The sequence below is a fragment of the Mesoplodon densirostris genome, chromosome 9, assembly GCF_025265405.1.
Source record: "Mesoplodon densirostris isolate mMesDen1 chromosome 9, mMesDen1 primary haplotype, whole genome shotgun sequence".
Lineage (NCBI taxonomy): Eukaryota > Metazoa > Chordata > Mammalia > Artiodactyla > Ziphiidae > Mesoplodon > Mesoplodon densirostris.
The window spans coordinates 34722973-35011330 of NC_082669.1; the positions used below are offsets into that span (position 1 = coordinate 34722973).

The 288358-nt window shown below is 36.1% G+C and overlaps 1 protein-coding gene and 2 non-coding genes across 4 annotated transcripts; 2 read left to right on the forward strand and 1 right to left on the reverse strand.

Moving 5' to 3' along the window:
* Positions 1–4037: 4037 nt before the first annotated feature.
* Positions 4038–219547, reverse strand: SEMA3D (semaphorin 3D). Of its 2 annotated transcripts, XM_060108186.1 has the most exons (20): positions 219177–219547; positions 188331–188425; positions 144598–144623; positions 142733–142923; positions 119965–120125; positions 94445–94507; positions 85645–85764; positions 80862–80955; positions 77798–77926; positions 66046–66188; positions 51760–51874; positions 50499–50568; positions 47065–47209; positions 33751–33973; positions 31583–31671; positions 29705–29746; positions 27218–27375; positions 24383–24447; positions 15577–15716; positions 4038–8344 (listed from the first exon to the last, which is right to left on the reverse strand). In XM_060108186.1, exons 4-20 carry the CDS (start codon positions 142881–142883, stop codon positions 7919–7921), a joined length of 2334 nt encoding a protein of 777 aa, XP_059964169.1. In that variant the 5' UTR covers positions 142884–142923; positions 144598–144623; positions 188331–188425; positions 219177–219547; the 3' UTR covers positions 4038–7918. The 2 variants fall into 2 exon arrangements, with proteins under 2 accessions (XP_059964169.1, XP_059964170.1); XM_060108187.1 differs by lacking the exon at positions 144598–144623.
* Positions 100319–100425, forward strand: LOC132496542 (U6 spliceosomal RNA). Its single transcript, XR_009533442.1, has one exon. It is a non-coding gene; the product is annotated as a U6 spliceosomal RNA (small nuclear RNA).
* A 27642-nt stretch (positions 219548–247189) lies between the features above and the next one.
* Positions 247190–247294, forward strand: LOC132496535 (U6 spliceosomal RNA). The gene has a single exon (XR_009533436.1). It is a non-coding gene; the product is annotated as a U6 spliceosomal RNA (small nuclear RNA).
* The last annotated feature ends 41064 nt before the right edge of the window (positions 247295–288358 follow it).

The following is a 288358-nucleotide window of genomic DNA, read 5'->3' on the forward strand; positions in this document are numbered from 1 at the left end:
CTGTGCGAGGGCTTTCTCTAGTTGTGGCAAGTGGGGGCCACTCTTCATCGCGGTGCGCGGGCCTCTCACTATCGCGGCCTCTCCTGTTGCGGAGCACAGGCTCCAGACGCGCAGGCTCAGTAGTTGTGGCTCACGGGCCTAATTGCTCCGCGGCGTGTGGGATCTTCCCAGATCAGGGCTCGAACCCGTGTCCCCTGCATTAGCAGGCAGATTCTCAACCACTGCGCCACCAGGGAAGCCTGAGAAATCTATATTCTTGACTGTGCTATGAATTTAAATGTTTAAAGTTTTCTTCAAAGACCTCTTCAAAGTCCTTGTGTTTCAACAAACCATCCATTACAAATGATATGGACCTTCTTTCTACCAGTTTAAACCTTGTAGATTATGGCACTGAGACCACCTGAATCAAAGGAAAAAAAAAACAAACACCAGTTTGTAATCGTTCTGTTTAAAACGGATGCACATTCAAAATGAAAATAGACCTTCATCAGTTTACCAATTTGATTTAAAAAGCAGAACATGGGGTAGGAATTTTAGAAAATGCTTCCATTTGGGGGAATTTTTTCTTACTAGTTTCTTAAGTAATGAATCATACAGTTTTGAGGAAAACTTGTCGTTTGACAACACAGGTTTAACTGGTTTTTAGTTGCCAGAGACTGCACTAGATATTTAGAGATTTTGTCTTCCAGAAATTTAGTTTCTGGTGGAAGATATAAGAAAAATTCATAGATTTTAAAGTTGTTTGGTACCTTAGAGACATCTCATTGAGGTACAGAGAAATGAATGATAACGCATATCAGGAGACACACTAATTTAGGCTAAAATGACCACCCAACTTGCTTGTATTCACTGCATCCCCTACTACGTTACTTCTGTCATTTATACCAGTGACCACAAAATAATCCCAGCTTTCATTTCTCCTGAGCATCACACCCGTATATCAAACTGTCTACCAGACACTCCTCAAATCATCCCAAACTCACATCCCAAACTCCTCAAATCATCCCAAAGAAACTATGATCTTCCCACCCTAACCTCCTTTTTTCCCCACTATAATTCCTCTTGTTTTTTTTTTTTTAAACTGTCATCCATCCAGTTGCAAAACATAGAAATTAAGGGGTCATTTTTCACTTTATGTTTATTTCTCAAATGCAAATTTGATGAAAATCTCATTATATCATGTCTCTGCTTAAAAATACCAAAATGTCTCCCCCTGTCTGCAGGATTAAATCTCTATCTAGTCTGAATCATAAAGTTCCTAACAATCAGACCCTTGACTTCTTGGCCAGCTTTCTATGATTTCCACACCTGAGTAAGATATGGTTATTCTCACACTTAACTTTGCCTGTGGGCACTGAAACCTAAGACTACTTCCAAATGTCTATAAAGACTAACCGTAACAACACAAATTACCACAGGAGATTTTAAGTTTTTATTTGTTTTTCAATAGTAACAATGACCTGTAGGAAAGGGCTGCAATTATAACACAATTCGATAATTGGAGATAATTACCTAATAGTAATTTGTTTCAATATATTAAAAGCTTAGAGGGATATGGCCCATTAAACAACCCCTTTCCTGACTCTAAATGATAACTTCCTATCTGGTAAATTGGTTTCATTTTCTTCTTATCCAAGTTTATATACTTTAAATTACTACTCTCTGAATATGCCCCCTTCTACGCATACAATGTGTATTTAAATGTACTAGCCCCTCATTAACAGGACCCAATAAAATTGAGAATTTGCAAAATGCAAAAATATTGGGCTAAATTTTGACCCATCTCTACACATGAGCAAAACATCCACAGTAAATGAAAACTGTGAATTATATTTATATAAAATCTTTCCAATAGAAAATAATGATTCATGGGATCATTTAAAGACATTTTACAAGATATAAATATTTCTCTTCCCTCTTCAGCTTACCTAAAGAGCATAAGGTGGCTTATCAATTTGATATGTTAAGCCAGAAAGAAGAAACTCTCTATTTGAAATATCAATCTTGAACACTGTTCAATCCAAGAAAGGCCAACTCAGCTGTTTGGAGCCCTTTGGCATGTTAAGCACATAGTTCCATATCCTACATGCCTTAGGCATTTCCATAACAATAAGGCATTGCTTTGAAAAATAGGCATTATTCCAGGGTCCCTGAAACCAAACAAGGTCCTAGCTGTCACATTTTAAAAATAATCACGGTGTCCAAGAAAGTCCATAATGTAAGAGTCAGGGGAACTGGAAGGTTGCATCTGTTATGATGGCTGCATATCTAATATTTCTACATGTTATTCTTTTCTCTCTTTCCCTGTCTTTTTCTTTCTCTTTTCAGATTTTACTGCTAACTTGTTCTTTTATTGAGATTTAGAGCTTTCATCTGCTTTTTTATTATGAAAAATTTTAAGCACACAGAATTATGTTGAGAGTAATATATTTAAATTATAATCCAACGCCCAACTTTGTGAAATATTAACTTAAATATACTAGTTCCTACAAATATATGTAATATAATATTGAGTTTAGATTTTTTAAAAAATTATTGAAACAGTCATAGCTCCCTGTGTCCTCGTTCTCTTATTTCTTAGAGAAAAACATATTCTGAATATGGTGCTTAACTTTTCCAGAAAGTTTTTTATATGTTTACCGCTTACATATGAATGTATGTATCCATAAGCAGTATCGTTTGCTTCTTTCAACTTGATATACCTAGTATAATTCCTTTTGCTTTCCTGTCCTCCTTGATTCTATTCCTTTAACATTGTTTCTGAGATTTTTCTATGTTGATGCATGTAGCTCTTTCTTTTTCCCATTTAAACTTCTGTATCCATTTAGTGACTATACTTCAATTTATCCATTCTCCTTTTGTAGAACATATAGATTGTTCTCTTTTTTCTATTATAATTAATCTTACAATAAATGTTTAAAAAATGTCTATTACTGCACATGTGGAGAGGGTTCTCAAGGGTATATACTTAATTGTGAAAAGCTGGTTCTTGGAGTAATGTGCATTTTACGCTTCATTGGATATTGCCAAATCCCTGTCCAAGATGTGTTTGTACCTGTATATACACAAATGAAAAGTATATGAGCTTCTGAAACAAACAATAAAGTTATTTGCAGCTTCATCTTCCTAGGCAGGCGTTTCCTGGACTAGCAAATCATGTTAAAGAGGATAAGTTGTGTGGTTATAGATGCTTTTGATTCTCAAATGCTAAACTTTTGTTTCTTTTCTCTTGAGAATCACTCATGTGTCATTCTATATTCAAACAAATACAACTGGATTTTTTTCAATTATTAATCTTCTGTTGTATTTTATTTATAGTAACAGCTTGGACATGATCCACCTAAGAGTGCCCTATATACATTTTTTTCTTTTAAAAATGTTATGTATATATACTACTATAAATTCTTATGTTCGAAGCTTGTCAGAGCACTCAGAAAATTGACATTTCTCTATACAACATCCCTACAATTTATTTCATTCCAAGGTTGGAGGGGATATCATAATATCTCTTTGTAAACATAAAATATCCTTTATGTGTGTACCAAATTAACAAGAAATATAATTTTCTCTAAAAGAAATTCAAGAAAGGTCTTTATAAAGCAAAAACAAAAACCTCAGCTTCTGCCTTTAAAAAATTATACTCATACAGTACTAAACATATAGATGAGTATTTTTAAATTTCACTTATAAAATGGTAATTGGAAATCTTAAAAGTAGTTACTTGGAGTAGTAAATTAATTCAGCCTACCAAAGTCTAAATTTAAATCACAGTAAAACTTAACTGTAATACTTGTATTAATTGGGGAGAGAAACTTATTCTTTTCTTTCATAAGGGAAATTACTGCATACTTACAGTGCAAACTATATCCACTAAAAATTGTCAGGAAATACTTTCCTTGGTATTTGATTTAGTGCGATTCTATGTATAAAATCAGGTTACCATGTTTAGGGTTTGAAAACAAAATTGCACACAAACCAACATTCTGTTTATAACCATAGAACACTACTGTTTGTATTTTATTATAATACAACCAAAACGTACATTTAACAACTTTCCATTATTTTAGATTACAAGACTACATTTCTTTTAAAATAGCAAAACTACAAATTCAAAAGATTGCTAACCACTTACAATTATTAAGAATTAAATTACACAATTAACTGACAGATTTTTGCCCTTCACCCCCAAATCACCTATATCAAACTTACCATAAATACTTTATAGGACAAAATATTTAAATGAGAGGTATAAGTCATGTGCATGTTCCTGTCTTTGCACTGTCGTCAATGTGTACAATGTTGGAATTTTAGATATCGTTTTTTAATCTCACATGCAAATTAAATTATTTAAATATTGTGGTCATTTACTGTGAGAAAACATATTTCTTTCTATAAAAACATTTCAAATATCTCTTTTTACTAAACTATCCATTCCCAATAAGGTTAATGAGTTCCAACGTGTTGTCCAAGACAAATTCTAAAGGGAAGCTATTTCAGTTTTGATTTCCACTTTCATTTATGATATATATGAAATATCATATTTAAATTTAAAATATCAGTGTTTAATTAATGCTCTTGTTCAATTTAGTATTTCGTAGACATCTGAATGCTACCAAACTGTCCTTGAAAATTTAATTTTCAATGTAATGTGGAAAAACAGGCACCGACAACTGTAAACTTATTTTTTAGTTGAGTCTACACAATTCAGCAGAAACAAAAATTAATAGCATATAAAGAACCAAAACATAGACCAAAGGAAAAATTCAAGAGTAAGACCATTTTGCAGGCAGCATGTTGTAAATAAGCGTTATTTAGTCAGCGGATGGATGAGGTAGGGTGTGAATTATAATTTTTTCACTACTGTTGTGGCTTTTGCAAATTTCTAAATTTCTCTGTGACAGTTTTCCATTTCTTAAATAATTTGGTTGGTTTTCAGAAATGTTTATTCAATAATGTGAATGTAAGTGTTTTGAGCTCTTTGGGGAAGAAACAGTTTATATATAAATTAATTATTTAGACTATCCATTTCTAAGCAAACTCTTAAAATTCCCAATAAAATTGAATGTAAATGAATGCAGACAGTCAGGATTCCATTTAGCAGCATAAATAGCTGGAATGAAATGCAGATGAGAATATGCAAGTCAGAGCCATACGTATTCAAAACAGGGGAAAAAATATAAAACTAAGAATAAACATAGACATTTTAAGACCTCTCCATAAAGAGCTGATTTCTTAGCAAATGTATTTGAAATTATTAACTATAATTTCATTTTTCATTATTTCAAAGAAAATTTGGTAAAAACTTTCAGTGGTGAGGAAGTATATATTGTATCTCATCTGTAGATTTAATATATTCACACTGTTCTTCTAAGCGTTTGAGGCAATTAAAAGATTAAAAAATTAAACATAGTAGCTTAGATGTCTTCTGTCTTTATAAATACACATAAATCCTTGCCCATATGGTTTATTTATTATATGACTTTATTTTACTAACAATATTTCAAATATATTTTAATTATCATAAATTAATATTTTTAGGTCCAAAGCAGCCAGAATATTAGCTGTAAATTAAAATGTCCCCCCCCCCAATTTTTTCTGAATAACTAAGATTAGAAAGAATTAATTAAAAAATGGCTTGGACATTCATATTTTGATGAAAACCAAATTTATTTTCACAAGTCATTCCTAACATTTGAGCTTCATGAAATTTTCCCAAAGCCATCCATAATTTGATCACTACTGTCTGACATACAAATGTTTGGAAATCTTTAAAAAACATGCTCCTACTTTGAGCTTACTATGAGTTTCTAGAACATTTTGAGCCAGCAAATCAAGTTACAAACATTTGTTAGCAGTCTGATCTTGCTGCAACTATTCTTTTGAATTACTTTTTAACAGAGTGATTTGTTCTGGTTCACTTAAAAAAAAAAGAAAACTATCTTCCTTAAGTTTTCCTTACAGTAAAACATCTACAAATATTTATGAGTATTGTATCAAAAGGCGACTTAACCTCATAGATCAGTGTGGCTACTTTGAGTAGGTAAACAATGCAAACACAATGAATATAAGATAGAACGTTTTGAGCATAAAGCCAGTCACAGACATGATACTGAACTCTGTAATAAGTTGCCCTATAATCACAGGGTTCTCACAGGCTTTTATTTTCAAGACACGTAGAATGCATGAGAAACGAGCTATGTCTGCTATTTAGTTTTCTGAAAAGCTGCCTTCCATGTGAGGAAGTGACTAATTTTTCATTTCACACTAAAAACGGCGTGAAAAGGCAAAACAGAAGAACGCTAAGGGTTTTGTGTTATACGAAGGAAAGGTGAGTCCTTCTTAAACAGGCAGGAAACATACCACACATATTCAGAGGAAAGGACAAATTGGAAACATTTGAAAGTGCTAACAAAATGTGAAAAAATGTTTATGTTAATGTGAGTTTGTTTTCTTTACATGCAGTAGGCTTATTTATTATTAAATTACTAAAACAATGCTACTTGAATTACAGCATATAATCTCAGAAACGCAAAAAGATTGTGTGAAGAAAAGATGTCAAAGAGTTAATTTAACCCTTTCCGTTGTCAAAAATTTTGCATTTGTTCTGTTATTCAACAAATATATAGTATTCCCACTCCCCACCACTGTTGTCTACCTAATTCTATCTCTCTATATATGTATATATAGTTTTTTTCCTATTCACTCAAATAAAATCTAATAATCCAATATTTGGGAGAGCATAAAGGCAGTAAATAGAAATAATTTATAGAGCATGATGCGTTTTTAGAAAAAAGAGAGGAAGTACATACTGAAATCCCATTGATTGTAAATAAATTTGTATTCATTTTTCCCATGATCCTTTAGAAAATTTACTTTTCCTCAGACTTTTGCTAGCAGTTTGTTATAATCTACAGGTTTTTTTTTTTTAACAGATGGATTACAAATTGGCAGCTACTTATATTCCAGTGAGTAAAGCTACAGTACATTTCACGCACTGTATTTGTGATTGTTCTTCCTTTTTATGGGGATGTGAGTCTTCCCCAAAGCCAGAATTTATGGCTGTCTTTCTTTCTTTCTCTTAACAAATCCCAGCTGCGTGCTTTCCCATTAGGATGCAGTATACATCATGATGTCTCCCTTATTTTTATTAAAATGCTTTCCCATATCCTATTAAAATATTTATTAAGCATTCTGTCCCTGTAAAGCTCAGCATATATTCTAAAGACACATAACTGAGCATCACCTTTTCTCTGTGAACCTGTTATCCTGACAAGTCATAAGGAATCCTGGGAGGAACATTTATGCCCTTCAGTAAATCAATGCTCCAGGACACTAAATGTAACCCCTGGAGTCTGAAAGGAGTAATGCACCTCTCCAAATTCCTAAACCATGCACCAAGAGTGAGTGGCTCACTGGAAAAGTTCCTGTTGATAATGTGAGCTGTATCTTATGTCTTCCCTCCAATCCTACCACCAGGTAGCCAGTTCTAGAGTGGAATGATGTATCTGTTCATAAGAACATATAGCACAATTGCATGGTAAACTCCATGCTTAAAGGCCGTGCAAGGGAAATAAAGCACCTTATTACAATGTCAAATTTGACGCTTTCTTAGCTCAGTTATTTATGTAACATAATAAATTCAAAAACTCAGTGTAAAGCATTTACAAATGTAAAGCCCCTCTTTTGAGATAATTCTGATACTTTGCAGGTATAAGTTTAGTCCTTGGCAAATTGGTTCAGATGAATGGTTTGCCCTTACTAATGCCATATCCACCAGATACAGTCTTATTCATATTACTGTTCTTGTGCTTTAGCAAAACTCCATGGAAAGCTCGTATGAGTTAATATAAGGATGAATAAAACAGAAGACAGTATTTTTGCAGGTGAAGAATTCTTTTTCTTTAAATTAAATAGAAAACTATGAAGCCACAGCTCTAGGAAGCTCTTCTAGGTCTCTGTGATGTCTTCGATTTCGTTTCTTCTTCATTTCCTGCATGTGCTTCCACTTTGGGCCGCCCTTGTTTCGCTGTCTCCGCTTCTCCCTGTGCCACATCTGTTCGCAGTACTGGTCGAGGCTGAAGTTTGGGCTGCTAAGGATTTGGATATAGTCTTTGTATCTCAACCGTGACTCAGCCAACAGATCCTTGACCCGCCCCTCCTCGTGCTCTGCCCTCTGGGTATTTTCCATCTGTTCATTCTCAATGACATTCAAAGTCAGCTTCACTATGGTGTGGATAAAAGTGTGCTCCTGTGCTTTACAGTAATACATCCCAGAGTCCTTCTTCTGCAGACTTCGAATCAGTAGCCCGTATTCTGTTTTGATGATCCTTTCATCGGGTTTCAACTGCAGAATTGGAAAAATGTAGGCAATAAATGAGAAACAGAGAGGGCTATGAGCAAATGCAAAGAGGCTACATAGTTTTACTTAGATGAACCAAAAAGATACAATCCCTGTCTCTCTGTCATTAAGCATAGTATTGTCAGCCATAGTCGAAGAGAGTGACTAAACTCTCTTTCAACTAAAGTAACAGCCCACAAAGAGGTATGGTTCCATCTTATTACATCTAACTGAGCCTTTGGAATATAGTTAGTTTTTCTCCCAGTCTACAGATAGGAATAAAAAACTGAAAATTAATGAAGTAAACCTGGAAACTATCAACTGACCATCTTTACAAAGATTTCAGATACTAGTTGGTGTACTAAGAACACCAATTTGTTTCTGAATTTCAGAGCTAGAATGTGACTCTGACAGTCATTGTGTAGAAAAAGAGCTTTAGTGCACACTACTACCTGTAATGTGGAAGAGAGCAATTATTCCAAAAGGAATTTAATGTTTGCTAGATATTGCCAAATAAATGATCTGAGTAGCTTATGGAAACTGTAAGTGGTGACTTGTTAAAAGTCAAGTGGAAAGGCATGGAGGATACAGCCTTTGGGATGTTAGAGCTGTACTGAATAGGACCATACAGTCAAAAGCTTAGCAACACTGAAAGCTGAATTTCTCTTTTTACTATGGATTGAATTTTGATACTTTATGTCTATATGATACTTTAGACTATGTCATTTGTGGAAATATTTGCCATACCTCAGTATACTATAACATGGTAATGTGATTTCAAGTGTGAGAAAGCTCAATGAACAAAAAGAACCTCCACTGAAATGTGACGCTCTTTGCCCTTTGAAGCAATAGTACTGAAAGACAATTCAAACATTTAAGCTTGCCTGGCCTCCAATCTGGTGTGAATAGAGAACCTATCTTCAATAAACTACAGGCATGTTTACCGACACAAGAGCCCTGTTTAATGTGGAGTATTGTTGAGCGGCTCAGCATTAAGTAGAATAACAACAAAGAAGTCTGGAAGATTTCCCAGTTTACACATCTGCCCCTGTATTGTAGACTTAGAGTTGATGGAAATCAAGGAGGCATAAAGACGGCTAAATTAAATTTATTCACAGTGGGTGGACTATACTTTGCATCTTTATGTGAAAAATATGTAGGAAAAATCCCTCCAATTCTGGAAATATGAGAAAAGGCAAAGAAACATCTCTGGCTACCAGCCCAGTTAACTAACCAGTATATGGCCAACCACCTTCTATGCCAGAGAAGTGCAGCTGGCGGGGTATCACACAAGGCCAAAGGCAGGTCACAGCTCAGATCCCTGGTTAATGAGGCTGAATGGTCTCCAGCCCTGCCTTTGCTCTACAATGAATCCACACCATCAGGGGTTTGTTTGTTTCCCTTACTTTGCCCATTTGGTGAACTGGTGTGTAGTAGATTTTTTTTTTTTTCTAATGGATTTATCTAAAGGCCCAGATATTTTTAAATGCTACTGTAATACAAACTAATGTTGAAGTAACTTACATTCTCAGAAACTATAGGAATCTGCTGCCAAAAATAAAAGGGAATTTGAATTGGTAGGGCTCTAAAGGATCAGTCTTAAACAATAATATCAATCTGAAATTTAACACATACTATATATCTTCCTTTAAATAATTTTATTGTAGGAATTATTGTTTTTCATTTAAATATACCTTAGAACATGAAATTGAAACTCTGACTCCACAGCCGAGGTTCTGGTCCCTATCTGCTCTGCTTCCCATGACTACTCATTTATCTTCCCCAATTGGTGTCCTATTTATCAAGTTGGTGACACAGCATACAGTGTATTTGGGGTGTTAAAAGTAAAGCTCTTTGAAGGTTAAGTGTGAAGTATTATTAGCAACATCATAGACTACTGCCATATTGCTGGAGAGGTGATGTTCTGAAGCCATTACTTCTGTAATTCTTTAATGGAAAATGGCCTGTGGTTACTAGCATGATGACCAAAGTGCGTGACTTCAGTTCCGTTTCATCTCTGGATATTCTTTCCTAGCTGGTATTCTTGCTAATGTTTAAACTGCATTTAATGTGGCTTTTAGAGACTGTCACAGCTCTGAGTCACTATTTTTTATTGTTCTTTTTAAGCTTCTGACAGGAAGGAATGATGACTTTGTGATTTCACACATATTACACAACATTTCATCATTATTTTTGCTGTTCTCTCTTTGTGTCCCATTTATGTTATTTTACTCTGAAGTCTGGCCCCCTTCCCTCCTTTCCAGTCTACTTCTGTCCCTACAGGACTCAGGGTTTCATAAACACCTGACATTTCATTACCCCACCGTGGTCCTTCACCTTTCCTTTCTTTGATGGAATACTTACTTTTTCTTTTGGTTTTTGACCTACAGATAAAAAAGTGTGCTTTAATGAATTTCTTTCTGGATTTATTAGATCAGAAGGTCTATTAGATCATTTAAGTGATTTTTTTCTCTTCCTAAATTTCAAAAATATGTCTTTCATGAAATGGTATCTCTAATAAAACACATTTTGAATTGATGTATTTTCATAGGATTTTTGCAGTCTAGAGACAGAAATCTGTGACCCAGAAATTAAGTGGTTGATTAACATTTGCCTACTTTACATTCCCATTCTCTGTAGTGCTTTCATTCCATGCTGGAATAGGATGCATTATGCAGACTGCATCTCGACAGTGAAATGTCAGCACAGTCAATTTAGAAAATTCAGCTCCTCTACAAAGAGATAATGTAATCTCTGGCCAGTGATTTAAACTCATGGAATTTTCTTCACTCTAGAAATGATAAGTAAAAACTGCTCAGCCTTACATATCAAAACCATGCTTGAACCGGGGTCAACTATCCATTTGCTTAATGTTAGCAAGGATAATATATTTGGCATTATTCAATGTAGATCTTCAGTGAAGGGCAATTCATTTAAAGTGAAAAGAGAAACATGGTAAGGGACAAAGGACAGTCAGGTACTAAGCAGCAGGTAAAGGTCAGTGACTTCCTTCTCTGATAATAGCAGCCTAATGGTAATTCCTTTGCATGTAATTCACCTGTCAGGTCTTTCATAGCTAAAGCACTGCACGTGTCTTGGAAGTGACTAGGGATTCAAGAATATCTCCCTTCTTCAACAAACATAGGAGAAGACTTATTTAAAAATAGTGCTGAGGCAACTGGCTCATTATTTAAAAGAAAAAAAAATCGAATGAATACACAACTCACTCCTAGACTCACTTAATATCTTTAATTAAATGTAAATATAAAATGTAAACTGTAATTGTAAAAATAAAATCATAAAATGACTAGAAAAGATATATTTGCTGTTTCATTGGGGAAGGGAATTCTAAGCACAAGTGAGAAATCATATAGATATAACTCAATAGATTTGTCTATATAAAACATAAAACTTGTGTGTGTTAGGGACACACAAAATTTTTTAGAGATAGAAAACAATAAAAAGTTACATATAATATGCATAACATTAAAATGGTAATATCTATAATATAAAAGCATTTGTTAAAATAATTTTTAAATGAATATATCAACATAAACCAAGCAAATGATACGTAAGGCAATTTACCGATATGGTGATTTTGATGAGAAATTAGCAATATGCAGTTGTTTATCCAAAGCTGTAAGATAATTAAAGTCTTTAACTCACTTACTTTACCTTTAAGAATTTGTCCTAAGAAAATAGAAAAGTAGAGAAAGATTTAGCTAAAGGAAAGTTGATTGCTTTTTTAAGAGGTTATGTGAACTTAATAAAACATGGAACATCTGTGGATGACTGTGTCATCAGGATGGCAGGGATGTGGGACAGGAAACATGGTATTAAAATTGAATGGCAGGGGAAAATGCTTATAGTGTAATGGTAAGTAGGAAAAAAAAGAGGTGGAATAGACATCAGAATAGTATTTGTGCTTATCTACACTTAGTGGTCTCATAGTTGTTTATTTTCAAAACCATTTATATTGCTTTTATAATAAAAGCAACAAAAATAAAACGAAGACCTACAGATAGAAAAATACAAATGTTTGAAGATGTTTTTTTAAATGTTTTAAAAACCCACAGAGAAATTACTATCACAAATGGTATAAGGTACTGCCTCTTTTACTTATTCAGATCTCAGAAGTTCAACAGAAGCTTGGGGACTGCCGATTAACTTGCTAGTTACAGCACAATCATCATCAATTTCAAGAACAGCTTTATAAGAAAGTCAGTGAATAACTGACTCATGACCTCCCCAACAGCACCCAACTGTGAAACAACTCAGTAAGGAAATGTTCTCCTCCTGGCAGAGAATAACCTGGTGACAGCCTCTGTGCCACAGGTGATCCTGGGCCTTCCCTCGGGCTTTTTTTTTTTTTTTTTTTTCTTTTTTTGAGTGGAGGAAAGATTTCAAACTGTGACCTTCTTGGTAAAGAGCAGAAGGTATCCTGCTGGGAAAAATGCTTCAAATCTAGTCTGGATTTTGCCCCTTTCCTCAGTTCAGGAAGCAGTACTGCATATCCTGGACAATGTATAACTATTTACAAAGGTAGATGAAAATACCAGTTGAAACATTACAGCTAAAATATTTTAAAGTATAAATCAATAAATACACTATTTCTGCTCCATTGAAATTTATGGAGCATGCTACCACCATGACTGTCTGATATACTTAAAACGTACATTAAAGTAATGCATAGCATTTTCAGGAAACATGAAAGATGTGAGTGCAAACATGCATAGGCAAACGTACATATCTATAACTGGGAGAGTACCCCAAGCAGAGTTCCACATTTTTTTAAAAGTCAGATTAAATTTGTCATGGAAAAAAAAATCATTAAAAAATTATATTTAAATGAAAAGAAATTATCAAACTTTATTAACTATAAAATTAAAAATAGTCATTTGGGGGCTTCCCTGGTGGCACAGTGGTTGAGAATCCGCCTGCCGATGCAGGGGACACGGGTTCGTGCCCCGGTCCGGGAAGATCCCACATGCCTCAGAGCAGCTGGGCCCGTGAGCCATGGCTGCTGAGCCTGCGCATCCGGAGCCTGTGCTCCACAACGGGAGGGGCCACAACGGTGAGAGGCCCGCGTATCACAGAAAAAAAAAAAAAAAAAAGTCATTTGGGATATTCAAAAGTAAAATACTGCAATATATCTAAAAGAAAATCTGCATGTTACAAAAATTCAGATAATGTCCTTGCAATATTTCATGGATAAATAAAAAATGCTTTATGTCTTGAAATTCAATCACCTCTATGTCAGGTAAAACTTCAATATGTATTGGTAAACAGTGAGACTCTTAAAATAAATATTTAGTATAAGTATGGATTTGTCATATTCTTAGAACTTATGGATGTCAGAAACAGTGAAGAATCAAGTTTTACCAGAGAAATCTGATATAAAGAAGGAAGTTATTCCCTTAGTGTTATGTGAAGGGTCAGTATTTTGATAGAGAAATTATTCTCAGATGAAGAGAATGATAATTTCTTAATGTAACAGTGGAACATATCTTTACATTAATAATCACTTATCATAAAATTTGGTTCTTTGACTCCAAGGTTTCTCAACCTTAGCACAACTGACATTTGGGTGAGATGGATGGTTATTTATTGTGAGGTATTGTGCATTGCAGGATGGTTAGCATCATCCTTTACCTCGACCCACTAGATGCCAGTAGCATCCTCCATCCACCCAGTCGTGACAACCAAAAATGTCTCCAGGTATTGCTAAATGTGAATACCTTGGGAGCAAAACTACCTGAGGTTGAGAACCACTATTACACAGTAATGTTTGACCGATTGCATATACTATTTAAATGTTTATAGACTTCACAAGGAGGCTGATATTTTAGAGAATATCTGGTCCACCTGCTTATATGGCAGAGAAACTGAGTGCTAGAGAAGTCACCACCTGCTTACGAACCCTCAGCAGTCAGGGTGAACGCATCGTCAGTGCTCTTTCGTATTTCACACGTCCTCCCAGTAGAGAGTGTCTGCAATTTTATATGCATACTTTATACTTGTGAGTAATCCTCTGCTTTGAAATTCACATTCTCGTATGTGTTTTCTCATTTAATTTTGACAGTAACTTTTGCATTGATTTTATTTACCTTAGAGAATTCCAGCCCACAGTCCTCAGTAATATTACCAAAGATCAATGCATCTAATTCTGAGCCTGTGTTCACTCCATTACCATTACAGTGTCCTTAGTTTAATATTGGGGCTTTTAGAACTCTAGATTGAGTATCACTGGTTTCTCATAGGCATTAGAATAGAAATATAAAAATTCTGTCATTTAACCTTTGTTACATGACATTTGAATAATAATAATAATACAGGATTTCTTAGACTACCCAAACTCATCTCATTAAATTCAGTAACATATATAACCTACATATCTCACAAAATCTTTGTGATATGTTTTAATCACATGTATGTGTTAGAAAAAAACTGAAACAGAAAAAAGTCAAAAGATGAGTAGAGCATCCATATTACTTTTCCCTCTGTGGATTTAATTGTAATACACTAGAGTGGAAAGGTACAGATGTCCAGATACTTATCCAACTTGCTCCTATGATATGATAAGATAGATATTTCCATTTCTGTACAAACTTGACATGTTTTATGATCTAAACTGAACACAATGAGAGTTAGAATTTAATCATTGTGCTATTGTGGGGGGAAAGTCTTGTTCTTTTTTTTTTTTTTTTTTTTTTTTTTTGTGGTATGCGGGCCTCTCACTGCTGCGGCCTCTCCCGTTGCAGAGCACAGGCTCCGGATGTGCAGGCCCAGCGGCCATGGCCCATGGGCCCAGCCGCTCCGCGGCATGTGGGATCTTCCCGGACCGGGGCACGAACCTGTGTCCGCTGTACCGGCAGGCGGACTCTCAACCACTGCGCCACCAGGGAAGCCCGAAAGTCTTGTTCTTGATCAGGGAATTATTCTAAAATATAGACCATCAATGAAAAGTAAAAAGTAGAAGAATCCTGTAATTTTTTTAAATTCAATTTGCTTTTAAATGTATTTGTTAACACATTTGCATTAAATTGGCCTATTCATATCTCAAAGGCATTGTTACCTTGGGTGCTAGAGAGTATAAAATTTTATTTTCCTTGTTATCAAGTAGTGATAAGAGCTCCACTTAGCACTAAAAGTTGAAAATCTCCTCTCACAACCTAAACTTGATTTAAGTTTTACACTGTTTCCCTCAAGGTGAGCATTCTTTGATGACTATAACTTACCTCCTCTCGATATTCATCTCCTGACCGCTGGATATACCACTTGATAGATGCTTGTTGGGATTTAGGTATACATTCCAGAAAGGTTGAATTAAATTCAATGCCAAAAATCACCTTTTCATCAGCAGCTTCATGACTAATGCCTGGAAAGCAAACATGGAATAGGAGATTAACCTTGACACGATTTTAAAAGCAATGGGAAAATAGACTGATTTAGAACAGATGCCATGGAGGAAAGATTCATACACATTATTAAAGAGAAAGGAAATTCATGTTATAATGTTGTAACCTGAGAGTAAAATACTATCTAATAGATTGATTTTTAAAACTCTATCCCTGCACTGCAATTTTTACTCTTTCATCAATATATTAACTTTTTGCAATTTCTTTTTTTAAATAAGAATTCACAAGATCTAACTTTAAACACTGAGCCTCTCTGAGCTGAACTGAATAAACTTCAACATCTTTTAATGCTTTAATGCCTTTTAATTTATATAAAATATAACTAATTCTGCAGATATTTCTGAAGAGCAATTTATCTTACCTCTAAAGAGAAATTCTATTAGGATTTGGTCCACAGAGCTGACCATATAACATATAACCATATGTTATGACCATATGACATTTTGATCTCAGAAAAGTAAGTGCAGTGCTCTATACTTAATGAAACTCTATGATGATGCTAATAAGTTAGATGCTCTAATACTCAGAATGAGGACCTTATCTGTATTATCTACTAAAAAATGTTCTCTTTTATTCAAAGAGGGATATTATAGCCCAACCTGCATTTGCTATAAGATAGTTAATGGTAGGCTAAAGGATCAGTGTCTCAGACACCTTATTCTCATAAATCAACAGCACCATCTGAAATACATTCCTTCCAGAGTAGCCAAAGGCTGTGTCCCGTGTGTGATCTAAGATCTGTAGCTCAGATTTGATCAAATAAAGAATGGCGGCTTCTCAGCCTGGCCCAAACATGCACTTTTTCATCGTATATTCAGATGTCTCAATTCTGCAGATGGGCCTACTTAGCATTTCAGGCATAAACCAGAGTAAGGCTTAAGGGGCCTAAGTGAATCCTAAACCTAAGCACGCAGAATTATCAGCAAATGGCATGAATGCACATGCATCCAATAGTTAGGCTTCTTTTCAAGAAACTTCTTTGGAACTTATTTGTGTCTTACCAGCAGTGATTAAGTCAAACATGCTGACCCCATTATGAATTAACCTTACCTAACCTTCAAAATGTGTGGATTCCACTTGAAATCTGTAATCTATCCACTCTCTTCTGGCAATTTAACAGATTATAGCCACGATTTTCACAGCTAATAACTTCCGAATGCACAGGAAGATCACCAGTGCCGATCACGGAAGAGAAAGACATGCATCACTTCATAGTAACAGATACCATTTTCCTGAGCAAAGGGAGTTCATGAACAAAGCAGGGAGGATGCAGGCTGATTGTTTAGGTGACGGGGCAAGGGCTTGGGAGAAACTCAATTAGACGGATTCAACCAAAGAATTGGTCAATTCAGTGAAAGATAAATTAGTGAAATCAACTGGAAAAGTGAAATAGTGAGCTGATTATAAGAAACCCATTTTCAAATCAGTAGAAACAGTGATCCTTTGAAACAAAGTCATCCCTACATCAGTTTGACTGGAAATTAATTTATTGTTTCTTCCAATAATGTTTGTTTTATCTCTGAGTTTAAAATTTTCTATTTTTAAATTTAAACCTGTATGTATGTATGTATATACATACATATATATATAAATACACACATATATAAATACACACATATATACACACATATATAAATACATACTATATATAATGTTCTGTTACTATCCATTTTTAAAAGTGCAAAAGTTGTATACAATAATGTTTTTAAATAGCAGAATATCTTCTCATTGAGTATAAAATAATTTTAAAGATAATATTTTAATCTTCCAGATTGCAGGCAAAAATTTTTTTTCATAGAGAAATATCTGGAATACTTCTTTGGAATACACATATGACATGTTACTGAAGTCACTGCAGCAAGATTATATGTGTTTAACATTGTTAAACACTTCATCTACATGAATTACTGATTTTATATCATTACTAATCATGCAGTATCACAGTATATAACAATTAATGAACAAAGGAAGGAAGGAAGAAACGAAACAGCTATTTGCCAGTTATTCAAGACTTGACCAAGTCAATGCAACACATATTTATGGTGGGTTATAAGCAAGTCATCTCCTTTCTTCTTTACCAGAAACAAGTGTTCAAATGTGACCCTTTCTCTCCCCTAAGATCGAAAAGGCTTAGTTTGTAAATACCCTCATAATCTCTACTTTAATTCTCACAATTGATTCTCTGTCTCTGGCTTCTCCTATTCCAGTCAGTCACCAAACAGGTATAAATTACTTTTATTTTTAAAAACAACTTTTCTTAGTAATATGAAATAGCTCCTTAGCACCTATAGAGTAAACTCTAGACAATAACAGAGGGATCATCACAAACTTAACAAAACCTATGTGAACTCTTTCTGATTTTAATAATTGTTACTTCATCTACTTAGTAAAATTTGATTGTTTCCTTAAGGCACAGCTCAAGTGCTCTCCATCTGGGTATCCTTCCTTTTACCTATGCATTATACAAAGATTCTTCCATGCCTACCATACTGGCATTGCTTTCAGTGCAGGAAATATACTGATGACTATGACAGGCAAATTCACCACCTTTATATTCCAGTGACAGGGACAAAATAATCAAGTGAATGAATAAATAAAGAATATAGTATCTGGCTGTGTTACACATTACAAGTAAAAATAAAGCAGATTAGGGAATAATTAGGGCTAGAAGGAAAGAAAGGTATTTCAGGTAGGTTAGTCAGGAAGGGTGTCTCTGAGAAATTAACATTTCAATCACGGGATTAAATGATGTGAAGATGGAGCCACGTGGACACCTGAAGTGAAGAGTTCTTCAGGTACAGAGGAAACAAATGCAAACAGGGCTGAGGCAGGAACCAGACTGGTGCTTTTGAAAAAGAGAAAGCCTGTGAGCAAGCTATGCCACAGTGATGCAAGGATCAGACAAGGTGTTAGGAACCAGATCAGGTAGAATCTTGCAGGTCATGGTAAAGGCTGTGGAGTTTTTACTAATTGCTCTAAGATGCTCGTGAAAGATTCTGAGTAAGGGAGTGACAAGATCTGATTAAAGTGTGGGTTTTTTTGGCTGCGTTGGGTCTTCATTGCTGAGCGCGGGCTTTCTCTAGTTGTGGCGAGCAGGGGCTACTCTTAGCCGCGGTGCGAGGACTTCTCATTGCGGTGGCTTCTCTTGTTGCAGAGCACTGGTTCTAGGCACGCGGGCTTCAGTAGTTGTGGCTCGTGGGCTCAAGAGCGCAGGCTCAGTAGTTGTGGTGCACGGGCTCAGATGCCCCGTGGCATGTGGGATCTTCCTGGACCAGGGATCAAACCCGTGTCCCCTGCATTGGCAGGCAGATTCTTAAGCACTGTGCCACCAGGGAAGCCCCATGACTGAAGTTTATAAAGAGGTAACTCTGGCTACTGAGTGGGATCTAGACTGAAGGGAGGCAAGCATGGAAGCAGGAAGACTAGTTTAGCAGCTACTGAAGAGTTCTGGTGCGTCTGGTTAGGATGGCATCTGTAGAGGTGATGAGAAGTAGCAGTTGTGACCACTGAGCCAAAGGTCTGTACTGAGAGGCTGGTGATAAGATGTAAAAGAAAGAGAAGAATAAAAAGATGACTCCTAGCTGCTTTTTGACAAAGCAGCTGGGTGAGTGGTGGTGCTATTTATTAATATGGGGAAGTCTGCAGAACAAATAAGTTTTAGAGAAAATGACAAGAATTCTTTCCCAGGTATAATTTGAGATTCTTATGAGGCATATGAGAGGGGTTCTTGAGCAGGCACAGAGCATACAAAGTCTTGCACACAGGCAAGAGTTCAGAACTGGACAATGAATCTGGGAGTCAAATTGCCTCTGATAGAGAATACTATGAAAAATTATATGCCAACAAACTGGACAACCCAGAAGAAATGGGCATGTTTCTAGAAACATACAGCCTACCAAAACTGAATCAAAAGGAAACAGGCAATTTGAACAGACCGATCACTAGAAGTGAAATAGAATCTGAAATAATATAACTCCCTGCAAACAGAAGTCCAGGACCAGCTTCACTGGGGAATTCTACCAAACAATAAGAGAAGAAACTATACCAATCCTTCTCAAAATCTTCCAAAAGATTGAGGAAGAGGGAACACTCCCAAAGTCATTCTATGAAGCCACCATTACCCTGAACACCAAAACGAGACAAAGACACTACCAAAAAAGAAAATTACAGGCCAGTATCTTTGATGAATACAGATGCAAAAATCCCCAACAAAATATTAGCAAAGCAAATCCAACAACACGTAAAAAAGATCACACACCATGACCAAATTGGATTCATCCCAGGGTCACAAGGATGGTTCAACATATGCAAATCAATGTGATACACCAAATCAACAAGAGAAAGACAAAAACCACATGATCAAAAAAAAACCACATCTCAACAGATGCAGAAAAAGCATTTGATAAAATTCAACATCCATTCATGATAAAAACTCTTTATCAAGGTGAGCTTAGAGGGAACATAACATAACAAAAGCTATTTATGACAAACCAACAGCCAACATAACACTCAACAGTGAAAAGCTGAAAGACTTCCTGCTGAAATCCAGACCAGACAAGGATGCCCACTCTCACCACTCCTGTTCAACATAGCACTGGAAGTCCTAGCCACAGCAAGCAGACAAGAAAAAGAAAGAAAAGGTATCCAAGTTGGAAGAGAAGAGGTAAAATTGTCATTGTATGCAGATGACATGATACTATATATAGAAAACCCTAAAGACTTCATACAAAAACTACTAGACTTGATAAACAAACTCAGCCAGGTAGCAGTATACAAGATCAATATACAGAAATTGGTTGCATCAGAAAGAGAAAGCAAAAAAAAAAAAAAGAAAAGAGAAAGAATCCCTTTTAAAAATCTCATCCAAAAAAAAAAGAAAAAACTTAGGAATAAACCTGACCGAGGAGGTGAAAGACATATACACTGAGAACTATAAAACACTGATAAAGGAAACTGAAGACAATTTAAAGAAATGGAAAAACATTCCATGCTCTTGGATTGGAAGAATTAATATTGTTAAAATGGCCATATTACACAAAACAATCTACAGATTTAATGAGATCCCTTTTAAATTACCCCTGACATTTTTCACAGAAATAGAACCAATAATCCTAAAATTTATATGGAACCTTAAAAGACCCAGAATTGCCAAAGCAATCCTGAGGAAAAAGAACAAAGCAGGAGGCATAATCCTCCCAGCCTTCAGACAATACTGCAAAGCTACAGTAATCAAAACAGCATGATATTGTCATAAAAGCAGACATATGGATCAATGGAACAGAATAAAGAGCCTAGAAATAAACCCAAACACGTATGGTCAATTAATCTTTGACAAAGGAGGCAAGAATATACACTGGAGAAAAGACAGTCTCTTCAGCAAGTGTTGTTGGGAATGTTGGACAGCCACCTGTAAATCAAGTGAAGTTAGAACACACCCTCACACCATACACAAAAATAAGCTCAAAATGGCTTAAAGACTTAAGTATAAGACATGAAACCATAACACTCCTACAAGAGAATGTAGGCAAAATATTTATCTGATATAAATTGTACCAATATTTTCTTAGGTCAGTCTACCAAGCCAATAGAAATAAAAGCAAAAATAAACAAGTGGGACCTAATCAAACTTACAAGCTTTTACACAGCAAAGAAAACCAAAAACAAAACAAAAAGACAACCGATGGACTGGGAGAAGATATTTGCAAATTATGCGACCAACAAGCGCTTAATTTCCAAAGTATACAAACAGCCCATACAACTCAATAACAAAAACAAACCAAAAAAACAACCCAATCAAAAAATGTGCAGAAGATCTAAATAGACATTTCTCCGAAGACGTACAGATGGCCAATAAACACATGAAAAGATGCTCAACATTGCTAATTGTAGAGAAATTCAAATTGAAACTACAATGAGGTACCGCCTAACAGCAGTCATGATGGCCATCATTAAAAAGTCTACAAATAACAAATGTGGGAGAGGCTGTAGAAAAAGGGCACCCTCCTGCACTGTTGGTGGGAATGTAAATTGGTGCAGCCTCTATGGAGAACAGAATGGAGGTTCCTCAAAAAACTAAAAATAGAGTTGGCATATGATCCTACAGTCCCACTCCTGGGCATATATCTGGATGAAACTATAATTTGAAAAGATACACACACCCCAAAGTTCACAGCAGGACTATTTACAATAGCCAAGACATAGAAGCAACCTAAATGTCCATCAACAGATGAATGGATAAAGAAGATGTGGTGTATATATATAATGGAATAGTACTCAGCCATAAAAAGGAATGAAATAATGCCATTGGCAGCTACATGGATGGACCTAGAGATTATCATCCTAAGCAAAGTAAGTCAGAAAGAGAAAGACAAATACCATATGATATCACTTATATGTAGAATTTAAAATACGACAGAAATGAACTTATCTATGAAACAGAAACAGACACACACAGAGAACAGACTTGGGGTTGCTGAGGGGGAGGGGAACAGCAAAGGGATGGATTGAGAGTTTGGGATTAGCAGATGCAAATGATGATATATAGAATGGATAAATAGCAAGGTCCTATTGTATAGCACAGGGAACTATATTCAATATCCTGTAATAAACCATAATGGAAAAGAATATGAAAAAGAATAAATATGTATGTATAACTGAATCACTTTGCTGTACACCAGAAAGTAACACAACATTGTAAATCAACATTCTACTTCAATTAAAAAAAAGAAACTAAAAAAAAAAAAATTGCCTCTGATAGTATTGAAATGGATGGCGTTCAGGAGTGAATATACAGAGATTGGATGTTTAGATGGTAGGATGAAAAGGAAAGTTAAGAACACTCAGAAGGAGAAACCTGTAAGGTAAGAGAAAAAACAGAAGTTTTCCCTGTGGTGCCATGAAGCAGAGGGGTGCTGGGGAGACCATCTTTGAAAACAAAAAGCACTTATTTGTAGTGCTTGCCGATTTTCCTGGTGTAAACACTCCTGCCACGGCTGATTCAAGCTACCAATGGTTTAAAACTCAGCTGACAAAATTCCTACGTAATACACAGTCAGCTCTCATGGGGCCGTAAGAGCTGGCTCCAGCACATCACTGCATGGAGCCAAGTCAAGAAAGTGTTCCACGGAGGAGGGAGCTAGAGAGTAAGTAAAAATGGGAACGGAAAAGTGGCCACTGGATTTGGCAAGGAGGAAACTGCTGGTGATCTTGACAAAAAATATATTGGGTTAGAGTGGTGACGATGAAAAGGAGATGTGCAATGGGCTATAACAAGCATGGGCTGTGATGAAGTGGACACGATAATTGTGAGTGCCTTAGTAAGCAATGGTGTTTTATAAGTCCTTATAACATTTATCATTATATGACATGGCATATATTTTACTTGTTTTTATGTTTGTTGCCTGCTCCCTCCCCTAACACACATTTAAATGTAAGATTCATGAATGCACAGATTGTTTTCTTTTATGTTCATTAGTATATCCTCAATACCGAAAATAGTCCCTCCTGATCTCATGTGCACATGTGAAAAACTCTGTGCATAGCATACAGTAATGATGGCTAAATAAAACACCGTACATAACAGTGAGTCACCTACACATTTGAACAAGAAGACAAACATACTGTTTTGGACTAGAGCTTATTTTTCAGAAGAATGATATTATAAATCAGAAATAATTCTTTTGTTTTTAAAAAAGAAAACTGCCAGACCAGCAGTTATAGACTATGAAATCTGGGTTGTTTATTCAATGGTAGGTGGTTACTAACAATATGATGATGGAAAGGCAGTTCATTTCTTCTTCCAGTTGTGTGTGTGTGTGTGTGTGTGTGCGTGTGCGTGTGCATATATTTTCTATCTGAAGGCGGAGCTTGGGAGTGGAAAGTAACTAAAGCTCTGGAATGTATACTTCTACAGATGTTTTTCTCTGTTATCAGAGTCACTCAACAGACTTCCTCTCAATTCTCCACTCTGCCCTTCTCACACTCAGACTTTCAAGATCTTCCATTCTATGACATTTTCTCTGAACAATACAGCCTCTTGTGAGCACTTTTTTTGCTAAACTCCCACATCACTAATTGTGCCTTATGACATTTCCCCAAAGAATTGTAGGTTCTCTAAGGATCTTTTTCTCTCAAAGTAGATCCGGGACAATTACATGCACCTGGAAGTCACTTAATAAATATTTACTGATTGAATGGGTACACAGATTAATAAGTGAATACAAATAATGCACAGGCTACCTCAAATTTCTTTCTAGTAAGTCCAACACTTTTATCAAACTTTTCTAGGAGGGTCTCTTTGAGTTTACTCTAAATGTCCATATGTTTTGGACTATATTCTGCTTTATCTCTAATAGCAGTTTCAAACTTTACAAGGATGGATAAGGCATTAAAAAAGAAAAAAAAAAGGTATAGGAATTTTAAAAGCCATATGAAGCAAATAACAATATAACAAAGAATTACCACTTAGGCACGTGAACAGGGGGTTGATCTATAAAACCTATTGCTTTTCCAGAACACAAGCATTACACAAAATGAGTAGGTGTTTTAACTCGTATAATAAAAAAGACACACAAAGACCAGGCTTAAAATTTTCAGTGGGAGGAAAGCATATTAAACCTATACTTACTGTCTTCTATGTCCCAGCACTGGGTGATTGGGTCCCCATACTTCACATCTTGGCGTCTAGCTCGCCTATGCAAAAGGGATTAAACAGAACTTCAAGCATGATATCTGAGATATACAAAGTCTACATCTAACACTCATAACAGTAGCAGAAGCAGAATTATGCTTTACTGCTCAACTTAAATGCAGGTCAATATTCCAATCACTCTAACATTAATTCAAATAATACTAGTGGTAGAATCCTAACAGAATAAATCCTGTTTTGGTAATAAGATGATCTGAATTTCACTTAACTACCACAATTTTCTTTTTCTCTGACTTTTGACAAATTATTCAACACAACAGGTTGAATATAAATACAATCCAGTTATTATATACTTCCTATGGGGGTAACTATTTGTATCTTCTTTTCTTCAGTCAGCCAACGGAAAAGTAATAAGATATAAAAGAGCTTTAGTTAGTGGGTAAGAAAGTACACACAAATACAAATTGCCTTATCATATGAATATTCATTATTATACTGACGTGATTAAACAAGATAAATATCATTTGAAACAGAAGTACAAGTTTGATATGGCATAATGGCTAGATGTTATTTCTATCTACTGACACATAGTTCACATTGTTTCTCTGAGAGTAGTGATAATGATAATAATAAAATAATGGGCTTGTACATTATTGTCCCATATTTTCCTTAAGAGAAAATAGTAACAACTGCATAAAAAAAAGTAAAAATCTGCCACATCTAAGTTAAATAAGTCTTACACTCAGAGTACAGTTTCATTTGCTTTGGTTATTTTATGTTGCCACATCAGAGATCCTAGATGTCACAGTAAACATTCTGTGATATGTAGGGTGTTCCTTAAGGGGAATGCTGACCAGATGACAGCCCTGTGGAAGATTCATTTATCATACACATTTTCTGGCTCACATGGACATTGTTAGGTAAGGGAGAACATCACAGTGGCTTGTCTGCAAGATCAGAGATACAGTCTTGAGAAATACAAGAAGAAAAAATTATGATGGTATAAGCTACATAAGGTCAGGAATGTTCTTAAATCTTGGCTTCTTAAGGAACAGGATCAATTTATCAAACTGAAGGTTCATTACCAACTAATGAGCATTCTTGTTTTTTAGGTTCTTGAGAAGAAAAGCACTCCCCAAAGACTAACTAGGATGAGTATATTCTTTGTCAAAAACTATAATAAAAATGTTGTGACTTTTTACTTTAAACTTGAAATAATGGTATCTCCCCACTTACATTTAATTCAGAGATTTCAGGGAATATAAAAAGGTCTTGGAATAGTATCTGTTTTTTGTACTATACACTCAATCTGTGATCACTAGAATTTGCAATTTGACAAATCAGTAAACTTTCAAAAAACTAAAAGTGCATATGTAGTAGCGGGACTAACATATGCTCACATGTTACCTTATTTTGTTAAGACCTAAAGGTGAAAAAAAAATACCATATACAATTTACTGACATTTTATGTAGAATAAAATATACTTTGGGCAATACTTTAGAAAATAGTGTTACTATAAACCACACTTTAAAATAATGATATTTTAATAAACTCAGCCACCATCAGTCATATTAATGAGCATTCAGGGTGTTTCCAATAATTTTGCTATTGAAAACTGTGCTGAAATGAACATCAAACATATAATTTGTGGTACTTTTTTGCCCATGTGTGTAAAATAAATTCCTAGATGGGTACTGTTGGCCCAGAATAGCATTATTTTTAAGAGCACATAAAGCAATAAACTACAAACAGCAGGATGTAGTTGGATATTTAAGCATATCTGGGTGGCAGAAATTGGTGGCAGAAATTGGAGTAAAAGCAAAATTATACAGAATCACTGGGATGTGCTGTGGGCTGTATATAATCTACACTGTTAAAAAATATATTTATACATTATTTGTAAAACAGTAGCTACGAGTATATACATATTTATAAATAAGGGAAGAATATACAAAGTGTAGAGTAGTAAAGAAAGCAAACTTTTCATGCTTTTTGACAAAGATGGAGAAAAAGGATATAAACAATTTTTCAGAATTTTTTAAAGCTCTGAAACCGAGGGTTATCATCAGTTAAATCCATGAAACCTGTAAACTGCCTTCATTATTCAAGCTTGCTTTAATTGTTGCTATAAAAACATACGTGTCCTCCAAGCCTCAGGTAACCTAAACAGGATGTTTGCCCAAGTTGTTTAGGAACTTGGAGTCAGCTGTGTTCAGTTTGAGTTCTAGCCGGTTAAGACTGGTTAGGACCACTGACCGTCCCTCTGGGCATGTGGGAGTGTCCAGTGACCTTCTGACATCAGAGGCCAAAAACTCCACGCTCAGAGCAGGCATCCCAGGAAGAAGCTTGTAGCTTAGTTTCATCTGCGCAGAACGATGATTACGTCACCTTTTTCTTATCTCCAATTAACCTTCCCCAGGCTCCCCACGCCTCAGCTTTCTCCCATAAGTATCCTCAGTCCCTCGCCTTTGGGGAGGCAAATTTGAGACTTGTTTTTCCCATCTCCCCGCTTGACTGCTTTGTGAATAAACCCGTTCCCTGCTGCACATCTTGGCAGCTCCACATTTGGCTTTCTGTGCATCAAACAAAACTGGTTTGGTAAGACTTCCACATTTCCGGATTTCAGAACATTCTGTTTTATCCTCCTTCAAAATTTAGCTGTATGAAAAACTCTAAAACATTTAGATGGTAATATTCCTACCGCAGACCATGTTCTCTCTATGTTTTCTCTTTAAACTACAAGAGAATGTATTCGTGTGAGATATTCATTGTGTGAAAAGCAAGGCTTCATCTTAATTTGATGTGCCTCTCACCTTTTTGAAGTGGGTGCATAGCGAGAGCATGCATTTCCATCCCAGGCACAGTAGGGGTCTCTGGCAAGACAACAGTCTGCACAAGCTTTCCCATAAGTGTCACATCTGTGCAAGGAGAGCTGAGCCAGTCCATCTCGGGAACCAATGTACAACTGTTGCTGCAAATCAGGCAAAACAAATGCATTAGAAGCATCTTTCAGACGAGTCTTAAGAACTTCCCTTTCTTGAATACCACATCACAGACCTAAATCTCTCTCCTCGGGTGCCCTGCCTGTTATAAACACTTGCACAGCAACATAAGGAAGAGTAACATAAGTCAGTCTTCTATCCCTGGTTGGATGGTGGTTTGAAGATGATGACATAGAATTGGACAGCATTCTAGAGAGCTAGAGTAACCTTGGCAGTAATTTAAGAAGGTCAAAAACCAGCTGCGAGACTGAGGAATTAAGATGTCAGATTCTTTCTTAGTAGTTGAAAATACACTCTGGTAGATTATATCAAGCACAGATGCTACAGGCAACACTGATGGGTCTTCTCCTGCCATGGCTTCTTATATAGAGTTGACTGAAAAGAGGTTTATGAAAAACTTTCCCGTGATTTTAACTAACCGTTTCATTTGTTAATGAAGTACGGATCCCTGAACGAAGTTGAGTGATAAGTGAGAGAGAAAGTATTTGCTATCACTGTGAATAAAGTATTAAGGAGGTTTGTGGGATGCTGTATCACACGTGAAAGCCTGCAGGATACTGACAAACTCAGCAAATAGAATCACATTTTGAAAATAAGTCCTGAAAATAATGCACTGCTCCCAACATGTATTCACTTGAGGGTATGTGGTGGAGGCAGAGGGAGGGATGATAACAAGTGACTAAGCCATAGTCTGTGCCTTCAAGTAACTTACGGTCAAGTCTAGTGGACATGCCAAGCTTTAAATGGAGGGGGAAAAATCTGAGAAATAGATATTGGCACAAATACCATACATGAACTCCACCTATAGAAATCTGTCTTATACCCCTACCACCCACTTAAGACCTCCTGGAGGCTAAATGTGGACTTTGTTTAGCATTTTACTATATAATTCTCTAGCGTTTGATACCAGTAAGACTAAAGCCTCCTTGAAAGTCTCTTCTCTTTCTCCTGTTCTCCCTCTTTATTTCTGCCCTAGACTTCTGTTTCCTTTGATGATTCCTTTCTTTGCATTGAACATTGGGTTTCCCTCTTTGCGATTCTCATCTTTACTCTTCTTCCTGTACAAAGGCTCAGAGTTATTTTGAAAACAACGTAAACACGCACACTGATTCCCCTAAATCTAATCTTCCTATCCTACCTTGACCAAGAGACACCATCCCAGTCACCCCCATCACGAATCTGGGAGTTGTCTTTGAATCTTCTTTCACTCTCACTAGGTCGGCCACCTTATCTCTCCGTTCTCTTACATGGGTGCTCTCAAATCCATTTCCTCCTCCCTCTGCACTGCCCCTTGCCTTTGTCTCAGTCCTTATCATCTCCTTCCTGGATGACCTGTAAGTGTCCTTACTGTTTCAGCTGGCTTCACCCTTGTTTTCCAGCAACCCTCACCTCCACCCCAGGGCTCAATCCCTCTTCCACACACTGCCACGACAGGCTGCTCTCTCTAAGAGGAAAGTCTTATCATGACACCCTCCTGCTTAACATCTTTAAAGGCCTTCATTGTCTTGGATAAACCTGTTAAACTTCTCAGGAGGGCATCCATGCAAGGATGTGTCTACTCTTCTTCTGTCTTACTTCCCCAGATTCCTTTCTAGCCTCCTTGCCCCTTGAGTGCAGCTATGCTCTCTGCTCCAGTTGTACACAAATTTATTAGAATAAGTTCTAGTCTTTCACTCTTCATGCCTTTTCAAAGGGCCCTCTCTTTTACTCGGCATATGCTTCCCCGTCCCAGCCTTCTTTTTATTTATCTGGTTACCTGCAGCATCCTTTATAGCTTGAGTTGCCGGTCTCTCCCTGCTCCTCTGGCTCCCTTTTACACCAATTCCTCTCCTCTCTGTTTCCCCAGAACGTGATTCCATTCTTGCTCTACTTTGTTAGCACACTCCTTTGCCTTCCAGCTCCATGTGACTATTGGGCTGTTCGCCATTGCAGTCCATAGTCTAACTCCTAGACTCGCTGATTAAAAACCATCTTTAATGTTTGGGGCTAGTATTCTACATGAATTACTTTACAGCCTTGACAGAATGACATTCTCATGAGACTAGGAAAGTGAGCTCAATTTTCAAGAGCCAAAGGAAGGGGAGAATGTATTATTCAATTAATGAAATTGGGTCCCCTGTCTCCTAAGGCAAGGCTGAAACAATGCCCTATAATCAGTTATAAAAGAAACAAATAAGCTAAAGCTTTTTACACTATTTATAATTTAACTTCTAGTTTCAATGGATTTTCCCTAAAATAAAGTTTGATGCAAACAATCTTTCTTTTGTGGCTAATTTTTATACAAAAATTAGAAAGTACCTGCTTCAGAGACAACTCCATGTTCAAGATGACTGATGAATGCTGAAAATAAAATTTAGCTATTAATAAAGATAATCATGAACAATCTTTTAGAGTAGCCAATATTTTGTTTTATCTTGTACCAAGGATAATTGGAGTAAACTTCAAGGCTCTGTTATATAGAGGAGAAAAAGATCTTAATGTTTGCTATTTCCTTCCCATGTGTAGTGATTCAACCTTAATAAAAATTATCAAAATAGTTATTTTTAAATCTTATTAAAGAAAAATTACCTAAATGTATGAGGAGACACTCTGCATTGAAAATTGTTCCCGGTTACCCACAAGGTTTCTGCCTCTTCTGACTCTGCTTATCTTAACTGCTTCCATATAATTCAAACTAGTGTTGACAAGAACATCTCCATAATTATTTATTGCCTCTTTCTGCTCTTACTTAGATCAGTAGTTCAAAAACTTGTTCAAGTAGTAAAATTCTAAAAAGTTATAGTGCTTCTTGTGGATGAGCATATTCTTTATAAAACACTGCAAGATATGATGCACATGGTTTCACGACATGAAAGTTTTATGTGTAGAAAACATGCCTCTATGCGTCCAATACAAAATCTAAAACATGAACACAAAAGCTACCAAACTAAAAAGGATGGAATGTTTAAACATTTTTTTATCTATCGTCTATGTCTCTCTATATATATATATGACTATTCATTTCTTACCAGCCAATATTTACTAAGCAATAAACACAAGCAGATATTAAAACTTTAAGAAAATATATGAAAAAAATGAAATGTTAAATGAGAAAGTTCTATCCAATAACTTTTTTTTATGAATTAAGCAAACAGGGTCATTATTTAATCTTAACAGTGGAATCCAAACAATTCCTCTTGGTCAGTTAGAACCACTGAGTAGACTTAGTCTAATCTGCCTCTGTGTATTATGGAGACTTTATTTTTGCCCTCTGGGTTCGCACTTACATTTGACATAGGCTTTTCCCTCAGGCACTACCCACAGCTTTGTTTCTGGTAGATTCCAGAGGGCAGGTCTTGTTCTTGTTAACTCCTGGACCACTACTATCATCACAATGTAAACAGGATCCTGCGGAACCAGCCTGTTAATTAACTTGAGCCCCTCACAGTAGAGAGCTCTACTCTCTTTTAAGGCAATAGAAGTTTACATGGAAACAGTCTATTTTAATAAACTGTCTCAACAAAAATGGTATAAAAGACAGCATATTTTTAAAAAGCTCTTCTAAGAAATGCAATTTTATTTCTAATTTCATTTTAGAAAATAACTCTAAATTGAATTTCATTGAAGGTCTACAAAGAATGCCACAATTCAAATTTACTACTGTTAAAAGTCTAAGGACATTCCCCTAATCTGGAGAACTATTATTTTAGATCTACTAACTCTTTTGGTGGTTGAGGGGAATTTAGCATACATAAAGACTTACTATCAAGCAACTTAAAAAAAAAAATTCCTTACAGAAATGCAGGGACACATGATTTATACACTCTTCCAGTTTCCTTAAATTCAACTGATGAAAAATTGAAAAGTAAAATTTATAAAGTAGAAAAGCATCTGGATAGTAAAAGAGACCCTAGGCTTTCATCTACTGTGGTGATTTGTCTGAACATATGCTTAGAGAACTCAGTCATGAGGGGCAACCCAGGAGCCCCAAGTTCAGTGATACTTCTGCAGGGGAAAATTAGTCCCATTCTTAGTTGCTTTTAAAACTTTTTCTTTCGCTTAAGGAAAAGAAAAATAAAGAAGCTATTTGCAAAGACTTCTTCAGAAAGAGTGATGACGTGCTGACACGAACATGTCCTATATAAGAACTGCTCAAGTTCGCCATCACTTCTCCCGGAACTCTGGCCTAAGTCTTACCTTGAATATGTGTAACTCCTCCAGTACTACCTCTTCCATTTTCCACTTCTCCTTTGAAATGCTGACAACTTTTAGGACTGTTCCAACGTCTGAAAAAATACATTACACATGATCCTGTTGTTTCTACTTCAATGTTTAGTTAAGCATTTTCCTAGCAACCTTCACATGGCTCCCCTCATTTTTTTTCAATGCCTTTCAAGCAATCAGGTTAAACAAGGCAAGCGAGAAGTGAAGCTTAATGTATATGATTCTCCCCTTTTGAAATACTATAGCTTTCAGCTCATAAAACACATTTATAAAGAAAATATTAAAAGACACACATTCACAGTGTATTCCTAACACAAGGAATAGAGATGTCTCCTTTAAAAATTAGTTGAAAGGGTAACAAAAGAGGAACAGCATTTTTGGAACTTAATCTAAAAGGTTAAAATATATTAACAAATTTTCTCTCTCAATGTAAGAAATATTTATTCAGTGCTTATCCAGTTCACCATGAAAGATAAATATATATTTTTTTAATAATCTTAACAAATGGAAGAGAAATCATTGAAGCTATCTACATGGGGGAAGTAGTAGCTCACCCATAAAATGTATTTTACTTACAGAAATATAATTAATGGGCTAGAAAATAAAATTTTGTCAAATTATTTTAGTTCAATTTAAAAGAATAAACATCACAAGATTAATCATATATTGCAGTCCACAAGGTGGCATGTTATTACAGAAAGATGATCAAAAGAACATTTTAGAAAAAGATCCCATTTGGAAATTAATGTATAGACTGACTTACACATAAAAATAAATTTAAAATAGTTGCTTTTAAACTTCTGAGCACAGAGGTTGAAGTAGGTTAACATGTATGGTAATATCCTATTTGTACAAAGTAGTCTGGATTATTTGTTTTTAAATGACTCTAGGATCTTTGAAAAATATTAAATATATATTTTCTGAATGTCATAATTGAAAATCAATCTATCTTAGTATCCTCATAATTTTCTAAGTAAAAGTTAGGTAGTACCACCTAGTGGCTAAATGGCTTTTCTGACCCTGAAATGTTGAAGAACTAGGTATGAGCTTTGGGTGGGCAGTGCAATTAAGGGGCAAGCTCATTAGAATTAATGACAAACTAATTATTTCATGTTTTGATGCTTCATTAGTAATCTCTGTAGTCTTGAAAGTTTTACTTTTTTCCCTGGGCCTTGGTACTGCCGTCTGCAACATAATCAGGTTTGACAACTGGTGTTCTTGAAAGTCCTCTGAGTCTGTCACACAGACACTTCCTAATAAACCTAACTTTTGTAAAACCAATATATTTTAAAAAATAAAATTATTCTAAAATTTTTTATAGTCCTAAAAACATTTCAATAAAAATGTCCATTTCTTAAAAACTAATCAAATTTCTATTTCTTTATGCAATGCGTGATCCATCAAATTACATAACATTATCTAGGATGTAGTGCTTTTGTTTTAATGATACATATTATCTTTACTGCCAATACAATTCACAGGACATAATTAGATATTTTTTTGAGATGCACCAAATAAGCAATATTTCTTTCCCTTGGAAAAAAAGGTAATCATTTAATAATTACTGAGTTGGCAGTCAAACAAATAAATAAAGTGGGTTCTAATAATGAAAGTGATACTTAATCCACAAAATTCAAGGACAGGAAAAATAATCACCAAGTAGTTTCTACTTTAAGTTCTTTACAAATTAATGATTAACTTTTTTGAAAACACCATAAGCCAACTAAGTCAGTGATTCTAAAAATTGAGTGAAGGGATCCTTTGGGGTAAGATTATCAAATATCTCTGTAGAGAGAGGGAAATGTGAAGTTTGAAAATAGAGAAGCTTTGCTTTACCTACTTGTTTTAGTCCATAGTCATTCAATAAATATGTATTGAGCACCTCATTTGCAGCAGGCACATTGCAGTCGTAATATAGTAGTATATTTTGAAAGCTCGCATAACACTAATGGAGGCTGGGAGATATGTATGATCATCGATTAAAAGCACATGTTATGCAAATTAAAAAAAAACACTGACTGGGTATTAGCTAATAGTTACTCATTTTGATTTCGGCCGGTAAACTTTCTTGAAGTTTTTGTTTTGTTTGTCTAATAATGAAAAATTCATTTGAAAGAAGGCATAACTTGGCTCTAGCATACCTGTTCCAAGAAACATCACATCGTACTGGCCATCTTCTGCGACAACGTGATCCACCACAATCTGTGTCAGTCTGTAATCCACATTGATGCGCTTGAATGTTGGTCCTCCCACAACTGGATATACTGGTTTATACATCACAGGGTGCCGCTTTATGAAACTGATGACATCGTCTGGAAAATCTCGGGTGGATTTAATCAGTGGGTCATAGGTTTTGCTTGGACACTGAAAAATGAGGAGGGGAGTAAAGGCATTGTTCACACATCTGAGAAATTTTCACTTATAATAAAGTTTTTAAGCCTTATCATTGATAATATTAAAGGAATGGTCACCAGAATCAATATGAAATCACATGTATTGACAGATGTAAATAAATACGGCTTACCTGGAGTGTATATAAATCCAGTTTTTTGCTTTGAAAAATATTCTTAATTATTACAATGAAATATTATCCAGCCACACAAAAAATGAAATCTTACTATTTGCAACATAGATGGACCTTGGGGGCATTATGCTAAGTGAAGTAAGTCAGACAGAGAAAGACAAATACTGTATGATCTCACTTATGTGTGGAATCAAACAAAAGAGCTCAAAGATACAGAGAACAGATTGGTGGTTGCCAGATGTAGAGGGTGCAGGATGGGCAAAGTGGGTCAAAGGGTACAAACTTCCAGTTTTAAATCCTGAGGATGTAATGTACAGTATGGTGGCTACAGTTACTAACATTGTATTCCATATTTGAAAGTTGCTAAGAGTAGATCTTAAAAGTTCTCATCACAAGAAAAAAAATTGTAACTATATATGGTGACTGATGTTAACTGGACTTATTGTGATTATTTTTCAATATGTACAAATATCGAATTATGTTGTACACCTGAAACTAATGTTATATGTCATTGATACCTCAATAAAACAGTAATTGTGCACATATTTTAAATCTTTTATCAATGTCCAGTTGGGCTCTTGCTTTTGAAATACTTTTCAGTTGCATAAGCACAAGTAAACATTGATAATTCCAATCCATATCTTTTCTTCCAAGAAGTATGACTTCAGAAAACCAAATACAAAACCCCCATGCTAGATATTTCTATTGTCTTTTGAACTATTCTTTTCTTGAATTAGCCTCAGATCTCAAAAGACAACTGTCTTTGCTTGTTGGCAGATGGAATGGCTAATGATCATCACAGAGAACCTTATGAAACAAATTATCATGCTTATTAAAGCTTCTCAATGTTTCTCCAAAAAGATTTCTGAATTATATCCATTTACCTGTATTTTCTAAAGTTTCCAAAGTGAGCTCTTTTCTTGCAAAGGTACATGAAATTTGAGTTGAAATAATTAAGAGAGTGATCTATAAACATTATTATTTTCAATTTCCTTTAATTAATGTAAAATTTCAGTTTTAAATTAAAACCATGATTGTTAATAAAACAGAACAAATCAACATGTCATAAAATTATTTGTAAAAGAACTTTAATAGTTTAATATCATAATTATCTAGTTTTTCATAACTGGCATGAAAATTTACTGTGAGCAAGTCAACAACTCTTCCCCTAAAGGATCTGTGGGGAAACCCTCAGGGAATTTTTCACTTCTGTCTAAAATCTGCTTCCTGTGCGCCTTTTGACATCCACTAATTCAATAGTTAGCATACCCTGCTCCCTGGTGGTAAAAGTAAAAACTTCACACTGGTATGAATTCAATGTGCCTCTATCCAAAAACATGAAAAGGGAATTACTTCATAAATCCCTTCAAAATATTACTTCAAATATCTCCCCTCCGACATACTGAATCTATTTTATGACTTTAGTGTATTGTAATTTAGTAAGTTATCTCAGAGAGAACAATGCTGTTACCACATTTGAATTCTTAATTGGCTAACACATTATTTTGGAATGGAAAAGTTTAGCTGTATGATGCAGGCATAGAAAAGAAAATGAGTAATATTAAGGAAAGTTTATAAGAAAGTGCTGCTTTCTCCCTGTTTTAGTTTTTAGACAAGTTGAAACATAATCTCCACTGAACTGAGCCACTTATACCCAACACTAATTAGAATCTTGTCAAGGCTCGAAATTGTACTTCTCAAAGCATTCATGAGCGTCATTCTCAAGGAACTAAAGATACTGGAGTTAGTCACAATAAATGACCCTGACCTCAAATTTACAGCAATAAAATCATAATAGCTCACTAAATTACAAGAAATAGCAAAGAAGTTGTACTTTAAAAAAAATCTGTTAATAATTTGCTATAAATAGCTTGAGAATATATTTATCTTTCATAAGAATCTTGCATGTGAAAAGAAACTGATCTTTTCTTGATCAGTTTTATTGACTTGTGCCAGGTCTGCACCAAAATGGTAAGAAATGTCCTAGAATGTTAGCCATTTGGTACTTACTGATAATATTCCTAGCTGGATGTTGGTCTAAAGATCTAAGTCTGTATCTTCAGTCATTGTTGCTAGCACTTTGCTTTCAGCCAAGTGAAATCTGTCAACTCAATAATGCAAGGAACCCTATATTAAGTAGATTAAGCTGTAACTCAAAATGGATACGGAGCTCAAATGATACAAAGCTCTTTCCCAATTACAGGCTGCATGTTTGAGACTCAGTCAAAGGCCATTCATAGTGGGCTTATAGCTTATAATGCCTGTGGTACTATCTGGTGGGTCTATTATTAAAATCAAAGCAAATGCAAGATTTCTGCCTGCATTACATTTTTGAAACAGCCCTCCAAGTTAAGAAAAACATCTCTTTTGACTTTGTAGCTATAATCATGCAGTAGCCAATATTTCAAAGGAAATAACATCGTGCCATTCAAGTCAGTTTTTTATATCAAATTTTCAAACCTTAAGAAATTTTAATGTGAGAAAGGATAGGTGAATGAAGCTAGGAACATTCATCAAAGAAACAAACGTGATAAATTTCCTCATTGTTCACCTCTGACAAAGAAGTTTAAGTGTAATAAAATCTAACAAAAAGAGAAGGGAAACCTGGCTTCTATTGACTTATAAAATGATCTTTGAAAATGTATTTTTTTTCATATGGCAGCTTTTCCTCATGGCGTGCTGCCAGTGTTTGGATAAGATCTTTATCCTCTAGGTTGCTGTGTGAGATCTCTCTGGTCTGCGTCTCCACTCTGCTTTCACAAATGAAAGTGATTTGGTAGACATACTCCCTGAGGTTTAAGATAGTACAGTTTGAACCAAATATTAAAAACCAGTGGAATTTTTCCTTTGATATCATAGCTGCATCTCACACAGATCTAAAAATAACTTGGGATGCCAAGTGTCTTATGCAGGTAAATGGGAAGTAGGAGAGAAAAATTCCATAAAGGAAAAAGAGAAAGCGTGGGGAAATGCTACATCTAAATAACCATATTCAATTATTTTCCTTCCACAAATCCTAGAAAACTTTTCTATTGCAGCTATACATCACAGGTATTAAAAATCAAACGAATTTTTCTCTGTATGTATGTACTTTAAGTTCTACCTGCTGACTCAGTCCATCTGAATATACTGTAGAGGGCAATTTATTTCTGCTTCCAGCTTTCTAACATTTGTCTGACTTCCATCACTTTAGCTCCTGTGACTGTAAGAAATAAATCAGGGAACTTATCTGTGTCTCCACCTACTGTTTCAAAAAACTCTAAGACAGTTTAAAATATGAAGAGAGGAAAAAAAAAAAAAAAAGAGCGAGCTATTACCAAAACTCTAAAATGTCCGTATGTTGCTAGAAACAATACCAGCACAAGAGCAGAAGAGAAAAGGACCTGCCTAGGCAGCTCTGAGATGAAAAGGTAAACCCAGTGGCAATAAGCCCTGGTTGCATGCCTATCGCCCAGGGCTGGCTGCCACCCTGACTAGGTGTGATCGTGTTATGCTTGGCACGTCTGCATGTTTGCAGAAGGCCTTCAGTCGTGCAGTGGGAAGCAATGGATAAGAGGAGAAAAATGGGTTTTATCCAATGAGAGAACTTTGCCCCTTGGCAAGGCCCCAGACAGCTGTTACAAGTTTTCTCCCCCTGCTGCTTCAGGCTATTCTCTACAGGTTGCAGTTTCCTTTTAAACAAATCAGAGGGATGATCAGTGCGAGGGAAGACATGGCATGAAGCACAACTGAACTGGGCTTTCATTTTCAGCAAAATGGGAAAAATAAGCTAAATGTATAAAGAAGTCTCATTTTTATTTATAAAGTAAAACATGCAAATTTAATAGGTGCCATCCTATCCCCCTACTTATTCCTCTAAGAGTCAGTTTATAACATATATGGGCAAAGAGAGATGCTATATTCAATATGAGATAGAAGGGCCAGAGATAAAAATATACAGGTAAATCTATCTTTTTTTGAAGGTTCTCTTTTTTTTAGAAGGATTTCTATACCAGAAAAATGAAAACATGATTGAATGGAGTAAGTAGCCTGGGATTTGGAGAACCTCATTTTAAAAGCGAATGTTGGCCCTATGGAAAAGAAAGCTGAAAGCCAGTTGAAGAGATTGATTTGTTATTTGAATCAGCTGCCTTTCACCATTTGTGAGAAACACAGCCTATATACAGTTAAAGGAAAATGGCAGAGATGTCATACACCCTTAGGAACCTGGAGTCAGGAGGCCCAGATTCTAGTCCTGCCTCTGCTTCTCCTTTCTAGAATAAAAAACCTAGAAGGGGGACTTCCCTGGTGGCGCAGTGGTTGAGAGTCCGCCTGCCGATGCAGGACACGGGTTCGTGCCCCAGTCCGGGAAGATCCCACATGCCACGGAGCGGCTGGGCCCGTGAGCCATGGCCGCTAAGCCTGTGCATCCAGAGCCTGTGCTCCGCAATGGGAGGGGCCCCAACAGTGAGAGGCCCGTGTACCGCAAACAAACAAACAAACAAAAACCTAGAAGGGTTAGAATTAAAGATATCCTATCCAATAAGTGGAAAGCCATGCAGTGAACAAATGTTGGTGAAAAAAAAAAAAACGTGAATTTAATGATAGGCATCTATGAGCTAGTAATACATAAAATGAGATTTTCCCAAAGATTTCCATCTACTTTAAATTAATTAGGAACTTTAGTTGAAACAAAAGAAACACCAATGAAATTTTAGACATATTCTACAGATGCATAAATGAGAAGACAGTGTGACACTGTGAGGGAATTCTTCCATTATTTTTTTCCATCCCATTTGGATCTCTCACAGTCTAACACTATACAAATCAAAAGGAAGTTTAGGATATGACTTTTGGACTCTCTTTTTGCACCCTTATTTTTGAATCAATCTTAAAACATTTTTTTTTCTAGAAATATAATCAAGAAAATCCTTACTTAATGGGGTCAGTCTAGGTTACAACTCAGATCTAATTTAGGGGATTCATGAAGACATACAATTCTAAGAGTCATCAGCTCTATAAAAACAGTGTGTTACAGGAATATGTCATTGCTCAAGCCAAATATTTTAGGTAGATCAGGAAGAGAAAACAGGGTGTCTGAAGAGTTTTGGAACTCATGAATTTCATGTTTTATTTCAAAACCCTGCTGTTGAGGACCTGGGCCAAGGTAAAAGTTGGAATTTCTCAGCAGTCATTCTAGTTAGAAGTGAAGTAAAATTGCACATATCCAGTCTGCTATAAGAATTGAGTTATTGTCATTATGTATTATTATCCTATGATATGATACAATATCTCCAGGATTTGCTCTTTTTTTGAAGCAAAATCATAAGTCAATCTCAATGAATGCTGCTTAGATATGTCAGAGGAAATAACGCTTTTCTGGAACAGGTGGATATGCCAGGACCCGCACCTGGTCCATGACAGAATTTTTAGTAAGATGAAGTTTCCAGTGGCCCTGGAAAAGAATTTTGTGATTTTTTTCACTGTGTTTTACGTGTTGGAAAGTTTAATAATTTGGTGGGAAATAAATAAGGACTGTTAGACATAACCTCATCCACATCACAGTTTGGGAGATTTTATCTCAGAGAAGAGAAGGGACAGTAAAGCCTCTATTGCAAAGAGGGGAATCTATTTACCTTTATTTTTCATTTACTCTAGAGAAAAACCCATGTGAGGAATTGTACATGGTGGGGCTTCTTGTTTAGATGAAGACTTGAAATGTTATAGAAAGAACGATATTTCATTACTTTACATATAATGGTAGCTGAAAAATCATTTAACATTGTCTTTGTAGTGGGTCAGTTAAATCAAGGATCTGATTAATATATGAATGTGACTTCAGAAAAGGGATTTTAATTTTTCTAAAGATCTGAATTCCAAAAATAGAATTGGAGAGGGGAGATGTTTTTTCAGGGATTACTTGAGATTAAACAACTCTTAGTTTTTACAGCACATTTCAGTATTTTTCTCTTTTTCTCACTAAAAGGACAAGAGCATATTATCTATTCTCAGGTATACACCATAGAAGGTCAGTAAACATGAAGAAGGAGGCTAGCTTAGTGGTTTTGGTAGTTTATGAGACTTAACAGGAAACAAAAGAAAAGCAACAACAACAAAAACAATTAGGAAGTTCTAGCTGAAAATGAGCATATGTATTCAATGTGTCCAGTGTCAGACAGTGTAAGAGACAGAGCTGGGGTAAGAGATCACGTCTTTAGTATACAGTCAAGGATGCTTTTCACCGTATCATGGTGTTCCTTGAACTATGGCTTTGCTTCAAATGTTTGAACCAAGGAATTCACAGGTATTCTCAGAGTCACCATTTGCATCACCTCTTTCTAATACCTATACACACGAAAAGAATGCGTTTTGCTGTTGTTTAAGCTATTAATGGGAATTTTAATGTATTTATCATTCACCAGTATATACACAGTAAAAACAATGTATTAAATTAAAAAGCAGTACCTATAACTACCTCTTTTTGCTCCCTACCAAAAAAATGAAGCCTTAGTTGGGAAATTCATGTGTAAGTTTTGATCTTTAAAAGTAAAGGTGAAACACTTAACAGTAAAAGCAGTAACTATTTGGGAGGAAATGGAATTTAAAAATGAATTGTTATTTTTACAAAATGAGAGGTTTAGAAATTGTTTAAAAACTATGGGAAAATGATTCAGGAGCAGCGAAACATACATTTCTTTAATGTTTTAACTTCAAGAACTGCACATTTTGGCTATTGTGAATAGTGCTGCAAATGAACATGGGAGTGCTAATCTCTCTTCAAGATCCGAATTTCAATCCATTTGGGCAGATATTCAGAAGTAGGGTTGCTGGATCATATGGTAGTTCTACTTTTTCATTTCTTGACAACCCTTCATACCATATGTGGAAACAACCTAAATGTTCACTGACTGATGAATGGATTTTAAAAAGTGTCTATAGGGCTTCCCAGGTGACACAGTGGTTGAGGGTCTGCCTGCCAGTGCAGGGGACACGGGTTCGAGCCCTGGTCCAGGAGGATCCCACATGATGCGGAGCAACTAGGGCCATGCGCCACGGCTGCTGAGGCCACGTGCCACAACTGCTGAGGCCTGCGTTCCTGGAGCCTGTGCTCTACGGCAAAAGCCACCACAATGAGAAGCCCATGCACCGCAATGGGAAGTAGCCCCTGCTCTCCACAACTGGAGAGAGCCTGCGTGCAGCAACAGGGACCCAGCACAGCCAAAAAAAAAAAAAAAAAAAAAAGTGTCTATACATATAGTGGAATATTATTCAGTCTTGAAAGAAAGGAAACCCTACCACTTGTGACAACATAGTTAAACCCAGAGGACAATACACTAAGTAAAATAAGTCAGCCATGAAGGACAAAAACTGCTTAATTCCACTTATATATATATAAAACATAGTCAAACTCATAGAAGCAGAGAATAGAACTGTGGCTGCCAGGGGCTCGGGGGAGTGGAAAATGGGAAGTCATCAATCAGTGGGTATAAAATTTCAGTTACACTGGGTAAGTTCTAGAGAGCTGCTATACAACATTACAGCCTGTAGATAATAATACATTACTGTACACTTAGAAATCTGGTAAGTGGGTAGATCTCACGATAAGTGTCCTCACCACAATAAATTTTTTTTCAAAAAGTCCTCTCTTCTCACCTTTCTGATAAGAGAATAGTTTAAAAACTGAAGCTCACTTTCAAGTAAACATGTATTAATATTTACATTTATGCATAAATCATAAAAACTCCTTATCAACACAGAATGAAACTACAGAGTAAATTTTTAATAATAAATCAAATGTCAAAAATAAAATCTTCTGCCTTTACAAATCTTCCCTAGATTTTTTTGCCTGATCTCAGTTTGGTTTCTATATCTGACCTGTTATCACTCATTGTATGGTAGATTTTTCTATACTGCATTTCACTTGGAACTTATTACCAAGACCCAGCAGTTCAGTAAGGCCCATCTGAACGAAATATAATTTGTTCAGAGACTCTATTTGGACACCAGAGGGCAGAAGAATCACTTGAAGTGAAGGAATTCTGTAAGCGAATCTTGTGCATTCTTGAATTTCCAGGCTTATTAACATTGTAGAATAGTGATATCATTGTAAGGCTAGGAGTTTAGGTTTGACTTTTTATCACAGGAAGTACAGAAGTCTGTCAAACTAAAAAAATTAAGTAGCTATGGCACACAGAAAGTTCTAATGTTTATTTACCGGAGTGATAATGTCAACAGAAGGCACTGCTGGGAGAACAACTTAGAATTCAACCTCAATAGCAACATGGCTGAGAAAATGTAAGTGCAAAGGTGGTTTTTAAAATAATCTATTTAAAATTTTTAACATAAGTGGAAAGAGGCTTTTAGAGTAAAGATCCTGACATTTCATAGAAAGCCAATTATTCAGCAATGCTTTGATTACAGTAAGATGTGTTCCCCTGAATTACAATAAAAGAAATGACAAGTGCAATAAGGCTTCAACACTTCACTATTACTTTTGTAGAGAACAGACTGATTTCTGGAGAAACAATGTAAGGTTCTGTTTGGTTGTTTGATTTTATCACTTTGAAGGCAGAATGGCATGGGGGTTAATGGCATTTGATTTGGAGTTACATGGCTCTAAATTTAATCCTAGTCTCACCACTTTAAAAACTATGAGACCATGAGCATGTGCTTACCCTCACTGGCTTTTTCTATTTATTTTTTTAAATTGAAGAATAGTTAATTTACAATGTTGTGTTTGTTTCTGGTGTACAGCAAAGAGATTCATTTATATTCATATATATATATATATATATATATATATATATATATATATATATATATTCTTTTCTCAGAATCCATTATAGGTTATTACAAGATATTGAATATAGTTCCCTATGCTATACAGTAGTACCTTATTGTTTATCTATTTTATATATAGTAGTGTGTATCTGTTAATCCAAACTCCTAATTTATCCCTCCCCCCTCTTTCTCTTTCGGTAACTATAAATTTGTTTTCTATGTCTGTGAGTCTATTTCTGTTTTGTAAATAAGTTCATTTGTATCATTTCTTTAGATTCCACATGCAAGTGTTATCATATGATATTTGTCTTTCTCTGTCTGACTTACTTCACTTAGGATTATAATCTCTAGGTCCATCCGTGTTGCTGCAAATGGCATTATTTCATTTTTTATGGCTGAGTAATATTCCACTATACATATAATATAAATCCCACATCTTCTATATCCATTCATCTGTTGATGGACATTTAGGTTCACTGGGCTTTTTCTTATCCATAAAGTTGGGATAATAATATCTACACCATTAAGTTGTCTGTAAGAATGTACGGATAACATGAGTCCTTATTACTGCGTCTGGATCATAAGACGGGTTCAATAATGGTTTTTGACTAAAATTTCTGAGCTGGAGGTTTGTAGAAAATAAGACTCATAGCTTCACTTAAACAAAAATTACTACAATTAGGCTGCTTAAAAAAGACAAAACAAATGAGCAAGTATGTCAGGAGAATATGTAAAAATAAATGCAGTTAATTTTAGGTAAAGCATTCAGTAGCATATTAATAGGTGAATTTAGGGGATAGGTGAGTATTAGAGAATATCAAAGAATAAAGGAAAAAAGACTGGTCAGAAAACTTCAACATCCCTAGTCACTCTGCCATGTTTGGTGATATGATATTGAGAAAATTATTATTATGGGCATAAGTTTCCTCCTCTGTAAAATGAGAGTGAATTATGCTGTGTCTCTCATCCATTCCAGTTCTTAGATTCTCAGACTTAACAAGAGTCATTACTTGATACACTGTGAAATATAATTTCAATGATTAAATGACAGAGTTATTTAAATGGTAACCTTAGTTTATGGAAAGCTTATTTGTGTAGCAGGTTTTCATATCAGATAGATGATATTCCTAACTTCAACACCAGCCCGCCAAATATAAAATATAATGTGAAAAATCTGATTAAGCATTGTATGCAACTAAAAGGTAAGATATCACTGAAAACATAAACAAAGAATTAAGGAAGCCAAAGGTTACACATTTACATACACTTTTAGACATTTTCAAATGTGGTCACAGAGATTTCAAAGAGAGTATAAAAGTAGCTAGTTACTTCGAAATAACTGATACCCTTTAGTTACGGTAGCTTTCTCGATACTCTTGCAAATCTTTCAGGGGGAGTGGTTATCATTATTCTGACAGAGAATCAATTGGAAAAAGATGGTAGATAAAAAAAATTAATATCTCAGTAATATTATTTTCCATAAATAAATTTTTTTAACTGGCTTATCTGGTTGCTCCCCATCTAAAATCAGTGTAGACACAATCTGAGTTTAGTTCAGAACAAGAAAGAATGCTGCTTTTAACTGAAACTATAAATCAAGATAAATAATCCCTGACAGTAACTAGGATATATTTTTTCCCCTAAATTCTATAAAAGAACATAATGTACCTGATCAAAGAGAGTGTTCTAACAGAGTCTTCCTAAGGGAGACTTTGTCCTTCTGTCTCAGTTACCAACAGTGGCCCGAATATGGGCTAAAGATTAGTTACGAGGTATAATTCTCAAAGCTTAGCTTCAGATGCGAATGTGTTTATACATTTACAAAAGCATAGGAAAATAACGATGTTTAGAAAGGATAAAAGAATCATTTTGTTAAATGGCGTTTCCTTATGCCTGATGATATTTTTCCTTTTATCTAAATTATTAAAAAGAAAAAAAAGTATTTTTCGTAGTTTGGATACAACTTATTCCCTAGATAATTCTGAACTCTTCAAGAAAATATCTACAGTGTAAACACTTTGTATTTTGAGTACTCCCACAGCAAAGGCTGCTCTGTTTAACATAAGGAGGTGCTTCTTTCCTTACTGATGAAAACCCTCCTCACTGACATGTATGTTTTACTATTCAGGGGTCACATATCAGAGAAGTGCCCGTGTGCTTCTGAGCAGAGACATGTAAGGTGGGAGTTGCCTTTAGGCTCCCATGAAATTCACAGGTCTCTCAGGGAGAAGCAGGGAAGTGGTGACAGCAGCCACCTCTGCAGCATCTCCAGTCTACACTGTCAGATGGGATCTGGATGTATCAGCAGGTGGTCATTTTGATAATCAACTTCCTAGTATTATGATAATCAACTTCCTAGTATTATAAGAATCAACTGCTGTATATAGGTAGGGAAATAAATTTCTGTAATGAATGTGGGTGATTTCAACCCCAAATTTTCTCCTGTAACATCCAGATAATTAAAGATTTGTTTTTAATGGCCTGAATGGTCACAGTCTTTATTTTTTAGAATAAACATATGTAGAAACAACTCAGAGTATGATAGTCTCTGACAGTTAACCCCAGAATCCTAGTATGGTAAAATTTCCCTAGCTAGAGAGCCCTCTGAAGTTTTACCATCCTCCTCAAACAAAAAACAAACAAACAAAAGAAACTCAAACAACCTTCACATATATAATCATTATATATACTGTGTATATTCAGTAAAAGATCTTCCATGGAAGGGAAAAAATAGATATAATTTAACATAAAAAGTTTTTAATGTAGTATCAAAGAACAAGGACTCAGAGCTTGGACTCTACCAATAAGATATCTGGGTTTAAAACTCAGTTGCATCACTCACTAGCTTTGTGACCATGGGCAAGTTACTGCACTTACCTGTGCCTGAGATAGCTCATCTGTAAAATGGCATTAATAATAATAGCATTTGCTTTATAGAGTCATTATAAAGATTACATTAAGATGTATAAGGCATTTAGAAGAATACCTACACCCTATGTTACTGTTTAAAAAAATAACAGAACAAGCAAGTACAGCTTTGATGTTCAAAGAAAATTAAAAAGTGAATATTGAAAATCATAATATTACTTGCAGAAAGTTTTTTCCACCAAAGTTGAGATTATCCTATAATCAGTTCAGAAACATCCCTGAAACATATTGAGGAATTACGAAAGGGAAAATAGAAATGGCTATTTCATGGCTAAGTGTGGTCCCCAAATTTAATTAGGTTACATAACAGGAAGATGAAAAGAGAATTCAAAAAGCCTGGCTACCAGCTGTTTTCTCTTCAAGAACAAACATAAGATAAAACTCAGTAGAATTAGATGGGTTACATCAACGATTTTTCTGGGATTTTGATGACTATTTTGAGTTCTTAGTAGAAATATTCATAATGAATCCTAACTTTTTAAAAGAGGCATTTTACCTTTATATTAGGCCAATTAACTAATTCTAAAATATTTAAATAACAAACTGTTTTAATCACATCAACAAAACAAAAGCCTTCCATTTATAATGCACATACAGATTTTAAGTTGCAAAGTTCTTTCAAAACAGATGCAGAAACTCTGAAACACATTTCTTACCTGTTTCATTTCTGCTCTAAACATGGCTTATGCTATTTGAATAGAATTTTGGACTCAGAGCTTTCTATGTCTTTTCCACATCTAAAATATGCATATAATTCCAAGGCGCAACATAATAAAGAAAAGATAAATGCAGAACAAGAGAACAGATCATTTAAGTGAACGATTATAGCAGATGTAGTCTTTTAAAGGTAGATGTGGGGACTAGAAGACTCTTAACTACATGCAGAGCTGTATGTGATGAATAAATACTTATTAGCATTTCCTTCTAACTTGGAATATTTGTCATTCTAGATACTAAATCATTTTGATGATTCTATAGACATGTTGAGGATAAACACTATATTCTCAGAGTAGTCTGTTCCTTACGATATAGCCCATTGTTTCCTGTAGTATTTAAAATTCTTACTCAAATGAAAAATGTTAAGTTCCAGTGAAGGTCAGACATACTAACACATCACTGTAAATAAACAGTTATTTTAAAACCACAGTGCATGTTGCTGTGGTGAATAGCATAGTTTATTATAATAGGATTAGGAAGAGAATATGGACTTAAAATACTTTGATTACTAAGTATGGATACATACTGTACCAGGTCGGGGATAAGGAATTCTTCCATCATACTGCACCCAACGATGATCTGCACTTTCCTTATGCGCATATGGACCATTGAAAACTGCTCTGATGTCGGCCATGCTATACACACATACAGCAGAGCCTTTGAAGATGGAGCTGAAAGAAAGCAACATGATTCAGTCATTCACTGGTCCATTTAGTGGACATTCACTGAGCACATGCTATAACCAGGTGCTGTGGACACATTTATTCTGGACATTCTATCTGACAGGTGTGGCAGACAAAATGTGTGTATGTCCTCAAGGAGCTTACAGCCAAGTAATCTTGAATAAGTTTTGATAACACTTATATTACAGGTAATTATAGTAAACTAAGCAAGCACACATATGGGTACCCAATACAAGGCTGTCTGGTAAGTTTTCAGGGAGTAGGCAGCATCTAAATTGACATCTGATGGACAAATAGGAATTACCTGGAAAAATTGGAGGATAGACAGGAGTATGCAGAAAAGAGTATTATATTTATTCACATGCTCTTGAATTTTTTTTTAAAGGCAGAACTCCTCTTTTTTTTTTAGAGTTTATTAATTAATTAATTAATTTTTGCTGTGTTGCGTCTTCATTTCTGTGCGAGGGCTTTCTCTAGTTGCGGCGAGCGGGGGCCACTCTTCATCGCGGTGCGTGGGCCTCTCACTATCGTGGCCTCTCTTGTTGCGGAGCACAGGCTCCAGACACGCAGGCTCAGCAGTTGTGGCTCACGGGCCTAGTTGCTCCGCGGCATGTGGGATCCTCCCAGACCAGGGCTCGAACCCGTGTCCCCCGCATTAGCAGGCAGACTCTCAACCACTGTGCCACCAGGGAAGCCCCATGCTCTTGAATTTTATTTGAAGTTATTATAGCATAATGCCTTCTAAAGAACTTACAAAATCAGAAGTTACATTACCTACGTTTTTAAAAAAGGAATATTTAGATATATAAATAATAAATATTTATCTGTTTCCTTAAAGTGAGTGAATATCCATAAATATTGGCTATTAATGATTTCCTCATATAATTTTTATTAATTTTAAAAACACTGAAATAATCTTTTTGCTCCTTCATGAATTTCTAAGTTTATGTATATAACTTATGTGATGCTTAAAATTAATCATGATTACACAGGAACGGGGCACATCTAATTAAGAAGCAGCAAAGCTCCATGGGAATTCAACAAATTTTTGCAAACTAATGATGGAAATTGTTAGCAGCAGCATCAGATATTTCATCTTGTTTTTATTTCCAGAAATTAAAAGGCATTTTCTCTGAATCTAAAATTTTCAGTGATTCCTGTTCTTAAAAACAAGATCACACTTTACACTCTAAGAGACTTAGCACTACACAAATGAGTTTAGGATTCACTAACATGAGTAACTCAATCATTAATCATTCTTGGAATGACATTAATGCAAAGCATCAGGAGCTGATGGTAAATAGGCAGCTGGGAGAAAACTAGCTGCTAAGAAGGGAAATGATGGCCCCATAAAAATCATATGACCTTCCTATGATACTTTAAAGGAACGATGCATCATGGTGTTATTGCAGATTAATTACATCTTCTCATTGGACCAAGGATGTGACTTGCATCCTGACATTACCTCAGTCTTCAGGGCAGCATAAAAAATAAAATAAAGTACACCAAGAACAAAGAGCTGACTTGTAACTTCACACTCTGGGTGGGCAAAAACTCGATAAGAGAAAAAAAGAACTATCTTGGGGCTACATTTCTCTGGCACACATCTATGTCTTGTGAGTGAAACACACAGTGACTTTAAAGAAAATTCTGTGAATGGAAAGATGCCAAGAGAACCAGGGCTGGGATACCTGACTTGAGTAACTACAGGCACGTGCTCTTCCTGTACCTTTTTAGTTCAGATATAAATGAGCAGAAACATGGAGTTCAAAATAGCAGCTTCTTAGGATATCTTCTCTAGTCTCATATTTAAATATTTCCACTCTAATTTTATACTTAACCAAATAATATTTTGTTTTTGATACATTCTGAACCAATAATACATTTGACTTTATCCATAAGGTATTGTGAACTAAGTGACAGTAATATCTCAGAAAATGAATTATAATTTTCCCACAAAATATTTTAATAATTTATTCAAAAGGAGGCAGTAAGACCATTTGTCTAATATTAATGCCAATACTGCCAATTCCTCCAATACTGATAGCAATATACATTGATAATGACCGATAGGAGCGCTATGGAAAAAGTGAAAAGTATTTCAAACAACGTAACACAGGCAGTAGTAGGTAACAAGAAGAAAAGTGCAGGGCTTCCCTGGTGGCACAGTGGTTGAGAGTTCACCTGCCGATGCAGGGGACACGGGTTCGTTCCCCGGTCTGGGAGGATCCCACATGCCGCGGAGCGGCTAGGCCTGTGAGCCATGACTGCTGAGCCTGCGCATCCGGAGCCTGTGCTCCGCAACGGGAGAGGCCACAACAGTGAGAGGCCCGCGTACAGCAAAAAAAAAAAAAGAAAAAGAAAAAGAAAAAAAAGAATAAAAGTGCACTTGGAACAGAGTCAAATGTAAGTTAATGAATTAAATAAAATTAATATTAAATAAGATTAAGTGGGGGTCCAAATATTCTTTGAGAAAGCTTCATGGCTGCTAGGACAACTTTTAAGGAAGTCACAGAGCCTCAGTGACAAGTACAGGACAGTATTATGCAGAAAGAAGACAAGAATACAGGCGTAGAAATTAGGAAGATACTTTTAGTCCTAGTCCCAGTATTACTACTAATTGGCTACTCTTCTTTGGACAAGTACATGTAATACAAATTTCCTTTGCCTAAGTTAATAGAGCAGTGGTGATATGGTGATAATAACAGTCACACTTCCATCTTTGCAGAGTAATGGAGAAGTGCAAATAAGAGCATTTGAAGACATTTTAAAAGTCAAGACTGTCATCTCATGATTACAGCCTAGACAATGACTAAGACATGTATTTTGTTGGTATTACTTCTCTGTCATGCAGCTCAACCTATTTATTATGATTAACATATGTATGTGCCCTTGTATCCAGTAATTGTAGGCTAGGAATTTAGCTCACAGATATACTTGCTCCTACAGGGAACAGCGTATGTGCAAGGTTAATCATTGAAGCATTATGTGTACTAGCAAAGGACTGGAAATGATGCAAATGCCTAGGTACAGAGGACTAGTTAAATAAATTGTGTTAATCCATATAAGGGATACTTTGCTGGTGTAAAGAGAACAGAGACATTTTTATGTACTGATATTAAAAGATTTCTAGGAACCAATCAATGAAAAAGTAAAATTTTTTAAATGTGTGTTTTTTCACACAAAAGGAAGGGACAAAAAGAACATATAAGTATTTTCTTACATAGATACAACAGTTCTCTAGAAGAATTACAGGCATTTTTTTTTTTTAACTTACCTGGTTGTGGTAAAGACTCCATATACTACAGGATTTCTTTCATCTCTTGTGGGGAGTAAGTAAATGTCTTCTATTAATGGGAAAAAAATAATGATTCTACATTTGTATTTTTCAGTAACACGTTTGCTTTTTCTTTAATAATGAAATATTCCTGAGATTCTAAACAGTATATAAAATTAAGATAACAGTGAAAGTCATTACACTATGACATAAGAAATTAAGGGGAAAAGACAAGTTCTCACTAGCTGTGTGACACTGAGTTGAACATTCACCCTCGAAGGTGTTTACTTCAATCACCTATAAATGGGATGGTTCACTTGATGATCTCCATGACTGTTTCCAATTAGGAGTATGTGATTTCATATAGAACAGAAACTAAAAACAGGTTATTTTTACCCTCCAGTGTTAAAAAAGTGTTGTCCTGTAATTGTGTCAACTTGTTAGTAATTCAATTACCTATTTGGTAATAATATGAAAATAGCTAGACTAGTTCATTCCTTGTGTGGTATTGTGTATTTAATTACTTGTGCAACACTGATACTAAAGTATATGTAAATAATATTCTTTAAAACATCATTTAAGAGGTGAGCATATTTATATACAGCATGAGAAATCATCCATGAATACTGAATATATAATTTAATACTGCAAATACAATACTGACACAAATCATTCAATGATATCATCATTTTTACACGGCATGGCAAAACCAAAAAAAAGTTCAAAAAGTAAAAGCTAATGATACTAACTTTATCTACAACTGAAAAATTCCTTCTAGAATTAGCTTTGAGAGGAGTAAAAAGGGGAAACAAAAGAGGAGAATCTAACGCTTCTCAGAGTATTCTTTTTATTAACGAGTCAGAGCGACAGAGTTCACCAGATCTCCAGGGCTCTCCAGCAGAGGGCATCTACAGAAAAAGGAACCCAAGTTCTTGCTACCTATAGCCAATGGCTCCTTCCAAATAAAAGACCACATGAAGAATGGATGGGATTTGTAGTCCCAGAGCTAGTATCTTTCTGTCTCTTGCTGCAGTTTTGTTTCCCTCGTAACTTTGAGGACACTCACAAAAGCGGAACTTCTTCATTACGATTAACACCCAGACCTAGAGCACCTCCAAGTTCTTTGCGTGTGGGAACTTAGTAAGCACCACTTCTGCAAACTGTCCTGGGCTTTATAATCAGGCATTTGGGGCTAAAATAAATTAAATGCTGAATTACTTAATTAGTAAGACTTTTTTAAGAAAAAAGAAACATGACTTACGAAGCTCATCAAAATGAGTATCTGCCCCATCACTTCCAGGAATTGAGCAAATCAGTCTGGCCTTGAGGAAAGTGGTCCATTTGTTTATCAGGCTGCGTTGTCCTCCTACATCATTCTGGGGGTGGGGGGGGGAAAGAAAGAAAACAAAATAAAGATACAGATTTACCAATGATTCCATCACCAACTAAAACTGCTGGTTATCATAGGCAGTGTCTTATTAATGTCATTTTACAAAGACAGAGAGCTTGAATATTTAAGTCCTTGAATTTTCGAAGGAGGGAAAAGGCAGTTTTGTCCTTCAAGATTAAACGCTTTTCTCACAGTTAAATGTGCAATGTATAACACCATAGCTCTGCTGAATGAGCAGATGTGTGCAAGCCAACAGTAAATAAGGCAGGCTTGGAATCGACTCCCATTTCTGCCAAGTTTTGCTCTATGACTTACAAAAGATTGTTTAATTCTTCAAGTCTCTGTTTTCTTATTGACAAAATATGATTAATGCCTTGAAATATGGGTATTTTGATTATTAAATGGAAAATTTTTGTCAAGTGCTTAGCAAAGGCCAGGCAACTTGTGTTAAAAAAAAAATGTTACGGGCTTCCCTGGTGGCGCAGTGGTTGAGAGTCCGCCTGCCGATGCAGGGGACACGGGTTCGTGCCCCGGTCCAGGAAGATCCCACATGCCGCGGAGAGGCTGGGCCCGTGAGCCATGGCCGCTGAGCCTGCGCGTCCAGAGCCTGTGCTCCGCAACGGGAGAGGCCACAGCAGTGAGAGGCCCACGTACCGCAAAAAAATAAATGAATAAAAATTAATTAATTAATTAAATTTTAAAAAATTAATACATAAAATAAATAAGTCATGGAGATGTAACATACAGCATGGAGACTATAGTAAATAATATTGTATTGCATATTTGAAAGTGGCTAAGAGAGTAAAAAAATAAATTTGCAGCCATGTATGGTAATGGACATTAACTAGACATTGTGGTGACCCTTTTGCAATATATACAAATATAAAATCATTATGGTGTACACCTGTAACTAATGTTGTATGCCCATTATACCTTAATAAAAAAATGAAAAAAAAAGGTATTCTTTAGACATTTAGCAAAACATAAGCATTTATACCAATTAGGTAGAATAAACAGGGTTATGCTGTTCAATAATTCACCATAAAGAGATATTTTTCTTATTTTTAATATGTCCCTGTGAACACTAAATTAATACGATTTTCTGTTTGACTCAACTAGATCTGCTATACTTATGATAAATAAATAAGGATGTTTCATGGTTTAAATAAGGATGTTTCATGGTATAAATACATTAAGTACTTAATTTTGATTTTCAAAAATTACTTATGAAGCCACTATTTCCATTAATATATTTCCATTTAAATCTAAATTCTATAAAAAGTTTTGTCTTTCATGCAGTCTGTATTCCATAAAGTTAATAAACAGTTTGCTGTCAAATTTCAGGTCTGAATATCTAGGGACTAGCTTCCCTGTGATTCTTTTATCTATGAAAATTAAAGAAAAGCATCTACATGACCACTCAAGACAGGAGAATTCAAAGTCGTATAAATAGTGGCTCTTCTTGAAGAAAGAAATGGGGAGGAGGAGAGAGAAGGGAGGGCATGCAAGGTCATTGAGAATGGAGACCATAGCTGTCTTTATAGCCTTAACACCTCACACCAAGGGTGTACCGTGACACCCAGAGTGAATGGTGTTTAACATCCCTCTCTGCTAAACAACAGAAGTATTTTAAGTAACAGCTCTGTATAAATGAGTAATAATTATTACTTGCTTGAGTTGTTCTTTAGGTTTATAACAAACAATTTAAAAAAAAAAGAATAATTTAAAATTTTAAATACATTCAAATTCAATAATTAGCACGAACTCACATTTGCATTTAACGAACAAAATAATCACACCTCATAATTTGCACTATGTCTCAGTGTTGCAAGTTTTAAATAACTCCAACTCAATGTGAACTTACCCTTGAAACCTGTGTAGCTGAGTTCATGTGTGTTGAAGACTGACTATATATATACATGTACACATAAATATACATAATAGAAACACAATGGTGACCACAGCAATTGTTTAGAACTTGGATAAACAAGACTTTTCTGGCAGTAGTACTCTGTCACGGATACTGTTTAGTGCTAATACATGGTGATAATAGAAAGCAAAGTAACATCTAGTTGGTTTTCTAATAGTTTTCAATTCTTAGCAGAAAATGCATTCTCTTATCCCTTTTATGCAGAATCTACTTCAGATATGCCACTAACATCCTGCTTGTCAGGTATTTATTAAGATCATATTTAATAATTAATGAATAGCTAAAAATGCAAAATAAAATTGACAAAATCTTTAGAAAAATATAGATAAAAGTATAGATAAATGCCCAATAAACTGAGTCTTCTCTGAAATTTCTTTGTTGGGAAAATGAGGACAGACCTACAAGGTTTAATACTGTCTAAAATTACAGGTGGATTCACACATGCAGAAATTGGTTCAGGAAATATTCTAGACGCTGGAAAGACGGGGGAAAGAACAACTGGTGAAACAATTCAGAAAAGTAAACTGGGGTAAGATCAAGGAAGGGTTTGATACCAGGCCAAAGTGTCTGCATGTAATTTAGTACACAATGAAGAATTACTAAAAGATTTAGTAATAGCAAAGAAGTGAAGAAAATGAATATATATTTTATATAATAACCCTTTAGAAACAAACATGTCTGTAACTGCTCTTAAATTTATATTTTGTATATGGTGCCTCTATTATTTATCATTGCTCAATAATAAAAATAATATTTCAGCTAGCTATTAAATGATTTCCTATGTCTGCAAATGCAAAAGGCAGACTTTTCTAGACATGACTTTTATTTCTACTGCTAATATCCTCAGATCAGTTAATAAATATAAATCCAGATGTTAATACTGATGCTTCCTCCTAATGTAATCATGAATTCTATGTTAATGTACAGAAAGATCCCAGTGACAAAATGTGTTATCTGGTATTATTCAGAAAGAAAGGGATTTTTAAATAAATTTAAAAATACAAGATAAGTTATCTCCTCATCTTTCTCTTGACCCTTCATTTATATCTTTTTAAATTATCATACCTAGCCTCTATATGTTTTTATTTTAGCAGAGCCCTAGTTGTACTAAGCAGAACTCTAAAGTCTATTTTAAGGCATCTTCTTACATATTTATAATATTTATAAAATTTTCATTGCTTATATTTGTATATTTTGAGTCAGTAATAAATACTAAAAAATAGTGTTGATTCAATATTCATAAAGAAATATATCAACTATCATGAATATAATACCAGGGACCATGTTTGTTTTACTGCTTTACCCCTAGCACAGAGCAGTTATTCAAATTATTTTGCTAAGTGAATAAACAGATAATATCAAATATTTGCTCCATAACATCCCTTTAACGACTGTACATATTACTACTTCATCATAAAAACGAGCAATCACATTCTCTTTTCAACACATTATTAGATAAAAGTGACAAGAAATGGCTCATTTTCAAACACCGTCCCTCTTTCTATTTGCAATTATCACCATATTTAAGACAAACCATGAAAAAACTCTATTCTATTAGCTCCAAATTTGCTGAAAAGAGGTTTATACTGTACCTGCATATTTTTTTCAACCTGACAAATGGAAGTTGCAATCCTTTGAACAAAAGAATCTTTAAATGTTCTCACCGACCCATCTAGCTGCTGTGCGTGGCCTCTCAAGAAATAAAAAGATAAAAACAAGCACAAAAATCCAGGTCAAAGATGAAAGCCACCTGCTGTCAACGGGAAAACAAGTATAGTTTCTGGGATAATAGCTCTCAGGAATGGATTATAAGCATTTAATGACTGGATAGTAACTCTTACAGACATCCAGAAGCATGACCTGGGATGGCAAAGTTCAATTCACAAGGAGTTGTATTTCTCCTGCAGGGAAGTGTCAGTTGACTGACTTTGTGGACCAGCTCTCAGTCCCTGGATTTGTTTGCAAATCCACAAAATCCCCCCTGAGAACTTTAAGCCCAGAAGAGGGCTGAAAGGGAAGTAACCACTTTTGTACTAAACTCTCACCTCCTTGCTTATTTTTGTGAAGTTCTAAAGAACACAACTATCTCACTAACACTATAGATTTATTATTGAGATGTCAAAATCAGCAGCTTTTAGTCACTGGTCACTTCTGTGTGTCTCCACTCTATCACAGCTTCTTTGTGGTCAGATTGCCAAAAGCCTTGCCATCCTCTACACAAAGATGCAGATGAAAGTAGCAAAGAAATTAAATGTAAACAAGCCCGACCACATGTGTGCAATCTGGGTGGTGAGTGCAGAGGGTGCCTGTTTTCCCATTCTTTATAGCTTTTTATATGTTTGCAATATTTCTTAATTTTTAAGTGATTAATGAAAACAGAAAATTTTTAAAATGAAAAACAAAACACAAGTTAAAATCTTTGTGCAGCTTTAAAATAGAGTTAACTGTGAATCATTGGATTGGGTGATGGCAACATATTATGAAATACTGTGATCTTCTAATCCTGCTATCTCCTAATGGGGCGATCAGTCAGGAGGCAGGTTAATGGTGATTCCATTTTCCTTCTACATAGCAAACTCAAGTCCTTATAAATCTTACACAGACATGTAGAGTAGCTACAAGCTGTGACATGTGAACTTTTATTGAGTGTATCTTTTGACCTTTGGGTCACTATGCTGGGTTCATCTGTTAAATGTGATTTTATCTCTATATACCATCCTCTCCAAGGATCTCTCAGCACTTTATAAATATTGTCATTTTCACCTTTATATTGAAAAACAGAAGCTCTTGGAAGTGTAATAATTGACATTTAGCTCCTATGCTCTTAAATCATGAACATTTTATAAATCAATGAAACCTCTAAGACATTTGTGAACTCGGTATATTCTATTAAAATAGAGATGTGCGTTCAGAAATTTGTAGCCATATTAATTAGTTTAAGTCGAAGGACACCAGGCTTTTCAAATAAATAAGTACACCTTAAGCACTTAAAAAAAGAAAAAAAGTTTGATGGTGAAGTCAGAGATTACAAATTCTCTTTTGCTTAAAATTTAGTTATTTTGTCTAATGGAGCTCTTCTGCATCTTTGTGCAGACAAGAGAAGGGAATTCCCTGAAGCACTTTAGAAACCATAATCTATGCATGTTTGTGCACCCCTCTCCCACATTCTAACCATCAATAACATTTAATCTCAAAGATTTTATCTTGAACTAACACTACCCACTTTCTTGTGAAGTGTGATCCAAATATCACAATACAAAACATTTGTTTTTCCATAACTGAAGCTATCACATGAGACAAACACACAGGCTTTCTACTGATCTTTTTTACAAATTAAAAAAAGATTAGGGCAATTAAATACTTTTCTGTCTTTGATTTAATGCCTGTTGTATTTCAATACATCATTCATACTCTTTATCTGATTTGTTATTTAGAATAACTGCTGTACCTTGCAGGTTTTAAATAATCTTGTGTTGAAATATATCTTCAAATCACCTAAAGACCCATTTGCACCAGGAAATTCTGAAGTAAGATCACAGCAACTGACATTTCAGAGCAATTGTTCAATGTACTTCTTCTCTCTGCCTCAATTTTCACTGAGTTATTTCTAGGGACAGAATTTAGAAACTCTGTAAACTTAATACAGATGGTCTATATGGGCTGTATAAGTCAATAATAATGATAAGGATAATCCAAATGCAGGATGGCCTATTTAGAAGCTTGAAACTATTATCATCATGTGGTAGAAACAAAAAGTCAAACCCAGAATAAGATTCCCAGGAGGCTCATTAGAAGGACATGTATATATATTAAAATAAAAGTCATATATATATATATATATATATATATATATATATTAAAATATGCTGTTATACTGAGAGGAAGAGCTTAAGTGAGGATATTTTAATACATTAAATGAACTCATGAAAGACAGTGAAGTTAAACCCACTGAATCAAACGAGAGAACTATGTTGTACTTTCTTTTTCAGCCTATGAATCTTCTTCAGCAATACGTCATAACTATATTTCATTTAATTCTTTGAGATGCAAAAAAAAGATGATCACTAAAAATAAAAACATAAAAGGAAAATAATAACGAGTCTTCTACTTATCTATTAATAATCTTGAAATACCTTAGCAGTAGAAGAAACAAAACTAGGCAAACTCAAACATCTCAAAGGGGAGAAGAAAAAACAAACAAAAAGCTTGTATGGCAGGTATTGCACACAGTGGTTTTTAAGGGACAATTTCTGAATAGACTTTCAAGGCAAAAAATTTTTTTTTTCTTAAAAAGAACTCTAGTGTTTAGACATGACTGTTTTTGATTTGCCACTGGAGAATCGAAATGGAGAACATGTTTTTCTAACTACTTCAAAAACTTGTAAAGATTATTAGAAATGCAGGACTTGGGTAATACACTGTGCTAAAGAATTCAGTGTCTAAGATTTAACAGATTAAATTTAGGCAAATCTAGACATATTCAGTGGTCTTTTTCAGGTAGGATCAGAGTTCATTAAATTAAAAAAAAGTTTAAAAATCTACGGCCAACAGTATTAATCCTTGCCTAGGAATTTCTGACAGGAAAACAGATGGAAGTGAAGCAAAAGCACATCTGTAACTTGTGGGCTCTAAATCTCTCATTTAGGTTGTAAGCAACAAGCTGAAAGCAAGCAAAAAAAACACAACTCGGGCGAAATCAATAAATACGGAAAGTGTCATCAGCCTAAAAACACAAATCTTCAAAGGCAGTAATTGTCCAAATAGGATCATATATCAAAATAGACAGTGCAAGTAGAATCAAAGCAAAGGGCTATTAATTAGATCCCCAGGCAAGTTATGTGAAAGGTCCAACCAAACTGAATTCCTGGCATAGACAAAAGGAAATACTGCAGAACAAAAAGAGAACTGGCATAACCTGCAGCTGTAATCTGGAGTGGGCTAGCATAAGTAACCTAATGGACAATGCTTCCAAAAATGAATAGAATCCAAAAATAATGCAAAACAAACTTGAGGCAGAAAGTTGCAAGCAAGCTCCACTGAAGTGACTGGTAGTTATACACATTAACTTAGGGGGTGGGTTTTGAAAGGAAATACACACAGACACACACATACAGACACACACACACAGTAATAAACATCACACAATCATAAATAATACTATCAGAAAGGACTAACTTGCAAAATAAATAGACACAAATCTTTTCAGAGGGCTTATTTCATGCTGTTTCACCTACCCTTTCAGTCAGCATTTATTACCTCTCCATGAAGACTTGTGTAATTTACCATCTATGAGAGCAGTCCAGGGTGTAAGGTGCACCATTTAGTGCTTGAAAATATTGACTGTTCAAAGAACTATAGAGCCTGGCAAAGACTTTAGAAAGCATTCTAGGCTAAGCACCTTATTTTAAAAATGAGAAAATTGAAGAAGTTGTTTGACGGGAAAGTAGTGACACTACTGAAAAATAATTCATTAGTAAATGTGTTCTCCCATTTGTAATGATAAACACACTGGGTTTGAAAGAGATTCTTTGGATGAAGGCACTTATTATCCTGAGGCTGTCAATTATCTTCTAGGTCAGTTTCTTTACTATTTAGTGAATCTCTCTGTTCCTATCTCTTGTCCAAAATTTGCATTATTCAAATTGTTCACATAATTTTCACCAGAGATGTCTCCAAATTCTTCTGACTCTATTCAGAAATAAGTTCTATCCTCAAAGTACAAATATCACTAAAAATGAGGGCAAAGTAATAATAATCATTTTAACCTTTAAAATGAATGAAATACCATCTCTTCTCAGTAAACTTTGGTAACTAACCTGCCTCTCACCACCCCCCAGCTCGCCAAATATACACATACTACCACTCTTTTACTCCTAAGCAGTTAATTGAGTTGACTCCAAAAGTGTGTACGTATGACGTGTATATGTGTGTACATGATTTCTGACATGTAACTTAGGGTGGTATGATCACATACTCACATTATTCACATGTCAATCTCTTAGACGGTTAACTGCTTGAAAACAGAAATCTATCTAAGTAGCCCTTGTTTTCCAGTACTTTCCTCTGTATCTGTCAATATCCAAATTCATATGATCTCATTTAAGCCTTTCATTTGCCTGGTAAAATAGTCATAGAAGAGATGGGTGTCCTCATTTTCTAGGTTGAGAAACTGAGCTAGAAAAAAGTAAAGCAGATACATGTCTCTTTTTGAATTACGTTTTTTTCAGGGTATATACCCAGTAGTGGGATTGCTGGGTCATATGGTAGTTGTATTTTTAGTTTTTTAAGGAACCTCCATACTGTTCTCCATAGTGGCTCTATCAATTTACATTCCCACAAACAGTGCAAGAGGGTTCCCCCTTCTCCACACCCTCTCCAGCATTTATTGTTTGTAGACTTTTTGATGATGGCCTTTCTGACTGGTGTGAGGTGATACCTTACTGTACTTTTGATTTGCATTTCACTAATGATTAGTGATGTTGAAACATCACATTAGTTTCATGTGTTTGTTGGCAATCTGTATATCTTCTTTGGAGAAATGTCTATTTAGGACTTCTGCCCATTTTTGGATTGGGTTGTTTGTTTTTTTGATATTGAGCTGCATGAGCTGCTTGTAAGTTTTGGAGATTAATCCTAGTCATGTACCACAATGTTCACTGCAGCTTTATTTACAATAGCCAGGACATGGAAGCAAACTAAGTGTCCATCGACAGATGAATGAATTATGAACATGTGGCATATATATATACAATGGAATATTACTCAGCCATAAAAAGAAACAAAATTGAGTTATTTGTAGTGAGGTGGATGGACCTAGAGTCTGTCATACAGAATGAAGTAAGTCAGAAAGAGAGAAACAAATACTGTATGCTAACACATATATATGGAATCTAAAAAAAATATGGTTATGAAGAGCCTAGGGGCAGGACGGGAATAAAGATGCAGACCTACTAGAGAATGGACTTGAGGACACAGGGAAGGGTAAGCTGGGACAAAGTGAGAGAGTGGCATGGACATGTATACACTACCAAACATAAAATAGATAGCTAGTGGGAAGCAGCCGCATAGCACAGGGAGATCAGCTCGGTGCTTTCTGACCATCTAGAGGGGTGGGATAGAGGAGGTGGGATAGGGAGGGTGGGAGGGAGACACAAGAGGGAGGAGATATGGGAATGTATGTATATGTATAGCTGATTCACTTTGTTATAAAGCAGAAACTAACACACCATTGTAAAGCAATTATACTCCAATAAAGATGTTAAAAAAAAAAAAAGTAAAGCAGAGATGTAAGTCTAGATTTGACTTCAAGTTAACATTCATATCATTTGGGCAAAAGTTGTTGATTATATGCTTACTGCCAAAACTAATATGTGACTTTTAGTCATAATCTTACCTGACTTCCTTTTGGTGTGTGACATTACTGATAACTGCCTTCTTCTTGAAACCGTTTTTATCCCTGACTTGTGACAGTACTCTCATCCAGGTCTCTACCTGCTATCAAACTATCTCTTCTCAATTGCCTTTGTGGACATTTTCCTCTGCTTTTTCTTAAACGTCATTGTCCCTCAGGATTCTGTCCTTGCTGTTTGATCTTGTACTACACATCTTCCTGGGCAATTTCAGACATTTCCATGACTTCAAGAACTACCAATACACTGGTGATTTCTACATTCCTGAGTCTAGACCCTATTGAGTCTCAGGTTTATATTTTTAACTGGTTATTATGACAGCATAACCCAGAACTACATCAAGTTCGATATGTTCAAATATAAAATCTATGCCCATAAACTTTTTCTGGTGTTTCTTAAATATCAGAATGTATCTCTTTGTGCATTTTCCTAATTTCTGCCTTATCTTCTGGAAAGCACAGTTACTAACAGTATAGGAGTCTTTTGTCTACAGGGATAGTATCAAGGTCTTTGGAATGGGAGTGAGGGAGAATTAAAATGCATGGAGGAGCTAATAGGACAGGAAGTTGTTGCAGCCTTTTATGTACATCGTGGAATCAATACCTGCAGTTATTAATCAGTCCTAATTATGAACAGGAGAGATAAGACTTCTGAAGACTTCCGTTGAACTTTCGTGCATGTTTTAAAAGGAAACAATCACTATCCTGCTAATTTTCCATTTGTTTGTTTTGCTCCAGTCACAGTAAACCTCTTTTTATTCCTTAAGTGCTTTTTCCCACCTCTGAGATTTCACATGTGCTTTTCCTTCTGCCTGGAATATTCTTCCCTATCCCTGTCACCTTTGCCCTGCAATTTCCTCATCATTTTTATCATCTGATTCAAAAGTCACTTTCTCAGAGAGACCTTCCATATACAATCTAAAGCCCACCTATTCTTCCTAATTGACCCTGTGATTTTTCCATTATAGCAATTATCACACCTTCCAGTTATATGTTAATCTGTGTGCTTTCTTGTTTAATGCATATATAATGCACTAGGTTATAAACTCAGTAAGTACAAGTATGATGTCTTTTTAAAAAAAAAAAAACTTCTATAAGACTACTGCTTAGCAATGCCATGTACAGGGTTAGTTACCCATAGATGTGTTAAGTAAATGAATGTTTTGATAGTCTATATTTATAATGTAGCCACTAGCCACACAAGGCTACTTAAATTACAATTAATTAAAGTTAAATAACATCAAAAATTCAGTTCCTTAGTCATACTAGTCATATGTCAACACTAACATGTCAACATGGCTACTATGCTGTAGAGAACAGACACAGAACATTCTCATCATTGTAGAAAATTCTATCTTAGACAGCACTTGTCTACACCGAGCAAATAAAAGAGTGGTAATAAATTAAGGACCTTTTAGAAATTGACACATACATTCTATCTTAGAAATATCTCTTGAACTTATATATATCTCTTCATTCCTGCTTTCTTTAGGGAACAACCTAACAGGTCTCCCAGTCACACATATTTCTCAATCCAGATGTATTCTTGAAATAATTAATTGCTAAACACCTATCAAGTCACTCTCTTCCTAAAAACATTTATAACTTCTCATTGTCTACACAACAGAGTTGAAACTCCTTAACATGAAAATAATACTGCTTATCTTCCTATTTACCAGAATTTATGGGATAACATTGCTCCCCCCTACCCCTCGGGTTCCACTGACGACAAGATTTCCCTGTTCTTTAAACAAAATACACGCTGTCACAATGCTGCCTGAAATGCCTATCCTCCTTTCCTGTCCTTGGTGTAGTCCTCCTACCCCTGTAGGACTCAATTTTGGACCTTCACTGAATGCACAGAGTTCTCAGTCTGACCTCGATCACATTATATTGTGATTATCTGTTTACGTCTCTATTACCCTCACTGTACTCTAAGGTTTTAAAGAAAAGGGACAGTGGTTTACTTACCTCCCAGTGTCTAGTGTACTGCACTTTGCACAGAACTTATATTTTCTTGTTGTTGAAATAATGAAATGATAAAATAATGAAGGAATGGGTTACAAAATTGAAGAGATTCACCCTTATCCTGTAAACAATCTTTGTTCATTTTGTGTAAATTTTGCTTATTTCCAAAAGCTCCTCCCCACCAATCACTATATATTACTCACTCTAACAGTAATGTCTTTGACAGGTCAATAAAACAACTTTTACTTTAGTTTAGTAGCTGAAGACATAGGGAGCTCTTAAACTGTCAACAGTTTTTCATTGGCCTGAAGGTTATAGGTAAAAATGAAAACAAACAATAATAACAAGAACAACAAAACCTTAATATTTCCAAATAAATAGGTAGTGTGGAAGTATCCTGGTGGAACAAATAGTACAAAGGACTCTCATGTTACTGAAAAGCTATGTAAATTCAGTACAGTTACTCTTAACTCTCTCTAGCATGCTCTCTTCCTTCTTAGCTTTGTTTATATCTACTGAACTTAATTTTGTTTCACAGCATAGACGTACATTACGTTACTACCTGTTGAAAACAGAAAAACAATATTATAATAACCTCATGGGATAAAAAAATTGAAACAGAGAGGAATAAGTATGTTCCCCCAAATGTCACAAGGACATTTTTTATGTGAAAATAATGTATAACAGCAGCAATGATGCTGAAAAGCTATTTTTTAATTTAAACTTGTTATTGTTTTGCAGGACATTTTTTTTTTAAAGACTTCAAGTCATTTTTAATCTCGACAGTGAAATCTCCACTTATGAGTGCTCACTTTTTACCGCACTTTAATCCTAAATTAATAAATAAAGTTAGTAACTTGGGCAGGGTGGGATGCAATTAAGAAATTACAAAGATGCATTTAGAACCAAATATTGTAAACATTGACCAGTGGATCATATGTGTAGTGGGAAATGCTGAAGAGGGTGCTAATTGAAGACAGGAATTGAGTAAAGAGATACATCAATTTAAGAAGAACCTCTATTATCTCTCTCTTTTTTTTAAGGAAATTCATCCATCACAAGTCCATATTTGATATCACAATTTGTTAGCTTTTTATCCAAACACAATAGCATGACAAAATCTTGCTGTGTAGCCTCAGAGCTTTTTTGTGGTGGGAAGACTTATGCACTACAATTCTCTCTGTCTTTTCAGTTCTATAGGAGTTTGTTCATAAATAAAATATCCCATGGCTGATACTTAAAGTCTAGATTATATTTTTATGACACAAATTTATAAATGGGGCAGCTAAATTTTTCTTTAATATGTTTCTCCACCTCTAAAATTAACTTTCAGTATATTTAGTATGAGCGTAAAAACATTACTTTGTTATAAATGAATTTCTATCAAATGGATTTGACCTATCAAGAAATAAGTATTGAACTGCTTCACAAAACCCACACTTGTTATACATGTGCTCATCACAAAGTGACTCTTAAAATACATTTAATTGATTGTAAATCTCTTTTGACATACTTAACGTGGCTCATTTATACAAATGATGTCCATCCACAGCACAGCTTTCCGGCTGGTGTACTGTTGTTCTAAGGCATGCTTCAGTACACTCACACGCTACGACTACTCCAAGCAATGGCTATTCATCTCTCGGCGAGAGGCTTCAAGAGGAATGACTGTGAATTCTTAGACTGTGAAAGAATGAGGATGCTTTTTAGAGAATCTGTCCCCTGGGAGTGAAGGGATCAGTGGGAGACGGCATTACTGGCTAGGACACTAGGTAAAGAATGATCTGCGCTCACAAGTTTGGTCTCATTCAAAAGCCATGTTATCATTAGCACTCTTAAGTGCAATGACGGTTTATATTTCTGTCCCTGGAAGTGTTCAAAAGCCTGAGGGCACAGATTGAGGGAAAAAAAAGTGATAGGCTCAGATGGAAGAAAATGAAAAGTTTGTACAAGACCAAAGAAAGCTTCCCGCTGAGAGTATTTATTAAGTTAACAGCTCTTCCTCTTAATAACTGAGTTAATGCTGAAGGTGTCTGGCCATTTCAGAAAAGTGATTTCAGTGAAGATAAATCCAACTAACAAAAGAATATACTGAAAAGTATGATTCCAGTAGCATTTATTCTATAAAGCTTGTAATGACTCAAATGAGAACTTTGATGGCACAAAATGGGAGTGTTTCATAGAGTTGCTGTTTTCCTGTAATTTACACAAAATGGCAATATTAAAAAGCAAATTTCATTGTTCTTCAAGATAAATGTTTTGCCTTTTGGATTTTTTTTTTCCTTCCTATCCCATTTTTCTCTCAGAACCTAATCTAGGTTAATGCTCTAGAAAGTATTTTAATAATAAGACTATATAACTGCATTTTCAACTTATTTGATTCATGTAAAGATATATAATTTTACATGTGATGTGTTTTGATAAAAATATGGGATGTGATTCTGTTAAGTGTTTAAGGAACTCTAGTGAGTATGCTAAGTTACTTTCAATTTCAAAATAAAATTATTTAATGTACAAAACATTTTAACTTCCCTGGATCAGGACAATGCAGTGATCTTACTGGGAACAGTAATAACTGGCAGAGGGATAGCCCACCAATAAAAGGAGCAAGCTGCCCAAGAGATCTAACTCAAACCTGGGGAATAGCTCAGGGATTGGAAAAAATAATTTGTAATATTGGAAAATTTTGCATCCTTCTTTTTTCTTTTTACTTTTGGATCTCAAAAATTATACATGTAAGATAATATGAATTTATTCTACCATTTATGAATAATGGAATTAACTTCAACATTACATGATTAATTATTCATACACATACAAATATGCCTTAAGTGGAATAAATATATCTTGCCTTACAAACTCTTCCAACTCGAGAAAGGATGGTCTTATCAGAAGTACTCCCTTCTTGAGATGATTCACGAAAGAAGAAATATATTTTATCATCATCTGGATTATAGGTGTCTGGGATGGGGAAAGTTCCAATAAATTTTGCTCCTGTTTGGAAGAAAAGAAACTATACATTAAAATACTGAAATAATTCAGCCACAGTAGTACTGGTGTCTTTTGTATGTAAAACAATTAGCAGCAGAATTAGAAATAAAAACAAGAATGAAATGTGAGAAATGAGACATATACACAAGTAAACATGACACAAAGCAGGAACATGTATTAGCACAAAGAGGTCCTGAACAAGTTCTTTAGGACTCTGGACATCAGGTGAGAACACGACTGGCTGAGATTCACAATTGTTTCAATTCAACTAAATTACATAGAAAAGTCCTTTCAAACCTGGAGATTCTATGATTTTATATTTTCCTTTTTTATGATTGCAGTCACTGCTTCTAAACCAAAATGTCCATTATGAAGAGCTTAGGAAAAACTATAAACATATCCCAAATTTTGATATATTATGATGTTATTTGTTGCACTTTGTGTAACTGCCAAAAAAAATTGAAACAACCAGTAATGCTTGGGTCAAGTCCAGTGTTGGCTCTGAAGACACTCTTTCCAATTTGATATCCTGTTTCTGCCGCTTACTGGAAAAGTGACTTTGGGCAAATTGTTTATCTTCTCTATGCCTCAATTTTCTCATACCTAATATGAGTCTACCAATATCATCTACCTAGTAGGGTAACTGATATGATAATCAAGTGAATTGATATATGTAATGCGCTTACTATCTGGTAGTGCCTGACACATAATAAGGGTTTAATAAATGTTATTCATTATTAAAAAGATGTCTGGGATGATAATAATTATTAGGACCACAAACAAGAGAATGATGGAAAACTGAGCACATTCATACAACTGTTACAATAATATGTAGTTATTAAAAATGAAGTAGTTCTAAATGTACTGTCATGGGAAGATGTCCATGATACAAATCAAATGAAAAAATAATGGCAATACAATTAACTCCTTTGCATTGCATCAATGACAAGTCAATTTGGGTTACTAATGCCTTGTTTAAAAAGTATTGGACCTCGGGCTTCCCTGGTGGCGCAGTATTTGAGAGTCTGCCTGCCGATGCAGGGAACGTGGGTTCATGCCCCGGTCCGGGAAGATCCCACATACCGCGGAGCAGCTGGGCCCGTGAGCCATGGCCGCTGAGCATGCGCGTCCGGAGCCTGTGCTCCGCAACGGGAGAGGCCACAACAGTGAGAAGCCCGCGTACCGCAAAAAAAAAAAAAAGTACTGGACCTTTTAAGTCTTGGTTTTATATAACTGGGAGTTAATCAGGTAACAGATTTGTAATTGGGTGATACTAGTTCAGAAACAATCATTTTGATTAAAGCAAAGAAGACAAAGAGTGGTTATAGAGGAATGAAGGACTTCAATTAAGTAGAAAATACAAGACGCCTGAAAGAAAGCACAGAGCACTCTTTAGGGAGCAGAAGCAGGAAGCAAGAGAAGACAAAAAGTTTCCCCAAAATAAATAAATATAATAAGTAGGAGGTGAAAAAAAAAAATAACATTGCCTTCTCTAGAGTTTTGACCAAGGCCCCGATTGCCGGATACTCCAGGAGTACTGACAACTATTCCCCTGCAAATGTAGAACAGTTGGTCAGTAGCCCAGTAAACAAGACTTCACAATAGACTCTTCAATAGAGAAAAGTTAATGTTTGATTCCAAGTGATGAGTAGTTCAGTCTTTATCATCCCAGCCTCTCTGGGTCAACCCTGGGTCTCTCATGCAGTCTATTCTCTGCTTAAATGGGAAACCTTAAGAGGAAAAGAGAGGGGGGAAATATGTGCATGATCTTTTTCCTTTTTGTTCTTTATTATTTCCCTGTTCTTTCTCTGGAACTTAGAACTCCAGTGGATTTTTATGCCCTCAATAATCTCATTTTGATATGGTCCTAAATTACATAAAAATTAAATTTTAGAAAATCATACAGGATTTTTAAAAAGTTCTTTTCTAATTAATCTTAAATTAGTAAGGTCTATTAACAATTCCACTCAAGGCTTTTTGTTTTTGTTTTTGTTTTTCCCTCCAGCCCCTCTTATAAATTGTTTATACATCACTTAGTTTTGAATCCCTAAGAAAGGTTAAAATTCTTTTGTAGTCACAAATTAACACTTCTAATTTTTGACTTAAATATATCATGTTTTCTTAAAAGAAAAAAAAAACTCTCTGTGGAAATAAAATTTCCTACAAATGTAGCATTAGGATTTTAGCAAATTCATGAAAACAAAGAATATATCTAATTACTACTATATTCAAGGCACTTAGAACAAGAAAACTGCTAGGATAAAGAATACAAAAGTGAATAAGAATGAACTCTTCGCTTCAAACCAATTACAATCTGGATTAAGAAAATATTAACATATGGCCAAGATATGGCTAAGAAGAAGTCCCAGTCTTGATGTTTCCAATGACTTGAAAGGAGATTGCCAACAATGAGTAGAGAAAAAGACAACTGTGGGTTCCCACCGACACAGATCAGGCATTAATAATAACCTATAGCACGTTTTTTGAATTTACAGATGCCTGAATTCAATGCCATTGACCTGGATGCAAATCTCCAGTGGCACTAGCATGTGAATTTTTAAAATATATAAATAAAAATAAAGAAATAAAACCTTATAGGTGATTCTTACAAGAATCTGAGTTTAAGAGTCACTGCAATAGATTACCATTTCGTATACGGGAAAAGGACATAGACAAGACTCATTAACGCTAGGTCAGTAATGCAGATGTGTGTATGGACAGGAGGAGTGAAGACTGATAATAAATACAAATTCTTCATAATTAGAGTGGGACAAAAAAAGGGATAAAACTGAAACTATACAGAAATTACAGGAATATGATTGCCTTGTTTTATCTTAATATATAAGCTTAAAATGGGGATGACACAAGTAGAATTTATCACAGCACTTAAATATAACTTAAGTAGAAGTTATCCACAGAGCACAATGACCCTTGTAATTTTAGTATCAGAACTACTTCATGATTAAGTTGAATTTATACTTTTAAAAATAACATAGTGGTACAAAATTTGCAGTCTTCTCTCCCCAGAGAGAAAATAAGATCTCAGTTATTTGAAACAGAAAATCATTACAGGTAAAAAGGATTCCAGTGTGAGGGAGAGAGCTGCTTGTAAAGCTTTTCTCAGACACACAGATAGGAGAAGCAGTTACGTGAACTGATTGGTGGTCTCTCACTTGCAGAGTTCGACAAGAGAAACATAGCTCTACAACACAGCAGAATGTACTCAGCCTAAAAGTTAAACAAATAAATACGGTAATACACAGTCTGTTGTAGAAATACACAGAACAGCCCCACTTTGGCTACGTGAAACATTATCCAGGTGTTGTTGCCAGGCACTGCCATTTGAAATGGTCAAAACTTAAGAGTATGACACCAGTCCCCATTCCAGGAATTTCATTATAATATCAGTGGGGCAAAATAGAATACTTTTCCAAGTTACATTTCTTTTAACTTTCAACTAATACATAACATAGATGGCCTTGTGTTTATTCAGTGACTGTTGGTTTTACTGGACTCTTTTTTAAAGGTTGGTTCTTTTTCAAGTACTCTAAGGAAATTATTCTGGAGTACTGTAAGAAAATTAAATGGTAGAAGTGTTTAAGCCAAATATTTATTATGTGAAGGAATCTAATTATGAAAAATAGAGTATCCCATAGTACTCTATTCTGTGATTTAAATAATAAGTAATTTTGAGTTAAAAATAAATACTTGTTTCAGAAATAGAGAGTTTTCTTTCTTCCAGACTCAACTGTGGTCCTGTGTCTTAGAACACTGATGTTAGTATTTTATGATAGAAACTCCTTTTTGACTTGCTGCCAAGTTTGTATAAAAATAGATATCATTTCATCAGTATATGACATGCATAGTTGAATTAAGTAATTTAAAATCATACCAAGGGACACCTGGGCTTTATTTATAGCACATTTTCCCCCTGTGGCATTTGAAACACACGCCTTAATAGGGATGGAGTTTGAAATCGTGCATTTTCACAAATGAACTTTTAGCATGACCCCAGGAGACACTGCCAAATGAAAATGACATAAATCCTCATGGCCTGAAATGCACATCACTTTCATTTCTCCTTAGAACCTCTTTTCACCCAGATGAGCACACCTACACCATGACTTAATACATAGTGAGTTCTTTACTTTCATTTATTTCTTCTTGTAATATCTTTTTTCTACCACTTTTGAAAAATGTTATCCTTCTGTGTGGAAGAAGAATTTATAGACAACAGAACTCCAAGAGAAACTTCAAATGAAAACTGCCTCCACATGTTAGAAATGAAAATTTGAAACAAAAGTTTTCATCTACTCCAGGAAAGAAAACAAAAACATATGCATCTAAGGCATCATTGTTTGTTTTCATTTTCCAAATGGTCATACTTCTTAGTTTTATCCCCAAATTCTCATAAAAGCTCAACTGTGTTTGAGTAACTGCTCTGACGTGTATCTGTGTTCCCATTTCCTGCTATATTCTACGATTAAGCTGATAAAAGTGTGGAACTATCTAAGTCTTCGTCTAAAACTGCCATCGGACTTCATCTTTGCAATTTTTGTCTCTCTTGGTGAGGTATTTAATAGGTGGGTTAATTTCTCAAAGAAGAAATCAAGATTCATACTTCTATGTCTTTTGGCACTGGGTTAGACAAAGTCCCACAGAAACTCTGACTAGGATCCTAGGACTGGTAACTGAAGAGATTAGTTGATCTCACTGGTTAAATCCAGGCAAGGCAAAGAACAAAAGAGGGCATACACACAAGCATCAAAGATTTTAAACTGCCTAAGTGGTTCAGTGATAAAAATGATTCATGTAGAATCATATTTTTTAAAAGGTTAATTATTTAAAACCTGCATCTTAAGAGTTAAATACTCAATTGCAAATTTAATTTAATTTTTGTATCCCACTTAATCTAAACATAATATCTGTTTACATTTTCAAAAGTTTATTACAGACATGGAAAAGTAGGGTTTTTAACTAAAAATCAAAGTACAGAAAGAAAAATTTAACAGAAAAAAATTCTCAAACTGTCTAACCAGAAATAAATAATACAATGATGGAATAATATGTATAGGAGAAATTAATTAGACATTGACCCCATTATTTGAAATATCAAGTATCTGTCAGTTGTTTCAACCTGGCAATAACTGTACAAAATCTGGGAGTGAGCTTCACATCTACATGCTACCGTAAAGAAAATTTACATCTGTTGCATTATGTGATTGTGGATTGCACTGTGATATGTAGTATGTATTATACTGTGTGATTATGCTATTGTACATAAATAATAAAAAGTACACTTCAGACCAGTGCTGTCCAATAGAAATTTCTGTGAAGATGGAAATGTTTTATATCTGTGCTGTCCAATAAGGTAGCCTCTAGACCATGTGGCTTTTGAGCACTTGAAATATAATCAGTGTGTCTAAGAAACCAAATTTTAAGTTTATTTAATTTTACTTAATTTAAATTTAAATAGCCACATGTGGCTAGTGTCTACCATATCGGACAGTGCAGCTTTAGAGCAAGTAGCCTGCATCAGCTACTGTGCTGTGTCAGGTCCAGTTTAAGGAAGAAACAGAGCCTTTACCCCCATAATTGCCACTAAAATGGCAGTCAAGCTCCCAGATGCAGGAGACATGGTATGATACTCTTGTCAGAAGTTTGGTATTGTAATGGGAGGATGGGTCTGGCAGTTAGGCGACCTGAACATGTCCCTTCTTCATACTGAGTCTCAATTTGAGGAATGTTAGGTCAAATAAGATAATGTCTAATATTCCCCAAATCACCACAGTTCCTTTAGCAATCACTGCTTTTTTTTTTTTTTTTTTTTTTTTTGCGGTACCCGGGCCTCTCACTGTTGTGGCCTCTCCCGTTGTGGAGCACAGGCTCCGGACGTGCAGGCTTTCAGTGGCCATGGCTCACGGGCCCAGCTGCTCTGAGGAATGTGGGATCTTCCCAGACCGGGGCATGAACCCATGTCCCCTGTATCGGCAGGCGGACTCCCAACCACTGCGCCACCAGGGAAGCCCAGCAATCACTGCTTTTTGTCTCCCCACATTCCTGACACTAGCCAGATGACCCATTTGGCCTCTATCTTTGGACCCTAGGCTAACTATATCTGGAAAATGGCCACTTCTCAGAATGGAGAACAGAAATGCTCCCCCCAAAAGCCAATCTTTTCCCTTAGCATGTTGGGTACTTCCTCATAACAATCTCATGTAGTGTCTATTATTTCTCCCTTGCTTTGCCCTAGTTTCCATGGACCAAGAAGCTCCTGACTGACTGGGTCTCCTGAAGCATCATGCTATTCTGATTCTGGCCAGCCCATCCCTCAGCAAATGTTCACAATAATGACTACAGCTGACCGTCTAGGTCTTCCACATTGATTGCCTAACCACACTTTCTCTGTCTGCCACAGTCTCCATATCCAGACCCACATCCTCAGTTTGCTGTTGCTCAAAATGGCATCATGATGTGGACCCTATTTGTAGTGAGGCTGCAAGAGCAGAGGATGGGAAATCACAATAACAGAATTTAGGTTGATGGACTGTAGCATACAATGAGAAGAATAAAGTGTGTAGAGCTAGAGAGACATACCAGAGTTTCAATCTCATTTCCAATAACTCTTTAACCACGGACTATTTATCTGACTTCTAATCTATCCCCAACTATTAAGTGGAAATAGTAACTCTCTCAAAATTATACCACTAAATAAGATAATACTCTAAAAGTGCCTAATACAGTGACTAGGAAGGATGCTATATAAAATAAATTTGAAGTAGAAGAGACCAGACATAGGGAAATGACTTAACAAACAATAAAATTGTAGCAGTAAACCAGAGACAAGGTGATGGAGACCTAAAGAAAGATGGTGGCCATGGAAAGAACAAGGTCAACAGATATTCTGAAGGAAATAAAGGCTCTTTGTGACAGATAAAGGGAGATAAAGGAGAGGAAGAAATTAAAGATAATTTCAAGGTAACTGAGTGGATGAAGTTAAGAAAGTTAAGATAGATAAAAATCAGGAAACAGGTATTGAAGGGCAGGTTAGAAAGGGGAAACAAGATAATTTTGAGTTAGACTCCAGGATTTTAGATTTCAGATCCAATTAGTATTTTATATATCTATATCTATATATCTATTTGAAGAAACTAAAGCAAAAGATCACTAGACAACTTGGATAAATCTCAAAGCACTTTAGTAGTACAATCAAGGCCAAGGCTTAGATATCTTTACTCCCATATTAAGCAACTAATTCCTTTTGTTTAATCTGAGATGACAATGTAAGACATAGAAATAAATTTTTTTTTTTTTTTTTTTTTTTTTTTTTGCTGTACGCGGGCCTCTCACTGCTGTGGCCTCTCCCGTTGCAGAGCACAGGCTCTGGACACACAGGCCCCGCGGCCATGGCTCGCGGGCCCAGCCGCTCCGCGGCATGTGGGATCTTCCGGGATCAGGGCACGAACCCGTGTCCCCTGCATCGGCAGGCGGACTCCCAACCACTGCGCCACCAGGGAAGCCCCAGAAATAAATATTTTTAAGGTCACTTAGTTACAGGAAAAGTTGGAAATACAGTTTTAGGAAACACGAACACAGAAAACTATTAGAATGGATGAGCTCACAGAATTATGAAATGTAGAGAGAGAGAAGGAAAAGGTGGTCAGTACTTAAAAATGCTAAGTAGATGTCAGAGAATCAGAGCATCCGGAGCTTTAGTCCCACCGTGCTACCTCTCTCACCTTCAGGAATAAGGATAATGATGGTGATGATAATATTGACACTGAATTGCTTTTACAATTGCCTTCCATCAGACTTTCCTATAAGATTTCATTCTTGTAACACCCTGGGAACAGATACTATTATTATGCCATGTTTTTAGACAAAGAGTTTAAATGCACAGAAAGGTTTGACCAAGGTCACAAATAAGTGAGAGTCAGGATTTAAACTTAGGTAATTAAGTTCCACAAAAAACAGCTGTAATTTTTGTCTAAATTGGGACACTTCAGAGAGTTAAAGAACAGCAAAGGTAAACTGGAAATGTCCAGGGCAGACCAGGTTATATGGTCCCTCTGGTTATTAACCACTAAGCAATCTGCGTTAAATGTCCTACAGCCATAAATAGTAGGTCTCCTAATTCTTAATCATTTTCCTGCATTCAATCCACTGAGACTTCTACTGTGTATCCTGCCTCCCTCCTTCAGTTTCTTCCTTTCTACTGACTTCTTTCATTGCAAAGTTTTCCCAGTACCCAAAACCTTCTCTTGAATTTTTCCTCGTATCCTTGGATTCCTGTATTCCCAAACAGATATCTTCTATTTCAATTATTTGTTGCTGTATATTCTCATGTCCACCTCCACTGCCACTACCTTTGTTCCTGTCCCACCCTCATTTTCCTGTTTTTTAGTGGAATGGCCCCTTCTCTCTCTGTTCTTCTCCTCCTTTAGTTTTCCCTTCCTGCTATATCAGTTACCTCTATAAACAACATAGATCTGATTTTCTGGTTAAAATTAGGGAATTGGTGAAGGGGGTCCAAAAGGTACAAATTTCAAATTACAAAATAAATAAGTTCTGGGGATGTAATGTACATTATGGTGACTATAATTAATAACGTTGTACTGAATATTTGAAAGTTGCTAAGAGAGTAGAGCTTAAAAGTTCTCATCACAAGAAAAAAATTCTATGACTATATGTGGTGATGGAAGTTAACTAGACTTATTGTCATGACCATTTTCCAATATATACAAGTATCAAATCATGTTGTACACCTGAAACTAGTATAATGTTATATGTCAATTATCCCTTACAAAAAAAAGACACACAGAAAAGAATTAAATACATTAACAGATGAATGGCTAAAGAAGATATGATAAATATATACAATGGAATATTAGCCATAAAAAAGAATGAAATAATGTCATTTACAGCAAGGTGGATGGACCTAGAGATTATCATACTAAGCACAGTAAGTCAGAAAGAGAAAGACAAATACCATATGATATCACTTATATGTGGAATCTAAAATATGACACAAATGAACATATCCATGAAACAGAAATAGACTCCAAGACATAGAGAACAGACCCCTGGTTGCCAAGATGGAGGAGGGATGGGGGAGAAAAGGACTGGGAGTTTGGGATCAGCAGATGCAAACCAGTATATATAGGATAGATAAATGACAAGGTCCTACTATATAGCACAGGGAAATACATGCGATATCCTGTGATAAAGTGTAATGGAAAAGAATATTTAAAAGAATATATATATATATATATATATATATATATATATATATAATATAACAGTTATTTTGCTATACAGCAGAAATTAACAGAACACTAAATCAATTATACTTCAATAAAAATAAAAATAAAGAATTAAATAATAGATAACTTCACAGTAGTTTCAGGAAAATATTTACAGCTTTCTGGCTCCATCACCCACTCTCCTATGCTCCAGGCATTTATCATCCATGAGGTTAGTGACCCTCACCTATAATCTCAGCAGGCCCAGTGGACAGAAGAGCATTCAGTATGCCACAGGCCCTTAAAAGTTGTTTATTAAGAGAATGCTAAACCAACACAAAGGTTTCTTACTTTGTAATTCTCTTCACACAGCACTAAGAACAGCATATTAGGCAAATAATAGTTGAATAAATATTTCCCACATTTACTGTTTTAGCAATACTGTTGACTTCTTTCGGACATGTCACACGTAAGGAAAAAATAGACTAATCTCTTAAATGAGTAGCAACATGATGATATTTGCCATCCCAAGACTGGGAAATGAAATCTATACTTCATTTTAAAGCCATAATATCGGGACTTCCCTGGTGGCACAGTGGCTAAAAATCTGCCTGCCAACGCAGGGTACACAGGTTCGAGCGCTGGTCCAGGAAGATCCCACATGCCACGGAGTAACTAAGCCCATGCACCACAACTACTGAGCCTGCACTCTAGAGCCCGTGAGCCACAACTACTGCAGTTTGTGCACCTAGAGCCCATGCTTCACGACAAGAGAAGCCACCATAGTGAGAAGCCCGCACACCACGACGAAGAGTAGCCCCCGCTCACCGCAACGAGAGGATGCCCGCGCGCAGCAACGAAGACCCAATGCAGCCAAAATAAATAAATAAATAATTAATTAATTAATTAATAAAAAAGTGAACTGAACATTATTCAAAACAGCAAACTCTTTAAAAAAAATAAATAAATAAAATAAAGCCATAATATCTTGTTACCTGAACAGATAACTAAGCTTTTCTACTGGTAAAATCTATGGATTCACTCTCAAACCAAGTAATTCCTGCAAAACCTTCACAATATTCACAAGATCGGCCTGCCTTGCACAAGTGTTAAGAAATGAACACTAATCACTTAGTTGGGGATATTCTAAATTTGTTTACTCTGTTAATAGGGTTCTCTTTTGGTCAACAGAGATCGCATTGTTGTGTAAACAAATGGATCTGGAGGTTTTGACTAAAGAAATGTTTTAAAAGTGGTTTTCCCTTTTGTTTATGTTGTCACTGCTTGAATGATACTGAGAGATACAGAGATAGCCCCTAGGAAATCTCTACCCAGGCCTCCTCCACTAAAACCCAGTATTTATGGTGGGAATGAGAAATGCTGTGTGCCATGCGGTGAAATAAAGTCCTATGTTAATCAGAAAACTTTAGAAAATCATGATAAAGCCTAACCTGTTGGAAGGCAGTGGGGCAAAAGAAAAAAAAAAGCCTTTCACTATTCCTTCCATTAAATAAATTCATTTAAGAAGTCTTTTTATTGTTGTTGAAAACTCGGAATACTGTATGACCGCTAAACACAAAAGTAATCAGACAAACTCCTGTCAATATCAATATGCTTAAAATTTTGGAGGGACATGTTTTAACCAAAATAGGAATTATTTTTTAAATAAAAGAAGTTAGCATTACAATAACCCCTTTCTATTATGCTCACAGACAGTATTTGGCTTAGTCATTAAAAAACAGATTGCAGGAGAAAGCTTGCCAACTTGAATCCCAGCTCTGCAACTGACAAGTTGTAAGGCCTTGACCAAATTACTCCACTTCTCTCTACCTCAGTTTATTCATCTTTGAAAAGCACAGGGCTTCCCTGGTGGCGCAGTGGTTGAGAGTCCACCTGCCGATGCAGGGGACACTGGTTCGTGACCTGGTCCGGGAAGATCCCACATGCCGCGGAGCGGCTGGGCCCGTGAGCTGTGGCTGCTGAGCCTGCGCGTCCGGAGCCTGTGCTCCGCAACGGGAGAGACCACAACAGTGAGAGGCCCGCGTACCGCAAAAAAAAAAAAAAAAAAAAAAAAAAGCACATAATAATAATAACACATCTCTCATATTACATCATTGTGAATATTTTAAAAATCAAGTAGAGCATGGAAATATGTCAAGAACAATAGCACACACACACAATAAATGTCAACTATTATTATTATATACATAGTAGGTTCTGGAGATTTGTCTAACGCACTGAGGAATTATTTTAAATGTATTTTATATGTTGAGCTAAGTCACTTCCAAAACACATCTGAATGAATAATCATGAGTTTCTTATCTACCCAAAAGCAAAGGCAAAACGATCAAAAGTGTGAAAATCACTAACCGTTGAGCCAGTGGTGCTCCGAAATATCAGTTCTGATGTAATGGTGGTCGTGAGTAGGCCCAAGGGACCGCGTGAATGCAGTATCCTTGCCAAGGAAATCAGAAGCTGTTCCAGAGTAGAGGTACTCATCTGCAAGGGAGAAACGAATACCCAGGACTTCTAAGAGTTTACCAGCAGACACTACTGACAATAGACTAATTTCACAGCATGAAACCAATGATGTTTATTGCTTAACATCAGAAATATATTGTTTCATAAATTTCCCCTTCAGAGTTTGAAAAATCTGCTTAGTTGAAGAAAAGATAACTCAGTGAACTTTGGTAAGCCAATGCTAACTACTTGAATATAAAAAAGGCCAATGTCTCCCGAATTAATAATTGCACATGCATTTAGCTTCTGTTGTGAATAAGTTCCTCTTCTTTCCCTTCTCCCCACAAATAATTCAAGGACATTATCATAATTAGGAGTCTTTCTTTGTAATAACGCAAAAAATATTTAGAAAGTAAACGCCATAATGAGGAATGAATTGTGTAATTAGTATTTACTTAACCGACACAACCTCAGTGACCACAACTTTTCTTTGCCTAACCTCTGCTGAAAGGGAGCTTTCAGCACTGAAGTCATACTTTGTAATTATAACATGTTGCATTCCTTGTAGCTAATCATGTCTCTAATAGTTCTGATAAACAGGCATTTCTGAAAAAGGAAAGATGTTGCCATTACTGCATACCAAACTTCTCTGTCCTGTTATTTATGTAAAGTGAATATCCATGTTTACCAGAGACAGAAGGAGAGAGAGAGAAGAGAAGAAAAGAGGAGAAAGGGGGTGAGAGAGGTAGAAAGAGGTGGAGAAGGGGAAGGAGGGAGGAAAGAAATGAGGAAGAAGGGAAAGGGGAGGAGTGGAAGATGGGAGAGAGGAGAGGAAGAAAGGATAGAAGGGAGAGGAGTGGGAGGCGGGGGGAGAAAAGGATGGGGGTTGGAAAAGAGGGGAATGGTGGTCCATGTTCCCTAATGCTGGTTAGCATGTAGTGGGAGAGTGGGCTGAGGCAGGAAGAATACGGTCCCTACAGTAGCATGCATTACCCCTTTGAGAGCTAAGCCTCTGTTTCAAGAAATCTTTATATTCAACTACTTGGGGTTACACTTAATAGACTAAAATTTTAAAAAAATAGCTAATCTCTACAGAGCATTTAGATTTTTTAAATGCCTAAATAGAATAACAACTACAGACACTGTTTTATCACTAAAATTTAATTTTCCTCAGAAACATATCTTGAAAATTCTGCCTCTGCATAAATGATTCAGATACTTTCAAAACCCTCCGATTACATCCACTGAAATAAGACTTTTCCTGAACTATCTGAGACAACCAACCTAAATACTCATGACAATAGTCGACTTCCAAAAGGGGGAAACACACACACATACATATAAAAGAGAGAAATCCAGTTACGTAAAGTAAATACAGACGTGGTACTGATTCCATCTCTTAAATATATATAGTGGAAGGCAGTATTTCATTGTGGGGCAAGTTTTAAAAAGTAGAAGAATAATAATAACAACATCCATAAAGACATTATGAAAAAAGTTTGGTAAGAGTAAAGGAAACACACCATCAATTTGAAACATAAAATTACAAATATTCAAACATTTTGCCAGAAAAAAATGGTGTATTTCAACATAAAAGTTGGATCTGTATATCCAGGCTTTAAAACTGTCTTCTTTGTATTTAAATTACTCAGGGGTTCCTACGAGGGGTCACCAACACCTACAATCTATTGTTTTTTTATTATGGGTGTGTCAACCCCACTTGACAGATCAGAATCACAAATCATCAGTCTCATTTTCTGAGGATAATGACTGAACATTAGTCACATAATTTTCAAAAAACACACACACTTTCACTTCAAAGGAAGAGCACTAGTTCTCACTAAGTGAAAATTAAAATGTCATGGTGCGTCACTCTGATAGTCTATTCAAACATCTGATGGACAAGTTAAATAAAAAGAGACTGAAGTCATGAACCAAACCAAGACAAAAGGAGTCCTTATAATGGTTGAAATTCAGAGGTCGTGCCGACATTCCTCAGAAAAGACTTCAGACCACACAGTACTGCCTTCTTTAAACAGGACGGCCCTCCCATAAGAGAATTTAAGATGTATACAAAGCAAGAGAAGACTGAATGTGCTAGCAAAACTTTCACATTGCCATTAATATAATCAGGTTATGGTGAAACTGGGGTGAGAGGTGTTATACCATTCTTTTATCTGTATTCTATAGTTTATTTGTTTTATTAATTTATCCACTTACATCTTATTATTAATCCCCCTACTCAAACCTTCAAAATATTTTGTAACATATTATATTCAAGGAATTGCTAAATTTAACTGCCATAGTGAACCAAATGGGGCATAGCTAAATATAAGAAAATCTGGGACAGCTACATGTAGAATTATAGCACAATTGCGTGTGTGTCATTTGTATTAAAAAGAATTCAACCTGAAGTTCATTTAAAATGTAACTGTGCTGACGTTAGGGATTACTGGAGCCTCACTTTATGGATAAGGAGCTAAGTATAGAGAGACATGACACTAAAAAACTACAACCAGGGGCTTCCCTGGTGGCGCAGTGGTTGAGAAACTGCCTGCCAATGCAGGAGACACGGGTTCGAGCCCTGGTCTGGGAAGATCCCACATGCCGCGGAGCAACTAGCCCCATGAGCCACAATTACTGAGCCTGCGCGTCTGGAGCCTGTGCTCCGCAACAAGAGAGGCCGCGATAGTGAGAGGCCCGCGCACCGTGATGAGGAGTGGCCCCCACTTGCCGCAACTAGAGAAAGCCCTCGCACAGAAACGAAGACCCAACACAGCACAAATAATTAATTAATTAATTAATAATAAAAATAAATTAAAAAATTAAAAAAAAACCCAAAAAACTACAACCAAACAGCCAGTGGATGATTAATCCAAAATAATCTTTAACTCATTGAGAAAATGTGGTTGAATCTACACACACCTTTTTAGAAAAACACCTAAAAGCTAGAACTATCCATCACTGATCTTACCTGTCATTACTGAAGCAAAAGGCTGCTGAGGATCAAAAGGACATTTCAGTCTGCCAGACTCCAAATGATGTGTGTCTAGTTTGAACATAACTTCCTGTTATGAGAAATATTAACACAAGTGACATTTTTTTTAAATGTCCGAATCAGCAAGAACGTAGGAGATAAGAATGAAATTCTAATTCATTAATTCAACAAAAACTGAGCATATAGCATGCACATCATGCTGTGCTTCTTAACTCTTCCACAAATATTATTTCTGGCAAGACTCAATTCCCATGTTTTGGTCTCCATTTGCCCAAAGTAGTGATGATAATAATGAATGAATTTTTCAGCTGGAAGTAGCAATATCCTCGATTCATTTAGCCTGGACCACTATCATAATCAAAATCATCATCAAGCACTTCTATTTCTTAAGCCTAATAACTAATTTACTGAGCCTAATAAGCCAAGTTCCGCCTCTAAGGAAAAAATTTACTATAATAATTATACTTTCATAACTATTATGGTCTATCTACCTAAGCATCTACAACTATACCAAATTACTTAAGCTTCGTGATATTTTGTAATTTTAGTGACTTAAAAGCATTGTAAGGCAGGCAGTTCATTTTCAGAGCTGTTGATACATGTGGGCAAAAAAATCCTGTTGTAGTATTTTCACTATTACAAAAACACTATGCACATTAAAGCCACATAGTTATTTTGGCTGAAACATCTATTTTTATAATAGTGGCCACAGACAGAATGGCATTGGCAGACTTTTAACATTCAGGGAAAAAAAACATCTTAAGTTGAACTTTCCAAGAAAAATATGAATGTATAATGAATATGGCCCCATGAGTTTGAGTGTTTCATAACAATGACAACACTACCGTCCAGTAAAAGACTGATGACTCAGGCTGCCAATGCACTAGTTAGAGAAATTCAGAGTTTCAGATATTCTCTCTAGATGGCATACCTACAAAGTTATATCAGAGCACACATGCAATAAAAAGGGATCATTCAGTGCCACTTATTTAGAAAGCAAGTAAAGAAGCAAAAGGGATAGAGGAAATTGGATTATTTGGATTATTATTATTGTATGATGTGTCATTTCAGATCTTTTTCTTATTAACAGGATCAACAGTAATTACCACCTTATTAAAAAATAGTAATACCAATTTAAATAGCATGATTAACATTTGCCATTTTATAGTTTTAAGTAATGCACTTTAATACTAAGAGTAATGGTACTTAACAATTAATACATACTAACCATGGGCCAGGAACTTCATGTACATTGTCTCACTGAATCTTCACCACTAACCTAAAGATGTAGCTACTTTAATTCCAGCTTTACAAGAGGAATATTGAGCATAAAAGGGAGTAAGTATCTTGTTCAGCATCATCACATAGTGAATAAGAGTCAGAGCAGTAGGTTGAACTCAGGGCTGTCTCCAAAGTTCATTTTCTTAACTAATCTAGTCTCAGGATTTCAAACTCATGGATTTAGAAATGTGTTGAAATTAATTTATAGACTCACCATGACCATGTAACATGATCAAGCCCAAGTATGTTTAGTTAGAACAGTTCAGCTAATGACAAGTTGTGATAGTGGCGCCTAGGCATGAAAAAAGTCCAGTGAGAACACATTTAGGGCTTGTTTCCCAACTGTGGATGGGGCTAGAGATATGTCAGGAAAAAACACCTACAGATCACAGCTCTTAAGAATGTTTAAATATTAAGGGCACATTATTCTCCACAGGTCAAACACAACTGTTGACTCTAAAGCCTATAATGGGACGTTGTAAAGGGAAAAAGTAAACTGAATCCTGGTGTGCCAGAAGATTATAGTGAAAAGCTAAAAAAGAAGAAACAAGAAAACATCTGGGAGAATGTCATAGTTGATACAAAGTCCTAGATAAACCCTTATAATTGTACAGACTTCTGTTGTCAAAACGCAGCATTTCATTAAATTCTCAAGAGAAGCCCATAGAATTGGTATTTGCGGAGGCTAAGGACAAGGTCTCCCTTATAATCTCCTGGAGAAAGGAGACAGCAGGAAAGCAAGTTTCCTTGAGCCAGAGTCAAGGATACCAACAGGAAAATGATGTAAAAAAATAATGGCTGATTAAATGGACTTCCTGAGACAAACTGAAGGACATGACACTTTAACTTTTGGGACAACTTCAATTTTGCAAGATTTTCCCCATTAAATTCCTTAAGCCTAATTAATCATGCAAAAAAGTACCTGTCTAAACTGCACACAGAGAAATACTGTTGAAGTAAAGACATAAGAGGATAAGAGTAGGAAATGTTTAACTATCACATTAGGGAAAATTATTATGAATATTATTAATACTATTAATATTTAAAGATGAGATTTGAAGCAGAAGGGAGATTCCAGAAGAAAGAACATACTTCTAATCTAATTATGAAACAACTATCAGGCACCCCCAGTATTGCAGAGTAGATACACAGGTAGATAGATTAATAGATAGATAGAGACTGCAGACACTATTTTGAAATAAAGTTTATATACATACTTTTGAAATACTTGCCTCTGCCTTTCTGTGTTCTTGTTACCTAATACAGCTGCGAATTAAGTGACCGGAATAGAGCAAGAGCTATACCAAAGCCTATGCACGATCATTTTCTCATTTTATTCTTAAAATAACTCTGAGTTACTATTATTATTGTCATCATTTTGCTGAATAAACAGAAGCTTAGAAAGTTTATGCAGAAGACCGTGGAGCCATGGTAAATGATCCGGGCCATAATTCAAACTCTGGCTCCCCCTGTTTAGCTCTTAGCTGTTGTCAACAGCCCTGACTTCTATCCTGAAATCCGGATCCAACCGCCCACTTGGTATGACCTACGGAACATTTCTCAAATGCAGAATGTACAAAACTAACTCACCATTTTCCCCACAAATCTGTTACTCTTCTCATCTCAATAAATAACACCCCTCTCCAACTCACTGCCAAAGATAGAAATCTGGGATTCATTTTAGCTGTTTCCTCTTTCTCCCCGTTGCCCCAGGCACAGAACAGTGGTCCCCAGGAAGAGGGCTTCGCAGACTTCTCTCCTCCATCCCTGTTATCTGTTGCTCTTCCCTCTTCCCAGCCACCTGAGAAGCAATCTTATCTATTTGAAAATGGAAGTGCCTTCCCTCTGAATGGACAGTGAATGCTGGGACTAATAATTCATTTTCCAAGAGAAGGATCTTCAAGCAGGGCTGCCATACAATTACCTGTACTCCTGACTAGTGGAAAACTCACAAGGCTCAATATCCCTGTTCACTCATAATTCTCTTATTCACAGAACTTGTAAATTTGACTGACCCAGGGCTTTTTGACAGTCTCAAGCTAAGTAATTAGTGCCTTCTAAATTCCCTTTCAGCACTTGTGACTTTTAGGAGTTAAGGAACACTATTTGCATCCCTCAGCAGGTTGTGAGTTTGGCCTTTAGCCCCAGGCCTCAAAACACATCCAAGATGTGGGGCTATCTCATGTAATTGCAGCCTATGCTATAAGCCACTGTTATATATTACCCTTCATCAAAGCTAGGCAAGAGAACATTACACCAGCAACAAAGTATGATGGATTCAAGTTGCCAAGTCTCCTAGTGGTTCAGAGATTTAACTATCAGGGTTGCTTTACTTTCAAACCATTGAGTCTGGGCTGGTTAGACAAGTTGGTTAGAGAGAAAAATTTATCCGGCCACAGTTGTGGGTTTGATCTCTGCTTGGATCAGTTAAATCAGTGTAAAGAAACCTGTACCATGAGCCCAGACTTTACTTTCAAACACGCAGCCAATTACCCTGCAAATATGTGTGGTTATTCACAAGAAGTATATACATAAACATAAGGATGACAGTGTAACCCCTCAACCCACACAAAGGAATGATTTAGAGTACATATTCTAAAGCTCAGTTGGGCACGCTTGCTCTAGGGATAGACTACTTTGGTTCAATTCCTTGCTAGACCATTTATTAGTTGGGTGACTTAGGAATGTTATTTCATTCTACTGAGACTCAGTTTTTACTAACTTGCAAACTGGAAGTTATTTAGATACCAACTTCATTAACAGTGTTGCGAAATTACAAAAACAATCCATGTAAAGTGCCTGGCACAGTCCATGACACAAAGAAAGTACTCTAACGTGTTAGTTGTTGATTAAATTATTGTAATCTGCATGTTTCTCATTTACTGAAATGCTCATTGATTGCTGGAATACATTACTCCTAATTAATACATCCCACATTTCCACTATGTCACTTTGGTCTGGCAGAAATAATAAGTCCAGTGTGATAACAACTATCCATACAATTTTAAGAAAATTATTAAAATTATCTGTATTTAGTGTCTACTATTGTAAACATAAGTAACAGGTCAAATTTGTTGGATGGGAAAAATTAAATTATTTATAAGGTATCATTTCATTGCAAGGTCTTATGGGAAACAAATTTTTACCAACAGCAACATACTAAATAGATATAGTTATAAAGGAAACTCAAGAGAAAATAAAGCTGTACATAGAGCCTAGAAAACAAGCACTTTCAACATTGTATACCATTTATTTTAATCATATCACTAAAAAAACTTTTAATAGAAGAAATTTTTATTAGGTGGATAAAGTGTACAATCAAAATGGCAATCCATAAAGTGGTTTGGAATGTAAGTTCTTATTCAGTTCATACAGAATACGATTCAATCTTTCTATTCAAGTCTAACTATTTTATGTCATAGGCATTAAGTAACAAGTTATTATAATAAATTGTTTTTGTGCTATTTCATTATATTACCTCCTTGTAGATTCCAAGATCAATATATCCACATATTGGATGAAATGCTCCAGTTCCACATACATAAACATGAGTTTTGTTATAGGGTTGAAGTACCCGGATGAAATTTGCACATTCTGTCTATTGGGCATAAAAAAATAAAAGCATTAGCATACAATTCAGGTATTTGAAAGATTATCATTCATACCACCTGTTTCCCAAGTAGATTAATTATCAAAAATAAGAACTAAAATAAAAAAGACTCATGAGAAATGTTTAACACCTGACTTAGCAAAGGAGGCAAAACAAATTAGAAACTGTGGCTTTAATGAGTGACTGAAGCTTTTTGAAGGTTTAAGGCTTTGAACTAATCACAGTGCTAGAATGCACATCTCTATAGTGGGACTCAATGGGGCCTAGAGAATGAACATAATGTGAATGAGGTATCCATACTTTCTTTCAAGGATTTCCTACAGAACCAAACCCATAATGCTCTGATGTTCCCACACTGTCTATCCCATATAGAACCTACTGTGTGCAACTTCAACTGTCTCAGCTACACTAAACAAAACACTCAACACAGATGTGTCTTCCTATATATTACCCCGTTCTTATTTTCCAGAATTGCCTACCACTTTATTTCCATTTATTTTCAATGTTACAGAGCCTTTAAGACTGAGCTTAATTCCTGCTTATTTCAAGAATCTCTTCTGTTTTTTCCATAAATATTTTTTTACACCAAGTCAAAATCTTAAGAGACATATTTCTGCCTCTTTTGCAAATGCTTAAGCCTAAAATTTTTTCTTTCCAATGTATATCTTTATAACTTAATTATTTTCTATCCCCCAATTACTTGTAAATAGTGACTCAATTTTTCAGAGTAGTCATTCTTGTTATTATATATTATTTTCAATTCATCTCCTGTAAGTCATCCCTTATCTTTACAGAATTATTGGCAACAATTTGTTAACCATGGCTTCATGATTCCCGGGCCCAAAGAATCCTGAGAAAACACTGGGCAGTAGTCTACTTTTATTCTAGATCAACTCTACCCAGGAGGTGGGCAAGTGTTTACCAAGGAGGTTGGAAATCTATGAAACAACTGAGATTCAGAGAAAAAGTCCATTTTCTCCCTGCCTGAGTGGCCACAGGTCCTTCAACTGTCAGGTCACTGTTGTTGTTAGGGTCATTAGGAGGAGAATATTAAAAAATAAAAATAGGGCTTCCCTGGTGGCGCAGTGGTTGAAAGTCCGCCTGCAGATGCAGGGGACACGGGTTCGTGCCCTGGTCTGGGAAGATCCCACATGCCACGGAACGGCTGGGCTCGTGAGCCATGGCCGCTGGGCCTGTGCGTCCAGAGCCTGTGCTCCGCAACGGGAGAGGCCACAACAGTGACAGGCCCGCGTATCACAAAAAAATAAATAAATAAATAAAAATTAAAAAGATAATGACCTAACTGGTAGGATGATTTTTTAAATTAAGTAAAAATTTTAAAAGGCAGACAACAACTTAGCTGATAGGATGATGACTGTTATGTGGACTAAATTAAAGAATATAACATTTAATAATTGTTTATCACTTACCCTGATTTTGATCTATACAAAATAATCAATATCCCAGTGGCTGTTCTGATTTTAGAATGAATAGCTATGTCTCCATATCTGTGGCACAGAGTTCCTAGTACCTACTTCTTCCTCTGTCCAGCTAGCCTGGCAGTCTTATGTCTCAAGAATTTGTAGATCCCAGCGAATAAGATCTGCACATTCTACTGCAGAAAAATGTTGTAAAGAACTTACTTATTTGAGTTTTCTGCTCTCTGCTTTCTTATAAACAAAGCAGTTGCTTAAGACTATATGAAAGGACAGTCCAATCCCTCAGTTAACCACGCAAGGGAAGGATGTTTCTTTATCAGGTAGGAAGAGTGGGCACTTTCTAACAGCAGAAGGGCCACTGCATATAGTTACACAGGTTGTATGCTGTGAAAAAAGTCATATCTGAGAAAGTGCAAATCACGCTGAAGACATCTTTGTTACCTTGAATATTTTCATATGTTTAGTATATGTTTGCATATAATTATTATATGTAGCCTCCTAAGAAAGGAAAATTTTATATTCATTAAGACAATTTTCTGTCAGATCATCTTGCTTAACAAAATCATATTATGTGTTTTCCACCCTTCCATCAAGGTGTTTGATGAAGAGAATTTATTTTCTATTGACACAAAGGCACCGTAGAGAACTAGTTTCATGTTCTTTTACATTATGCTAGACAATCGCAAATGAAAACCTAATTCAGAGAGTAAAATGCCCTACTAATGGTTTTGAACAAATGACACAGTAATATGAGATAAGCCAAGGCAAAAAAAAGAGGAAAAATATACGCAATCAGCAGATAAATTGCAATGATGGCTTCACTGCTAGGGTAAGAGATTTTAATATCCTCTAGCTTTCATTTTGCTCACTCATGCTCACTGAAGGGACTTTTATTTATTGGTCTTTTCCCCATGAAGAGATTTATGCACGGTGAAATCTACACATGGAACAGTACACAGGGAGGGCAAGAGTAGAGTTATATGCCTGCAGTAAGGTGGGATTCACTCACTGCCAGTGATTTCACCATTTTTTCAAAAGCTCAGTGTTACAAAAGAATCATAGAATTTAGAGGGTAATTGTTATGGAGTGAACATCTGTGTCCTCCCAAAATTCATGGGTTGAAACCCTAAACCTCCCAGGGTGATGGTATTAGGAGGTGAGGCCTTTAGGAGATAATTAGCTTTAGAAGAGGTTTGGAGAGTGAGATCCTCATGATAGGATTAGTGCCTTTCTAAGAAGAGACCAGGGCACTTGCTCTCACTCTCTCTGCCCTGTGCAGATATCACAGGAAGATAGCCACCTGCAAGCCAAGAAGAGAATTTTCACCAGAGACCAAGTCGGCCTGCACTTTGACCTTGGATTTCCCAGCCTCCAGAACTGTGAGAAATAAATATCTGTTGTTTAAGCAGCCTAGTTTATGGTATTTCGTTATGGTAGCCCAAGCCGAGTAACACAGTAATTTTACAAGATTCTGAATTCAATATTTGTATAAAGAAATAAAACAACTGCCTTTCCAGATTATAAATTATCAAGTCAGAAAGACTAGGGACTGTGAGAGACACAGCACTGTTTAAAAAGGCAAATAAGGCCCAGAGTGAAGTTTTACACACATAGTAGATAAAATTTGAGTGATGATAAAGAAAAAGCTCTGAATCACACCTAAAACATTTCCCATCCTTTAACTTTCCTGGGAGTTACTTTATTAAAATGCAGCCAGCCCTGGAAAGTAACCTATTATGCTAGTTTTTACTTTAGTGAGATGTCACCAAGGATGTATTTCTGAAATTCCTCTCTTCTCTCAGATTGGGCTGCCATGGAATAGAACCACGTATCCCGAGTTATCTGACACAGTTTACAAAAAAAGTCAGTTCTGCTCAAAGTTTTCTGTGGTGAAGTTGATGGAGGGCAGTTCTCTGGGAAGCCTGGAGGCAATGACAGGCAGTGAGGGGAAGAAACCAGGGACAGAGATTCTAAAAGAGAAGGTCTCATTTTAAATTTTGCCTGGGGTGGACATTTCAGCCAAACACTGGAAGCAAAGCAAAAGCCTTTACAATGATTTCTCTTTTAATTTATAAAGGTTCCAAGATTTGCTTCAACAGCACGAGCAATAATTAACTTGATTTAATTCACTTAGTGACCGACATGGCTATTAATGGTGGTGTAATTCTGTGAGGCATAAAGAAGATAAATTCGGGAAGCAGCTGTTTTAACTTTCCCTGAAAGCTGGCTAATTTATCAGCTATTGCCCACAATGGCAAGGGTTGGGGCATGACACCAAACAATTCAATTCAGCCAGTAACGTACTCAACCTGGGAAAAGAACTGAATTTCTCCTTCCTTCCCCATGCTTCCCACCTCCCCAACTCTCCACTGGAAGAAAGAGAGAGAGACAGAACTCAAAACAAGTATCAACTTTCTAATTCTCTCAAGTAAGATTATTTGTTTCAATTTTTACCTCTCGTACACATCCTTACATATATCTAAAGAGATATACAATGAAATAAATAAAACAAATATGAAACAATTAATACTTAGAGAAAAGTCAAGTAAATATGTTTATATATCAACACTTAGAATTTTTGTTTCCCCCTAATACCTAGAAAAATATTAGCAAAACAGAACTACTTGTAATTCTCTAACGTTACATATAGTACAGTTAAATCCAATACAGCTTTATATGTATTTCTGATATCTGACCTATAATCACTAATTTTAATTTATTTAGGTTATATATGAAAAGGCATTTATGATTAAGAATGTGGTCTGGGCTTCCCTGGGGGCGCAGTGGTTGAGAGTCCATCTGCCGATGCAGGGGACACGGGTTCGTGACCCGGTCCGGGAAGATCCCACATGCCACGGAGCAGCTGGGCCCGTGAGCCATGGCCGCTGAGCCTGCGCATCCGGAGCCTGTGCTCCGCAACGGGAGGGGCTACAACAGTTAGAGGCCCGCGTACCACTAAATAAACAAACAAACAAACAAACATCTCACATGGGAGGATTTCTACAGAGCAAAACCAGTTGTGGTAGAAGGGCAAAGAAAAACATTTTAAAAGAAAAAAATTGAGAGATATGCCTATAAAAATCTATATATCGAGTAGGATAACTAGGAAAGAATATTTTTTATGTGAGCGGATCAGAAAGTAATAATATACGAATATAAATCCTAATTTTACAACTATATAAAATATTTAGAATTTATAGTAATGAAAGAATGTCAAGCTACAGCAACAAAAATAATTTTCTTTTTGTTGACAAAAATTAAATATATTTATTTCATTCATTAATGTATTAGTATTAAACATTAACTATATATTGTAGCCAACATTAGCAAGGGTATGGGGAAATATACCCTCTTAAGAGCATGCACTGCTGGATAAAGCATAAGAAGCATAAACTTTCTGGGGGGCCATTTTACAATGTATATAAAAGATTTTATATCCTTTGACCAGTAATTGTACTCAATAACCTAAGATGTTCACAATATTTATATATAAGGCTTTTCATGTGCAGCATCATTCACAATAGTAAAAACTGGATATCTACCAAAACTCTAACAATAGGAGATTGATGAAATAATATATAAAGGAATGCAGTGCAGCTATTAAAAGTAGTGTTATAAAAAAGGAATTTAATGACATGGGAAAATGCTTATGGCAGTCTGCGAAGTGAAAAAAAATGTTTTAAGGGACTATGTATACAATGATTTCATTCTGAAAAATAGTAAATAGATAAGATAGAAGAATAAACATCAAAATGTCACCAGCTATCTCTGGGTAATGTTCATGGGGGAAGAACTATTTACAGATGAATTCTATGTAATTTGCAAACTTTCTACAATGAACACTTTGTTTTACTTTAGATGTTCTTTAAAAAAAAGAATGTAATCAGAAAACTTTAGAGATGGAAGACCCTTTAACCCTATGTAATGTCTCCATTGACAAGGTTGTGCGCCCCTACAGTTAAGCCGACGACTCAGGCTGCCCACACCCCGTGCATTCTTTTGCCTGGACTGAGCAGTTTACCCCACTCTTTTAGAGCAGGACCAGACATTTCTTTAGTGACTTTCTTTTGAATAATATTCGAAGCAGACACAAAATGCAACCAAATAGCTTCCTGTCACCTCTTCCCTTCCTTGGATTAAACTGGGGATGGTGCTCAAGAAAGTGGAATAGCTCTCTTTTGTTTCCTCTCCTTCCACTCCCTTCCCACGCCAATTAGCTAACTTTCATTATGGTAAATAATTCACTATTTTTCAGTTATATAGTACCTTTGTGTAAAGGGACAGTCTTTCCAAACACTTGTTAATTCCAAACACACTCTTGGGAAGTAGGTAAAAATTACTAGAGAGAAGGGAGGAGAGAGGGTAATGCCAAAGGCAATAAAAGATGTTAATAAAACCACGCACTTGCCTCAGTTTTCTGTTGGCCAAAATCTATGTAATGCTGTAAAATGAGGATCTGCGTTATGGTTATCGTGAAGAGAGAAATGATTTGAGGGATACAGTTTGTAGACCTTACAGATAGAACTCAGACCTTGATGTGTAGATTATAGTGTATTATAAGAGCATAGATCGTGGGGCAAGCCTTCTGGATTCAATTCCTGGCTTCAATATTTACAAGGTATGTAATATTGGGCAAGTCATTTAATCGTTCTGGCCTCAGTCTTCTCATCTGGAAAATGAGCAATAAAAATAAAATCTAACATACCGTATTGTTGTAAGGATTAAACGAGATTATAGGTATAAAGCTTTGAAAGCAGTTCCTGGAACATGGTAAGTGCTATAAAAATGTTAGCTATTCTTAGTAACTCTAAAATACAGTATTATTTTAAAGGGGCAAATTGAAAAGAAAGAAACAAAGACTTGCATTATACCTACATAATTCAACAGCAAACTTGATAGACTTCAGTAAAAAGAGAGAAGCTCCCTAAATCTCTAATCCTAGGTTAACAGTGTACTTAAAGTACACAGTGTACTTTAAAGTGTACTTAAAGTTAGAGGTGACTACAAGCTCTCAAATACAACTGAATTGGAAGAATAGGTTCCATATACTGGATCTTATGTACTCTCTGGGATACCACCTTCAAGCAAGTTTATCACCCTTTGTTTTAGCTTGATAAGAGGGGCAACTGAGTTACTCTAAAACTGGAATTAGTGAACATACTGAAATGAGAACACTGTCACAATTAAAACTTCACTGATTGACCTTGAGTGCTTATCCCTCACCTATTCCATGGGAAAATTGACACTACTCTGTTGGAGTAAATTTAAAACACCCTTTTCCTACTTGCCTCCTTATCATACACTCAATACTGATGAAATACAAAAGTGTTCACACTGTTTATGACATGCTTCTACTGTTATGCAACAAAGTAAATTTGAAAAATCACAACCAAAGCATCTTTCTTTCCCATGAGTTCAAAAAAGTACTGTTGCTTTTGCAGACTGGGGCACCTGCTCACAGGGCATCTGACATTGAACAGGGTGGAGAGATTAGAGACATGAAAGGAAGAATATATTCTACATTAGTTGACACTCTTTCATTTCTAGCAAAATAAATGTAAAAACTTTTTCCTGTTGCATTTGAAGCATACACTCTCTGATATATTTCTGCTAACATAAATGTGCCCCAAAAGTCACATTTAACACTAACTGAATACAGAATGAGGCATAACCAAAAGTTTCTTTCTTTTACTTTGTTTTGATTATTTTGTTTTGCAGGACAGTCATCCTTCAGTATCCTCGGCGGATTGGTTCCAGGACCTTGACATATATCAAAATCTGGGGATGCTCAAGTCCCTTATATAAAATGGCAAACACACAGCCTCCCATATACTTTATCTCTAGATTACTTCTAATACTTAATACAATGTAAATGCTATGTAAACAATTGTAAATACAATGTAAACACTATGTAAATAGTTGCCAGTAAGCAATAAGTTCAAGTTTGCTTTTTGAACTTTCTGGAATTTTTTTTTTTGGAATATTTTTGATGCACAGTTGGTTGAATTTATAGACGTAGAACCTGTGGCCAACTGTACAGTGGCTACATATAAGTAATCATTTGTGTAATATCTATAGCCCTCATTAGATTAAAAGATCCATGAGAGCTTCCATACACTATTAATGCACATATTTAGGCTCTTAATAAATATTTGTTGGATAAATGAATGAACAAATGAGTGAATAAAGTCTTCTAAGCTTCCCCTTAAATTCATTAGGGGGTTTAATACTCCTGGGTTATAGTGGTTAGAGGAAACATTCCAAGATACTGCAAAGGAAGCCTCATGATATCCATGCTTTTGCCCAAAGTTAGAACTTTTTCATCTTGAGTTACATTCAGGAAGTGATTTCTTTTGCCAAAGAAGAGCAATTCTCCCTATCATTACAGGGCAAGAAGTCAGGGCAGAACACAGAGCATCTGGCCTGAATCAGAACATTCAGATGAGAAGAGGCAGTTAGAGCCACAGCATTGCTGGAGATAAAAAAAGGCAACACAATTTGGGGAAGCATGTAAGACAGCTTGGACAGTGCAAAAGCAATCCAGACAAGACACCCCAAAGATGATGAGGGCAGTTATACCTGTCAAAGGGGTTTCTCTGGTCCTTAAGGGAGCTTAAACTAGAAGTTTATACTAGGACCCCACTATTTATCCTTTACAAGTTATTTCCTATAGTTATACTTACATAAATTTTGGAGTAAATTATTTCTAGTTCTTATTCCAGAATGTTGTATTATTCATTTTCAACCAATCTTTCTTAATAGCTCTATAATGTCTACTTTTGCAAGAATTCCTGTAGATGTTCTAAGTTTAAGTTCACTCCAAATTAAGTAAAATGTCAAGTGTGTGTTTGTAATGCTAAAACCACTGATGATTTTGTGTACATTCACAAAATACATGCATTAGATGAAAAACACACAACCCTAGAAATACAGTATTTTCTGATGGTTTACTTTTAAATATTTTAAATGTATTTCTGAGATTTTTTTGTGAAGAAAATACAGTTAGAATTAACACTTTAGAAAGGGTAGTATTTCTAAATTTCTGAGAATAATGTCATTCCTTTTGGCAAGGTAGAAACATTTTATACCATATTAATCTTTACACAGAATATTAGTGTAGTCTTAAAAATAATATACTAATGTCATTAATTCAATAAAACCCAATATAAATATTTGCTATCATATCAGCACCAGTTTAACAAAGATGTTTTTTAAAGTCTCATACTTACATTGGCATCTTTCCCAGCTAATTTACACAATTCCACCCGTTCCTTTGCAGCAGGCCAATAAATCTGTAAAACATTTCAAGGTGTGTTAGAATCTGAATATCTAAAACACCACACAATTCTAATTAGGAAAGTGAGTGTGTGAAATTAAAGAGTGGCTATCAAGACAAAAGCATGCTGTTAGATAGGATGTAGGAATTTTGAGATTTAAATATTTTCCAAAGCCACCCTAAAAAGCTTATAAGAAAACACTGGGCAGAATCATCCACTTGTTAATCTTCTAACTTCTTTTTAAATGTATTTAATAATAGATAAACCATGTTGAGTAGGCCATAACTTCTTATTGTGATGTCAACGGAATTTCAGGTTAGCATTTGCTTAGGTAAGAGATTCTTTTTACCCTGTTTTTCTGTGTTTTCTTGGAGTGGTAGTGCATTATAAACACGTGCAATGAGGTGTGAGAAACAGCTCTTTGTCACAAGCATAAGTTATCACTCCAAGTCAAAGACCAGTGTGGACTTGTTGACAATATTTAACACAAATAGAGTTGAGATGCTCCTGTCATTTAGTTAAACATTAAGTAAGACAATAAGCATTATCTTATTTCAATCTCACAATGACCCTATGAGATAGCTGTACTTACTCTCTCCGTTTTCAGGTCAGAAAATTTCTTCATACAGTCATTAAACAAGTCAAGGGCCATGAAGCTGGTTCACAACAGAGCCAAAATATGACCCAAAGTCTGCCCCTTGACCTGGGGGGGGGGTCTCAACCACTACATAATAAATATCATTTGGGCAAATGCATTAAGGACAAAGGGAGAACGCTCCTTGATTGGTCACTTTTAATCATGCTTTATCAGTCTTGAACTTATCACAAATTGTTTTGTTTTTTAACAAACTTTAGAAATTCTTCCAGGAAGTTTTTCAAAATAAGGCCCCAAACAGTTGCATTACTCCATTAGCTTACAGAAAGAAATGCTCTTTGTTAAGCTATAGACAAGAAGCAACAAGAAAGTCAAGCTCTGAGTAGCTTACATGTTCCAAGAGTTCCTGACAAACCTTTATTATGTTTCTCACCAATGTTAGCAGAAAATATTTTAATAGGTGGGGAAAAAGGAAAATATCCTGAGGGAATACACTGAAAGAGACTTGTTAAACCTGGAATGAACAAATGATTTAGAAGTCACTAATGTTTATATGATATTATTCTCATAGTGAAATTTTAGGGTTTTATGTCTCTGAATAAAGAAGAACATAGACTAGCACTTACAGTCTCTGAACAGACAAATACGATTAAATTACTGAGATTTTTAAATAAAGTAAGGTTGTTCATTTAGAGCACATTTTAACAACTATAAATTACAATCAAAGGGTGTACATAGATAGGGTCTTTGAGTGCCAAAAGCAGGCTCAGGTGACCAGCTTAACCTGGATGTGGTTCACAATGAAGACCTAAAGATGCTATTTATAAAGAATGGTTTAAATCACTGCAATTATACTTTCACATAATTTTGAATAGTAGCCAGCAATAAAACATGAATGGATTACAGCAATGAAAAGCAATATGAATGGACCTTAGTAATTCATTATTAGGTGAAAAAAATATATTTCCCAAAATGACAAACAGCATGATCTCCGTAGAATAATGTTTAAAACAACTAAGATAAAAGACACTTTTTAGGTATATATGTAGATACAATAAATATGTAAAAAGAAAAGCAACAGAGTGATGAATACAGGACTCAGAAAGATGGTTACCCAAGACTGATAAAAAGATTATACTAGCAGTAATAAACAGGTTATTTAACAGATTTTAGCTTTTGTTCTGGATGGTGCATTTTCAAGTGTTTACTACATAATTAAAAACAACTAAGTAATGTAAGTTAGTAAATAAATCAAAATGGGCCATGCACAGGCCAAATGATATTAATCGGTCATCGACCTGGAATCATGAAGTCCTAAATAAATGAATATATGAATAGCAAAAATAAAATACCTTAGCTGTCAGGAAATTTGACAGTTTCTTCACATTGTTTTTTATTGTTTGTTTTTGTTTTTAATCACTGGTAGCAAAAATACTGAATTGAGTGTTCTTTTTTGCTCCTTTAAAAATAACATCCTGGGGCTTCCCTGGTGGCGCAGTGGTTGAGAGTCCGCCTGCCGATGCAGGGGATACGGGTTCGTGCCCCGGTCTGGGAAGATCCCACATGCCGTGGAGCGGCCAGGCCCGTGAGCCATGGCTGCTGAGCCTGCGCGTCCGGGGCCTGTGCTCCACTACGGGAGAGGCCACAACAGTGAGAGGCCCGCGAACCACAAAAAAAAAAATAAAATAAAAAAATAAAAAAAATAAAATAACATCCTGAATTTATGAAAACTTTGCTTCATATTTGAACTTATGAACTCAAGGTATCCTCTCACTTTTTTCTTGCTGATTTTTTTTATTATTTTTAATTGTGGTAAAATATCCATAACATAAAATGTACCATCTTAGCCATTACAGTATTGTTAAGTATATTCATTTTGTGCAACCAATCTCAAGAATTCTTTCATCTTGCAAAACTGCAACTCTATACTTGCTGATTCTTGAATATTACAGTGATTTTACAAAGGATAACTTTGTATCATTGGAATGAAAGTAAATGGTACACAGAAAGCATGTCCATGATGTGTCAACTGGTTTAATCACTAGTTCATTTTATTTGGTCTCTAGTCTAGATTAATATTTCTTTGAATCCTTTCAATATGTCAGATCTTGTTCTTTTCTGTTTTATATGATGGTCAGATTTAGTCACATTTCAGAAATAAATTTAGAATAAATATTTGCAGATTTGTTCAGACACGAATATTTTATTGGTATTAGTACTATACAAAAAAAGAAAGAAAAGGAAATACAAGACTCTTTCACATGAAGTGTGACTTAAAAAGAAAAAAGAACATCACTGGGTTCTTTTTTTTGGGGCGGGGGTACACGGGCCTCTCACTGTTGTGGCCTCTCCCGTTGCAGAGCACAGGCTCCGAACGTGCAGGCTCAGCGGCCATGGCTCACGGGCCTAGCCGCTCCGTGGCATGTGGGATCTTCCCGGACCGGGGCACGAACCCGGGTCCCCTGCATTGGCAGGCGGACTCTCAACCACTGGGCCACCAGGGAAGCCCACTGGGTTCTATTCTTTTACCTTTAACCAGTGTATTGGGTGATTTGAGTTGAAGTAAATTATGAGATGAATGATGTTTCTAAAATTAATTTTGAATGTATTTATAGGAGCTTCAAAATGGAGGGAGTTATTTAAAGATCGATAAAACGTGGAAGCAATCTTCTTTATCATTTTTGAAACCTAAATGGAAGTTCCAAGGTTAGCACAGAGTAGTTATTGTTCATTAACCATTTGTTCATTAGACACATAATTATGAAAGGGCTTCTGTATACCTGGCAAGGTGTGGCACTGAGATGCTAAGATGTGAGTCAGGAAGACAGTTCTGTAAACAGATAGGGTAAGTGCACTTGCATAGGAGATATAAACACTATAAGAAGAGAGCAAAGAGGATGGAGCCACTATGCTCAGGGAGCCCTAAGGAGCACTGAGTGGGAAATGAAGTCCCTACCAGTCCTGACTTCTGAGCCATTGTTTTAAATTACTTGCTTTTAATAGTTTCAACTCTAATGTAACAGTTTAGCTTAGCTTAATAGTTTCAACTCTAATTTTGTCTTAAAGACTTGATACTACAATAGTAATTGCAGATTCTTTTTTCTCTTTGCAAAGGGATATAAATTTCTAAAAGATGTTTTAATGGTTTTGTTGTACATTTTCAGTTATTAATTTTAAGTCATACAACTGTAAATTGAATTGTGTCATCCTAGTATATGAAGCCATAAAACTAAAAGGACAAGCTTCCAACAACTGGGTTTTTGATTAGTGGGTAAATGTTATACAAAGATATTCAAGCACTGAGAATTTGTTGGACTCCAAAAACCAATTTAAATATATCTTCTAATGTCTGTTTACAAAGCAGATTTTTCCCCCAAAATGTTATCTCACTTTTCATCATTCACCTTCAATCCCATAAAGTCTAAAACCTGTTAAAAACAAAAATTATCCTTGGATCATTATTGTTATAGCATAGGAATTCTAAGATAGTATCACAAAGACAATTTTACTTCTTAAGGAAACATTTAAGCCTTAAAAATAAAGTTATTGAGGTTATATACTGGCTTATTTTGACACAGTGCTGTCAAGAATTTAGGAATCACAAATAGAATTATCATAATAATAACAATGTAGGAGACATCTGATTGTCTTCCAGACTGTAAACATTTACTTAAAAGGAAAAAAAATCACTGTAGTTGTGCCAATATTTAAAAGCTATCATTTTAATTATGATTTATGGTGAGATTTTCTTTTACTTGCCCATTCTAGTCACTAGAATAAGGTTTTTTAAAAAAATATTCCTTTTGATCCCTTTTGGTAAACAATGTAAAAAGATAAAATTTCACATAACTCAATCTAAAAATAAAGCAAAACAAAAAACAACCAAGATTTCCACACACTCTTATACTTACATAGGATTGGCAGAAATATGTTCAAGTAACATACTTGTTTTTCAATAATCTTTTGAAGTGACATATATAATGTGACATATATATCTCTATCTCTATCTGTATAAAAGCATTCCACCACTTCCATATATTTCTAGTCAAACCGTGTGTACGTGTGTAGATGGATACAGAGGGGGAAAAGAGTAAGAAACAAAGAGAGATAGACAGATACATAGAGAGAGAGAGAGATGTTAACTCTGATTGGGTATAGAGTATTTCATATATAGTATCAAGTTTCAGCATTGTTTACACAAAAGCCCAAGAGGTACCTGAGATCTTGAAATTATTTAGTAGCCCAGGTAGTACACTTTGAGACTGCCTCACTCTCAGACAGAAATCACACCCCACACTTAAAAATACAAAGTCCACAATATCTATAAAAGGCCCTCTTGACCATTAATTAGGTAATAGGAAAGTTTTGAGGTAGTGATTATTACTACTCTTTTTGCTTGCTGAATTTGTCAAAAGTAAGATGACATACACATTTTCTTGCACTTTGGTGCTGTGAACACACAGCATCACGCCATATTAAAAGTTCCATTAAGCAAGACAAGCAAAACACATACCACTATTTCTAAAAGTTGATGCAGCTGTATTACTCCTTTAGAAAGTTACCCACAGACATTTTTCTTTCACTTATCAAAGAGGCATACCAGAAGCAGAGGTGCTACTTGCATAATTGCCATATTTTAATTGTCCTGAAATATTCCCACAGAATGCTGGTTCTTAACATTGTATGATGTACCAGATACAGCTTTTAAGCTATCATTTTGGTGGGAGTAGTCTTCAGGACCTTGGAGCCTAGACATCAAGGATCTCAAATATGTACAAAGCTGCTCTCTCCACCCACATGTAGGACAGACATCAAAAATCAAACAGATCCTTTCTGTGGATCCTGATAAGCCCAAGAATTTCTCTCAACATAGTTATCTACTGTGTAACCACTAATTGATCCACTAAAAAATAATTAGGGGCTGCAAATTGGTTTTAATTTGAGTGTTAATTTTAGAAATCAAGTTGGTAACAGAAAACTACATGGGAAAGAAGAGAAGTAAGTTTACAAAATGTCCCCACTTGAAGATGATAATTTATGGGTTAAAGTTTTAAAACAAGTATGGCTGATAAGTCAGTTTCCATATTCAGTAATTTACTGACTTAACCATGTTAGTATGTTTATGTTGTTTTCATAGTATTTCATAATTGAAATTGATCATTTCCAAAAAATTAATTTTTGCCTGTTACACTTGGAAGGATCAAATACTAACCTCTAATAATATATATGTAGTGCTCACTTTGGCAGCACCTATACTAAAATTGGAATAACATAGAGAAGATTAGCCTGGCCCCTGCACAAGGATGACATGCAAATTCATAAAGGGTTACATATTTAAAAAAAAAAAGAATGAGTAAAAATATGTACATATCTGTTTCCTTCAGAGTTATAGAATGTAGATTACTAGTATGAAGAGATCATTCTGATGAAATAAACATTGTCTTCACTGTCACTTTACATAAGCTTATATGCTATAAAGTTAAATTTTAAGCACATTTTTCAAAAGAGATTTAATATTAATTTCCTTATGAAACGATAGCAGGAGCTGTATGCATTTAAAAATACAACCTATGATCTAGTTATCTTATATTGATTTTATTTGCTTATCTCTATCCAAAATCCAAAATGATTTGTTTTTTGAAGCATATTTACTTCACTTTGAAGACAAATAGGCAGGAGGAACTCACAGTAAAATGCTGCAATGTCTCTAACAATTACTGTTTCATTTATAAGTTATATAATTCATTAACAGTTATCATTTCATAATGTGAAATGTCAGGCACTTTATTTTTAATTATTTAATCTTAGGCAAAGTTACAGAAACATTCAAATAATGATAAGGCCTTATAACAACATCCTAAGGAAATTCTAATTATATCTGCTCTTTGTTTCATCTTTGGAAAAGCAATTTAATTGACTCAAGTTAACAAGTGCAAGGTCAGTCAAATGCCCTTTGGCCTAATTCAGAGATGCCAAGACAACTGAATGGAATACACAAGAGGAAGTTACAACTTGTTCATAAAACCTAAGACAGAAACTCACAGACTTAAAAATGCAAGTGGCCATCTCTGTCAACAAACAGGATTCAAGTTTTTGACTGGTTGTAAAAAGGTTGGGAAAATGCTGCTCTAGATGCAATATGATACAAGGATTTGAACAACAAAGGGAGCAGTGACTACTCCAGAGTCTCAGTTCCAAGGACAGAGAGAGGTAGGAGATCTAAGCTCAAAGACCGAAGTACTGGGGAAAAAGGACAGGAGAGCCAGCGGTAAAGCGGGTAAAACTGAAAGCGGCTGGGGTAGAGACTTACAGAAGGGAAGTTTCAGTTCTCAAGGTTTGCGTCTAATCGCCCACATAGCTTCGTTCATGAAGTCTTGGGTGAGAACTGTCTCTCCCGTTCCTGTTTTAGGACTCAGCCCAAAGCCTCTTTGACATTTAGCTTTCTTCCGTCAACCAGCTCCGAATTCCAGTACACTCGCGTCTACCACAACCATCTGCTCCCTTCTTTTTGCAAGTAGATTTAGTATGGGACCTTTTCCTGGCATAAAGCGCAATGAACTGCAGTGGAACTGGAAGACGTGGGTTCGAGTCTCTACTGCACCACTTGTTAGCAGCAAATGCTGCACTGCCAGATATCATCTTAGCATTATCCGCAGAATGAGCTTGTTCTACCTGGAATGGCAGGAGCTCAATAAACATACTGCATGAAAATGAGAGAAATGCTACTGTATCATGCAAATTAAAATGAAATTTAAGAAATCCACAAATGGGTTGGTGATTTTGAACTTGTGGTGCAATTACACTTGTGGATAAATTTCAAAATTTTGGGAGGAATACAAGTCACAGTCTCCCTTCTCTTCTTACAGGAAGTATATGACTCATTGAAGCTGAGTGGCCACTGATACTAAGTGACAAGGGACATTATGTTTTCTTCCTACCCTCTTTAGCACCTGGAACAGCCCACATACATAAAAAGTACTCGGAAATTATTGAAAAGTGATCTGCAAAGTTTCCTTTAAAACTGGAGACAGAGACAGAGTCCTTGTCGAGTTCCGGCAGAAGTCTGAGCAGTCTGACAACATCCTGACAGTCCATTACAGTGACCAGATGGGACCTGCACATCAGCACCCGGGCGGGGGAGCCCGCCCATCCATGAACGAGGCAATTGTTTCACCTCTGTGATTACTAGACAGCATGTGCTCCGCAGGCAATAGGAGCAGATTAATCACCGTGAAACTAAGCAGGGTGCCTTATACCAAAACTTAATTTATTGGGGAGCCCACAGGGTTTCCAAGGGTTTATATTTTCTTTATTTCAAGTATTAACTAAGAATAAAGAGTGGCAATTTTCCTTTATCAATAACTTGATTTCAAATGAGAAGTTATTTATTCTCAGTCTTTTCGCCTAAATAATAGACTTCCAGGGTCACGCGTTAGATGAGAACGTCTTATGCAGCCATGAAATGAGTTAATGAACTAGAGTCAGAAAGTCATTCTGATTTATAAAAGCATTTCTGCTTATACTCAATATAAAGCAAGCAAGTACAGGATCCCCGTGTATGAAAACCCTCTTGTTTTAGACTTCCGTAAGGAAAGGGAAATAACAAAGTCCTTTTCATGCTACACAAAAAAAGGGTGTTTAAATATGCCACTGAAAATTATTATAGTTAAAATTATAAACTCATTTCGATTAGTGATTTTTCTAATAACAATGATTAAAATAAGAGAATATTTTGAATTTCAAGTAAACTGACTAATTTTTATAATTACATACCTCATTTTCATGTTAAATAAGGAGAAAAATAATACGAAATTACATTACAATTGCTGGGAAGAAGAAAAAAACCATTAATATAGTCATTCCATGTTTATAAATGTGACAATCTGCTCAAAAAGAAAGTCAACCTTCTTAAGAGTGTCTGAGTTCTAGCTTTTAAGTGTTTTAAGTTTACCAATGTTTCCTTTTAAATAGTTCTGATTGGTTTTTGGTTAATAAACAAAAGAATTAAAGTTCGTAAATGTGAGGACCTAAATTTTATTAGCAAGGTGAAATGAAATTATCTCAAGTTATTCCATAAAAATATGGAGTTCTCTTTTAGGTAGGTTATAAGTTTATATTGCTTTGATACATTGTTTTCTCATTTTAAAACCCATAGGAAAACTTCCTTGTTTTCTTCCAGAAACGTATTTAGTGCTTTTTACCTTAAAAACAAACATCAATTACATTAAACATAAAAAATTTAAGTATTATACTGCTTTTGCCTTCAACACTGTAAGTTTAGCTAATAGGTTTTTGTTGGGGCCCTGTTAATAATCTTCACCTTTGTGTAGCTAACATGGCAATTCTTTGAACATTTCATGTAAAACATTTAATTTTGACATATATCAGTCTCAAGAGAAAATATTTTTAATTAAATAAAAAGAAAAAAGATAATTAAGTATTGTCTCAAAATGAAAGTAAACTATTTGAAGACTAATTGTTAGATTATTTAAAAATGGATCATTGCATGTCCTACACTCTTGTTTATTAGATTCTCGGTATGGCTTAGCTTTGCTAGAACCCAACAGAAATACTATTGAAAAACATGGGAAACAAGATGTAAAACAGCAAATGTTTTGAATAAGGCTATTAATATCCAAAATGCAAATAATACTAATAAGGATACTGACATTCCCCATTTGGTTACTCCTATGATTCTAGAGCGTATACATCAGGAATGATATACAATGAGCTTGCCTGTTATATTTGGAGGTAAAGTAACATTCTTTTGAGAGCTCATTTTATGGCTTAGATAGTAGAGCAAGATGTTAAAAAAAGAAATTTTAGCTGAGAAAAAATTTAAAATGAGATGCTAGCTGAGGATGCAAAAATCTTCAAAGTAGGTAGCCAAGAATCATTTAGATGATTTCACCTATGTTCAAGCTATACAATAGTTGGACACTGGAACTTACAAAGTTTTTTCCTTTCCCTTGAGAAGGATATTTTGTCTGAGACAGTTGTGTCATGTATCTTACAAGCCCCAGGGTGAGAAGCAGGTGCCAGGGAAGGGGTTTCGATGGGACCTCGAGAAGCACTTACTGTTGAACATGCCATTTGTGGGACATTGTGGACAAATGTCTAAAGGGTGAGACAGACTGACAGGTTTCAGTGGACACAGAGGCCAGGCTCAGTGGCTATACTGATATCAACCTGAATTTCTAGAGTGTATCCAGGAAAATACACAAGACAGCTTCCTATGGAACAGATGGGAGACATGGTCACGTAAAAATGCGATGGCATGAGGTCACCTCAGGTCCTGTTCAAGAAGGCTGAGTGAAAAGACTTCAGAAGTTAACACCTGGTGGAACTACAACCTGTCTCAGATAAAGAATGAGGACACACCAGTCAGAGGAGAAATGCAGTTACGCTTATCCAGAAAATTGCAAGGGAAAGAACTCCAGAAAGAGGAAATTCCAGAAACTCACAGAGAGGCCAATGAAAGAAAAGTCACCCTTCTTTAAACGTCTGACAAGACCAGAAAGTTGAGAAGTGAGGTCCCTCTGACAATGGCAAAAGACATTTTCCTGAACCCCTCTCCTCTTCTCTTCTCCTGATACGACACCATAGGGTCAGACACTGACTGTAACAGCTTAGAGAAGAGGAGGAGCGCAGTCAGGGTCAGGAGAGAAGAAGCCTCTGAACATCTCCCTTCTCAGGAACCTGCCCTCCCTCCCATGGCGTGCCCAAATGGGGACAGGTAGACAATATTAACTGAGGTTGGACACTCTGTTACATTAGACTGGACCTTTTAATTGCTGGAAAACAACTGTCTGTACTATCTAAGAGTGACCTTGAAAGCCATGGGGTCTGCTGGAGTCAAACAGGTCCAGGGAGAAGACCCAGTCCCACAGAGCAGATTGAAAGGCACTGTGGGAGGTAAAATAAAGTTGTTTATTCTTATACCCCATGAGTTGACATAACAGTTGCTGCTGGATTAGTAGGTAAAATAAATAACAACTGTAGTCTCAGAATAAGTTTATTTCTCACTGGTCTATTCATCTGCCTCTATAACCCACTTGAAAAACAAGAGAAGACAAAAGAAAGAAAACCAAGAAACAAATGTTTCATTAATAGATACAAAAGCAGTACTTAGCTTAATAAATCATTCCCTTTGTGACCTGTTTGCTTACATCCTGGTTTAGAGGCTCACTCCACCTAAGCATGGTTTGAACTGATTCCGAAATAAGTAATATTTTCAGATGGAAGGATCCCAACAATTCATTAACTCAAGAAGCCAACTAAGTAGCATAACCAGAGAGGATTGGACTTTTTTTTTTTTTTTTTTTTACTGTCAACCAGGACTCCACTAAAAAAAAAAGGGAGAGAAGGAGAGAGGGAGAGACTTTCAGCTTGCATGTATTACTCCTAAAGTTTACATACAGAGGGCTCTGGATTTACATGAGTTATTGCTAGGACTACTTAAGTCCAGCTGAGGTGGAGAATGTTCACTTGTAGTCAGTGACAGATGCCATGTAGTTTAGGATAATTTGTTTAGAAACCATAGGTCCTTAAACCATATTGTACAAGTGTCAAACACTTTCATTATTATGATGTCTACACTGAACAGGTTTCTCATGCATCACTTATAAATTAATGATAAATGGATATAAATGTCTACAGTTGACCACATTTTTCAAGGACTACTAAAATTCCTCTGACTCTAGAGATGGGGTAGGTTAAGGGCAGGGAAACCTAGTTTCTTTAACTTAAACTATGAGAAATTTATACATGGAGGGGAGAAATGACTCTCTTCTACATGTTTTCCCCCATCCTAGCTGGACAAGGAAATAATAAACCTTGTGGCCCAAATCCAAATACAAACTAGTTAATTAAATTGTTAACAGTAATTTACATTTACTCATCCATTTTGGACTAATTCAAATCCCATGTACAACATGTGATCTTTTTTCCCCCTCCCTGAATTCCTACTATGTGATTTGTCCCATTATTTTGGACATTTAAAAAATTTCTGACTTGTCTTATTTTAACTGTGTTATGTCTTATCTTCCTAAGTAGGGCGTGAGCAATGACAAGACCTGAGTTTTATATTCTGTTAGACGTTCTTAGCACCAAGAGTAGATACTCAAATTTTTCTATGAAAAAAATAAACAAACAAAAAACCCTGACTAAAGTAGAACAAAATAAAGAAAATTATTCAAATTTCAGTTACTAAAAACTATTCCAAGTTTTACTTCTACAAACACATACAATAAGTTTCAATCCCAGAGACTGACAAAATGAAATCATTCAGAGCAGCATTATTTTAGACATAATTCTACTAGAAAATACTTTCAATGATGCTTAAGTCATATTTAGTTATTTGATTTTTTAAAAATATGTTCTCTGTACATTAAATATTTAGTGGATAATGCTAAATACTAGTACTACAGAATAATGATGTAGTCTTTAATTCTCTGAATTAAGTTGTAATGTATTCCCTCCTGACGATGTCACCCTCAAAAACAGTTAATACTGAAGGGAGAAAACTGACAGAGTATCAGCAAATGTGAAGAAATCTGTAGCAGATTAGATTTTACAAAGCTTAGATTAAATAAAGAATCATAGAGAAGTTTTATAGAGGCAAATGAACTCTTACATAAGCAAGAGAAATATTTGTACATGTTAGCAGATTTTTCAATCTTCACAATGCAGTGTGGAAAAAAATTATTTCAAGGATTTTTACTTGCAATGAATACTTTCCAAGATATCTCCTGAAAGAAAAATAAATCCTTCCAGATAATTTCCTTGTAGAACTAGCTAATCTTTATAATTTTCTGTGAAGAGAAAATATACACTCTTCTTTTTGATTGCCTGAGAAAACTTTTATGATTGCCTCAGGAAATCTACATTAATTAGAAAAAAAAAGTCCCCTAAGCAAATTATTTTTTTTCAGAAAACTTGTTTTCTACTCCCTCTCTTTAAGTGTAGTGATCAACGTGATTGATTCCTGAACACTTCTTCCACCTAAAGCAGTTGATTGATATAAGCAAATCATAGTTTCCCCACCACTTTTTCAAGTATAAGAATTGGAATTGACATGTTTCTGGCCAATGAGGTGTGAGGGAGAGTTCTTTAAAAGGCTTCCTTGCTCCTAAGGATGAGTAATGGTCTTTTTATTCCTTTACATTTCCTTGTCTGGATGTGACCCATGAAACTGTTATAGCCACTTTGCTACCAACCTAAGGATAATGCCAACACCAACAATGGCAGACAGAAGAGACAGAAAGAACTGGATCATTTACAACATTGTTAAGTAGATGATATTACCATTTACATAGCCACTCAAACTCTGTACATTATTCTTATTCTATAATATAACAAATTTCCGTATTTTTTACCAGCCCAAGTAAGATGTCTTTTAAGCTGACAGCACACTAATTGATTAAAGAGTAGTATATTGGTCTCACACTCAAGAGAGGAAAAGATAACAAAATTACCAACTCAAAAAACAAAATGAACATTATTTAGTATCCTTTATGTGTAAGACACTGTACTATGTACTAAAGGAGAATCAGAAGTGCAGAAAAAAATAGTTCCCCTATTCATGGAGTATATAATTAAGAAGGTCATATATTTACACAAATGGATAATAATAGTTCTATCAGATAGGACATCTGACACTGGTATAAATATATAAAATGCTCTAGTAAACACAAAGAAGAGTTATGTCTCCTGAGAATAAGGAAGTCTTGGGGAGCAAGGGGCAGTATTGGGCTTCCCTGGTGGCACAGTGGTTGAGAGTCCACCTGCCGATGCAGGGGACACGGATTCGCGCCCCGGTCCGGGAAGATCCCACATACCGTGGAGCGGCTGGGCCTGTGAGCCATGGCCACTGAGCCTGCGCGTCCGGAGCCTGTGCTCTGCAACGGGAGAGGCCACAACAGTGAGAGGCCCGTGTACCGCAAAAAAAAAAAAAAAAAAAAAAAAAAGAGCAGTATTATTAGGTCAGTGCCTTCAAAAACAAAGAGTGAGATGAGCAAGAAAGTGAATGTCAATTTCACAACGTTGTAGCAAAAGCACAAAACCTGAAAGTTATTCATTTTGTAACAAGGCAGTTAGAGTAAAAGAAGAGAGAAAGAGGAAAGCAGAAAGTAAAGTACTAGTGAGGGAACAAGGAAGAGTGGATAAAAATGAGACTGGAAACAGAGCAGAAATGAGTGGGAAGGGACTTAGAAGTCAATAGACTGGAAACAGAGCAGAAATGGGTGGGAAGGGCCTTGAAGTTTATTCAAGTTCCTTGGAAATCAAGAACTCCCAGAAGCGTGTAAACAGGCAAGAAATATGATCAGATTTTTGTTTTTTAAGAGATAATACGATGGTCATGGTTAATGGATGAGATGGGAAGAAAAAGGAGATTCTCTTTCACAAGATAAACCCAGATGAATAATGGTATTATCGCTTATACTAGAGAAAAATATTGAAGGGCTTGCCACCTTCTCAGCGTGGCCTATCGGCTGAGGCTTTTGTTGGGACTGCGTCACAGCTTGGTTCTCCCCTTGTCTAATGCTACTTCCTTAGTGATGCCCTCACAAGCGCTGATCCCAAGAACACTCCCTTACAAATAAACTACTATAAGCTTATCTTCATATCATAGTTGGCCTCTGGGGGAACTCAACCTACAACAGAACTGTTGGGAGTGGTTAAATACAGTTCCAGATCTTTGTCCTTGAAATGGGATCACTTATGTCTGCATCTGATTACTCCATTTTGATCTAGTGTTGCGGGAACGGAATGTTGAATCAATGTGCATTACCTGTCCCAAACCTGTCCCAGAGAGGAATCCACAGGGTACCTGAACTAAAGAGAGGCCTTAGGGAACAACTCTAGAAAAATCCTATTTAAATACTGAGGCATCACATCCCTGGTGATGCTTATACTTGCCCTTAGGTCTATTAAGTTCCTGTAGAAATATGTTTTTTAAAAAAGATAAGAATCTTATCTCTCTTATCAAAATGTCAGAGAGTTAAAAAAAAATTCAGTCTACTTAATTTTTACTTTCTAGATGGAAGAAATGCCCTGAAAAGTCTAATTTTGACTTTCTCCCTCGACAGCCATTTACTCATCAAAGTTTATTGATCATATACCTGCCCCATTCATTCAGAAGACTCAAGATCTAGTCTGAACAGAGTAAAGATAATAACAAGGATATTATTAAATATTTATTATGAAAATACTTTTGTAAACGATTTTGCTATTACTTCTGGTGATTCCACTCTAAAGGCTTGTGACAAATATGAAATGACAATGGCTATTTTTCAATAGGCATTTCAAATAAACATACATCCTAAATTTTGATACTTCAAATACTCTCTACAGAATTTTTTAATTTCCCAGAGGAAAAAATTCCTAACCAGTCACTCATAACTCAATTATGTGTTGTAGATTGCTTTAACTCTAAAGAATACAACGGACATCCTTCAGCCCCAGAGTCCCAACATGTGTGGTTTCTTCCACAGAGGAGTCTGGATTTTTGCGGAGGGGCACTGAGCCAACGCAAACCACGTAGGTCTAAACACTGCTAAACGACTACATCTTGACACTTACTTGCTACTGTGGAGTAAGTACCTTTTAGCACTGGTGTGATTTATATCAATTTTAAAGGTGGATACCTACATAAACATAAATTCTTACCTTTACTTGCATAATCCCTTTATGAATGGTTCATTTTACAAAGATAAAGAAAAAACAGTTAGGCAGAAAATCTCTAGTACAGACCCTAATTTTATGATGTGTTCAAATGACCATCTATTTCAATAACATCATATGGGAAACCAATATTTCACAAACATTTATTTTATTAAATATTAGCACATTTCAAGCATGGAATATGGCCAAAGAGAGATTTGCTTAAAATAGCCACAGAAGGAAGTTAGCTATCAGAATTTATTTTAAGCAATGATCTAATACACTCAGTTCAGATAAATGGACTTTTTCTTCCAATCCCTGAAGGCAGAGAACAGCACAAGAATAAATTCCCTTAAAAGTATGAATTGATTTTTGCTATTTTCTAAGACTGAGGCATATTTGGAAAAATGCTTTGTTAGCTATGTAGTGTCTTTTAAAGCAAAACTGAAAAGGATTTTCTTTGGCCTCTTTCATAAAAAGAGTCATCCCCTACTAAGATATTTACTGATGATTAAGATATTAGTTGATACCATCTAGAGGCTCTACTAGGAATATGAGTACTTAAAAAAAATTCCTAAGGAAAAAATACACCCTTAAGAATAAAAGGGAAGGAGCTTCAAGATGGCGGAAGAGTAAGACATAGAGGTCACCTTCCTCCCCACAGATACATCAAAAATACATCTACATGTGGAACAGCTCCTACAGAACACCTACTGAACACTGGCAGAAGACCTCAGACCTCCCAAACGGCAAGAAACTCCCCACGTACCTGGGTAGCGCAAAAGAAAAAAGGAAAAACAGAGACAAAAGAACAGGGACGGGACCTGCACCAGTGGGAGGGAGCTGTGAAGGAGGAAAGCTGTCCACACACTAGGAAGCCCCTTCGCGGGCAGAGACTGCGGGTGGCGGACGCGGGGAAGCTTCGGAGCCGCGGAGGAGAGCGCAGCAACAGGGGTGCGGAGGGCAAAGTGGAGAGATTCCCGCACAGAGGATCGGTGCCAACCAGCACTCAGCATCCCGAGAGGCTTGTCTGCTCACCTGGCTGGGGCAGGCAGGGCTGGGAGCTGAGGCTCGGGCTTCGGTCGGATCCCAGGGAGAGGACTGGGGTAGGTGGCGTGAACACAGCGTGCAGGGGGTCAGTGCACCACGGCTAGCTGGGAGGGAGTCCGGGGAAAAGTCTGGAGCTGCCGAAGAGGCAACAGATTTTTTCTTGCCTCTTTGTTGCCCGGTGCACAAGGAGAGGGGATTAAGAGCGCTGCTTAAAGGAGCTCCAGAGACGGGCGCGAGCCAAGGCTAACAGCGCGGACCCCAGAGACGGGCATGAGACGCTAAGGCTGTGGCTGCTGCCACCAAGAAGCCTGTGTGCGAGCACAGGTCACTCTCCACACCTCCCCTCCCGGGAGCCTGTGCAGCCTGCCACTGCCAGGGTCCCGTGATCCAGGGACAACTTCCCTTGGAGAACGCACAGCGTGCCTCGGGCTGGTGCAATGTCACGCCAGGCTCTGCCGCCGCAGGCTCGCCCGGCACTCCATGCCCCTCCCTCCCCCCCGGCCTGAGTGAGCAAGAGTCCCCGAATCAGCAGCTCCTTTAACCCCGTCCTGTCTGAGCGAAGAACAGACGCCCTCCAGCGACCTACAGGCAGAGGCGGAGCCAAATCCAAAGCTGAGCCCTGGGAGCTGTGAGAATAAAGAAGAGAAAGGGAAATCTCTCCCAGCAGCCTCAGAAGCAGCAGATTAAATCTCCACAATAAACCTGATGTACCCTGCATCTGTGGAATACCTGAAGAGACAGTGAATCAACCCAAATTGAGGAGGTGGACTTTTATTATATATATATAATTTTTTGTACCCTTTCTCTCTTTTTGTGAGTGTGTATATGTACGCTTCTGTGTATGATTTTGTCTGTATAGCTTTGCTTTTACCATTTGTCCTAGGGTTCTGTCCCTTTTTTTTTTTGTTTTTTGTTTTTTGACTTAAAATTTTTTTTTTCTAAATAATAACTTTTTATTTTAATAACTTTATTTTACTTTATCCTCTTTCTTTCTTTCTTTCTATTTTTTTCCCCTTTTATTCTGAACTGTGTGGTTGAAAGGCTCTTGGTGTTCCAGCCAGGAGTCAGTGCTGTGCCTCTGAGGTGTGAGAGCCAACTTCAGGACACTGGTCCACAAGAGACCCCCCAGCTCCACATAATACCAAACGGTGAAAATCTCCCAGAGATCTCCATCTCAACGCCAAGACACAGCTTCACTCAACGACCAGCAAGCTACAGTGCTGGACACCCTATGCCAAACAACTAGCAAGACAGGAACACAACCCCACCCATTAGCAGAGAGGCTGCCTAAAATCATAATAAGGCCACAGACACCCCAAAACACACCAACAGATGTGGACCTGTCCACCAGAAAGACAAGATCCAGCCTCATCCACCAGAACACAGGCACTAGTCCCCTCCACCACGAAGCCTACACAACCCGCTGAACCAACCTTAGCCACTGGGGACAGACACCAAAAACAACGGGAACTACGAACCTGCAGCCTGCAAAAAGGAGACCCCAAACACAGTAAGTTAAGCAAAACGAGATGACAGAGAAACACACAGCAGATGAAGGAGCAAGGTAAAAACCCACCAGACCTAACAAATGAAGAGGAAATAGGCAGTCTACCTGAAAAATAATTCAGAATAATGATAGTAAAGATGATCAAAAATCTTGGAAATAGAATAGAGAAAATATAACAAACGTTTAACAAGGACCTAGAAGAACTAAAGAGCAAACAAACAATGATGAACAACACAATAAATGTAATTAAAAATTCTCTAGAAGGAAACAATAGAAGAATAACTGAGGCAGAAGAATGGATAAGTGACCTGGAAGTTAAAACAGTGGAAATAACTACTGCAGAGCACAATAAAGAAAAAAGAATGAAAAGAACTGAGGACAGTCTCAGAGGCCTCTGGGACAACATTAAATGCACAAACATTCAAATTATAGGACTCCCAGAAGAAGAAGAGAAAAAGAAAGGCACTGAGAAAATATTTGAAGAGATTATAGTTGAAAACTTCCCTAATATGGGAAAGAAAATAGTGAATCAAGGCCAGGAAGCACAGAGAGTCCCATACAGGATACATCCAAGGACAAACACACCAAGACACATATTAATCAAACTGTCAAAAATTGAATACAAAGAAAACATATTAAAAGCAGCAAAGGAAAAACAAGAAACAACACACATGGGAATCCCCATAAGGTTAACAGCTGATCTTACAGCAGAAACTCTGAAACCCAGAGGGACATATTTAAAGTGATGAAGAACATATTTAAAGTGATTTAAAGTGATGAAGGAGAAAAACCTACAACCAAGATTACTCTACCCAGCAAGGATCTCATTCAGATTTATTTTTTTTTTCTGATACGTGGGCCTCTCACTGTTGTGGGCTCTCCCGTTGCTGAGCACAGGCTCCATATGTGCAGGCTCAACAACTCGGGCCCAGCCAACGCGTGCCCAGCCGCTCCACGGCATGTAGGATCTTCCCAGACCGGGGCACAAACCCGTGTCCCCTGCATTGGCAGGCGGACTCTCAACGACTGCGCCACCAGGGAAGCCCTCATTAAGATTTGATGGAGAAATTAAAACCTTTACAGACAAGCAAAACCTGAGAGAATTCAGCACCACCAAACCAGCTTTACAACAAATGCTAAAGGAACTTCTCTAGGCAGGAAACACAAGAGAAGGAAAAGACCTACAATAACAAACCCAAAACAATTAAGAAAATGGGAATAGGAGCATACATATTGATAATTACCTTAAATGTAAATAGATTAAATGCTCCCACCAAATGACATAGACTGGCTGAATGGATACAAAAACAAGACCTGTATATATGCTTTCTACAAGAGACCCACTTCAGACCTAGGTACACATACAGATTGAAAGTGAGGGGATGGAAAAAGATATTCCATGCAAATGGAAATCAAAAGAAAGATGGAGTAGCAATTCTCATACCAGACAAAATAGACTTTAAAATAAAGAAGACAAGAGACAAAGAAGGACATTACATAATGATCAAGGGATCGATCCAAGAAGAAGATATAACAATTATGAATAATTATGCACCCAACAATGAGCACCTCAATATATAAGGCAAATACTAACAGCCATAAAAGGGGAAATCGACAGTAACACAATCATATTAGGGTACTTTACACCACACTTTCACCAATGGACAGATCATCCAAAATGAAAATAAATAAGGAAACACAAGCTTTAAATGATACATTAAACAAGATGGACTTAATTGATATTTATAGGACATTCCATCCAAAAACAACAGAATACACATTCTTCTCAAGTGCTCATAGAACATTCTCCAGGATAGATCATATCTTGGGTCACAAATCAAGCCTTGGTAAATTTAAGAAAACTGAAATTGTATCAAGTATCTTTTCCGACCACAACACTATGAGACTAGATATCAATTACAGGAAATAATCTGTAAAAAATACAAACACATGGAGGCTAAACAATACACTACTTAATAACCAAGAGATCACTGAAGAAATCAAAGAGGAAATCAAAAAATACCTAGAAGCAAATGACAATGAAAACATGACGACCCACAACCTATGGGATGCAGCAAAAGCAGTTTTAAGACAGACGTTTATAGCAATACAATCCTACCTTAAAAAACAAGAACCATCTCAAATAAACAACCTAACCTTACACCTACAGCAATTAGAAAAACAAGAACAAAAACCGCCCAAAGTTAGAAGGAAAGAAATCATAAAGATCAGATCAGAAACAAATGAAAAAGAAATGAAGGAAATGATAGCAAAGATCAATCAAACTAAAAGCTGGTTCTTTGAGGAGATAAACAAAATTGATAAACCATTAGCCAGACTCATCAAGAAAAAAAGGGAGAAGACTCAAATGAATAGAATTAGAAATGAGACAGGAGAAGTAACAACTGACACTGCAGAAATACAAAAGATCATGAGAGATTACTACAAGCAACTCTATGCCAATAAAATGGACAACCTGGAAGAAATGGACAAATTCTTAGAAATGCACAACCTTCCAAGACTGAATCAGGAAGAAATAGAAAATATGAACAGACCAATCAAAGCACTGAAACTGAAACTGTGATTAAAAATCTTCCAACAAACAAAAGCCCAGGACCAGATGGCTTCACAGGCGAATTCTGTCAAACATTTAGAGAAGAGCTAACACCTATCCTTCTCAAACTCTTCCAAAATATAGCAGAGGGAGGAACACTCCCAAACTCATTCTACGAGGCCACCATCACCCTGATACCAAAACTAGACAAAGATGTCAGAAAGAAAGGAAACTACAGGCCAATATCACTGATGAACATAGATTCAAAAATCCTCAACAAAATACTAGCAAACTGAATCCAACAGCACATTAAAAAGATCATACACCATGATCAAGTGGGTTTTATCCCAGGAATGCAAGGATTCTTCAGTATATGCAAATCAATCAATCAATGTGATACACCATATTAACAAACTGAAGGAGAAAAGCCCACACCCAACATGGTCCTCAATGGTGAAAAACTGAAACCCTTTCCACTAAGATCAGGAACAAGACAAGGTTGCCTACTCTCACCACTATTATTCAACATAGTTTTGGAAGTTTTAGCCACAGCAATCAGAGAAGAATCAGAAATAAAAGGAATCCAAATCAGAAAAGAAGTAAAGCTGTCACTATTTGCAGATGACATGATACTATGCATAGAGAATGCTAAAGATGCTACCAGAAAAATACTAGAGCTAATCAATGAATTTGGTAAAGTAGCAGAATACAAAATTAATGCACAGAAATCTCTGGCATTCCTATACACTAATGATGAAAAATCTGAAAGGGAAATCAAGAAAACACTCCCATTTACCATTGCAACAAAAAGAATAAAATATCTAGGAGTAAACCTACTGAAGGAGACAAAACCCCTGTATGCAGAAAATTATAAGACAATGATGAAAGAAATTAAAGATGATACAAACAGATGGAGAGGTATACCATGTTCTTGGATTGGAAGAATCAATATTGTGAAAATGACTCTACTACCCAAAGCAATCTACAGATTCAATGCAATCCCTATCAAACTACCAATGGCATTTTTCACAGAACTAGAACAAAAAATTTCACAATTTGTATGGAAACACAAAAGACCCTGAATAGCCAAAGCAATCTTGAGAAAGAAAAACAGAGCTGGAGGAATCAGGCTCCCTGACTTCAGACTATACAACAATGCTACAGTAATCAAGGCAGTATGGTACTGGCACAAAAACAGAAATATAGAACAATGGAACAGGATAGAAAGCCCAGAGATAAACCCATGCACATATGGTCACCTTATCTTTGATAAAGGAGGCAAGAATATACAGTGGAGAAAAGACACACTCTTCAATAAGTGGTGCTGGGAAAACTGGACAGCTACATGTAAAAGATTGAAATTAGAACACTCCCTAACACCATACACAAAAATAATCTCAAAATGGATTAAAGACCTAAATATAAGGCCAGACACTATCAAACTCTTAGAGGAAGACATAGGCAGAACACTCTATGACATAAATCACAGCAAGATCCTTTTTGACCCACCTCCTAGAGAAATGGAAATAAAATCAAATATAAACAAATGGGACCTAATGAAACTTAAAAGCTTTTGCACAGCAAAGGAAACCATAAACAAGAACAAAAGACAACCCTCAGAATGGGAGAAAATATTTGCAAGTGAAGCAACTGACAAAGGATTAATCTCCAAAAATACAAGCAGCTCATGCAGCTCAATATCAAAAAAACAAACAACCCAATCCAAAAATGGGCAGAAGATCTAAATAGACTTTTCTCCAAAGAAGATATACAGTTTGCCAACAAACTCTTGAAAGAATGCTCAACATTATTAATCATTAGAGAAATGCAAATCAAAACTACAATGAGATATCATCTCACACCAGTCAGAATGGTCATCATCAAAAAATCTAGAAACAATAAATGCTGGAGAGGGTGTGGAAAAAAGGGAACACTCTTGCACTGCTGGTGGGAATGTGAATTGGTACAGCCACTATGGAGAACAGTATGGAGGTTCCTTAAAAAACTACAAATAGAGCTACCATATGACCCAGCAATCCCACTACTGGGCATATACCCTGAGAAAACCATAATTCAAAAAGAGTCATGTACCAAAATGTTCATTGCAGCTCTATTTACAATAGCCCGGAGATGGAAACAACCTAAGTATCCATCATTGGATGAATGGATAAAGAAGATGTGGCACATATATACAATGGAATATTACTCAGCCATAAAAAGAAACGAAATTGAGCTATTTGTAATGAGGTGGATAGACCTAGAGTCTGTCATTCAGAGTGAAGTAACTCAGAAAGAGAAAGACAAATACCGTATGCTAACACATATATATGGAATTTAAGGGAAAAAAATGTCATGAAGAACCTAGGAGTAAGACAGGAATAAAGACACAGACCTACTAGAGAATGGACTTGAGGATATGGGGAAGGGGAAGGATAAGCTGGGACAAAGTGAGAGAGAGGCATGGACATATATACACTACCAAACATAAAACAGATAGCAAGTGGGAAGCAGCCGCCTAGCACAGGGAGATCAGCTCGGTGCTTTGTGACCACCTAGAGTGATGGGATAGGGAGGGTGGGAGGGAGGGAGACGCAAGAGGGAAGAGATATGGGAACACATGTATATGTATAACTGATTCACTTTGTTATAAAGCAGAAACTAACACACCATTGTAAAGCAATTATACTCCAATAAAGATGTAAAAAAAAAATAAAGAAAAAGTACAATGAGATATCACCTCACACCAGTCAGAATGGCCATCATCAAAAAATCTACAAACAATAAATGCTGGAGAGGGTGTGGAGAAAAGGGAACCCTCTTGCACTGTTGGTGGGAATGTAAATTGATACAGCCACTATGGAGAACAGTATGGAGGTTCCTTAAAAATGTGAAAAAATTACCACACGACCCAGCAATCCCACTACTGGGCATATATCCTGAGAAAACCATAATTCAAAAAGAGTCATGTGCCAAAATGTTCATTGCAGCTCTATTTACAATAGCCATTACATGGAAGCAACCTAAGTGTCCATTGACAGATGAATGGATAAAGAAGATGTGGCACATATATACAATGGAATGTTACTCAGCCATAAAAAGAAACAAAATTGAATTATTTGTAGTGAGGTGGATGGACCTAGAGTCTGTCATACAGAGTGAAGTAAGTCAGAGAAAGAAAAACAAATACCGTATGCTAGCACATATATATGGAATCTAAGAAGAAGGAAAAAAAAAGATTTTGAAGAACCTAGGGGCAAGACGGGAATAAAGACACAGACCTACTTGAGAATGGACTTGAGGATATGGGGAGGGGGAAGGGTAAGCTGGGACAAAGTGAGAGAGTGTCATGGACATATATACACTACCAAACGTAAAATAGATAGCTAGTGGGAAGCAGCCGCATAGCACAGGGAGAGCAGCTCGGTGTTTTGTAACCACCTAGAGGGGTGGGATAGGGAGGGTGGGAGGGAGGGAGATGCAAGAGGGAAGAGATATGGGAACATATGTATAACTGATTCACTTTGTTATAAAGCAGAAACTACCACACCATTGTAAAGCAGTTATACTCCAATAAAGATGTTAAAAAAAAAAAAGAATAAATGGAATGGAGCTATAATGGCAGAATGAAACGACAAGTTTTTCAAATTCTAGCACATAATCAGCTGTTTATTGCACCTTACTGTAAACAATATCTAGGCTGCAGAATAATATTAATTCCAAAAAAAATAAGATAAGTTTTTGAGTTTGTGTGTTTGGAATAACACAATAAGTCAAGAACAACTACTGGGAATATCTTAGTCTGCATTCTTCTTCTTCTAGAAACAAAGATTACATGGAATGCATGCCTATACATTTACATTCAAAGATTATTTCTTTATCATACCTGAGCATTCATGAAACAGTATTCCTTTTCCTTTGGTGGACCTCAAAAATGTGTGGAAGTACTACTTAAAAATTAAATGATTAGAAGAGCAAAAACATTGTTTCTAATGCATGTGTTCATTAAGTGATAGTAACACATATGGTGACAAATATTTTGCTTATGTAGACTGAAGCCCTGAGTGCTGATAATATTCAAATAACTGAACAACTGATATTTAGTTATTTTAATAACTCAAAATTAGAGGGTTAAGTTAAAGTGGTCATTGTAGGTGAAAGCCATATGAAGCTTCAAAGTCCAAGAATGACCTACAAATAACTGAATGGGAAGAAGTCTCTATTAACTCACTGTTGGGAACTAATTGACCTGAAAGCTTGAAATGGCTCCTAGTATTTCTTTTGCAGTAGTATTTCTTCTGCCAAAGAAGAGAAAGAAACGATCAAAGATACCTCATAGATGCAGAATAGGTCATATATTATGTCCTCTCATCAGTCATTCAACTCTTCTAGTCTTGGTATCCATTTTTGTTTGCATACATATTGATATTTACTAAATTACTGGCTAACAATAACTGATAAAACAGTGTGACAGTCTTTTCTTTGGGTATCACAGTGCTAGTTGAAAATGTAGGACACAACAGCAATTGCTTTTTGGGTTTTGAATAACTAGTATATATTTCTTTTAAGTGCTAAGATTGTTCTTAATGAGCCCACAAGGGAGGCATTATTCATCTTCACTATCTGAATGTGACTGGGCCATAGAAGAAACTTGCTCAGATATAAAAGGAGAGTGTGGAGAAACCAGTGTGGTGCTAAAATGCTACCAGAGTCACACTATCATTAAGTATGCTTATTCACTGAAAATTAATAAAAATTTAATTTTACAATAATTGCTATAGATATAAATGTTAATATTTTATGAATAACTCATTTTCCAGCTTTTAAATCCAAAACTTTGCATTTCTGTTATGTAAAGTATTATCCATTTACTAACTTTTTATGCCTTTCATTCAGATTTTCAAAGGTTTTAGTATTACACTCACTCTTGTACTTAAATCCATAAAAATCCAAAAACAGGCATCAGAGGCAATAAGTCCTGTTAACATGTTCTTTTTTGACATGTAAATGACCTACTGCATTTGACACTGAATCATTTAAAACAAAAGGAAAAGGGCATAGATGAAAATAAATGCATCCAGTCAACTATATAGAAATAAACTGACCTTCTTAAAATTTTTGTTTAAGTCAACCAGACTGAGCAGGAATATGTGGTCCTTGGCTCCCAGCAGCAGCCTGCCCCTCTCCTCATCTAACAAAGTGGTTTGGAAATCCAGTCCTTCTGATGAGCCCAAAAAGGGAATACAGCTATTTGAAAGCAGCAAGTCTACGGGGAAGTAAAAGAAGGATAAAAAGAAATAAAAAGTTCTGAATAAGCAAAATCTTTATTTGCCTCCATACACACACTGTTCCACTTTGTAAATGCATATACACAGCATGAAAGCTCCAATTTCAGTATATGAAAACAATATACAGTTTTTAGCACATACTCATTTAGCAAGAGATTCAACTTATTATATTTGTATTTTATTGACATAATGTTTATATTATCAAAAATGAATATAAAACATGTTAATACAAAAGCATAAATGCAAAATTTCTCACAACGCTGTTTACCTTTTTTCAAAATACCTTTTTTTAAAGTAAATCTATATCTATTTTTGGGTGCATTGGGTCTTCATTGCTGCACATGGGCTTTCTCTAGTTGTGGCAGGTGAGCGGGGGCTACTCTTCATTGTGGTGTCCAGGTAGCTGTGGTGCATGGGCTTAGTTGCTCCACGGAATGTGGGATCTTCCTGGACCAGTGCTTGAACCTGTGTCCCCTGTATTGGCAAGCAGAGTCTTAACCACTGTGCCACCAGGGAAGTCCCTGCCTTCTTAAGTTATAAATTAAAGCATCTACCTACCTACAGTAAGATTTGCAAAGTGATCAAATTATCAATGTATGCAAAGTAAGCAGCAAACTAAGTGTGTGATAAATCTCAGGCATTTTTTTTTCCCTTCTGCTTTTGATAGTGTTCAGATTGACCCCATGTCTGGAAGATTACACAGTGCCTATTTCACATATACAGCAAGATGTAAACAAAGAAGCCATGGATTCTGAAGGAGATGTGATCCTGAACCAGTGATGGAATCAGAATTATAAAGCAAGAAGGGACCTTAAAAATCAATTAATGCAAATTCATGATGTTATAAATGGAGGCGTTTAATTCCATCAAGATGAAGCCACATGCCCTAAAGTCACAAAACTATGGTGGCAAAGCTGATAAAATAGCCTCAGTCCCAGTCTCCATTTATCTTTGGTTTGTTACCAGGACTAATTCTTTGTTTCAGTTATAATTGTGATATGAACAGATTCCTATTTAAATTTAGGTCTGAGGGTTAGTGGTTAGGACTCCGTGCTCTCACTGCTGAGGGCCCAGGTTCAATCTCTGGTCAAGGAACTAAGATCCCGCAAGCCATGTGGCATGGCCAAAACAAACAAACAAAAAAACAAACAAACAAAATAAATAAATAAATTTAGGTCTGAGTTTACAGGAGCCCAAATCTTTTCAATATGTTTCACCCCAAGTACAAAACATACCCTCTAATTTTCTACAACCCTAGACTATTAAATACCAATAAGATAATAATATCACTCATCACTTTTATTAAAGTCCATTATATGTTACTGGACTTTAAAACTAAATCATTACGTTCAAGCAATTCATTATCAATTGATGAGAAAAGTAAAAAGAGATGATGTCTTAGAAATAGGCATCAAGATGCTTCCAAAATGTGTAATGGCAGTTTTCAATCTCTGTAAAATGGATATTTGAGTCCCTTAAATTTAAAGCCTATATATTCCATCCATCAACTGTGGGCTTTATTACTATTTCATGTTTTTGAGAATTCCTGTCACTCTACTTTTCTAATTTACAATGGTTAAATGTTACTTCTTTTAGCCACTGAGATAGATTTTTTGTCTTAGTTTTGACAAACTAAAAGGTCATATGCTGAAGAAGACACGATACTATTTGAATTCTCAAGTGAGTGTGGCTTTACCAAACATAAATGTCTTATTAATATTTATGAATCATGCTTTGTGGACCCTGGATCGAAGTTTTAACTCTACACGAATTATTTTTCTACTAAAGTTAAATAAAACATTAATCGTTTTTCAGACCAGAGACACAATGGGATAATATATTTTAGCATCTTCAAATGTAGTAATAAGCCTACTTTTGCAGGGCTGATATTCAGTAAATATTCCATATTGATCGCAAAGTAGAACAGAAGGGAAAAGAATGGAACCAAGAGAACAGACAAGACAGATACGATGTAAAGCCTTAAAAAGGGAAAACATTTCACACAAACCTTTATTCAATCAGGGAATTCTGTATCGTCCATGGGATTTTCCCTTGTTTAACTAAGAATGAAATGGGCAAAATGGAAAGTATGTAAAGGGATTTCCAAAAGGATATCTTGACCCAACTAATAGAGGAAAGTAGGTTTTAGGTTATAAATCCATACTATTTCAAGTGTCCATAGACTATAATCAACTATTTTGAAATATGCATTGCAATGTTAATTACAAAATGAAACATGGCTAAGCCTAATAAGCGAGAGTGTGAGCTTTAGGCCCAGATCAGCTGCATCATATCCTAGTTTTGCAACTCTGGCTGTGTGATCGAGGACAACAAATTTAAACTCTCTGTGCCTTGGTTTTCTCATGTATAGAGTGAGGATAATAATTAATAGAAACTATGTAATAAATCACGTAGGTGTGAGGAATAATGAGTAAACATAGGCATTAGAATAGTGCCTAGCACAAAGGAAGTGCTATGTAACTATCAGCTATTATAATAATGATGTATTTTTTAAACTCTATTTAAAGTCTATAAAAAGAAGTCATATTTTCCAACTCATAATTCTCATGATGATTAAAGGAGGTAATTTATATAAAGTTCTTAGAACAATGCCTTGAAAATAGGAAAAGTTCAAAAAACATTAACTGTGGGCTTCCCTGGTGGCGCAGTGGTTGAGAGTCCACCTGCCGATGCAGGGGACATGGGTTCGTGCCCCAGTCCGGGAGGATCCCACATGCCGCGGAGCAGCTGGGCCCGTGAGCCATGGCCACTGAGCCTGCGCGTCCGGAGCCTGTGCTCCGCAACGGGAGAGGCCACAACAGTGAGAGGCCCGTGTACCACAAAAAACAACAACAACAACAAATTAACAGTTACTTTGAATATTAAACTCTGGTTTGGGCCAAATGAGTTCTATTAACAAGTATTATCTCATCTTCCATTAAATCTGACTTATGAAGATTAGAACAGCTCTATGTTTTTTTAAAATAATATTGGAATAACATTAAAAAGCTACTCTGCCCACAAATATTTATAAGCTTCTAGTACGTGCCAAGTATTGAACATGCTGCTTAAGGTTGTGGAATGGCTGAGTCCTACCATCAAGGAGCTCACAGATCCCTGAGAAAATAGATACACATAGACAATACAACTTATGCATAGACGATACAACATAAGTACAATAAATTATAATACAAGTGTATACAAAATGTTAACAAATCTTTCAAGTAATTGATCGTGCATCACCTTACAAAAGGTGATACTTGTGAACAGTCTTGAAGGACAGACAGAAGCTTTACAGGAAAAACATAAAGAAAAGTTTATTCCAAGCAGAAGAGTACAAGAATGTACAAGGGTACACACCATCGTATATTATACTTACATACTGAATGTTTAATGCCATCTCCTACTATGGGGTATGAGTTCCTTCAGGGCCAAGACCAGGCCTTACTTATCTTGGAAACCCCAGCACGTATCTCAGAGTCTGAGACAAATTAAGCACTTTAATAAATTTGGGGAAATGCAGTAGTTCAGTATGCTGGAACAGAGAGAAGTGGTAGGGGCGGTAAGAAGTGAGGATGCCTCCAGGTAATTAGGGCATAAGATGGCAGGCTGCGGAGGTCGGGTATTATGTAGGTAACTGAAAGCCACTAAAGTATTTTGTGCAGGAAAAGTGACAGAGACTATAGCTGAGTATTACAAAAATAAGTCTGGCTGCAGTGTTCAGGATGGACAAGAATCAGGAAAGATGGGGGCAGAGAGGCTCCCCAGAAGTTTCTGAAATGTGGTGAGTCCCTGAATTATGGCAGTGCTAATGGGAAGAGGACGACATTTAAGAATCTTGTGTCTCATTTTCCGTCTCTACGCAAACAGTGAGAAAAATAAAGTTGAGGCCATCATTTGCTTTATTTTCTTTTACCGTAATTAATTCTATTGGTTTTAGTTTCAAACAAATTTGACAAGGAAAAACAGCTGCAAAAATAGTGACTAACCTGAAGCATTATCACTTCAAAATGATTTAACGTTGCCTTGTAACAATGTTAGCATCAGAACGATTAAAGCATTCTTCCCAGATGCTTTGTAGCCAAACTAAATAACTAGACTTAGGCATTACATATGAAAATTTCTCAGGCTGATGCACACATTCTGAAAAGACCTTGGGACAGGGATTGGAACAGGTTCCCTCTTCCCCAAACAGTTTATCTTTCTTGCATTTCTGCCAAACCAAGCAAAGTCATTTTTGTTTCCACGGGATCATCAACAAAAGCCTAGAAAAAGAAAGTTAAATCCAGAGTCTGAATCTTAACACCTAAAGCTGATACACTCCCAGGGTTTCAGGAACCAGATATGGATGCTAGCTGTGCAGGCTGCAAACTCATGCAAGTTAAAGACTAACAATTTGGCAATATATTTCAAAGCTTTATTTTTTCTTTTCTTAAACTGGCAAGTCTCAGGCACGTGATTTTTAAGACTGTCCACAGTTTATAATCCTTTTAAACAGAAATTCCGTCTTGTTTTTTTTCCCCCTTTGGTGGTGGGGTGAATGGCTTCACAAATGCCATTCAGATAGGGCCTGCTCTGTACTTACTTAGCCAGCCCCACCTTTCCTCAGACTTCTAGGTCCTAAATGCATTCTTTGTTCTATCTACCTAAACCTTTGACCGAAACTACCATAATCACTCCTTCTAGCTGTTCTTTTAGCAATTCATTGTCCTATCACCTTGTTCTCAGTTTGTAATCTCACTCAACCACCCAGGCCCTCAAATTCCCACTCTTGTTCTCAATACATTCTTGAAAAATCTACAGCTGATTATTTCTGAAATAAACACAGCAAAGTTATGATTCATCATTTACTCCACTAGTTTAACTATGGAAATCATTCACATCATGGATTTTAATTGAAGGATGACACAGACCAGATGTTCATAATCCATGATCAATAAACCACTGCAGAGCAACGGGACGGTTCTGAGGTTCAAAACTCCTATAAACAGCATGGTATTTTCCTATATTTGTATGTATGTGTTCATTGTTGTAGAGTATGTCCAGAGTTCATCAACATCTCCTGATATCTTACCAGAAGTCACAGGTAAATTATGTCTCCCACATACAGTTAATAACATATTTAGAATAATTTCTCATTTCTAATACAACAAAGTAAGTCTCTACCCTCATAAAACTAGATTTTTGAAAGCAAACAACTGACTCATCTAAGATCGCCGGGTACTGTGCACATGCTCCAACGACTGATAACAAGTTCCACTCTCGTGGACCTCACAGCCTAGTGGGGAGAATATGCTCATCCACAACAAAAATGAGAATATACATTTTTTTTCCAGTGGCTGGAAACTTTATTTATCTAGTTATTTATTTATTTAGGCCACGCCTTGTGGCACGCGGGATGCAGGACCTAGTTCCGAGACCAGGGATCAAACCCATGCCCTGGGGTTAATTCCGTGCATTGGGAGCACAGAGTCTTAACCACTGGACCACCAGGGAAGTCCCAAGAATATACTTGTGACAAAGGACAACAGTACTTAAAGTAGTAGACTGTTAAATATTTTTAATAGTAAAATAGAAAGAACTTCCTCTCTGTGTCTCCATTAGCAAAAGCCAAATAACATAATTCTCGCCAGTACAGTGGGTAGAGAAATTAAATGGTCCCTGATCACCTTCCAATCCTTGAGTTCTAGGGCATTAGAACCTAACATTGAACTTTGTTAAAATGGACAACGTATCAAGTAACAAACTGTCATTCATCTATTTACTCCAGGCCATTGCTCTGTTCTTTGGAGCAGGTAGTCTCTAACCTTTGGGAAGAACAGAAATATGGTATACAGCAATTAGAGCTAAAGGGAGATCTTCTCAATAAACCTGTTTGACTCCTCTGTTACCAATTCAGTGAAGTCCAAAATGGTTAAGTGGGCTTCACAAAACCAGTTTTCTCTTCATGGCAAAATACAGCAGCAATGAATCCCCTCACCTACAGCCACATGCCCTTCCATGTGAGGGCAAGACTGAAGATCCCACAGTTCCTGCTCCTATTTGAAATAAATGCTTGTTCTGAAAAGAATTCTTTGTATCTCCCTTTTAGTGTCCCTTCATATAATTGTTCATTCAGCCTGAAGAAACATTTGACCTGATGCTCTACAGTCTTCCTCGCTACCCCAGAGAGGAAAGGAGTGGTCAGTCACACTGAATCTAATAAATTTAGGATTAAGCAGCACAGACTTCCTCAATGTTTCACTGTTAAATGAATAAAATCCCAAACCCTTGAATTCCTGCATTTATTGACAGAAATTCTAAACTGGGTGGAGTTGACAATCTCTCTCACAAGAAGACTACATAGCTAAAAAATGGCTTCCCACATCCTTTAAAGAACACTTCACAGGAAGACCTTTTTTTAAAGAAGAAAATCAAAGTTATTAAAGGCACAATTTCATGGGGTAAAAATAAAATCACCTTTGAGAAAAGTCAATTTCCAGTAGAATTTCTCAGCAGAGAAAGCTTACAACCAACAATGAATCCAGACCAAAACCCTGTCACCTTGGGGATTCCCTGGTGGTCCAGTGGTTAGGACTCGGCACTTGCCAAAAAAAAAAAAAAAAAAAAAAGCAAAAGAAACAAACAATCCCCCCCAAAAAAATACCCTGTCACCTTTCCCTACCATCTCAGAATATTCAGCACAAAAGCACAAATTCTTGCCCCACCTGCCCCTCCTTTTTCCTCAAGGAAATAGCCATTATATCAGTAGGGCTGTTCTGAGGGTTCTTGAATAGAGTCACATCTCCAGTGTTTTCTCTGCAAAACTGTCTAAATAAAGAAGGAAAAGAGGGCTTCCCTGGTGGTGCAGTGGTTGAGAGTCCGCCTGCCGATGCAGGGGACACGGGTTTGTGCCCCATTCCAGGAAGATCCCACATGCCGTGGAGCGGCTGGACCCGTGAGCCATGGCCGCTGAGACTGTGCGTCCGGAGCCTGTGCTCCGCAACGGGAGAGGCTACAACAGTGAGAGGCCCGCGAACCACCCAAAAACAAAGACGAACACCCCCCAAAAAGAAACAAAAGAAGGAAAGGAGTTTTTTTTCCTGCCTTCCCCATAAATTCAGCTTCTCCCCCTTGATCTCTGAATTCCCTGGGCTTCCATGCCAACCGTCAGTCTCCCAAGATTCTTTCTAAGGAACTCCTTCATCCCATAGTTCCCATAAATGTTTTGGCTACCAAAACACCCTTACCATCCCCCAACTCCCAAAGCCTGTTCTCAGTTTGGGTCCGGAATTGAGTAAAGGGAGCAAACTGCTCATCGCAAAATGAAAATTAGTCCCTAATGTTGTGGCTCACTGAGTCCCTTTGGCTCTCTGTGAACCTGTATTTGTCTCTCCCGCTTTTGGTCTGAGGCAAGGGAAGAATTCTTTCTTGGATTTAACCTTTGGAAAGTGAACTCATCTTAAATTGGCCCTACCTGACTTTCAATTGGTTTTCTGAGGTTTGAGATCATATGAAAAGACCTTGGTCACCAAGATGGCTCACTTCCACCTATCAAACATACCACTTATTCTCTGTTTAAGTACCTTTAGTCTCCATAGCTAACTGCTCAAACAATATCAAATGTATAAAGAATGTTATTCAAAGCTAAACTGCCAACAAAAGACTAAATTATAGGCGTATATTATATTATTTTTATATTTTCCTAGGTGAAAAGTCTAACCCTACCTTACAAATGCAAGTTCAAATCAGAAAGAAAAAAAATGAAATTCTCATTTGCTCATCTGCAATGGAATGTTGGAAATCATTCTATTCATTAGGTCTTAGACAGAACATTATCTATATCAATAATAAATCAGATGATGCCACATAGGGAAACATAAATTAGGAACAAATAAAGCCTATTAATCATCAAGCTACATTCTTTCCAGGACAGGATGTGGATGGAATAGGAGTGTGGTAATTTTATACCATCACATTTTCAACTACATCCATGCATTTAAATAACAGGTTTCTTCTTCTTTGGCTAGCTTTCAACAGTAGACACTTTATATAATCCATCACATGTAAGATTCATAATTTACGATTATGGGTCCCTTTTAAATTCTTACTTTGAGTAAGAATGAATTGTTTTAAATTCTCAAAAGCTTGGCCATGATAAATTTTCCTACTGACCTATAAAATGGCTAACATTATAAACAACTGATACATTTCCAGAAGAACAATTCAATAATAGAATAAACTGCCTCAGAAATAGTTGAGAGGGTAATTCTGGGAAAGACAGATTCTACTTTGACAATTATTTTCTTAATTCCCTTCAAAGTATTGAGAATTCCTCCCTTTTCAAATTTCAAGGTATATTTAAAATCAAAACACCATGTCACAAGTGAATATGAGTTTGTTTTCAATCTAGTATGTGTATTTAAGTTCTAAAAAACTTAGAAAAGTCATACCTTAATACACCATCTATTACTGATTCTAAATAGCAAGACAAATATGACAAGAGCAAATAATTCCTCAAGCTAAGATCACCACAAGTTAATGTACGGGGCAAGGAGTTGTGACAATAACTTAAAATAAAACAATAGTTTATAACAATATTACTTTTTAAATTAACTATATTAATTGAAGTTAAATATACACATATCAAAAAGCAAAGTTAAAAGGTGTATATAAGTCTATCTGCCTCTTCTCCGATCCTCTGTCCACCTCTAATCTAGACTCCATATTAACACATTTAGTAGTTTATTTGCTATTTATTTTCATATATACAAATAATATGTATGTACTACTACCTTTTAAAACATCATTTTCAGACATTTCCACTGAATTCCTGTTTATAGAAGTTGAGAGTTCTAGCTTTCTTATGCCAACTCTTTCCCTCCAACCAAGCTCCTAACATTACGATATGTCCATTCTTATAAAAGCAATATTTAATCATTCCATTACTATCACAAGGTAAATATTCTTCCCTACTTTGAAAAGTAGTGTTCTCTAAACAAAGACTATTACAAGAGACAAAGAAGGACACTACATAATGATCAAGGGATCAATCCAAGAAGGAGATATAACAATTGTACATGTTTATGCACCCAACATAGGAACACCTCAATACATAAGGCAAACACTAACAGCCATAAAAGGGGAAATCGACAATAACACAATCATAGTAGAGGACTTTAACACCCCACTTTCACCAATGGACAGATCATCCAAAATGAAAATAAAAAAATGAAACACAAGCTTTAAATGATACATTAAACAAGATGGACTTAATTGATATTTATAGGACATTCCATCCAAAAACAGCAGAATACACTTTCTTCTCAAGTGTTCATGGAACATTCTCCAGGATAGATCATATCTTGTTTCACAAATCAAGCCTTGGTAAATTTAAGAAAATTGAAATGGTATGAAGTATCTTTTCCGACCACAACGCTATGAGACTAGACATCAATTACAGGAAAAAATCTGTAAAAAATACAAACACAGGGAGGCTAAACAATAAGCCACTTAATAACCAAGAGATCACTGAAGAAATCAAAGAGGAAATCAAAAAATACCTAGAAACAACTGACAATGAAAACACGACAACCAAAAACCTATGGGATGCAGCAAAATCAGTTCTAAGAGGGAAGTTTATAGCAATACAATCCTACCTTAAGAAACAAGAAACATCTCAAATAAACAATCTAACCTTACACCTAAAGCAATTAGAGAAAGAAGAACAAAGAAACCCCAAAGTTAGCAGAAGGAAAGAAATCATAAAGATCAGATCAGAAATAAATGAAAAAGAAATGAAGGAAATGATAGCAAAGATCAATCAAACTAAAAGCTGGTTCTTTGAGAAGATAAACAAAATTGATAAACCATTAGCCAGACTCATCAAGAAAAAAAGGGAGAAGACTCAAATCAATAGAATTAGAAATGAAACAGGAGAAGTAACAACTGACACTGCAGAAATACAAAGGATCGTGAGAGATTACTACAAGCAACTCTATGCCAATAAAATGGACAACCTGGAAGAAATGGACAAATTCTTAGAAATGCACAACCTTCCAAGACTGAACCAGAAAGAAATAGAAAATATGAACAGACCAATCACAAGCACTGAAACTGAAACCATGATTAAAAATCTTCTAACAAACAAAAGCCCAGGACCAGATGGACTTTGCACTGTTGGTGGGAATGTAAATTGATACAGCCACTATGGAGAACAGTAGGGAGGTTCCTGAAAAAACTAAAAATAGAACTACCATATGATGCAGCAATCCCACTACTGGGCATATACCCTGAGAAAACCATAATTCAAAAAGAGACATGTACCACAATGTTCATTGCAGCTCTATTTACAATAGCCAGGACATGGAAGCAACCTAAGTGTCCATCGACAGATGAATGGATAAAGAAGATGTGACACATATATACAATGGAATATTACTCAGCCATACAAAGAAATGAAATTGAGTTATTTGTAGTGAGGTGGATAGACCTAGAGTCTGTCATACAGAGTGAGAAAAAAAAAACAAATACCATATGCTAATACATATATATGGAATCAAAAAAAAAAATGGTCATGAAGAACCTAGGGGCAAGATGGGAATAGAGACGCAGACCTACTAGAGAATGGACTTGAGGACACAGGGAGGGGGAAGGGTAAGCTGGGACAAAGTGAGAGATTGGCATGGACATATATACACTACCAAATGTAAAATTGATAGCTAGTGGGAAGCAGCCACATAGCACAGGGAGATCAGCTCGGTGCTTTGTGACCACCTAGAGGGGTCGGGTAGGAGGGAGGGAGACGCAAGAGGGAAGAGATATGGGGATATATGTATATGTATAGCTGATTCACTTTGCTATAAAGCAGAAACTAACACACCATGGTAAAGCAATTATACTCCAATAAAGATGTTAAAAAAAAAGTAATTGTTCTCTGATTATACTTTCTTGAAAAAAAAATGTTGCTTTTGTTAATAATTTCCCAATTGTGACATTTGCTTAGACTTCCTTAAGATCATGATCAAAACTTTCCACACCTTCTGAAAAATGTCTCCATAAAATTTTCAAATGAAATTCTGTCAGATTGTTTTTTGTTTTCCTCCAGGAAACATCCCCTCTTGGCCCTTTCTTCCTCCTGCTCCAATCTGGACTGTCTATTCTCTGGCCTGAGGAATAGCTTCCTCAAACTTCCTTCTACCACTCTCCTTGTATGAAACTCACTTTTCCTGGATCCCATGTCTTTCCTCTTTGATTTATTTTCTTATTTTGGTGAGCACATCTCCAGAAGTTTCCTAAAAAAGAGTGACTGTGACATATTTTTGAAATTTTCCATGTGTGAAAATGTCTTTAATTTACCTTTGTTGATAATTGGGCTAACTATAGAATTCTGGGCTGAACAGCTTTCACCCTCAGAGAGCTGAGGCATTTATATACTATCCTCCGGCTTCCAAAGTTATGTTTTAGAAGTCTCATGCCATCAGTGTCCCAAGCTTTTGAATGTCTTCTGTTTTTCCTTTTACCTCCTCACTCTTGCTATTATAAAACTTAAAATAATTGGCCTGAATATGTCTTGTTTTGTTTTTCACTTATCATGCTGGGCACTCAGTGTGACATCTGATCTGAACATTAATTTCCACTGATTCAGGAAAATTTCCTTTTGGCTTTTCATTCAGAACAAACAGATGTCAGTTATCTGTGCAACTTTTCTCTAGGTTTTCTCCAGAAAGGGTCCTCTAGCTTACCCAAGGAAGATAATGCTGTAGAGGTGTGCACAGAATTTGCATCAGAATATGCTTATGGACTTCCAAGAGGGATATTCAAAATACAGTCACAGAATAATGTCTTCCTTAATTTCAGTCAGCATTACAGGGCATAAACAATGAGGTCATGTTTTCCATTTATAGTTTCCCATAAATTGTTGGTTCTCTGCTGATGAATTCAAAATAGACACCTAAAACCCCACTGCCTCTCGCAAGTCACAGCTCAGAATTTCCAGTAGCCTGCTTGGTACTGTCATTTTCCCCCCAACCACCTGGTCCTACTGACTATAATGACTTTAATGACATGACCTAGTTCCCAGGCTCAAGATAACAGAATCGTTTTTAGTTCGTCTTCCCTATTTCCTTACCCTTTATTCCCCTATTTAAATAATTGCTACCTGTAAGTATATTGCATTTCCCTCACATCAACTTCCAGGTAAATTTAAAGCCTTATAGATTTCCTCTGCAAACTATCTATTCTTTTTCCTCAAACATTTATTCTTATCATCAGCCAGGCTAAGAGCCATATTACTGCTTCTCAAAACTACTATAACAGGCTCCTAAACAACCTTGTTCCCTGCTCCCCCAATCTCTCCCACATGATGCTGTCTATTCTGTTTTTTTCCCTTAAATTAGAATTAAGATAGAATTTCATGATCAAAATCCTCCAATGCCAACATATACTTTATTCAATAAACTCTAAATTTCTTCCAACGTTCAAAGTTCAATTTCACACCCATCCTCCTCCAAAATTCTTTGAAATGTTTGGTTTTATTTACCCTAATCTTATGGCATCAATCTTTTTGCAGTTATTTTGTCCCTTAAAAAGACTAGAAGCCCTTGCGGACAAGAATAATGTCTAAATCATTGCTGAAATTCATCATCTCTTCTTTCACATAAGAAGTCTAACAAACATTTAACTGATGATTTTTCAAACTCTAGTGATTCTTGTTTATGTTGGTTTATCTACCTTCCATCTAAACCAGGATTTATTACAGGCTTATTAATAATTCAGAGAGGTTAATGTGCCATTTGGAGACCCAATCGTGGCTCTAATGCTTTGCAATCATAAGAGATTCCTGTTGTGATATCCAAATGCTCCTGTGTGTGTTGGGGGTGGGAGGATGGAGGAGAGGGCGGTGGGAAGAGGAGGGAGTTGGAAATAAAACACTCTAAAAGCAGTGCTTCTCAAGATTAATATGCATTCAGATCAGCTGGGATTCTTGCTAAAAAATGGACTCTCACTGAGAAGTCTGTGAGGGGGCCTGAGATTCTGCATTTCTAACAAGCTCTCAAATTATGCTGGTGCTACTGGTCCTTGAACCAAAGCTGGAGTAGAAAAGCTAAAGAACACTGTGGCCCCAATTGCCTTGAAGTGCTGCACTCTCTTTCTTCTCCACACTACAGTTTATCTCAAACCCTTATATGATGATGTGTTAATTTATGAAAAATAGCCAAATTATTATTATTTTTCCTCTACAATACTACATTGTTAGAATAAGTTAGGGACGTACAGCTGTGACCAATGTGATTAACTTATAACTAACTTAATTGCTATAAGTGATAAATAACCTACTTAGTTTCAACCAATGACATATAAAACATTTTCCCCTCCATTTTCTCATACAAAGAAGAGAAGTACATTCATTTAATATGCATTAACCTGGAAGGAAAATGTAAAGATGACAAGTTATGATTTATTAATTGACTTTCAAATAAATGTCCTGTTATGTGTGGCAGGAGAAATTGTATCCAAGATGCCTAAATATATTCTTAAAGACCTTGAATTTTCTTCACATCCTACTTCAATTAATTCAGTAATATATTATGTCTGGTCTCTCTTTGAAGCCTATCATAATATCCATTTGTGCTTTATAACTTCCAAGGAGCTTTTTCTCTATTATTTCATTTGATCCTTAACCAAAGGATTATCATTAATTTCCAGATGAGAAAACCTAGATTCAGAAAGGGCAAACAACTGTTCTAATGGTACAAGAACAGTACATGGCAGAGAAAGCTAAAACCTATCGAGGTCTTCTAACTCTAAGCCCTATCACCCATTACAGCTGTATTTTATATTTTAAGATTTACCATTACTTAGAAAAGCAAGGTTTTTTTTTTCAAAACAATTCTACTTACTGTTTTTATGGAACATACCCACAGACAAGTTCACTTCTATTGCTTCCTCCACTTTACCATTCCATTGGGATTACTGAAATATTTATCTTATTTTCTAGACTGTGTCTGGCTCACTTTGGCTTTAGTGAAATAAACCTCTTTATGAGTATCTTTCTTTCTAAGTAAAAAGCACTTTAGCTTTAATTTATGCCTCTTTTGAATTAATAGGATTAAAACAGCATGTTGAAAGGACTCAGAAATATGCAAAATGTATATTACAAGTTCTTAAGAAAGAGAGAGGCATTTGCCAAATTTTCTGTTAAAAAGACCCAATGACATTCATTTTAAAAATATCTGTAAACTTATACTTTTACATTTATACTGAAAGAATCTCACTGTAAAAAATCCTTTAATAAGACCCAAGAAATTAGAGCCAAATTTTAGGTAAGTGAAGTCATAGAACAAGAAATTGTATATAAAAAATTTTATCTCCTCAATAATTTACAGAATAGTAAACCAACTATATACAAAGAAACCTATTTTAACCAAAAAATAGTGGACTGGGTTTAATCCCAGAAAAATCTGCCTTTACTTAAATTATGCCCTTATAAGTTCCTTCCATATTTATGCGTAACAAGGATGCAATTCAAGTGTCTCATGATGTAGCTCTCCTTCACCCTGCCAGGAGGACACTGCTGACCACATAGGCCTCAGTGATTTTTATGTATGTTCCTAATTCCAGGAACACTTTTTATATTATATTTTTGTATGGCAATATTACATCATATGTTACCATATATTATTAGGTAACTTCTACCACTCTGTGAACCTCTACAGATCAATCATGTTTAGAAGAATGATCTACATAGTGTTAAATAGATTTTAATCATTACTAAATCACAGTGTTGGATACAGGCAAGTTGTAGTACAAACACTATTGTACTGAAATGCAGAAGGCTTGGATCAGCTTTTTAATTATCTACTTAAGTGACTCTGACGTTATTATTTAATCTTTCTGAAGTTTTATTTCTAAATCCTTACATAACAATTTTCTAAACATAGGTAGTACTTACAAACCTATATCAATATATCAAACTGAATATATTTTTATATCTGTTTAACCTCTCTTTCCACCTACACAACAGTTGACACTGATAATGAACCAGACAATAGTTTATTATGCAAAATAAGCCAGTTTTATTAACATATGTTCTAAAAGTAGCCTGATTTTAGAGGGGGAAAAAATCATTATTTTCTTCAAGAGTGTATGAATTATCCCACATTTCTCCTGAATCATTAATTATTCCTCTCCTAGATTATTTCAATTAACAAATAAATATGCTGTTGTTTAGCTCATGAAAAAAACAAGTCTCTTGATCTCATTGTCCTTCCAGCTACTACTGCCCATGTCTCTATTATGGGAAAACTCCTTGAAAGAATTGTCTACACTTGCCTCCAGTTCCCCCGAGCCCATGCTCTTCAGAATCCATCCTAGTTGTGCTCTGGCTCCCACACTTAAAGACACTGCTCTTATCAAGGTCAACAATAGACTTCTGTTGTTAAATTTAATGTTAATTTTTCCTTATCTTTCGTGACACTTTAGCTGAATATGACACTGCTGATAGCCCCTTTCCTTACTTTCTTCATTTAACTTTCTCTACACCACAACTTCTGATTTTTCTCCTACATACCTGGGCACCTCTCTTAGTTCACTTAGATGCTCAGTCCTCCTTTCACTAATTTCCTGACTTAAGAGTATCCCAGAACTCAATCCTCTAAATTTTCTATATCCCTTAGTCATCTCACAGAATTTCACGGATTTAAAATTTTCTCTATGCTAACTGCCAAATTCGTATCTCCAATTGACATCACCTATAAACTCCAAAAATGATATACTCCAGTGCTTTCTAGGCATCTTACTTAGATATCTAATAGCCTTCTCAAATGAATATGTCTACTTGATCTTCCCACACAACATTCTTTCACAATCTCTGCCATCTCAATTAATAGTAACCCCATCCTTAGATCAAAAACAAACAAAAAAACCATGGAGTCAGATTTGACTTCTCTCTTACTTCATATCCAATCCATCAACAAATTCTGTTGGCTCTACCTTCATATCTTCTCCTACCTCCACTGCAACTAGTCTGGCTCATAGACCATCATTTCTCACCTGGATTATTACAGTCCTCTCAGATCTGGCTCCTTATTTCCCTGATCTCTCCCTTTCAGTGCACACACAGTACAGAAACCAGAGTGATCCTATAGTAATGAAAGTCAGACCATGTCACCTCTGTGCTCAAAATTCTCCAATGGATTCCCATAATACTCAGACTAAAAACCAACGTTTTAACAATGGCAACAGTGACAGGATCTAATCCTTCTTCCCTCCTATTAACTCTCTGATTTAATCAATTTTCTTCTTTCTCCCATTCCATTGGTTTATTTTTGGCATACTGTCTTCTTTAAGATCCTTGAACATGCCAGACACCTTTCCACCTCAGGACTTTTGCACTTGCTGTTCCTTTTGCCAAAAATATTCCTTTCCTGAGTAGCTGCATGACTTGCAACAAAAATTTCTTGAAGTATCTGAAAACATCACTCTCTGGGTGAGCTCTTTCTTGAGCACCATATTTGACTACTACACCCCCACCAATCAACTTTCCCGATTCATTTTTCTCCATAGCACATATCATCTTCCATCTTGCTGTGTAATGTACTTATGTATGGTCTACCTTTCTGTATCAGAATATAAACTACATGATGCCAGGGAGTTTTGCCTCTTCTACTTGCTAATATATCCCCTTGTTGCCAGCATGGGGCTGGAAACAGTGGGCATCAGAAACTATTGTTACTAACCACTGAGAGCTGAATATCAAATACACAATAATATTATCCTTGAGCTCTTAAACCTACGAAGGCCCAGTCCCACACACAGCCTCAGTTTAGAGAAAATACATCTGGGAAAACAAGTGAGTCCATTAAAAATTAAATCAGCAATGACTTTCTCTATAGAAGAAAATATATGGGAATTCTTACTATTAGATTGATAATGCTTCTTTACTATGAACTTAAGGAGAGATATTCAGAGCAAGTCATCTTCTTTTCTCATTGATTTGACAACAAAAATGTCCACTTTAGAAAGGAACTCCTGAATGATTTTATGATTCCTTTTAACCCACGCTGAAGGCTATCAACCACTCAAAGACACTACTCTTATCAAAGTCAATAACGACCTAATGGCTTGTTAACTACTAGAAGACCATGAAGATAAAAATACTGGAAAGTACCTTCAATAAATTCACAATCTGTGGGTGGTACTGGACTGAGGGAAACTAACCCTAGTAGAAAATGTTTGAGAGTAAACAGAAGCAATTTTAATATATGCTGTAACTCCCCAGGAGGAAACTATGTAATATTTTTCAAACTTGGTTATATAGGGAAAACTCTGGTCTGGGAACAACCATTAATATCTAGCAAGATAATAGTGTTTCACAAAAATTAATAACTGACAGCATTTATTAAATGTTTACTATGCCAAACACTGTTTTACGTGCTTTACACGGATCAAGACATCTTCACAACTACCTCATTAGAATTAAATAAATTAATGCACTTGGAAAACTGCAGTACATAAAATAAACATCCATATATCCCACAACTAGTAACAGCAGGTAAGACCTAATAAGCAGTTTGGCTTCAGAACCTGCCTTCTTCACTGCTATACTCAATCGAGATAACAGAACTTATACAAAACTAGTCAAATCAAACAAGTTAGATGAGTCAAATGGCCATGAATCTCTACTTGAGGCACGCCACATTTCACAGCTAAATAGAGTCATTTGTAAATAATGAAAAATATATAGACTTATCCACTCATTCCTCAGAAGACTCAAACAAGATAAAGAACTATTCTATCAAATGCACTAATGTTTAGTTATACAATAGCAGATAAAAATTTTAAAGATGATTTCCAGTTTTCTATGAAAAGATGTAAGTTTTGGAGGAGCAAAAAATAATTAGTACTATTGGTAGTTACTGAGAAGAGCATACTGCCAAAGATGTAATAATGAAACCTTGTATTTTTTTAATATATATATCTTGATATTTCTGTTCCTGAACATGCAATGTCTCCCTCAAGGGCACAAGGTGACAAGAACATGGGCCTGGAACTAGAGAGATGAAAACACACAAGTTAGTTCTGCCACTTAACAGCTTCTAGCTTTGGGGCAAGGCCTTCAGGTTCTAACCTCATGTTTCTTATCTATAAAATGGGTATAAAAATGATGGTTCTTCATAGTGTCCTAAAGTCTAAGTAGGGTCCTGGATGCAGTCTCCTGTTTGATGTTCCTGATAGAACTTCCCACTATTTGAAATAACCTTCATCTGTTTACCTGTTTATTGTTTGCCTCCTTATCTGGTAAAGAGATTCAAGGGGGACAGTGACTTTTCTCTTCCTTTTTCAAAGTTTTTGCCCATTCCCTCTTTAGCTATGTTACCTATCTCGTCTTTAGGAGTTTTCCAAACAAATACCATTGCAGGTACTAATGATTCCTGAGTATAAATATCCTTAACCCTCATGAGTTCCTTCATGATGATTTATAATACAAAAAAATGTTTACAGTAATTGCAAGACTGAAGTTGGTCATTTTTCAAAAGTTGTATTTACTACATCTGCAGTATAAAACATACAAGTCACTGTGAGAAGCTCACCTTGTAAGGCCGTATATACATATTACCCTTATAAAACAAAACCCAGAAATACAGAACATCCTGACCTCTAAGTTTCCTTACTTGTTATTCAAGAAACTGATTTAGTATGCATAAATGTGCAAGAATTCAAAATATGCAACTGAGGGGAAATCTCTTTACACAACAATAGAACCAAACAAGCTCCTGTGGATTCAGAGGTTCAAAGCTAAGTCTTTATCAAAGAGCATTCTTTGGATAAAATGGTTATTATATTTCTGTTGGCCTTTAAGAAATCCCTCAAAATAATCTTGCAGCTGTTTAAAGTAGCTAACTCTACTGATACTGGCTGTATCTCTGGTCTGCACCTAAGGAAGCTTGAGTCATGGAAAGCAAAGCTGATTTTGTGCCCATAAAAATGAATTATTTTTGAAAATACAGTTAATTTTTCATTTTGACTGATTTTTTCTAACCTCACATTCTGGCAGTATTTTAATGCCAAGCATGAAGTTTTAGACTCCCTCAAAACTAAGCAATGGGTGATACTAGGTGATCTTCACTCATTAGTCAGTCATAAGAGGAAGAGAAAATGCCAAAGGAGAGTTGTGATTATTACCTCACAGGGTAATAATTCCTAACTCACAGAGGTAAGAATTTTCCTCATCATAACCCCAAGTTAGCAGTGATTTTTATGCTATAACTTCATTTATTCAGGAATAGGCTACTTTTAAAAACTATTACATCAGGATTTGAACTACTTTCCTTTAACGCTCTCAGATATGGCAGAGAACAGGTGGCTAGGTAAACTGCTGAAATTCTCCCAAGTGTATGGTTAATGCATACTTACTTCATAGTGCTGAACTGATGATTTCCGAAGAAAAGCCCCCAAATTCTTATAGGTGGAAAGAGGAATATTCTGTAAGCATTGTCAGTAATTCTCCTAGCCAAGATCGTTACTCTATTATTAGCATATAATCTGGCAATGAATGGCTAACAGCAGCCACAGGACGCTATAGGAGAAAGGGAGGGGGAGGGAGGAGAGGAGAAAGGGGAGACAAGGGGTAGAGGGGGTGAGGAGGGAGTGTGTGTGCGCGTGTGTGTGTGTGTGTGTGCGTGTGTGTGTGTGTGTGTACTGAGGGTGAGTTGAGAGATTTTTAAAATTCCTTCCCTGCATTCAGTCTTTGTTACTACTTTTGACATGTATCAGTAGATAATCTACGTGTAGATAAATATCTAAAAAATATAACATTTGGAAAGTATACTAAATATAAGAACCATCCAAAAATAGTTCTTATTGCATTTAATCCAACATTTATACCAGTTCTCCTTTTATATAAGTGCTAGGTGCTAGAAAGAGTGAAAATCTATAGAGAGATAAATAAAACAGGATTTTGAACTCTTATATGGTTGATTCCAAGTATTAATACAAAAACATAGATTCATACCAATAAAAACCCCTCTAACTAGGGATAAACTAATTAGCAGCAGCTACATACAATTAGTTTTTTAATTTTTTTATTTTTAGGAACTGATTTGTTATTTTCTAATGATCAAGTTACCACATTTGAGTTAATATTTTACAGTCACTCACATAAAATTTTGATTATGAACACAAATTAGCACAATGACAATCTTCCTTTTTCCCATAAGATTATCAAAATCTGTAAATCTCTTTTGGCTACCAAAAGCGTGTGGTCTTCTTCAACTCCATTTAATTTTGACAATTGAAATCATATAATCAGTTAGTCAAATATCAGCATGATGCTTCTGTCAACTTTAAAGTTCACTTCCGTAGGTAAGTGCCTCAGGGAAGAACTGCTGCTCTTGTCTAGGGTGTGAGAAATATGATTAGGCACCCAGGCTCTCCAAAACATGGGGCTGACTCAGGAGCTGAGCCACCAACTAATTTGAGACCTTAATTTCTTAATTTCTCAGTACCTCATTAACCTCATTTATAGGCAGGTGATAATAATCCCCACCTCACAGGGTGGTGATGAGGGTAAAAGGACATAATTCACACATATTCCTTATACCAATGCTTTGCTCATGATGAATCCTCAGTGAGTAATGATTAACTATGATTAAACTTTTTTTCCAAGTCTAATTTATTTTGCATTGTCCACCCTCATCAATGCAATGCTCTTGTGTTATTCACTATATCACAGAAACCAGGTAGTATTTCCTTTTTTTTCCGTTCAATCTATTTTCAAACTTTCTCTCTTTTTTTTTTTTTTATTGTTTGGCTTTTCATACTTGTTTTCTGTTCTGTTCTTAAGATAAATTTTGAAAACAGGCAAACAAATCTGACTTGTGTAATATGATGGGTTGTGAAAAGTCCATATTATATACTTGGGTGATCCATATCTCTATCAGGATAGAGAACATTTCCATAAGCCCAGAAAGTTTCCTCTCATATCCCTTTCCATTTGATCCTTCCCTCAACTGCACAAAGGCAATGTCCTGAATTTTTTTAACCATAGATTAGTTGTCTCTGCTCTAGAAATTCGAGAACATAAAAACTCAAAAATAATGTTACCTTAACTCTTTAATTCATGAGGTATAAATTCCAAACAAATACCAACATGAAATGTGTAATGAGTCAAGTAAGACAATTCCACTTAAGCTTACATTAGACATCAAATTTACTTTTATTTTTGATATTTAATTTGAGCTGAAAATAAGTTGTCTTAAAGATTAAAACTGCCAGCATAATTTTTACCCGCCAAGTTCAGAATAAAGGAGTTTGAGTCCCCTACATTCCTCTCATTATTTAGGTATTAAAGAAGCCAAGGGGATATTACAGAAAAAAAAAAAAAAAGAAATCTTTGAGCATGAAATTTGGCTTGTTCTCTCTCTCTCGATATATATAGATATATTACACTTACATATAAACACATATTAGCATATAAACTTTGCTTTCATACTAATTTAAACATTTAAAAACAATTAGCTTAGTAGATTTCATTTCTTAAATGTTTTCTCCTCTCTGTATTTTAAGCTTTTCACACAGACTATTTTTTAAACAATAAAATATGTATATGCTTGAGATATTAAAGGTATTTTAGTTTTTTAATATTTTTGAAGATAGCTTACTGTTTTAAAAAATACTAAGGATCAACAAATTAGTAGCAGCTGTATAGAATTAACGATTTTTTTCTATTTTTAGGCTGTTGAGCTGCACACCACAGGCCTACAAGGCTTGTGCTTGTCCAGCTTCAAGACCAAAGAGCCCAGAGTCAGCGACAGAGACATCAAAGGTTTAATGGATGGGAAATCTTACATGTCTGAAGCAAGGTTCTGGAGCAACACCCCACGACGTATGCGGCTCATGGAGAAGCAGGACAAAGCGGGCAGGCTTCACTCCCACGGGCAGGGGGAGGTTACCACTTATAAGGGAATTTGACGGCAGTTTGGCTCATCAGTTACCAGGGAAACCAGCAGAGGGGCCCGCCCCTAACTGCCCCTTTGATAGGCTATCATGGTGGCTAAAATTAGAACGATCATTAGCTGGGGCATGGGGCAAGCACGTAGGAAGGTCTGTCAGGTGAGTACGGTATAGGTGAAGCAGGCACAGGTTGAACTCGGGACTTACAGAGAGCAAGAGAACAGCTATCTTGAGTGGCCTGACCATACATAGGTATTGATTTATTTTAATATAAAACTGACTACAGGGACTTCCCTGGCAGTCCAGTGGTTAAGACTCCATGCTTCCAATGCAGGGGGCGTGGGTTCCATCTGCGGTGGAGGAACTAAGATCCCACATGCTGCGCAGCATAGCCCAAAAAAACTGACTACAACTTGCTGACCAAAATTTCCTAATTATGCTAATCAGTAGTTAAAAATTCTAAATAATGAACTGAAAAGCACACATGAACAGTTTTGGTGTATATCTTCTTCACCAAGAATAATGAACCAGTGGGCTTTGCATTCTATAATAATCTTATTATTAACTGATGCCAATACTACAAACATTTCACTGAAGTCAGTATGCATTTCTAAATAAAAGAAGGCAACCTGAAAAACACTGACACATTTACCTTTGTAGGTTAGCTTGAGTCGTGGAATATTTTGCTTAGACGTTCCAATGACTGGAAGAAACAGCATGGTCATGCTTAGCATCATCAGGGCACGAAAAAGGTAAAAATCATGGTTTCTGGACTTTGGTCTCTCATCTTTAGTAACAATCATGATGAAAACAATGTTCTGTTTCAAACAGCGTTAATTTAATCTAAAAAGAAGAAAAGAACTATTAATATAGCAGTTTGCAGATTTTCCTACACTTACTAAATGATAATTTTCTGAATGTATGTAGATTTAAAAAAATACTTGCTCCTTCTCTCTTGTTCTGCTCTTAGAAATTGTTGCAAGGGAAACGAATCAGAACTGAGTAGTAAAATTCAGATCTGGCTTTACTCAGAGGACATGAGTACAGAACTAAAAATTCAACTACTTATGTTAATTAGCAACTATTCTTCTACTAAAGTTTTTGTTTTGTTTTGTTTCATGCAAATATAGGAGTGACCAATTCTTTCTGTAACTTGATGAATTCTTCATCAGATAAGAATACTGGTAGAAGCCTACACTTTCCCCATACCATCCTCAAAGGAAAAGATCCTTAAGCAAAATTTAATAAAAGCTGTCATTTTGAGAGAGTTCGTTTCTGACAAAAAAAATATTTTAACAGTTCACCTAAAATTGGGACAACTGGACATATCAGGTCAGGGCCACCAGTATAGATTTTAGGCCTGGGACAAGGCAATTTTACCTGCACCCTATACTACTCCACACAGGGCAGCACTGAATATAAAAACAAACTGTAAAATAAAAGGGTTTATAAGAGGAGGCGGTTTTTAACTAGGTTGCCATAAACAAGCTGCCTTGGTTGTCTTTGTTAAGACACGGAGTAAGTAAATCAAAACACACATATTTCAAACTAAGCCTGGTAATAATAATTACAAATAATATTCGTTGAGTATTTACATGAACCAGATACTTTTTAAGAAGTGTGTTACAGAAATTAAATCACTTAATGCTGTTAAATTAATTAAACAAGTAGGTCATTAGACTGAGGTGGCTCTAATGCCATGGTAGCCTACCTAATAAAACAAAATCTCAGCCTATAAATGCCTCAAAGCTATGAACTCAGAACTCTAAGAACAACCAGTTAACTAGGCTTTAAGCTATAGCTAATAAAATAATTTCCTTTCTTTGTTTCCGAAATTTTCTTTGTGTAAGTCTTCCTCCTAATATCCTATCAGTGGAGTGCTCCTAACAACTTCCAGTTTGGTGCCACGCAATTCAAACTGAGTTTTGCTCAAATAAACTCTTATAAATTTTAATATGCCTCCGTTTATTTTTTAATCAATTCTAATGGCAGTCAAGAAAGATAGGTAATTATTTTCCTCATTTTACAGATGTGGAAACGGAGGTACAGGGTTTGATAATTCTCTCAAGGTCATGCGGCAAATAAGAGATGGCTTAAAACATTTGTTCTGGACTTCAGCTTGAATCAGCCTCCTTAGCCCTTAAGTCTTTAGGTGCTTTTCATTATGGCAGAATCAAGTGACCTTCAATTCTTGATGCAGTCTTCAACTTCTCTTCTTTCTCCTCGACATCTTCTAATAAATATCCCACAGAAAGTATCTTGCTATGAGTACTTCCTGGGAGGATTCCAGATGTGGTACCTGCTTCAAGTGCCAATAATTCCTTGGTAACAGCTTTAGCCATAATAAAAAAGTATTATACTTTAGTATTTTTGTAATTATTTAATATCAAAATAAATATTTTATGTCTATATGGCTTAGTTTTAAGAGAATGTCTAAATAAGAGTATTTTTCTTATGGTAGATCAACTCTTTACTAAAATGCCTCAATGACTTTGAATCAAGGTTCCTTAAACTTACCTTAAATCTCAGAAGTTAAGATCAATCTGGGAATGTGAAATAAAATAAAATATAAGGATGTATTAATTTTTTATACAAGACAAACATTCTAAGAATAGACTACAAATTGTATGTTGTTTCTTCATGAAACGTTGAATATGAATGCTTAATAAAGTATATTTTCTCAGTTACTTTAATTACCCGTAGAAAGTACCAAACTATTCTCTTTGTGTGTAATCCATGCATATTTACCTCTTTGATTTAGAAGATTACTACAAATGAAAAGAATCAAGTTGATTTAGATACTCATTTAAGAATATCGTAGGCCGCACATAACATATTTTATTCACATTTACTTGACATATGTGAATGTGTCACACGTAACATATTTTATTCACATATAACGTATTTTATTCACATTTACTTGACATTTCTTGATGATTTCACCTAATGACATAATTTAAGAGAAAACAGGAATGTCTGTCTGACCAAAAAGATCTACACTATTAGCAGTCCTTAATGAAAATTCTAGTTTTAAAAATTTCAGTAATATATACTTTAAAATAAAACACTAATAAAGCCCTTCTGTAAATAACATATTTAAAACAAACTCTTAAAAAATAAAGAGTTGTATTATTTCAAAACTAGTAGGAAAACGCATATGCTATTGGCAAAAAACAGAGTCACTTAACTGGTCTACAGAAAAATTTATCAGGATTAGTTTTAAGTTATGTGAGTTTTAATTTACTTACTGTCTTAAGAAATGCATGTTTGCAAATTTTCAATTTTACATTTACACCAGTAAAACACAGATGCATTCTTTGAGTTACAGATTCTCCTTAAAAACTTACTGTTTTTTTGCAAATAAAAATATGCATTTAAGAATATATAATACACATATACTTATGGTCATTAACAACATAACTCATCTCCAATGATTTATTAAAGTGAGAAGAAAGATAAGATTCTTATTTGAAAGGAGCAGTTGATTATATACAAATAAAGTATCATGAAATAATTGCTAAAATCGAGATATTTCTAAGATGCTATGGAAGGCAGCTCAAAGGAGTATCATATAGGTTTAAGTAAGACAAGGATAGCTTCATAGAGGACAGAGAAAGGTGAATAAGAAGCAAAAAGAGACATTTCCAGGTAACAACGATACCTAGTTAAGGGTTCCTGAAAAGCTGGAAGCATGATAGGCCTGGAAAGGGTGAGACAATGTAGCATAATCCAGTGGAGTGAAAGAGAGAGGAAACCAAAGAGGGATTCGGCCTAATGCTTAAATGTGCCTCATGCCTGTTCTGGTAGCTAATATACAATATTAGGACTCAAATGATGCTGTTATTCCACACTGCCTTTGGTCTTAGATCATATGTACTAGTTGCATCCATATTCATCAGTGCTTCTCTAATCCCACTTGCCTGTTTCTTTTACTTTTCCCTATGTCCACATGTTAGCAGAAAATGGGTATCTGATCACAGCAGCTCCACAGCTTTGCCACACAAACATGTATCCTTCCACCTACCCATACCCTCCAAAAAGAGTGAAAGGTTAGTTGAATATAGAGATTAAGTATATTAAATTTCTCATTAGGTTTAGTTTTTCTGAGCTTCTGGACATATGTAATACTACTTTTTTTATGACATGTAACAATGCATGTAATGTGAATGTATGTTTAGGTACACATGCAAAAGAGAGGAAACTTTCCGTGTGTTCATTTTATTAGCAATAATGACCTCAGTACAGGACATTTCCTGTGAATTAATGACCAGTTGAGGTTAATGGCCCTTAGCTATATATTGAGATATCTACTCCTCCAACTGGTCATTAATCGCTAAGACATGCCCTGTGGTCCAACACTATAAGTTAAGAAGATTGATGTTTTGGTTTCCAATGAACAGTAGTCACACTGTTCCTTGTTACCTAACTCATTAATATTGTTAAATAACTTAAAAATCAAAGCACTGCTTTCCTTGCTCGTATGACATTCCGATAAGTGTCCACACGTGCTGAACCATGTGTTAAGGGTGAGGGACAAAATAAAACAAAAATTCTGAAACTCCTGGAACTTTTTTTAAAACTTTATGTATTTTTCTCCTATAAAACAATCACTCTATAACCTGCTGCTCCTGATTCTTTGTTTTTCCTCCCAACAATCCTTTGAATTCAACAGTTAATCTTTTAATTGAGATGATTTATGGGTTAAATGTATTGCCAACAACCTCTCCAATAATCTATTGGTATTTTGCTATCTTCCAGTGCATGTCAGTGGGTGTGTGTGTCTGTGTGTGTTTTTTGTACCTACACGTGTGTGTGTTCCGCATCTGGGAGGAATTATAGAGAGAAGTAGGTGTGATTTAACCTAAAGTGGGTGGATTTGGTGAATTGCATAGGTTATACTGCATGCTACTGTCTGTAACAAGCTCGACCTGGAGCCAATTAACTGCACATAATCTGTTCCACATGTTCACTGGGACAAACAGCACCCTTGGGGATCTTCAGATGTGGAGCCAATAGGGAGTGTTGTGATTATGAGAGATTTTTACACACTGTTACACTAAATCAGAGCTCCAAATGCATAATCTCACACTCAAGAAGGCCTTGTGCCATTTCCCAAAGGAATACAAAGAGTCCAGAACTTATTAGATGGATGGTAAATCATCAAAAATATTATTTGACGAGCAAGGAATATAAAATTTTACATGTGAACTTCATTGATTTCTCTTATTTATATCTATTTGTTGCAAGAACGTATAATTATAGTGAAAAAATAGACCATATGCATAGGAAAAGAAAATACATGATAAGTCTTCACACCTGAAAACCTTGAACTTAGACGTAGGATCATTTCTCAGGTATGTGTGTGCTTGTGTGTGTGTGTGTGTGTGTGTGTGTGTAGGTTGGAGAAGGGAGAAAAAGAATCCTTGGTTTCTTAATTTATAAAGAGTTACTTGTTCTTCATACCTTTTTGGTGCACATGAGGTCACTCGAGAATTTTTTATCTAACTCACGAGACACAAAGAGCTATGACCATCCCCAAATTAAAGGTACTACCAGTATAAACTCACTTTAGCCTAACTGTAACTCATATTTTTGAGTTATTGTTTGATCAGTTGGTTTTCCTATAGAGTACATAGACTGATCAATTTAGTAACATTATTTCCTGGCAGGGATATGGAACATTGCGACAAAGAACCAAACAGAAATTATAAAATAAACTTGAACAACAAAGAGACAACATAGGCAAACAAGGAGAAACTTTATGTTTGCAGAGAGATATCTTATATTCCATTGATCAAGTGCAGTGACATCAAAGCAGAATGCAAGTGGGATGAATGAAGGCTCACTGGAATGGTGCTTGGAACACTAAAATTGTCATTTACATTTATTTTATGTCATCCTTTTCCAATTTTTCTTTCTGTGTTTTCTAATACACATGATATTCTACTACTTTAGTACCATCGAGGGTATGCAATCACTGCTCAAGTGTACAGTATTATTACCAGTGGATGGAATTTATAGGGTAGGAACTTTTGGTTGATGAATTTTAACTGTCCATTAATAGACTTCATTGCCTTCAGATGTCATGAATTCTTCATCAATTGATATATTCCAAAGGAGTCTGTCAGACCATCTGATTTTTCAGAGATCATGAAAAAAGAGACTTACATGCTAAACTCTATGTCAGTAAGAATAAATTACAGTAAGTCCATTTTTATTTCGCAGTGGTTTAAACACGTTTGTATTTCTAAAATACACTGAAAGTATATTGTTGTATAAATCCCTGCTCACCAAAGCACCACTGTTACATGTTACTTGAGTTTGGAAGACCTATAGCCTTGTACTTAGAGCCAGATCAAATTATCCACGATCTTACCTCTAATGAATCCAGCTCAATAAAAAATAATAGAATAATGAGATTTCAGAACATACATGTGTAACATATTAGATTTAATATCATGGGTTACATTTTTTTCCTGAACATGACAGTAACAGCAAAACCATGCTTACATTGTAAAGAAGTCCTAAAGAAATCAAGTGCCTCCGAAGCCCAAACTGCTCAAATAATTAATACAGTTAGAAAAAATTAATAAGACATGACTATAAATGACTTTGCTAGCCATCTTCTTTTGCCTATATCTCATATTAATTGGCTACTCAAAGCAGATCACTAATGGTTATCAATTTGTTGGGTCAGAGAAAGCAACAACAGCATAATCATAGTTTGTTTCTCTTTAAATTTGATTAATCCACAATTCAAAGGTTTAAGGTTTCTCTTTCCAAATTCTCATTTTTTAGAGAGCATTTTGATCCATGCATCTTTTCATGACCAAGATAATCTTATCCTTCACGCTTTGGAATTCTGATATACTTTTTGAGAATTATATCTTGTCAAATTTTAATGTCTGCCTTTTGTATTCAAAATATAAATGTATATTATTTAAACTGATTGTTTTTTAAAACTTAACATCCTACACTCAAATATTCTGATACATGCCCTCTGCAGTTTAAAAAGAGATTTTTAAGTCAATGAAATGTTGAATAAAGCAGAGTAGGAATTACTGTAATTAAGAAGGCAGAACAATCATATTTTCTTGAAATAAAAAGAGTTAAACATGTGTCTGTTATTGAGAAGTTTCTCTATTTTATTCCTTTTATCTTTTAGGAATATCATTAGCATCAAAAGAGAATCATGTTCTGGTAAATATCCAAAAGTTTTAACTTTCTTTCCTAAAGCACACATTTAGCTATTAAGTTAGACATTGAGTTATATGCCCAATAAAAATTTTCCCAGACTTTATAATACTGATCTACTATTTCTGTTATGTGGGCAATAAATGGATTTACATCTTTTAAAAAATTGACTCTTCAATGATCGAATATACAAATTTTCTATATACAAATTAATTTATTGGCCCCATGGTCTCTGTATCAGCAGAAATAATTGTGCACCTCATGTAGCTTGTCTTTCAAAGCAACATAGGTATCTTATTACACTTAAAGATATTCTCATGGTGCTTTTACTTCGGCAGTGCTTACAACAAGGATGGAGCAGTGCAAAGACATGCAAAGAGAAGAGCACAGCACCAGCATAGGAATGATAGACAAGCATGTACAGTTAAGAATTTCTTTTTATTTCCTGACCTGTGTGGTGGTGCTGTTTTTTACAATTTTCACATGTATGTTATCTTTTCCAATTAAAAATATTTATTGAAAAGATTAGTTACGCTACAAGAAGGAAACAAAGTTTTTTTTTATTGCTTAGTGGATACTTCACAGGACTGTAAGATAAGAGATTCATCATATCCTCAAAAACAATATACAGAGGTTATTAGTTGCCAAGCTGTAAAAATGATATCAACCTATTGTATAAAACTACTTATGTATAGGAAATAGTAAAGTAAGTTCTTATAGTAAAACTAAATTATAACATGGGTTCACACTATATTTAACTTAAGATCTAAAGGTTGTAACTATTGGAAACTAGTAAATAATAATGAACTAATTAAATTACGTTTTTAAGGTATGTGATATAGAAAAATTATAAGGATTCTCTTTAAAACTCCTAACACTTTTAAATCAACAGACCAAGAAATCCAATCAAATTACCAGCAACTCCAGTATCTAAAAGCAAACTTCTTAATCTGAAAAACAGCATAGAGCAGAAAAAATGTGATCCTGAACTTCATATTCCCATAAATTCTCCAGGAATGCAGGTACTTCTGAGACCAAAACACTTATGATAAGTTAAATGACTTTTTTAAAAAGCAAAAGGATGTGCTAAAACACATGAACACAATTTATTTCTTTCTTCACTATTTAATGAAATGCCTAAGGGAAATAAACATTTCTAGCAATGTAAGGATTCCATATGCATAGCAAGAAGAGTTTAAATAATTAACTTCATAAACATAAAACTATCTGGTAATAAAAATAGGCAGCATGTGAAGGGAACTAAGTGTCATATGCAGAATTTAGAAACTCAGTCTTCACATCAGATTTGAATTTTATTATAATCGACCCTACTCTGCTATAAATAAATTAAATAGATAAGTAAATAGATAGATAAATAAATAAAATAATTTTAATGTAATTAAATGTGAAAGTCATTAATATTTTAAAATTTATCTTTAGCAAATGGAATTCAACAACTGATGACTATTGTCTTTCTTAGGCAAATATTACAAGATAAGTTTGCACGTGCTCTTTGTAGGGGCTGCTAACCCAGAAAAGGGCTGGGTCTCTGAAGACAGTCATCTGTAATAGAACTCTGAATTTTGTCACAGATGATCTACCAGCTATTTCCAGAAATTCAAAAGTTCTCAAGACTATAACCCAGTCAATACTCTCACATTTGGTTTAGTTCTGCTATAAAAACACTAAAAATAATTTGAAAATAAAGTTGTAACTATTATACATAAACTAATATTATAATTTTCATTTTTGTACACTTATATGATTGCATTGTTAAATTTCTTCTACCTATAGTTCTAAACATGCCCAGTTATACCTTAACTCCTCCAGGACATGTCAGAAGTAGAGTGGCATGATGCTTGAGCACGCAGGCACAAAGCCCAGGTCTGCCGCTGACCTCCTGTTTATTGATGGGAAAGTTACTTAACTTCACTGTGTCTCACTTATCACATCTGAAATAGTAGATTATACCAGTATTTAACTCATCTGTTGTAAGGATTATAAACCATGAGGCAAAGCACTACACCATGCCCAATACATACTAAGTGATCAATGTGTATTAGCCATTTTTTAATTACTGCATTTGATTTAATTTTCTATTAAGATTCTCTTTAAGTACAAAAGCAAATTATGGTTTTAAAGACATTTAATAATGACCTGAACATATGCCTAGAGTTTATAAGGGCTGTAAAAATAAAGAGTCCTCAGGGAATTATTATATGATTTCCAGAAGTATGAAGATAAATGAAGAAAATAATCACAGGTTGCCACCAAAACAAACAAATGACCATGCAAGTAAATAAACAAACTCCATTTCTATGGCTTAAGCAGGGACAATCAGTGATGGTCTGAATTTTGTCATGAAGGATAAGATACAATTGTATCTGGAGTGCTTCCAGTGCTACTCATTCAAATTAAATGATGTACAAAACTACAATGAGGTATCACCTCACACCAGTCAGAATGGCCATCATTAAAAAGTCTACAAATAACAAATGCTGGAGAGGATGTGGAGAAAAGGGAACCCTCCTACACTGTTGGTGGGAATGTAAGTTGGTGCAGCCACTATGGAAAACAGTATGGAGTTTCCTCACAAAACTAAAAATAGAACTACCATATGATCCAACAATCTCACTCCTGGGCATATGACTGGACAGAACTGTAATTCAAAAAGATACATGTGCCCCTATGTTCATAGCAGCACTATTCACAATAGCCAAGACATGGAAACAACCTAAATGTCTATCAACAGATGAACAGATAAAGAAGATGTGGTATATATATACCATGGAATACTACTCAGCCATAAAAAAAAGAATGAAATAATGCCATTTGCAGCAACATGGATGCAACTAGAGATTATCATACTAAGTGAAGTAAGTCAGAAATAGAAAGATAAATACCATATTATATCATTTATATGTGGAATCTAAAATATGACACAAATGAATCTATCTATGAAACAGAAACAGAATCACAGACATAGAGAATAGACTGGTGGTTGCCAAGGGGGAGGGGATTTGGGAGGGATGGAGTAGGAGGTTGGGGTCAGCAGATGTAAGCTATTATATATAGAATGGATAAACAACAAGGTCCTGCTGTACAGCACAGAGAATTATATTCAATATCCTATGATAAATCATAATGGAAAAGAATATTTTTTAAAATATATATATATATATATGTATAACTGAATCACTTTGCTGTACAGCAGTAATTAACACAACATTGTAAATCAACTATACTTCAATGAAAAAATAAATTAAATGATGTAGTTCTTTAAGAAAGAGAAAATAACTAAATATCCAATCAAATAACAACTTAATATAAGAAATAGAATCAAAATAGAATAAACACTGGTGAATATGTATAATGCTTGACTTTAAGATTTTCACTTGTATTAAAAGATTAAAAGGATCAGGCTTCTTTTGGTGTCTTTTCCAGAAAGGATACTAGCTTCAAAGGGGAAAACAGGGAATTTTAAATAACCTTGCGGGCTATGTAGAATTGAAGGATATACTATACTCAATGGTGTATTCAAAATATAGTAATGACATATGCTACAATTCAATATATCCTTTATATTGGATCGTAATACATTACATACACATTTTAATTTTTTTGCATCTATCCTATCCATCTATCCTATTTAATTCAGTGTACTGTTTTCCATTCCTACCCCTCACCTTTATTTTTAAAATGTGTAAAAAGATCTTTCACAAACTCTTATCAGTGTTCTTTACATTTCACTTTCTTTAAACAAATTACCCTTTCTAGTTATGATGCTACTTAAGAAGTTTACGTACTTTATATTTTATAAGTTGCTGACATCCTTTGACATATGTAAAGTATTAAATCATTAATTAAAAGAATTTTCTTGCATGAAAAAATAGTCATGTTTAAAAAGTTATATTTTATCCAAGCTCAATTTTTTACATTTTTTTACTAACCTTAAAATTGTTATTTTATTATAAAGTATATTTTGAAATTCATAACAGCTTACAAAATGTGGTTGATCTAACTTCATTATTAATGTCCTATGATTATCATAACACAGCAAAACACTGATATATAGCAGGAGCTCAAAAATAATTTTTAGCTTATTGAGTATAATAACCCAGAAAATAGGAAAGCAATATCTCTTGACTGAAAGCAGAACCAAATTAGATCTTATGTTAATACTGAATTAGGTTTAGGTAAGTTAAAAAGTTAAAAAATCAATTACATTTAAACCATTCCAGATCTGCAAACATGCCAAGTATTATTTACAACAGCTTACAAAATTGCTGTATTTATAGCATACCAGATTTGAGGTTATCTCTCCCACATATTCAAAGAGCTATCATGCATGTTAGAACATCTTCATATACCTACTAGCCCTAAGATGGAATATTAAAAGCATATATTAAAAAATTCCTTCCATATTCAATTATTATTCAAATACATATTTGCATAAGCATTTAATGTTTGTATAACATAAGCTTTACTGTCTTCAAAATGCATATTTCAATTCATGTGGGTCAGACACTAATAAAACTAAAAATAAATATAATGTATACACCAAATAGCATTATTGTAAAATGATAGAGTATTGTTTTATAATTAACACAAGTTTTAAACTTTATATATACCTTCATATGAAGATATCATATTTTCGAATATCACTCTATAACACTTTCTTTCAGAAACACTATTAGTTATACCAGATATGCAATATGGAAGTATAGTGTGGACCTTGTTAACAAGCTCATGGGTAAAGGTGAATTCATCCCTTTTACCTACATTCTCTTAATACATATAAGAGAGTAGGTCCTAGACTGACACATTTATATTTTAAAAGTAACTTGCAATTGCCCAGGGCATGAGCCATATGGCTGTGTGAAGAATGGACTGGGCTGCTGTCTTATGAGGTGAGACTGATAAGGTACCAGAAATTTCAACTTCTATATCAGGTAGCCTGTTATTTCTAAAACTCTTTCTTATGTAAATATATTTTGCTTTTTTTTTTTTTTTTTGGATGATTGTTCTGTTAAAGTCGTGTGCTGAATATTTGGCTATCCAATTTTCCCTTCCACCCTCCTTGCCATCCTTATCTAGTTCCTTAGCTACCAGTATCAGTTTCTTTTTTTCTTTTTCTTTTTTATTGAGATATAATTGACATATAGCATTGTGTAAATTTAATATCAGTTTCTGGGTTGTGTTTAATCCCATCCTTACCAGCTGTATCTGAAAAAGTGGATTTAAATGCCCATCCCAGAAAATTAAATGTGATATAATACTGTCAACTGATTTATAGACCTTATTTCTATTTTGCCAACTGATCCACTAATGTCTTTTTCCTGGTTTAGGATCCAATCCAGGATCACACCTTTTGTCTCCTTGTTTCTAAAACCTTCTTTAATTGGGGGCAGTTCCTCAGTTTCTTTGTCCTTCACGATGCTGATATTTTTTAATTGTACTGATTCCTTATTTTGTAGAATGTTCCTCATTTGCAACCCATTCATTTTTAAGCTTAAGCAACCAAGCGCAGTGATTCCCTGAGATCTCATAGAAATTAGTGGCAGAACACCTTGTACACAAATAAAAGACTGCTGACTGTATATAAATAAATAAGTAAAGAGATAAAAAATAAATGACTATCCCAAATCTTTCTCCCTCAATTAGAATAAGCAGGAGATTCCTGAGTTGAGCACGCAGCTACAGATGTGTGCTCATTTTTATTTTTTACATATTTCTCTCTTAGAGAAAATATCATATCACTTCCTACGATATAACCTCTGAAGTTAACTCATAAGTGAAACTAGCACTGAGGTCTGGATTTTAAAATACAGAATTCACTTTAGGTAATCTCTCAAAATCCTCAATAATTAACCTCATTTATTTTTACCATGTGTTATAGCAACTACTATAAAATTCTTGAATCTCCCAGGGGTAACACAGCCTTAAGGGCTTAGGCGCTGGCTCTGCGATGGTTTGGATTGTAATCCCCGTTTTGCTACTTATCAGCTTTACATCCTGAAAGAATTCACTTAATTTCTCTAAGTCCAGTTTCCTCATCTGTAAAACAGGATTGTCAGTTGTTACAAGAATAAAATGAGATAATGCATGGAAAGCACTTACGACCTTGTGTGACATATAGGTAGCTCTCAAAAAATGTTAACTTAAAGTTCTGCCATTTTTCCATGAATTATGATAGCAACTATTTTTCCAAAGATATTAAGTGGGTATGAAACTTAAAAGGAAACCTGGAAACTCCCATGTTCTCCTATCATGCTTGCAAATGTGTTTGTGTAATTTGGCATTAAAGTTCCCAACTTTCATCCCACAATGTAAGTTTTTTCCACGCACAAGTAGATAAGATAAGATCCCATGCTGCAGGAATAATAATACATTATTTTCTCTGTACTTCCAGTTTGTTGAGCACTGCAACATGAGCTGCCAAAATGAAATCCTAACCAAAAGAATACACTTGCTTTATTGGACATGGAAATTGTTAAAAAATAATAATAAAGGCCAAGTGAAAAACAAATGCTTTTTATATTAGAATATTCAATTTGGGGTTACTAAATGTGTTTGACAAAAGCCTTGGAACTGAGATTAATATTTAGAAACAGTTTTGAGGGTAAGCCAACCTAAAGTTACTTCTGAAAGCTTATTTGGATATTGTAAGAGCCAAAAGACTTTATACACATAAAGAACTGTAGCTTTAAATTATAACTGCTGTGCTTTTTCAAAGTATTCAAAAGAGTAAATTGTTATAGTATGGTAAAATCACAGTTTAAAAGATGTTTCCAAATAATATTTAGGCTATTCCCTACACCTCATAAGATTTTCATTTGTACCTTCCAGAACAAGTGTAATCTCCATCTGCAGACACATGTACTTCTTTTAAACCACATGAAAGCAGACATGAATCACATTCACCACTGTATCCCCAAAGTCTAGCACAGTGTCTGGCATGGAGTAGGCAATGAGCATATATGTGTTAAATAAATGAAAGAAGCAGTTGATCTCTTCCTTTTTCCTTCACCAGCCCACTTATATGATGTATGGTGATGAAGCAGCCAAAAATCTCCATATGTCACCTCTGTGTGCTATCATGAAGACTTTAAAAGCCTGTGTAGCCTTAAGACTACCAGAAACATAGGGAAACTTTGGATCAAAATAGAATGACCCCATGTCTGCTACAAAGATTCATATCCACAGAAAATAGGAGGAATGACTGAGTGGGTCAGGAATATTCTTGGTATTTCTGGGTATCCTGTTCCAAGAGTTTTCAGAATCACATTTTTCTCACCTCACTTGAGAATGTTGCAGAAAACCCCTGTATGTAGAGGGGCCATGAAATCATAAAAAGTTTGAAATCTGGAGTCAGGTGGGCTTGGGCATGAGCTCTAGTTTTACCACTTTCTAGACAAGAATTTCTTCAAAATTTAGGAAAAAAGGCAAATTTGATATGTTATTTGATTTGAAATAGTACACATTAAATTCCCTCTCCACATAGTATGTGTAAAATAAACATTAGCCATTACGATGATTCTTCCTTAATACAGATTAAGATAGTTCCGTTCCCCCAACTGGGTGTCATCTGCCAACGAATCCTGTTGGTACCTATTGGGAACTGAGCGAATGCCCATCAGTAATTTGGGAAATTTTGTTAAGTTTCACTCTCCCTATATCCCCGTTGGTCTCAGTGGAGAAAGTTTTATAATAAGAAAGTTTTATAAGAAAGTTTTATAAGTTTTATGATAAGAAAGTTTTTTATAATAAGAAAGTTTTATAATAAGAAAATATTTTAATGTGATTCTTTCTTTATACTTCCCCTTTGTCTCCTTCTGTTAATTGCTGACTTTTATCTAGAAGACAAAGCACAAAATTGAACTTAGCAGAAATCAAGCACATATTTAAATACTCATCCTGTCTTTACAACCACCATAGTCCTAAAACAGTCACAGCACAAATGTTTTCCTAAGTAAACACATACCCGGATTCAAACGGGGTAGGAGAGCAGTGTCGAAGTGGTAAAATATGCAAGCCACTTAGAGAAAAGTAGAAATGTAAAGGTTATTGCTGTCTTGGCCAAGAAAGAATGTGAAGTTCAATTGTAATAGTGCATGCATGCATATTTTGGAATGTCAAACAACAGGAAAAAATTCTTGATTATAAAATGATGAGAGAAAAAGATATCTTCCTATCCTTGGAACTTCAAAAAAATCCGTTTTTCAGGCACTCTTCAATAAAATTCTTGTATTGCATTACTCTAATAAAGGGTTCTCTTTTTGAACGTTACTATGTAACTTACTATTTTAAGTTTAAGTGAATAAGTACTATTTTACTTACTCACTCAAAAAGGGATGACTGCCAGGGACTGTGATAAGCATCAGTGTAAAGTAGGCATGCAACTTTGATTTCTCAGATATTGCATTTGAACCATTTGAAACAGGCACATATATCATCCACCCACCTAGGGAAAATTTGTAAATTCATATATTTTAAGAAAAATTATTATATTCTATAAATGGTATTTTATGATAAGGTTTAAAGCAATTAAATTATACAACTGTCTATAATGTTTTTAACTTCAAATCTGTAAAAAGGATTAAAATAATTGCCATTGGAAGATAAATTATGCCTTATTGTTGCTAAAAATGAATGTGCATCAACTGGGAGAAGATTTTCAACTGGGGGAAACACTTTTGATATTTTGCTATTTGTAGATTTCTGTCATATAACTTCTACTATTAAAATCTGACTTTTTAATATATGTCAACTTATCCAGCAATTATTTTATAAAGGACACAGAGAAATATGAACAGGGAAGAATCATGCTGTAGTGGAAAGAGCAATAAAGCCCTAAGGCTTGATGGAAGTCCTGGCTTTGCCTCCTACAGGACATCTTATCTTCAGGAATTTAATTAACCACTCAGAGTGTTAGAGTTCTTTTATGTAAATTTAGTATGTTAATATGTCATCAACCTAACAGGGATATTATGTAGTTCTAGTAAAGTGCACATAAATATTCTGAAAATAATTAACAGGCAACATACATAAACCTATTTCTTAAAAGAGGTTAATTTTTTCAACTTACTTCAATCTTGCTTTCTAAAGGATCAGTGTTATGGGATCGTATCTAGTGCAGAGTCAGTTATCAGAAAGCCTGCTTTCAGATCTATTCTTATTTCTCTCTATCAAATAGAGAAGTAACATACGTATGGGAAGAAAAGGCGGTATCTCTTCTTTAACTACTAAACAAGGCTGTCATCTGTGTCAGTCATGTCATTTAGTAATATACATGTTACTTTATGTGTAGGATTAATTTTTTTACTTCATTTTCAAGGTCACTAAGGGAGCCTTGAGTGGCTGTTACTATATGCCTGGGTTAGTACAACTGGTATTCTGGACTCCAGCTGTAGACTACAATCTTGGGAGTGCCTGATGTTTCCAGATTTGTTTGTTTTCATAAAGTGTTTGCTTTCATAATGCCATCTCTAATGAAAATATAAACTCCCTTGTATGGTATGCCAGTTCCTTCCTCACATAAATTACTTTCTCTCTCTATTCCTCAGTGTGTGCTCCCTGTTCCAGTCAAGATGGTCAACTAACACATGCCATCCAAATCATGTTCAGTTCCTTCTCCCTGTGCATGACATCTTACTCTCCCAGATCCAATCGCATCCAAAAAGCATTTATGGATAAATTCCAATTCAAAATATTCACTCTCTATCATGATCACATTTTTTTCTACCACACTAACTTACAGTCAAATTATCTTGTATATTGCCTGAACTGTACATGCCTCTTGTCTCTCCAAAAATATTGGAAGGTGATTAAACATAGAAAACGTATATTCTTTTAAATCTCTCTTAAATAGCCCATAGAAGTTGACTAGGCTCAAAGTAGAAGTCTAATAAATGTTTTTTAGATAGGTAAGAAATGAACAAATTAAAGGGAAAACATTAAAAAAAATCTGTTCTTCTGACTTACTTTCTTTTTTTGCCCAATTATTAAATATTTTTAATCAAGGAAAATAATCTACAGCCAGGATGCATAGGAAGTGAACAGTATCATTTGAAAATCAGTATTGTGGGTACAGGTAAGGAACGGCCATAATGGTAGAACAAGGGAACATGCCATGAACACCATGACTTTAACCTCGTGCTCAAAATACTGAATGTTGGTCTAAGGGAGAAGTTGTGTCTTTCCAGCCAGTAGATCTGTAATTTGTATAGCCTCAACAACAGTTTTTTAAAAGGTAGAGGATAACTTATTGAGGGGACTAGGTTATGTCCTTTTGCCTTAATTCATCCATATTCATTAAGTAAAATTCATTGTGCTTAATGATATCAAGACTAAACACCATAACAAAGAAATATTAATATGAAGATGGTTCCTTGTTTCAGGAATGATTAAGTACTGAGAATTGGTATGATAACAACTACTTGTACTTTGTTGAAGTGGAAAACTCAGTGTGAAAATAAATCGTGATATAATGTATTAGTAGCTCAGTGACCTGATTAATAGCAGGTGTTATAAGATTATTGTCTTCCTATACATAGAAAACTTATTCTCTGGAGCTTCTGACTTATTAAACTCTAAATGAATTTGGGCAGTACGACGCTCTATAAATTTTCTAAGAGAAATAAATGAGAGTCTTTAATAACTTGAAAATCACATGTAAATTTGTGATAGAGAACCTAAGTATTGGGCTGGCCAAAAAATTCGTTCGGGTTTTCCCATATCGTATCAAGAACCCGAACGAACTTTTTGGCCAACCCAATATTGTAAGGAATTAGAAAGGTAGCTAGGTTATGCTTTATGAATAAAAGAAAATATTGAGGTGTAGATGAAGAAACATAATGCTACCCCTTAAGTACTAGTTAATAAGCTGTTAACAAAGGTGGATGAAAAGTCTGATAATGATAATCAACATGGAATTGATTAGAAGTTAAAAAAGAAAGAATGGGCCAACATAAAACATGATTTCATTTCATGGCTGACAGACAATGTATCTGTAAACATGACAAATGCAGCGTAGCTCTACTCAGGCACAAGAAAAGTACATCATGGAGTTATTTTATGAGTTAACCTGAGATAACAATACTCATGTTCTTAAAAATACAGGATATCACAGCAGTCATAGTATTTTCATTTCATGTTCACTTATTTATACAGATGATATCAGGTTAGAAGACCTATGTAATATGTAAAGAATATGGAGTAAATACGTAAACTGATGTATAAAGCATTTAACACTGAAATATATGGGAAGTTAATATCAACTATATGGTAACACTCACATTCTTTGAATGACTCCATTACTTTAAATTATACTTAGTGTAATCAACACAGTCCTCATACCAAGGGCAAAACCAACATACTTCATTTTCAGCCTCCTAGAATTTTTCATTCTTTTTAACAGCAACCATAACTGAGCAACATCTTCTTGTAATAATGGATTGGTCTTTAATGGAAAACATCATGATATAAACAAATATTTGACTACCATTTGGAAGAAAGTAGTATCATCATGGATTCCCGATACTAATTTGAGGCCAGCTTCTGCCACCAGCAAGCTTTTTTGCCTCAGATAATTTATGTGGCTTTGCTATGGTCTGAATGTTTCCGCCCCCCACCCACCTAAAATTCATATGTTGAAATCTTCACGTCCAAAGATGATGGCATTCGTAGATGGAGCCTTTGATAGATGGTTAAGTCATGAGCGTGAACCATCATGAATAGGATTAGCGCCTTATAAAAAGAGGCTCCAGAGAGACCCCCTAGCTCTTTCCACCATGTAAGGACACAAGAAGAAGGCACTAGCTACGAACCAGGAAGAAGGCTCTCACCAGAAGACAACCATGTTGACGCCTTGATCCTGGACTTCAAGCCTCCAAAACGGTGAGCAATAAATTTCTGTTATTTATAAGTTACACAGTTGGTAGCATTTTGTTATAGCAGTTCAAGACCTCTCTAGGTTTTACTGTCCTTTCCTTTAAAACATGAAAGCTCGAACTATTGCAACTTTAAGGTCTTTTCTAAGTATAATATTAGCAATAAGAGTGCTAACCTTTATTTTTAGATTTTACCCCCATATTCATAACATATACTAAGTATAGTATTGAGTTTGATTTTGCAAAAATGATTCAGAGTGATTTAAACAATCAGGTTTACTCAAGAAAAACCAAGAGTATCACAGACATAATCATTCCAGAATTCCAAGACAGGTAGGAACAAAGGCCCATGAAAAGTTTCAATACAGATGTATAAAATATGAAAAACTGCTATTCAACTTAACTGCTTTTCTTTAAATTTTAAAAAATGAAAACATTTTACTTCACCAAATGCTTTAAACTTAAAGCTACAGAGACATGACACTGATATAACAAGATATCTATACTACTTGCATTTTGAAAATATTTTTGTTTTTCTTGCAAAGAAAGACTATAGGATGCAAAGTCAAAATATAGCAATTCGTTTTTATAATTACGATTGTCAGCAAAATCTCTAATCATATGAAATGGTTGGACATTTGTAGAAAAGAAGATGAAGGTGCATCTTGAAATAGCTAGGCTGCTTTGGTTGAAACATACCATAAATATAAACAAGAATGTTAGAGAAATTTGTAATAAATTTATTTATGGCAAGGGAATATATTTATTTGTTTGACATTATTAAATGTCACAACATAAACGTGTAATTGAAATGAACAATAGAATTTAGTAATACAGCAGTGTCAGTTATTAGAAAATCTAGTTACCAGAAAATGATATGCTCAAACGTGGTATATTTCTGTTAGAGGACATTAAGCAATTGTGAAATGAATAAGAGAAAGAAAATTATTAATCTAAGTAATTGGAGTTTCATTCCTTAAAAAGTTAGACATAATATCTAACATGATTTATCATTTTTGTCAATCTGAGAAACCATTAGCAAAATGATCAGGACTATATATATATATATATATATATATTTTTTTTTTTTTTTTTTTTTTTTTTTTTTTTTTGCTGTACGCGGGCCTCTCACTGCTGTGGCCTCTCCCGTTGCGGAGCACAGGCTCCGGACACACAGGCCCCGCGGCCATGGCTCGCGGGCCCAGCCGCTCCGCGGCATGTGGGATCCTCCAGGATCGGGGCACGAACCCGTGTCCCCTGCATCGGCAGGCGGACTCTCAACCACTGCGCCACCAGGGAGGCCCAGGACTATATTTTAAAAATGGATTATATTTGTTCACAGTATTTATCAATTATACTGTTATAAGTAAATAACATTCTGATATTATCATAAATAGCAATATAGTAATAACGTTATACACATTAATGTTTTCACCATAGCTTATTTGGTGAAATATAAAGAAGAGGAAAATCAAGAAGGGCTTAGACAATGCAAAATATGTATAAAAATTTCAACATGAATTAAATTTACTTAAGTTCAGATGAGCAACTATTTTACAAGGTTTTTGTTATATAATTAATAGTTATTGCAAATCTCCACTTTCTCTGAAAGTGCAGAATTTCTTTGGAAGCTTTAGAATTTCAAGAATGAAAGGAAATTTAGGTTTAAATATTTTTTCTTAAGGGGATAGTTTTACATTATTAAAGAACTACTTTGTAGCCATTGTCATTTAATTGATTTGTATAAACAATATATTAAATTACTTTAAAAAGTATTCAACATAATATACAATAATTTTCTATATAATAATTCATATTTGTGGAAAAACTGCTGAACTATAACATGAGCAAAGAGAATTAAAAAATTGTTTTTTATAAAGAGCTGTCCTAAGTTTGGATGCACAACTAACTAAAGTGTATGCTCTATGAGTCATAGGTATGAAACATACATCAAGTGATATGTTTTCCTGGAAGGGAGAGAGAGAGGGAGGGAGGGAGGGAGGGAGGGAGGGGAAGAGAGCCAGAATGAAGGAGTATTTCCTATGGTGGTAATGCTGATAGTTTTAAATTCATTCAGTTATTACTTATAGAGCATCTGCAATGTGACAGATGCTCTTCTAGGTGTTGGGGCTCAAACATAGAAACAAATAGATATGTTCCTTCTCCCAATGGAGCTTACATTCTATTAAGGATGGATGGGTACAGAGTGACAGAGAGTAGTCAATACACATATCACACAGGCCATGACAAGGGCTACAGAAAAAAAAAAAATATGAAAAAGAGAAGAATGGAGAATGCCCCTGGTTGAGGTTTGCAGTTTTAAAGAGGATGCTTACAGAAGGCCTCAAAGAAAAGTTAAACTGAAGCAAAGATCTGGAAAAGGTCAAAATTCGTTGAATGAAACACACAGAATTTTAGCTGTGGAGGTGGCAAAAAGTGATGGTCAGATTCTGCATGCAACCTGAAACGGAGCTAACACCATTAACGGAGAGACTAGATACAGAATGTGAGAGAGGGTGCTCAAGAGGAGGCTTGCTGGGAGACCCAGATTTGGGTGTTGAATACGTTAAATTTGCCTACTGGACATCCACCTGGCAACACTGAGAAGACAAGAGCGAATTAAAATCAGAAGGTGAGGGGAGCAGTCAGGGGTAGAAGTACACCTTTAATAGTCTCCAACATGTACATGGCATTTATGAGAGATGATATCGCCAAGGGCGGGAGTGCAGGTAGAGGAAAGGACAGGTGCACGCACTGATCCCAGGCATGTTCCATGTTCAAAAGTCAGGGAGATGAGGCAGAATCACCAACTAAGACTAGGAAAAAGCTGCTAGTGAGAGGGGAGGAAAAGCAAAGTGTGTGGGGCTCTGGATCCACGTGTGATCCTTAGAGGAAGATGAGTGATCAAGAGAGCCACTGTGTTAAATATGGCAACAAGTGAGATCTGAGAATTAACTATTAGATGTAAATGGTACTAAGAGTAAGGCAACACATAAAAATATCAACTGTAATCCAAACAGATATTTATTTATATGCTTTTAATAATGAAAATATCATTTTTACCTCAGCAAATGCTTTAAATCTAAGGCTTAAAGCAACCTGAAATCAATGTAACAAGACAATATTTCTGCCGAAATTTCCCACAGAGTCTGTAGATGACTGCTGTTTTTTAAGAATAAAGCTTTTAAGTATATTGTGAAAACATTTCTAAGAAAGTGAGTTAATATTTATTATACCTTATTTAAGCTAACCTAAGATGCTAATATATTATCCTGTACATACTCATGTTAGGTCTCACCAAGAAAAAAATGTCGCCAAACTATGATATACCATTGTTTGTAAGATCCATCCTATTTTCACAGATGTTAAAACAGGAAAAAATACTCATCTTTGAATTCAGGAAATGCTACAGAATCATCCCCTTTTTGTGGCTAGACTAAGACACACATTCTATTTCTTTATCAAAAAATAAGACAGTAAACACTGTAACTTATAGTACTTTTGCAGAATAAGCAATTATTCCCACAATGGAATAATAATAACAAACACACTTAATCACTACCTTTTTTTCCTCCCGGGGTAAAGGTCAAAGCCACAGAGTTAAACTCTCTGTGTACGCTGAAATTATTGAGTACTTAAAATATTACTACATGCTACTATTAATGTGTCCTATAATTTTTAATGTATATATATGAAAAATATTTACTGATATATTAGTAAAATTAAATTTGTAAGATGATTTATAAGGTAACATTTCTAAAATATAATCTTTGTTAACATAAGGAGACAAATATTCTATTTTATCTGATTTAAGATAATAATTGAACCACAACTGTGCATGACTATTAATTGATTTATTCATTCAAGAGAATATTTACTGAGCACCTTCTAAATGTCAAAGTGTCAAGCACCTTTCCAGGCACTGCACGTACTGAGTGAACACAGAAAAAAGAATCTTTTCAAGCAGCTTGTATTTTAGAAAAAGGAACAGAAACCAAACACAAAGGAAATATAATGTGTCAGAATGTGGAAACTGCTATGGAATAAAACGGACAAGATTAAAAGGTGGGATGGGGAAGCTGCCATCTAAATAGGACAACTTACTTAAGTGACATTAAGTATGCTTACTGTGAACATTTCAAACATTTCTACTCTTTAAACAGTTACTGCATTCAAAGCAATGACAATTCTCATTTGGAGCTTTGTACTTACTGGGCATAGAGGGTTACAAAAATGTCTTGTTTCCTCCACCTTAACTAGAAGGAGAATGATTTTCTTTCTGAAGTGTAAAGCAATAGCCTCTGACCTCTCTTTTTTACCTGGTATTCTTCCTCTCTAGACATACCAGGTACGATAGTAAAAATGTCCAAATATATTTTCATGATGTGGTTACAAACTGTTAACATCTCAGTTGACATGAAAACTGAAGAGAGAAGTTTAAAACAAGTTTTTGAACAATATAACAGAATTGCTTCTTTTTGAAATCCAAATCAGAGTAAAAATATAATCAGCCTACTCATATTCAATCAATCTTGAGATGAGTAATATGTGACTTCTTGGACTTGTAATTCTTACCATAGTTACATGTTCTCTGAACATAAGAACTAATTAAATTGAATGATATTATATGATACTATATATTATATATTGGGCTAAAATAAACACATAGAATCAATGGAAATGAACCAATGTGTTTAAGATTACTGTTCTTAAATTTTAGAGGGTGATATTTGGTCATCTAAGAGAAATCAGCTTAACATCAAGCTTTCATTTTTAAGTTCAATATGATTTTCTATAATGCATATTAATTTATTAAATAAGACTTCTGCATTTTCTCTCCTTCCTCAAATAGGGAGAACTTTTTAATGTGACAGAGTAAAAATGCACAATATTAGAAATCACATAACTTAAGTTCTGGTTTCAGCTCTGCCAATAAATCTCAGTGTGACTGTTGGCAAATTATTCTATCTTTGTGAATTGCGGTTTCCTCATCTTTAAATGAAGGGATTAGTGAAGATGGTCTTTAAGGTGTCTTACTGTTCTAATGTGTACAAGATCACTTACATTATAAGAAAAAAGTTGAGACATTCTTCATCATGATGTTATTCCAAACATCAGCACACACAATTCAGTCCTACCTGTTAGAGTTCTTCTTATTTATTATTTCCTGACTCTGTCATATGTCATTTACTCTGTATAATCTATAGTCTGCAACTTGCAAGACATGAACACATTATTAACAGTTTCTGATTACCACAGAGTCCTTATTGAGAGAATAAGGACTACTTAATCCAAGTTTCCAGAAGTTTTTGTGAGGGAATGGCCTCATGCTGAATGAATGAATGAATGCATAACATGACAAGTGATGGGAGTGAAAGGAGTTTGAAAAACTCTTTTATTAGAGCAATATTCTCTGTTTTGTTACCCTAAAACTTCAAAATGCATTTAGAATTCTCAAAAGAAGAAAAATCTCCTTTAATCTTCTTATTGTAGCGAGACTTGATATTTCTTAGCAAAGTTCCAGTGTTGTTTTTGTACCAACTAGTTTATTATCAAGAAAAACAAATTTAGTATCATTAAAACAACCTATGGGGGCTTCACTGGTGGCGCAGTGGTTGAGAGTCCGCCTGCCAATGCAGGGGACACGGGTTCGTGCCCTGGTCTGGGAAGATCCCACATGCCGCGGAGCGGCTGGGCCAGTGAGCCATGGCCGCTGAGCCTGCGTGTCCGGAGCCTGTGCTCCACAACGGGAGAGGCCACAACAGTGAGAGGCCGGCATACCACACAAAAAAACAAAAACAAAAAAAAACAATTTATGGGATTCTACACCACAAAACAAAGACATAATCCAATGCACTGACTAAAGTCTAGCGGTTCTTTACATTCTTTCACAATATACAATATTTTAGTGTAAACGTCAAAGTAAATTTTACCACTGGTTAATTATTTTATTAATAATAGATTGTAATTATTACAGAAGTAGTATATTTGCACTCTGCAGAGTTAAACCACAGACAAGCAAAAAGAAGAAAATAAAAACATCAAATTTCTATTCACACTCCACTCAGAGATTACCACTGTTAAAATCTTGCTTATCTTTCCATATTCTTCCATATATATTTTCTTATCACAGGATCATATCAAATATTCTATTTTGTATATTTATAAGTTAATTACCTCTATTTTGCCTGTCAATAAATTTTCATTTTATTTAATATCCAGTCCATATTAAATTTTTCACGATTGTCCCCAAATTGTTCCTTACAATTGGTTTGTCCAACTCAGGATCCAATTCAGTGTGACATATTGTACCTAGTTGTGTTGCTCTCATTTTTAATCTAGCATACAAATCATACCTTTTTTTCATGACATTAACTTATTGACAAGAGATAGAGATAGGTTCAAGTTATCCTTTTAAAAATGCTTTAACCTCTTCATAAACTTCAGTGTTTTCAAGAGTTATTATTGGAAAACCACGTGTTAACTAACTACACGGGATGCCTATTTCCCAAAGCTTTTGTTGGAATTCAGAGAAAATTAAACACTGTGTTATCAGGGATTCTGAGCTAATTTTAAAAAGACTGAGTGTTCTCCTGATTCTTCTCCAGTGGGAGCAGGACATGATGCATGCCTCCCGGACAGAGGAGCACTGGCCCTCATGAATGAGCATGAAGGTGTTCTAAGAACAATGTCTTAGCCATCACTTAAATAAACGTCCCTTCTTTGCGATCGCTATAGAGAAATTTCCCCTCCTGTATACTTTCACCCATTACAATGAAATCTAACTAAGACTGTATTCCTGTTGGACTGAGTAGTACCAGTTTACCTAAATTAATGTTTATTTAGTATCTAATAATGTTTTCTATTGAGAGAAGCAGGGCTCTGTTTTCTCAAGGTTTTTGCCAAGTCTCATAAATCTGCAAAAAGGCAGTCAGTGTAACTCCTACTAATAACCAAAGTGGCCACACACAGAATAAACAAGGGCCTAGTTTATAAAGTCGTCACTGAGAGACCCTATTGGGGTAAATTTGGGTTTCTCAGTATTAATTTATGATGTGTGCAATGCACTTTGCACTCAAAAACAGAGAATAGGAAAAGAGTTAAAAAATGCATTTAAACAGAGCTTTAATACATTAATGTACTACTTAAATTTAACACCCACTCCCCCAAAAGAAAGAAAAGAAAAACAATGTGTTTCTGTGAATTATATGGAAGTTGGCAATGAATTTTAGTTGGTTTGGGTGTATAAGAATTTCTAAGCAATGAGATATCAATATCACTAAAAAACACAATTTGCTGGGTGTTTCTCCCCCAATTTTTAAATTATTCAATGGTTTACTTAAAGCTTAAGGAGTCATTTCTTTACCATCATAACAGATTTTTGAGCCAAGAACGCCTAGTAAAATGTTGAGAAAGTGGTTAGTTTCATCTACAACTTCAGTAGCAGCTAGAGTTACTTTCATATGAATTTTATTATTTTAAAAGTCAAAATTTATTTCAAGACATGAAATTACAACCTTATTTAAAACTCCACAATAAAAACTTTCTGAAGATGTTGTAATTTATTTATAAAAGACACAGACTACATCAGGGAATAAGGAATCTAACTGTCTCATGGTGGTCCTATTTTTATTTAATCGTTCTCCATGGTAATACAGCATTTTCCCAATTTGCATTCGCCATGGATCTCAGAGAACAGGATGTAGACAACTTTTAGAAAGAAGAATAAGGCCCTTTGATATTTGTTTGGTTTCAGAGATCCCAGAAAGAGATTTTTCATAAGAAAGGAAAGAGGGGCTGCCATTTCCTAGTGTCTGAAAACCCTGTCAATATTTTCTTTAATTTTATGGCTCCGTTCATTTTCTCACTAGAAAGATTCCCAGACAAGCAATATGATGTGAATGTAATAACCTTTTCTCTTTTTGGCTGAGTGATAGTTTCTCAAAATAAATATAACCCATCTTATACATTTTTTTCCTGAATATCTCTCTCTTGAGCCATGAAGTGAAAAGAGCTTCTCTGGGAATTCCAAATGCTAAGACATTGCCACCTTAATTAGGAAAAGTAACATCAAGAGGAAGTCTACCTCAAACAGTTTGCTAAAACTTTTCTTCTCTCTTCAATAACCCTGCCTCTCATACCTTTAACCATGAGGCAAAAATTACTTCCAATAAGAGCATCTTAAAATTTACAAGAATGATAATGGATACGCACTACATACCAATCATGATGCTACATGTAATTAGATATGGAAATGAGATGACATGGCACACTCATATACAGTCAGCTAGAGAAGTGAAATGATTACTAGAGTACCTGACATATAAGTTCTAAGGTAAATGTTCATAATTTTATTATCACAGTAATTCAAAATGATCAGAGATAAAAATAACATAAAAGTATGTTATTATATATAATAACATAAAAGTATGTAATATTATATTTAATATCACTTCTAAAATATATACTAGTTCTGTCCAATAGAAATATAATGCAAGACACACACTTTAAAAAATTTTTGTAGCCACGTAAGTAGAAAGTAACAGGTGAAACCAATTTTTTTTTTTTCATTTTTTTTTTTTTTGCGGTACGCGGGCCTCTCACTGTTGTGGCCTCTCCCGTTGCGGAGCACAGGCTCCGGACGTGCAGGCTCAGCGGCCATGGCTCACGGGCCCAGCCGCTCCGCGGCATGTGGGATCTTCCCGGACCGGGGCACGAGCCCGTGTCCCCTGCATCGGCAGGCGGACTCTCAACCACTGCACCACCAGGGAAGCCCGAAACCAATTTTTATATTCTATTTAATCCAATATATTAAAATACCATCATTCTAACATTTGATCAATAGATAAAGTACTAGTCAGACGCTTTATTCTTTTCATTCTAAGTCTTCCAAATCAGCTGCGCAATTTACACTTTCAGCATTTCTCTATTTGAATGTTAGATTTTCATTCAAAATACTTGGTCTGTATTCAGATTTCATAAAATTTACAATTGCAAAAGGAGACTGAATATACCATAGATGTTTCAGACAAACTTAAAAGTTTTCCAATAACTGTATCGAGTACCACTTTTGAAATTTAGATTAATTAAAATTACACAAAATAAAAGGTGAAATTAAAACTAGCTTTGAAACTTCTGTAAGATGCAGAAATCTGAACCTTTTATTCTTGTCCCCAGAGGTAGAAAACATCATACTTTGCTGTGAGACAGAGGGGAAGGGATTCCTGGCGTGGAGATATATTTTTCACCTCAGACTTGACGTGACAGAAAAATGCACACAATTTACAGAAACACCAGAATTTCTGTGAGGATCTTTAGCAAGATTTCCAAGCATTTATACAGAAACTTTTTTTTTAAGAGCTAGTCTGCAATATCCAACACTTTAAAGTGAGTCTAGAGCCCAAAATTAAACTGTGCTTGTTCTTATCGTCCTTATGCCCTTCACCACTACTTTGAAACATCTGATTAATATAAAGCATATATTAATACCTTACAGAATTTGCTTAGGATTTACCATGGATTCTTACTTTAATGCCAATCCATTGATTAACATCCCAAAGATGGGCAAATTTTCACTACAAATCAATCTGGCTTTGGTGGCCACTGTACTTAACTAAGGAGAACAAATCAGTTTTGGAGGGAAATCCTGGAGCAGCTGGATAATATACACAGTTCTAGCTTGGCTTTTAGTAGTGTTTAGTTTGGTTTATTTGTTTATAAGGCAAGGAGGAAAAATATAATCCTTGAAACCTCATTAGGAGTCTTCAAGACTCTGAATTGTTGAATATAAATGACAGTATCACTCTAACCTATCTTCTGAATTTTTAACCTCTTCCTGGAATGGTTCCATTTAAGTATAGGAATCATGAGGATAGAGACTTTTACTATTTATCCTTTATTTTATTCTGGCATAATGCTTAGTATATAATACATGTTCAACTTATTATAGAGAATGAAAGAAACCATGAGTAAGTGAATGATGAAGCCAAATATAAATTGTGAAGTATTGACATAGATGTGATGATCTAAACAACATATTATTGTTTTTGGAGGGGATAGAAAAAAGTACATTTCTTAAATCAAATAATAATATAATCAGAAGATATTGATATATTTTATGTTGTTGTTGTTATTTAATTTTTAGTTCTAAAGGTATTTAAGAACTGAATGACAAGTTAAGAAACTGCATTTCTCCCCCACCATTTTACAGACACTTTTAAACTCACTCTATCCAAAATATCAGAGAAACTTGGCATTGCAAAAACTACCTTGGCTACCTTGCTGGACACTTAGAGTACTGAAAATACAACTCATAGGAAAGAACTCGAATAAAAGGAACAGGAAATTATCATGACTCAACCTTCACACTAAGCAAGATAATACAGTGTGTTTACTAATAAAAAATCATAAAATATCTGCTAGAGAGAAGGACCTATACTGGGGAGACTATACTACAAAGCTACATTAATCAAGACAGTATGGTACTGGCACAAAAACAGAAATATAGATCAATGGTACAGGATAGAAAGCCCAGAGGTAAACCCATGTACCTATGGTCACCTAATATATGACAAAGGAGATAAGAATATACAGGGGAGAAAAGACAGTCTCTTCAATAAGTGGTGCTGGGAAAAGTGGACAGCTACATGTAAAAGAGTGAAATTAGAACACTCCGTAACACCATACACACAAATAAACTCAAAATAGATTAAAGATCAAAATGTAAGGGCAGGGCCTCCCTGGTGGCGCAGTGGTTAAGAGTCCGCCTGCCGATGCAGGGGATACGGGTTCGTGCCCCGGTCTGGGAGGATCCCATATGCCGCGGAGCGGCTGGGCCCGTGAGCCATGGCCGCTGGGCCTGCGCGTCCGGAGCCTGTGCTCCGCAATGGGAGAGGCCACAACAGTGAGAGGCCCGCATACCGCAAAAAGAAAAAAAAAAAAAAAATGTAAGGGCAGACACTATCAAACTCTTAGAGGAAAACACAAGAAAACACTCTTTGACATAAACCACAGCAAGATCTTTTTTTGACCCACCTCCTAGAGTAATGAAAATAAAAACAAAAATAAACAAATGGGACCTAATGAAACTTAAAAGCTTTTGCACAGCAAAGGAGCACCATAAATAAGAGGAAACGACAACCCTCAGAATGGGAGAAAATATTTGCAATGAAGCAACAGACAAAGGATTAATCTCCAAAATATACAGACAGCTCATGGAGCTAAATATCCAAAAAACAACCTGGGCTTCCCTGGTGGTGCAGTGGTTAAGAATCTGCCTGACAACGCAGGGGACACAGGTTCGAGCCCTGGTCTGGGAAGATCCCACATGACTCGGAGCAAATAAGCCCGTGAGCCACAACTACTGAGCCTGTGCATCTGGAGCCTGTGCTCCACAACGGGAGAGGCCGTGACAGTGAGAGGCCCGTGCACCATGATGAAGAGTGGCCCCGCTCACCCCAATTGGAGAAAGCCCTCGCACAGAAACGAAGGCCCAACAAAGCCAAAAATAAATTAATTAATTAAAAAAAAAAAAACAGGGCTTCCCTGGTGGCGAAGTGGTTGAGAGTCCGCCTGCCGATTCAGGGGACACGAGTTCGTGTCCCGGTCTGGGAAGATTCCACATGCCGCAGAGCACTGGGCCCGTGAGCCATGGCCACTGAGCCTGTGCGTCCAGAGCCTGTGCTCCACAACGGGAGAGGCCACAACAGTGGGAGACCCGCATACCGCAAAACAAACAAAAGAACAAAAAACCCCAACCCAATAAAAAAATAGGTGGAAGACTTTAATAGACATTTCTCCAAATTATACAGACAGCTCATGGAGCTAAATATCAAAGAAACAAACAACCCAATCAAAAAATAGGTGGAAGACTTTAATAGACATTTCTCCAAAGGAGACATACAGATGGCCAAGAGTCACAAGAAAAGATGCTCAACATCACAAATTATTAGAGAAATACAAATCAAAACTACAATGAGGTATCACCTCACACCAGTCAGAATGGCCACCATTAAAAAATCTACAGTAAATGCTGGAGAGGGTGTGGAGAAAAGGGAACCCTCTTGCACTGTTGGTGAGAATGTAAATTGATACAGCCAATGTGGAGGACAGTATGGACGTTCCTTAAAAAACTAAAAATAGAACTACCATATGACCCAGCAATCCCACTACTGGGCATATACACTGAGAAAACCATAATTCAAAATGACGCATGTACCCCAATGTTCATTGCAGCACTATTTACAATAGCCAGGACATGGAAACAACCTAAATATTCAATGACAGATAAATGGATAAAGAAGACGTGGTATATATGTACAATGGAATATTACTGAGCCAAAAAAAGGAATGAAATTAGGTCATTTGTAGAGATGTTGATGGACCTAGAGTCTGTCATACAGAGTGAAGTAAGTCAGAAAGAGGAAAACAAATATCATATATTAATGCATATATGTGGAATCTAGAAAAATGGTACAGATGAACCTGTCTCCAGGGCAGGAATAGAAATGTAGACATAGAGAATGGACATGTGGACATGGTGGGGGGAATGGGGAGGGTGGGACGAATTGGGAGATTAGGGTTGACATATATACACTGCCATGTGTAAAACAGATAGTGGGAACCTGCCATATAGCACAGGGAGCTCAGCTCAGTGCTCTGTGATGACCTAGAGGGGTGGGATGGGGAGGGGTGGGAGGGAGGTCACAGAGGGAGGGGATATGGGGCTATATGTATGCATATAGCTGATTCACTTCGTTGTACAGCAGAAACTAACACAACATTGTAAATCAATTATACTCCAATTAAAAAAACTTATTTTCGATGACTCAAATACAAAACTTAAAGAGAGACTCAAAACATATACACATAAAGAAAAACTTGTTGGTATAAAAGGACAATTCAATACACCTTATATTTGTATAGTATTTTATCATTTTGCAATATATATATGTACACACACAAGACATCACATTTCACACATACTATTTTTAAATCCTATACTTAATTTTGCATTTAAGATAGCATGTCATTGTATTTTTAAAAAGAAATTAGTCATATTTTCAAAAGAAAAAATAGCATAGTGGCTGGTTTCATAGATAAAAGAAATGGAGGAGTGGCAAGAACCAGTCTCTTCACGTGTTGTACATTTGTGTATGTGTATATATAAATATATATAATATATATGTGCATATATACATATCTATTTGCACAGCAAAATCTCCAGATACTTTTGATAACATGGCAGCAGACTTTTGAAGCAGGCTAAAAAAGTATGCTGCAAATCAGTATGGGTGCTCAGAGGAGTAGCAAAGTTAACATGCATACTGCAAGGAAAGAGCCTCAGGAATAGTAAGTCCAGAAGAAGGAACTTTGGTATAGCAATTAGGATGAAGTGAGTGAACTAGGCAAACATTTTCATTCCTTCAGGGAAGAGGTTTATTATGTTGCGTGCCACAATTTAAACATTATTCACTCACAGTAGTAGGCACAGGGGTAGAGTTTCTGTCCATCTTTCTAATCATCCTTATTTCTAACTACCTGTAAATATGCCTCTATCTACAGACCTGTGACTAGCTATCTGGCTAGAAAGCAATTCAATACCAATCATGAAAAATATAACATCACAATCCATTTACAGGCAACATCCAAAATCACACATGCACACACACACACACGTGTATGTACATATACATATACACACTTATATTTCTAACACTTAGGTGATAGGATTTTATGAATTTAAAAATATCAAATTATTGGGCTTCCCTGGTGGCGCAGTGGTTGAGAGTCTGCCTGCTGATGCAGGGGACACGGGTTCGTGCCCCGGTCCGGGAAGATCCCACATGCCATGGAGCAGCTGGGTCCGTGAGCCATGGCCTCTGAGCCTGTGCGTCCGGAGCCTGTGCTCCACAAGGGGAGAGCCCACAACAGTGAGAGGCCCGTGTACCGCAAAAAAAAAAAAAAAAAATCAAATTATTTTTCTTGTAGTACCATATTATTTACATATTATTATTTTCTCCTAATGTTTCACTTACTAGATATTGCCCATCACAACATAGGCTAAGTTATTGCTTTCTGCTCTTGTAGTTGGATATGAAACAACCAGAGTCAATCTTGCACATACAACATAGGTGAAATGCCCTTCCCGTTACCTCCATACAGGCTTCATTCATATGACCAACTCCCTGCTACTTCTCCCTTTGGATTTTTAAGAGTTTTTTAGCTGAGAGAATTCACAAGATCCCAGATCAACCAGCCTGCCCAGCACCAGTTCTGGGCTTCATTCCTTCAAACACCGGTTGTCTAGTAGATGAGAAATGATTTCAATCAGTGAGTAAAATTTAAACCAGTTATCCCTGTTATGAAAGTCAGCTAATTTGTTACCACAGCCAGAGATTATGATGACTTTATCTATTTAAAGGTACGGAAACTTTATTAACAAAGTAGGTGGTAGGGAAATTAAGATTAAAAATGAACAGATGGGAAAAAAATAAATGACTCAAAATTTTAATTCAAAATCATAAGAATGTCAGTGACAGGAATGAGGTATCCCCACAAATGATCAATATTACTTAGCCCTGCCTGAGATATGTAAGAAGAGCTCTACATTATTATATTTTCTGTTTTACTTTTCACTTAAAAATTGATTTATATTCTTAATGATTCACTTTAACATAACTTGCTTTAGTTTTTGGTTCTGAGCCTTCAGTTGGGGACACTGATGGTTCTCATAGTTTATTGTTCAGGAAATGAATAACATCATCTAGTTTAAAAATTCTCATATTTGGTTTCTTCTAATAATCCAGATAAGATCCACTGAGTTCCTTAGCTGAGAGTAAATACACATTTCTATAATATATTTGTTTTTAAAAGGAAACAATGTTTATAGAGTTAACTGGGTTACTGAAATGCAAAATTAGATAAAATGGAAAATTAGTTCAAATCCCCTGACTTACAGCACCCCAGGGTTTATTTGCAGTTAGGATATACACATGAGAAGATAGAAAGTCTCCTCTCGTACATCTCATGGACCGTTGAAAAAAGGTAGTTGGAAAAACGTATAGTTGGAAACTTTGAAAAACAGTCCAACTCTTAAAATGCCATGTCAAAATTGAAAATGTCCTAATAGACAGTGATAATATTATTTTCTTAAAATATACAACTAACATTTGTGTCAAACAACCACTGTGTATGCTAACATCAAATTTCCAAAGCCACAGAAAATTATACTGTGAATCCTGATAAATATTTGCAATAACTAGACTGAGAAAACTAGAAAACACTGAGATTAAAGAATAAGACATGTTAAAGAATAAAGAATACTTGCTTTACAGTGCTTTCCATTTACTTTCACTCTGGCAGAGGCTTTTTGACTTCTCAGTTTTAAGATTCAGGGTCTATGATTCACTTTAGCAACTAATAGTTTACATGATTCCAAGACCGTGTGCCAAGGCACCCTGGAGTGCTAAGCGAACTCACAGGGCATGCTGTGGGATATTTTAAAATGTCAAGGTAAACACAACTGTATTCAACATCTGTCAGACACAGATGTTGTATCGTTACAAATTACTAGTCAAGGTATTTCACAGTTTCAACATTAGAGAGTGCAACATTCCTTTCAATGTCATCATAGCTGCGCCAAGCTGGGTTTTCATCAGGTCATGAGATCAAAAGCAAGTACCTCCTGAAAATGCATGTGGAACAGGTAACAAAGATGGCAGTGTTCGATCTGTTTCCAAGGTTTGAGAAGTTGTGCAGTGCCCAACGTACACTCACACACCCACCAAGAAGTAATTGCGGTTATTTAAGAATAAAATAAAAATACTAATTTTATTTTTTCTTTCAATTTAGGCTGTCAGGACATAAATACTTATTAAGTTGTTCAGCTGGAACTAATAAGCTGTTTGGCTACAATTATTTATTAAAGAGAATTCTTGGTTTTTGTTTATTTGTTGGCCTAGTGGTACCATGGAAATGTTACTGAGCTAAGGTACTGAAAAGCTTTGGAAATTTCCATTCTAAGTGCTTTTCTAGGAAATTTAAAAATGTATCAATGCAAGTACCATCACCCACCAAATCATATCTGCAGGAGAATTTGCTAATGCAACATACTAATCAATTTACTGCTTGACTCTTCAAGCTTCATTTTAATATCTCTTTCACTCTTCTGTCTTTTCCAGCTCTTCCAGATTTATAGCCAGAAGACTACAGTCACTGAAGCTTTTCTATGTTTCTGTCTTCCGAGTTTATGTCTAAGTTCACCAAGTAGGTAGAAGCCTGGTATAACAACATCTTCATTGTGATACCAAAATCAAGCCCCGCTGGAGACAGTCCAAAGCTGAATTTCTTCACACTGACTTCCCTGTGTGTTATTTTTTTGCTTCCTGTGAGTTTCTTTCATTGTAAATGTGGGAAAAACAAAATAATATTTCAAAACAGTGTTTCTAGAGTTTTGTGTTTTTTTCTTAAACACCTTTATTGGAATATAATTGCTTTACAATGTTCTAGAGTTTTAAAAATAATTTAACCTAGTTATAATATTTAAATGCTTAATATCACCTTGAACTTTCTTCAAATGCTAAGCAATATAAAAAATAGAACTGTTGGGACTTGGCTGGTGGTCCAGTGGTTAAGACTCCATGCTCCCAATGCAGGGGGCCTGGGTTTGATCCCTGGTCTGGGAACTAGATCCCGCATGCTGCAACTAAAGGAGCCCGCATGCCACAATGAAGATCCCTCACATGGCAACAAAGATTCCTCATGCCACAACTAAGACCAGGTGCAGCCAAATAAATAAATAAATATTTAAAAAAAATAAAAAATAAATAGCACTGCTGCAATGAACATTGGGGTGCACGTATCCTTTCGAACCATGTTTTTCTCCAGATACATGCCAAGGAGTGGGATTGCTGGATCATATGGTATCTCTATTTTTAGGGGTTTTTTTTTTTGCTTGTTTTGGGTTTTTTTTGCGGTATGTGGGCCTCTCACTGTTGTGGCCTCTCCTGTTGCGAAGCACAGGCTCTGGACGCACAGGCTCAATGGCCATGGCTCACGGGCCTAGCCGCTCTGGGCATGTGAGATCTTCCCGGACCGGGGCACGAACCCAAGTCCCCTGCATCGGCAGGCGGACCCTCAACCACTGCGCCACCAGGGAAGCTCCCTATTTTTAGTTTTTTAAGAAACCTCCATTGCAGCGCTGTTTACAACAGCCAAGACATGGAAGCAACCTAAATGTCCATCGACAGATGAATGGATAAAGAAGATGTGGTACATATATACAATGCAATATTACTCAGCCATTAAAAAGAATGAAATAACTCCATTTGCAGCAACATGGATGGACCTGGAGATTATCATATAAGTGAAGTCAGACAGAGAAAGACAAATACCATGTGATACCACTTACATGTGGAATCTAAAAAAAAAATGATACAAATGAACTGACTTACAAAACAGAAACAGATTCACAGACTTAGAGAACAAATTTATGGTTACCAGGGGATAGACTGGGAGTTTGGAATTGACATGTACACACTGCTATATTTATAATAGATATAGAACCTACTGTATAGCACAGGGAACTCTGCTTAATATTCTGTAATAACCTAAATAGGAAAAGAATTTGAAAAGGAATATATATATTCTTTATATATGTATATAACTGAATCACTTTGCTCTACACCTGAAACTAACACATTATTAACCAACTATACTCCAATATAAAATAAAAATTAAAAAATAAATAAATAGCACTGTTACCTGCACACAAAGAAATACACACACACACACACACCACACACCAGGAAATTAGAAGTTATCTGATATTGCTGAGACTAAAAGGCAAGTAAAGCAACATAAGGGATTTGCCACAGAAAACCTATGCAAAAACTGAATACAGAAAATAAATGACTATTTATGAAGTTTGTTCATTTTCTCCTTCCCTCTCTTAGTTCTGAACAGTCTGTCTTCTTTCCTTCCTTCATTCTTAACTTCAGAAATCTTCAATAAAACTAGGTAAACTTCTCTATGTTTACACACATATAAACAATTTCTAGAAATCTTCCAATCCCAAACAAAAGGAAAACTGGACAAAGCAAACATACAACAAACAAAACAGTGTGATGTTCTTAACAAACAGTAATAGATTATTTTCAAAATCAACTCCAGAAAGTATGTAGTTCTTCATCAGAAGATTTAATAATCAGACTAGAATATATTTCAATATTGGTTAAAATTAAGCTTTACTATCGATTTGTGTGTATGTGTGATGATCATTCAAGCATGCAGTTTTTAATTTAATTATTATAGTTTATTGGAATACCATTCTTTCTACATCCTCAAAGCATCTCACATGCTTTTTGCATTAGTATTTCATATTCGATTATATTGAACTGAAGGTTCTAGGCCATCTCGAGGTTTTATGTTAGCCTTTTCCTAAAAGGTATTACATAACTTGTAATTCACATTATATATTCACAAATTATAGATCCTATCTAAAAAGAGTCAAGTTTTCTAAGCCCACTTGGATTAAAACAACGAAAACGTCCAGAAAACTAATTTGCAAGGAAGATCTGTTACAGATGTGTTATATGTCCAGAATGGTTTTATTTACTTTCTAATTATATCAAATGTTCATTATTTTATGTTTGCTATGGCCTGATTTATAGGAAAATATCATCACTGTAAAATTTCCTGCTTCTCTCACCTTGACTTCTTCCTTGATACAATTTAATGTTTTATTTTACACCTACACTTACTTGCAGAAAAGTATTTGTTTACACAGAGAGGATGCTTTTTGATCATAGGCTTTGATTATTTCAAACACCTGCTGGACAAACTTCACTGAAATGTGCAAGTAAGTAATGACTGGATTGACCTCTTGCTGATTATTAAGCTAAGCCAAAGCTGCGTATGGAAGGATCATTGTTAATCATAAGCAAGTGAAAGAGCTATCAACATTTACAACTAAATTTGATCTCAGATGAACAAATTAAATGATTTGGTAGCCCAAAGACATCTGTATTCTTGCCTAAAAAGTAGTAGTAGCGCAATAAGTGCACAACATAAACCTACGTTGGGTTGTGGAGAAGTTGGTAAGGATTAAAACGACCTCAGACTGAACAAGGGTGTAAAAGGTTAGTAACATCTTATAGTAAAAGAAAACAGAGCTATTGATAATGCTTGGAAAACAGTGGAACAATAAGAGCATTAACAGAGCTAGTAATAATTTAATAACAAAAGAGCATTGCTAAGATTAGTACTAGTGATATGCCTTCAAATACATATTGATAACCTCATTATCAAAATAATTTCTATAAAAAGTATAGTTTAGAAAACAAATATAAATATTGATCCAGATGAGAAATTGAACAACTGCTTGTCACCCATATGGTAAATTTTGTTATTCTGTAAATCTAATAAGATAGTTGAAAGCCCTAGCATAGTTGTCAATCTTTTGCTCCTGGCACCCATGCATATCAAATGCAAGTAGCCTAGAAACTGGGACACTTGCACTTGTTCCTACCGGCAATTAACAGAAACCCGTGACCCTGATTCTGAGAGAGATAAATAACTATTGGCAGGTAATTTCGAATCTTGACGACATTCAAAAGTAAATGACTAGTAGGACCGGAGGCATCATAATGACTTTACACTGTATTTGTTTCAATGAAAAATATCAGTAAAATTATATGCCAGAGATTCAATTATCATTAGTAATCCATGGTCTTTTTGTACTGATCATATCTATAAAGAACATTGCACGTGGTATGGACATAGATTATCCAAAGACTGCTAGTCCTGGCAAACCATCACGCAGACTGTCTCCTCTCCCTCTTCAGCTCAGCCCAAAGAGGCCCTATCTTGCTCCTGTTCTCTAGCACACAGTGTCTTAGCTTGCTCCTGCCTGCCTGGCCTCTTACTCCCGTGTCTGCTAAACTGAGAAATGTTCAGATGTTACTGACATCAGAGAACGTCTAAGTTCCAAACTCTCCCTATGCCCCATTTTCTTAGGACTGTCTAGGATACACAGTAATTAAAGCTCAGATATCCGTAACTCATAGGGGCTGACAACACGTACATTTTAATAGACTGCTTAAATATTTTATTTTAAAAAAGATGGAACAAAACCCAGAAGGACTAATAGATGTGAGGTGAATGGACAGAGAAGTACACAAATCCCACCATGTGTGTGTGTGGGGGGGTCCCACTTCCTCTGTGCAAAGGCTGACAGGCATTTACTTATTAACACTTTAGAAATGAACATGTATGAAATGTACTTGCCCAGTTTATTTGTGCTTTTCACTGCAAATGAAGTAATGGCTGGGATGGCAATGATTTGAAATACAGTAGTACAGATTGTTTCCTTGTTTATAGGAAAGTAGAAGTGCAGCATAAAGTGCACTTTGTAAATGTACCAGAGAGGACCATAAAACTGAATAAGCCCATTGATGAAAATACAACACAAGGTGATAACTTTAGTTTATCTCTGAATAATAAACAACCATAAAAAATAATTAGGTTTAAACACATAATCTAAAGAGAAAAGAGTAAAATCCTTTTTCAAAAAATACATACATCTGAAAGGAATTTAGCGAAAGTTCAAATTTACTTTAAAAATATACTTCATATTTTAAAATATAGCATAGCTTGTCTTTCTACTTATAAGGAATTATATCATGTTATTATTGGCAGCTCCTTTCATATTTTATCACATTGATTGCTTTCAAAAATGATGTAATAGTCTATGTTGCAAATGTTTTTCCAAACTTTTATTATAAATTTTTTTCAATATTTTAATATTTTTAATATTTATAAAACATAAAGTATACAGCAAACATCCATATACTCACACCCGGATTCAATGATTAACAGTTTTCTAAATTCACTTTATCTATACATCCTGCCAATCCATCTGACTTTTTTAAAAAATATTTTTAAATGTGAGATGACACTATCAATACACTTAACCTCTAAACACTTAAGCATGATATAAATATTTTTATTTTCTCTTGTAATTTAAAAAATGTTCCTAAGAGATAGTAATACTTAATAAAATACATTTCTTACTGTGCACTAAATCACTAGGAGGCTAGTTAACTTGTCCATTAGAGCTTAGTACTCATGAGGCAATGGCGTTAGTTTTAATCTCCCTGATGGGTCAACTAGTTATTTCTTTTCCATGGGTACATATTAAATCTCTGGTAACACATGGTCATAGCGAAACTTAATGTGTTTTCAACAAGGAGGTAATATGAAAGAGTACATGAATCCTTAATTATAGACAAATCAGTGAGCAGCCCCTAGTGATGGTGTTTATTAAAGACACTTCATAAATGATTCATTTATATATTTAGTGACTGTGAAACATTTATCATTTGAAAAAGCATAATAATATAATTATAGCTTTTTTTACCTTCTAGGTGTATCACATTTACATATATGAATGCCTTATTTTATTTTAGATATTTGTTTCTAATGAAGGTTAGCTCTTTAATAGAATGCAAATTATTAAAGCATCTTATATTACCATAGTGGACTTTGCACCTATCATAGAACAACAAGTAAACAGTCTTTGATTTCTCAGTCATTGAGGTACCTTAATCAACAACAATTTAACACTGAGCTTTTGAAATCATGAAAAAACAATATGACTCATCACATGTATACAATTCCCTTTATTTTACCTGATATGCTTTTAAGTCCAAATTTATCTGCATTTATTCAATTATGGTGATTTTTCTTCTGAAGATTGGTAGTTTTTAATCACCTACTTCTGACATGTATATTTTATATATATTAGCTTAGAAGTGCTACATGTAGACAAAATAAGGTGTTACTATATTTATATCTTATATTATGCCATAAGATAAGTAACTCTTTTTTTTTTTTTTTTTTTTTTTTTTTTTTTTTGCGGTATGCGGGCCTCTCACTGTTGTGGCCTCCCCCGTTGCGGAGCACAGGCTCCGGACGCGCAGGCTCCGGACGCGCAGGCTCAGCGGCCATGGCTCACGGGCCCAGCCGCTCCGCGGCATATGGGATCCTCCCAGACCGGGGCACGAACCCGTATCCCCTGCATCGGCAGGCGGACTCTCAACCACTTGCGCCACCAGGGAGGCCCCAGTAACTCTTAATATAACAAAGCAGCCTTCAACTTTTATGTATTTCATAGAATGCTAGAGCTTGATTCTACCAACCTGAAAGAACAAGTGTACTTTCAAGAGCTAACAAAGTTCCAAAATTCTCTCTTGAGAGAAACAAGTCTCTCTTTAATTCTTATGGTCTTGATGACATTTTAATTCAATATTGAAAATTTTTAAGATGCTTACCAACTTATGGGCAAACTCCATCCCCTCATGTGTTGTTTACATTTCCCTCCAAAGATATCACCAATATATCACCCATATTCAATTGGTATAAGGGATACATTCAGAAAGACAGCTAGCAAAGGTTAAGAAATTGACTTTTTTTAAAAGGACCACTCTGTCTACCCAGAAAATCATTAGCATAATAGATAGTAAGAAGAAAATAGTTATGCCATGTGAATATCTTGTAGACTACAAACTCTTCATGGAAATTCCTACATGAAACCTATGACAAAAAGTAATGGTTCTAACAGATTTTGTTTGAAATAATGATGTCATTAATGCTTGGCACTACAGTTTCCAAATGGCTGAGTTTGCATAATAGTTTACTTTTCTCTCTATAGATAAACACAGTAAGTCACTGTGCAGGGAGGTTGACATGCTTCAGAAATAAATGCCACTTTCAGATATAGAAAGTCTTACTATCTCCAACACAAGCCTACTTTTTTAAGTCAGATTTTTTTTTTTACAAAGATCTGTGTTTTGATTCTCTTTCTTCATTTTATGAAATAAATATTCATTCTTATTTGCTTCGATGGCTAAAGAAAGTCAATACTAAAAACGTGGCAGTAAATAAAGAACACTAATCTCAAACAAGGTAACAATTTTGATGTTAATGTTGAAATACTGGTGTAGTATACTAAATGAAGATAACTTGAATAAAAGACTGGTTATTTTCAAAATATTAACAGAAAGATTTTTTCATTCATTTTCCCAAGTTAGACTAAGTTCCTAAAAAATGCTTCTACAAAGAAGTTAACAATTTGGTATCCCTAAACAGGCCCCCACTGTACAATTTATGCATCTTTTCTCCACTATTTGACCCTTTCCTAAACTCTATACATTTTATCTTAAGTGCTCACACTAACACTCTGATGTCTGGGTCCTATGCACTGTGCCCGAAGATGATTAGCCATTTACTTTTTAATTTTGCTTTCCCAATACATATAAGTAAATGAAAAGCATTAATTTATAGCTTCACATGCATCACCACTATTTGGGGAAAACAAAAGAGAACTAAACAACCAAATCTCTGCTGGCCAGAGGTGTGGTTCCCTTCCCCAACAATATTCTGTTCTCAACTTTTCACTTTAGTCACCTAAAGCACACTGATTTGCAATACCATTCGGAAGTTTTTCTATTCTACTAAGAACAAAAGATCAGAATTCCTAGGTGTCTCACAAATTTCTCACTTGAACTTCTTCAACCATTCCCACCAACAGTGCCTATCGTGTCTACCTGATTGGTTAACCACATCACTCCCTCATTGCAGGCCCAGGTTTTTCCCTCCATGATCCTAGTCTCTTGGTCCATTAACCCCCTTTAGTTTCTCCTTCTTTTCCTCATCACACTAGACCCTAAAATTAACTTATTGTGACAGTGACAACTCTTTTCTCTGAAAAGTCTGTAACCAGTTATGAGCATACGAAGTAACTGAGGGGCTTGTAACAATTACAGTTTCCATGCCGCCATCTCCAAATGCTCCATTTCAGCAAGCCACAGAGGGGTATTCTGCAGTCTGGATTAGCCATGAATACACTCCAGGTGATGGAACAGGATAGAAAGCTCAGAGATAAACCCACACACATATGGTCACCCTATCTTTGATAAAGGAGGCAAGAATACACAATGGAGAAAAGACAGCCTCTTCAATAAGTGGTGCTGGGAAAACTGGACAGCTACATGTAAAAGAATGAAATTAGAACACTCCTTAACACCATACACAAAAATAAACTCAAAATGGATTAACGACCTAAATGTAAGGCCAGACACCATCAAACTCTTAGAGGAAAACATAGGCAGAACACTCTATGACATAAATCACAGCAAGATCCTTTTTGACCCACCTCCTAGAGAAATGGAAATAAAAACAAAAATAAACAAATGGGACCTAATGAAACTCAAAAGTTTTTGCAGAGCAAAGGAAACCATAAACAAGATGAAAAGACAACCCTCAGAATGGGAGAAAATATTTGCCAATGAAGCAACTGACAAAGGATTAATCTCCAAAATTTACAAGCAGCTCATGCAGCTCAATAACAAAAAAACAAACAACCCAATCCAAAAATGGGCAGAAGACCTAAATAGACATTTCTCCAAAGAAGATATACAGATTGCCAACAAACACATGAAAGAGTGCTCAACATCCCTAATTATTAGAGAAATGCAAATCAAAACTACAATGAGATATCACCTCACACCAGTCAGAATGGCCATCATCATAAAATCCACAAACAATAAATGCTGGAGAGGGTGTAGAGAAAAGGGAACCCTCTTGCACTGTTGGTGGGAATGTAAATTGATAGAGCCACTGTGGAGAACGGAATGGAGGTTACTTAAAATACTAAAAATAGAACTGCCATGTGACCCAGCAATCCCACTACTGGGCATATACCCTGAGAAAACCATAATTCAAAAAGAGTCATGTACCAAAATGTTCACTACAGCTCTATTTACAATAGCCAGGACATGGAAGCAACCTAAGTGTCCATTGACAGATGAATGGATAAAGAAGATGTGGCACATAGATACAATAGAATATTACTCAGCCATAAAAAGAAACAAAATTTAGTTATTTGTAGTGAGGTGGATGGACCTAGAGTCTGTCATACAGAGTGAAGTAAGTCAGATAGAGAAAAACAAATATCGTATGCTAACACATATATATGGAATCTAAAAAAAAAGAAAAGAAAAAATGGCTCAGGCAGGACAGGAATAAAGAGGCAGACTTAGAGAATGGACTTCAGGACACGGGGAGGGGGAAGGGTAAGCTGTGACAAAGCGAGAGAGTGGCACGAACATATATACACTACCAAATGTAAAATAGATAGCTAGTGGGAAGCAGCCACATAGCACAGGGAGATCAGCTCCATGCTTTGTGACCACCTAGAGGGGTGGGATAGGGAGGGCGGGAGGGAGGGAGAAGCAAGAGGAAGGAGACATGGGAATATATGTATATGTATAGCTGATTCATTTTGTTATAAAGCAGAAACTAACACACCATTGTAAATCAATTATGCTCCAATAAAGATGTTAAAAAAAATAATAATAATAAATTAATAAATAAAAAACACTCCAGGTGGTAGGACTCAATCCAACCACTTTTGACCAGCCACTGATTTTAAAGTTGGTTCCCAAATCCATAATACTAGATTCAACTTTTCCTCCAAGCTCTAATCTTTATCTGTCTTTACTACCTAATTCCTGAACTGTTATAACATTTTCCTAGCAACTTTTCCAGCCTCCCTCACTTCAGTTCTCCATTTTTACTCAAACCACATTCATACTCTTGAAGGTTTTGATAAAATTCATGTGACAAGCAATGGGAAGCCTTCTGTTGTTTCACATAAAACTTTTCCAGTTGTCAAGGTCCTCCTTAATTTGACCCAAAACTTACTTAGGAGTTATCTCTCATATTCCTATAAATTGTGAATAAAATGCTGTCTTATTCTCATTTAATCATCACTTTTTTGAAGCCAGCTCTTGTTATGTATGAGAACACAAGTGACAATATAAGTGATTTGATGTGGCTGCACAGTTCATCACTTTTAGAGCAGGGTCTAGGATCACAGATGCTGCATTCTCTCCCTCACACTATCCTGCAGGTGCCAGGATTTCAGGACCATTATGTGATGGGAGGAAGGCAGCAGGAAAGACAGGGAAGAATGGAGTGAAGGAAGAAAGAATGGAGTGAAAGAAGGAAGAAATTAACAAGTATTTAAGGAACACAAACCATGATTTACATTGTAACTATTTCAGAGACATTATACCTACCATGTCTTTCCCCAAAATATATAATTTATGGATTAAAAACTGAACTAAATGTCATTTTATTAAGTTGCAAACAGTAGTATTAAACATAATGTATAGCTCATTTCTCTAAGGAACTGCGATAAAACTAAATTTTCAAGCCTAACAGAATAATGTCAAACTAGTTATTGTTTCATTAAAAAATGACAAGGTAATATATTAGATAAACATAAGGGAATAAGAGTATCTTTTCCCATGGAGGAGTGAAAGAAGTCGATTTGGTTAAGAGATAGATGCGTGTACAATCAGAGTGGCAGAGATTGTTACCAGCACCAAGTAGAAAATGGTGGAACTGGGAAGATGTTGCATTAGATCAAGAAAAAGAGAGAAATGGGGAGATAAACAGATGAATTAGATCATGAGTCAGGCAGGATAAGTAAAATAAAAGCAGTAGAGAGCAACAGGGACAAACTTACAGTGAGAGCTAGAGAGCAAGAAAATGAGGGGGGAGGAGAGAAATTGGAATTGTCACTCTGAAAAAAGGATTAGCCAGAAGGGAGCTACAGGAGAACGGGGGCGATGAAGCCATGCTTGACTCTGCCTGTACAGACAGGCATCGTCTTTCTAATGAGCACCTCAGGGAACAAGAAGGCATCACAGCAGCCTGGACGCAATGGGACCCTCCTAGACAGGACTGATGGGACCGTACCCGGTGCTCAGATCCAGGTACCTCATTACCTAAAAGGTGCAGAGAAGCTGGAAGGAGTTCAGGGACACGATGGAACAAGGATTAAGATGCAGAGAAAAATGACTGATGATACAAGATTAAAGCACTGAACGAGCACATCTTGGCAGAGCAACAAGTGGATGGGCAAAGTAGCTATCTACAAACAGGCAAAGGACATAAATAATCTAGAGGAAAAACATTATTATTTAATCTGGTACCAAGGGGAGAGGTTTATAGAGAATAATTGCACTAAGGCAGAAAAGAAGGCAACCCTAGAATTAGGAAGGGAAGTATAAACATACAAGTGAAAAATCTCTTCACCTGGTATGGAGCGAGGCACGTCCTGGGAAACAGCTGGTATCAGTCTGTACGCACAAGATACAAGCAACTTGACCACTCAGATGGTTACCACGATTCTAGAGGACAAAGCAATCAACAGAATAAAAAAAAATTGGAATCATGTTAACAGTTCAAGCTCAATTTTCAAAAGAACTGAAAAATTTAGCTTTATCCTCCATATTTTGTTCATACAAATGTCTTCATTAATTAATGGCTTGAAATGGTATAGTAATTCAGCAGTTTTCAGAAGGGAATAAAATGGGATAATAAATCCTTTTAATGTGGCTTCCAGTGATTCTATGTGTTCACTTGCAATATGGTATTTTTAAAGATTAAAATGTAAATGAATCACTTATGTAATTAGACATGTGGGGAGATATAAAACCCTGAAATCACCATTCCTGTGGGAGTGGCATGACTCCTCACAGAAGGAAGCAAAGGATTCCCAGGTGGAACTTCAGCCATCATAACACATGCTGCTCCATGTCTTTGTAGGCTGTCTGTGTTCTCCCTATGAATCACACTGGAATAGCCACCTTATCATATGAAGAAACTATGAACTACCCACATAGTATCATTTCTGGATTATGATATTTGGGTCAGCAAAACATGTTACCATCACCCTCACATACTCAAATATTTATAGGGTTATGCTGAAGTTTTCTTCCATTAAATAAAACCCAAAGTGCAGATTTCAATATTTTAAGAAAACTCCTGATACTTGATAGAAAACTAAATAAATCAAATTCTTATACAGTTCTGGTCATATTTTCCACTGGTTTTCATTTAAATTTTTATGTGCTTGACAAACTTTCATCTCTGTGCTTTGAGAGTCAATCTAATAATAATCTGTACCTGTTGTATAGCTATTTCCAAACTGTAAAACACGTGTGCTTTTTGTCTCATTTGAACCTCACCTTTGGAGTTAGGTATTATTAATCCTCCATTTTACAAATAACAAAGCTGAGAATAAGAGGAGATACTGTAGAAGCTAAAATAAAGTTGACATTAAGAACCACCAACAGCAAGGACTGGCATCTTCTGACTGCATGCCCAGTGGTCTTTCCACTGCCCTGGATTTCTTACATGATTTGTGTCCTCAATCACAGCACCAATAAGCACTCATAGTTCATATACAGTGATTACTGTGTAAAGCCACATCCTCATTATGAGTTTCTTGGGAATCATTAAAGCACAATTCTTATAAGAGAAATGAAAGAAGCAGATGGAGTAAATCAGGTAAAAATATAATAACAAAACTTAGTTGCTGAAGTTTCCAGAATGTATAGCCATTTGTTTTCACAGACTGACATATTGTAGTTAATTAAAATACAACTCTTGCCACAATAAAAAAGACAGTGGAAGTTTCTGGTAGATTGAAGCATTCAGGACAAGGGATTCTGAAGGGAACTGGGGTGGAGAGAAAACAATATGGCAGAGGTATACTAGCAGAGTGAAGAGAGAACAATGTAGAAAAAGAGTGGAAGCTCTGTCAAGGTTCCAGGAAGTGAAAAGCGAGCATATGCACAAAAAGAAACTTGGCAACTTCATTCCAAATTGCACCAAAAAGCAATCTGCAGAACAGAAGGTCCCAGTAGCTTAGAGGAAATACACTTAGCAGAGGCAAACATCATCTTGGAACTGACTGAGAGGAAAGTAACATTTAAAATGCTCAGAGTCCTTGGAAGACAGAAGTAAAGGAACTGAGTCAGCAAATGAATGTCACAGGGCAAAGGTTCAGAGGCCAAGGACATCCCCAGCAGTGCGCTAGTGACCTGGAAGGACAGAGATGCGGTAAGAAAGGCAGAACAAGAGAGGGAAAGCACTATATTCTAAAATGTTAATCTACATTTTGAAGGGAAGGGGGAAATTCCTAAAAGAAATGAGTAGGAATGTAAAACATAGAGAGAGTAAAGGAAAGGGGAAAAAAGGCAGTCTTTGAAAGTGCCTCTTCAAGAAAATGAGGTAATATTTGTGTAGCACTGGAGAGCCTGAGCCTTGGAATCAAACCTCCTGGGTCCACATCCCACTCTTCACACTTAGTAGGCGGGAACTTGGGCAAGTTATTTAATCTCTCTGTGCCTCAGTTTCCTCATCTGTGTAAGGTAGAAAATAATATCACTCACCACACAACAGAATCATAATTTAGTAAGAAAACTCTTGCAAAGCAAAGAACTTAGTGCTTGTGAGAAAGTGAAGAGTAAAATAAAGCTAAATTGCTAAAAATTTATGAGAGTATATTTGTCACACTTGAAAAATAAGAACTGGAATCTGAAAAAAACAAAGGCTATATAAAGAGAGTACACATGATAGGAAAATAAATAAGGAAAGAAAGAGTCCAGTGTCCAACAGAAAGGTTTTAAGGAGAGTGAGAACGATTAATAAAGTAATGAAAAAAATGAGAGATGTTACTTAAATTTTATCTGATCCAAAGCAATGTTCTATGAGAAATGTAAATTCATGGAAAATGGGCAAAGAACCCTATTATTTTTGAAAGACCCAATTCAGAAATCCAGCTTCAGTCATTCAGAGAGGGGCCCTTTTTTCTAATTCCCAGAATTGCCTTCAACTAGCCAAGTGTTTCAATCCTGATTCAAGTAAATAATCAAGCATTTCATGTCTGAATGCCCTTTCAAAAACAGTAGGAAAAAAAAAGTAAGTCCTGCCTATCTTCCAAATATAAATTGAAATGAGTAAAGTCACAGATGCTTGTTCTAACAAAGAAGGTTTGAACTTGCACTATAAGTTATAAACCTTTTTTAAATGGAACCATCAATAGTAATGATAATAAACAACCTTTTTTGCACGCTTACTATGTGCTAAACTCAATGATTTTCATTTCAAGCTGCTGCAGGTAGATATTTTTAATCCAAATTAGCTTGTGATGAAACTGATGCTCAGAAAAGTTAAACTAGTGTTTCAGGTCACATAGTCAGTCAGTAGCAGAGCATGGATTTGAACGAAGGTCTCTCTGAGTAAAAGTTTGCTCTTTTAACAATGTTTCTATTGCAAAGCCTTTCTTGAATGATAATTTGAACTGAGCAACTACATTGTATAATGCCACGCATCCTAGATTTAAACTAGTTATTTAAACTAGTATTCCTTTTTTAAAAAAAATTATTTAATTTATTTTTGGCTGTGTTGGGTCTTCATTGATGCACGCGGGCTTTCTCTAGTTGCTGCAAATGGGGGCTACTCTTCATTGCGGTGCTCGTGCTTCTCACTGCTGTGGCTTCTCTTGTTGCAGAGCACGGGTTCTAGGTGCGTGGGCTTCAGCAGTTGTGGCACATGGCCTCAGTAGTTATGGCACGTGGGCTCTAGAGTGCAGTTGTGGTGCGCGGGCTTAGTTGTTCTGTGGCATGTGGGATCTTCGCAGACCAGGGCTCAAACCCATGTCCCCTGAATTGGCAGGCGGATTCTTAACCAGTGCACCACCAGGGAAGCCCTCAACTAGTGATCTTAAATCATTTTTAATTTTGGTAAACAAAAACCCATGTAACATGAAATTTATCATCTTAACCATTTTTAAGTGTGCAACTTAGTATTGTGTATATTCACATTGTTGTGCAACAGATCTCCAGAACTTTTTCATCTTACAAAACTGAAACTCTACACTCATTGAATAACCCCTTATTTCTCCCTCCCCTCAGTCCCTGAAACCACCATTCTAATTTCTTATTTCTATGAGTTTGGCTACTTAAACACCTCATAGAAGTGGAATCATACACCATGTGTTTTTTTGTGACTGGATTATTTCACTTAACATAATGTCTTCAAGGTTTATCCATGCTGTGGCATGTGACAGGATTTCCTTCTTTTTTAAGGCTGAATCACTTTCCACTGTATATACACACCATATTTTGTTTGTCCATTTATCCACTGATAGACATTTCGGTGGTTTCCATCTCATGGCTATTATGAATAATGCCACAATAAATTTGGGTGTGCAAATATTTCTTTGATATCCTGCTTTCAGGTCTTTGGGATATATACCCAGAAGTGGCATTGCTGGATCATGTGGTAATTATATTTTCGAATTTTTTTTTTTTTTTTTTTTTTTTTTTGCGGTACGCGGGCCTCTCACTGTTGTGGCCTCTCCCGTTGCGGAGCACAGGCTCCGGACGCGCAGGCTCAGTGGCCATGGCTCACGGGCCCAGCCGCTCCGCAGCGTGTGGGATCTTCCCGGACCGGGGCACGAACCCGTGTCCCCTGAATCGGCAGGCGGACTCTCAACCACTGCGCCACCAGGGAAGCCCTATTTTCGATTTTTTAATGGAAACTCCGGACTGTTTTCCTAAGCGGGTGGATCATTTTACATTCCCATTAACAGTGCACAAGGATTTCAATTTCTCTGTATCCTCACCAACCCTTATTATTTTCTATTGTTTGGACAGTAGCCATCTTAATAGACGTGAAGTGATATAACTCATCGTGGTTTTGATTTGCATTTCTCTAATGATTAGTGATATTGAGCATCTTTTCATATGCTTATTGGCTATTTTTAAGTGTTCTTTGAATAAATATCTATTTAATCCTTTGCTCATTTTTCAATCAGTTTTTTGTTGTTGTTGACGTTATTGAGTTGTAGGAGTCCTTTATATATTCTGGATATTAACCCTTTTCAGATATATGATTTGCAATTATTTCTTCTATGTCATAAGTTGTCTTTTCACTCTGTTGTTGGTTCTGATGCACAGAAGTTTTAAAATTTGATATAGTCCTCCAAACTAGTATATGTTTACCCAAACCTCTACCTCTCTATCCATCTATCTGTCGATCTATCTACCTACTTACTTATCCAAACCCTTTTGAAAGTAGGTAACCAAATTTCATGAAAACCAAGAAGATAGAAAGAATTTTTAGACCACTTAGCTTTTTAAAAATAATTTTGAGGGGAAAAAAAAGAAATCCATTTAATCATTCTCAGTTCTCATAGTCTAAACATCTCCTCAAGCTGTATTTGATTTTCATGCTTAAAGAGGCATGAATTTTTTTCATACAACACAGCCTCTAAATACAAGCCAATTACTTCATCTGTGCTGAAGTAAAAAGACAGTGACTTGATTCAATGTAGAAGGAAAACTTTCACTGTTATGTATTTTTGAGATACTGAATGTCAGCTCCTAACCTGGCACACAAATGCTGTATAATACATTTTATCTATTACTTTAGTGACTTTTCAGGATAATATTAAAAAGATGAAATTTTAACTTTAAATATTGAACTTAGAACCTGTATAAGATTCAACTCCACTGTACTCTGTTTGTAGTTGGTCAACAAAATGTGGTCCTTTACTAAAGGGGATAACAGTGTACTTAAAAAAAACATGTATACAAACAGCTATAATTTAGACATAATGTAAGTGCTATAAAAGAGGTATAAAATATGAACTAAATTGTTAAAAATTATTTCTTGACTGAGATGGGAGGGGAATGGAGTGGAAACTTCATAGTCGGGATAGCATTTAAGCTGGAATTTGAGAGTGGGTAATATTTCAAGAGACACATAAGATATGGTATGAGAAGGGCTTCCCTGGTGGCGTAGTGGTTGAGAGTCCGCCTACCGAGGCAGGGGACACGGGTTCGTGCCCCTGTCCGGGAAGATCCCACATGCCGCGGAGCGGCTAGGCCCGTGAGCCATGGCCGCTGAGCCTTCGTGTCCAGAGCCTGTGCTCTGCAATGGAAGAGCCCTGCGTACCGCAAAAACAAAACAAAACAAAAGATATGGTATGAGAAAAGAGGTGATGTTATTATTTCGTGTGGGTAAAATAAGTGTGATCTAAGCTGCAAAGTTAGATTAAACCCAGGTCATACCAATTTAAAGCACTTAAACTGGATTCTGCCATCACTCTGGACAGGGAATGGATGACAACAGTGGCGTTAGAGTACAGTTGATGATGAAAGGAACACGATTATCAAAGAAAATCGTGCCTTACCCACAATGGTTTCATTACTTGTGATTTTTCAGTAACTTGATGCATATGTACAACAATTTTTTAAAATTCACATTTAAGTCCACTTCTAGTCATTCCCTTTAAACAAAAGAGCATCAACTATTCCTGATCTCTCTCATATAAAACAGGAATAAGTGTGTTATAAGGAGTCCCATTTTATGGAGAGAAGATATGGTAGAGAAAATAGATATATAAATCAAGGGAAAATACAAACTGCTTCACAAATTTTCAAAGGTATATGGTCTCCCTAACAGAAAATTATATAAATATATACCCAAACATATCACATGCTTCAGTAGTTTATTTGTTTGTTTGTTTTTTGGGTTTTTTTTTTTTTTTTTGCGGTACACGGGCCTCTCACTGTTGTGGCCTCTCCCGTTGCGGAGCACAGGCTCCGGACGCACAGGCTCAATGGCCATGACTCACGGGCCCAGCCGCCCTGCGGCATGTGGGATCTTCCCGGACCGGGGCACAAACGCGTGTCCCCTGCATCGGCAGGCGGACTCTCAACCACTGCGCCACCAGGGAAGCCCCCTCAGTAGTTTTTTAATCAACAAGGAAGGTACCAACAAGATGATTAGCAACACAGGAGGTTTAATAACCATGAGTATCTAATTTGGTTAGAAGGAGGCTGCTTTCACTTTTATTTAGTACAAGGTTTCTTACACATACACACACATGTATATACATACTCATGATACTTAATGCCATTTTTAGTTTTGCTTCGATTATGTGTTTTTCTATAAAACCTTTATCTTGCCAAATACAGTGTTCCTAACCAAGATAAAGGTTTCAGAATGCAACATTCTAAGTTAGTTAGAGCTTATGATTAAATGAGAACAGGAATATGAATTAGGAGACTATTAAAATAATACAGGCAAAAGACTATGAAGGTTTGAATCATGGTGTAGGCAGTGAGAATAAAAAGAAGGGAAATTTTAAGAAAACTTGCTGAACTAACTGGAAATAAAGAGCAAAGGAACGTGATAATAACAGCAGCTAACATTTATGCAGGGATAACTAAAGAACAGACACTGTTCTAAGCTGAGAACTCATTGATTTATTTAATCTCCACATTAACCTGTTAAATATTCTTATTACTCCATTTTACAGTTCTGGAAACTAAAACAGAAAGATGAAATTAGATGCCCAAAGCTACAATTCAATAAGTGACACAGTCAGGATGGGAACCCAGGTAGATTAAGCCCAAAACACATGCTCTACATTGCACTAGGGATGATTGTTAATTAAATTCAGATTACTAGTTGAATTGTGACAAAAGAAATAAAGAGGTTAAGAAAACAAAATCCTGTTTTATTTTACACATTTTATGTTTGAAGGCCAGGAAGATATAAAGAAACATTAGTTGGGGGTTTTATACAGGAGGGTGTAACACGTAACAGACTGTGGCCACAACAAGTGATCAAACAGTAGTCTGAATGATGGTGTATAGGTGTTGCAAAGGTGAGTATAAATTATCAAATTTGTCAAAAGTTGTCTGAACACTGTTCTGAGATCAACACAAATTATTTGGTCCAGAGTAAGATCCACCAGTAAGGATGGGCTGGTGAAGCAGCAGGTAATTCATTAGACCCAGACGAATAGAAACCCATGTGAAGATCAAAGAGCTCAGACAAGTATATGCATCATTATGTAGGAAACTACATCAACTACATCAGCATATGAGATGTTACAGTAGGCTGAAATTTTTTGTTCGAAATGCCTGATCTGGAGATCTAGGCTGGATACATAGATAAGTGAAACCAAGAGATTCTGGAAAGATGGAGGACAACCAAGGCTGGGATGTTCTGATGGAGACAAATCATTTCAGCAGGAGTGAAGAAAAGAAATGAAAAAGCTAGAATGATAGGAGGTTGAGTTACTATAAATTTTCACCTTTAGATGTTACTAAAATTTTCCATGAAACTGCTTCTATTGTTGGAGATCCATTTGTTTGAATTTTAGTAGAAATATGATTACTTTCCCCTAAAATTCCCTGAATTTTTTTTTTTGATACCACAGAAATATCTTCAGGAAGAGTTATAAGCACTCAAGCTCTCCCTATATAGAGATATGATCAAAAGACCAATACATTTAAGAAGGGAGACTGTATTTTCACATCAACTCATCAGTTAAAAAAAAATACATATAAAAATTGGGGAATTATTATTCCAGGAAGGATGGAATTTCCCTCTACAGGAAAATATCCACAACTGAAAGATGTAACGCAATAAATAAATACATGATTAAGAGAAAAATAAGACTGCACATCTGCTTCCTGGTAGAACTTTGATGAATACATTGGGAAATGTTTCTTTTGGTTTCTATTATTAAAGGTGACCACATCCAGAAAGCATGATATTGTGTAAAAATGTTATCTCTTTTTCTTCGTTCACACCCAAATGATGACTGGAAAGTGGCAACATTTTACATAAGGTTACCTCCTACAGACAAAGAACTATAAACAACAAACCAGTAACTACAGAGGATACTATTAACATGAATACTTTTGATAAGGACATTTATTTTGGATTAAAGTCTACACTACAGTTGAATGGCTTGACAGAATTTTGTACCAGAGTTTCATATTTTAAAAATGTGGAAAAGACCCATCTCTGCCAGCATAATCTACCTATTACTTAGCATTTTGGTGGGGGGAAGGGGTATGTGCAGTTAGACACCAGTCCTTAACAAACAAGGGCGTGGTTGTTATGCAGATATAAGTCTGTGGCCTTCTCCAGCAAAAAGAGTTTAAGATTCGGTTATCCTCCTCTTCCTGGTAGGAGTGGAAGACACCCTTACAAATGGATATTTCCTTCATAAATGTAAATTTCTCTTACAAAAGGGTAAATTCTACTAGATTTTCAGAGCTTCTCTTACACCCGTTGTCTCTTAAAAAGAACCAGAGCAAGATAAGCCTTATGCCAAAGAGGCAGTTTCAGAGGGTGACATATTTGCGCCCCTTCAGATATATGCATATATATGTATATATAAGAGTGTGTATACATGAATATATAGCTTAAAAATTCTATAGTGCTAATATAAGGTGTACATTGATAAATGTACCCTTTTTTAAATAATGAAAGTAGACAGAGATCAGGTCAAGAGCAGCTCTATAGCATTGGTGATCATAACCAGAACAGAGCTTTTGATTATCACATAAGAAAATTAATATATTCTTTCAGAAATGGTCATCATTATATGACTAGCAGTCATCACCTTGCCTGGATCTAAGTGTCGACAACTCGCACAGAATGCATTAAATTTATTTTCCAAATCATCTGTCGACATCTGTAAAAAGTAGGATGTCTGCTCCTCTAGGAGCCAAGAGACGTCAGCTATAAACTCAGCTTTGTGATGACTCAGTTGTGTGCCTCTGAACACACTACAACCAGTGTCTTATAGATGTGGACCATGAATTACTCAAGCCTGGGGCCATTCCTCTCCAAACATTCAGCACCAATTTTGAATATAGAAGTTGTTCTTTCATGTTTAAGGAAGGAAGGAAGGGAGAGAGGGAGGGAAGGAAGAACTCACATTACTTCATCCTCAGTCCTCTCTGTAAAATTAAACAGTTGGACTAGACATTCTCTCAAGTTGTTTTTTTTTTATTCTGAAATATCACAAGTCTATGAGACAAAAAATTACTTTACTATTTATCATTTTTTTAATTACAGGCATTTCAAAATAGGTATCCTGAGACTGACCATTTATCAGGCTTACCCTCTATTCCCCAGGCTGGAATTAAAACAAACAAACACACAAACAAACAAAAGCCCTCAGGTACTAGTTCTCTTAAATACGTTTTAACAAAATACACCCATATTGCAGAAATTCCAAAATTCCGTATTGGATATGCACAAATTCAATATACTTATTAGAATGTAAAACTGAACTTTAGGAGTACTATTTCCTAAACTAACAGGTTCTCTGCTACTTTCACATAGTAATTTTTGTTCTTAACAGTCTTTAAAATGCAGGTAATCTAAAGCCAAAATAAACAGATAGTAGGGAGGCAAAATAGAGTACTTAAACCATTTCCATAGCTTATTGACTAAATGGTACACAAAGTTCAACTACTACCTAACATTTTTTTAATTAAATAACTACTGCTGGCGGAATGTGGCGATCCGGCCCGGCGCGAGGGATGACTTCCTGCGGCCGGAGCTCGGCGGCGGGAGCGGCGGGAGCAGCTGCTGCAGCTGGCAGGTGGGGTGGGGGCCGGCCGAACTGACCAAGCACAGACCCGGCGCGGCGGCACTGCGGCCCCGGGGCAGCCGGCGCGGGGACATGCGCTGATTCGATCCCTCCGGAGAAGATACACCAGAAATACAGCTACACGTGGAACAACTCCTACAGAACACCTACTGAACGCTGGCAGAAGACCCCAGACCTCCCAAAAGGCAAGAAACTCCCCACATACCTGGGTAGGGCAAAGCGGAGAGATTCCCGCACAGAGGATCGGTGCCGAGCGGCACTCACCAGCCCGAGAGGCTTGTCTGCTCCCCCGCCGGGGCGGGCGGCACTGGAGCTGAGGCTCGGGCTTCGGTCAGAGCGCAGGGAGAGGACTGGGGCTGGCGGCGAGAACTCAGCCTGAAGGGGGCTAATGTGCCACAGCTAGCCGGGAGGGAGTCCGGGAAAACTCTGGAGCTGCCGAAGAGGCAGGAGACTTTTTCTTCCCTCTTGGTTTCCTGGTGCGCGAGGAGAGGGGATTAAGAGCGCCGCGTAAAGCAGCTCCAGAGACAGGCGCGAGTCGCGGCTGAAAGCGCGGAGCCCAGAGACGGGCGTGGGACGCTGGGGCTGCTGCTGCCGCCGCCAAGAAGCCTGTGTGCGAGCGCAGGTCACTGTCCACACCGCCCTTCCGGGAGCCTGTGCAGCCTGCCACTGCTGGGGTCCCGGGATCCAGGGGCGGCTTCCCTGGGAGAACGCACGGCGCGCCTCGGGCTGGTGCAACGTCACGCCGACCTCTGCCGCTGCAGGCTCGCCCCGCACTCCGTGCCCCTCCCTCCCGCCCGGCCTGAGTGAGCCAGAGTCCCCGAAGAGGCTGCTCCTTTAACCCTGTCCTGTCTGAGCGAAGAACAGACGCCCTCCGGCGACCTACACGCAGAGGCGGGGCCAAATCCAAAGCTGAGACCCAGGAGCTGTGAGAACAAAGAAGAGAAAGGGAAACCTCTCCCAGCAGCCTCAGAAGCAGCGGATTAAAGCTCCACAATCAACTTCATGTACCCTGCATCTGTGGAATACATGAATAGACAACAAATCATCCCAAATTGAGGAGCCAGGAGTCAGTGCTGTGCCTCTGAGGTGGGAGAGCCAACTTCAGGACACTGGTCCACAAGAGACCTCCCAGCTCCACATAATATCAAACGGCGAAAATCTTACAGAGATCTCCATCTCAACACCAGCACCCAGCTTCACTGAACGACCAGCAAGCTACCGTGCTGGACACCCTATGCCAAACAACTAGCAAGACAGGAACACAACGACACCCATTAGCTGAGAGGCTGCCTCAAATCATAAAAAGTCCGCAAACACCCCAAAACACACCACCAGACGTGGACCTGCCCATCAGAAAGACAAGATCCAGCCTCATCCACCAGAACACAGGCAGTAGTCCCCTCCACCAAGAAGCCTACACAACCCACTAAACCAACCTTAGCCACTGGGGACAGACACCAAAAACAACGGGAACTACGAACCTGCAGCCTGCAAAAAGGAGACCCCAAACACAGTAACATAAGCAAAATGAGAAAACAGAAAAACACACAGCAGGAGAAGGAGCAAGATAAAAACCCACCAGACCTAACAAATGAAGAGGTAATAGGCAGTCTATCTGAAAAAGAATTCAGAATAATGATGGTAAAGATGATCCAAAATCTTGGAAATAGAATAGACAAAATGCAAGAAACAGTTAACAAGGACCTAGAAGAACTAAAGACGAATCAAGCATCGATTAAAAACACAATAAATGAAATAAAAAATACTCTAGATGGGATCAATAGCAGAATAACTGAGGCAGAAGAACGGATAAGTGAGGTGGAAGATAAAATAGTGGAAATAACTGCTGCACAGCAAAATAAAGAAAAAAGAATGAAAAGAACAGAGGACAGTCTCAGAGACCTCTGGGACAACATTAAACGCACCAACATTCGAATTATAGGGGTTCCAGAAGAAGAAGAGAAAAAGAAAGGGACTGAGAAAATATTTGAAGAGATTATAGTTGAAAACTTCCCTAATATGGGAAAGGAAATAGTTAATCAAGTCCAGGAGGCACAGAGAGTCCCATACAGAATAAATCCAAGGAGAAATACACCAAGACACATATTAATCAAACTGTCAAAAATTAAACACAAAGAAATCATATTAAAAGCAGCAAGGCAAAAACAACAAATAACACACAAGGGAATCCCCATCAGGATAACAGCTGATCTCTCAGCAGAAACTCTACAAGCCAGAAGGGAGTGGCAGGACATACTTAAAGTGATGAAGGAGAAAAACCTGCAACCAAGATTACTCTACCCAGCAAGGATCTCATTCAGATTTGATGGAGAAATTAAAACCTTTACAGACAAGCAAAAGCTGAGAGAGTTCAGCACCACCAAACCAGCTTTACAACAAATGCTAAAGGAACTTCTCTAGACAAGAAACACAACAGAAGGAAAAGAACTACAATAACGAACCCAAAACAATTAAGAAAATGGGAATAGGAACATACATATCAATAATTACCTTAAATGTAAATGGACTAAATGCTCCCACCAAAAGACACAGACTGGCTGAATGGATACAAAAACAAGACCCATATATATGCTGTCTACAAGAGACCCACTTCAGACCTAGAGACACATACAGACTGAAAGTAAGGGGATGGAAAAAGATATTCCATGCAAATGGAAACCAAAAGAAAGCTGGAGTAGCAATTCTCATATCAGACAAAATAGACTTTAAAATAAAGACTACTAGAAGAGATAAAGAAGGACACTACATAATGATCAAGGGATCAATCCAAGAAGAAGATATAACAATTGTAAATATTTATGCACCAAACATAGGAGCACCTCAATACATAAGGAAAATATTAACAGCCATAAAAGGAGAAATCGACAGTAACACAATCATAGTAGGGGACTTTAACACCCCACTTTCACCAATGGACAGGTCATCCAAAATGAAAATAAGGAAACACAAGCTTTAAATGATACATTAAACAAGATGGACTTAATTGATATTTATAGGACATTCCATCCAAAAACAAATAGCTCTGGAAATAGTGATTTAATTATAATTTACAGAAATCATTATATATAAAAAAAAAAGATTAGATTTAATTATTGGCATATAATTTGTTCAAAGTTAACTATTTCAGGTTGAAAATTGAAATGAGTGATTAACATACCACTAAAAACATATGAATGAGAATTCAAAACTTAAGAACTCTTGTATTCTTTAACACAATACTGACATTTCTGTTGAAACTAAACATGAAAGAGCTACATACAGTTATTCTGATTTAGCTCTGGTTTCCTCTCTCTGTTTTGTGTTGATGGCAAGAGATGTTTCAAAGTTTCTAAAATTGTTTGCAAAAAAAAAACAAGAAGGGGTTGGGGCCTGAAGCAGAAAGAATCATCAGTGTTCATGGGTACTGTGTTTCTTTTGGGGGTGATATTGTAAAGTTGACTCTGGTGATGGTTGCACTAGTGTGAATATCCTAAAAACTTTAAATTGTACATTTTAAATAGGCAAATGGTATGGTAAATGAATTATATATCTCAATAAAGGTGTTCAAAGAAAAAAAAAATAACTACTGCTATCTATGAGACTTATTTTAGATGTCTTTGATTAAGAGAAGAATAATCATTCTATGATTTTCATATTCTTTCTAAAACTAAAAAGAATAGCTGAAGTATCTATTTCATTATTTATTTAAACAAAATAATAGTTTGCTGATGCTACATCTGACTCAGGATCTTATTTTTGACTCTCACAGGTCTACTTTGATTTTTTTTTTCACTTATAGTTACAAATCAACAAAGACTGATTGCTATGCTAGGTGTCAAGGAGAATGAACCAGATGTGGACATACATCTCCACCCTAGGAGTGGATGGTTTGCTAGAGGTATAAAATGTATTTTAAATTAAAATAATTTATTATAAAATGTGAATATGTGTGACAGGGAAAATAAGTTACCGAACTGATTTATGTTTCATGAATTGTTATTCTGATGAAGAACATGAGATTTGCATTAGCTTTCGAAAAAGAGACAGGATACCAAAAGACTAAAAAAAAAAAAAAAAAAAAAAGACAAAAGGATGAACAGCATGAGAAATACCGGATGCTAAATGTTAAATATACATGACAACAAAATAAGGATTCACTATTTTATTTCACAAACTAAATATTTAGTTAAGATAGTCATTGGCTTATATTTCCAGTTCCGTGATATCTGCCTGAAAGTTGCTGTCTACACAAACTCTCCATCCTCTGTATCTAAAGACTATTTTCGCAACCTGAAATATTTAAAACTTCCTTTAGCAGGAAAAAATTCATGAGATATTTTATATCCTGCTGAGATCAAGTGTGACCTCAGACCTTATACGTGGGAAGATATTGTGAATTCTGGAAACAATATACATTGGTTTCAAAAAGCATAACATCAATGAGAAAGTTTTAATGCTAACACATCTATGCTCTGAGAGGAATATAAAACAGTCCTGAGTCAGGCTGAGAGCAAATTTCCCATCATAATAATAATGCTTTGACTATACAGGGAAAAATCGTGAAATACATAAATAACAAACAGTAAAAGTCTGTTATGATAGCCTTGTATTTCTCTAGTACCCTTATTTTCTATTCTCATCACCGGCGTGTTAGTCCAGACCTTATTTTATGTATAAAGAGTCTCTTAGCTGGTCTCCCTGAAAATTATTCCTAGGTTCATCTTCTTAAAATATTAATTCTTGGGTTATTTCATGGTTCAAAAACTTTTAGTGGTTCCCAGTTGCCTGCAGAATAAAATCCAAAGTCTGTATCCTGGCATTTCAAGGCTTTTGTAAACAGTAAAACATGCTTAATGAATATTGGTGAGAAGAAATAAAACTATTGGTGTTGATTTATTAAATAACAATGGTGTCAGGCACTGGGAGAGATTCTTTATTTACATTTTCTCATTTAATACTCACATGTGTTTTGAATACAACGCTGTCATTTACCCCACTTCAATATATGAGTATACCAAAGCTGACAGAGTTAAATAACAACGAATTTTCCCAAATAATAAATTGTGACTCCAAAGTGTGCTCCTTTTCCACCACGAGATAGTGTAAACACTTGTGTGTATAAAATCACATCCATAATAGAAGAAAGTACATGATGAGATCATAATAAGAATTTAAACTGCTTGTTAAGTGGATGATCAATTGCCTTAGACTGGGGTTTACTGGACAAAGCACTGGCAGAGAGATCAAGACCATGAGAGAGGTCAGGATTAATAATTTATGTGTCTTTCTCATTTAAATAATAACGAAAATGAGGACAGCGAATAGATCAGGGAGGAAAGTCTGTAGAGAGAAAAGAACAGAACTGTGGGCAAACTGCAATTAGTGGGAGGAAGAGAAAGGGGAACAAGTGACGGAGCTAGAGAAGGAGCAAGCCATCAGATACAACCCAGGAATTATAGGGGCCCCCAAAGAAGAACACGCACGAGAACCCCAGGACTGTTCCACCTTCCCTGTCTTCAGTCCTGAGCTACGGACCTGGAAGAGGAGGTGCTACCTTGGCCCGGGTCACACTTTTTTAATGACCTTGGATCTACCCAGAAAACCAAAAAATTAGCCTGGCTGGTCCCCATAAATGACACTTAAAAGCAATCATTTGAAAAAAAGGCTCCCCTGCCCCAGCAAAATACTTATTTAGAAAAGTAATATAAATAATCTCCCTTACTTAAAATTTCATCAAGAGACAAGCCAGGAGATTTATAAATACTCACGAAAGAAATAAAAAACCGACAGGAGTAAGAGTGAATTGACAAAAGCAAAACAAACAAACTAAATTGACTCTGGGTTCTAGTTTTTAAAATTGTTTCCTTCTCTTAATGTGCTCTAATAAAATCATCCTTAAGAACTCATGGAATAGAAAATGCCACATACTAAAGATATATCTATCTATCTATATAGACAGATAGGTAGAGATGAAACATTTTACATCCATTTACATCAATCTATTTGCAACCATAGGAAAATATTTAATATTCCTGGGATGAGCACTGTGAGAGGCTTTATAATTATTTAGAAAATATTTAGAAATTATTTCAAGTAAATCTTATTTATCCTGTTTCTGAAACATTTCACTTTCTGTGAAATAGACATAGGGTCTTACATATTGTTATTAATATGATATATATAACATACATAATTAATTTAAGATATATAAAACAATTTATAAATTATTATTCATATAAAGTATATTGATGAACATTCATAAGCAAAAGTGGCGATTACGGGAACAGACTAATTTGAAACAATACCAAGAATGGCATTAGAAAAGTATTTTCCCATAAAATAACTAGAAGATTATTCAGTTTCACTTCCACTTGCTCAGAAGCTGAAGTGACCTTTAAGTTCAATTTCTGGAAAATATCACTGGTTAACATACTTTCTGCTGCCACTAGTTATATTGCAGAGAACTGCCGAGAAGGTGAGGAAGCATGGGACACAGGTGTTCTTTGTGTATTAGATGGCTTATATCTAGATGAAGGGGCTACCCATTTATCTCTGGGCTCTTCCGAAATTTCCTCCTTGAGAGATGCCTCACTTATGGAACTTGATTCCATAAGTGCTGTACTGCAGGTTCCTGCAAGGTCCCCTGAAGCACAACATTTAGGGAGCAAAAATCCAGGGACCTCTTTGTAGCTGGATGAGGGCACCAAGTTCAGCACTGGTATAGAGTCTAGAAAAAGTGTAGTCCCTGGGCATGAGACTGCACTACAAGAGACTGTCATTGGGCCAATTTCCACATCCTCTAGTGGATGGATAGCAAATCAGGTCACTGTGTTTCCCTTCACTCCTTATAAATGGGACCAACATAGAATATTCTGAAACCACACAATAGTGAGAGCATTTAATAAGAGGTTTCAAGAGCAATAACTGGTTAGCAGAGGTACAGGGACAAGGTGGTGATCAAACAGTGGAAGTAATCTGTGGGCAAGGGGATTAGAAGGACAGTAGGCCCACACTGGAGGGCTAGAGAAGTATTTGTGCATTGGGTGAAAAAAGTCAGGGGCAGGGGGATGTGCAAGCTGTTGAACATATCTGTATGGTTTATTTGGGGACAGAGAACTTCATTAAGGAAATATGCAGTGTTACAAATCCAGTAGTAGATAGCTAAGGAACGGTGGGATGCTACCAAATAAACCTGGAAATTTAGATGGGGCCTCAAAGGATTTTATTACTTGCTGTTTAGCCTCTGTAAGTAGCTGCTGCTTCTGAGACAGCTGGTATTGAAGGGTTCCTTTGTCCTGTATTCTCCCTCACGTCCCTATAGCATGGTCTGTTGCACTGTGCCCCCAAATGATGTATCTTTAAAAGGTGGTAATAGCCAATCCTAAAATGTCATTCTCTTACCCAGGAATATACCTGAAGGAGGTCACCAAAGGAGTTTTTTTGAATGAGGTGAATGTAACTCAGCAGATAAAGAAGGCAGTAGAACAGTGGGTAGGTGGTGTGAGAATCTGACCTATGTGTAATTTGCATCGTCTGTGTAAGGATAACAGAAAGATAACACACAGATAATGTAACGCGCCACACAGATTTTGATTGTTAACCTATATTAACCTATTTATTTCTCACAATAACCCTATGAGGTTAGTGCCTTCATGAACCCCCAGTTAAAACACAGGAGACAGATATAGGAAGGTCAAGTAACTTGTCTAAACCACACAGCTCAGAGGTGACAGAGCTAGGATCTGAATCCAAGCTGTCTTCTTTCTTAGGGCATAGTCTTTTTTTTTTTTTTTTATTAATTTTGATTGGAGTATACTTGATTTACAATGTTGTTAGTTTCAGGTGTACAGCAAAGTGAATCAGTTACACATATACATATATCCACTCTTCTTTATATTCTTTTCCTATATAGGTCATTACAGAGTATTGAGTAGAGTTCCTGTGCTATACAGTAGGTCCTTATTAGTCATCTATTTTATATATAGTAGGGTGTGTATGTCATAGTCTTAACCATTGTACCACATTTCCCCCTGCACTTGAAAGCCTCAGTTTAAAGTTACAGTAATCAAAGATTCTTTCAGTTACCAGAGTGACCTCCTTTATAAGTATACAGTGTTGAGCAATGAACACTAGCCCACAGGGGTTGTAGTGGTGTGGTGACATACCTGGGACCCAAGAGAGAAGTCAGGGATGGAGACAATACTCTAAGCATAATCTCCACATAGATAAAAGTAGAGGTTAGGGAAGAAGATGACATAATGAAAAGGCTGCAGAGAGAAAAGGCCAAGACTATGAATAGGACTCTTTGTTTTTGGTTTTAAAGAGATTTGATTTGACCCAGGATGATAATGAGTTCCTTTACAATCATCTACTTCATGATTGCAGCCAAGGTTTCTCATCTGTATGTCGTCAGTGACTCTTACAGTGCCCAGTACATGGCAGGCACTCAACAAATACTTCATGAATTAAAGAAAAAATGAAAAGGGAATTCAGGATAGGAAGGCATCAAGAATAAGATGAATATGTGTGAGATAACATTTACAAAAAAGGAATGCACGTGCAAAATAAACTTTATGATGAATTACACATCTAAAGTAGTTACAAGAGGAAAAAACAGGTAAGGGATACTGAACAGGTTAATTTATATTCATGTATTAGAGATGGTGTACTTATTATATACAAGATTAGGTGATATGCATGGAAGTATGAAGAAAGCTGTCAAGGTAGCAACCATTTGATCCTTATTCTTGAGAAACTTAGTCTAACTAAGAGTGAGAGAGTAATAGTTATTGAAACTGAAAAAGATCTTACAAAGAGGAGGGCAGAATTTGAGTGAAAAACACTTTTCCAAGCAAGATTTAGTGGACATATGTGAGGGTGGCTAGGGGAGTGGGCATTGGTTGGGGGCCAGGAGAAGTGATGGCAGTAAAAGACAAAACTATCCAAGTGAAAGGAGAAATCACTGCAAAGCCCCATGAGGAAAGAGTACAGAAACGGTAGGCCCATGTGGTCGATGCTAGTTTGTCCTGTTTATTAATTTGGGGAATTTACGAGACTTAGTTTTGGCTCATCCTAATACATTATCCATTTAAAGCACACTTTTTAACACCACTTGTACACAATAAAGGAAAAAAGGGAAAGTCTAAATTGTCATTTCTGATTAACAGATGTAACCAAGGGTTACAAATATATAAAAGAATGATTGGTGGCTATCATGAAGATGATGGTTATGTGTTCGATAAATACTAGGGGAAAGCAGATCTGAATGCAATTCTTATTCTTAATAAGTCTCAAGTGAAAGTGCACAGGATATGAATGACTATTCACTGTACTCTAATAACTTTTGATATATGGATCAAAAGTACCATTTTCTGGAATATGAAAAGGCCTATGTGATAATGACACAACCAAAGAAGGGCTCCAAACAATCAACACTCAGAGACTGGGAGTAGGGTCAAGTGAGGAATCCTAATATCTCAGCCCAAGCTCTTTGAAGGGTTTTATTGAGTGCACATGTGTAAACATAGCATTCCTCTTCTATGTAAGTTACTTCTGCCAAAAACTTGCCCTTTTTAAATTTATTTAATTAATTTATTTATTTTGGGCTGCATTGGGTCTTCGTTGCTGTGTGCGGGCTTCTCACTGAGGTAGCTTCTCTTTGTTGCAGAGCACTGGCTCTAGGTGCACGGGCTTCAGTAGTTGTGGCTCGCGGACTCAGTTGCTCCACGGCATGTGGGATCTTCCCGGGCCAGGGCTTGAACCCATGTCCCCTGCATTGGCAGGTGGATTCTTAACCACTGTGCCACCAGGGAAGTCCAACTTGCCCTTTTTAAAACCTGAACAATGAACACTCTCTGCCAAACCTCATCACAGTGTAGTCTCTGACAACAATCCCCAGGGCTCTGTGAAATGTGAATCAAGTCAAAGAAAGGGAAATGTTATTCTCTCATCTGTATATCCAGTACAAATGCTTTTGAACAGCTACTTTACAGGTGATAAAAGTCTTCATAAGTTGATACAATAATTTCTTGATTTATATCAACTTTCCATTTTAAAATTATACATAACTCATCTTATGCTATTTCATCATGAAAATACTTTTGCAGACAGAATAGTCTGACTACTTTAACCTTCTACCAACCTGCTTGGAAAGCAACTTATAACACCCTAATTTGATTATGATAAGGAAATATCTGAAGCTACAAGACAGAAGCTAGTGTGGCCAAAAGAATGAATTTTGAATCAGAACATACGTCAAGGGCAAAGTTAATAGGTATACAATTTCACTACTATTTTAAACTTGTCTCCTGATAAGGAGAGTCAAAACCTCAAAATTGATGAGATTTGAGATGATTATTTTCATCTGAAACGATTTAAAAAATAATACTCTAGTTATACTTATGTATTCATAAGTCATCAATTACTTGAAAATATGTTGATATGAAGTAAAAAAGGAGACAATGGTAGTCCCTACAAAAATGTAAATCACACGTATCTCTACTATACAAATTAGGTATGTGCATTTCTAAAGGTTTTGGTCAGAATTTTATATTTCTTCCTTCCTTTTTTTTGAATGAATTAAATTATCACAGGCAGGATCTCTCTTTTCAAAATTGTACTCAATTCTCCTGTGTAACGAAAATGAAAACCTTGTATCTAAGATTCCAATGACAGCCCAGAACATATTAGTTGTATAGATCTGAGTCTTTTTAAGATACTTCTTCTTATTATTATTACACTTGTTATTTCAGGAAGGTCACTGGGGTATCACCAAAAAAGAGGCCCTTTAGTCACATATTCTGGGATTGAATTCCATGGCTTTTCCCGAACAAGTTGTTGAAATGTGTTTTTTGTGTGCTATGATTCACAAACTAAAAATGGAGATTGGGGGGGAAGCAAGTTTAAACTTTTCAACAACTGCCACAGTACAGCACAAATTCAACAAAAAGCAGTTAAGTGTAAAGCACAGAGTCAGGTAATTGTTAAATAATTATAAATATGAGATAACAGTATGAGATTACAGTAAAAAAATGACATCAGCATGTATAAAAGCTTCAATAAGAAAGGTGAAATGACAGGACTTTTGGTCCAACAGTAAGCAAGAGAGCTTATTACTAAAAGAGAATAAAACTCAGATTTAAAAAAAATATGCAACGATTTGTAACACAGGGAATAGAAGGAATAATATGTGATTTTTATATATAGAGAGAAAGTATATACATAAAGTGAGGGAAAGCATTGAAAACACACACACACACACACACACACACACACACACACACACACACACACGTAGAAAGGGAAATGGCAGCCCGTATCTACCTTTCTAGAACACATCTAAGTCTCAGCTTCTAGGAATTTGAGGGGATGTAGAAGCCTCCTAGGTATATTTTTAATTTTCAAAATAGCAATGATGAGTGTGTTATACATATAACATTTGATAGGAAATAATCTTTAACATACTTAATGTAGTAGATGTCCTTGGGATTCAAAGAGGAGAAACAAGAATACATAGTCATTGAGCCATTTTGGCAAGAATTTTGAAAGCACAATCATCATGTAGAACTGAAGACATCTGGTGCAGAGGATGGATCTTGTCAATATCAATAAAATAGCAAAGACTGAAGTAAAAAAAAAATGTGCCTTCTCTTTTAATATTTAAGATTGATTTATAAGACATGACTGATACATAGCTTTCTTTGCATGAGAACGTACCACAGTGGTGATCTGAAAATTTTTATTAATCCAAGTAATACATTTTACTTTGAAAAATAAGTAATTATGAGAACAACTAATTCAAAATACATGTTTATTATAATGAGAACTATTATGTTTAGTATCAACAGAAAAAAAAAAAGGTAAAATAGTTGCACCTTGAACTAGGAGAATAAATTGAATGACATTAACCTTTCTGACCAGAGAATGGTTCACCTTTTGTATAGTTTCTCACCATGGTTAATCTACATGCTTTCACATATAAGTTTTAAAAATAGACTATTTTTCAGAACAGTTTTAGATTTACAAAAACATTGAGAAGATAGTACAAAGAGCTCCCCGAGAACCCACATCCAGTTTCCCCTATTATTTTTACATCTTACATTAGTATGGACATTTGTCACAATGAATAAACCAATATTGACATTTTATTATTAACTAAACTCCATAATTTATTCTGATTTCCTTAGTGTTTATCTAATGTTCTTTTTCTTTTCATGGATACCATCCAGGACACCATATTACATTTAGTTCGTGTCTCTCTGGCTTCTTCTTGCTTCCAACAGTTCCTCAGACTCACTTTGGTTTTGGTGATCTTGATAGGTTTGAGGAGTACTGGTCAAGCATATTGTAGACTGTCCCTCTACTGGAATTTGTCTGATGTTTTTCACATGGTTTTATGGGGGTTATAGGTTTTTGGGAGAGAGATTGAGAGGGAGAGTGTTCTTTTCATCCCTCATATCAAGGGCACATATTATCAACATGTTTTAGGACTATTGAGGTTGACCCTGATCACCTGGCTGAGACAGTCTCTGCTAGGTTTATTCACTGTAAAGTATTCTCTCCCTCCTTACCATACTGAGTACTCTTTGGAGGAAGCGACCATGCTCAACTCATTTCAGAAGTAAGGAGTTTTATGTTCCCCTTCCTTGAGGGCAGAGTATCTACATAAATTGTTTGAAATTCTACTGGATGGGAGATTTGTCTCTTCTCCTTCGTTTATTAATTTATTCATCATTTATTTATAGCAGCATGGTCTCGTGGATATTTATTTTATATCTTGGGTTATAATCAATAATACTTTATTTTTTTTTTTGCTCAAATTATTCCAGCTTTGGCCATTGGGAGCTTTTTTCAATTGGCTCCTATGACACTTTGACATACCTCTGTCATTGTGCATATATGGTGTGCTGAGTGTATGTGGGTGTTTGGAACACTTATTTTTTGGCACAAGATGATCCAGGCTCACATACATTTCCTGCCCCAGTCCTAGAATCAGCCTTTTCTCTGAGGATCCCTGGTTCCTTTCACTGGAGAATAATGTTAGAAAATGAGATCTAGGCACTAGCTGTCACATACAAAATTTATTTTTAAAATGAATTTCATGTTAAAGCTAAGAATTAATATATATATTTGTGTGTAGTACATTTATGGATAAATTCTTACTAACCCTTATTCCATGCTTATCTGTGTTTACTAGTTTTTCAGCAATGATCATGAATTATATCTGTAATGAAAATCATTACTATAAAAATAAAAGCTCTAAAAGAATGTACACCCCATTTCAACAAGAAAATGCAAATTATTGGGTGGGCCAAAAAGTGCCTTCGGCTTTTTAAGTAAAAATAAAAGACACATTTTTCATTTTCACCAAGAACTTTATTGAACAACGTATTCACCCTTTTGTTCCACTACCTTCTGCCATTTTTCAGGCAACTTCATAATTCCATCTTCCCAAAACTTTTTATCTTTTTGAGCAAAGAACTGTTTCTGGTCCCTTTTACAGTCTTCCAGGGAATTGAAATTTTTTCCATTAAGAAAATTTTGTAAAGAGCTAAATAAATGGAAATCTGAAGGTGCAATGTCTGGTGAATATGGCAGATGAATCAGAACTTCCCAGCCAAGCTGTAACAGTTTTTGTCTGGTCATAAAAGAAACATGCAGTCTTGCATTCTCCTGATGCAAGATTATGCATTTTCTGTTGACTAATTCTGGATGCTTTTCGTCAAATGCCGCTTTCAGTTGGTCTAATTGGGAGCAGTACTTGTTGGAGTTAACCATATGGTTTTCCGGAAGCAGCTCACAATAGAGGGCTCCCTTCCAATCCCACCATATACACAACATTGCCTTCTTTGGATGAAGACCAGGCTTTGGTGTAGTTGGTGGTGGTTCATTTCACTTGCCCCATGATCTCTTCCATTCCACATTGTTGTACAGTATCTACTTTCCATCACCCGTCACAATTTGTTTTAAAAACGGAATGTTTTCATTACGTTCCAGTAGAGAATCACATGCAAAAATATGGTCAAGAAGGTTTTTTTCGCTCAACTTAATGTGGAACCCAGACATCAAAGAGATTCACATAACCAAGCTGGTGCAAATGATTTTCAACGCTTGATTTGGATATTTTGAGCATGTCGGCTATCTCCAGCGTGGTATAACGTTGACTGTTCTCAATTATTGTTTCGATTTGATCACTATTAACTTCAACTGGGCTACCCGACCATGGAGCATTGTCCAGCGAGAAATCTCCAGCACGCAACTTCGCAAACCACTTTTGACACGATCAGTCACAACACCTTCTCCATACACTGCACAAATCTTTTTGTGCGTTTCAGTTGCGTTTTTACCTTTCTTAAAATGGCAAAGAATAATATGCCAAAAATGTTGCTTTTCTTCTTCCGTCTTCAATATTAAAATGGCTACGCAAAATTCACCAATTTTGATGTCTTTTTCTAAATGCACGCTGATATGACAGCTGTCACATACAATCTAACAAAATTGTTTTGAATGAAGTTAAAGACAACTAAGTGCTACTAGAGCCATCTTATGGGAAAAAACGAACAAACGTTTTGGCCCACCCAATGGTATCAACTTCTACTGACCTCATATTTAGTATTACAAGTAAACTGAGAATTCTGAGAGTTCCAAGTAGTTATCTTTGAAATGAAGTGCTATATTTCAAAATTGAAAGTGTTCCTCCAAGTAAAAATGATATTCATTTTTTACCTTAGAAAACACTTCTTTCTTTCATAGAACAACCATTTCAGATGTAAAAAGCAAAGATTTATCTGAAAGCAACAACAGCAAATACCAAAACACAAGAAATGCCTGAATGTCATATGTATGGACTGCTTTTGTGAGAAGTATAAAAAGGAGGAGTAAAAGCCTAACACTGATTTTATACATTCCATAAAAAAAAAAAAAGCCAACAGATTATTTAGACATAACTTGAGATTATGACATCATGAGGCATGGCTTCAGCGGTCAATATGACATGTTTTTAAAAAGGCTTCTATGGGACTATGTAAGCAACTTAAGAGGGTACTTTTTTGTGGACATTGTTTTTAAGCAGTTCATACATGCTGATATTAAATGCATAGACTATACTACTTCTCTGTCTCTTCACTAACGTAAATCCAGACAATATCTCTACTGAGCAATTTTATTAGTCTAATTTCTGCTAATATAATGTGCTTGAAACTCTATATATTTAACTCAGTTATTAGGTACCAGCTATATAGGCTCATTTCAGGACCAAATATAACAATATAATCCTTAAAAGCAGTTTAAGATGTACAAAAGACCAAGTAAAATGCACAATTAGTATAGGAAAAATAAATTGGACATTTACCTGATGGTAGATTAATAATGTCACATCTATATATCTATACAATTTAATTTATTTTCCGTGAAAGTAATAATACTGTATTTCTTTTAAGATGTTCAATAATCTAGACTTTTTTGCTTTTTTTATTTGACTTTGTTCTTTGTAGTTATAGTCCCATTTAATAATGCTTGATTCTATTTAATTAGAAAAATACAGCAAATGTTCCCATTTTTCCTGTGATTTTCTAGTAGAACATACTTAAAAACATAAAATGTTGAAGTTATATTGTTAAATGCCCTATAGAAGAAACAAGGGACATAAAGTATGTCATTTCTAATCTCTGAAGCAGAAGACACCATACATTTAAAAGGATACCAGATTCAGAGAGACACAAACTCTTCTGTGAACACTTGGTAACTTAATTCTATTTATTTTATACATTTCTATGGGAGGGTAATATTTGTGGCTTATTGAGTATGGCAAAAGAATGAGCAAACTGTCAAAATTTACCAGCAAAAGATTAGCAGGCTAGTTAAAGATATCCTGGTTCATGACTATTAGAAATTATTAAATATCATCATTAACATGGAAATAAATGATCAAATATTAATGATGATAGATTAAAGTTCACCAAAATCATTTAAAATCTAAACAGTATATCTTATTACATACTGCAACTTTTTCAAGCACTTAACTGTCTTTAATAATTTATATTTGTAAATGTCTAATAATTTAAGTACACCTCATTATTATTACTTAAATTTCAAAATAATTTCAAGGTGTTGCAGTTTCTTCTCAGTGTATTTCTTGCTTGCAGTGAATTTAATTTAGCTTTATGCTTCTTTCTAATTATTATTTAGGTACTTAAAGTTAAGGTGAAATAATGCAGACACAGATGATGCAGATTCTCATTTCTTAATTTAGATCCTTCTAAAAAATACAAGAAATTCAAAAATAAAATGTAACTTTTTGTAATATGCCTCTTTTTACTATGTATTCTTATAAACCCTATTTCACATGATCATTACATTGCTCTATGTTATGCATCATGATAAAACAGTCAGCTTCTCAACATTTTTTTCTATGAAAGGGTAAAACTCATATAAGAGAAAAAACTCTCCTTTCTAAAATCTCAGAGAAAGTAAAGTATAAAACCAAAGGTCTTTAAGCTGATCTTTGATAGGCAACAAAGAGATTCAAAATCACTCTCTTAACTGCCTGGTAAGTAATTAGACCTCAATATTTGTTAGGTATCTAAATATGTTTAGCATTGTACTAACTTGAAGGTGTAAAAAGCTAGAGAAGACAAGTCCTTCCTTCAAGGCTCTTAAGATCTAGTTAGGAATCATAAACAACAATATAAGAAAGCAAATGACTGAAAACTTAGAATATTAGCTTGAAAGGCAGGATGAAGATATAAAAATAGAAAGGAATTTTGGCCAAGATTTCCCAGAGTAAGAAAGTATTTTTTAACTAAGCTTTGAGGTAGCAAGGTATGTGATTAACAAGTGTTGCCCACGACGGTCAGTCATTGCTATTGTTGTTATTACTACTTATTTCACAAATGCGAATGTTTCTTTTTCCTTTAAGGACTATGTTATTGAGTCGAAATATTTACTACTTTACCTAGGTTATCTATATAGCTCCAGGTATACACAGAAAGAATAACTTTTCAAACAGAGCTATGGTTACTCATGTTTATTAAATAAATCATTTATTAATTGATAAGAATATTCCCCAAAGAACATATGTCATCAAAGCATTACATCTCCCAGACAGAACAGTAAAGTTCAGTCACGTTTTTTATTTTTTTCTAAAATAATGAAGCTATAACAAACAGTCTGAAGACATACTAATATTCATTAAGTCGGCACCAACTGGAATGTTTTCCCCTTGAGACTGAGAAGTTGATATTCCAAATACCTAATAAAAATGGGGATGACTTCACCCAGTACTCTGTCTAAGCAGAAAACAAACACTGGGCCACAGAGATACCTACCAATTCCGGAGGACACCTTCAAAGACACTTTCAGGTCTGTGATAAACCTTTTGATAGTTAACAAATACCCATCCAATGGAACGAGAACACAGTATGAGGAATAAGAACTGAGCACCACGAAACATCCTGTCTTAATTTAACTCCAACCCCAAACAATATATTTCCTAGCTTTGGAAAAGAAAAGATGTGAGAGTAATTCAGCTTGGTGACTCAAGTTCAAACCTATATTTGATCTGTTACCCTGTCACTGGAAACAGTACATGTGCTTCCTCTGCCTTTGTAATTGTTTATATTCCTGACCTTCCCTGACACCAAAAATAATTCACACTCCCACCCTTACCAGCCCTTCCCCACACACACACAAAAGAGATTAAAAATACAGTTTAACTTTGTGCATTTTTCCCATGCAAAATTGTAAAGCAAATTCATTAACTAAGATGTAACTATAAAGGCAAATTCTGCAAAAAGGTAAAAGAAAGGATACATAATTATTTCTTTACCTTTTACCCTTAGTTTCTGCTAGTGTTGGTTATAGTTTCCTGATAATTCCAAAACACTTTGCACTGCCAGACATTTTTTCCTTGACCTCCCCTCTCAGAGAGTCAGCAGGAGGGTAACAGGAGTCAAATTATTTCTCCTCCCAAGTGAATGGGCCACAGACTCTTACAAAGGTGAAATAGTGGTGCCAAAAGATGAAGTAACTTTGTAGATATTCAGGTCATGAAGGCAGTAAGTAGACTAAGGAAAACTTCATTAATCTCAGGAAATTTTCTCAACTCGGCCATGGAGTTACTATTTGAAAAATGTTTCTTTTGTTTTCATTTATAAACATTATCAAAGCCACTAATAATTCCTATAGGTACAATAAGACCTTTAAAAATATAGATTACTAATATCATGTACATAAGATCCTTGACCTACAGACTTGATGTGACCCATACCCATCCTCAACCCTGGCTCCCATTTAAATTCTCGGGGTTCTTACCCTGTAAATTATAATATACAGATAATGCATCAACTGATCTTAGAAAGGTCCTCCCTTTAAGTGGGGTCATGGAAAGCTGCCTGAAGTCCTTAAAAGGTGACCTGAATCCAGGTAAAACAGTTCCAGTCTCAGCTCTGCCCCTTACTAGCTTATATTTGAACACATCACCTAACACCTTTACATCTCATTATTCTCACCTCTAAAATGAGAATAATTGCTTTGTCTACTCCCGTAACCACCGATACCACTTTTAAGAACTATGATTTTTCTTAAAATTGCAAAAGCCAAAATGGGACAGCACACATTTCTAACTCTGTGTCTCTGCTTTTTTTTTTTCAATCTAAAAAACAAACAAAAAATAATGAAACTTCATATCGTGTTGCTGAGAATATTAATCGTTATAATGTACAAAGTACCTAGGATGCAATAAGTATTTGATAAATGTCCCTTCCCTTCTCCACCAATTTTTTCATTTCATAATGGGCAAATTCCATTTGAAATGTTGGCAGTCCAAATCAGTACCATTTTACTGTCTCTCAGCTACCTCTTGACGCTATTCATATCTCTTCCCACATTACCTTCCTGTATTTCCTGGCCTCTTCTCTTTCAAAGGCCAAGGCCTTTTCCCATCTTCCTGACCTGAACCATCACTTTGTAGCCTATCAACGATGTCCCTCTGGCCAGCTTAACTACTCGGTTGAGCCTCAGTGACTCGGAGGCGGGACAGAGTTAAAGCAACTCCTGTCTGGGGCTGCTCACATCCAGCCCAGACCCTTCCTGCTCATCCTCTTGGCTCTCTGGCCTCAGAACAGGGGGAAAAGCGACGGCAACACTGGAGTGATGACATGTGATTCTCTCCCTTCCCCACCCTTCACATTTTTCTTTCCACGTGCAGAACCCGGAAGCCTCTGACCGCTCTTGCCCTGGCGGTTGCCATGGTTACACAACAGCAGCACCAGACTCAGGAGGGGTCTCGTCCCGTCTCCTCTACCTCCCCCTCAACCCTTTCCATCCTTTAATTTGCACGCCCCCCCCCCGCCGCGCCCCCGCAGGGGAGGAGAACCTTTTCGGCTAAATTTGAGACTTTCAGTTCCCGCCCCCTCTTCTTCTCTTGCAGACGGCACTGACAAGCTAAGGGAGGATGGGAGGGGCTTTGGTGGGGAAAGGAGCTCTCGGAGAGACATTTGCCTTTCATTACGGCTTCGCTCGGGGCTAAACGGCGAAAAGTTCGCCTACTTAACTCCAATCTCCGTAACTCGGAATTGGGGACCTCAGCGGCCCCAGCTGCTGGCTGCGCAGCTCCCGTCCAGTCCCCTCGAGTCCGGCCTGGTGGCGGGAGCGCGGCGCCTCCTCCTCCTGTCAAGTACCCCCCGCGCGCTGGGACGGAAGCAAAGCAACTCAGCCCACGAGGTTGAACTCAAGTCGTGAGGGAAGGAAAATGAGCCGGTGCCGAAAACGGCCCGGGCGCTGCCAGGGCGGCCCATTAACGCGTCAACTCCAGGCGCGTGATGAGGGAGCAGGGGGAAAACACCGGCGGGGTTAAATCCACCCGGTTAAATTCCCAACAGGAGTCAAATCCGGGCCTTTTCGGAGCGAGCCAAGCCGAGGCTACGGAGGGATGCCCGGCTCCCACAAGAGTACGTTTTGCAGGAGCCGCCTTCCCCAGTCAGCCAGCTCTGAGGCTGGTGTCTGCTTCCAACTTTGCCCTCAGAGTCTGGGAGGATGCACGCTCCCGTCAGACGGAGCGTCGCGGTTCCCTCACAGGGAAAAAGGCGTTGCCCATCCCTCCCCAAAAGCACCACAACACAAACAGCCGCCAAGGTCTCCCCGTCCCCTCCCCCCAGCCCGTCGGGAAAAGGAGCGAGTGAGGGCGCAGACGCCCTTGGTCAAATCCTCGTCAGATTGTCCCCACCGACGCGTCTGCGAATGAACCTGCAGCCAGAGGAGCCACGGGGCACGTTCAGACGCGCTCGCGGCCGCCGGGGCCCTGGAGGAGGCGAGAGAGAGGGCGAAGTTCCCGGGCGCGTCTCGGGAGGAAAACTTTGCGCGGCGCGGAAAGCTCGTGCTGAGGAAGCGGCGGCGGCGAGCGGAGACTGCGCCCGCCGCCACGCTGTCCCCGCGCCGCGCGCCCGGACCGTCAGCGCCTCGGCGCCCCGTTCCCCGTCTGGCCCCCCCGCGTGCCCACTCCCGTCACCTCCGGAGCGCTCTTTCCGCCCCAGAACGTTGCCTTATCTCCCGGCCGCTCGGCATCCTCACTTCGGACCCATTACCACCCCCAAATCCAGTCACCCCTACTGGCCACCGCGGTCCTCCCACCGGAGCAGCAGGTGACCCGAAACCAGGCTTACCTGCCGCGAACTCTTCTGGCCCTCTCTCTGTGCCCGCTGTTTTTTCCGGGAGAGAGGAAGGGGATGCAGGCGGTGGGCGTGCGAGACGGCGACCCGGGACACTGGCGCGACCTCCTCTGAGCGGCAGCCCTGGCTGAGCCGCGGAGCCGCCGGCGGCCCTGACGGAGCGTGGAGGCTGCGGCCGCAGAGGCCAGGCCGGGAGGCAGGGGGCGCTGCTGCCCCCCGAGCGCCCTGCCGGGAGCGGCGCGGAGCCAGGCACCAGCTGGAGCTGTGGGGAGGCGAGGGTGGCGAGGAAAGGCACGCTCGGAGCGGGAGGGCGGCTTTTAAGTTTGTGGTGTGACCGCAGCAGCTGTCCCGAGAGAGACTCAGTCTTTCTAAAAAGGGGATGCTCAGAACGCCGGGGATTACCTCTCCCCTTCCGATCTCCTCCCCCAGCCCTCGGCCCCCCTTCCCTGTGCGCACGCCAGTCCTCCCCAGCGTGCAAAAGTCCATCCCAGTCGGCGCGCAGGCTGTCAGCAGCGTGGATTAAATGTAGCTCCGGCCGCGCTGGGGGATGTTTTTCCGGACAGGGCACTCTGTCTGTAAAGGAATTTCTGACGTTTGAGCCCGCGCCCGGGTGGCTTTTGGGCCTGTTTATTCTATACCATAACGTCTCCAAGGACTCCCTGCCGAAAAAAACAGGACGAACACTGTCTCAAAAACTCTAAGCCTCAAAAAGAGGAGCTGTGTTCCAGTACGTAAAACCCCTATCCACTGTTACTGGCCTCGAAAGAGCAGGTGTGGAGGATGAGCGACAATCAGCCCTCCACTACGGGGCTGGCACCGAGGAAGGACCAAGCAGGAGGTAAACAAAAAACAAACACACACACACACACACACACACACACACACACACACACACACGATGTAAGTCTTTTTTCCCTCTCTACCTCATACCAGGCCAGCAGGGTTACATCACTTATTCCTGTGCTAGATTTCCTTGTAGATTTGTACACACCTTGCTCACGCAATAGAAAACTTGGAAGTGTATGGGGACCAGGGTGGATTCACATTTTGTGGAGACTGGAACTCACACTATTTGGAAGTGGGACCCTCTTGAAGAAAACTAATACAGAAATAGCTTAATTCTACAGATTTTAGAAAAACATATGACATATGAACTCATTGGCTGACCACAGGGACATGGAAAGGGCCTCTGCAAGGGATGAGTCCTGAACTGGAGCCTTATGGGCTACATGGTAAATCCTTCTATGATTGGAACTCTAGGTCTGTGGTCACACACCTTGCACTTATTAGTCCCAAACATAAAACTAACTTGGGGTGGAGCCATAGAAAAAAGCAGCCATGGGGTCCTGCATTTGTCAGGTTGACTTCAGAGCTGTGCTCGTAAGGTCCCAGAGTTCCCTTGGCAAATGACCAGGGGGGGGTTGGTTTGGGGGCAGTGAGCAGACAGTGGCAACAGTGGAAGAACTGGTCTGGGGGAGGAGACTCTTCATTCAGCCTTCCCTCTGCAGCAGAGAGCTGAGGGCCACCAAAGCTAAATGAGTCATTTTAAGTTACAGATGGTTGGTGGCAGAGCCAGCTCAGGAGGGACTCAAGTTTCCTAACTCTGACCAAGTTTCTTTCCTGTGTCTCATACTGCCCCATCGCTGTAACCTTGGTTTTGACTGTCAACCAACCAACCCCATAATTTTCCTCTTTGGATACAGGACAATTTAAAGCCCTACAGACTATTCCAATCTATAGCCACATTTTTTCTGAATGCTTTATATTCAGTGTTATACCACTCATTTTATAATTAACCACACACATGATGTGTTTGTTGCATTTTGAAATATTTTTATATTATTTTTGTCTATGCCATTGCCCCCAGTCCAAATTGCAAGCTCATTGTGAGGACAAAATACCTCTTTTTTCTCTCAGAATATAGCTTAGGGTTTTGCACATGGTGGGTTCATGATAAGTACTTTTAGATTTTTACCCTATTTATTAATTTTCTAATAATTTTGTCAGTTTATTGGCCAGAATATTGTATTTAATTAGAGTTGTGGTTAACTCTGGATTTTCCCTTTTTCCTTCCAGTCTAAAATCCTAACTTAATATACTCAAGGGAAATGACATCTCCCTTTTGCTACTGTCTCAGCCTTTTCCACAAAGCCCCCGCAGGATTAATCACTCCCTCCTGCTTTTCCAAAGCACTTTGATTTCACTACTAAATAAGTCCCTTTCATGTTATATCATAATAAATTATGCATTGGTCTGCATCCCATACAGGCGTATTGCCTGTTTTGTGTTCTTGTTTCCCCAGCTCCTAAAACAGTGCCTATGAATTTGTATTGAACTGATTTGGTTTGAAGTACCCTGACTTCAAATTTAGACTGTATTTACTAGGGTATCCTGAACATACCATGAGAAGAACATCTGGAAACTGGGTTCTGTGCTTTCTTTCCTTTTAATTACTCTGAGCACGCAGCAGGCAGAGTCAACCACACAGCTCACTTGTGATGAATGGCCTCAGCTGTGTTCAGGGCTTTGTAATCCTCACGATACTTCTCTGAGTGTCTTGCATATGGTGGGTGTTTAACAAATATTTGGGGGTTAAATGAATTAATGAAAACAGTGGGTGTGATGACAATAATTAGTCACTGAATTATTTCTGAAATTTCTGCTAACTCTACAGGATCCCACCAGTATGGTTTTATAACCCTTTTTAAGTGTTTGAAATTTACTGTTACCAAAAGCAATTCGGTAATCTGTCTTATAGTGTTGCTTAATACCCTATCTGAATCCTTGAAATAACACCCAGTAGGAAAAGTCTATTTTACTTTAAGTTTTGTTAAAATGTAATGTGTATTATATAGTGTAGCTTATCTTTAAGGGTGACTATTCAAGATTCAGTAAATGATCCTTAATTACACTGAAAGAGATGTGTGTATCATCAGTTAGAACTACCTAATTGTTGCTGCTCTGCCTGTTCTGGTCTGAGGGGGAAAAAAGAAAGAAAAAGGAAACACAAAATACTTTCCAGGTGCTTGGAAACATTGTTGAATAAGTAAACTTGTCTTGAGGGTCCAGGTTCTTCCTCTGTGGCATACCACCCCTCACTCCTCTTCATCAGGGCTCACAGATTGAATGTAAGTCATTCTTACTGTATGGTAGTAGATTTATGTTAGATAATATGAAATACACTGTTTCTCAAAGGATTACATTGTTATACTGAGTGAAACCAAGGAATAAAGTTCTAATTGTAGAATTTCAAGAATCATCAATCTATGTTGGGAGCCATAAAGGAAGGTAGCAGGGATGGGAAAGAGTAGAATAGTTATATTCTAGGCTTTTCCAACTCCACATATAGCTACCTCTGCCCAGAAGACAGGAGAAAGATAATTACTGGGTCCAGAATTTAAATCTAGCAGGATCTCAGAGGATTTGACTACACTTTCTGCAGAAGGTGCTTTTCTGTGCAGTCTTCTATTCACAAAGCATATGGAAATTTGGTGAATTTAAAAGGAAAAAAAAAAAGACAGATAAAAGAGATTGCAAAGTTCTGTGCACAGAGACAAGAAAATGGAAATGAAGCCCAAGCCATTTAGTGTTCACTTCTATAAAACTAATCATACCTTGGTCAGACATAAAACCTCTCTGCCTTATAATAAATACTACCTTATGAATGTTTTCCCACATATTAACATATCAGTACCAACAGATAAAAATGTTGTTATACTCATATGAGAAAACTGGGATATATGTTAGTTTATGTCTGATTGAAACAAGTGATGGCATGAGATGAAAGCAGCCTACCCACCTCCTACTCTTCTATCAGATATTTTCCCTTATAAACTGCAGATTTTTTTTCCCATCTGATTCATTTGATCATGACAATTCACTCATCACTTGATCACTAGCTAGTTACATATTAAGATCATTATATCATGTTTAGTAGTGGAAAAGAACACTCCTGACTTCTATCTTTAATGCAGTATTAATTATACATGCATAGAACTCTTAGAAGTAAATGGATCCCTGTTTCTCATCATCAAATAAAGACAGAAGATAGTTTAGGTTAGTTAATCGGAATGTGAAATTGTAATGTCTTTGTGTTTTAAACTCTTATAACGTCATAAATAATCATAAACTTTCAGAGTTAGGAGAGACCTCAAAGCCCTTCTAGCCCTCATGTTATACATGAGGAAAAGAAGGCCAAGAAGGTAGAGTGATCACCTAGCTCCTTCAGACTCCTGCCTCAATGCCCTCTGCAAAATAGCACCCTGCTATAGAGCCTTTTTTTGAAAAAAAAAAATCAGCAAATCAGCTATTTTTCAAAACCTTTCCAAGCCAGAATCTTAAGGTTATATTTACTTAGCTGTGTTGGGGTGTGGTGAATAATTAAATTCAGCATGAATGCACTTCAAAATAAAAATAAAAACATAGCCCAACCCCTTTGGCCCAAGTCCTGAGACCTCAGAAGAGAGCACCTCCTTGACTATGAACATTCACTAGAGGCTGGAAAGGCTTTTTGTGTCTGATATAGGACTCCACAGAGTTATTGCAGAATGGGGGAGTTTAAAATCAAATAAATGACTCTGTTTCTTATTTTTAACAATGTTCTTATAGCAACAAACCATCCCCAAGGAAAGATTTTAAGGAAAAATAAACAACTTTTCTATATATCATATAAGAGAAAAAATCTTTAAATTTGCTTTTCTTAATACCTCGTACCACCACGCCACCCTTAGAACATGCTTTAGACACAGTGTATTCTTCTAAGAAAATGGGAGGGGGAGGGATTCCTATGGTACCTAATCGAGGCAAGCCTTATTTATTTAAGGGTGATGAAACCAAGAAAAATATGCCCTCTTGTGGCTTATTTGTTCTAGTTCACAACTAATCAACAGTGCTCCATTATTTCCTGAAACTCAAACATACCTATATTCCGAGTGGAATTAAACTATTCCTTTGTGCAGTAACTAGAGAGAACAGGTCTGTGCAGACAGCAGGAAGGCATTCCAAGACTTCTGCTTTGTTCAAGGTAATAAGCAGCAGCTTAGCCACAACGAAATCAGTATCCCTAAAAACGGGGGAAGATTTTCCAAAATAACCCACAGATTCTTACAGATATTATAAAAATACCTTCCAAATAAATGCATTAGATAGAATTTCTTTCCTAAATAGTGAGGTTTATGTTGGACAAACTTAAACCATCAGTTACCACAAATAGGAAAAAATTCATGATTTCCTTTCCTACTGTATTTATGCCTCTAAGATTTCTTTAGCTGTGGGATGATGCTTATTTTTCCATTAAAAAAGTAAAATGGGGCCTCCCTGGTGGCGCAGTGGTTAAAAGTCCGCCTGCCGATGCAGGGGATACGGGTTCGTGCCCCGGTCTGGGAGGATCCCATATGCCGCGGAGCGGCTGGGCCCGTGAGCCATGGCCGCTGGGCCTGCGCATCCGGAGCCTGTGCTCCGCAACGGGAGAGGCCACAACAGTGAGAGGCCCGCATACAGCAAAAAGAAAAAAAAAAAAAAAAAAAAAAAGTAAAATGTATAATAAAGCAGTTAAGAGAATCCTGATTTTCATTCTCTGCATAGTTTTTCTCTCCTTTCCTCTTGTTTCTTCAGAAATAAAAATAGCACAAATGTGTTACATCCTATGATTTACAGATATAATTAATTTCACTACAAAAAAAAAAAAAATGCCCACCAAGTTGTCCTAAAACAGCACGGTGGAGATAGGCTTAATGGGAAATGACCTCTGCTGATCAAGAGAGTGACTTTCATGTAACTGTCATTTAAATAACTTAGTAACTAAGTGAATGTCAAAGGTTTAAAACAGGTCAGAATGCTAAATCCTTAGTCCAACCTTATAATAATAATATTAATAATTATGATTAACACTGTTATTATTTTATATACAAAAAATGACTTAAATCACACATTTTCCATTTGACTGGATCTGCTTGTGTATTAAGTAGGCCGGCGGACCATTTCCTAATCTGCAGGCTTACTTTAGCAAGTTGCTGCTGAAATAGACTGAATTGTATCTCACTTACCAGAAGGAATAAATACAGTTTTCCAAAATGCCCAGTTTAACATGGAGCTATTGTTTTTCTAAATTACAAGCTTAAAATAGCTTTAAGTTTATCTAGTTCAATGATCATTCTGACCTTTGAAGCACAGATATACTTTATTGGAATTGTCATTTGCAAGGAAAATTCATTCATAAAATAGTTGAAGGTTTTAAATTTTGTCTATTTAGTGAATAATAATGAACCACTATAATATTATTAACAAATCGCATTCTCTTTATACTTGACATTTCAATAAAATTATCTTTCCCTATGTCAAGCAAAGTTTTACCTTCCAAAGTTTATTCATGCGTTTGCCAAAAAAGTCTATCAATACATTAAAAGTCTATGATAATATGTGTATTTTAAAAATTATCTCTAATTTTACTATATTTAAAATTTCCAGTTCTAAGAATGGAGCTAATTTTAAAAGACAAAAATATGACCATTTAAAAATGTATCAAGAAATTAGTATTTCACTAGTTAAGAATAAAAGACAAGTGGTCCACAATAATGAAGGTCATTATTGTAAGTATGATATGATTGATAGCATGTCTAACATTAAAAATGGTGACCTGCAAATATTAGCTATAAAAACATTGTAAACATGATATTAAAATAGTAAGGTATTAGTTAGAGGACAGATAAACAAATAAATAAAACAAATAAATAAAACAAATTAGAAGTCCAGAAAATAGGCTTAGTTATATAATTATGTATATAATGAGAATTTTGTTTTCTGGCTCCAAACTTGAGTGGACAATAAATGCCTTCTTTTCTAAAAATTACTTTTGTTTTGTGGCACTTGAAATACAAAACAAATAGCATACACACATAGACACAATAAAATGGAACTCACATTGAAGAATACGCCACCCAACCTAAGAATTAGAAAATTACAGCTATCTTTGAAGTTTTCTTTGTGTTCCTCCCTGATTCCATTTTCTCTGTCTTTTTGCTGCACTTATGTATATGGCTCTAAACAACATATAATATGATGTATTGTTCTTACTAACTTTATATAAATAGTAACAGCTTCCTAAAAATAGTAATTTTCTGTGACTTTCTTTACTTAGCAGTATCTAAGATTCATCTTCCCTATTATGTATGCTGTTGCTTTGTTCATTTTCATTGCTTTGAATTATATTGTGAATACATCATGAGTTATCCATTCTCATATTGATAGCCAGTTGAGTTTTTTCTAGTATTTTACTATTACAAACAATGCTTCATGAACATGCTTGAATATATCACTTGATTTTTCTGTTTCTCAGGCCCTTTATGAGCCAGTTATGAACACAGAAACCAATCCAAGCATTTAATTGTCAAGCCAAAGGCATTTAAGATAGGGAACTGGAATATAGGGAAATGGTTGAAAAACGTTGGAAGGAGCAGCAAAAGAGAGAAGGAGAGGGTCTGGAAGAGTAAAAGGAAAAGAAGAATGATAATCAGAGATTAGATACTAATGCTCCAAAGCTGCAATCTCTTTTGGGCGTGATCTTCTGGTACATATTGGATCTGCTAAGATGTGCTGCCTTGACCAGGACTGGGCTGCTGAAAGGTGTTATCTCTGCAAAGTTGGAGTTAGAAACACTTTGATCCTGTTATTTTTTCACCTGCAACTACCAGAAACTACCAGGACCTGCTTCCTTTTGAGACGCAGAAGCATAAAGCATTTCCTTTTCTCGGCTATTGATCTTCTGCAAATTTTTCTCTTGACTAATTCTAACCAAGGGCCAGATGGCAAAGTAGTATGAAATGGTCTAACGACTTGAGCAGACTTTTCATAAAAGAGGACCAATAACTTCTGTAGCTACGAGGGAAATGCAAATTAAAATCACAATGTAATTCCACTACGTACCTACCAGAATGACCAAAATAAAAGGACAAAATGCCAATAGTTGCTAAAGATGGAAGGATCAGAACTCTCATACACTGTGGGTGGAAGTGTAAATTTTTACAACCACATTGGAAAAGTCTTTAGCATTATCTACCAAACACTAAATGTATGCATACTCTATGACCAGCAATTATATGCATAGACTGAGCCCAAGAAAAATGTATAAATATGTTAATCAAAGTAAATGTACAATAATATTCATGGAAAAATTATTTGAATTAATGTCTTACATTGGAAACCATGCAAACTATCCTCAACAATAGGATGGATAATATACTGTGGACAATTCACACAAAGGAAGGCTATACAGCAATAAAAGTAAACTACAACTATAGCAGCAATGTACATTAGCTTCAGAAAACCAATAATTAGTGAAAGAAGACAGACACACATAGTATGATTCATAGTTAATCTTTTTTTCATGGAGTTAAACAAGTTGATTTTAAGATTCATATAGAAAATAATTATGCAAGATGAGGAGAATTGACTATTTATGATCTTGACTCTTGCAAACCAATAACAAACAACATCATTTTATCCATTCAGGTTTACTTCTTTGTCTTTCCGTAATGTTTTACAGCTTTTCTCATAATGGTTTTGTACATTTGTTTCTTTCTTTTTTTGTTGTTTTTTTGTTGTTTGTTTTTGGCCTCACTCACGGCTTGCAGAATCTTAGTTCTCCAACCAGGGATTGAACCCGGGGCAGTGAAAGTGCCAAGTTCTAACCAATGGACTTCCAGGGAACTGCCAAGTACATTCCTTAATGTTACTCCTAAATATTTTATATTATTGCTGATATTGTAAATTAGGTTTCCCTTTCATTAAATCTTTTAACTGGGTATTGTTAATATATGTAGAAACTATTGCTCTCTGTATATTAATTTTATATTTTGCTAATTTTCTGAATTTTTTATTGTTTCCTTAATTTTCATCATGGGTTATCTCAGATTATTCATGAATACTGTCATGTAATTCTTAATATCTGGTCTATGAAGGTTTGGTGGATATCTGTAATGACATTTTTCTTCTATAGAAATTTAACCTTTCTATCTCTACTGGGTTAAATATAGGTAAATTGTATTTTCCTAGAATGTTATCTATTTCATTTAAGTTTACAAATTTATCTGCATAGAGCTGGGCAAATAGTCACTTAATTTTTAATTTTTTTTATTTCAATGATTTTTACCATTTATAATTTATTGTTGTGTTTATGCTTTCTTTCTTTTATGTTTTGATTAGATGGGCTAGTTATTATCTTCATTTTTGTCAAAAAACAACTTTTTCCTTTATTAATTGGTTTTACTGTTTTCTATTTTTAAATTCATTAATTTTTTCCATGCTTTAATTATTTGCTTCCTGCTGTTTTTTTAGGGTTTCCTTTTTTTTTAACTTTTGCTTTGAGAATTTAATTAAATTATTTTCACTCTTTGATTTTTATTAATATAAATAGATAAAGCTATACATTTTCTTTTGATTATCACTTTAATTAGAGCCAAGAGTGTCTGATATGCAGTGTTGAATTATCATTGTTTTTCAGAAATTCTTCAATTTAATTTCCTATTTCCTCTTTCTCCAATGAATTAATAGAGTTTTTTTTTTCAATTCTAGGATGAAGAGATATTGTTATTGTTGTTCTTGCTTAGTTTTAAATTGTGTTATTTTCTAAAACTATCATATCCATGTAAGATAATGTTTATAATATTTATACTTTACAGAAATTTGGGGCATTTGAGGGACCAAATATATGGTCAGTTTTCATGACTGTTTTTTGTGCACTTGAGTTGAAGTCACTTTCTCTGTTATTCTGTATATTTTCATATGGTCTATCCTCTACATGATGTTGCTTAACTCTTCTTTAGCCTTAATTTGTTTTTCATCCAGTTGATTTCTGTTGCACTGAGAGTGGTAATTGCTTGCTTTTAGTGGTTTTCTGTCTGTTTCCTCTGCCTTACCTGTAGTTTCTACTTTATAAAGTGATATTTGGTCCATAGATAACCATAACATCTCCATCGTGTATTGTGGTCTTTAGTATTATAAACTGTCTCCTTTAATGCTTTTTTTACCTACTCTACCTTGTTTACCAGGATTACAACCCATGCTTTCTTATTATTTATATTTTCTGATACATCTTTGCGTATCCTTTCACTTTTAGCTTTCTGAATAACATCATTTTAGGTTTATTTCCTTAATTCAGCATATAGTTGACTTTTACTTTGTAAGTCAGTTTGAAAATGTTTATCTTTTAATAGGTGGATTAAGTTCATTATATTTAATATGATTAATTTATTTTGACAAAACTCATATTATTTTGTGTGTCATGCACTATATATATAGTTACATGTTTGTAGTTTTTTTCTTTATATTGTCTAACTTTGTTTTGCCCTTCCTTTTATTTCTTTTGATATTTTTATTTTAAATGAGAGTAATTTTCATCAGCTGAAATGTTTCTGATTCTCATTTTCTGCTTTTTTTTTTCACTAAGTTATATATGTATTTTTTTGCTAATATCTGTTCCTTCTGAAAGAACAGATTTTCCTAGACCAACAAAAAACAGGTAGTTCTCTATGAGGAGTTTGGGTGTGGATTCTTAAGTTACTTAGTTTCTAAATTCTTTTGGTACAATTAAAGGCAGTTTTATTCATAGATGGCTCCTTTTAATTCACGGGAAGAGAAGGGTTGGTAAGTCTGATTTTGAATTCTCTTTCCATAGAATGCTTAGTTTCTACCACTTGTTTGTTCTCTCCCACCCGCACCAATGCCCCAAGGAATGCCTCCCTTTCTCCCAGAAGCTATGCCTTGCCTTTCTAAAACTGCTAGTTTTGATCCTGCATTTTTAAGTCCTTTATAATTCCCCAGCAGTCCATGCTGTGACCTCTTCTCAGTATCTAAGTGTAGAACTCTCTCTCTCAGGGGTCCTTTTATGTCCATGCTGTGACCTCTTCTCAGTATGTAAGTGTAGAACTCTCTCTCTCAGGGGTCCTTTTATGTCCATGCTGTGACCTCTTCTCAGTATCTAAGTGTAGAAATCTCTCTCTCAGGGGTCCTGTTATGTCCATGCTGTGACCTCTTCTCAGTATCTAAGTGTAGAACTCTCTCTCTCAGGGGTCCTGTTATGTCCATGCTGTGACCTCTTCTCAGTATCTAAGTGTAGAAATCTCTCTCACAGGGGTCCTGTTATGTCCATGCTGTGACCTCTTCTCAGTATCTAAGTGTAGAACTCTTTCTCTCAGGGGTCCTGTTATGTCCATGCTGTGACCTCTTCTCAGTATCTAAGTGTAGAACTCTCTCTCTCAGGGGTCCTTTTACGTTTTCTGCCATTGCTTGGCCCCCACCACCTTCTCCTTGTTTCTGTTCAGTCTCCTCCCCACTCTTGGCTTCCAGATCTGGCCCTACTTATTTTTGGATGTTTGTTTCCTTACTTCTATGTAAATTAAAGATCATGGTATTTTCTGTCTCCTAGTTAACATCTAGGAATGAGTTAAGGGTAGTTTCATGTGCATTCCTTCTTGTTCTATATGGGTTTTCTAGAGACTGTGAGGAAAGATTCCAGTGTAGGTGGTTGTCATTATTCTACAGAAACCCAGAAGGTTTTCCTTTTTTTCATAAAAATCAATTACATTATGGTTTTATACCAATTGAAATTATATAGTATAGATAGAAAGAATTAGGAGACACCTTTGGAATGATATCCTGGCATAGAGGCAAGAGAGAATTAGGTCTAGTACCCACGGTAAAAAGTTACTCTTAATAAGAGCAAGGAGAGTTTGTGGTGAAATGAGACAGGGCAGAGTTCTGTATACTGAGAAGCAGGTTAATGGGCAGAAGATTTGTTGTGAGCTTGTGGAAGTCTCTTCTTATTTTCATTGAAGTTTAGTTGATCTAAAATATTGTGTTAGTTTCTGATGTACAGCAGAGCGATTCAGTTTTATATATATGTATATATATATATATATACATATACATATATATATATACATATATATAAAGAATATATATATATTCTTTTTCAGATTCTTTTCCATTATAGGTTATTACCAGGTATTGAATATGGTTGCCTGTGCTATACAGTAGGACCTTGTTGTTTCTCTATTTTATATATGGTAGTGTATATCTGTTTTTAAAATTAATTTATTAATTAATTTATTGGCTGCGTTGGGTCTTCATTGCTGCGCACGGGCTTTCTCTAGTTGCAACAAGCGGGGGCTACTCTTCGTTTCGGTGCGTGGGCTTCTAATTGCGGTGTCTTCTCTTGTTGCGGAGCACAGGCTTAGTTTCTCCACGGCGTGTAGGCTCTTCCCAGACCAGGGCTCAAACCCGTGTCCCCTGCAATTGCAGGTGGATTCCTAACCACTGCGCCATCAGGGAAGCCCTGGTAGTGTATATCTGTTAATCCCAAATTCCTAATTTATCCCTCCCTCCTTTCCCCTTTGGTAACCATAAATTTGTTTTCCATGTCTGTAAGTCTGATTCTGTTTTGTAAATAAGTTTATTTGTATAATTTTTTTTAGATTCCACATATGAGCTATATCATGTGATATTTGTCTTTCACTTACTTCACTTAGTGTGATAATTTCTAGGTCTATCTATGTTGCTGGAAGGAAGTTTTCTTATTGCCTCTCTTCTTAGTAATGTAGGACTAAGACCAGTAGCTAAAGTGAAGATTGGGGTGGGTATAATGAGGAGAGAGTGAAAGTATGCAATAGATACCCAGAAGAGTGGGAGTGTGCTAGTAAGAAAAACAGCATGGTGTATATTTTAGCTTAATTTATTTTGGAAATATGAATATGTTCATATAACATTTGTTTTCATGGGCTGATTAAATGAACCAAAACTGTAGTTTTGCCTAACACTTTGAAGACAGAAAGGGATGTTTCAAAAAAGACTAAAAGAGTTCTAGGGGACTTCCCTGGTGGCGCAGTGCTTAAGACTCCACGCTCCCAATGCAGGGGACCTGGGTTTGATCCCTGATCAGGGAACTAGATCCCACACACATGCCGCAACTAAGGAGCCCACAAGCCACAACTAAGACCCGGCACAACCAAATAAGTAAATAAAACAAATACTTTTTTTAAAAAAGACTAAAAAAGTTTTATTGGAGTTCAGAGAAAAGATACAGCCTAAAATTATGCAGAAGAGATTATAAATTAAGTGTATGGATAGACTGTAGTTAAGATAGCTTTTGAGAAAGGCCTTTCCAGGTGGAGCAGAACATAAGCACCTGGAAAGTGTGGGGCTGTAAGTGGGAGAGGCTGCAAAGTGAGGCTGTTTCATGAGGAAACCATGTTAACCAAGTCCTGACGTGGGAATGTGGGCAGTGTGTAAAGGAGAATATGAAAATGTCCAACTTTCCTGAAATAAGTATCTATAAAACTGGAAAGTAAGAAACGAGAATGAAAACGTAGATATGCAAGATACCAAAGCAGGTTTTGGATGCCCGACTAAGAAAGTTAGGACTTCACAAATTGAACAGGAAAGATAACAAAACAAATCAAACAAACAAATAAAAATCTTTGAACACAGTAGTGATATCAGTTCTCCTTAAATTGAGAAACCTAGTCTGCCAATAGCGTGTGTTAGAAGTGGGGAAAATTAGAAGCCAAAAGTCCTTCTGAAAGATAATTACAATATTCCAGGATAATAAGGATCAGAACTCAAGGAATGACCCATAGAATCAAGGGAAGAAGGTTCAGGTGTGAGAAATAGGTGAAAATTATATGCCTTATGTAATCTAGATTAAACAGAAAAAGTAGCTTTAAAAATATAACTAATACATAATACAGAACACTTCTTAAAACCTTTGAGCTCTTGAAAAATAAATTTATATTTTGGCATTGGTGGGGAAGAAGCTTGGTAGATTAGAACAGACTATTACTTAATTGACCTTTCCTGTGTTAGTCATCCGAGAGCAGTGACTTTTCCAACTTGCTAAAGGCATTTGAAACTATTACTCCAAAGCACTTGAATGAATAGCCCTTTCAAATGACAGCTATAGATCTACTATGATAAAAAAAAACAGACTGTCAGCCACTTCAAAATCGTCTTCTAGGGCTTCCCTGGTGGCGCAGTGGTTGATAGTCTGCCTGCCAACGCAGGGGACATGGGTTCGTGCCCCGGTCTGGGAAGATCCCACATGCCGTGGAGCAGCTGGGCCCGTGAGCCATGGCCGCTGAGCCTGTGCTCTGCAGGGGAGAGGCCACAACAGTGAGAGGCCCGAGTAACGCAAAAAAAAAAAAAAAAAAAAAAAAAAAAAAAATCGCCTTCTAAAGTCATTTATTGATTTGGTTAGATTTAGAAGTTAATTTTTCCTAGAAGTAGCCCCCAGACCTAAGCCAGTGCAATGTAACCTAAACCTACTGTGTAATATATAACATTTCTATGGAGAAGGCATATTTAGCTCTCTCACTATGGTATAAGGAGAGGGCTCCTAGCAGTGATGGGTTCCAGTCCTTTCTCCCTTCCATATGGTTGATTGTTAATATGATCTGGGAGAAGAGGCTTTGTGCACAGGGGTGAGGCTAAGAGGAGGCTGTGTCCTGAATAGAGGCTTTTGGAAGTAAGGAGATCATTGGAACCAGGTTCAGCCCCCAAGTCTCACTCAGTATTTTCTTCCTTTAACCATTTTTTTTCACATTCTTTATATGTTTAGAAAGTGGTTAAAGTGACATGACATAATTACTGGTCATAAGCAGAAAGATAATGGCATGTTTTTATCATTCTCCTTCACCCAAATTCCATAAAAGAGGAGAGGTTTTATAACTTCCTTGGCATTTATTTATGCAAGATGTTCCAACAAGGTAGAATAGCAGCTCTCGTGTTGAAAAGGCTGCTGCAATGAATGTTTTAATGCAGTACTTTTCAGATAACCTATACTTAATAACATCCAATGATTGCTTGCAGAGAAACTAGTTTGCTGGAACCAGCTGTAGAAGAAACCCAAATTGTATTCTTTCAGAATGCAAATGTTTCTTGTGTTACCTGCTGTGAAGACTCTACTAAACATTCTGTTCCAAGAAAGGTCTTGAACAAAGTGTATATTCCGTGAAAGTAGAGATCCAGGTGAAAATTCAGAATTTTTTTTTTTTTTTTTTTTTTGGTACGCGGGCCTCTCACTGTTGTGGCCTCTCCCGTTGCGGAGCACAGGCTCCGGACGCACAGGCCCAGTGGCCATGGCTCACGGGCCCAGCCGCTCCGTGGCATGTGGGATCTTCCCAGACCGGGGCACGAACCCGTGTCCCCTGCATCGGCAGGCAGACTCTCAACCACTGCGCCACCAGGGAAGCCCCAGAAATGTTATTTTTGTTTTGCCTACCAATTACATTGATTTTTTGCCCAAATGTAGATCCAAGGATTAAGGATTTGTTTTCAGGTGACTTTGTGAAGCAGCAGACACATGCATTTATAAATAAAAACACAAGTTAGGGCAGTCATGTTAATTTTGTGAAAACATTCAGTAAGTATTTTCTTTAAGCATTAAAAAATTATTTAAGAGGCTTCCCTGGTGGCACAGTGGTTGAGAGTCTGCCTACCGATGCAGGGGACATGGGTTCGTGCTCCAGTCCAGGAGGATCCCACATGCCGCGGAGTGGCTGGGCCCATGAGCCATGGCCACTGGGCCTGCACGTCCGGAGCCTGTGCTCCGCAGCGGGAGAGGCCACAACAGTGAGAGGCCCGCGTATCGCAAAAAAAAAAAAAAAAAAAAAAAAATTATTTAGGTTGTGGATTGCCTCAATGAAATTCATCTTTACCAGTCTTTGAGTTCTGGAACTAACATGGAGATAGGTCTATATCTCGGTCATTCACTACAGGAAGGAAAATAATAACTTAGTCATAGCATCACCATCTGAGTTAGATGAAAATATCTTTGCATCTTTCACTGACCTCAGAATAGAATGAGTGTTTTGTCTTTCAAAATTGAAGTTTCATTTATTTAAGTAATATGCTAAATGAATACTAATTTACTCAGATTCAATTTTCAAACTTGCACACACTAACTTATAAAGGAAAGTTTGGTAAGTATTAATTACAAAACATCATAAACATTTAATTCACATAATTACATTTACCAAGTAACTACAGCAATTGTAAAACATCACTTAATTTTAAAAATTTAATGTATAAATATGTCAAAACAAGTTGAGACCCTCCTTGCTTTAATCATTGTATTATGATCATCATAGCAACCAAACAAGTGTCATATTTGAGCATCCATATGATATTGCAAACTTATGATAGAATACTGGCACAAAGAAGTTATAGACCATGCTTAAAAAGTAGTACATTTTAATGCCAAACTTTAAAAAAAAATTAAACATTTTGAGGGGGTAAATAATTAATTTTTAAATGTTTCAGTTTTTCTTGTTTTCTAGTTCATTCTATGATGGTGAGATTTGGATTTGCCTTAGGTTAGGCCTAATTTTGGTTTTGCTACTTGCTTATTTGGCATTTTCCAAAATATAATTTCAGCATATCCTTTGTACAGGATCAAAAACATTGGAAATCTGAGCCTGGAGAAACAACAGTGGTGACTTTGAGAAGGTGATAACCTCCCCTTATTCTCACCTATTCCATCACATCTCACCCTATACTGCCACTGGGAAATGTGAGAAGAGAAGGGTGGCAAAGAAAGTAAGTAAGCCAAGGCACTTATAAACTATATATTTCTCTCTCTCTCTCTCTCTCTCACACACACACACACACACACACACACACACACAGCTTTAACCAGCAAAGAAAATCCACACATCATTACAAACACCTAGATACGTTACTTGGAAGAGGGAAATTTTGTTTTGGACTTTGGGAGATCAGTTCATCTGAGGAAAGACAAGTATAAGTTATGTGAACATACTAATCAAATATAGTCAAGGGCAATTGACTCCTTTACACCCCTACCGGACTATTTCTCTCCATCAGACTTCTTTATACTCTGCTAGTCTTATTTAACCCCAGAGCAACACTATATGTGGTCCACTTTTCAATTTAATAAGTAGTAACAACAAAATATATCAATCAGTGAGTGTATAGAGTAGTCTGAGCATTACCTTTCTTTAACAGAACGAACTCAAAATATATCTGCTGATATGATTGATGGCAAAACTGAGCCTGTGAGAATACCACTTATTTTTTGTACTGTGTAAAAGTGTACTGTATAAAAGTAGATTTTAAGTATAATACACACACACGTTAAGTACACTGTACATACGTACAACTGGTGTGATGGTACTAAAGCTTTGGGCACATTACAGTCATCATAGTTTACATACACATTCTGTCCCCTGGGTAGGTGCTAGTTAGGCATTTGTCAATCAGGAGGAGGAGAAGGCCTCTGAAAGGAGGAGGGAGAGGAAGCGGGAGAGGCGGACACATCAGAATGCGTCGCCGCTGAGTATATGCGCTGTTTCACACCAACCAATTATCGAAAAGATTTTATGAGCAAAAAGAGTTCTCATTCTTTATTGATCGTCTCTCCATCTTATTTTCCTTATCCCACCTCTCCTTTGACATTTTCTAATGACTTACTCCTTTTTTCCCCAAAATAAAAATTTAATATCAAACTACAAACCAGTACACACTCTAAAACTCACTGTTCAATTCAATATGCTAAGATTCTTTTCAATAATAAATGCTCAACTACTTTTTGAGCTCTAAGGCTCTAAACATTTTTCATGCAGTGTCTACATACTTAATCCTCATCAAGGTCAACTAAAATATGTTTTCTTTAAAACAACAAAAAACTACTCTTTGCTGAGTTTCTCAATCTTTGTCTTAGTTATGAAACCTGGCAAGCTATTTACAATGTATTCAAATTCTCCATTCAAAAATTTGCAAGAATATCAGAACTAGAATGATAACTCTTGAGGTTGCTATAGAAAATTGTGGAACTTTAGGTTTGGCATTTATTGATCCAAGCTGCTTATTTATGGACAATAAACTGAGGGTCAGAATGGTTTGCCCAAGGTTGCACCGTTAGCTAATTGGATGATCTTGAACTAGAATCCATTTTGTGCTAATGCTATCACATACCACAACCTCTCTTAGTAAATGCTGATTAATATCTTCATAAACTTTTCTTTTGACAATAAAACATATATTTCTACACATAGGAAAATAATTCGCCTTTATTTCATCTATCAAAACATTGGTTAATAATTATGTGGTCGGGCTTCCCTGGTGGTGCAGTGGTTAAGAATCTGCCTGCCAATGCAGGGGACATAGGTTCGAGCCCTGGTCCGGGAAGATCCCACATGCCGTGGAGCAACTAAGCCCGTGTGCCACAACTACTGAGCCTGCTCTCTAGAGCCCGTGTGCCACAACTACTGAAGTCCATGCACCTAGAGCCCGTGCTCCGCAACAAGAGAAGCCACTGCAATGAGAAGCCTGCACACCACAACAAAGGGTAGCGCCCGCTCACTGCAACTAGAGAAAGCCCGCGCGCAGCAATGAAGACCCAACACAGCCATAAATAAATTAATTAAATAATTTAAAAATAATAATAATTATTATGTGGTCATAACATATATGATTTCTAAAACGAAAATTTATTTTTAAACTACCTTAACTATACAAGATAGGCTTACTCCTCTTTTATTCAGTTTATGCTTTTAGTAAATTCCTCAAATCACTGTCATATGACATTCCAAAATTAATTGGAAATCATCCATATGTGCATAAGTATTTTAGGGTCATTAGGAGTTCACACAGGAAAGGTACAGTGATGAAAGATTCCAGGTAACTAGATGCAAAGCATAAGTCTGAAATGAATAAAATTATATCATTGACTATACCTTCTTTTACATTAGTAACCAGTTTGAGGAGTTAATTAGAACATCTACAATAGATACAAAAATAAACATTCAATAGGATTAAAGATTATTTTGAAAGAAACCGTATTTAGAGATGGAAAATTTTTCTAAAGTAACAGAGGGCAAAATTTTTTTTTTAAAAAGCTGCTAATTTAACTTATGCCTAGCGTTACTCCATCTAATTTGTTTGCTCTGCCAATACTGTAAGTTATGCATCAACATATGATCCGCAGAGCTATTAGGCTTACTGCTTACCGTGGTCTTCGGTAGGATTAGACCAAAGGATTTTTACGAGAGTCACCTCCGCTTTTATTTACTTATTCATTCATCAAATGTTATGTTGAATGCCTACTATGACTCAGACAGTACTGCATATGCTAGAGATAAATGGTGAGTTAAAACAATTTCTCAACAGTTGGTTTAGTTGAGAGACAGACACTATCAAATTACCTCTCAAATAAATGTAAAACTAGAACTGTGCTAAGTGTTGGGAAGCAAGGTTTATGATGCTAAGAAAAATTAAGTATGGGATTCCATGATTCTCTACTGTCCCCTCTCAGAATCTTACGCACAGCAATCATCAGTGCTGTTCAACCAAGGAGGATGAATAGGCTTAAAGCAAGTTTAAGGAATTTCTGAAAAATTGAACCACTAAGATGAGTTTCTAAAAATGGATGTAAAAATAAAGAGAAATGGGACCCAATTCTAAACATTTGTTAGACTGTTTCTATTATCTAATTCTCCGCCGCTGCTTGCTAATCTCTTTTGAAGGCCTTTTCGGATTGAATTCACAATTTTCCCTCTGTCTTTTTCTTTGTTGATATCTTTATAGAGAGGATTCATGTAGCCCACACCTTTAGGTGAAGATAGAAAGCCTGAGCATTTACTTTCATATAATAGATGGATTCTTTTTTTTTTTTAATTAAATTAATTAATTTATTTATTTTTAGCTGTGTTGAGTCTTCGTTTCTATGCGAGGGCTTTCTCCAGCTGCGGCGAGTGGGGGCCACTCTTCATCGCGGTGTGCGGGCCTCTCACTGTCGCGGCCTCTCCCGTCGCCGACCACAGGCTCCAGACACGCAGGCTCAGTAGTTGTGGCTCACAGGCCTAGCCGCTCCGTGGCATGTGGGATCTTCCTGGACCAGGGCTTGAACCCGTGCCCCCTGCATTGGCAGGCAGATTCTTAACCACTACACCAGCAGGGAAGCCCAATAGATGGATTCTTAACATCAAAACACTTCAAAAGAGCAAAAACGGTCTTTGCTGGAAAACCCCCAGCCTCAGAACAGCAGTGTGTACCTATTAAACTAGTACTTTTCCTGAAGCAGACTTCAGAGCTAATTGTTTCTTCTTCTGAGAAATATGGTACCTGTGTGGTCTCTTCCACTTTTCAGCTTTGTTATGGGCTAAGCTTTAAAAGACAAAGAAAAGTCTGTGAATTGTATGTATGTGCATGTGTGAGTGTGTTTGTGTAATTAGACATTTGAAAAATATCCCTCCTTTTAATATCAAAATTTGTACATTTGGAGTAAATTAACCTTTGTTCAATGATTTATCAAAGATAACATTTTTGATGTTAAAACTTCAGCTTTGTTAACAAGATTTTCTTCCAAAACCTAATTATAAATTTGTATTATTACTTTCAAACATTCACTATTTATTATTAGTTCTTTTTTTTTTTTCATTTCCACCCAATTTATATCAAATTTATACCATGTGATTGCATTTCAGGCAAAATATCTGTTAAATGAAACTTCATAAAATAATGGTGTGTACAGTGTATTAGGCAGAATCATGACTTGCCTAAATTTTGCCCATAAGAAAGCTTATTTTGTGAACTATTAAAAGAACTGTTTTCTATTCTTGCAAATTTATCCTAGAAGTTATAAATTATCAGTTTATAGCAAAACGTATTAGAATACATTTACATAGTGTGCTTAATTTATAAACATACATATAAATAATTAAAAAGTGTTTTTGTTAGCAATAGTAGCATGGGAAAAGACTTTACCAGACTTTTGAATAATTTCTACAAATGCTGAAAGTAACCAAAGAGATACTAAGCTTTAACAGTTGAAATTCCTTTGAAAGTATGATCTGCTAAATTCCAATATGACATTTTTCACTTCACTTATATGCTATCAGCTGACCTAAATATTAATTGCAAGAAAAAAATTACTTTCCAGTAAGTTTCAGGTAAGGTTTTTTATTTTTATTTTACTTCCAGAACATGTGTTTGTTTTTTAAACAGTAACCCTTTAAATTCTGTATCTCTAGGGAACTATTTTCTAATTATTCAATGTATTCAGGCTCCCCAGCATCCGCCACAGTCTATATTTCTTCACAGATGGATAAAGAATGTTCTTCCCTTTAGTGCTGTGTAATGTTTTAAGAAGGCCAGAGAGGACAGTATTCTGGGGCATTAAACAGAAGATGTTCTCCCTTTAATCATTTAATATAAGCACATGATGTCTATCACCTTTTGACCCATAGTACTTGATTAGTACTAAAACTGCATCCGATACATATGTTTTATTTTTAATTTTCATTTTGTTTTGCACAACATTATGCTCAACTTAATTTAGTTTACATCAGCAACATTTCTAGATGTGGCTCTCTTTGGCTGCCTTTCAGTCTCATGGGCTATATAAAAAATACATAAATTATTAAGTTTAACATCATTGAAAACATGTGCATCCATGTAAAAATGTCATACATTCAGTGGCTACCATCTGTGGCTGTGGTAATATAAACCCATAAACGTGCATAATCCTGTATATTGATTCAAATAAACAAAACTCGGTTGGATACATAACCCTGATATTGTGGTTTGGGTAGGTACCATTTTATTTTGTCAAACATCAAATGGGAAGAGTAATAGAATACACACATTGTTTCGGTTAGTTGGCACTTTCTTCCTCTAACAAACATGATCAGCTCTTTACAGTAAAATCACTGATTCAGCATTGTAGATTGATAACAACAGGACATTTTTCACATTCCAACATTGGTCATCATTGGTAAATATGCTTTAGTTGTATACATTTTATAATAAAATGTTTGCACTGTTTTGTTAATTGTACCTAGGGTGACTTCTCTAGTATCATTTGTTAGGGATGGGAAGAAACAAATGACAAATAAAGAGAAAGAGGTTATTTAATTTTAGTCTGGTGAGAATATGATGATTGTTCCTCTGTTAAATTCTTTCAATTTAACATCTATTTTTTAATAATCATGATTTAAATAGTTATTTCTGCATATAAACCCAAATACAGCATTCTAAGAACTGGTCAGACAATGCATATATACACATTTTCCTCTGATTTTTTTTTTTATATATATTTATTTATTTTGGCCACACTGGGTCTTAGCTGTGGCATGCGGGCTTCTTAGTTTTGGCATGTGGAGTCTAAGTTGCAGCAGGCTTGTGGGATCTAGTTCCCTGACCAGGGATTGAACCCGGGGCCCCTGCATTATGAGCGTGGAGTCTTACCCACTGGACCACCAGGGAAGTCCCTTCCTATGATTCTTTTTTGGCCTGTTCATATGACAATAATTTTGTAATTTTTTCCATGGAAAGAATGAAAAAAATCAGTCTTTTCTCTATCGAGGTTATTAAAATTTGTATGTTATTGATAATTTAGGAAAGATCCTTTTAGCTTTCTAACTTGTTATAGCCAAGGTCATATAAACATTTCGGATTATTGCAGGAAATTCTACGAAATTTTTTTTCATATAAAAGCTGTAAGGTTTTAGGACATTTCAGATTTTCTTTAACAGTGAATAGTAACTATTCTCAATTGTCCTACACTCATTAACTAGAGCTTGAAAGGTACCTGTGCAAATCATAGGCCTTGAAGCATAAGCTTCATTAATTTCATATTACATCTACCTCTGTGAAGATCCCATGAAAGGGATGTTATTGTTATTCACATATTAGAAATAAAGACACTGAGGTTTAGAAGCATAAGAAATTGCCTGCTACTATCACAGATCAAGTAACATGGAGCATCTTGGATTCAGGGCCAATGTGTTTAATCTGATATGTATCTTTTTATTCTCCCCCAGTTATCTATACTCTTTAGCCATAGTGCTGTGACTTCTGTTTACTTAGAGGCCTTTAAAACTTAGGCCAAACTAGTATTTATTTTTACTCTGTCTAGATACCACTAGGTGATAGTTATCAAGCCAGACTAATATATTCAGTCATTCATTCATCAAATATATTTGATACTTACTATATGTTTACATACTCCTAGGCTGTGGAAAGATAAAAATGAGTGAGAGAGATATGGTCCTTGTTCTCACAGATCTTATAGCTTAGTGAAAATAATGTTTGGAGATTACAGACAAATAATTAAATGAGAAATTAAGATATGTGTTCTGGGACACTGAATTCAACAGAGAATTTAGTAGACAAGGAAATCTGATAAGTGGAGAAAAGTTAATATCATAAAGAAGAGTAAGACCTAGCCAGTAAAATAGAGGATGGGTGAATGAGAGTGTTCTAACTCCCAGGAACTAATATGTGAGGACTCTTTTGTTGTGGTGGCACTTTACCCAGAAATGTCCTTTGCCAAGAGGTGCCTAAGCAAATACCCATTTATTTGCCAAGGACCAGTAAAAATATTATCTCTTACGAAGTCTCTTATAACTCTGCCAAGCAATTAGTTTCCCTGATATAGGTGATTCTTCATTTATACATGGAGGAAATGACTTCCATAAAGCTGTCATTAATTATTATTGTTATCATTTACTACTACTAATCTGTGGTCTCACCATTTTCAGCAATAAGCCATATCATTCATAACATTGTATGCTTTAATAATAATCGTTAGTTAGCTAATTATTTTGCCATTTACAGATTTGTCCACGAAAAAAGAAGCCATTCCTGGGCATGGCTGAGTGCCCAAATAGTGCCACCTGGGTAGGAGTCCCAAAGAAAGACAAATTTTTCACTTACAGTAAAAGGGCATTCAGAGATTCTCCTTTGATTGACTTTCCTGCATGAAAAGTGGAGACTTTGTAAAAAAAAAAATCCTTTAATTGGATAAAAGAAGAGGTCTATAGATTTGGTCTCTAGACTTTTCTGACTGCACACTTTTTTTTTTAATTGAAACGTAAGGTATTTATTTTTAATTTTTATTGGAGTATAGTTTGTTTACAATGTAGTGTTAGTTTCTGCTGTACAGCAAAGTGAATCAGTTATACATATACATATATCCACTTTTTTAGATTCTTTTCCCATAGAGATCATTACAGAGTATTGAATAGAATTCCCTGTGGTATACAATATGTCCTTATTAGTTATTTATTTTATATATAGTAGTGTGTATATGTCAATCCCAATCTCCCAATTTATCCCTTCTCCCTTTGTCCCCCCTGATAATCACAAGTTCGTTTTCTACATCTGTGACTCTACTTCTGTTTTGTAAATAAGTACATTGTACCATTTTTTTAGATTCTATAGGCGATATCATATGATATTTGCCTTTCCCTACCTTACTTCACTTCACTTAGTATGATAATCCCTAGGTCCATCCATGTTGCTGCAGATGTCATTATTTCATTTTTTTATGGCTGAGTAATATTCCATTGTATTTATGTATGTACCACATCTTCTTTATCCATTCCTCTGTCAATGGACATTTAGGTGGCTTCCATGTCTTGGCTATTGTAAACAGTGCTGCAATGAACATTGGGGTACATGTAGCCTTTTGGATTATGGTTTTTCAGATTATATACCCAGAAGTGAGATTGCTGGATCATATAGTAGTTCTATTTTTAGTTTTTTAAGGACCCTCCATACTGTTCTCCATAGTGGTTGTACCAATTTACATTCCCACCAACAGTATAGAAGTGTTAACTTTTCTCCACACCTTCTCCAGCATTTATTGTTTGCAAGCTTTTTGATGATGATACTGCATACTTCTGAGTAAAGACAATCTGAAAATATCCCAACACATATATATTAATAAATGATATACATTTACTACTGTATCAATACACTATGCAGTATGAATAAAACATTCATAAAATAGGAATCAGGAATAAAATAATTATTAAACATTTGAATGTAATTTTTACTTTTTCATTGGAAGCATACCATTAACTCTCTATGATTTGACTCCATATTTCACATAGTTTTGAAAATTTTGGATACTTTTATATGATTCATTGACATATCTGATGAGATCATCATTGATTTTACTTCATGATTTGCAGTTCAAAGGTTTTACACTTGGGGAAGTTATGTCAGCTTTGCTACATTTTCTGTATTTCATTTTGTGTTTCTATTAGTGCTATAATCTTCAAAATCAGCTTTAAAGAAATAATTTAATGGTCAATTTACTTTAGATATACATAAAAGTTGGAATACTGTATTCCTGTCATGAACAAGTAGGGTTTAAGGACCCTACTTTAAAGACCAACGTCCTAGAATTTTATTTACCATCTGAAGTTAGAGACTATATGAGATTTTAAAGATTTTATCCCTCAGGAGACTTGTTTAAAATATGGGAATTCCCAGGCCCTCACTACGATAGATTTGATTCAATAGGTCCTGGGTGGACCCCATGATGTACATTTTTAAAATATTCATGAAGTGATTCTAAAATACACTTGAAATTGAGAAGTAGAATATATGGATTCTAGAACTGTCTATGCACTTACTTTGGAAATTCTCCTCTATACTTCTTAATCATGATTAATTGTATAACTGTAAGTAGAATAGGGTCCACGTTCACTTCTCAAGGGGTATACAGCTTAGAAGGCCACATCCTCTGTAGATCCAGGCTTTTATGGTGAAGAGCCCTAGGGGAAAGAGGATGTAGTAGTAGCTGCCAGAGGAAAAGAAGGTAGCTAGCTCTATAGAGCCCAGAGAGAAAAAGAAAAGGAGCCCTTTGGGGCATGAAGAGGTTTCTACTACTGAATAGCAGAATGTGTTATGAGGGTTTCTTGGCCAATGACCTCAATGAATTAGAGCTCAGAATGGACACTGGTCATATTTTATGCATGTTTGTATTTCAAGTAGTTTATCCATACCTAGTACACGTTGGTTCATGAATACAGGATGAAGGATATTCTTATTTGCTCAGTAGTATATCACCAATTCTATAGTTATTCTCTATCATATAATAATTATATGGAAGTTCAGTTAATTTCATAGATCCAATATATCTAGTAAAAGTAATTAGATAGTTAGATGAAAATATCTATTTTTAAATAAGATTCCTAATAGAAGTATACAGTCATAATACATGCATCCACACATAGGTATGCACTCACAGAAAAGCTATTCCAAATGGTAGGAGTCTTTCAATGATGTGAGTAGGAGAAAAATATATCCTTATCATTGGAGAGATAGTAATACTGGTGGGATATTTGCATGATTCTGTAATTAGGCATGCAAAGTATTTCCTATTATACCTAGCATGTGGTTTAACCGTCTCAAAGGAAATTTGTCAAAGAAAAGTAATTACTGTAAAATACTTTGAATTATATATTATTAATACAGAAATAAAAAACACACTTAAAGTCTCCCACAACTGGCTCATAGGATTTTTTCATCAATATTATCTCAATTTTGTCAATAGGAAATTTCAAGTCATCAAGGCTTAAATGTTATCTGCTATGTCATTAGAAAATTATCAGTAATCTCCCTCTCAAATATATTTGTTTGCTTCTAAATTTAAAGATAAAAACAGTACTTATAAAAAAAATTACTTAATGTCATCTTATTCTTTCAGGTGCTATATTCTTTACATTAACAACTAGTAATATACCCTAGATGTTCTGAGTCAGATCTGGACACCATGTGTTGTGGTCATGTACCTAAACAATTCACTCTTTTAGTGACACTTTGGTTTCTTGGCTATATCAACAAGTCAGCTTAGAAACATTTCAATAAAAATTACATGTGGGTGGCAGAGTTTCAGGGTCAATTTTTTTTTTCTCTCCGGTCAAAGTTCTATTCATAAATTTACATTCAATTTATCATTATGTTATTTCGGGCCACACGTCTCCCAAAGAGAAACAAAAAAAATGTTTATTGGCACCTAATCTTTCCTCATTTTGATTCACGCTTGTTGAATGGCTCAAGTCAGTCATATATTATCGGAAGAAAAAAAATGGTTTCTGATTCAAAAAGCCTGAGATTTTATCTCAGTTCTGCACACTGGTTACTGTGTAACTTGGAGCAACTCATTTAACCTCTCTGGGTTTTAGCTTTCTTGTGTGTAAAATTAAGATAACAATAATACCTGCCTTATCTGCATTGTCTTATACTTAGAAGGAATTAAAAAGATAGTAGAGATATATATGGGCTTTGTAACATTTAAAGGAGACTACAAATTTAAAATTAATGTTTTACTCTTGCCTGATAAAGAGACAGTGCTGTTTGAAAGACAACTATTGAGATGGTGTTGACACAGAATGAAAGGAGCTCTTGCCTTCTTTGATCCAAGTAGAGCGATCACTTAAACTCAGGGTACAATCAGTTGGTTCAGGTCAAAGGGGCCAAGACCCGATTATGGAGAATCATGTTGCACAAACTGTAGGACAAAGATTTCAACAGAAAACTGGGTCAGAGTGGTGAATAAGTCAGAGCAGCAAACTACACTTCTTTTTTTAAATAGAGGCCAGGGTCAGGCAGAAAAGTGATGGGAGAGTCCAGAGGGCCTTTGGCCTCAGATCTTTTCAGGAAGACCTACACTTCAATATCATGACCCCAGCAGGGAAATAGTCAAAACTAGCATGGATCCCATTTAACCATCATTTAGAAGAAATGATGAGTCCTTGTCTAAACTGTCCATTAATTAACCAGGCAGTTTCATCTTGGACAAAAGATGCCCGTGTTAGGAAGAGAAGAAAATATTAGTAAAAAGCAACTCAATAAAGAATATGAATAAAATGAAAATTAAATGAAAAAGGAGGTAAAATAGAAATGCAGATAACACTCTGTTGCTTGAAGTAGAAACTGCATCATTTTAATGGTTAAGACTCCAACGTACCCTCACATTACAGCTGAGAAAAACAAGCCTTGAGAGGAATAGATCATATGCTAAAGTCCACATACTGACCATGATTTGAAAACTTTGTCAGACCTTGTGTTCTTGAATTCTACATCATACTATCCAAGATGGTTGTCAAGATGCTCTCATTTGGTGATCACCAATGATAGTTTATGATGTTTGGTGTTCTCAAAATATAAGTAAATATAAAACAGATAGTGCTTCGGCAGCACATATACTAAAATATAGCACATATACTAAAATTGGAACGATACAGAGAAGATTAACATGGCCCCTGCGCAAGGATGACACGCAAATTCGTGAAGCGTTCCATCTTTTTTTCTTTAATAATTAGTGAGGAAAAACAAAACAAAACAAAAAACAGATAGCTAAGTGTGTAACAGCTCAATTCCTCATATTATGTCACATGAAACGTATACACAACACATACAAATGTCTCATGTAAAATGTCAAATAATGTTATAGGTATCTTCAGAAAAAGCAGGAGGGAAAATCTATATTAAAATAAACTTAGAAATCAGTGTTATGAATAACACAAAAAAAGTAAAGAAATAATAGCGCTGACTTAAATGTCAAATTCCCTTTTTACAAAAACCACATTCTATAATTATAATGTTTCAACCTGGATTTTTTTTATGCCCCTCAAATTCATCGCATGTAGGTTAATAGCCATCAAGCAAGTCTTTCCTGAAGGCATGAAACAGAGGCAAACAAATATAATCGTTGCAGATAATAAAACTGCTAAGGTTGCAGTGAGGTTTAGAAATCCCCAATCAAATTTAGCTGTCCATTCTCAAGATGTGTACATTTCTAGTCCAATTATCCTAATGTGTGTTCTCATTTATAGACTACACACCCTTAAAACTAAAAAAAAAAACTGAAAGTCTTTATCTCTCAAATTTATTTTGCTACCACTTTCACCCACTGAGAAGCTAAACATTTTCTTGTGTTTATCCTTTCCACAGTGAGTTGACCTTTCATTGAAACTAAGCTCTTTTCTAAGTAGCTAGAGATAAAATCGGAATTTTGTATTTAAATTTCAAATTACTTTAATGGAGAAAAATTACCTAAGGTGGGTGTTTGGAGATAAGTAGAAATTAACCATTCCAATGCAATGCCTGTATTAATAAATAGTATCTCCTCGCCCCCCTTCTCCTTCCCTACACACACACACACACACACACACACACACATATGCACGCACACACACACACAGGCCGACTAATAACTAAAAGTTAAATTGACCTGTCATTTTCCCTTTTTTTCTTTTCCACTGACTTTTTTTGAAAGATAAATTCAGTTGATCCACTTTTCTGTGTATGGAGCATCTGAGCTGGTGTAAAGACATGGGTAGAATTAATTGATGCTTTCAAAGCTGAATTTGAGAAAATGTTTATTTTCCCACCCTTGACTAGTCATGACATAAGTAGCCCTCCTCTCTGCTTCATGGAATGGGAGGACTTGCCTTGCACTGCATTTTGGTCTCCAGAGGAGCTACTGCACTGGGATGGTGAGGAATGTGACCCTAGCCTAGGGGCTGAGAGCTAACTATAAATTTGTACTTCTGCTGCCTCTGCCATGCTGTTCAGGGAAAATTTCCTAATACTACAGTGATAAGTGAGAAAAGGGCTGATGCAAATGTCATAGTCTCTTAAAAATTATTTATGGGTCAACAGATTTTGGCCTAACTTCTTGATAGCACTTGATAGGGAAAGCTATGCCTTTTACTTCAGAAGCACACGAATGGCCTGGATTTTCATTTCCATAAAACCACACAAATTGGACTGTTTATAAATTGCTGAATATTTGAGCTTAAAGGGATAACTTTACCTTTATTTTTACTTTATAGGTGAAGGAACTGAAGTCCAGAAAATTTAAGTAACTTGTCTAAATACCTGCAGGCATCCAGAGGTAGAGGAAACCCTGGAATCCTGGTAAGTGAGTGGTGCTGTGTTCTTTACTCTATAGCACAATTCTTCTCAGAGAAATGCTAGGTCACTTTGTAACTTAGAGTACATGGCTTCATGTTTTAGTGGAAGTATGGAGTAGGAATGTTATAGCTGAAAGAATCAATAAGTATACAGTTCATCTAGGGGAATTTCTTCTTTTGCAGTTAAGAAAACTGAGGCCCAGGAAACTTGTATAAAGCAGCAGCAAAGTTGCCTAAAGTGATGGATGTAGAAGGAGAATATGCACATTTTAACTAATCCCCTATTAGCTATATCATTGTTTAGTAGATTATTTTGTTCACACATTAGCAAAAACTCAGTCACACCTATGCTCATCCCTTCTATTTGTTCCAGTACTCTACCTTTTTCCCTGCCTCAGATCATTAACTGAGTATTATGGAGAACAATATTTGTTAGTGTAATGATGATTTCTTAAACAGCCCCCAAATTCCCATGTCTTAACACAATTAATTATGGCTCACATATCAATCAGCTGGATACAGTTGTTCCCAGTCAGTGGGCAATTTTATTCTGTATGGATATTTAGGGAATCAGGCTTCTTCTCTCTTGTGGCTCCTTCATCCCCTAAAGTCTGGAATCCTGTGCATCCAGCTGGTAGAAAAGAAAGGGAAAGTGGAGGTGACACACCTCTTTTAAATGCTTTGGTCCATAATAAGCACACATCAATTATTTTGTGTTTCATTAGGACAAACTAACATACATCCCCTTCCATGTGCAAGGAAGACGGTGATAACTCTGCATGTTTAATGGAAAGACAGATTTCTATACACAGCTCTCCATTTCTAGTGAAATAGTACATAAGTAAAGTGCTTCACTATTCTTGAGTTTTAGCTTTGCCTACTAATGAATCATTCCAAATATCACTTCCTAAAGAATACATAGTAGACTTTGGGCTCATATTCAGGCTTTGGACCTTATCATATAAATTTTCTAAAACAGTTCTGCTTGCTATGGTTTTTGTTTCAGTATAACAGGAACATGAATGAAATGAAATTCATTATTTTATGTTAAAACTAATCAATCTCTACCTATAACTAGCAATTCACATGTTGGGTCTCTCATTATACCACAGACAACTGTTATATTTGACTAGTTTCCATACAGACTCAGTCATGTCTTACTAAATACACAAATTCACATTTTCACTAGAGCATAATAAAAAGGACCCCTCCAGCTAATAAATGTAGAACATGAGTTTCTATATTTCCCCAACCTGAAGAGCAAATGACCTTTATGCAAGACATCTGTCTCTTTTTTTTTTTTTTTTTTTTTTGCTGTACGCGGGCCTCTCACTGCTGTGGCCTCTCCCGTTGCGGAGCACAGGCTCCGGACACACAGGCTCCGCGGCCATGGCTCGCGGGCCCAGCCGCTCCGCGGCATGTGGGATCTTCCGGGATAGGGGCACGAACCTGTGTCCCCTGCATCGGCAGGCGGACTCTCAACCACTGCGCCACCAGGGAAGCCCCATCTGTCTCTTTTTTAAACATCATAGAAATGATGGCATTGGGCTGGTTTTGTTTATTGCCACTTTCATACGTAATGCTGCACCAGGGGTAGAATGGTCATCATCAGTAGCAGAAGCAGCAATACCTGCATTTGTGTCTGAATCTGCACAAGTCAAACTACTGTTGGTAATAGAGAAGGGAAGTTGAAAAAACCTCTTGTAATCTCTGCAGATGGGGGTGGGGTAGGTCGTAAAAGCTTGCACTAGTTGAACTGTAGTATCACAGATAGTGGAGCAATCTCATCCTAACATTACTGTAGGGGTAAGGGTAACACTTCACAAGTAGACATCATGGCTCTGTGCTAGAGAGCTGCACAGCATCCTACCAGAAAATTTTGTGAGTGTAGTCCATGATATGAAGAAGTATTTACAAAACTGATCTTATCATAATCCAAAAGTAGTAATTCAGGAGAATGTTTATTTCCATAAAAATTAGAAGAGATACAGTATACTTTAGAGAAAATAACTCTTTAAATCTCAGCTGATGTTTATTGACTGTTTTCCAGATTTAGAGCAAAAAAAGAATGCAAACAGTACTAATATTGCCTTCATCTGTTTAGGCAGTTTAGTACTCTGGATCAACATAAAGAGGATATAGCTTCTTCTCATGAAGTCACACTCCTTGGTTTGTAGGCTACTGCAGGATCCTTAACTCCTCTTAATAGTATGTTACTGTTTATAACACAAACACCTACACCAGTTTATAGAAATGAAATGGTATAGTAGCTACTAGTCTTGAAATTCTCTGTGCTTACAAGGAACATTAAAGTAAAAGACTATTTTCCTGTAGTTTGTAATCACCTTCCTACTTAGTAATCATTACATTAATTTTTCAAATTAATCTACTTGATCACACAAAGTAAATTTAGAAAATAAATGTAGTTAGTCTAATTCACTGTGTTTCAAATTGAACTCGCTAGGTAGAATAACATTTTTCTAGCAATCAGAATGTTTTATGCTAGAAATCAGGACATAATTTTATTTCCTTGGTTTTAATACAATGGCTAAAGAGAGATACTGATTTTCTAAATCATCCACTGTGTACCTACCGGTCAAGCTAATACACTCCACAGTTTCTGGAGCAGAGAATTTTCATATGTGCTCAGAGATAAAGTTTTTCCCTTTATTAACTGAATTTTCTTATTTTTAAAGGTCAAATTCAAAGATTTGCTTTGTGCAAAGTTTAATTTTAATGTTTTCCAAGGCTCAGATCACTCAGGTTATAACTTGAGGTGTTCCAGGATGTTTTTTCAGGTGCCTCTTGGATAATTATAAATAAGAAGAGATGGGACATATGTACTCATCTAGAAAGGATATTAAGGTAGTGATATACTATCTTTATTTCAAGGGAAGAAATGAAATTTTCTCTTTGAGCCTGGAACAAGATAGAGTTAATAAATATTTGTTGAAGGAATGGAGAAAAAAATGGACAAAAGAATAATTTTGGGGAAAACAATAAAAATAAAACCAGTTGAAACTCCAGTACATAATGGTATTTTAATCTATAACCAATCAGGCCTTTCTCTATGTGCAAATGCACATAAATATATTAATTTTTAATATAAAAATGAATAGTGCTATATACTAGGTTTTCACTCAAAAACATATAAAACAATTATTTCCTAATATCTACTTCAAATTGTTTTAAAAACTATATGATATTCCACTTTATGACTGTAAAATAATTATTCTTCCAATTCTGTATTGTAGGACATCAGGTGATTTCCATTTTTAAATTCACATATAGCATAGTTATCTTTATTACTATAGTTAAAAATTGTATGTGTTCTGATTTTTTTAGGAAATTTTCCTTAAGGTAAATTCTTGAAATTGATGATTCAGAAGACATCTGGTAGCTCTCAAAGGCTTTTTCAATTATTTCTTTTTTTCCGTTTTTTTTTTTTTTTTTTTTTTTTTTTTTGCGGTACGCGCGCCTCTCACTGTTGTGGCCTCTCCCGTCGTGGAACACAGGCTCCGGACGCGCAGTCTCAGCGGCCATGGCTCACGGGCCCAGCCGCTCCGTGGCATGTGGCATCTTCCCGGACCGGGGCACGAACCCGTGTCCCCTGCATCGGCAGGCGGACTCTCAACCACTCTGCCACCAGGGAAGCCCTCAATTATTTCTTAATTGAAGAAGAACATTATGATGTGGCCCTCTGTTACAGTTTTTTATATGTGGAAATAGCCATGTTCAAGTGGCCCAAAAGGAGGAACAACGTCACTAACTAATATATGGAATTAATCCCCCATCAGGTTACTCCATCAGTAATACCCACTTTACTAATGGGGACACTATAGTTTCCCACTCTGTTAATTTCTGATTTGTTTGAATATTTAATATTCATTAAAAAAATAAGGGCTTCCCTGGTGGCACAGTGGTTAAGAATCCTCCTGCCTATGCAGGGGACACAGGTTTGAGCCCTGATTCGGGAAGATCCCACATGCCTCAGAGCAACTAAGTCCATGCGCCACTACTACTGAGCCTGTGCTCTGGAGCCTGTGAGCCACAACTACTGAAGCCCACGTGCCTTGAGCCCATCCTCTGCAACAAGAGAAGCCACAGCAATGAGAAGCACGAGCACCGCAAAGAAGAGTAACCCCTGCTCGCAACTAGAGAAAGCCCGCGCACAGCAAAGAAGACTCAACGCAGCCAAAAATTTAAAAAAGTAAATAAATTTAAAAAAAAAAAAACAGTAACAAGAAAATGATTTTCTAATTAGCAAATCATAGATTTTCATGCAAGTGCCCTAATACTACTTCACTGTAAAGGAAGTTTTATAATATTAAATATTCTATATATAATGATATTAACCATTATATATAATGATATTAAACATCATATATAAATATATTAAATATCATATATAATGATATTAAATATTATATATAACAATATTAAAAAGTATATATATTTTTTGAGTTAGAATTTAAGGGAATTGAGGATTTCCTGGTGTTGAAATATTTAAGGGTCCTCTAACTGTCTTTCACCCTGCAATGCTAATAAATATTGACTGGAATAAAGCCAGCAAAACCGATATTTCCTAAACACCAAGATGCCTATCCTCTATGGCAATATTTTTAAACCCATGCTTCATTTTGATAAATATGAAATCTTACTTCCTTTCTCCCTCACCACAAGATCCTATCCTTATCCACAAACATTTTGTCCAGCTTCATTTTGAGTAGTTCATATCGTGAAACAATACATTTGTTTCCTATTCCAAATAACAAAATTATATATTGGCTATGCATTTCAAACCACAGAATCTGTAGTGTTTCCTTTTTGAGAATCACTGCTCTTGATTTTCCAGTGGAAAAAGAGCAAGCTGCGTTCTTATGATTTGTGACTCTTCCTCTTTCCTTTTCTCCTTTCCCTTCCCCTTCCTCTTTCTATTCCTGAATGATTCATTCCTATAGCCTTTGGGGAAGGGTGGGGCAGGAGGGTAGTACAGTGAACAAGGTATGAGCTCACCTGGAGGTGCAGCCTGGTGAGGGATGTTGAGAGCCAAAGCAGAATGAGGCAGTCAACCTGTGAAGGGGTAGGGTGGCCTGGTGTGGGACATCCCCTGTGTAGGGATGGCTTGCTGTGGGTTTCAGAGCCCAAGTAGGCTGAGATGTTTATACATGGGGTGAGTTAGTATGGGATATTAAAACCTGAATAAGGTGAAGATAGTATTTATCCTAGTGCAAGAGTTGATAAACAAGGTGTCAACAGAGGGTCTGGGTAGCTATGGTAATGAGAGGTTGGTTAGTATGCAGGATGAGTCGAATATGTTAATCAGTTAAGAATAATGAGACCTCAGTTTCCCACTGTCAGAGAAGGAAGTTACAAATACGGAAAGAGAGAAAACTAAAATAAACCCTGTGATGTGATTGTAAGTAGGGAGTGAACTCATGGACCTCAATAAGTATGGATTTAGAAATGATTTCAAATGTAAATATATAATATGTGTATATATAAACATAGTTGTAGATATGGAAATTTATATAAGTGTAAGCACATCAATATTAATGTAGTCAATATGTGGGCACAAGTATTTATCTATATACATAAATTCTCATGGGGAGGGCCTTGGAGAAGTAAGCTGTCCAACATTTTCATATCATTGGAAATTGAAGTCTGATAAGGACTGTTTTAGATTTCTCATTTTCTTGTTTATCTGGGTAATTCTCATGGCTCCTTTAATAGCAGTCCAAGCATCACCCATTCTGGAAGACTTCTTTGTTATTCTCCAGACTGTCAGCTGTCTATTACCATGCTCCCTGGGCCTAATTCTATCAGAGCATTTCCTGCCCTGCCTACTGCATCCATGTACTCCTCTGATTCCACACCACTGTGTTCCTCCCTCAGTTACTTACTCACACAGTGCCAACGTAGAACGGACAAGCATTAATGTTTGTTCAACACATATATGAAGGTGTATGGAAGAAAGAATAGAGTGCATTGCAGGGGAATGAACACAAGCTTAGATACTCATGAAATCTTGGTTCACATCTTTATGCTAATTTCCCTGAGCTTGAGTTTCCTCATCTGTAAAGTTTCAATAATAATACTTCTCTCATCTTACTCCCAGTATGTGATTTTTATTGGGGGGAACGATGTGGAAGTGTAGGGATATAATGAATAAGTACACGAAGTTTACTTCTAAAATGCTAAGTGTTGTATGGGTAATGAGCTCTATTCTATATGGATGCTGGAATAATAGCTTTCTTATCAAGAGACAGTCAGTGAAATAGTGATCATTTGACTATAGATACATATTCATTCTAGGATTCTTCCTTTACACTACAGCTTTATTTTCATTTATTATTTCTCATATTTAGAAAAATCTCTCATTTCTTAGTTTTTAATAAACACTTTTTAGCTTTTTAAAATTTATTTTATTTGTTTTGGCTGCGTTGGGTCTTTGTTGCCACGTGCGGGCTTTCTCTAGTTGCGGTGAGCAGGGGCTACTCTTCGTTGTGGTGTGCGGGCTTCTCACTGCAGTGGCTTCTCTTGTTGCAGAGCACAGGCTCTAGGCGTGCGGGCTTCAGTAGTTGTGGCACGTGGGCTCAGTAGTTGTGGCTCGCGGGCTCTAGAGTGCAGGCTCAGTAGTTGTGGTGCACGGGCTTAGTTGCTCCGTGGCATGTGGGATCTTACCAGACCAGGGCTCGAACCCGTGTCCCCTGCATTGGCAGGTGGATTCTTAACCACTGCACCACCAGAGAAGCCCTAAACACTTTTGAGTATGAAGATTTTTATAAAAAGACAAACATCTTCCGAGAAAGAAAATGAAACATATGTAGTGAATTACATTTCCTGAAACATGGATTTGTTTTTCTACCGTTTATGTTATCCTTATGTGTGTATATATATATGTACATATATATACATATTATATCTCCTTTTATACATGTATATCATATATATAGTTTTTACTGAATTTGGCTATTAACAAATCATATCTAGCCAGCCTGAAAGTTTAAAAGCTTTTCTGGATAACCATGAGCAAGTTTGATTTAGGTAATTATTCAATCTAATTGACAGAAAAATTGTGACAACAACTTTAATTGTCTTCATCTCCTTGGGCTTCCATAGCAAAATACCACAGACTGGGTGCCTTAAACAACAGAAAGATATTTTTTCACAGTCCTGGAGGCTAGAAGTCTGAGATCAAGGTGTTAGCTAGTTGGTGTCTGGTGAAGGCACTCTTTCTGACTTGTAGACAGGCACCTTCTTGCTATGTCCTTACGTGCCCTTTCCTTGCTGTGCATCTGAGGAGAGAGAGCAAGTGAGCTCTCTGGTGTCTCTTCTTAGAAGGATGTTAATCCTAATGGAACAGGGCCACACCCTTATGACCTCATTTAACCTTAATTACTTCCTTAGCAGCCCATCTCCAAATATAGCCACACTGTTGTTTGGATCTTTGATATACGAGTTTTGGTGGGGGACACAAACATTCAGTCCATAACAACAATATTAATAGGAATTCATTGCCTCTTTAGTAGTGTTTATTTTGTTAAATCTATCAGTTGCATAAATTTGCAGATATTGGATTGAGGAAATCTGATTTGCTGACACCTTTAATGAAATTTATTCTTTACAATCAATATTTATTAACAATTTTATTTCTAAAAAAATATCTTATATACTCCAATAAGTTGCAATGATATATATGTTCAAGGCTTTTCATTTCATCATTAAAATAATAAGAAAACACTAGAAGCAAATGAAAGGCCCATTTCAATGTGAATAATTATGTAAATTTTAATGTATGAATATAGCGGAAAAATACATAGCTGTTTCAAGGAATGTAAGAGATCTACATTACTGATATGGACATATGGTTAATCTATATTTTTATTGCAAACAATATGGTTGAGGAGGGTTATTTGTATAAAGCAAAGGATTATGTATATATAGTGGCAATACTAAATATATACAAGGAAATGTATGTAAATATAATATATGTCTTAGAGACTCTAGAATAAAGGAAGAGTTCAGTGGGAGACATTTTGCACTTTAGGCTATATTCTTCTTTAATTTTTAAATTATGTTTACCATGAGTATACATCATCTTTTGAATAATTTTTCAAAATATTTTCTATAACTGGTTAGGATCATTTTGTAGAAGGAGGTGGAAGCCAATGGGTCCCACAAAGCTTACTGTATTCAGTAGCTTATTTAGCTCTAACACAGAGACCTTGTATTAAACACATGTTTAATAGGTACAGTTTTTTTCATGATTTTATGTTAACTTTGTCTGAAAGATATAACTGTGAAGTTATCCTAAGCACTGTGAACTAAAAAATTGTAAAAAAAAAATAATAATAATAAAGAGTGCTATTAAAGACAAAGAGAAACATCAACAATTAATACATTTATGCTGCATCAACATTTATTTTACAGCCAGGTATATCTTGAATTTTACTAGAGCATGGTGCATCTGCATATTTTAAGCTTTTGATGCTAGTATGCATTTCTAAACAAGCAAAAGTGGATTTATGATTTTATCTTGAACACATAATTTCTTAAGATATTAACTATATTTCCTGGAAAGTTTCACTTGCTATACTCTATAAATACAATACAAATTAAAAAGTATACAAATAAGACTATAAAACTTCCACATTCTCCTAATCTTGATTTAAAAGCAGTAGAAATTTTTCTTGAATTAAACTTACGGTTTCTCTTTCACCAATTTATCATTAAATTGTCAGAATCTTTGTTTAGCTTCTCCCAATCAAATTTCCATATTTTTCTACAAGTGCATACTTAATACATTTCTCTACAGTATTAAGTCTGTTTAAAATTTCATGGCTTTCATAGGCTTCATTCATTCTCCACTGTAAATATTCTTTACCAGCTTGGATTTATATGACAGTCTATTAAACATAATTTTTTTAAGAGGTGGGGTCAAGAGTTCAGTTTCAAAAAATCCTAAGATATAGACATTCCATCCTTTTTTTTTAGGTTTGACAAATTAAAATGGCAACTTCATATTGCACATTGAATGATAATAACTTGGAGTTTTTTCAGCTTCAATCCAGAGATAATTCAGTATCCTTATTTTTATAAAACTAGTTCACATTCTTATTAAATGACACACATTTTATACTTGGTGAACTCTTTCTTTACTTAAATATAGAGTTAAACTATAAATGATATCAAATATTCTTTCAGTTTCTGTGGTTGTGGAAGGACCCCAGATAGCATATTTGCAGGTTTTGTGGTAGTTGTGGTAGCAAAAATGATTTTGAACTCCTAGTTTGCTTTGATGAAACAGTTACATGAACGGAAAGGCAGTTTTCCAGTTTCAACACTGAAAGCCTAAGATACTGATTTTTTTTCCTGTTCATATCCAAGAAAAGTCCTTGTATCATAAGCCAAAGATTTGCATCAAAGTAATTGCATTGTTTAAAGTGAAGGTTAAACATGGTCTCCTTTGTGGTATAGAAATTCTATAGATGGCAAGGGCAGATGTTTTCAAAGTACATGCCATGTGGCCTTTTATTGAGTTTATATTGTGGAACTTTATGGTACTGTAAAGATTTATCTAGACATCAGTGGATAAATGATGGCAAATGAAAAAACCTTGTGGTTCCTTATAAGGCATGTGCATTAAGCACAGTGACCTTTGTGCTCTTTCAAATTATAATAAAATATAATCATAAAAACAGTAATTGAGATACTTTTCTACAGATTCGTTTTTTGAAAAATGATATTGAGTTAATTGACTCTTTTTATCCTTTGTATTTCACTTTTTACTGCAAAGCATTTATCCTCTTGGAAAATATTTTAAAATTGTAAATGTTCTGTCTAGAAAGTATAGGAATTAGGGCTGAAACTCTTTGAACACAGTAAAAATATCCACATCATTATTGTTTGAAACACTGTCAATTTGTATGACATTTCATTTGAAACATATGTAATGAATATATATAATGTAAAGCCTACAGATAAAAACTTGGTGTTCTTTTAGTAGGAAACAAATATATGATGAATTTCATAAATTAGGGCACTGTTTACCACCTTGCTGTGAAGAAGGTTTAAAAGTAAGACCTCATTATTTATAAGTGCAATTTCTCTCAGGTTCTTTGTGCAATAATACAAAAGTCTTTTATTTGCTTGTGATCAACAATATATTTTTCCAAGGCAAATTACATTAAAAACAAATATTAGCATTGGCAATAGATATATGAATCAAATAATTTATAAATTAAGATATTGTTCTTGCCTTCCTTTTCATACTAATCCAGTTGCCATAGAGACATAGGAAAACATGCATTTCTAATATTTGTTGTTATAATATATGTAATTGGTCATAGACACAATGTTGTACTATACTTTTTATAAATTCTACACAGGAAAGCAACACGGATTTTCACTTAAAATTGTGACTTTTTTCTATGTACCTTTGAGGTTTCTGGTAAAACATTTGTCATGAAAAGTTAGTATGTATCCTGCATATTACAAATTTGTGTCTAACTAATTTCAGTATGTCCAGGGAAAACGAAGAAACACAATTATCCAGATATTTTTCTACACTAAATGTCAATTTTCTGAATGATGACTTTATTTTCATTTTTTAATCATATGATTGTCATCAACTAAGCAGTGCGTATATTCAAAAATGGAACAAACCAGAGATATCTATATCCATATCTATATCTATATATACATATACATGTATAGACAGAGAGCAATTGAGAGAAAAGTTGGGGAGAGGGAGAAGAAGGGAGAGAAAGAGAAAAAGAGAGAGACAGAGACAGACAAACATGTAAGATTCAACAAAAACCTACTGGTACACATCAGTATTTGCTTCCAGTGTAGGATCTGGAAATCTCATCAGATAACTGGTGTTGATGCCTTCCAGGCTGCAGAGTTGAAATTCTGTTCTTCCTTCATGCAATCTTTGGATTCTGTTATTTGCTTTGACCACCCACATGTCTTGGAAAATTGTTTTTCAAAAGACCCTAGTGATAGTTTACTCTTCTGATCTTTAATTTTACCTCTTCTATTCTCCTTATTGCTTTTTTGGTTTTGCCATTTTTGTGATTCCATTGTTTATGAGCGTGGAGATGAGAGAATTATGAGAAGGGTGAAGAAAGAGGAAGTCATATACCTACTTTGCAACTCATTGCTCTAGGTTAAGAGGCAAACGACAACAAACTAAACCTAGTAAGTGCCTTGTGACCTATTTGTTTACAACGCTGTTAATCCTAGAGGACAACTGAGTTGTCCACTTTATACAAAGCCTTACCTGGCACAGTGCATTGGCCCCAACATACTCTGTAGTGATTCCATAATGTAAAAAAAAAAAAAGGTACCCCAGGAATCCCTGGAGGTTTCAATGTTTTTTCATTCAGTTTACTTCCTAAATAAAATAAAATCACAATTTATCAACTTTTCTCTGAAAACTGCATTTCCTATTTCCATTGCATTTATTTCTTTTTGAATCCAAGCATTATTCACTATAAGAAAGAGGAGAGTTCAGTTATAAAATTAAGCCCTTCCATGTTTAACAAAAAGAAAATATATGTCATCATAGTTTAGAAATCTTAAAATCCGGAAGCCTTCAGAAGATAAACATCTTTTAAAAAATATTGGTTTATGAGATAATCCTTTTGTCTTAGAGTGATTTTGCCAACTATCATTTCACTGTCAGAGCACATGAAATACTTTAAAAAATATACCTAAAATGCTGCATTATTAAACAAGTGTCTTGATTCATTGCTAATTTTTAAAATGTACTCCAGTAACTATTTGATTGAATAAAATCATATAAAAATATTTTCCATATTCAAGAACATTCAGTGGGAGTAGGAGTTCTACCCCATTGGACCTTATCCACAGAAAGTTATTTTTAATAAAATAATTATTTTTAATAAAAGCATTATTGCTAAACTCTAAATAGCACATTTATTGTTTGGTAACATGTGTCCAACTTTAATGTGAGTATATCTTTAAGTGTCTTTGATGAAAAATCAAAATAAAGTGAGAAAAATTTTATAGTCCTATTTTATCATGCTAGCATTCCAAATGGAACACTGGAAATGATTAAATATAAAAACTCTTCCAATAACCGATTACGTATTTATCATATTTAGAATTTTCCCCTCTCCTTAACCAGCGTTTCTGGTCTAACCTAATTCTACATCCTTTGCTTCCTTTATTCCTGCTGGTCATTCTTTTCCAACTATCCACTTTGCCAGCATACTTCTTACTTTCTACCCCATCCTTTGGAACCTGGTTTTAAACATAAGCAAGCTTCAGTGTACATTTGCTTTTCAAGAAAAATCTCAACTGTTTTAAGTAAAGCCTAGTTATCTTGAATGGCAAAACTCAAGACACCTTCTGTTTCTGTGGTTCATTTATTGACATACAATCAGTATACTTTGCTCTTCGCACTAGTACTTCCAGATCACTGCACAACAAAACAGCTTTGACTATCCATCTGTATCTCTGCCTGTTAATCAAAGGCCTCCTTTTCCTGCTCTCTCCAATTCTTCAGTCTGTTTTTTGCCACCATAAGGTTCCTCTGTGTCTCATTCTGCCTTTCTTCACTAAGCTTTTTAGAGCCTTTCCAGAATCACATGCCTCTATGATGATCAGCCATTTCAGCAATGGCATTGCTTGAACCCTAAGAATCTCTTATTTCCTTCACTTACTTTAACAAAATCAGAGCCTTGGGCATCTCTGCACTATATTTTCTGTGTTGTTAATTTGGGGCTGCTCTTTGGATTCAGTACATATGCATGGAGTAAATCCTCCACGGATCCTCAATGTTGACGATCTATTGAATGTCCAACAGTGTTTCAGATCACTTTTATCTTCTGTCATTATGCCCTACCCTTACTAAAACAATCAACATATCATTTTTCTACGTTGTAGAAACTGAGGTCATCTAATGTGAGATGCTTTAATATCTCTCTTCTTCTCTCTTTATCTATCTTTTAGTTTTTCTTTGAAGATTAAAGCTTCTATTAATGTGCTGAGTCTCTTTGCTCTTTTAATTTGAATTTGAATTTGAATTTGGCAGGTCTCCTCTCTTCCTTGGATGTTTGCTCACCAATGCATGCTTAATTCACCTCTACATCAAAATGCCTTCCCTCAAACCTTCTACTTTCTCATGTAGTCGTTAAACGACTCTCCTTCCTCTCAATGTCAAAGGACACAAAGGAGTAATCTCTACTTGCCTCTTGAATTTTCTTATCCCCACTCGGCTTTCCTTTCATGTCCTGTTGCAACAAACTCAACAAGAACAACTTCCTCTTAATAGTGTGCTTTGGTTCCAGCCCTCGAACAATTTGAGCTCAGTTCCTGTGATATTTTACACCTTTTCTTTCCTCTTTGAGGAGTGCTCCTTCCTTGATATATTGGTAGTTGTTCTTATAAATCTTTTTCTAGTTCTCTCACTGTGCCTTTTCTTCATTGTGGCTTCATAGGCTTCCCCCCCCCCTTTCTCTGCCCTAACTGTAGACATTCTCAGAATTCTACTTTTTCTTCTTTTCTCTCCAACTCCTTTATTATGTTGTAATATTTACTCCATTTTCTATATCCATCACTTTTGTGTAGATTTGTTCCAAAAACATTTCCAGGCCAACAGCTCTCCTAAACTCCAGAAACATATTTCAAAGGGCTGTTAGATTTATCCATCCTGGTATGTTTTGAGCATTCAGAGCTCAACCCCAGCAATTCCAAATCAATCATTAACTTTTATGAAGCGGACACTCCATTTTTGTTTTTAAAAGATACTATAAGCTGTGCAACCCCTGTGCATCCCCTGTGCAACCTTCACCCTCACCAACTTTGTTCAGGTATTGATATTGAAGTGTAGAGGGAAGAAGGGAAAGATTGTCTGTAATCATCTTGGGTGGGACCTGGTGGGGGAGGCTAGTTTTACCAGTGAAGATGGCTGATATAGAGGAAGAGATAAAACAACCACAAGAATAAAGATAATAAAAGCTCTTACTTCTACAAAACAGCAGGCCTGTACTTCAAAAATATCATGGTTGTGAAAAGACAAGAGACATTGAAGAACTCTTCCAGACTAAAGGAGACTGAAATGATATGCAACCGAAGGCAATGCAAGAGTCTGAACGGGATCCAGATCAGGGGAAAATGCTATAAATGACATTATTGGGACATCTGTGGAAAAAAAACTGAATGAAGAAAGTGTATTAGATAATAGTATTTCATCAGTTTCCTTAATTTGAGAATTGTATATTGATTAATGTTAGAGAATGTTGTTCTTAGTTATAACAAGCTGAAGTTTCTAGAGGTAAAAAGGAATGTTGTCTACAACTTTTCTCTTAAATGTTTCAGGAAAAAAGTAAAAGCTTCAGCTGACACTTTTCAGGCTTCTGGAAGTAGAGAGGATGTGGTCTCTGAGAGAACCCAGTAGGGCCACCTGCCAAGATGAAGGGCTTAGTATCTAACACTTATCTGTTATCTTTGTAATGATCCTGGACATGCCCTGTAGATTGTGATAAAGATGACAAAGCTGGAAGCTTTAGTAAAGTGTTGGAAAAGGGCAAAGAAATATAAGCCCAAACCTTCCCTGAGAGGAGCCAGAGTAGATTCATATCATGCTATCACTGGAATATTCTCCTTCAGCTCTGTTGAGGAAGCAACTGTGAAGCAGAAACTGGAAGATAAGTAAAAGATTGTGCAGAGATGAGTGGTCCTCTTGCAAACGACCACAGCACTGGAACTGATCACTGGCAAACATTTGAGCTATCTCAAATGACAGTTGCTTGAAGGCTGCATCTATGTGACTTAGGCACAGAAAAACCCAGAAAAAGTCTCGAAAGACTTATAAAGTTAAAACTTCTTCCTCTTAATCATGGATAGAGAGAAATAAATATTGAGCATAAAATTTATTTTCAGAGAAATCGTGTTAAAAGATCATAAAATAGTTTTTTAAAAAAACTAAAATTATTAGTAGTTTGCAATTAACATATACACATTACTATATATAAAATAGATAACCAACAAGTATAGCACAGGGAACTATACTCAATATTTTATAATAACCTATAAGGGAAAAGAATCTGAAAAAGAATATATATGTGTATGTATGTATATATATATATATATATATATATATATATATATATATATATATATATGAATCACTGTGCTGTACACCTGAAACTAACACAACACTGTAAATCAATTTTGTCAATTAAAAATTTAATAAATAACTAAAATGATTTTGACAGTTCTAAGAAATAATGAGGTAAATAGCATTTTTACTTTAATTTTTCCTCTAGAATTTGTAGCTTGGCAAAACAAAATAAGGAGTCTGAAAAAGAAGGAGTTGGGGGAGAGTCCCTTTGTACCACTGCCCGGTGGTTCTCTATCATAGATATGATCTAACAGAGACCTCCTCTGTTCGAGCAGCCCTCAGGGGCTCAGATAAACACTGATGCCTAAGGAATTTCTCAGCTGCTTAGGGAGTGAGCTAAGCTTAATAGGCACTGGCACAGGTGTGTATGTCATTAACTTCAGCAAGGTCTTTAGACAGACAGCCCATAACTGCCCCAGGCCGGCTCAGCAGCACCTTTGAGCATAGTAAGGAAGAGGAAAATAATAGTGGTGGTCAACGGTGTTATTTTCCCTTCTCTAGAAAAATTCCCTGTCTGGGATCATTGCAAGATAATATATATATATATATATATATATATATATATATATATATATATATATATATATGTTATTTCTCTTCCAAATGTGTTTATTATTGTGAGTTCTTTGGTATGTGTGAAAATCATTCTTGTCTAGCAGAATTTGAGTCTCCTACTAAATGTGTTAGAATTAAGGTATTTTATAAACCAGACTGAGCGCTCCTATCTTATTCATCACTTAAAAATTCATTTTTTCCTGAAAACAAATCTAAGTAATAATGAGTGGATATTATTTTTAAAAGATGATTAAGTCTGCTCATTTTGCCATATACCTATGACATCTTAATTTTATGGCTATTTCTCAGAGAAGGAAGGTAATGTTTAGAAGAGGATATATATTCAAAGGAAGGATTTGTTTTGTTTTGTTTTTCTGATGGAAGCCATCTGAGCAGCTATCAGCTGTGGACAAGGAATCAATTGAAAGGCTTACATGCATGATATGGGTGAAAGAGAAAATAATTTATACTGACAGAAAATTTTTCAGAAGAAAGCGAGCCCATGAATTTGAAGCACAATTGGAAGAGTTAGTCCAGAATCAGGAAAGACACTTAATAGTGTTTCAGAGGGTGGAAATGGTGACTATGTAGTCACAATTCTATGTGAGACGTCTCTTCTCTGTGAGTAGCAGGGAGTGCCGTCAGGAACAGTGCAGTCAGTATGAGGAGCGGGGCAGAGAGCAGGTGAGGGAAATGGGAGAGATGGCTGGTCAATTTCTCCTTATTAGAACATCTTAGATTATGAGTTTCTTTTGTACAACTAAGATTTTGTAAGGTTGCCCCACCCCTTTAAACTTCATGTCATTCCACAATGCTTACCCCAGATTTTCATACATGGCTTCCCACATCCCAGTTTTTTTTTTTTTTGCAGTCGCACGGGGACACCTCTAATAGGCTTTTACATATCAAATTCAAACTACTCCGACCATATTCATTCATAACATTTCACAAGCTATTTCCTGCTGACACTGTCTGCAATTCAAGAACTACTTTTTACAGTGTCATCAACTCTGTAAGAACACTGTGCTTTTGTTGGTTTCATGATTTAAATATTTTACATTTTTAGTGCTTTGTTTTGAGTTTTTATAAAAGAAATGTGATGTCACTAGTGTTAAAGACAGTAAGTCTCATTAAATGAATACAATTAAATAAAGTGTAAATAATTAAGTATTTTAAAAAGAGTGAACCTTTGACTGTCAATTGCATTCTAATTTGACTTAAGCCTATCAAATTACCAGTTTTGTGTAAAGTACCCCAGATAAAGAGCAGGCACCAAATACTTGAGGTATATAATTAAAAACTGTCTGAAGAAAGAAATAGGGTTAATGGATTTTTATTTTTAAGATAATTTTATATTAACATGCAGTTGCAAAAAATAGCACATAGAAATCCAATGTATTCTTCACCCGGTTTCCCAGAGATAACATTTTACAATACTCTACTTCAAAATTAAACCAAGAAATGGATATTGGTTTAGTCCACTGGCAATATTCAAATTTCACCAGTTTTACCTGCACTTATAGTTAGTGGATTTTATAATCCTTTTCTTTAACTAACTAAAAATGGAATCTTCTAAATGAAACATGTCTATAGAAAGTTTTAAATATTTGACTTGTAGCTCTTTTCAGGAATGCATTATGTATAAAAGAGCATGAAATGGCTGTGTTTTGAATTTATTCTAACATCCTCCCACTGAAGACTTTGCCATTTCTGAATTTCTTATTTTGTAAATCATATCTGAGCAATCTTCTATTGGCAATAATAGTCAGCAACATTAATGTTCTGTATAGATATTGCTTTCAAGAAAATAATGTACTAATAAGCTATGGGGATATGATAAGCTTAGAGTATATATCTTATTTAATTATTTAATGTAATACTGGATGTATATTTTCTCCATTTTTTATGATAATTTTATGCTTATATATTTATGTTTATAAAGCATTCTTTATTTTGATGCAAGCCATCTGTAAGTAATAAAATAAACTGCAAAACTCTAGTTTGGAATAGTCCACGGAGCTATTTGCCAGTCTGAAATAGGAAGTAACAAATGGTGGAGGGTGGAGGGATATAGTTCAGGTAACACTCAAACCTAAATTATTCTTTTCCCAGGCAAAAGCCTGGGTGATCTATACTATCTCTTATATTACTGAAGTGAAACACCGAGCGGCAAGCCTTCCTTTTTAAGGAATGTAGCAGCAACTTACAGAGTACGTTGAAAATGCTTTTATGGCAGATGGAACACTGAACCAAAAGTGTGAACTTTGGAAAAATATAAAACCCAGATACAAAAGCATTAATGTGCAAAAGCACAATGTTGGAATATGGAATGGTATAAAGTTAAAAAAAGGTGTATCATTGGCCAATGTAGAACCAGAATGACAAGAACAAGCAGATCTGCTGAGACAGAATAGAGATTCAGTGCCTACATTGTGACATACAAAAAAAGAAAAATCCCGTAAAGAATAGTGCCCTAAGTAAGGACTGGTGGAAATTTAAATATAGCTTTCCAAGCATAGCATTAAATTGTCCATTCAGATATCTATACGCCTATTTTCAAGAAATAGCATCAAGAAAGAAAATATCCTAAAAGCTTTAATAGTTATAATGCTTAGTTTTCTCCAAAAAAGTCTTTTCTCAATACTAGTAGAATACCTTCTTTACTTGTGGTTACTTCGCATTAAGCAAATTGAAATTAATGTAACCTTTGGTTTCACATCTTCAGTACACAGATGAAACTTAAACATTTGTCTTACTTAGGACACAGTTAAGCCTTAAATGAACTAGAACTTTAAAAGATGGACTGATTAAATAGGTGAGTAATTATCTTTCTTTTATATAACATTTTTCTTTTATAAGAGATAAATGAGTAAAACAAAAATACTATTTTAAAAGCTATAGATTATTTCTTATTACGTCTTCTCTTAGAAAGATTTCTTCACTAAAGTTATAATTAAAATATTTCTCACAGAATAACAAAACATGTATATGCTGTCTAGACTTGTTAACTTGCCTTTGGCTATGTCATAATTTGAAACAACCAGGTGGAATTAGAAGATTAAAAGATAAACCAGTAAATCTGCTGGAAACTGGGGTTTGGTAACATAATAGAAAAATGACATAAAAATCTAAGATGAGAACATGTGGATAAAAAAACAGTAAAATTGGAGTAAGTGTTAATAAATATATCCATTATTTGTCTCCATAACAACATGCAAGACTCAGTGTCAACTTTATCCATGTCATAAATACATTTATTTTTGCTATACCATTTTTATTTTGGTCATCAAAACTTTATGTATGAGCCTTCTTCACTTTTACAATTTGTGGTATCTGGTTGGGGAAAGCTTTGCCAATACCATATTTTTAAACACAACAAAGTTAAGATTATTCATGGCAGATTGAATTACACTTCTTTCAGATGAGATATCATGTTCAACAAGTGAGAGCAGGAGTGCATTTGGAAATATTTCGCACATCAGAGCTGCTCATAAATGTACAGAAGTTTAAAGAGGCCTCCAGGCACTTCATCCTCCTTCAGTTTTTCTCACAGGAGAATGTGAACCATTTTCTTCAAATGATTATGTACAGGTACCACTGTAATAAGTGCTCTCCTCATTGTTAAAAAATAAATGGCACACAAATACAGGAAAATATGTTAAACTTCATTAGTAACTAGGGAAATAAAAATTAAAACTACAAGGAGATATATCTTAGTAGATACATATGTGCCAGTTGGTAAAACTTACAGTCTGAAAATACAAAGTGTGGTGATGATATGTAATAACGGGAATGCTTATAAAATGAAGATGGGCAAGTATGTTGTTACAAGCACTAGAGAAAACAGATAATGCCTAGTATATTTGAAGATAAGCGTTCCCTATGGTCTGAAATTCTACTCCTAGGTAGACATCCTAGAGAGGCTTGTATCTAGGAACCAGGAAACATGTATAAGGATGCTCATAAGCATTGTTTATATGAACCCCAATATATAAATATCTCAATTCTCTGTCTACACAAAATGTGTAAATGAAACATAACAGTAAAAGTAAAAGAACTACAGCTACCTGCAACAAAATATATGAATCTAAAAAACAAACGAGGGCTTCCCTGGTGGCGCAATGGTTGAGAGTCCACCTGCCAATGCAGGGGACATGGGGTCGTGCCCCGGTCCGGGAAGATCCCACATGCCACGGAGCAGCTGGGCCTGTGAGCCATGGCCACTGAGCCTGCGCGTCCGGAGCCTGTGCTCCGCAAGGGGAGAGGTCACAACAGTGAGAGGCCCACGTACCGCAAAAAAAAAAAAAAAAACCGATATTGAAAGTAGGGGAAATAATTGAAGAACACATTTAAAGTAATATCATTTACTTAAAAGTTAAAATATAAATCAAGATAGTGATTACCACTGGGGATAGATGTAAGAAGAATGAGATCAGGAATGGTCATATACAAGACTTCAAACTTACTGAAAATATTCTATTTCTTTTTTCTTCTTCTTTTTTTTTTTTTTTTCCCAGCTGAGAGACATTTATTCAGCTGCTGGTACCCCTAACCCCTGCATTGTGATTCTGGATTAGCTCTAGGGTGAAAATTTTCTATTTCTTAAGCAACCTTCTGACTATATTGGTTAGTCTTTAAGCTGTAATAAAGACTTTATGCCCTTTTGTAGGCATGATATATTTCACATAATAAAAGAGATTTAAATAAAGGCCATATGGAATTTCTAGAATTATAAAATATTAATTGAAATTTAAAACTCAATATACATTTCAAAAATCAAATTAAATACAGTGAAGAAGACATTAGTGAACTGGAAGATTGACCTGAGGAAATTATTCAGGATAGGCATGAAAAGATAAAAGAAAATATGAGAGAAAATAAAAGATTGGAAGACAGAAGGAAAAAGCCCTATATATAATTAAAAACTGTTCCAGATGGAGAAAATAGAGTGAATGGAATAAAGGTAATATTCGGGTTGATAATAGTTGAGAATGTAATCAATGAAAGGTATGTATCTTCAGGTTTTGAAAACACACAGAGTAATGAAAAAGATAAGTAAAAAAAACCAAACAGTTATGTCTAGACATTTCATGGTAAAATGTTAAAAATCAAAGATAGAAGAAAGAGTTTAATAACAAATCACAAGGGATTTATAAAAAGAAAAGGAAGCACAGATTTGATTGAGATTAAATTTCTTAAAAGGAAAGATAGAAGCCAAACAAACACTTTTAGAGAGTTGAGAGGAAATCATTGGAAAGCTAGAATAGTACTCCAACTATGATTCCATTAGAAAATTAGAGTGAAATAAATTATCAGATAAAAAAATACTGGTTTAACCACCAACAGATCCTCATGGAAAACTGCTAAATAAAATTAATCTCAGAAGAAAAGAAATAAATGTGAGAAACTATGGTGAACTAAGAAACTAACAAAATGGAGACTATCTAAATAACAATGAGTTGGGTCAAACAATAATAATGACAAAATACCATTGAACTAAAACAACAGACATGCGAGTTGACGAGAGCAATTGGAGTTAAGGCTTTCAACAGTCATTATATTGTTTGGAAAAAGGAGAGATACTGGAAAAAGGAGAGATACTGATTAGTGTCTTTTTTTTTTTAAGACAACTATGAAGATTAAAAATATAAGGATAACCTTTATAAGTATAGACATCTTGAGTTCAGTTCCTGCAATCATGACAACGTTATAGCTGGTATCAGATTAGCCCCCACCCCTATCATAAACTCTATAACAACAAAGTATATGACAAGCATTTGACAGCCTACAGAACAAGGTCCAATCACTGACAGAGGTGATGCACACAAGCTGAGCCCCAGATTCCCCCATTCACTCCCAAAAGTAGACCTCTACACATAGACATTTGAAACTTGAGAAAATTATTTAAAAAAAAATAGATTGCTGTCTCATCAAATAGAAAAATAAATTTCAGAGTAAATAAAGCATAAATGTTAAAAGCAAAACTTTAAATGTTATGGAAGAAAAATAAAGGGTAATTTTATGATCTTAAGGTAAGGGGATTTCTTAAATAAGACACAAAGTACACAAACTAAAAAAAAAAATGAAGTACATTAATAAAAGATATATATGCATCTCAAGAAATCATAATAAAAAAGAAAGGACCAGCCATAGATTGGGAGAGGGTATTTGCTACATACATAAACAAAGCGTTATTACTTAGTATATGTAAAAGGCTAAGTAGAGCCTCACAAAGTAGGTTCTTTAACAAACATTTAAAATAATAATGAAAAAGAAGATATAATAAAAAAAGAATAAAGACAATCAACAAAACTGAAAGATGGTCAAAGGCTTAAGCAAAAATATAAGATAATCAATGAAAGAAAATACAATTAAACAAAAGAATAAAAACAATTAACACAATAGAAAAATGGTCAAATGCTTTAAACAGTTGATTAATAAAACAGGATAATCAACTAGTGCACTTACAAATATATTCACTAATGATCATGGAAATGCAAATTAAAACAATCACATCCATAATGTATCAATAATTTTAAAACCTTACAAAACCAAATGATGGCAAGTATGGAGAGCAAGCATGTCCTTATATACTGTTGTTTTTATAAAGTATAAATTTATACAACCACTCTGAAAGGAAAAGGTAGTAAAGATAAAAAGGCACATACTCTATTTTTACCTATATTTGCTGGAGAATCTCACACGCATATACAAAGAGATATTGAAGCTTTGTTTGCGGTTTTGAAATATTGGAAGTAGTCTCGCTCTCCATTAATGGTAGAATAACTAAATATATTTTGGAATATTGATATGCAAATATAATAAAAGTTAATATATATGAACTAAAGAGCTGCACATTTTTGATGTGGATAAATCTTTAAAACCTATTGATGATGTGATGAGAATGGCCCTTCACCTCTGTGTTCTTTCTCCCCAAAACACATAACCTCAGCCTAATCATGAGAAAAATATCAGGCACATATCAACTGAGGGACATTCTATAAAATATCTGACCAGTAACTCTGAAAACTGTCAAGATCATTAAAAAATGAGGAAAGGATGAGAGACTACTATAGCCAAAAGGTTCTAAGGAGATGTGTGACTAAACGTAATGTGGTATCATAGATGGGTCCTGGAATTGAAAAGAACATTAGGTTAAAACTAAGGAAATCTGAATAAAGTATGGCCTTTAGCTAATAATAATGTATCATATAGGCTCATTCATTATTCATTATATAGACTCATTCATTTGAAACAAATTGAACAAATGAACATAGGTCAGACGTTAATAATAAGCTTCTTCTAAGTCCCTGCTCCAAACCACTTTCAACCTTGTCCCTTGAAAACATCACACCTTCTTTAACTGGTAATTTTGAAGAGCAATTGTGGATTTACCAATTTTCCATTTAAAATGATCCCATGTACTCAATGAGTGAATATATGTTAGTATGTGGTTTTAGGGAGAACCCAGATATAACTTCATAACTGAAAGAAACCAAAGTCAAAAATATAATTTTCTTTATTAGGTTCTTAAGATTCAAGACTCACTTCTCATCTCCAGAAAAATTCTCTGAAATAACACCCAAAAGAAGTTATAGCTTTAGTAAATTAAATAAAAATTGAATTATCCAAGGGATTGTATAAAGAAAAAAAAGATTAATTCAGTTGGTTTGAAGGCCTAGTGAACTTGGTTAACTCTCTCAAAGTTATAACTTTTTAACATAATTTTTATAATTGAATACAAAGCCAGAGGCGAAAGTAATTTCGAAGGATTATTAACTTGTGATTTAATGACTTAATGCTATCATGTGTACCTGCTTCTTATAGGCGACGCAGAGGCCCATGTGGGCTTTCATATCAGGGAAGTGGTAACCTCCTTTAGCTTAGGTTTAAGTATAGAGTAGGAATGGAACTAGTTTTGATTTGAGGCTGCTTGGCTTTAGGTAGTATTGTGTTGTGGCTGAGATAACATGAGTTTTAAATTAGTAGTTGGAGTCAAAATCAATTTACATTATCTTGTCTCTCCTGCTTTGTGGTTATATCTTTTTTTTTTTTTTTTTTTTTTTTCGGTATGCGGGCCTCTCACTGTTGTGGCCTCTCCCATTGCGGAGCACAGGTTCCAGACGCACAGGCTCAGTGGCCACGGCTCACAGGCCTAGTTGCTCTGCGGCATGTGGGATCCTCCTGGACCGGGGCACGAATCCGTGTCCCCTGCATCGGCAGGTGGACTCTCAACCACTGCACCACCAGGGAAGCCCGGTTATATCTTTAATATGTAAAAAGCTAAGAGGTAGCTAGGAAAACCAGGTTTCAGATATTGCTGAGTGTCTCACCAAACCACTTCACCTTTTAATAAAATATCCATAACTTCTAAGAAATGTATAATCCAGTTGAAACTTGAGTAGTCCAAGTATTAATTTTTAAAAATTAATAAACTCTATTTTCTGAGAAGTTTTAGGTTCACAGCAAAATTAGGCAGAAAGTACAGAGAATTCCCCTATATCCCCTGTCCCCAACACATGCACACACAGTCTTTACCACTCACTATCAACCTCCCCCATGAGAGAGGTACATTTGTTACAAATGATGAATCTACACTGACACATCATTATCAACCAAAGTCCATAATTTACATTGGTGGTTCATAGAGGCAGAATGATCCGATTTATATGTTAGCGGTTATTCTAATTGCTGTGTGTGGAATGAATGGGAGGACAGAAAACAGAAATGAGAAATCAGTTTGAAAGCGATTAAAAGTAGTCCAAGCAATACTATATATAGAATGGATAAACAACAAGGTCCTACTGTTTAGCACTATATTCAATATCCTGTGATAAACCATAATGGAAAATAATATAAAAAAGAATGTATATCTGTATAACTGAATCAGTTTGCTGTACAGTAGAAATTAACACATCGTAAATTAAGTCTATTTCAATAAAATAAATTAAAAAATAAATAAAAGTAATCCAAGCAAGAGATGGAAATAGTTGGAGCTGAGCTATTAGCAGCAAAGATAGAAATGTATAGATACAAAATATATTACAAAGAAAGGTAGATGCTAAAACTCCTTAAGGTGCTATAAATGTAGGAACTAAAGGAAGTGTGAGGTGGTAAAAGAAGAAATAAATCAAAAATCACTTTCAGTTGGGGGATTCTGTAAATATGTGAACTATAACAGCATTTACTAAGATGAGGAGGAACAGAGAAGAATCAGATTGAAGCCTAATCAAGAGTTTTGTTTTGGATGATTTAACTTTGAGTTTCCCCTAAGGTATCCCACTCAGCGTATCAAAGGGACAGTTAGTTATATAAATTTTGCTCTCTCAAGTGAGGTCTTCATCAAAGAAGAAAAATTGTAAGTTACCAACATGTAGCTATTATTTAAAGCTATGGGAATAGAACCATTGCCCAGGTAGAGAATTGTAAATAGACATGAGAGGAGGTCAAGACTGTACTTTGAGGAACTCCAACATGTAAAATTTGAAAAAAAGAGACTGAGACAGCAAATGAACATCCTGGAAAGTTGGAGGCAAATTCAAAGAGCTTGATATGACAGAGAAGAGAATTTCAAGAAGGAGCAAAAGGTCAAACCGTTACATATATTCCCAAGAGTCAAGTATGATGATAATCAAATAATGTCCTTTGAATCTGGCAATCTGGTATAGAAATCATTGGAGACTGTGACCCCAGTGGAGTTATAAAGACTGATGCTAGACAGGACTGTGTTAAAGAACAAATGAAAGAAGTTGTTAAATGTGTTAAAGAATGAATGAGAAGTTGTTAGAGTCAAGATGTACAGTGTTTTTTTTAACTATAGTCACCACGCTGTACATTACATCCCCTTGACTTATTTATTTTATACCTGGAAATTTGAAACTTCTGAACCCAATTTTTAAGAGTTTTCTGAGAAAGAGAGCAGAAAAATTGAGCAGTATCTGGAGGATGATACAGATGGAAAGGAAGACATATAGTTTGTACTAGAGCTGATCGAGTATGCTGATGGGAGTACCCCACTAGAAAGGATGAATTTGAAGATTCTGGGAAATGTCTGAACATATCTCCTGAGAAGTTTGCAGGGGGTGGAGTTTAGAGTAAAAGTGCATGGTCTGGACTTTCCTTTGATAGATGGAGGGCTGCTTTCTCTTTTGAAAAACTTGGTACCTGTAGGTTGACTTCTAAATTTCGTTTAGGACTTCCCTGGCGGTGCAGTGGTTAAGACTCTGCGCTTCCAGTGCAGGGGTCACGGGTTTGATCCCTAGTTGGGGAACTAAGACCCCACATGCTGTGTGGTGCAGGGAAATTAAAAAATAATAATAAATAAAACCCATAAAAAATAAATATCTTTTAGAATAAAATCGCGGAATTCATGTTTGAAGTATGAGGTCATTCGCCACAAGCTTGGGTAAGGAAAGGGAGTGTTCAAGGTTGAACATCATTTTCATTGTGAATTAAGCCATTGGAATTGTTCAGGGTGGTGCCCCTGAAGGTGCAAGAGGCTTGTGGGGAGAGGAAGTATCACCTATTTACCTTAGAGCATGGGAATGTACAAGTTTACAAAGAGAGTATAGTAGGATATCTGGCTGGTATTGTTTGTCTACATGAAATTTATGATAATGAATATAAAATGAAGTCAATCATCTATGTTTCTTAATTTTTCCTCTAGAAATGTTGAAAGGCTAAGATGTAGGCCCAGAGGAGATGGATAAATGGGTACAATCACAGTTGGATGTATGTAATTATGATACAATTAGAAGAAGACAAGGGAACTAAGATTATTTTCAATGTTGTGATTACATTAAAAGATCATTTAGAATTCTAAACTGGCCAAAGAAAAGAGAAGAGGAAGCTGCTGGTAGTGAAAAAAATAATGGAGCTCAAGGTCACAGATAATCTGAAGAATTGTAGTAGCGAGGAATACTAGAGCAAGTGAACTGCAAGAATAAAATTACTGGGTCAGAGAATAGGATGAACAATTTGAGTTCACAGATGTGATATAATTTCTGATAATCATGGTTCTGTTGGGTATGATGATAATGGGATTAAGTGATTATGGCAGAGAAGGTGATATAACCCTCTATTATCTATTCTTCCTTCATTCCTTTTGATAATATAACTCACATGATTCTTCAGAACACATGACAGCCCAGCTAGAAATCTGTTTCTCATCCTCCCTTTTATCTTATTTTTGTCTTGAGAATAAATTTGTGCAAAGGACTATGAGTAGAATTTATGTGGACAACTTCAGGGTAATATCTTTTAGAAAGAAAATTGCCCTCTACTTTCTATCTTTCCCCTCTCTGTGCATTAGTATGGGGACAAAGTGCTAGTGAGTATGCTTTGACCACGCTGAGTAGGGCAAGACCTAGGGGAAGAGAGAACAAAACTGGGCAGAATTGAAATCCACATCTGATACTGTGGAATTGAGCCATTGTGTCAACTGTAACTGATAATGTAAGAAAAAAAAATAGGCTTATGTCTTCTTTCAGCAGTTATGTGTTATGGAGGAATGAGGTAGCTTACTCATTTGGGCTTTGCATTTTACAGTGAAAGTGGCATCTTGAAAGCAGCAGCCATACGTGGCTTTGCACAGTAAACTTATCTCAAAAAATCCCTACCCACTCCTCCTTTCTGCAAGATCCATTCAATAGCTACTTCCTTGCTTTTGTAGCCCCTACAATATTACAGGTATGAAGAGGTAATTATGTGTTTGTCTGCTCGCACAGTGATGCAATGTGCCATTTGAGGGCAGGGACTATGCCTGTTTTTCATCTTTGTAGCCTCAATGTCTCACAGATGGAAGGAGTGATTTAATATATTTTGAGTGCCAAAAAGAACATGAAGTTGTGCTAATTATTAGAAGAAACATGAATAAGACACTGTATCTCTCTCCTCAGAGACTTTACAGTACAACCACAAAACCATAAAGAGAAGGGCAGCCAGGAAAATAGTGACAAGGACCAGCTCAGAAAAAAAGGTTTATAATTCCACAGTGTGGAAGAAAGAAGCAGATATTAATAGTAAGGAATCCTGAGATCCAGATTCACAAAACCCATTGCCTAACGTTATCTGTACTTGGAGTTCCCGTGACATCTCACATGCAACACGTCACTTCTAGTCTAGTATCCCCTGTTTTGGATGGTGTGTTCACCATTCAATTGGCAATCACCTGAATTCCTCCAACTCTCTCAACTGTTGTCACCCAACTGGTTACAGAGTGAATCATACCTTACACACGTTTTGTAAATCTGTCCCTTCAATCTCTGTACCCAAAAGCACATGTTTAGTTCAGGCCCCTAATCTTTCTCCTGTGGATTTTTTTCACACCTTTATTTTCCCAGCCTCTGTTCTTTCCCCTCCAAGGACCTCCCCAAATAAATTTCTCACACTACCCCAGGGTATCATATCTAAAATGTAAATAAGACCATGTTGTTCCTTTGCTACATAACTATTACTAGTACATGGTCAAGGTGGCATAATGACATTTAACACCTGAATTCAGCTTCATCTACCTCAAGTATCCCTGTTCAATTTTTACATTTCAACAATACTGAACACCCTCTAATTACCCGTCATTATGTTCGTGCGATTGTCCCTTTTGTTCTATCTCTACCTGAAACTCTTTACAGTCCACAACTGGTTTACTCATCACTCCCATTCTTGTCTCGCCCTAATTCTAACTAAGTATCTCATCTTCTTAGAAGACTTCTATGTGCTTCATAGTATTCTATGCATCTCATTACTTATGAAAATGTTCCTGAAATTATTTGATTACCTGCATGTCTCCTCTTCTGGGTAAGCTCTTCAAAGCATGTGCCAAGCCTATTCATTGTTTAAATATGTCAAATATTTGCCAAATTGCCTCACAAGAGTATAAAGGGTCATCAGTGAGAAAGAGAAGAAGAGATCTGATAATCAAAAAAAATTTTCCTTTCAGGAATCTTGATGAAATTTAACATTAATTAATAGTGAGGTATTTACTTTTTTTTTTTTTTTTTTTTTTTTGCGGTACACAGGCCTCTCACTGTTGTGGCCTCTCCCGTTGCGGAGCACAGGCTCCGGATGCGCAGGCTCAGCGGCCATGGCTCATGGGTCCAGCCGCTCCGCGGCACATGGGATCCTCCCAGACCGGGGCACGAACCCGTATCCCCTGCATCGGCAGGTGGACTCTCAACCACTGCGCCACCAGGGAAGCCCCTACAATGTTTACATTTTAAAAATGTATACCTTAGTCACAACTGTTAAATCTAGTTGGTTATTGGTAACATATGGCGTTAGGCACAAGGCCAATACAATTCTACCTACAAATTCAAATTCAAATGTTATTTTCTGTAGACTTACTGGTGCCCTCTTTATTCATGAAGAATAGCATTATACGTTTACTACATGAAGATACCTCTTCAGATTACCTGCAGGATTATGGTGGAATTGAAGAGAAGAGCATAGAGTTATCTATATGCATAGATAACTTTGGAAAAATATGAAATAAGCAGACTTTTTCTTGGTCCCATTTTATCTTTGCATCACCCCTCTCCTCTTCACCATGGTGATCAATGACGTTGTGCTACCTTTAGCGCTCCAGTTATCCCTAGCTCATGAATGTCTCTTAGCATGATATGGGGTCCCATGATCCTTTCATCATGTCTTCCCAATTAAAAGTATTTTCCCCAATTCCCCAGCGTTTTGGAAAGTAAGCTGCAGAGTTAGTCTTTGATAAACTACTATCTTGATGCCTTAAAGAGCATAAAGCTTAAAGGTATTACATTTTAAAAGTAGGGCTTTAATTGTAAAACTATCTCGATAAATAGTGGAAGTTTTATTTTCAGGGTGTGAGGCTAGATGCAGGGAAATTTGGAAGAGTATTCAAATCAAATCACTTAGTTGATACTTTTCTATACTTCTAATACTTATAAAAAGCTTATAGCTTATAATGGATGATTAAATCAATTATCTGCTTAATTTTTAAAAACCAGAAGAGATGGGCTTCCCTGGTGGCGCAGTGGTTGAGAGTCCGCCTGCCGATGCAGGGGACACGGGTTCGTGCCCCGATCCCGGAAGATCCCACATGCCACGGAGCGGCTGGGCCCGCGAGCCATGGCCGCGGAGCCTGTGTGTCCGGAGCCTGTGCTCCGCAACGGGAGAGGCCACAGCAGTGAGAGGCCCGCGTACAGCAAAAAAAAAAAAAAAAAAAAAAAAAAAAACCAGAAGAGAAAAACAGGGTCAAAATATTCAACCATAAAATAAAATATGGAGAAAAAAGAATATTAAGAGGGTAAAATAGGAAAAGCTGTAATTCTTATGTTTAAAAATGATTTCTACTTTCCAGGAATTGAATGAAAGTATTTTAAAGGTCTTCATATGAAAATGTAAGCTTCTGCAATTGTTAATTACAACATTAGGTGTGAATCTGTGCAGGCTAATTAAATCTCAGTGAAAATTTCTTTATAAGGCATGATCTAATTAGACATTAGAATATCCTGTTAGGGATGTTCCTAGACATGTTTTTTTAAGTTCAATATTAGGTCAGAATTTGTTTGGATTGTTTAAATCGTATAATTCTTTAGTACTAGAAGGAAAGAATATTAAACTGATTTGTAACATGAAAACCCCCAAGGAACTTCCGTTACTATTCTAGGAAATTTTGTTGAAAATATTTGTATCTGGGTATCCTGGATGGATAAAATAGCCAATGCAATTACTGAGCACAGGTAAAAGTATTTATCAGAATATTAAATAAAGCTAGATAATCCATACATAAGAGAGCATAAACAGATTTCCCCCCATGCGTGTCATTGGGGCGGGGGTAGATAACAAAGACTTGCAGGATATGGGATCAGCTCAGGGCCACACCTTGCATACCATAACTTTTTTACAACTCACTATTCGTGCTTCATCCTTAACAATATAAAAGCCTGCTGCACTTGTATGACACCATTAAGCCTTCTCAGAGCCAGTATGACACCATTAAAAACACATTAGTGAAACAAGTTGTTGCCTGTTATGCTGATAAAATAACAACTTAGAGTGATGACTAAATGTTTCATTTTTCTTTCAGATACCTTGCCACCTAACACACCCTTTTCTGAACAATGTCACAACATAACCAGCACTCCCTAGTAACAGCCACACACTTATGTCTCTTAAAGGGGAGTGTAAGCCCTCATCCTCAACGGCAGAGAATCAACAGTGTTTCTCTTCCTTATCGTGGCAGACCCACGTTTCCTCTTACTAACCTATCCACGTTTACTCTTACTAACCTATCTCCTTTGAAACCAACTATAACAATAGATACACACTCTTCTGCCTATCTCACGTTCCCGTTGTGTGACATTTTCTTCATTTGAAACATTACAATATGAGACCAAATGTAAAGAACTAATACTCACATGTGCGATCCATATTGTTGTATATATTTATTAATTCCCAGTGATTAAAGTGAAATGGAATGATCGTTTATATCCCACACTGCATATTTAGGACAAGGTAAACCTATATAAATTTTTATGGAGACTGATGATATCATTGGGATTGTCATATAATGATTTGAGACCACTGTTTTACCTCATGGATCTTTAAGTGCCCCCCAAGTTAGCAAAAAGACTCCTTAGATAAATGGAGAGTGGTAATAAAGCAGTAATAAATCACAAAATAGAACAGTTAGTAACGAATAGTGAAAACTGTGGGACAAAGGGTTTCTCAGAAATAGCCAAAACACTGCTAATGAAGTACCAATGTTTTCATCAATTAGATTGTCAGGGGAAAATGAAGTTCCATATTGTTGGTGGGAGTGTAATCAGACAGCCTTTTCAGAAAGCACTTTGTTAATGGAAACAAGAGTTATAAAAATATTTGTATTCTTTACCAAATGAATCCCAAAGTGTTATAACTATCCTAAGGAAACATGGAAGAAAATATATGAGGTAATTTTCATTGCAATATTAATTCTTATACAAAGAAAATGGAAATTGGCTTTAAAGTCCAAGATTGGTGGTGGTTTAATAAATTTTGGGAGATCTGATACATGACAGAATATTATATTGCCACTAAATATTATGGGTATGCTTTCTATTCTTATAATTTGAAAATGTTTATTTATGTGTTAAGTGAGAGTAATAGCATTCCAAAAATTCACATGCCAAATTCTGAGCTACATACACATACTAAGGACAAGCCAGAGGAAAGTAAACTAATACAGAATTAAAGGATAATATAGTGATGGATTTCAATTTATTTTCTTTCTCTATTTTCCCAAAGTTATGACAGGTGGTTATGGTACCTATATAATAATAAAAAATAATTAAATACCAGAAAATAGAAGTATAGTAAGTAGACTCCACATTTCGGAAAGAGTTCACTACTGCAGTGTTGAATAACAGTGTCAAGTTGAATTTACCCAATAATAAATGAATAATGACTGATGGGTTAAAACATCTCCACGCTGACTTGACAGCATTTAATCATCAGTTATTTGGTTTAACACATTCTACTTTCTTTCATCACATACTGTAAATAGCTTATTTAAAAATGCATTCATTTGCTTTGGATTGAATTGAGAGACTAGAATTAAGTAAACTTAGCCACTGACTCTTAAATGATATGCTTTTATTTTTTTCGTCACTGTACTCTACCTTTCAATTTCCCTCTTCTCCTCCCCCACCCTTTCCTTCTCCGCAGTCCTTACCATGCTTTTGAAAGTCTGTAAACTTCAAATTACACAGGCCAAAGAAATTGGTAGCAGACTTCTGGTAAGAATGCCACCAAATATCGCCAATAAAATATTACTTAAAATTTTATTATAAAGTGTATTTCTATTTTTGTTGGTTTTTTTTTTTTTTTTTTTAGTATGTGGGCCTTTCATTGTTGTGGCCTCTCTGGTTGTGGAGCACAGGCTCTAGACACACAGGCTCAGCGGCCATGGCTCACAGGCCCAGCCGCTCCGCGGCATGTGGGATCTTCCCGGACCGGGTACGAACCCGTGTCCCCTGCATCGGCAGGCGGACTCTCAACCACTGCGCCACCAGGGAAGCCCTTGTTGTTGTTTTAAAACAGTTTCTTTGTCTTGGAGGTTAGCCAGAAATTGTGTCTTCCTTACAAGTGTTGGAATAATAGAAACCAAAGACATCCTCTATTAAAATATGTATTCTAAGGCTTCCCTGGTGGCGCAGTGGTTGAGAGCCCGCCTGCCGATGCAGGGGACACGGGTTCGTGCCCCAGTCTGGGAAAATCCCACATGCCGCGGAGCGGCTGGGCCCATGAGCCATGGCCACTGAGCCTGCGCGTCCAGAGCCTGTGCTCCGCAATGGGAGAGGCCACAACAGTGAGAGGCCCGCGTACCAAAAAAAAAAAAAAAAAAAAAAATGTATTCTAAACCATAATTATCATGCATTAAATTCTCTATTATATTTTTATTCATAGGACTTGACATCATACAAACATGCATGAGAAACTGTTTCCATCAAAAATGTTTGTTTGTTTAATATCTGCTGACAAATATAATAAGGGACTATCTCTGTTGTTAATGCCTATATTTTATGTCAATCAGATTCATATTTTTTGTTCATACTTTAAAGTAAGGAATAGGGAACTCTAGGAAGAGGGAAAATAGCAGCTAAAATCAGATAATATCAATTGTTGGTTTTTTATTCACTAATTTCAAGATATGTAAGAGTACTTACTCCAGAAAGTTCACAACTTTGCTCTTATATGAACTGTAGCAGGCTGTTCAGTTAATAAGGACCCAGGATAGACGTCAGAGGTTTACTCCTAATTTCAAGGAAAACAGTTCATATCATGACCTATTTCCCTAAACCCAGCCACTTTGGTTCATAGGCCAAAATATCAAAGGGTGAGTTTTAATTTCTACACATCTCTGAAAAATATTTTAATCGAGACTGGCTTGCAGTGGATCATTACCTTCATAGATTTAAAGAATGTAGGAGTTGGAGATTATCTAGTCCCAATCTCTCATTTCACAGACAAGGAAATTAAAACTCAGGAGGAGTGACGCTTGCTGTTTTGTTTTTTTAAAAATAAATTTATTTATTTTTATTCTTGGCTGCATTGGGTCTTTGTTGCTGCGTGCGGGCTTTCTCTAGTTGCAGCGAGCGGGAGCTACTCTTCATTGCGGTGTGCGGGCTTCTCATTGCGGTGGCTTCTCTTGTCGTGGGGCATGGGCTCTAGGCACGCGAGCTTCAGTTGTTGTGGCACGTGGGCTCAGTAGTTGTGGCTCGTGGGCTCTAGAGTGCAGGCTCAGTAGTTGTAGCACACGGGATTAGTTGCTCCTTTGCATGTGGGATCTTCCTGGACCAGGGCTCAAACCCGTGTCCCCTGCTTTGGCAGGCGGATTCTTAACCACGGCGCCACCAGGGAAGCCCAAAGCTTGCTGTCTTTTATTAAAAGCTATAAATTTGTATTTGAAAGTAGACAACTTTTTATTATACCAATGAGTGCATCAATATTGTTCTTTGAATACTTTTTTCCCAAAAAATATATATATGTATCTAAAGAAATGGTAAAATCAGCTTGAGAGATTAAAGTTTTCGACATAAAAAAAATTTTTAATGTAGCACACTAGGATCAATTATCTATTTTCTGTGTTCTCTAGGTAAATGACTTATGCATTTATGGCTGCCCTCAGTACTTTTTTTTTTTTTTTGGTCTATTCATTATCTATGCCCAAACTCTTTCATCGTAGTTAGATTTAGTCTTGGGACTGTGAACCAAAGCACCCCTGTTTTTCCTGGCCAAGGGTTTGTAATTTGTCAAAAGCTAAGTCAATTAGACTCTGGAATTTGATTGTTGAGCAGAATGGCTCAAGGAAAGAAAATACTTGGGGAGGATTTATTCAGAGGGTGGTGGCCTGATGACATTGCCTTTTAAATCACAGAATTTTCCCTGGTTTTGATGTTTAGGAAGCTTGTTATTCAGCCTGTTTACAACTTGGTAAATTCTTGTGTTGCTTAAGTTAGCAGGAATTAGTTTCTGTTACTTGCAAGCGAAGAATTTTTTATGTCTTTTTTTTTTTTTTTTTTTTTTTTTCTGTACGCGGGCGTCTCACTGTTGTGGCTTCTCCTGTTGCAGAGCACAGGCTCCAGACATGCAGGCTCAGCAGCCATGGCTCACTGGCCTAGCCGCTCCGCGGCATGTGGGAATCTTCCCGGACTGGGGCATGAACCCACGTCCCCTGCATCGGCAGGCGGACTCTTAACCACTGAGCAACCAGGGAAGCCCTTTTATGTCATTTTCATTCACCCTTCTCAGTTTCTCAGGACTATTTGAAATATGGGACAGGCATGGCTATCAAAACTCTCTTGCTCTTACCCAAGATAATCAGAAAAGAAGTATAAATAAAGGAAAATATATAGCAACCATAATGTAAGTGCTATAGACTGACTGTTTGTGTCCCCTGTCTCCCCTAAATTCATATGTTAAAGCCTAACTCCCAAAATGATGGTATTTGGAGGTGGAGGTTTTGGGTACTGATTAGGTCGGGAGGGTAGAGTCTTCATAGTTGGGATCAGTGCCCTAATAAAGGAGGGTCCAGAGAGAGCCCTCAGTTCTTCTGCCATGTGAGGACACAGCTAAAAGATGACCAGCTATGGGCTTCCCTGGTGCCGCGGTGGTTGAGAGTCCACCTGCCGATGCAGGGCACACGGGTTCGTGCCCCGGTCTGGGAAGATCCCACATGCCGCGGAGCAGCTAGGCCTGTGAGCCATGGCTTCTGAGCCTGCGCGTCCGGAGCCTGTGCTCCGCAACGGGAGAGGCCACAACAGTGAGAGGCCCGCGTACAGAAAAAAAAAAACAAAAAAAAAACCCAGCTATGGACCAGGAAGGTGTCCTCACCAGATGTTGAACTGCTGGTGTCTTGATCTTGGACTTCCCAGCCTCCAGAACTGTTAGAAATAAATGTTTGTTGTTTAGTAGCAACCCAGGGTATGGTATTTTGTTATAGTGGCCCAAATGGATCAAAACAGTATATTAAGTGGTATATGATAAGTAAAATTTCACAGACACCCCAAATTCCACATTTTCTGATGTCCTTTGTCTAACTCATGGTGACTGAAGAGGTGTGAAGATTTTGCTCACTGACTCTGTTGCCTAGTATTTACTGTCATCTTCTTTAGGTCTTAGCTGTGAATATTCTTCAGTTGGACAAAACAGAAATCCTTTGCTTCATACATGGTGTGTGAATTATTTGAAACTACTTTTCACAAAGGAAAATCTCCTTAATTATCTTGGTAAAATACCATCATTTTTTCTTCCTGAAGCACCAATTTCTTTCCCTGCCCACGGCCTTTTTTATTCAGTAATGCCACTGCTGACTTCCTGTGTGGTGTCACATTCCAATTCACCAACATGTCTTTCTTCTCTATAGTACTGTCAACATCACACTTCATCCCCAGCTATTGATGGTTAACTGCCAAGCTGTAATCATTGTAATGCTGATTTCTTTATATTTCCACTTGAGTCAATGCAAATTTTCACTCAATAATAGCAGTACATTTATGCTAATACATCTTAATGCATAGGTTATTTCCATTTGCAAAAGTGATTTCTCCAGGACTTCCCTGGTGGTCCAGTGGGTAAGACTCTGTGCTCCCAATGCAGGGGGCCCGGGTTCAATCCCTGGTTGGGAAACTAGATCCCACATGCTGCAACATACATGCCACAACTAAGAGTCTGCATGCTTTAACTAAGACCTGGCACAGCCAAAATAAATAAATAATATATATATATATATATTTTTAAAGTGCTTTCTCCAATTTGAGGCTTAAATATTAACTTCAGGTGTGAATTTACTAACAACCACTTATGGTGTTTACTTTGAGTTAATTTAGAAAACATGAACAATTCAGAAGATAGAATAATTTAAAATTATTATAAAGTATTGGTTCAAATATTCTGAAGTATCTGAATCTTTATCCCCTCCAAAAAACAAAATAATCTTGGTCCACTTAGAGAGTTTTTAATATAGGGACACAATAAAGGAATTCCTGATAATAAAAATAGTTATAAAATTATTTAGCTTTTTTTTATGGTTTACTGTACTTCAGGTTCTTTGAAAACCATTTTACATATGTGTGTGTTTATCTTCATGCCCTTAAAAAAGAGAGGGATTGAACAAACTAATCTCTATAAATTCCTATCAAGGTAATTGCAATGTCAAGATTTGCATGAATGTATTTAGTTAATCCTAAAGATTCTTTTTTTTGAGACAATGTGAGGAAAGAAAAAGAGGTAGTTAGCCATAGGTAAGAAAAAGAAATCCTGGGGGGACAGAAATTAGCAATGTCTAAAGGTTATAGGGTATCCAGGTCAAGGATATAACTCTAGAGAGGAGTATCAAGACACTTTTTACTTTAGTTTGAGTTTCCATGTAGTGTGATGAAAAAATACAATGGTCAGATAAGGCAAGCATTCTGGACTGCTAGCTAGGACTCCTTCTGTTACAAATGACTGAAATGTCATTGAAATTGGCTAAGGAAAAAAAGGAATTGATGGATTCTTGGAACCAAAAAAATCTAGGCAGGTAGAATCGCTGTAAATCAGTATTTACAGTGAATGCATCACTCAAAAGTCATCAGGACTCATCCCTCTACCCCCAGGCTCTGCTTTTATCTATATTGGCCTCATCGCAGGCAGCTTTCCCCTTGTGGTGGCGGAAATTGTCACTTCAGCTTAATTTAGACTGTGCTGATCAGGGTGTGGATTTGAACCCAAACAGTTTGAAACTACAAATTATCCTTTTAGGGAATTCCCTGGTAGTCCAGTGGTTAGGACTCAGAGTTTTAACTGCCGGGTCCAGGTTCAATCCCTGGTCGGGGGAATAAGATCATACAAGATGCATGGCATGGCCAAAAAAATCATTTTAATTTAAAAATTTTTTTTTAATTTTAATTAAAAAGTAAAAATTATCCTTTTAATATAATTCTCATAGGCCTTGGAATGGACACTGTAATGTAGACCAATTTTAAGTAGTTGAAAATAGCTGAAAACTTGCCAAAACAAAAGAAGAGTATAGCACTATACCAAAATCAGGAATGTGGTTGCCAAGGTTAGAGTTCAGAAGGTTGATTATACAGGTGGAGCCAAAGGTCTGTTTAAAGGAGAAACCTAAGTTATGCTGGGTGAGATAAGACTGGAGCCAAAATAGGGAGGATACTGGATGCCAGTCAAAAATTTTTAGTTAGGTGTTAATGTGAAGCTATTAAAGTTGTTTGTTCAAGCAAAGGAAAAGTAGGTATTATGAAATTATTGAACCTATTTTTGTGTGAGACAGGATTCTAGAGTGTCTGGGGAAGACTCATTAGGCTTTAGTGTATACTAGCCCAAAGAAGGTTAGAGTGGAGGCCAGGGTGTCAATGAGGGAGTCTACGAATGAAGTCTGATATATGGTCCCAGTAATGGAAATAGAACATTTCGAGAGGAAAAAGATATCAATTTTCTCCTAAGTAACTATGGGGGAAGATAGGAAGCCAGGAATTATAGATGACTCAGGAGTTACATCTTAGAAGTAAGTGAAGGGTAGTATCATTACAAAAATCAGAAACCCAGAAGGAAGATAATATGGTATTAAAAAGGAAATTTCTTGAACCTTTCAGTTGGACTTCAGGACAAAAGTCAAGACTAGAAATACAGAATGGTTATTTTTTGACAGAGTGTCTGGCTTTTGTGAGTCATGTATAAATGTTATTTGAATGAGTACAAAGAATAAATCAAATCAAGTATGTAACTTCTTCAAGGGGAGAACAGTTTTCTCCCCATAAACTCTAAAGGTATGAAATGTAGTGTATCGTTAATTGTTAATCAGAAATGATTAAGTGTACATGACCTGCTCATGTCTGTCTAATTCCTAATTTCAGGCTACCAGGTAGCATAGGTATACATCATTGAAAATGAGGGACTTGCCTGGTGGTCCAGTGGTTAACACTTTGCCTTCCAATGCAGGGGGTGTGGGTTCGATCCCTCGTCAGGGAACTAAGATCCCCACATTCCTCACAGCCAGAACACCAAAACAGAAGCCATATTGTAACAAATTCAAATAAAGACTTTAAAAATGGTCCACATCAAAAAAAAAAAAAAAAACTTAAGTAAAAGTAAATAAATAATTGAAAATAAGAAATTAATACCACCTAAAAATATAAGAATACTTTGTATTAATAACTGTGTCTTAATTATATAAATGTCATAGCTATATTCTGTTTATTTTGCATTGAAACACCATTTACCTCTTCAGATAGTATGAAAGGAAAGAATTCTGTTTACACTTAACTGCTTTTGTAGTTGGAGTCAGTCTTAAAAGGCCAAAAGTTATAATAGTGAAAAGGGATAGGATGGCTCAGAATGTCAGTGTCATTGTACCAGAAGTGGGGTAGTGTCATTAAAACAAGAACTCTTGTTGGCAACTGTAAACCGAGGCTCAACCTATGCTCCTTTGTTTTTCCATTGTTCTACCAGTGGCCGGAGACCTTACCTCATTAATCAAATGCGTTACACAAGTCTGGAGACAGCCTTCATAGATCTCTCCAGGCACCTTCCACGTTTGTCCTCAAAGCAAAAAAAATAATAATTATGCTTTGCTCCTGTCCAAACAGGTGCCCATTAACCTTTGCTGGAAAACAGCAATTTGCAATCAGATGCATACAGAGATCCTAGATAAGCATCTTTAAACAAGATTTCTGGCATCCTTGGTAAAAACATCATCTACTGGCTATTCTATACTCTAAACAGGTGTTTACTTC

Bases quoted from the DNA above. Each gene is read 5' to 3' on its own strand.
- SEMA3D (XM_060108187.1), bottom strand. From the start codon at position 142,883: ATGATTGTTACTAAAGATGAGAGACCAAAGTCCAGAAACCATGATTTT. The intron at 120,126-142,732 runs GTAAATGTGTCA...ACTTCCCCGTAG, and splicing joins ACTCAAGCTAACCTACAAAG to ACTTGCTGCTTTCAAATAGC. The intron at 8,345-15,576 runs GTAAGTTATAGT...CCAATTCTGCAG, and splicing joins GAGATGAATATCGAGAGGAG to TTGAAACCCGATGAAAGGAT.